At 38.2% G+C, this 288,358-nt stretch overlaps 11 protein-coding genes across 17 annotated transcripts; 2 read left to right on the forward strand and 9 right to left on the reverse strand.

Moving 5' to 3' along the window:
- Positions 1 to 2,159: 2,159 nt before the first annotated feature.
- Positions 2,160 to 5,570, forward strand: Arl1 (ADP ribosylation factor-like 1). Its single transcript, XM_067791082.1, has 4 exons — positions 2,160 to 2,367; positions 2,498 to 2,714; positions 4,519 to 4,630; positions 4,712 to 5,570. Exons 1-4 carry the CDS (start codon positions 2,364 to 2,366, stop codon positions 4,919 to 4,921), a joined length of 543 nt encoding a protein of 180 aa, XP_067647183.1. The 5' UTR covers positions 2,160 to 2,363; the 3' UTR covers positions 4,922 to 5,570.
- PolD1 (DNA polymerase delta) lies at positions 5,034 to 12,334 on the reverse strand. The gene is made up of 5 exons (XM_067791081.1): positions 12,168 to 12,334; positions 10,192 to 12,115; positions 7,856 to 8,309; positions 6,360 to 6,821; positions 5,034 to 6,299 (listed from the first exon to the last, which is right to left on the reverse strand). Exons 1-5 carry the CDS (start codon positions 12,257 to 12,259, stop codon positions 5,929 to 5,931), a joined length of 3,303 nt encoding a protein of 1,100 aa, XP_067647182.1. The 5' UTR covers positions 12,260 to 12,334; the 3' UTR covers positions 5,034 to 5,928.
- Positions 12,335 to 32,764: 20,430 nt separating this feature from the next.
- Positions 32,765 to 138,375, forward strand: brm (ATP-dependent helicase brm). The gene is made up of 5 exons (XM_067786325.1): positions 32,765 to 33,734; positions 33,806 to 33,888; positions 127,997 to 130,099; positions 132,384 to 133,980; positions 136,937 to 138,375. The coding sequence occupies exons 1-5, from the start codon at positions 33,083 to 33,085 to the stop codon at positions 137,788 to 137,790; spliced, it is 5,289 nt and encodes a 1,762-aa protein (XP_067642426.1). The 5' UTR covers positions 32,765 to 33,082; the 3' UTR covers positions 137,791 to 138,375.
- On the reverse strand, positions 36,778 to 45,052 carry LOC137251631 (uncharacterized). The gene is made up of 3 exons (XM_067786326.1): positions 44,287 to 45,052; positions 37,234 to 37,337; positions 36,778 to 37,168 (listed from the first exon to the last, which is right to left on the reverse strand). The coding sequence occupies exons 1-3, from the start codon at positions 44,770 to 44,772 to the stop codon at positions 36,898 to 36,900; spliced, it is 861 nt and encodes a 286-aa protein (XP_067642427.1). The 5' UTR covers positions 44,773 to 45,052; the 3' UTR covers positions 36,778 to 36,897.
- On the reverse strand, positions 89,111 to 96,797 carry LOC137251633 (uncharacterized). The gene is made up of 3 exons (XM_067786331.1): positions 96,192 to 96,797; positions 89,673 to 89,776; positions 89,111 to 89,602 (listed from the first exon to the last, which is right to left on the reverse strand). Exons 1-3 carry the CDS (start codon positions 96,669 to 96,671, stop codon positions 89,335 to 89,337), a joined length of 852 nt encoding a protein of 283 aa, XP_067642432.1. The 5' UTR covers positions 96,672 to 96,797; the 3' UTR covers positions 89,111 to 89,334.
- LOC137251634 (uncharacterized) lies at positions 103,490 to 113,144 on the reverse strand. The gene is made up of 3 exons (XM_067786333.1): positions 112,550 to 113,144; positions 105,804 to 105,907; positions 103,490 to 105,733 (listed from the first exon to the last, which is right to left on the reverse strand). The coding sequence occupies exons 1-3, from the start codon at positions 113,027 to 113,029 to the stop codon at positions 105,466 to 105,468; spliced, it is 852 nt and encodes a 283-aa protein (XP_067642434.1). The 5' UTR covers positions 113,030 to 113,144; the 3' UTR covers positions 103,490 to 105,465.
- LOC137251632 (inositol monophosphatase 1) lies at positions 115,581 to 127,254 on the reverse strand. Of its 4 annotated transcripts, none has more exons than XM_067786329.1 (4): positions 127,119 to 127,254; positions 126,405 to 126,988; positions 123,462 to 123,565; positions 115,581 to 115,966 (listed from the first exon to the last, which is right to left on the reverse strand). In XM_067786329.1, the coding sequence occupies exons 2-4, from the start codon at positions 126,876 to 126,878 to the stop codon at positions 115,684 to 115,686; spliced, it is 861 nt and encodes a 286-aa protein (XP_067642430.1). In that variant the 5' UTR covers positions 126,879 to 126,988; positions 127,119 to 127,254; the 3' UTR covers positions 115,581 to 115,683. The 4 variants fall into 4 exon arrangements, with proteins under 4 accessions (XP_067642430.1, XP_067642428.1, XP_067642431.1 ...); XM_067786327.1 differs by having other exon boundaries at positions 126,405 to 127,007; XM_067786330.1 differs by having other exon boundaries at positions 127,169 to 127,241.
- Positions 138,376 to 152,497: 14,122 nt separating the features above from the next.
- On the reverse strand, positions 152,498 to 193,018 carry LOC137233488 (SPRY domain-containing SOCS box protein 3). Its single transcript, XM_067756524.1, has 4 exons — positions 192,887 to 193,018; positions 192,012 to 192,704; positions 157,011 to 157,566; positions 152,498 to 153,614 (listed from the first exon to the last, which is right to left on the reverse strand). Exons 2-4 carry the CDS (start codon positions 192,450 to 192,452, stop codon positions 153,487 to 153,489), a joined length of 1,125 nt encoding a protein of 374 aa, XP_067612625.1. The 5' UTR covers positions 192,453 to 192,704; positions 192,887 to 193,018; the 3' UTR covers positions 152,498 to 153,486.
- Positions 193,019 to 195,852: 2,834 nt separating this feature from the next.
- Positions 195,853 to 201,960, reverse strand: LOC137252486 (titin homolog). Of its 4 annotated transcripts, none has more exons than XM_067788257.1 (4): positions 201,702 to 201,960; positions 201,008 to 201,150; positions 197,262 to 197,306; positions 195,853 to 197,198 (listed from the first exon to the last, which is right to left on the reverse strand). In XM_067788257.1, the coding sequence occupies exons 3-4, from the start codon at positions 197,268 to 197,270 to the stop codon at positions 195,879 to 195,881; spliced, it is 1,329 nt and encodes a 442-aa protein (XP_067644358.1). In that variant the 5' UTR covers positions 197,271 to 197,306; positions 201,008 to 201,150; positions 201,702 to 201,960; the 3' UTR covers positions 195,853 to 195,878. The 4 variants fall into 4 exon arrangements, with proteins under 4 accessions (XP_067644358.1, XP_067644360.1, XP_067644357.1 ...); XM_067788259.1 differs by lacking the exon at positions 201,702 to 201,960 and adding an exon at positions 201,230 to 201,611 and having other exon boundaries at positions 197,269 to 197,306; XM_067788256.1 differs by lacking the exon at positions 201,702 to 201,960 and adding an exon at positions 201,230 to 201,611.
- A 13,912-nt stretch (positions 201,961 to 215,872) lies between these two features.
- Ocho (ocho) lies at positions 215,873 to 216,469 on the reverse strand. The gene has a single exon (XM_067791893.1). It carries the CDS (start codon positions 216,467 to 216,469, stop codon positions 215,873 to 215,875), a length of 597 nt encoding a protein of 198 aa, XP_067647994.1.
- A 49,447-nt stretch (positions 216,470 to 265,916) lies between these two features.
- Positions 265,917 to 267,101, reverse strand: Tom (Twin of m4). Its single transcript, XM_067787477.1, has one exon. It carries the CDS (start codon positions 267,008 to 267,010, stop codon positions 266,528 to 266,530), a length of 483 nt encoding a protein of 160 aa, XP_067643578.1. The 5' UTR covers positions 267,011 to 267,101; the 3' UTR covers positions 265,917 to 266,527.
- Between the last annotated feature and the right edge of the window lie 21,257 nt (positions 267,102 to 288,358).

The raw sequence follows: 288,358 nt of genomic DNA on the forward strand, positions 1-288,358 counted from the left end.
GATCCAGAATAATGAGTAGTAAGATGGAAAGCAGGTACGACAGGGAAAATAATTCGGAAGGTTTCCGGAATGGAGATTTGGTTCTGTTAAACAACCCTCACCGGCGGAAAGGTGTCCCAGCCCAATTTCGGTGCAGTTGGGAAGGCCCGTACAAAGTTGTGAAGAAGATCAGTGATACCATCTACCGCATACAAACCACTGGGAAACCACGGATTAGAAGGGTGCTACATTTGGAGATGCTAGCGGCGTTTAGATTGGGAGATTTGTCTGATCGGGACGATCAGACTTAGGTGGAGGGCAGTGTTACGAATATTAGCAAAACTAAGGAGTGCTGCCATCTCCAGGCCGATGCTAAGCAGTGACGTGAATTCACATCAATAATTCAATCATTATGTATCTACATAAACGAATCAATAATTGCGTCTACACATATGTACACATTCCGACGAGCAACATTTACATACAAGGCAGCGAGAGATGAGATGTCACACACAGATGAATTTACTTATACGCTTATGTGTGTGAGGGAGACTGTAAACTACAAACACATGCATATACCTTATCTGAGTTGTCACAAGAGAGAGCAATAATTTGTGCACGTAGTTGTGGCTGGCGATTTTGTAGCCGAAACAACTAGTAACTTCTGGAAATCGAAGAGCCTAGAACTATGCAGCGTAAACTATAAAAGCGGCGCCAGCGAGTAAGAAGTAATTCAGTTTGATTTGAATTGTCAAGCAGTTACGAGTAAGACGATATCTAGCGAGCAATAGCACTATTATTTTGAAAGTCAGTTTCCTTTAAGATATCAGTTTGGTTATTAAGCTATTCGTTGCACAGTTTGAGTGTTATTGTGAAGTACTTAATAAAGGCCATTTTTCCATCATTCAATATTGGAGTTATTTATTCAACAGTTTAGTGATTCGAACTTAGCAGAGGATTGCAAATAAGAGGATTTGCAAGTAAATTCGTTACAATATATACTATTTTTATTCATGTAATCGGTTATCTCCGCGATCTTTTCCGTTAAACCGTTGCGATTTCATTACAGAGTTATGAATCGCAATTGTGGCAGTTGTCACTGTGGGGGAGAGAGATGGTTGGGCACGCCGTGGAGGAATATTTTTGTTTAAACATATAGGTACCACACAATGTTAATGCTAGTACATAGTTTGTATTAAAAAAGTTATAGTTTTCCTTTAAATAAGGTTGAACACTTAACAATTCTTCTGCCCTTCTGACGCACTTTTCACCATAAGATGAGGGAGTAAAGATGAACACAAAGTATTGCACACTTATATATATATGTATGGATTTATTTGAACACATACTATCTATACATAATATGTACAATGATTTTGTAAGATTTTAATTAGTTTGCAAAAATTAAGGCAAGCTTTCCTTTGGACCACTTGAATGCATAAAAGCCGCCGGCATTTCACCACTTTCATATATACATACGTACATATATATATTTATACACTTGCCTCGCTACCTACATATTCTCACGTATCACACTTTAACCAATTGTAATACACATTCAAATGTATGTTATCACTTTAAAACTTTTTTTCTACAGTTTTCTATTGACTTTCTTAGATTTTATTTAAATCGAAGACAAACGCCGTCGACATTGTAGCACTTGCATATATATGCAGCTATATACATTTATACACATACCACGGTACCTACCTATTTTCACTTCTGCACATTTATAAAATCTTTATTACACAAATCTACATTTGCACCATCACTTAACAATTTTTTTTGCATTTTAAAATTCAATTTGTAAAGTTTTATTAGTCACAACAGCACAAAATCACGATTAACCGATCAATTAGAAAAACACTTGTTTTCTTTGGATAACCAAAAAAACTATGCAAATGAAAATATAAACAAACAAAAGTGTCAAAAAAGGCCGCGCGCACGAACGAAACAAGAAAGAAATTAAAATGACAGCTCAGGCTGGTGCGGACAGAATAACAAAACGCATGGTGAAAACCTAATCTGGTTTTTCTAGAGGAACACCAACTTGTTTCAACGCCATGTAGAAACTCTACAGTGCGCCCTCTTGTATATCTATTCTCTTTGGTTATAACGCTTCCCTTATAATGCAACACTGCGTCACATTTTGGAGACACGTCATAACCGATTCGAATGACAAGCAACTTTTGACATATGTAAATCGAACCGTTTCCTCATCGCATATGTAAGAAAAGGGAAATAACTTTATTTTTGCATATTAATATTAATTTAACAAATGAACGCGTATTAAATAGTATATGAGATAGGAAATATCCAAACCCCTCATATATTTGTAGAAAACCAAATCCGCGCAGACGTCTAATAGCATTAAAAAAAATAAAATGGGTGAGTTTTATGTGACACCAGCAATTGACAGGCAGGCGAGTGTTCCAAATTGTGCGTGCCTGTCTACCGGTGTTGTGAGTCAACAGACCTACATCAAAGCAAATATTTTCATTTAAAACTTGCATTGCAGGTGGTGTCTTTAGCTATTTCCGTGGACTGTTGGGCTCTCGCGAAATGCGTATACTAATATTGGGGCTGGACGGCGCTGGCAAAACTACTATACTCTATCGACTACAAGTTGGTGAAGTGGTCACCACGATACCCACAATTGGTTTCAATGTCGAACAGGTTACATACAAAAATTTGAAATTTCAAGTATGGGATTTGGGCGGACAGACCAGTATAAGGTATATGAAAACAAGTACACATCCTTTTTTTGGTAACGTTTTACAAGACGGTGCACCACCTAATTTTATCAAATATTCGAAAAGGTGGTACTAAAAGCGCTTTTCAAAATCCGTTTTTAGAATCCAAAAGCAAATATTTCTGTCGTAAAATATTTACAGTCAACAAGAAAATGATCCCTAGATGGTCTATAGTATTTTTGGCCAGAAGACCTTTCTGCGGCCTTTTTATTTTCGCTTTCTGATTCTAAAAACGGTGCCAGAAACGCGTCTTTTGATACCACCTTTGATAATTATTGATAAAAATTAGGTGGTGCACCGTCTTGTAAAACGTTAACATTTTTTATGGTAAATTGATTACTTTTTGCCTAAGATCTATTGCACAGGGGCCTCGTTGACTACACCTTATCAAATCCCAAAAGGATGGAGTGTCAAACAACGCTTCTTGAGATGTTGTTGTTGTAGCGATAAGGACACTCCCCGATCGATGTTGATGGTCCTTCGCCGGATGCAGATCAGGAACGTTCCGACCAAGCCCGACCATTTCAGAATAATTTGTTATGACCACATGAGACCACCCCAGCGGGTTAGGGGATCAGAATATACCCGCGGTAGGTATGCCTGTCGTAAGAGGCGACTAAAATACCAGATTCAAGGGGCTGTGTAGCGCAACCCTGCAGGTTGCCAGCGCAACATATAGCTTCTCCAAACCCAATTGTCAACCTCACCTATCCGCGGCGAATCCTGTTTCACTAACAGACGATGCTTTGCGACCCAAGGCTCCTCATGGAACTTGGGAGTAGGGAGGGAGGGAATGGCCTGAAGGTTTAATGTGGCCACATAAATCGTTCCCGAGATGGTCGGGCTAGCACCTTAATGGTCCTATGGTACCGGAGCGTACCGGATTTGTATCCGGCAAAGGACCATCACATCGATAACACTCCTCAAAGCCTTCGGGGAACTTCATTATCGCTACAAAAACAACAACAACCACATGCGACCTTCTAGGTCATACCGCCCTCCCACCCCCTAGATCCATGAGGAGTTCGGGGTCGTCAGAGCCTCGGTTGTTTATGTAACAGGACTCGCCACGGACAGGTGAGGTTGGCAATTGGGTTTGGAGAAGCTATATATTGCGCTGGCAACCTGAAAGGTTTTAAAATTTTCATGTGGTTCTTGTAGTTGATGAGTTTGTTGTAGAGAGAAAACAAAATTGTGTAGCTTCCATGTGATCATACTCGAGATACCTTGATGGTGTTTGTTAGCGGAAAGTACCGGATCTGCATCCATCAACATCGATAACACTACCAAAAATCTTCGGGGGATGTCCTTATCACTACAACAACAACAACTTAGTTCACCTTGCGATTCTATTACGGCAGTAAAGTAGCTCGATGTTACATCAGCCTAGCTTTTAAGAAAATTTTAAGCTGGTTGGAAACAACCATCAAGTTTTGCACTAAAGCATAGCACATAAACAACAACAACAACAACATAAATAAATAGCTTACATATTTTACTATCGAAAAGGTGGAAGTTGTTTTTTAACCCACAGGAAGAGACATTCCTCATGCTATTTGTTTTTTTTTTTATAGCGATCATCATTTTTATAGGGAAGTAGTTCGCTCCATTATTAGAGTAACAGCCAAAACACTCTTCGAATCTTTTGTGTAGTGCGGTTAAACCGAAAGTCCTTGGTCGTTACTATCTATACTCGAGCAAGCATTAGTACTATCAAAAAGTTCTTGCCTCTCAATATCATGAGATACAATAATATAAACTTACTGATGCTTCTGCTTATTTGCAGACCATATTGGCGATGTTACTATAGCAACACAGATGCTATAATTTATGTAGTCGACTCTGCCGATCGAGATAGGATAGGTATTTCAAAAGATGAACTGCTCTACATGTTGCGGGTGAGTTATGCCATTAAAAATATTAAGCAGAATAGAACAGTATTCAATAAATATTTTATTTTGTTATATTCCTCTTTAAAGGAAGAAGAGCTTGCCGGCGCCATACTTGTTGTACTTGCGAACAAACAGGATATGGAGGGTTGCATGACCGTTGCGGAAGTGCATCATGCGCTTGGTTTGGAAAATTTAAAAAATCGTACATTTCAAATATTTAAAACGTCAGCGACCAAAGGTGAGGGCTTAGATCAAGCGATGGATTGGTTGTCCAATACATTGCAAAGTCGTAAATAGTGCAACTAGACATACAAATAATTTCCTTTTTCCCTACCTACTGAAGATAAAAAAAAAAACCAAGTCATTTTTAAATAATATTTTTTTGTTCTTAATTTTAAGTAATTATATGCATTTTATATACATACAAGTATGCAAGATATAAGAATATGCAACCAGATAATTTGTTGGTAGACATCAAAACTGCTATTGCAAGTGTACATTAATGAAAAAACGTATTACTATAAAATATTGCTATTGAAATGTGACTTCGTCAGGGCGCTACCTATCAAAAATATGTAATTCAGTTTTTAAAAGCCACCATAAAATGATTATTTGGCAACGTTTAAATTTGTAAAGTAAAATTATGTGCAATTAACAAGACAAATGTATTTAATATAGTTATTTCTTCTTTCACATCCGAATTCATTTTGTGTTGATTTGCTCAAAATGGTTTGTTTATCTTGCATTTACTCCCTGATTGTGTTTATGAGTAAATTACGTTTAAAATGAAACAAGGAAAACGAATATGGTAGCGCCATGCTTTCCACTAGCAAAACGAATTGTAGGTATTTTAGTTTTTAATCAATGATTAGCGGGTTCTTTGTAAAAAGAGAAAAAATAAAAAACAATGTAATTGATAGCATTAATAAAGAAAATATAAAAGGAAGTATTTTTAAGTGTTGTTTCTTTGTTCTAGCAACAAATGACTACTACTTGGTCAACACATCCATCAATAGGAAGGTCGGAAACATTAAACGTGTGTCAGGAAACCTGTTCCTCATCTATAAAGATTTTTTTTTATGGAATGAGTGCCTTCGTAACTTTGAAACACGCGAACTACATACTAACATTGACTATAATATAATGCCGACGAGGGAGAATGTTTCAAATATGATTCACTCTAATTTAATGGTAATGAGTTGTAATAAAAATCAATTAGCTCTCAATGTTTTCTTCATACAAAAATATTTGCAAAAAAAAAATAAATAATATATTATTTTTGTCAGTGTAACTTAGCAAATCGATCACCAATCTGGTGCGCCAAAACGCTGCACACGCTTTTCTTGAGTATCCAAATCCATGCGTATTTTCTGACGCATATAAAAAATTGGGCAATCGCGGTTCGAGCACAAAACTTCTTCATGCAATGAACCCTGACAACGTTGACATTCGGTCCACAAACGATCAAAAGTCTCCTCTAAAGAGCGTTTAGCTATAACCTCACGTTGATAAAGATCACTCATGCGTGGCTCACAATGTGGACATAGAGCAGCCTTCTCATAACCAGCAGACATAAGTGCGCGACAGCCAAGGCAGGATGATTTCTTGGTCATAAAACCAGCAAGACCACCCACCTTTGATGTGACTACAGCACGTGTGCGAGTATGCTCACCCTCTGCAATTAGCATTTGATTAACTTAAATACATACGGAAATATAGAAAACTTTTAGCTTACTCAGTAAAATTGATTCAGCGCGATCGCCCAGCAGTGGCTCAAATATTCGCAATAAAGGTTTGGAAAGCTGTTGTTCCAGATAGTAGGTGGCGTCGATGGGTACACAATTTTCCAATACGTACAGAGGATCTTCTGCTTTCATGTAAGCGGGTGTATTCTTTGCAGCTGCACATATAACATAAGGCACACGATCGCCCAACTTTGGTGCTGTGCCAGGATCACGTTTCTTCATTTTATTTGCTAGTTCCACATGCGCTTGCTTGGCGGCATAATCGGTCTTTGCTAACTCTTTTGTAATAACCAGTTGCGAGATATCAACACGATTACATAGTAAATCGGCAATTACACGTTTCGCATATTCGACGGCGCCGTCAGGATTACGTTCGATAAGCAACTTTTGCAGGCAGGTGTTCATTAGATTAGCGACGAGTGGTGAGTTATCACGACGCACCGTTTCAATGCCTATCGGAGATCAAAGAATTATAAAAAGAGGGGTTTTGAAACTTTATTAGTTTCCGGATAATGGTTTCTTTGCACGAGACTTTATTCCCTAATCAATCTCTCACTAGTATTCCAATAATAGTCTCGAACTAGTTCTAATCAATCGTACGTACGGTTTCGGGTACTGCATGAATCGAACTAAGGGTCCAAAGGTAACTCCAGATTATATTTAGAGAAGTTTCAGCTGAGCAAACAGTTCCTGCTGAATACCCAGAAACCTGGACATCCCAACAGACATCTAATTGAAGAACGAATCCAAGTGGATCGTATGTCCAATTACCTATATAACCTTGTAAATAATAATCGGTGGGCGGTTCCTACATGAAGAATACATCCAAAGATTCATCACTGGCAAACCCTTAAAGCAGGTTCCATTAATATTGAATTTACCTAAGCCGATTTGAGTGAAGCCTATTAATTGAGTTTATATGTACAAAAAAATCTATTAGAAACTTGTCACAACATTTTCCTGTAAGACCTTTGAACGCCAGCATACCATTTATAGAATTTGACGACATATTAGCCCGCTTCGAGTCCCTAGCTGTCAAAGGAGACTCCGAAGAACTTAACTTCGGTCAAAAAACCTAAAGTTATTGCTTTCAATGGTTTCTGGTAATAGAAATGCCGTCACTTTCTTGTTGGAATGACTTTCTTTTGCGTTGTTTTAGAAAGTACCGTTACAGCATCGAATTCGATGCATGGTCTTTGTCGAATACAGTTCCCGTACGTTCCGGTAGCAAGCAATATTAAGGTACCAGACAGACCATCTCGGGAGAGATTTAATATGGCCACATTGAGCCTTCTAGATCATCCAAAACCTTGGAGGAGTGCCTCTTTTTGGCCAAAAAAACAACATGCCTAACTAGTTACTAAATCAACCATTTATACCACATTGAGTAGGCAGGCCTTCCAGCTGTGTGAAATTGGTTTTCAAACACGTAGAAACCCTTGAACGAAATTTCACATCATTAGCATTATTGTTGTCTCAAACTCACCCTTGCAATCCATTTTGTCGTAAGCTTCCGGTCGCGTAAAGAATAAGCCTGCATAACGTTTCTTATTTATCAACAAATAAGGATAATAAACTTTTTCGAATTCCAATTTTATGGGGCGAACAAATTTTGCACTCACAATGTCTGCCGCTTCACGTCCCAGCTCCATAGCGCGTTCTATTGCCTTCACACCAAAATTTACCATAACTGAATCTGTATCACCATATATAACTACAGCATCATTTTCATAACCGTTGGCAATTTTGTAATGTTTTTCCACTTCATTTTTAGTCAATTCAATCATCGTACGTCCATATGCAGTAACGCTACCCGATATTTCAAGACAAGGTAACTTTCCCACTTGTGCGCCAGTGAAACCATAAACAGAATTGGCTGATATTTTCAACGCCAACTGACGACCGTCCAGCACCTTACGGCGGAAAGGATCTTTTTCAACCTAGAAAATTGTTAAGTCTTAGATTAAACCCAAAATTACGTTAGGTGGGTTCGATATTTATCTGCAAGCTACGAAACTCTTAGTGGATATGGGGTAAGAAACCAGGGCGGAACGTGCAGCTTTAACTGAGCCTAGCAATCTTAAACTTTACATATCCCGAAAGGTCCTGTTCTTTTTACAAATTAGCACCATAATCCCTTTTCTCTGAACATGTTAAAACGATGTTTCCACAACATGTTTCCTTTATGTACAAAATTCTACAGTTTTTTCTTAAATTATCGAAAATAAAAAAAAGGTGATAAAAAATTTTAAGGACTACCTTTATATAAACGGACCAAAAAATAGAAGGCAATTTTTCCTTTAATAGAGACATAGTCTTGTTGAATTTTGACTAAAAAACTTTAACAATAGCTCTTGTAGAAGAATTTTGGGATTTAAAATTATAAATGTGGTCAAAAATCGATCGCAGGATTCCCCTCGTTTTTCAGGGATTTGTAGTTATCTCAATTAGCACGCCACCTAGCGGAACTTTGTTTTCTATAAATTGTATTGTCACCAGGTCTCGCACTATGTGCTAAGTTACAAGTCTCTGGGTAACAGGAAAGTTAGTTAAAAATGGATTGAAAGATTCCCAAATTAAAATTTATTTTCCTAATATCTCAATCCATGCGCCACCTAGCAGAATTTTTTTGATAAAATATTGCATTGTCACCGGGTTCTGACTTACGGCTCGTGTTTCATATCTCCAGCTCACCGGGAAGTTAGTCAAAAATCGATTGCAAGATTACCCTTGTTTTTCAAGGATTTGTAGTTATCTCACTTAGCGCACCACCTAGCGAAATTTTGTTTTTTTGTAAATTGTATTGTCCCGTGTAGTTAAAAATGAGTTGAAAAATTCCCAAATCAAAATTAATTTTCTTAATATCTCGATCCCTACGCCACCTAGCGAAATTTTTTTTTTATCAAATATTGCATTGTAACCGGGTTCTTACGGCTGAAGTTTCAAGTCTCTAGCTCACCGGGAAGTTACTCAAAAATCGATCGCAAGATTCCCTGCGTTTTTTCAGGGATTTTCGTTTATCTCGATTCGTCTGCCACCTGGCGGCATTTTGTGTTCCACGAATTGTAGTGCCATCGACTCGCAAACTTTGTGCTAAGTTTCAAGTCTCTGGATCACCGAGAAGTTAGTTAAAATTCGATCGCCAAATTTCCATTTTAAAATTAATTTTCTGTATATCTCGATCTGTGCGCCGCCTAGCGGATTTTTTTTTCACTTGCGTTGTAATGTCTCCCAGATCTGAACTATGTTCTAAGTATCAAGTGTCTAGCTCAACGGAAAGTTACCGAAAAAGACTTTTCCGTTGGTCAAAAATTCGTATGGAAATGAGGGGACAAACATGAAAGGGACTTAATATAAAGGTAGTAAAAAGAGTTTAAAAAAATTCCCTATTCGCTATACGAAAGCCGCACTTCTCCGATTTGTGGAGTGCTACTTTAGCTTTACTACGATAAATGCAATATTGCTGCGAAACTCCTCATGGCAGAAGTACACTCGAATGGTTGACCAACAACTGGCAAGAGACAGCCCCATTTTAAAAAACTATATGAAAAATTTTTTAGCCGTCAGTGACTTCAAAGGAATGAATGTAAACAGATTTTACTACTGTGAAAAATATTCGTTTAGATATGGCAACCGTTAAGCCATCTCGGTGGCATGCTCGCCTACCGCACCGAGCGGCCTGGACTCAAGACGCGAATCGATATTTCAGCCATGAAAAGTCTATCAGGCGAAAATTCACACGTCTTGTATAGACCGTTTTTAGCCGATATAAATGGGATTCAAGGGGATGTGTAGTGAAAGTGAAACAAATCATATTATTACCTTCAAATCGTTTTTGGCACGCTTACGCGCCGCCAATAAGGATTCCAAAATTTCCGGCAGTAGTCCACGCCGCACATCGGCACTTAAAAAAGTATTATTAGCTGGTGTACGTTCGACTTGTGCATCCGTGAGACCCAAACGCTCTTTCATACCTGGTTGCACCAAAGTTGTATAACAAAGATTATGGGCTATCATAATACTGGGATATAGCGAAGCAAAATCTAGTGTTGCTATAGGGTCAGCGTAGTAGCCGCGTTTGGGTTCGATAACAGTGGCGCCTTCGTACTGATCTTCGGACGCTTTCGATTGATACGCTGGCATTATAAAACCTTTGGTGCGTGCAGATCGCAACAATTGGCTTAAAACCTTAATTTGTTGACCACGCGTTAGTAGTGATTCTAACGATACACCTGTTACCCTAGCCATTTCCATATAATTCACAATAGACATTAATTTATCGAGCAATCGTAATGGTAAATAGGCATCCTTAAGACAATACATAGCCAGCCTGCGACGTGTCTGCTCATCTCCATTTTGTAGATCTGTAATTATGCTATGATGTACATCCTCCTTTTGTTCTTGTAGGAAGTGATAACTCACAGCATTCAACGTATACGATCGTAGCTTGTAATCACGCAATAATACAAACAGCAAATCGAATGGTACACGTCCTTCAAAATTAACATACTTATTCTCACGCCTTCCCATTTGCTTAGACTGCAGTACTTGTTCTTTGATTACTGAACGTATATTCCGTATACGTCCCAAATATTCAAAATTTTTTACTTTCAAATGCGCAGCACGATTTAATAGGTAGGGTATATCAAAATTGTTTATATTGTAGCCTGTTAAAATATCGGGATCAACCTCACGTACAAAACTTGACCATGCATCTAGTAAATCAGTCTCTTTTGGAAAACAACGTACTTGGGAGCCGACAATAGATGCACAGGTATTCAAGGTGAATACGTTTCTTATGAACGGTTCAGGATCACCTTGACGTATTACCATATTGGCTATTTGAATGACGGGATCCATCTTTGCCTCTGGGAAAATACCTCTACGCCCTGCGCATTCTATATCAAAAGAAAGTATGCGGAACGGTGCTACTTTCGCCCACTCACCCTCTGGTTCGTGCGAAATAAATTTATCATATGCCACATCAACTTCAATTTGGCATCGTGACTCTGGTAGTGGCTTGGTATTTTTGTTGCGTATACGCCATGTGCCAGCAGGCAATTCAATCCAATTACATCCCACTACATGTGTGTCCACCATAAAACGAATATCGAAATCAATATTGCTTTCGAATGCCCGACAATCTTGGAAATCGAAATCTTCCATAATCACTTGATGTGTAAGCAAACGAACCGCTGCAGCTACTAATCTAGGCATTGCTACTGTTATTTTAATATAACGTTGTTTTGTATCACCCTGATAACCATAAATATTTAGACGTTCAACCAGTTGCACTTCTAGTACCGCTTCTTGTACGTTACTCTTGTTGCTCCTCATATCTGCTAATACTTTTTTGTCTAAGGCTTCACGTAAAGAATTACAATTATTGCGTTCGAAGCTGCGTGGTGCTGCTACGTAGAAGTATGGACAAAAACCATGCACATGACAACATACAGAGTTACCTTCCATAGTTATACCGAACATTCGTATTAATGGTACTGGTCCAATCTGTGGCCCTGGCATTCCTTGTAATGGTTCGCCCAAGTAATTTTCTATGTCAATTTGTTGAAATAACAATTCATCGTCTGATGGATCTAGCACTGGCGGATCAACTCGCGACCATTTTACTGATGTTTGCTGATTTTCTGGTCCTTCACCAACTAAGCTGCTTGGATCTATGTCATCACCGAATCCATCGCCTGCCATTTCGTCCATAACATCGAAGTCATCATCCTCATCTTCATTCCTGCCAAGAAAAACATATTTTATTAAAAAAGACTGCACAAAATATTGCTCACCATTGTTTTCTCTGCTTTCCTCCAGGTGCTGGCCCATTTTTAGAAGCATTGCCATTTTCCGGAAATTTTCTTTTTCCTGAAAATCCACTCATTTTTACTTTGTTATACCAATTACTGACAAAACGAAGGCGATAATGTAAAACTGACAACAAACTTCAAATGGGATGGAATGAGATTTCGCGCCTTATATTTGCTGGTGGTGTAATTTTTGTATTGATATTGGTAATCAACTTCGATAACGTAACGAATGTTAGCAAGTACCACACATCACCAGAGAACATAATCAGGCCAATTCTAAACCAAAGAGAATAGATATGTACCTATTCTCTTTGAGATTAGCCAAAAACGCGGGTGTTTTCGTTGCAATTTAGCAAGAAAAAGTAATTGAAAACGTTAAAAAATAATTAAATTGTGGTTATTAAATAAAAATAATATTTTTCTAGCGTCGAAATTGACGAATTTCATGCCACATTTTTCAAATCGCGAATTTCCCACTATCCGTTCTGTTAGCGGTTCTTTATTGTTATCTGTTCTCTGCAGTGGGCCCTCTTGTATACCTTTCCTCTTTGATTCCACCACCGGTTTCGGAGCACTGCTGGGTCATTTTTCGGTTTTTCTTTAATATGAATCTTGTGTGAATAGGGCTAAAGGTACTGGCTTTCGTTGAACGTTGGTCTAAAGAATTCAATTACCCATACGTTACAAAAACTCTCTTTATATCTTTGGGCAGGCCTATTTTGGAATACCCTTCAATAATTTGGAATCTGCGTTATCAGGTTCATTCTGACTAGCTGGAATCGGTCCAGAAACAATTTTTGCTTTTTGCTTTAAAACACTTACCATGGGATCCCTCAAAACATCTTCCCTCCTACTGCAACTGGTTAAAAACTATTACAGTTTAACTGGAGACATTGGTGCTTTATCGGTAACCGTATCGGTAACCTTTTAACAGCTGATTCGACCAACCTTAGGAGAATCAATGCAATCGATTATTGGTGCCGCTAAGGTCGTAACCGTATCGTAGCCAACCAATTGGGTTTTGGCTTACCGTCGTAACGATAAACAGCTGATTACGTTAGGGATACGGATACAGCGATACGACATACGGCACCAATGACTCCGGCTTCAAAGCCAAATTAAACTTCCTTAACCCTAACGCCATAGTCGTAACCATACCCATATCCATAACCATTTCAATGTGATCGATTAATGGTGCCTTAACCTAAAAATCGTGAAAATTTCATAAAAATGATGAAAACGCAAAAAATTACAAACATATTCCACAAAAAATAAGTATCTTAGTCATAACGTATCCAAAACAATGAAGAAAATCTAAAAAAAAGTTATTAAATTCACCAACTCAAATATTTTTAGGTTATGGATATGGCGAGAAACCAAAAACCAATTGATTGGCTTTGGCGTTAGCGTTGTGGTATGGCACCATTAATCGATTACATTCCTTTCCATAAGGTAGGTTCGATCAGCTGATTTATCTGGTTATGGCTTTATGGTTATAAGTCACCATTAATTCGCCCTTTACCCACCTTACAGAGCCGCAGGGAGATGCTTGGCGTCTTATTTATTGTAAAACTAATAAGAGGGTCAATAAATAGTCCATTTTTGCTTGGTGAAATCAAGTTTAATGTTCCAATTAGGCCATCTAGATATTTTATTTCAATTTTTGTAGCTACATACAGATCGAATTATGAAATGCACGAACCATTTCGCTGTTTATGCCACGATTTTAATAAACACTGTAAAAATTTTGACGCCTGTGTCTCGTTTTTTAGTATTAAAAAATTTCTTTTAACCACATTAAATTTGTAATTTGAAATGAAGCAAAGAACGCCAAACCGCGAAAATTCTTCTGCTTACTTCTAACTTTTGAAATTGTCGAGCGTTTAATTAAATACTATTTAAATATTATTTCAAAATATTGCATATGTTATTTTCATCACTTCGGTTTGTAACGTCGTCGCGTCAAGTTATTTTTTCCCCACAACTGAACCGTGTGCAAAAAAAAGGACGCTATTCATGCGGTTGAGAATAAAATGGAGGATAGTGCGGGAATCGAAATAACAAAAATTAAATTAAAAATTATCGGAATCGGAGTAAACCATTAAATCAGAATATATCTAAATATCAGTTCACGTTACTATTTCGTCGCGAAGAAAAATATGCAAATTGTGCAAAAATATTCAAGTGCTATCGGGCATCAAAGGAAGCTTAAACTGGAAAAGCAACGAGTTGGTTTTTCGCAACCAAGACGTACAGGCCCAGTAATAAATGTTTTTGATTTGAAATGTGTCTACTTGAATATTTGTAGTTTGTTAGCAAATAAAGCAGAGCTCGAAAAAATGATAGAAGAATTGGATCCGGACATTGTTTTATGCTCAGAAACACATATAACTTCAGATATTCTTGATTCTGAAATTAATATTGCACCGTATACATTAATTCGCTGCGACTCTCATAGTAGACATACGGGAGGGGTCGTTTTATTACTGAAAAAGGAAATCAAGTACAAAGTCAAGTTTAATCGATCAATTGATAGAAATGTATGGTGTGCTATTGTAAAATTAAAGCAAGTGGACATTATAGGTGTGTTGTACCATTCCCCAAGTTCTAGTGACAGTGAATTTTTAAATCACGTAGAGAGTATTTTATCAGAAGTATTAGAATCAGGTACGAATTCCCTTCTAGTTGGAGATTTCAATATAAACTTAAATATTAAATCTTCGAGTAGCTACAAACTGATTGAAATTTGTGCACGTAGCGCAATGAAACAAAAAATAAATTTCAATACAAGAGTCGCGGAAACTTCTCAAACAAAAATAGATTTATTATATGCAAACGCTGATATACTGTCTTGTGTAAATCTTGAAGACCACAGAATATCCGATCACGAAACTATTTCATTTGCTATAAAAGGAAGTAATTCAAACCCGTTACGAAGAGTAATTTCATCAACATCCTGGGAGAATTATTCGGCCGATAACTTGACGACTCTACTGAGGAATTACGATCTCAGTTTAATAAGAAGCATGAATGTCAACGACATGTTCAACTATATAAATACTTGTTTACTAGATTGTATGGGAGTACTAACGTTTGAAAAAAACAGTACGGTAAAGTTAAGAAATAAATGGTATGACCAAGAATTGACAGAATTGAATAAACTAAAATACCCGTGCACTCACAAGCTAGAGCAACGGGTGACTATACCGAATGTAACATGGGCGCGAAGTACTACAAATAACTAATCAAATTTAAAAAGATTAAATACATGGAGAATAATATTTATATCAATTGTTCAGATAGCAGGCTAATGTGGAAGTATCTTAAGCATGCTGTAAACTTAACGGGGCTAAATGAAAAGATCTTGACGGTGATCGTAAAAGGTGTGACATATGATACACCCCGCGATATTGCTGAAGCATTGAACTCTTTCTTTATAGATAGCATTGTTGATATAAACAGGGAAACTGAAGTTGTTCAGAGTAAGAACGACTTCCAATTTACAACTAGGTCATGTTTAAAATTCGAAGAAATTACGGTTGAGGATGTTATACGTATAGCAAAAAGGTTCAAAAATAAAACTGGGGGGAAAATTTACTTTCAGAAGGCGTAATTAAAGATTCGGTATCATACATGGGTTTCTTCTATGCAACCGCTATAAACAAATCCATGACTACTGGAATAGTGCCAGACATGTGGAAAATTTCGACAATAGTACCAATTAGGAAAGTAAAAGATTCAATAATCGCAGAAAAACTAAGGCCGATAAATACATTGCCGAACATAGAAAAAATTCTGGAAATTGTAATAAAAAATCAACTGCTTAATTACTTAGAAAATAATAAAATCCTTATAAAGGAAAAATCCGGTTTCCGAGAAAGGCACTCTTGCGAGACGGCGTTAAATTACGTCATATCTAGCTGGAAGGAAGAGCTGAGCCTAAAAAAACATATAGAAGCAGTTTTCATTGACCTGAAAAGAGCGTTCGAAACAATTGATAGGAATATAATGCTCGATAAACTACAAAAAATTGGTATTAGGGAAAATGAATTGCAGTGGTTTAGAAGCTTCTTATCAGACCGAAAACAAAGAACAACCATCGAGTCAGTAGTCTCATACGAGGCACAAGTGGACATAGGTTTACCACAAGGGTCGGTATTAGCACCAATCCTGTTCAACATTTACATAAAAGACATATCATCAGCACTGAAATATAGTAAAGTCAGGTTGTTTGCAGATGATGCGCTACTTGAAGTAAATGAAACGGACATTTCAATAGGAAGGAGCAAAATGCAAGAAGATTTGGACTCATTGTATAGATGGCTTTGCACTAATAAACTCAAGCTTAACGTTAACAAAACTAAGTTCATGGTTTTATCTAGGACGACCAATAGAGAATCACTTAATTTTGGTCTAAAAATAATGAATACGAGCATTGAGGATGTCAAAATATTTAAGTACTTAGGGATCCTGGTTGACAATAAACTGAGGTTTACAGATCATATTGCTTAAATTGTTGCCAAAATGGGCAAAAAATTGGATTTTGGAAGAGATCGTGTAAACTTATTAGTAAGAAATATAAGTTGAAAGTTTATAGATCCATCATAGAACCGCACTTCTTATATTGCCCTACAATATTCTTTATTGCCAATGAAACACAAGTAGACAGGTTACAAATTATGCAAAACAAAGCATGGTGAATTACCAGCCTACCTAAGTGAAAAACTTGTTTATGTGAATGAAACCCATTCTTACATAATCAGGGAAAATAATAACTTTAGATTACCTCTTCTCAAAACAGAAATGGACAAGCAAAATATATTTTACAAAGGCCTGAAATAAATAATAATAATAATAAAATTCAAAAGAAAATATATATGTATAAAACCTTCGTTTTATATGCTTTTCAGTGGCAAACACGGAAAATTGCTATCGGGCAAATATCCGATGTAGTAAATTCAATCATTATTATAATGTTAAAAAGTGTTTTAAAACAATGTAAATTTAAACATACATAAAACTAACTTTTTATGTACATTCATACCGATTTGGAAAATATAGAATGTGACCGAGGACAAACGGAACCTATAACTGTATAGAAAAAACCCAACATAAATGTACAGTCATGTACATATAATCAATCCACATAAATAAAACAACTTAAAACTGAAGATCGAAATTACCAAAGTTTGGACTTGTTGCGAGGATACATATGTGCGTTACAACCAAAAGTTACATAGTATCAAATTTGACTATAAATCTTGAAAAATATGAAATACCTATAATATATTATGCCACAGAAGACAAACGGAACAATTAAAGGGCAGTTAGTGCCCTGCTATAGTCATCATATAGATCATCACAATCTGTTAAAAACTAATGAAATTGAATATAACCTGGCGCGGTGCCATCTAATATACCAACCCAAACTGAATATAACGTGGCGTGGTGCCATCTAAAATACCAACACAATCGAATATACCCTGGCGTCGTGCCATTCAAAAACCAAACAAACTGAATATAACCTGGCATGGTGCCATCTAAAATACCAACGCAATATAATATAACCTGGCGTGGTGCCATTCAAAAACCAATCAAATTGAATAGAACCTGGCGTGGCGCCATATTAAAACCAATAATACTTGAAAATACGAACAATTACAAGAATGAACACCAAACAGCAAGCTGCTACACATGGTTCTGGCCGCTATGGTATTACCATTGTGTATTAGTGAAGCCAACATTACACATAAAGCGTTTTACAACAATCAAAAGAAATAACCATCTGAGATCTAACGCCGTAGTCGTAACCATATCCATATCCATAACCATCTCAATGTGATCGATTAATGGTGCCTTAACCTAAAAATCTAAAAAAAGTTATTAAATTCACCAACTCAAATATTTTTAGGTTATGAATATGGCGAGAAACCAATTGATTGGCTATGGCGTTAGCGTTATGGTATGGCACCATTAATCGATTACATTCCTTTCCATAAGGTAGGTTCGATCAGCTGATTTATCTGGTTATGGCTTTATGGTTATAAGTCACCATTAATTCGCCCTTAACCTGGCTTTATGGATTAACGTCCGTGCCATTTAACCTAACAAAAAAAAAAAAATATATATATTGTAACGAGTTTGCTTGCAAATCCTCTTATTTGCCTTTTTGCTAAGTTCGTATCACTAAACTGTTGAATAAATAACTCCAATATTGAATAATGGAAAAATGGCCTTTATTAAAGTACTTCACAATAACACTTATACTTTGCAATTAGCTGGCTTAATAACCAAACTGATAGCTTAAATGAAACTGACTTTCAAAATAATAATGCTATTGCTCGCTAGATATCGTCTTAATCGAAACTGATTATAGCACCTCTACCGCTGATGCTTTTATACTCTTTGATTCCTTCGTGGCATCTACTAGGCGCTTCCAGAATTTACTTAGTTGCCGCCATATAATTATAACTACAGATGCACGTATATAGCTTCTCATATGCGTGAATTTGTGAGCGACACTTCAACAATTACAATTTCATACTTTTGGGAGCATCTCTTCTCTGCTGCGTGTACGTACATATGTGTAGACATAATGTTTTATTCGTTTATGTAGATACAAGTGACTGTCTGCTTTATTGTTGTGGTGACTTCATTTACTAGCATCAGACTAGGGATGTGAGCATCACCTGGTGTCACTCATATTCGTCACACTGCCCTCCACCTAAGCCTGATCGTCCCGATCAGACAAATCTCTCGATCTAAACGCTGCCAGCCTTTCCAAATGAACCACTTTCATTTTGGTTCGTGGTTTGCCAATGGTTTGTATGCGGTACACTACATCGTTGATCCGTTTTACAACCAATTTTTTTTTGTTGTGGGTTGTATAACAGGACCAAATCTCCTTCCTGAAACCCTTCCGAATTAATTGCTTTATCGTACCTCGCTTTCATCTTGTCACTCATAATTTATGATCGTTGCCTTACAAGATCGTGTATCTCTCTCAGCTCTTCATCCAAATCACTAGTGGATTTCTTAACATTTCTCTCCGCATTGGCATCTATCTCAAACTTCAAATCAGCTGGCAGTCTAAGGTCATTGTCAAAAATTACTTTTGCAGGGGTTTGGCCCGTTGTCTCATGCACAGCTGATCGGTAAGCCATCAAGAATAATGGTATGCGGGTATCCCACTCTTTATGGTACTTGTCTACTACTTTCCTTATGTGCTCCTCCAATGTTCTATTGAATCGTTTTACCATACCATCGGATTGAGGATGCAATGCAGTTGTCCGTGTTTTTCGAATGCCCAATGATTTACACATTTCCTGGAATACAGCTGATTTGAAATTCCTGCCTTGATCCGAATGTAACTCCATTGGTACACCATACCTTGCAACCCAATTGTTTATAAACACTTCTTCTACCGTTTCCGCTTCTTGATTTGGGATTGGGTATACCTCTGGCCATTTGCTGAAATAATCCATAAATACCAGTACATATTTATCTCCGCCGTTGCTAGTAGGAAATGGACCGGCGACATCCATAGCGATCCTTTCAAATGGCGCACCTGAGTGATATTGCTTCATCTGGCCATGACTTCGGGTTCTGGGCCCTTTTGCTCTGCTGCAAACCTCGCAGTTCGCAATCCACTCAGTGACCGACTGACGGCAACCAACCCAATAGAATCTCTGTTTAATCTTTTCGAGCGTCTTCGTGATTCCAAGATGATCTCCGCTTGGACCAGTATGCAGCTCGCTGAGCACGTCAGGAATCCTCTTTCTGGGAACAACTATCAGTTTCTTCTTGCATTTACCATCCTCACTCTCCCATACTCGATGAAGGCAACCGGATATCAATTCTAAACTGTTCCACTGTGCCCAATGTGACTTCGCAATGGGACTCTCTGCTGACATCTCTTCTCTGTTTGGTCTTTCGTTTCGTTCGAGCCCTTGCATAACACGTGACAGATCTGTATCTTCTAGCTGACACTTTCTTAGCTGTTCCTTGTCCCATTCATCTGCACATGTTATAGTCATTAGCCGGACATCTATAATGTCTTCTTTAGCCTCGGCTTTTGAACAGTGCTTGCATTCCAAACTACATGGTCTTCGTGACATTGCATCGGCATTTCCATGAGTACTACCTTTTCGATGCTCAATGGAAAAGTCATAGCTTTGCAGTCGCTCGATCCACCGTGCCAATTGTCCTTCCGGATTACGGAACTGCAGAAGCCATTTTAAAGCTGCGTGATCTGTCCTGACACGGAATCGCTGGCCGTAGAGGTATTTGTGAAAATGTTTAATGCACTCTACCAATGCCAACAGCTCTCTCCGCGTAACACAGTAGTTCCTTTCTGGTTTTCCAATCGAACGGCTGTAATATGCAACTACCTTCTCCTGTCCATCGACTAGCTATGATAAAACGCCTCCTATAGCATATCCACTCGCATCTGTATCTAGAATAAATGTTGCTCCTGGAATCGGATATGCTAACATTGGGGCAGTGCACAAACGCTCCTTCAATGTTTGGAAAGCCACTTCTTGCTCCTTATTCCATTCAAAAGCTTTGTTTTTTCTTGTAAGCTCATGGAGGCTATGGGCTACGCTGGAAAAATTTGGTACAAATCGGCGGTAATATGTGCACAGCCCAAGGAAACTTCTCAATTCATGCAGATTCTGTGGTCGTGGCCAATCCTTTACTGCTCTATCTTTTCATTCGCTGTACGGATACCTTCTGTCGTTACCTTGTGACCCAAATAATTTACTTACTTTTTAAACAGCGCACACTTTTTGGGACTTAACTTCATCTAAGTTTTTAAGATGTTCATCAAAGTTCTTGCCCAATACGATGATGTCGTCCAGGTACACCAAGCATGTTTTCCAATGTAGTCCTTTCAATACCTAATCCATGAGCCTCTCGAAAGTAGCTGGTGCATTACATATTCCAAAGGGCATTACTGTAAATTGCCAAAGACTGTCTCCAACGCTGAAGGCTGTTTTCTCTTTGTCTTCCTCCTTCACCTCCACTTGCCAGTAGCCGCTTTTCAAGTCCAGTGTGGAAACCCATTTCGTACCAGAGAGCGAGTCCAGAGTGTCATCAATTCTTGGCAAGGGGTAGCTATTCTTTTTCGTAACGTCATTCAACTTCCGGTAGTCCACGCAAAACCTCATTTTTCCATCCTTCTTCTTTACAAGTACTACCGGTGAGCTCCAGGGACTAGCTGATGGTTCGATGACGCCGCTGTCGCTTATTTCTTGTATAATTTGACTCACCACTTCCCGCTTCGCCAGTGGAATACTACGTGGAGCTTGACGTATCGGCATCGCGTCTCCAGTGTCAATTTGATGTTTAACAACATTGGTGCGGCCTGGTTTGGAACCATCCTGGTCAAATATGTTTGCGTACTTTAGGAGCAGTTGCTTTGCCTTACTCTGATAATCTTCCTCTAGCCCCTCCGTCCATTCCGTGATGTCATTTGAAAGATCAGTGTTACTAGATGAAACGTGTTCCTGGAGCTGTTCACAGTTAATAATTACTTCAGCCTCTTGTCATCTTCCCAAAATAGCTCCTTTGGTCAGTTTGAGTGGCGACTTGAACTCATTGAGTACTCTTACCGGAATACGTCCAGCATGTTTTGTCATAGCCAGGGTTTTTCCTACAAGTATGTTCGATGCTGATTTGTTTGCTGCTTCGACAATCCACAATTTGTTTGTCCCACAATCTCCATCAACCTTTGCCCAGATGACTGCTTCGGATTTTGGTGGTATTTGCTGACTCTCTTCCACCAGTACTCGTTTACTGCTGTAGCCTCTCTCGTAGCCGAAATTAAGTGGTACATCCATGTTCTTATATCGCATCGTCTTGCTTTGCATGTCGATCTTGATGCCTGGGTTGATTAAGAAGTCCACTCCAATTATGATTTCATCAACAATATCTGCCACTATAAAATTGTGTAGTACCGTGACGTTCCCAATTGCTACTTCACATTCTACTTCTCCAATTACCTGGGTGTCCTCTAAGATTGCTCGATCTTCTTCCAATCTGCGAGATAGAGATTATGGGGCATTCAATTGCGGGAGTCAGCTGTCGCCCCTTGCGGCTGACTCGATTTAGTTTAACGATTGAGTGGTTTTGGAGATTTGCTCATCACCTTCTGCTCTGCGTTTACGACCACCCACATTGTTGGAACTGTTAGGGTTGGTGTTGCAATAACGCGCAATATGCCCTGGCTTCCCACACTTAAAACATTTGACTGCATCATTATTCTTCTGCTGCGTACGCTTCAATGCTTCCAATGCAACTCAATTTGGAATATCTGTTTTCTATGCTCGCTTCCATAACGTCGTTCTACAGCAGCCATCAATGCTTCATAACTGTTCCGTTCGTACTCTGGAATCGCCTTAAAGATTTCCGCTGCAGGCCCTTTCAATGCCACGAACAGTGCAGCAACTTTATCTTCCGCATTCCAGTTGTTCACTGCTGCGGTTTTCTCAAACTGTAGCTTTAAGACCTGTTTAAGACCTGGAAAGGAACAGAACCATCAAAGGATGGTGTTTTTACCTTTGGATTACTCGCTGAAACTGCTGGGCGATTTAGTTGCAACTCCTGTATACGATCTTTCAAAGCATCCATTTCGGTCTCTATTTTATCTTGTCGTTCACTAAAAGCCTCCAGCTGCGATGAGACTTTTGTTTCCTGTGCCTCCAGCTTCGTTGAGATACGCTCTTCCTGGGTTTCGAGTTGTAATGTTATGCGTGCCTCTTGCCCTTTTAATTGTTCTGCAATTTGTGACGCCATGTGTGTTTTCTGTTCATCCAATTGTGCTTCAATCTTCGCTGTTATACGGTTCTCCTGCGATTCCAGCTGAGATGATATTTGCGACGACAATTCGGATATACGTGTCTCCTGTGCTTCCAATTGTGATGACATATTTGTAGATATTTGTGATGACATTTCGGACATACGTGTCTCCTGTGCTTCCAATTGTAATGACATATTGGTAGATATTTGTGATGACATTTCGGACATTTCTGCCGATATTGCAGCCAATATCATGTTCAGGTCTGTGTTCGCCATTGTCTGCGATGTTTCATTTTTCTCTTAAATTTTTGTTGTTGTCTCGTCCCCATCAGGATAAAGGCATACTCGTCCACGTCAATTCCTTCTGCTTCCATTGCCTCTCGTAGCCGTCCCTGAAGTTCGAGTTTAACGCCGCTTGTATTCAATCCACGGCTCTCCAACTCCTTCTTTAGTTGCTGGATCTTCAATTCACTGAACTTTGCCATATCCTTGCTGTCCTCTGGAATTTATTCAACAATTCCTCTTCTGACACTAATTGTAACGAATTTACTTGCAAATCCTCTTATTTGCCCTTTTGCTAAGTTCGTATCACTAAATTGTTGAATAAATAACTCCAATATTGAATAATGGAAAAATGGCCTTTATTAAAGTACTTCACAATAACACTTATACTTTGTAATTAGCTGGCTTAATAACCAAACTGTTAGCTTAAATGAAACTGACTTTCAAAATAATACTGCTATTGCTCGCTAGATATCGTCTTAATCGAAACTGATTATAGCACCTCTACCGCTGGTGCTTTTATACTCTTTGATTCCTTCGTGGCATCTTCTAGGCGCTTCCAGAATTTCCTTAGTTGCCGCCATATAATTGTAACTACAGATGCAGCTTCTCATATGCGTGTATTTGTGAGCGACACTTCAACAATTACAATTGCATACTTTTGGGAGCATCTCTTCTCTGCTGCATGTACGTACATATGTGTAGACATAATGTTTTATTCGTTTATGTAGATAGAAGTGACTGTCTGCTTTATTGTTGTTGTGACTTCATTTACTTAGCATCAGACTAGGGATGTGAGTATCACCTGGCGTCACTCATATTCGTCACAATATGTTATTTATATCGTACATTATGGCGCATAGTCAAAATAAAATAGGTTTTAAATTTAGTTTCAGCTTTTTTGACAGATAGTTCATAAAAAATTATGTCAAAAAGCTGCAACTAAATTTAAAATCTATTTTATTTTGACTATGATTATGCGCCTATATCTTTAAACTAAGTGTCTGAATATTTGGTTTGTATGATTGTTTAATTTGTAGACTGATAAATATATAAATTAAATTAAAAAATAAAATCTTTTGATAAACGCAAAATTTGTAGCCTCCCTTCCTGGATTCTCGTTGCTGGATCCAAAACGTGTTTTCTGATACCCCTCTCGATATTTTTCAACATGTACCCTTCAAAAAACGCGAGTACTCCATAAATAGTGAAAGGAATACTCCTTTAGGAGTATAGGAGTGCTCAAAAACTAATCTGTATTCATACAAAAAATGTGCTCCAACTAACATTGCGGTGTCCTAGGAGAGGAGTAGGTGATCCCACTCTCGCTTTGTTTCTGAGTATTCCATAGAGTACATACGTGAGAGTACTTTCCAAAGTACCTATGGAGCACCCACAGACCACCATATGCCAAAGTACTAAAGAAGAATTGTGTCGGAAAGAATTATCGGAGTGAATTTAATTTAAAATAAAAGTAAATGAAGAGGGGCAGTACAACTTTTATATTTTGTACTACGAATATTCTTATGTTATTTAGCATTTGCGTGAATGAAGAAACTAATAGGGGGACTCAAGAAAGCATATAAACTTTTAAGGTGTAAAATTATATCCATTTACACACGCTGTTATATGAACGCACCTATTAATATTCTTGATAAACTTAATTGTTTATCAGCTGTATTATTGGCAAACAAATTTTTATTTATTGTTATACAAATTAAAAAATGCCAAGATTAAGTGAAAAATGAAAACTAAAACGTCTTTACTAAGATATACTTGTAAATGACTTGCTGATGTTGGAGATTTCTGATGAAAATTGTTACGGTCTGCTGTTATGGTCTACGGTTACGGTCCACTTGGGAGCGTTTTCGTGCGAACACACCTAGTGATGGGGCGAAAGTTGCGATAAAAAGTATCGAAAAACAAGGAAAAGACAGATCTGCGATCACTAGCGAAAAGCCATGAGTTTCCGGCAAGATAAAAAAGTGGAAGGGTGGAAAAATTTGATCACAAAACATCCTCGCCGGCTGTGCACATACGCAGGTAATTGTCCAGAAACTAGGAAAGAGTCGATAGCGCAAAGCACCTAAACCGTTCTTTCCGACAAAACTCGTTTCTACGCGTCTATTTTGGGTGGTAATAAACTCTGCACCGGTTGTGTTGTGTGGGCACAAGGTCCAGTTGAAGTAGGTCGGCGTTCGCAGTCACACTTAGTGAGATAAACCTCTTCCTCTACGTTTACGGAAAAAAGTCCGACACCACCTCCGCCTCCAGGGCCAGCAGTACGCTGCCGCGTAATACAATCAACGTCAAAGAGCCAAGTGATCCGGCTCGTACAGGGTAGCGCGAAGCTTTATCGCCACCCGGTTCACTCGGTTACCTCGACCCAAAGCGCCCACCACCACCAACGGCGCCTACTATTATCACGGGCATCACCATCAGTAGTACCTCCCCCAACCCTTCCATTAGCGCCAACCACGAGCGCAACAACCACCAGACGTACCGCCACCACCAGCTGGAACGCACACAGCGGGGCCGCGAACATAGGCCTGCGGCCACTAAAGTTAACACCTACAACAGGCGGTACCACCGACAACAATACTAGCCGCATCTTTATCAGCTACGTCCATACCGGCTACAACAATACTAGCCGCATCTTTATCAGCTACGTCCATACCGGCTATAACAATACTAGCGCAACCCTATCCGCTACGACCATAACGGCTACATCAATACTAGCCGCATCTTTATCAGCTACGACCATACAGGTTACAATATACCAGCTACAATGACAACCACAGGGCAGCGAACATAGGCCTGCGGCCAGTCCAATTGCGACAACGAGTTATCAGCGGTTAAAGCGGTGAGTTCGTTCCAATACTGAACTAAATATACGTATGTGTAGCCTCAACCTTGTTCTTTAGCAAGCTGCATCCACTTGTAGTAAAGTTAACTTATTATACCACGGAAAAAAAAGTAGACGTAACGTAAAGTGAAGTAAGGAGGTTTAATTAACTTAGAAGCATAAAAAAAAAAGAAAAAAAAAAAAACATATCTTAATGGTCATAGGTAGGCAATTTGTACTGCCCGTGAAACAAAAAAAAGTTTCAGGTATTAAAAGTTGCTTTGCGTTACAGTAAAATTTTGCTATTACTTTTTAATTAATACAATTGTTGCGGATATTTTTTTGGAATGAGCAAAAGGTATTGATATTGTTTCTGTAAGGAATAAAGTTTTATTGGTAATTCAAGTTCAATTACATTATCAGTTAAAACGCATTAAATTTATATTAAGGGATGCAATTAACGAGTAATGCAAATTAACTTACATTATCAACAAAAAAAAAAAAATACTATTTCTATAATCTTTATCAGTAAACTGTTAAATTTAGTGATAATGTAAGTTACAGTACATGCAAATTTTTATTGCTTACTGCCCTCTTACTAACTGCAGCATGCCCGTGTAAATTGTGAATAATTAATATGGCATCTATTTTATTGTTTTTTTTTTTCATTATCAACCTCAACTCAAGAAGTGAATGCATTGTCGAGTTTAACTTACAAATCATAAAATTTGCAGTGGAACTTAAATTGCTCATTCTACATGAATATATGTCAAAAATAAATTTATACATATTAAAGTAATACTATTATATACATACATGAAACCTTTCAAATCTGAATTATTTTCTTTGTTCTTTCATTTTAATATTTTAATTTTATTTTTTTTGACTGAGTTGAACTAAACACAAAACACTACCAGCACTGACTGGTACATGCAAAACAGTTTACGTTTCACCTGAACAAGTAAAACGATTTCATTAATTTCACTATAAATTTAAAAGTTCACTTTTGGCCTGAACAGGTAAAACGATGTCGTTAGTTTGACTATAAATTTAAAAGTTCACGTTTTACCTGAACATGTAAAACGATTTCGTTAATTTTACCATAAATTTAAAAGTCCACGTTCTACCTGAACAGGTAAATGATTTCGTTAATTTTTCTATGAATTTAAAAGTTCACGTTTTACTTGAACATGTAAATGATTCCGTTAATTTTTCTATGAATTTAAAAGTTCACGCTTAACTTGAACATGTAAATGATTTCGTTAATTTTTCTGTGAATTTAAAAGTTCACGTTTTACTTGAACATGTGAAACAATTTCTTCGAGGAGTATGATTTACCCCAAATTTAGTCTTAGTTGCGTTTATAACAATTTTCTTAGTACATGGTACATATTAGTGTCATTATACTATGTGTTATACCGAATTGATGTTTTGTTAAACTCAAAATAAGTCTACTACAACAACATATTAATTTTGTAAGGGGGCCCCAATTATCGGAAGTTGTATCCAAACTGTACAGCCCTAAGGTTGGTTTGTGAATGAAAAGAGAAAGGGCATTTAACCAAATTTCTACTTTGTATGTAATCTATCCACTATTCATAAGCACATTTATTTACAATTTTTTTTTGCACCAAGCGCTTATAACCCTTGTCAAAAAAAAAAGGAGGTGACATAAATATAGGTATAGCTTTAAATATTTCTTTCATAGCATACATACTTTAGTAATAATGATATCTGAATAGACTTGTAATTAGAATGGGAATGCTGGCGTCTACATTCTTTTAGAAGGCACTTAGGTAAATCAGGTGCCACCGAAAATTAGATGCGTCGGTGGCCATGGTTTTTGAGGGTGGGACATAGCACCGGGCGTCGCAACACCACCCGCGGTGCCCCCTATATATATTCGGCCCTTTTGTTTATTTTCCTTTCCCTTCTTTTATTTTAATTTTTCAGCTTTTTTGATTTCAGAGTAGTAACCGGTCATGTCTGGTTCGGTATTTTTTTTGTTGCGTTAGATTTCTTTTTGAATTTGAATTTTAAATTTTGAATTTAACGGTGTGTCGTTTTATTTGAATTTTAAGCGTTTTGAGTCGGTCTCTGCGCTTATGTCAGGTTTTTTGAATTTGACAGCTGTTAGTTGTGATAGGCATGATAGGAATTTTTTTCTGTTTATGGCGCAGGAACAGTAAGGTTGGCAAAGACCCGCCCCAGCCGACAATGACTAGCCACTGTGCACCACAACATCATGCCGACCGCCTTCCTTACTGCTTCCACTGTAAATGCGATTCCATAACAAAATACCTGCTGTAATGCCTGCAAGGTTGCATTCCTTTGAGTTTACCGCGTATGCACAATGAAATGTGCGCGTAAATTTATACAAATTGTGTAAATGATTTTTCATACAAAATTTGACAGCTCGTTTACGCACTAGTAAATTTATACGTTTACATACTTTATAAGGCATTTATAAGGTTACAGGAGTCCCCCTAATATTTCTCTATACTAGCCGTGTTTTTTTTTTTCACACGCGTATACCTTTACGTTTGTGCGTGAGAAAAAACGCCTATCCTCGCTTAGATAATGCTTAGGAGACCCATGTAGCGGCAGGTAAGTAAACAACTTGAAGATGATGTAAGGAAAATAAATAGTTTGCTTACGTGCGGAACTATTTAAATGTTAATAATTCTATCAGTATATTAAAATTTTGTGTACGTTTCTTCTTATTTTCTACAAAACAGATGTTTTATATTAGTGCTGCCAGCTCTCATAAAGTTGATCCAGATCGTTCCAATGAGATTTGAGCCAGAGCCAGAGCTCGATAAACCAACGGAACGGCCCTATAGAATTAGTGCAGAGGGTAAAGGCTCCATTACTGATACTTAGCATAGACTTGACTTGGCTTGCGAACTGTCACTTACAGTTCTGTTAAATGAACATTGCATGTTACTGATTACTCAAAACTTAACTTGACTTAGAAGTCTGTTGAATTTTGATTTTCTATGTAAGTTCTAAGTGACGTTTACATTTTGAGATGCCATTTGTTTGTTTCCATTTCATTTTGACATTTTGTCATACAAATTGAAATTTATTAAAAAATAAATTTCAACGCTGATTATGATGCCAGATTTTATGCGCCAAGTGGAGTATAATCGTGGCTAAGTTGCCAAGTTTACGCCAAGTCAAGTCAAGTCTATGCTAAGTAACAGTAATGGGGGCTTAAGAGCCTCCTGCGATTTACAACCCTACAAGAATACTGACTATCATATGACTATCATCTGATTGTCAGCAATGTCAACCTAACGATCAGCGCCTCATACAAACTTTCTATCACAAACTTAAGGGGACTTGCGCAAATGTGATGTAAACAACTGTGTACGTGTGAGTACTGCTCACTCTCATTCATTTTCCTGGATCAGTGCTGATACTCTAGCTATCAAAAAGTGTCATAAATGATAGTTTACTGTAGATATCAGGTTTGACTATTATACTATCATTAATGACCATTGGTTAATTCCGCCAAAAATGAAACAATGCTTTTTGCTTTTTATTTACTTTATTGCATTACGTTTTTAATTTTGTACGTGATAAAAGCATACGTGTTTCTTATTTGTTTAAAATAAATAGTTTTATAAGAATTCGAGTTCAGAATGTTCAATTTAAATTCAGAAAATAACAAAACAACAGAAGAGCGCTTTCCTCATGCGGAAACACATTTAAAAATGAATCACCACTAACCACTATAATTTTTCGCGCATCAATTTTTTGAGTGCGCCCCACACATTCCAACAGCTTTTGGTATTTTTTAATATTATTTTCGATTTTTTTTCTTTTAGCATGGAGCTTTGAAATGCTCTCTTTTTCATTTTTTAAACTTATTTTTTATATGGTTTTCGTCGGTTAAAAATGGCGGAATTTAAAAAATAGCAAAACAGCCGTGATAATCATTTGATTGTCATATGACAGTCAGTAGTGACAACATGATTATATCGGATAAACTGTTCTCGCATACATAAAATTCCGTTGAGAATTATGTATCTGTCTCACATGCATAATGGTATCTGCTGTATGTTCTTTTGTTCTGTACCAGGTGTCCGAAGCTTTCCCAGTTTGAGTCCTTTTTCATAATTATAGGCTGTCGTTGGGAACATGCGGACATGCGTGAGCGATCAAAGGAACATACATAAATTTGAGTATCAATGTTTACGTCATCGCAGGATCAGCATTGTCAATTACAAGTGTGAGTGTATTAGTAAAACTATCAGCGTTTCTTGTAGGGAAACACCCTACAAGAAACGCTGATAGTTTTACTAATACACTCACACTTGTTGACTTGTAATACACTCACACTTGTAATTGTGCTGATCCTGCGATGGCGTAAACATTGATACTCAAATTTATGTATGTTCCTTTGTTCGCTCACGCATGTCCGCATGTTCCCAACGACAGCCTATAATCAAGAAAAAGGACTCAAACTGGGAAAGCTTCGGACACCTGGTACAGAACAAAAGAACATACAGCAGATACCATTATGCATGTGAGACAGATACATAATTCTCAACGGAATTTTATGTATGCGAGAACAGTTTATCCGATTTAATCATGTTGTCACTACTGACTGTCATATGACAATCAAATGATTATCACGGTTGTTTTGTTATTTTTTAAATTCCGCCATTTTCAACCGACGAAAACCATATAAAAAATAAGTTTAAAAAATGAAAAAGAGAGCATTTCAAAGCTCCATGCTAAAAGAAAAAAAATCGAAAATAATATTACAAAATACCAAAAGCTGTCGGAACGTATGGGGCGGTTAGTGGTGATCCATTTTTAAATGTGTTTCCGCGTGAGGAAAGCGCTCTTCTGTTGTTTTGTTATTTTCTGAATTTAAATTGAACATTCTGAACTCGAATTCTTATGAAACTATTTATTTTAAACAAATAAGAAACACGTATGCTTTTATACGTACAAAATTAAAAAGGTAATGAAATAAAGTAAATAAAAAGCAAAAAGCATTGTTTCATTTTTGGCGGAATATAACAATGGTCATTTATGATAGTATAACAGTCAAACCTGATATCTACAGTAAACTATCATTTATGACACTTTTTGATAGATAGAGTGTCAGCACTGATCCAGGAAAAGGAATGAGAGTGAGCAGTACGGCTATATACTTAATCAGTAGGCCATGTTGGTGTATAAGAAGGAGAAAAAAACTCACACGTACACAGTTGTTTACATCACATTTGCGCAAGTCCCCTTAAGTTTGTGATAGAAAGTTTGTATGAGGCGCTGATCGTTAGGTTGACATTGCTGACAATCAGATGATAGTCATATGATAGTCAGTATTCTTGTAGGGCAGATGACTGAATTTTTGTATGTGTGCGTGTCGGGTATTTGACGCTTGCTCCGCGACTATCAAATAAAAAGCCATCAAACAGCATTTGCATTGAGAAACCATAGCGTTCGGACGTGAATATGTCGTCATCGGATGATGATTTTTTTTACTTGCAACTACAGCAGTTTTATTAAATAATAAAAAATTAATAAGAATTTTATTAAATAATAATAAAAGTTTTACGTTCCATAAAGCTGGTAACGTTGATAATTTTCAATAAATTTTAATATAAATTGCTGTTCTTCCGCGCACTTGTTCATTTTGAATGTCGACACAAACTAAATACAACACTGCTGTTTTGTTAATCACACCCCGCGACTATCAAATAAGCAAGCGTCAAATGAAAAAATTAAAAATTTTTGATTTTCATCAACTGTGTCACGAAGCCACCCGACTGCACTAACACACAGTCAATCTGGTTGTAAATCGCAGGAGGCTCTAAAACAAAGACACATATTTCAGTGACATCTGAGTATAATACGTATTGAAATTTAGTAGGACAAATTTTATGCGCAGCAATTTCAGAGGTGTATTTAAAGTTTGTCGCTCAGCAGTCCATATAAAGTTTAAGCTGGAGACATTGGTGCTTTATCGGTAACCGTATCGGTAACCTTTTAACAGCTGATTCGACCAACCTTATGAGAATCAATGCAATCGATTATTGGTGCCGCTAATGTCGTTACCGTATCGTAGCCAACCAATTGAGTTTTGTTTTAACCGTCGTAACGATAAACAGCTGATTACGTTAGGGATACGGATACAGCGATACGACATACGGCACCAATGACTCCGGCTTTAAGCGTAAATGTATATAGAAGTAAAAAAAAACACAGCAGTTGCATTTTATCAGAGTTGCCAAAGTATAATTTTATTATCAGTTATTTGTATGCAATATTTTACTTTTGGCAACTCTGTTCGATCGTCATCGTGTCGTGATCACTGTCGTTAAAAAACGAGCAATAATCGGCTGATGGTGGTCCGCAAACGCATTGCAAAGGAATATTGTTAGAATACTCCAACATGAAGAAAATGAAACACGTATTCCAATAATTTTTGCAGGATACTAACAGTGTCATGCTTTCGTATAGAATTACAAATTGATGATGGTGCAGCCATATGAAATGCGCCGCCTTTTACATATATCGGAACAAAATTCGACGGCCGATAATAGTATTAAAAAAGTGTCATCCGGTAGCGCTGGTATTTTTTGACAGCCGGTCGTCAGTACTACCAACATAACATTGACATTTCCGAAATTCGATGGCAGCCATTGAATTTTGTCGTCGCGTCTTTTGCAAAACATTTTCTTGCACTAAAAACTGTAAAAATGCCAATTTGTATTAATAAAAATGCAGAAAATTAGTGTGGATGAAGAGTTTGAACATTGAATAAGCTGTTTGTGCATCTTATTGCCAGAAATTTGTTTGTTGCGAAATAATAGCCTTTGAAAAGTTTGGTCACACCTCTCAATATATCAGAGTAATTCGTGTGGCTGTGTGTTGTTCTCCAATCGATTATATAGTAATTCGTTGATTTTGTATATATCCATTTAACTTCTATTGAAAAAGGGTGAATATGACTTCACCCTCACCGGCAAACAGCCCAATGCCACCACCCCAGGCACCTCCAGCTCAAAGTCCATCACCTTCACCGCACAGCCCATATCCACATCAACAAATGCCACAAGGACCACCGGGACAACAGGGCCCAGCTGGCGTAGGTCCGAATGGACCACCTCCACAACCTCATATGCAAGCACCACCATCACATGGTCAACATATACCTTTACCAAGTGGGCACCATGGTCCACCACCACCAGGACATCCTGGTGGTCCATATTCACATCCGATGCAACACGCACCGCAACATGGTTCTCCTCATGGGCCGCCACCGCAACACCAACAACACGGTGCAATGCCGCCAGGGCAACATGGTGTGGGACAACATGGTCCCGCTCCTCACGGAGGGCAAATACCACCTGGTCAGCATGGGCCACCTCCGGGTAGTAACGGTCCACCAGGGAGTGGACCCCCAATGTCGCATGCACCTCCGCAACATGGTGTTCCACCACAACATGGCCCGCCTGGTTCGCAACCACAACCAGGCGTGCAGGGTGCACCTCCGTCCCATATGAATGGACCACCAGGACAGGGACCACCTGGTCCCCCAGGGCCTCCCGTTCCTCCACCACAAGGTCATCACATGCCGCCACATCATCAAAATATGGGTAAGTAGTACATCTATTGTGAAAAAAACAATGGTAGGTAAAAAATAATCCGCAATGTTTGGAATTCACAGGTCCACATATGGGTATGCAAATGGCGCCACAAGGTCCCAACATGCCACCAATGGGCTATCAGAGTCATGGAATGCCACCAAACGTAAGTCAAAAATTACTTGGTCTTTAATCTGTGTTTAATGTCTCGTAAAAAATTGTCAGTATTTATAATTTTTGTAATTTAACTTTGTGGATTCGATATGCAGTCACAAAGTTTAGAAGGAATGCAAGTTATAGGGAAGTGCTAAGTAGAAACAGTCTCTTGAGTGTAATGCCATTAAACTAACCATTCTGTGGATTGAACCTGACATTTTTATTTATCTTGAATTATTAAATTATAATCATGTTGAAGTCCGGGTCAACTTGTAGCTGAGTTGAATTTTCTTCTAATTGAAAAAACTTGTTTCTACAAATTTGATGTAGCCTTGCCAGGGGCGTGACCCAAGATCTTCGATGTGGTAGGCGGACCACGCTACCACTACACCACGGCGGCCGCCATATGGTATTTTTATTTATGTCGCATATATTTTCTTTATGTGGCATCAGTACTCTGCCCTGCCTAAATGGCAAGTCCACACCAAACTGTATCATCATTATTTGACACTTAACTGCCTAACCGTTTTTTTGTTTTTTATGCACAAAAAATTATGAAAGAACCATTCAAATTGACACAGCCTACAAAATGTACACATAGGAGATCCGAAATGCTTCTCATGTATATTCAGTGAACAATTTCAACATTAAACACCCGATAAAGTCCATAGTAATTTGTATATACCTACGTGGACTATATCGTAGCACATCCATCGCTGGTCTACCACAGATGTCGATGTCCGCCCCAGTTTCTCCAGTTTTTTCGCCTCGCGAAACCTGGCATTATCACCGACTAAATCCTCCGCGATCTTATTTACAACACTACCCTGCCGACTCTCCCACAACCCAAAATCTTTGGTGTGACGTTTGATCAGGATCTACATTTTGGTGAGCATGTAGCCGCAATTGTACCGAAAATCCAGAGCCGTAACAAAAAACTTGGGGGAAAGACAAAGAAACGCTCATTACCACTTACAAAGCAATTGGCCAGCCGATTGCATGCTACGCGTCCCCTATATGGTCGCCAACCCTAAAAACTACTTACTGGAAGAAGCTACAGGCCTGCCAAAATACTGCTCTCAGAACCGCCCCGGGCTATCTTCCTATGTCCCTTGAACACCATCTACATAATGAGGCGAGAATACTCTCCCCATCAGGGAGAGAAATGAGATGCTAACCAAACAGTTCCTGTTGAATATCCAGAAATCTGGGCATCTGATTGATTAGCCAACACCGCCTAGGGGCTTAAGGAGTCATCTCCGTAAACATTAAGAGGAAATACGGCACCTGACAACTCAGCCGTATGAAGCAAAAAACACAAGCAGGTCCTCAGTGAACTCCACAAACAGGCGTCGGACCTTTATGCCGGGAATTGCCCGCTGAATCCAGTACTCTAAGAACAGTAGCCAAAACTTTCAGAGGAGGAACGCACACTCCCCAGGGAAATGCGAGTCCCTCTAGCACAACTTCGATCTGGATACTGTAACAGTTTAAACTCTTACCTATCCAGAATCAAGCCCGACATACAAAATGTATGCCCTGCTTGCAATGTGCCCCCACATGACACCAACCATCTCTTTAATTGTAATGTGGAACCAACGCCTCTAACACCCCTCACATTATGGTCCACCCCTGTTGAAACAGCAAGCTTCCTTGGACTGCCGTTAGAGGATATTGATGACAATTTGTGATCGGTCGCTCCTATTGGGTGGGGCGAAACACTGCTACAACAACAACAACAACATGTCCACACCAAAGCGAAACAGTTACATTACAAGTTATTTCGAGAAAATTTGCTTTGTTAACTTTAGCATTAATCCCAAACGAATAGATGTATATATAGAGTAAGGTTACCTCCGAAGCTTAATACGTGGTGGTTTTTGATACCTATCGGATGAAAACGATACAAAAATTATAAAAAACACCAGATTTGCAACAATGGTAGACAGGTGATTTGTTGTTGTTGTTATTGTTGTAGCGATAAGGTTGCTCCCCGAAGAGTTTGGGGAGTGTTATCGATGTGATGGTCCTTTGCCGGATACAAATCCGGTACGCTCCGGTACCATAGCACCATTAAGGTGCTAGCCCGACCATCTCGGGAACGATTTATGTGGCCACATTAAACCTTCAGGCCATTCCCTCCCTCCCTACCCCCAAGATCCATGAGGAGCTTGGGGTCGCCAGAGCCTCGTCTGTTAGTGAAACAGGATTCGCCGCGGATGGGTGAGGTTGACAATTGGGTTTGGATAAGCTATATATTGCGCTGGCAACCTGAAAGGTTGCGCTACACAGCCCCTTGAATCTGGTATTTTAGTCGCCTCTTACGACAGGCATACCTACCGCGGGTATATTCTGATCCCCTAACCCGCAGGTGATTTGTATTTTGTATTTGTATTACCGTACTAGTGAAAGGAAATTAAAGGGTATTTTTCTCCTTCAAACTTAGCAAATGTTGTTGTTGTTGTTGTATTATTTATTTATTTATTTATTATTTATTTATGATAAACACACTTCCGACGGATTTGGGGAGTGTTATCGATGTTGATGGTCCTTTCCCGGATATAGATCCGGCGCGTTCCGAAGCACTACTACTAGTCCGACCATCTCGGGAACGATTAATATGACCAGATTATACCTTCTGGGCCATCTAACTCGTTCCACCCTCTAGTTCCATGAGGAAATTGGGGTCGCCAGAGCCTCGCCTGCTAAATATATGTATGATACACTCAAACTTGTAACAGGAATCTCCTCGCGTAGGTGAGGTTAAAAATTGAGTTGCGGAAGCTTTGAAGCTATTAAGCTTTGTACTGCGCTTATCAACTCCTTGAATCCCAAACTTAGCAGATGTTTTGGTGAGGAACTCCAAAGATTATATTATTTCATTTATAGTAACTGCAAGGACTTTTCTACTACACTAAATAGTGTAATGTAATAATAAATTTTATTCATCTAATATTGTTAAATCATCCAAATTGAAATATAACAATAGAAATTTTCAGTATCTATAGATATCCTACAATTATTTAAATGTAAAATCAGTTATTGCATCAGCCTCCTCAATCAAACCGATCATAATTTTTGCTAATTCTGGTGTAGCTGCTGCTACTAAGTTAGGTTTCATAATTTGAAATTCATCGCCTTTGGTGTGACAGAGAACTCCTCCAGCTTCACGTAATATAACAGCAGCGCCCGCTATATCCCATGCCTGTAAATCCTCTACATGATAGCAATCGAAATTACCGCGTGCAACATAGCAAAGAGTCAAGGCGGCACTACCTATGCAACGGATGCTGAAAAATTTGAATATTTATTTAGTTCAATGTGTGAAAATTTTTTATTTTACTTTAATGTATACCCTGCACTATGAGCACCAAGTTTCGAAAGACGTTTCACATTTTTATCACGTACTCTAATGCTATGAATGAGGGAGATTTCGTAAGCTAAAACGGCATCGTTCATCTGAAATAAAAAGTCAAGATTTAATGTTTTTCATAATGTGCTACAAACATACATACATAGGTATGTATATTTATATACTCTAATTAGCGGATTTGAATGCCGTTTTTGTGTTTAGTATTCTGTCTCTAATAGTAAGCAAATCGTTGTAAGCCTTTTGCTTGTTTACATAACTGGCGCACATCTTAAATGACTGGGCCAAAGTTATATTTATCTGTACTGCTGTTATCTATGTATTTTAAGCACAATCTATATTTATAGCTTAAAGAATAGTTGGTGCGTGGCTTACAAAAAAGGGAATAAACTAATAACAAAAAAAATGCGATTCTATGCTTTTATAACTAAAACTATTTCGGCATTCTAGAAGCTTTAGACCTCTCTCTGCAAGCGAGCCCTTCCATTGTTTATGTAAAACTTATAACTTTTAAACCAGAACATTTGATATTACGGACTTGCGTTTTAGCATAAAACAATATATTCTATCTTTTCTTAATAAGTACTAATGCAATAACCCTACTCAGATGTCAACCTGTTCTATATTTTAACAATATCGTGAGCCTTTTACTTATCTAGATTTTATCTGTATCTGAGTAGTTTTAGACCTCAACGGTCGACCAATCCCTACCTTTCAAAGGTCCGGCATAAAAAACCTCGGCCCTCGTGCCGGTTAGGCGGGGCATTGCTGGGTATTGTTATCATTATTATACCCCCTTACAGTGCCCAGATAGAAGTTAGGTCAGAGTAACTCGTATCTCTCTAGGTAGTTTGCCTTCGTCCTCTGCAGGAGTTGATAATGTATATTGATAACAGGGTTCACCGGGCGCGAATCGACAAAGGTAATTACCGACTCAGTGTGGATTAGGCGTGGGGCCTTTTTTCGCTTTTCTGAATCAAACGGATGAGGGTTTATTTTGATGGAACTAAACAAAGTGGTTTATAAATGTGTCCCGTTTCATGGAATTTTTATGTGTTTTGCAAAAAGAATACATTTGACTTTATGCCAACATTTCACGGATAATGAAGTACTTCAAAGCTTTATCTTCAAACTTTCCCCCAATCTAGAATATTTTATCAAAAATAGCCCCGTTGATAACCATGCGTAAACTTAAATTTTTATTATATGTGTATAAAAGCCTTAAAATATGACCTTCATAGTGTTCACAACAGGCTTTTCAGTAGAAGATAACGACAGAACAGCTTTTGATACAGTAATAACCGGCAGGTCACTGCAAGATTAGGAGGGGTCCACATTTCTCCGGACGATATCGTCATAATTGTAAGAGCCAGGTTTAAGAGCATCCTCTTTGATATATTGCAATTGACGTTGACAAAGGAATGGTGTACAGAGGCTAAGCATCAACCCTAACAAGACTGCCAATATACACCTTACCAGGGGCAGAACACTGGGAGGGATGAGTCATCTGGATGGAGTACTGTGGTGAAGTACTAAGGTGAAGTACTACAAGAGCAATAATGGTGTGCAGACACATTGCATAAAAATCCTGGGGATGCAGCCCCAAGATCCCAAGATGGATGTACACTATGATAGTGAGACCCATCCTAGCGTATGGAACAGTTGCGTAGGTGTGTTGTTGTTGTTGTTGTTGTAGCGATAAGGTTGCTCCCCGAAGGCTTTGGGGAGTGTTATCGATGTGACGGTCCTTTGCCGGATACAGATCCGGGACGCTCCGGTACCATAGCACCATTAAGGTGCTAGCCCGACCATCTCGGGAACGATTTATGTGGTCACATTATACCTTCATGCCATTCCCTCCCTCCCCACCCCGAAGTTCCATGAGGAGGTTGCGTAGGCGTCAAGAGCAGCTTTGGTGACCGTACAGAAACACTCACCAAGCTCCAACGCTTAGGTTGACTTTGCATTACGGGAGCATTGCGAACATGCCAGACGGCACCAACGGCAATGCTGCGGCACTTTGGTAAACATTGCTGGAGAGGGATTGCAAGACCCTCAGCGGGTTAGGGGGTCAGAATATACCCGCGGTAGGTATGCCTGTCAAAAGAGGCGACTAAAATACCAAGGCTTCCCCAAGTCGGTTCTATGTACCGGAGCGACTCGGGATTTTTCCCGACCAAGGACTGTCATTTCAGTGTAACCCCATTTGTCATCCTCCCAGCAGCTCATTGCAGCAGGACTGCTCCATATTCTCTTGCTCCGGGAAGGTATCGAATCCAATCCGGGTCCGTCTCCTGACCCCGGTCATGAGAAATGGTTTTGCTGCATCTGCCGGAAAAGAATCTTTTTAGGACGGTCATACTCTGTGCAGTGTGTCTCGTGCAAGGGATGGTTGCATCGGACAGGTTGTTCTGGGCTTGATCCCAAAACCCGACGTCCACGTAACTTTTATAAATCTTTTGTGGCTCCTTGCTGTTTACGCCCAAGGGCGTCCCGTAGTCTACGTCTAAGCGTCCCCCACTACCTTCCAGCAGCCCCGCTGCTCAGCAAGCAACAACAAATACCCGCTGCTGCTCGCGCCCCACGGCGCCAACAACTCAAACAGCTGCTACCACTCATAACTACAATCTTCGTAGTAGAGTCGGAAGCAATGCTGAGCAACAGCCCCTGCCCCCGTCTTCTCCCCCCTCTTTTCCGGCAGCAATCGTGTAGGTCAGGGAAACAGACTCTTAGTCCCTACCTCCGTTTGCACCGTTTGCCAGCACAGAATATATATGTTTGCGACATCCGCCCAATGCAGCTCCTGCCTTGGGTGGTGCCACTTTCCTAGATGTTCTGGTCTCCGCGACGGCAACCCCCCGACGGGTTTTATCGCGCCATGTTGCCAGGTCGAAACCCCAAATCATCCGGGTACCCCAATGCTTGCCCAAGGACGCCCAGTCCCAGGGCCACAACAGCAATTGCGTCCTGGCCTTCCTCAACCCAGGCGTAGTCACCCGTCACTTACCCCCAGAATGGCGACGTCTCCCCCCATGCACTTCAGAATTCTGCAGTTAAACTGTAATGGACTAACTGGGAAGATTACGGAGATAGTCAATTTCATGAAGCGGTACAACATCCGCATTGCTGCGATTCAAGAGACTAAACTCACAGCACGATCTGCATTGCAGACCTGCTCTGGGTATAATGTCCACAGAAAAGATCGCGAGAGCGGAAATGGAGGCGGCCTCGCGTTTATAATACACCACTCTGTGCAATATCACATATTTGATCCTGACATCGACCGCAGGGACAATGTCTTAGAACATCAAGGCCTATCTGTCCGGTCAGGCGATGCAAACCTAGAAATCATCAACATCTACATCCCTCTGCCACCTGTTGCCCCAGTGGATACCGCCCTAATATCAGAGCCTTACTCACTGGCAACAAGCGCATTATCTTAGGCGATTTCAATGCCCATTCAAATTTGCGGGCGGACAGTAGGGGTGAGATGTTGGCGGATCAAATAGAAGAAACGACGTTCTGCACAATAAACGGAGACGCCCCCACACGTATGGTAGGAAGCTGTCACAGTTCGCCAGATATCTCAATCGTGAGCGCAGAACTCGTAAACTGCGTCAACTGGCAGCCGATGGTATCATTGGCATCAGACCACCTGCCTATACTTGTTTCGCTCGAGCGTACCGCCGACTTCATCGTCACCGAAAAACGCACTTTCATAAACTTTAAAAAAGGAAAGTGGGAAGAATATAAATCTTTTACAGACAACCTCTTTGCTGTCCTCCCTATCCCGACTGATGTCCGCCAAGGGGAGCGTGCCTTCCGCAAGGTCATTGAATCCGCCTCGGCACGTTTCATCCCCGCCGGGAGAATTCCCGAAATCCGGCCCCACTTCCCGGCGGAGGCCGCAAACTTAGCGAGAGAACGTGACCTTATAAGGCAGCTTGATCCAGGTGACCCCCAAATAAGGGATATAAACCAACGCATCAGATTGCTTGTGGATGAACACATCCGGGCGAAATGGGAGGAGCACCTAAGAGGTTGTAATCTCTCTACCGGTGTGGGTAAACTTTGGTCCACCGTAAAGTCCCTATCGAATTCGACTAAGCACAAAGACAAAGTTTCCATCGCCTTTGGCGACAAAGTGCTGTCGTATGCGAAAAAATGCGCGAGCGCTTTCTGCCGACAATATATAATGCATTCTACGGTCGACAAAGATAGACGGAGGGCCAACAGACACGCACATAAACACAAATTCAGCGCGTCACCAATCACCATCACCGCTAAAGAGGTTGAGGACGCCATTGGTCGCGCTAAACCATCCAAAGCAGTGGGCCCAGACGGCATAGCCATGCCGATGCTTAAAAGCCTAGGGAAAGAGGGTTTCAAATATTTAGCGCAGGTCTTCAATCTGTCTCTTTCCACCTTTGTCATACCCGAGAAATGGAAAATGGCCAAGGTGGTCCCGCTACTAAAGCCTGGTAAACCAGCTAACATAGGAGACTCGTATCGTCCGATATCTGGGTGGTCGGCAGGCATCGGAGCTATTTAGAAACGAAACATCAAAGCCAAGGAGAATTATACAAGGGGTGCCACAGGGTGGTGTCCTATCCCCACTTTTGTTTAATTTCTACATATCTAAGCTACCTTCACCACCGGAAGGAGTCACAATCGTTTTCTACGCCGATGACTGCACAGTAATGGCCACAGGCCCAGGCCCACAGATCGATGAGCTATGCAATAAAATAAACGGCTACCTCCCTGATCTCTCCAGTTTTTTCGCCTCGCGAAACCTGGCATTATCACCGACTAAATCTTCCGCGACCTTATTTACAACATGGACGTCCCAAATGTCGACCATTTTGAACATCCACGTCGATGGCTCTACGCTACGGACTGTCCTACACCCCAAAATCTTGGGTGTGACGTTTGATCAGGATTTATATTTTGGTGAGCACGCAGCCGCAATTGTTCCGAGAATTCAGAGCCGTAATAAAATCCTCAAACCCCTTGCTGGCAGTACCTGGGGAAAAGATAAATAAACGCTCATGACTACATACAAAGCAATTAGCCAGCAGATTACGTGCTACGCGTCACCCATATGGTCGCCAAGCCTAAAAACTACCCACTGGAAGAAGCTACAGGCCTGCCAAAATACTGCTCTCAGAATTGCCACGGGGTGTCTTCTTATGTCCCCAGAACACCATCTGCATAATGAGGCGAGAATACTCCCCATCAGGGAAAGAAACGAGATGCTGACCAAACAGTTCCTGTTGAATACCCAGAAACCTGGGCATCCCAACAGACATCTGATTGACGAGCCAGCACCGCCTAGAGGCTTAAGGACTCATCTCCGTAAGCATTTTGAGGAAATACGGCACCTGAGAACCCAGCCGTATGAAGCGAAAAAACACAAGCAGGTCCTTGGTGAACTCCACAAACAGGCGTCGGACCTTTATGCCGGGAATTGCCCGGTGAATCCAGTACTCAAAGTAAAGTATCCAAAACTTGCGGAAGAGGAACGCATACTCCCCAGGGAAACGCGTGTCACTCTGGCTCAACTTCGTTCTGGATACTGTAACAGGTTAAACTCTTACCTATCCAGAATCAACCCCGACATACGAAATGTATGCCCCGTTTGCAATGTGTCCCCACATGACACCAACCATCTCTTTAATTGTAATGTGGAACCAACGCCTCTAACACCCCTTTCTCTATGGTCCACCCCTGTTGAAACAGCAAGTTTCCTTGGACTCCCGTTAGAGGATATTGATGACAGTTTGTGATCGGTCGCGTCTGTTAGGTGGGGCGAAGCACTGCTACAACAACAACAACAACTAAAATACCAGATTCAAGGGGCTGTGTAGCGCAACCCTTCAGGTTGCCAGCGCAATATATAGCTTCTCCAAACCCAATTGTCAACCTCACCTATCCGCGGCGAATCCTGTTTCACTAACAGACGAGGCTCTGGCGACCCTAAGCTGAAGGTTTAATGTGGCCACATAAATCGTTTCCGAGATGGTCGGGCTAGCACCTTAATGGTGCTGTAGTACCGGAGCGTACCGGATCTGTATCCGGCAAAGGACCATCACATCTATAACACTCCCCAAAGCCTTCGGGGAGCAACCTTATCGCTACAACAACAACAACAACAGGGATTGCAAGAGGCAATTTAAAACAATCGAGGAATATGAAGAGACTGAAAGAGCAGATTCCAGTCATCCAACTTTCCAGGGATGGCATGAGGAAGTTGATCAAATTTAAGAAGCGTTTCAAAATATAGCTGGGGAATAAAAGTACGTGGGTCACTTCCATTGATCATATTCCCATATGTTACACATGATGGCTCGGAGAGGGCAGGAATCTTCAGCCCTAGAACCAAAATATCCGAACATTTTCCTAGCTGAAGTTATCGCCTCAAGCCGGTGTGCAGAGATAAATCTGTAGCGGAGATACACAAATGATAGAATTGTTATACTCAGAGACAATGAAGCCAATATCTTAAATTGAGATTAAATCAGCAACAACCCTTGAGTGCGTGGAGAGGTTAAATCGTTTAGGGGCTAACAACACCATACGTTTGGCTTGGGTACAGGGACTTAGAACGAGCAAGCGACAAGAAAGGCAGCGGCAGAAAAGCCAATAGGGCCTAAGCCCATCATGGCAATAAGGTCATACACTATAAGGGAGGAGCTCAGGAAAAAGTATGGCGAAATAACAACATTGTTGTACAGTGCAGTTATGGAAATATTTGCTTTGATAAAATAATAACAATTATTCAAACTAGATTGAGCAGTGAAACTCGGAGATATCAATTAGGCAAATCACAAGGTGTGCTATTCGCCGTATGTGCTCTGCTTTCATCAAATTTTATTTGGAAACCATGGAAACAACTCAAATTGTAAAACTTGACATGAGCACGACAGTCTTGTGAATTGACCAAATGATTTTGTTTGTTTTAGGAGGACGAGAGGAACTTATTTTAAAAATATTTTATAAAAACAAGCCACTAAATAATATACAAACATACATACTCACCGCAGTACAATTTCTCACATGAATCCGTTGTCCATTCAAATACGCGCCGTGCCCTTTTCTTGCCGAATACATTTCATTTGCAATTGGATTGTAAACAATACCCACAACTAATTCCTTATTAATACTCAAACCAACTGATATACACCAATGTGGTATGCGATGTATAAAATTTGTTGTACCATCAATAGGATCAATAATCCAAGTGGGCGCATCAGTCAATTCTGGTAATTGACCAGTCGCCGCAACAGATTCTTCGCCAATAAATTTTGACTCGGGAAACGCTTTTTGCAAACCCGCAACAAGCATGTCTTCAATTTCTTTATCATATTTAGTGACTAAATCGTAAAATGACGATTTTTGTTCATAATCCGCCTGTTTGCTGCTGTAACCATCACGCACAGATGGACCACATTTCATAACCAATTGTAAAGCAATATCATAATAGTTTTGTATGCTATTCACGAAATCCTCACTATTCTTTGACATTTTTGTTGCTATTAAAGGTTTATCACTTTTTGAGTATTGTTTGTTATTTATTGTAGTATTAAGTGTTTATTAATTCTTGATTAACGCGCCTGTGAAGTGGTTGTGCTGCTCGTGTTGCTGACCGCAAAGTCGATGTAATGTGTTCGTTTGTTTTGTTTTTGCTTAGTATTTTTACTATTATTTAAATTTATTCAGCAACGAAAATACTTCTTAGTAGTTGTTGCTACTGCTGCTGTCTTTGCTGAATAAATTAGTCGCATTCTGTGACATCGAAAACAACTGACTTTGTGGCGGAAGCATATACATATTTTTATATAAGTTGGAATATTTTGTTATTATTAAAACAAGTAAGGACGGGACTGTCTTCGGCTGTACCGAAGACTTCATAACTTTCATGAATGGGGCTGAACAATAATCTTATCCCCTCGTAATCTCCAAATAATGGGATGTATAAGATAAGAAATATATAGTGAACAGATGTATATACCTAAACGATTTTTAAGATAAATATAAAATAAAAAATGGCAAAAAAAGCCCTTATCTGAACGATCGGTTGTATGGGATATATATAATATATAGCTCCGATCTAAATGATTTTTACAGAAAATCTATGATATATTAGAATAAATATCACCAAGGTTAACGTTTTTATATTGGGAATTAAGGGAGAAATTGCCAAAAATCTTTCTATCTGAACGATCGGGTGTATGGGATATATACTATATATAGCTCCGATCAAAGTGATTTTTTCAGAAAATCTTCTATGATATATTAAAATATATATCACCGAGTTTCACGTTTATACTTTCTAAATTAAGGGAGAAATGGCCAAAAATCTTTCTATCTGAACGATCGGTTGTATGGGATATAGCTATATAGCTCCGATCAAAGTGATTTTTTCAGGATATCTATGATATATTAGAATAAATATAACCAATTTTAACGTTTTTATATTGGAAATTAAGGGAGAAATTGCCAAAAATCTGTCTATCTGAACGATCGGTTGTATGGGATATATACTATATATAGCTCCGATCAAAGTGATTTTTTCAGAAAATCTTCTATGATATATTAAAATATATATCACCGAGTTTCACGTTTATACTTTCTAAATTAAGGGAGAAATGGCCAAAAATCTTTCTATCTGAACGATCGGTTGTATGGGATATAACTATATAGCTCCGATCAAAGTGATTTTTTCAGGATATCTTCTATGATATATTAGAATATATATCACTGAGTTTCACGTTTATACTTTCTAAATTGCGGCAGGAATGACCAAAATCGTCTTATCTGAACGATCGTTTTTATGGGTGATATATGTTATAGTGGCCCGATCCTACCGGATCCGACAAATGTCTAATATAATACAAAAATACATCCTTGTGCCAAATTTCATTGAGATGTCTCAAAATTTGAGGGACTAGTTTGCGTTCAAACAGTCAGACGGACACGACTATATCAACTCAGTTCGTCGCCCTGATCAATTCGTTATACTTAATGGTGAGTCTATCTTCTATATTTCTCAACGTTACAAACATCGGACCAAAGTTAATATACCATTTCATGTTCATGAAAGGTATAATGAGATTATTGAAGAGAGCGCGCACCATCGATCGAGAGAGCAAAAGTTTGCATAAGTGCGCAGAGTAAACAAAACACGGAGAAAAACTTTTTCGTTTGAGAAAATGGTGACGCAATATTAGCTTTTGTTGTTTGCTCTTGAATGTGTGAGAACTATTAATTAGCTACATTTTTAGATTCTAAAATTTAGAAGGAACCAACCACGGTTGCCACAGCCTGTTTTCATTTGGGACCAAAATTCGTCGAAAAAAGGAGCAAATTTAAAAAAAAGGACCCAATTTCAAAAAAAGGACCAACATTTGTTTTCATTTAGTGGTATACAAACAACGTAATAGTCAACAACTTAAAAAGTACAAAACAACACGACGTTACAAACAAACAAAATCAATTAAAATTGATGATAATTATTGATGATGATAATTAAATACATTTTATGACATATGGACATAGTTTAAGTCTTATACACATATGTATATATTTAACAAGTAAGGAAGGCTAAGTTCGGGTGTAACCGAACATTACATACTCACCTGAGAGCTTTGGAGACAAAATAAGGGAAAATCACCATGTAGGAAAATGAACCTAGGGTAACCCTGGAATGTGTTTGTATGACATGTGTATCAAATGGAAGGTATTAAAGAGTATTTTAAAAGGGAGTGGGACATAGTTCTATAGGTGGACGCCATTTCGGGATATCGCCATAAAGGTGGACTAGGGATGACTAGAATGTGCTTGTACGATATGGGAATCAAATGAAAGGCGTTTATGAGCATTTTAAAAGGTAGTGGGTCTTAGTTCTATAGGTCGACGCCTTTTCGAGATATCGCCATAAAGGTGGTCCAGGGGTGACTCTAGAATGTGTTTGTACGATATGGGTATCAAATTAAAGGTATTAATGAGGGTTTTAAAAGGGAGTGGCCCTTAGTTGTATATGTGAAGGCGTTTTCGAGATATCGCCCAAAATGTGGACCAGGGTGACCCAGAACATCATCTGCCTGGTACCGCTAATTTATTTATATATGTAATACAACGAACAGTATTCCTGCCAATTTTACCAGGGCTTTTGATTTTGCCCTGCAGAACTTTTTCATTTTATTCTACTTAATATGGAAGGTGTCAAACCCATTTTACAAAGTTTTCTCTAAAGTTATATTTTGCGTCAATAAACCAATCCAATTACAATGTTTCATCCCTTTTTTCGCATTTGGTATAGAATCATGGCATTTTTTTAATTTTTCGTAATTTTCGATATCGAAAAAGTGGGCGTGGTCATAGTCGGATTTCGGCCATTTTTTATACCAAGATAAAGTGAGTTCAGGTAAGTACGTGAACTGATTTTAGTAAAGATATATTGATGTTTGCTCAAGTTATCGTGTTAGGGGCCGAGCGGAAGGAGAGACGTCGACTTTGTATAAAAACTGGGCGTGGCTTCAACCGATTTAGCCCATTTTCACAGAAAACAGTTACTGTCATAGAATCTATGCCCCTACCAAATTTCACAAGGATTGGTTAATTTTTGTTCGACTTATGACATTTAAAGTATTCCAGACAAATTAAATGAAAAAGGGCGGAGCCATGCCCATTTTGAAATTTTCTCTTATTTTTGTATTTTGGTGCACCATATCATAACTGGAGGTGAATTTTGACATAATTTACTTATATACTGTAAAGATATTCAATTTTTTCTTATAATTTGACTTTCGTCATCCGATTTTGCTAATTTTTATTTAGCACACATAAAGGAATAGGAGTAACGGTCTTGCCAAATTTCATCATGATATCTTCAACGACTGCCAAATTACGGCTTGCAAAACTTGCAAATTACATTCTTTCAAAAGTGGGCGTTGCGACGCCCATTGTCCAAAATTTTACTAATTTTCTATTCTACGTCATAAGGCCAACCCACCTACCAAGTTTCATCGCATTATCCGTCTTTGGTAATGAATTATCGCACTTTTTGCGTTTTTCGAAATTTTCGATATCGAAAAAGTGAGCGTGGTTATAGTCCGATTTCGTTCGTTCAACAAGATAGCTCAAAATTTACTCAAGTTATCGTGTTTAAGGACGGACGGACGGAAATTGCTAAATAAATTTCTCTTTTCGGCCAGGTCGTTTTGATATATAGAAGTCTATATCTATCTCGATTAGTTTATGCCGTTATACTGTTTTCACACAGAAACTTAATGATCTGTTGTTGTTGTAGCGATTAGGTTACTCCCCGAAGGCTTTGGGGAGTGTTATCGATGTGATGGTCATTTGTCGGATACAGATCCGATACGATCCGGAAACAGCACCATTAAGGTGCTGGCCCGACCATCTCAGAAACGATTTATATGGCCACATTAAACCTTCAGGCCATCCCTCCCTCCCCACCCCCAAGTTCCCTGAGGAGCTTGGGGTCGCCAGAGCCTCGTCTGTTAGTGAAACGGGATTCGCCGCTCGAAGGTGAGGTTGACAATTGGGTTGGAGAAGCTATATATTGCGCTACACAACCCCTTGAATCCCACAACCCCTTGATCTCATTTCACCTGCTAATGAAATCGTAAATTTTTTGCTTTCACACAGAAGTAACTGCTCGATTAGTGTGAAGGATGAGACAGACAATCAGGGCGGAACGATACAAGGTGGGAGCATGGTGACATACCTACAAACAAAAAAAATTCCATGTACTTGTAAATTCGATGGACAAATGTCAAAATCGTACTGCGCCGGTAGTTGATGTATCAAATCAAATAAAAAAGGTTATAAGCAGCTGTTCGATGCGGCCACCTTGTATCGTTCCGCCATGCAGACAATGACATTTGCTTTGACAAATGACATTTTTAAGCACGAACACACTACAAACTAAGAAGCGGAAACGGAAGCGGAACGCTGCCAACAGAGTTGCATTGTGCTTTTGACTTCATTAGGCATTCGATTAGCTACTAATGAAATAATAATAGATTCGAAATTTGTAGGGAAGATTGAGCTCAATAAGCGTCTTAATGTAGAAAACTGCCTTTATTATTCAATAAGCCTTCTGTGTCAAAACAGTATTATACTGTTTTCACACAGAAACTTAATGATCTCATTTCACCTGCTAATGAAATCGTAAATTTTTTGCTTTCATACAGAAGTAGCTGCTCGATTAGTATGAAGGATGAGACAGACAATCATGGCGGAACGATACAAGGTGGGAGCATGGTGACATACCTACAAACAAAAAAAATTCCATGTACTTGTAAATTCGATGGACAAATGTCAAAATCGTACTGCGCCGGTAGTTGATGTATCAAATCAAATAAAAAAGGTTATAATCAGCTGTTCGATGCGGCCACCTTGTATCGTTCCGCCATGCAGACAATGACATTTGCTTTGACAAATGACATTTTTAAGCACTGAACACACCAAAAACTAAGAAGCGGAAACGGAAGCGGAAAGCTGCCAACAGAGTTGCATTGTGCTTTTGACTTCATTAGGCATTCGATTAGCTACTAATGAAATAATAATAGATTCGAATTTTGTAGGGAAGATTGAGCTCAATAAGCGTCTTAATGTAGAAAATTGCCTTTATTATTCAATAAGCCGTCTGTGTGAAAATAGTATTACGGATTACCGTTATGCGAATTAAGTTAATATAAGCTATCATCCGGTGGTAAAATCCTGAGCCAGATAAATAATTTTGCATGTAAATACAACAACAACGATTTGAGCCAGATAAATCCAGATAGAAGTCTGGTTCAATCTGTGAGCCAGATAATTTGTTAATTACTTCTTTTTAGGTTGGCAACGCGGCCTTTAATATACCTATTCTTTCAAAAATAGATGTCGCTGCTTAGCCTTTCGCCGTATGAGTTAAATGAAAAACAGCGGCGACATCTGCCTATCACATTTCACGTGTGCGAAAATTTCACAACATCTGCTTCTCAAGTCTCAATGATCCAGAGCATTCCCGTGAGAATTGAGCGTGAGCCGGAGCTGTAAAGCTCACTGAAAGACGGCAATACTCTGTGAGTTCTGCTCAGCTGAGTATAAAAGCTTAAAGCATATGGCCCGTAGTCATAGTCGAAATAAAATAGATTTTTATTGGTTTAAACATGGTTCTAAATTAAATATCATTGTAAGTCTGTTATAGTCCACTTAAACACGATTTTATCTCTAAAAAAGTATTTTAAATTTAAAATGACATCAGCCCTATTTTAATTTTTTAAAATAGGTTTTAAGTTGGTGGTCTGCTGTCAAAAGTTGCGAGAAATTAAACAATTTGCTATTTAAACGCGATGAACTTAAATGGAAGTGAAAAAAGGCTTCCCCGACAAGCAAATATACGTCGGGAACTAACTTCTTATACCTAGAATGCGTATTAATAATATGTTTGTGACGAAAATTACACAATTTTAAAATGTGCGATGGTTACTTGCCTCCACATATGCGAAATTTTTAATTAAGATTATTCCGCATTCATAGATATTTGTGAGTTTTGTTATTTTAGTATTTTTTGAGGAAAAGGTAGCATCCTATACTGATTTTGGCATTAAATTTAGAAATAAATATTCAATGGAAGGAATTATTTACCACGGGCGTCGATTTTTAATACATGTCAAAAAATTTCGGGAGAGGTGTGAAATGACGCGTTTTAATTTCGGAAGCAATAATCCGAAAGCGGCAAAGTAATACTTGCACTGTGTCACGATATTTTTCCAAAAAAAAAGCTTAAGACTTTCATGTGGTTGATGTAATTTCGGTAATATTATTGTTCATAGGAAATAATTAACTAAAAGGCGTTTTGCGCTGATACAATTTTCACCAGTTTCGCACCCATTTGAGTGTAATTATTCGGTTTTTTGTGAATATCTATTAATAAAATAATAATTTCTTATTTCCGACTTCTAATTATTGAATTACATTACACAATTCTTGAATTCAATTTTGTTGGCATTTCCGTTTGTGTCTCCTATTCCCCTTTACATTTGCCAATTCCACTTAAAAGAAAGCGTGCAATTAAAACACGGAATACAACAAGAGTTAGCAACATAAATTTTCCTTCCCACTCTTAGTCTATGTTATGATCGACTTGATGATTTTCGAATGTAAAAGGGACTTACACTTTGCAGGTCCATGTACAAAGGCTCAACATTTTAGGTCAATTCTTTCCTATGGAAAACTATTGCCCCTATTACCGTTTACAACTCAACTCTGGTTGGGTTGAATTTTCGCAATTTGGTATTACAGATTACAACTCAACCTGTCAAAAAAAATTTCGGTTGAGTTGTCTAGCCTTACAACTTTTTGTGGCATTGCCGTTTACAACCTTGTGTTGGTGTAGTTGTCAAAGACGTCAAAATCTTACAACTGCTTACTAGCAGTTGTCTCATACAATTTTGCAGTTGTTTTGAAAAAATGTTACGTTTTAGAAGACGGTTCACCACCTAATTTTTAACAAAAATTTTCAAAGTTGGTATCAAAAGACACGTTTCGACCTCCGATTTAAGAATCCGAAAACAAAAATTGTAATTCTTTACGACAGCATGACACTGCTAATACGCGTCCAAAAATATCGAGAGAGGTGCCAAAAGACGCTATTAATCTCGAGAACAATAATTCGAAAGCGGAAAATAAACATTTTATCTCTGTCCGGAGATATTTTCAGTTGAAGTTGGCGATTTTCATGTGGTTGTTGTAATGTTGTTGTCTTTTTTCGGTTTGTGTTTAATATCTTTTGAACGAGTTAAAATTTGTATTTTCCGCCTTCGGATTATTAATGCTGATGTCAAGACGCGTCGTTTAATACCTCTCTCGATATTTTTGGACACGTATTAACAGTGTCATGCTGTCGTAAAGAATTACTACAAACATTAATTCTAATAAAATCTAATTTCATGTGGTTGTTGTATTTTGCCAGATTTTTTGTATACAGCAATGCAGAAAGGTGTTGGACCCAACCAGGATTATTTTTACGAATCGCGGCCAAAGGCTGCCAACGCAGAAAGATGTTCTGTGCAAAAAAACTGTGGACCGGGCCTCATATTTCGGACCCTCTCGGGCCATTTTGAAATAAAATTTTTAATTTTCGCTTTCGAATCCTAAAAACGGAGATGGAAACCCGTCTTTTGATACCACCTTTGATAAGAGTTAGATGGTGCACGGGCTTATAAAACGTTACCAAAAAAAAACAAAAAATGTAAAGCCGGTAGTTAAACCTTTTTTAATCAAACAATAATAAACAATTTTGTACACATTTCTAGAAAAACCAACGTTTAAACGAATTACATTGAATAACTTTTTGACTTTATTGATATTCCATAGTTGGACGAGGCTGGTCGCAGTTTGGATACAGCCAAGATAGGTGAAATTATGCGAGTCCCATTGATACTAATCACTACTCCTGGGAATCCTATTTGAGTAAAATACAGTTTTTTCTGTTAGGGTTTTAATCTACTTCGCACAAATACGCTTCTCAATTATATCTAATACCAGTCCAACACTAAAATCATTTCCACAGCATATTTGATAGCTGCCGTCAGCAAGGAATCGGAGTGTGGCGCATAATTTTAAAATACGAACGCGTATGCGGAAATGGTTCTTAATTTTGTTTAGTACTGAGTAAAATGCTTCCTTTACAATCTGCAAAATAACTTCATATGAAGCTCATTATTTGTCACTTAAACATTTTCTTACTTGGTGCTTGGTAGTTCCAAGGGATTGGAATGATCACGCAAATGTTTCCGTATTCGCGACATGTCAATCACCAACATTTTCGCCAGTTTAAAATAGATTTCATATAACATTAATAAAAAAATCACATTTAAAAATGCTTAAATTTCTGCCACAAATTGATCAGCTGTTCATTTATCTGTCAAATCATCACTTTCTTAGCTTGGCAGCACCAATTCAACTTCAACTGAAATAAGTTGTAATTCGTAATACCAAACAGGAGTTGAGTTGTCTGAAAGTTGAGTTGTTTTAATTACAACCCAACCAAGTTGAGTTGTGTACCGTAATAGGCCCTTATAATAAAACCCCTTTATTTATGCTGACTTTGCGAAGACAAAGCTAAATTTGATTTAACTTGATTATCATTGAATGTCCTGCATACTTATTAGTATCGAGGTTAGATATATCCCTATTCGGTTTCGGGTCTATTAAATTAAACGGCTTTAGAGGTTAGGGCCACCTAACATTTAAGGTTTGCATCATTTTGGCCGTCACATCTGTCTTAATGGAAAAAACTTTTCTTTACAACATTTTTACAAACTATATATAAACTATTCAACATAAATACGAGTGTATGAGTGAATCGCCTTGTTGCTTCCTTTGCTTTAAGGAGCCCAAATCCGCTTTAACTACCTATTCGTTTATGTTGCGAGATTTAAATAATTTTTTAAGAACGAAATTAAGTAAATTTTCTTTAAATAAGTATGTTCACGTTCAATTAATAGATTGTTTACTCAATTTTAAATTGACGGCTGATAAAAAAAAAAAAAAACTGCGAATTTTTACAAAACGTTTGCTAATAACTTTTAAATAGAATTGAATGATAATTATTCGCCACCGGATTATGATCAAAACGCGTTTCAGGTACTCCTTGGCAATTTTTGTGGTATTTTAAGAGTTTTTGTCAAGTAAAAAACAAGTAAGGACGGGACTGTCTTCGGCTGTGCCGAAAACTTCATACCTTTCATGAATGGGGCTGAACAATAATCTTATCCCGTTCGTAATCTCCAAATAATCGGATGTATAAGATAAGAAATATATAGTGAACAGATGTACATACCTAAACGATTTTTAAGATAAATACAAAATAAAAAATGGCAAAAAACCTCCTTATCTGAACGATCGGTTGTATGGGATATATATTATATATAGCTCCGATAGAAATGATTTTTACAGGAAATCTTCTATGATATATTAGAATATATATCACCAAGTTTCACGTTTTTATATTGGAAACTAAGGGAGAAATGGCAAAAAAAATCTTTCTATCTGAACGATCGGTTGTATGGGAAAGGTATATACTATATACATATAGCTCCGATCAAAGTGATTTTTTCAGGAAATCTATGATATATTAAAATAAATATCACCAAATTGAACGTTTTTATATTGGAAATTAAGGGAGAAATGGCTAAAAATCTTTCTATCTGAACGATCGGTTATATGGGATATATATTATATATAGCTCCGATGGAGATGATTGTTTCATGAAATCTTCTATGATATATTAGAATAAATATCACCAAGTTTAACGTTTTTATATTGGAAATTAGGGAGAAATTGCTAAAAATCATTCTATCTGAACGATCGGTTGTATGTGATATATACTATATATAGCTCCGATCGAAGTGATTTTTTCAGTATATCTTCTATGATATATTAGAATATATATCACCGAGTTTCACGTTTACACTTTCTAAATTGCGGCAGGAATGGCCAAAATCGTCTTATTTGAACGATCGGTTGTATGGGAGATATATGCTATAGTGGTCCGATCCTACCGGATCCGACAAATGTCTAATATAATACAAAAATACATCCTTGTGCCAAATTTCATTGAGATATCTCAAAAGGGACTAATATGCGTTCAAACAGACAGACGGACGGACATACGGACATGGCTATATCACCTCAGTTCGTCGCGCTGATCAATTCGGTATACTTAATGGTGAGTCTATCTTCTATATTTCTCAACGTTACAAACATCGGAGCAAAGTTAATATACCATTTCATGTTCATGAAAGGTATAATTATAATTGTTTATACGTGGAGTCAAGTAACCACGGTTGTAAGGAACAGGGTGAACTTTTAAAACTTCTAAAAAATTTCTTCATAGCGCCAATCAATGCCTTTTTTCATGCGGATACCCTGTCCATGCTTATTTTAGCTCATAACTGTGTTTAGTATGTCTATGACAGACCAAAATTTTTAATCCCATTTTTAATTTAGGCAAGATTTTAACTAAAGAGTATTTTAGTCAGCGACTATGATTACGGGCCTATATGTTTATAATATATTCTGGGCTACATCGAAAAAAACGTATAATAAAAACAGTTTTATATCGTTCATTGTATAACTTTTCTAGGATCAGCCTATGTCTTTCACCGACCAAACGTAATGAGGACCTGGGTTTTGCTTACAAAGATCTTGGGCTAACATTATGTGGTTGATTGAAAACACTTTTCGTTCATACTATTTCTATAAAAGCTTACTTTTTCCCAAAAAGCTAAAACGTTTACATCAGGCTTAAAATCACAATTTAATAGTCTTAAAAGCTTCCATTGTGTAACAATGGTATATTGATCGCACTTTATCAAGTACAAAAAGTTATTTATTAATGGTACTATAGAAGTTTCGGTTTCTGCTAATACATTGTCGGGCGTAATTGTACATACAACTTGTATCTCACATCTAGAAAAATCAAAGCGTTTTTGCATTTGCTTTAAGAGTTCAACCGCAAGTCGTTGTACTTCCAACAAAAATATTTTTTAATTCAAGGTAGTAACTTTTATCACTTAAATCAAAAATGTTTAAGCATGCAATAGGGGAGTGTAGTAGTTTTACACAAAACGCCAAAAAATTATACGGCTATGCATTTGCTACGTCAGGGCAAATCCGCAACATAAAAATCCGTATCTTATTTTTTCAAATTTTGTATAGCAAATTAACAATTATCAAAACAAATTAAAATAAGCAAAAAAAAAATTAAAATGAAAAAAAGTTGTTCAGGATCCGTAGCTTTCATTTGCTGTAGCAACGTTTCCAACACCAAATACACAAAATTATGCATGAAGTTGTTCAAGATAAGCTTGAAGTGTGCTTCAATTTGATGGTATAGGAATGGCAGACGAATCTTTTCTGGTTGGAACTCTTTATTTAAGGTATTTATAATTTTAAGAATATAGGCGAGAAACAGCATATACGCTTTTATGTCGGGATCTGACATTAAACTTGCTAATTGCATTGCACTAACGCCACTTACTTCGAAACACGAACAATGTTTCACGACAAAGCGTTCTATGTAAAAACGGTCAATAGCTATCGGCTCTGCTGTTGTTGTTGTTGTTGTATTACCGATAAAGACACTCCCCGAAGGCTTTGAGGAGTGTTATCGATGTTGATGGTCCATTGCCGGATATGGATCCGACACGCTCCGGTAACAAAGCACCATTAAGGTACTAGCCCGACCATCTCAGGAACGATTTATATGACCACATTAAACCTTTAGGCCATCCCTCCCTCCCCGCCCCCTATTTCCATGAGGAGCTTGGGGTCGCCATAGCCTCGTTTGTTAATGAAACAGGAATCGCCGCGGGTAGGTGAGGTTGACAATTGGGTTGGAGAAGCTATATATATTTCGCTGGAAACCCCTTGAGAGGGTTGCGCTACATAACCCCTTAAATCCCTATCGCCTATGCTGGTGAGAGTTACTGAAAATCGATTGCCATTCACAGGGTGTTCAAACAACCAACTTTTTTATCAGTGTTTCGTATTGTTATTAAAGTAAAAAAATTCAAAAATTCAAATCAAAGTACCAAAATAGTGACGGCTCGCCCAAAAAAGGGCCAAAGTTGAAAAAAAAGGACCAGCGGACCACACGGGGTTGGAGCGGACCAAATTTGGTCTAAATGGATCCAAAGTGGCAACCGTGGAAGTGAAAAAACTCAAGGAATTTTTATTCAGAATACGAGAACAGCGAGTGTAGGTTTTACGTGAGTACCTGTCTTCGAAGACCTAACCTCACGTATGTACCAAGTACACAGGTCAAAGCAGGTCTGACCAGCTCCCAAGGCTCGCTTACCTTGGTACCAATCGATAATGTGAGTGGACACATAATCACCTTGGTGAGGTTGGAGGCCTATCTAACACCTCTTCCATTCTATGGGTCATGGCACCCGGTTACAATGCAACTCCACATTCGAGCTGACCAACTCTTACCGCATTCGGATATCAACCACAGCCACCACGATGCTCCCAAAGGGGCCAACCGCAAAGGAACAGAAACGGAGCAAGCTCCGCGGGCTATCTGTTCCCCGTGGTACCACTTTAAAGTCTTGGTATGACTTTCGCAGCCGAAGCCACTTCCGGTTGAGTATCCACCTACTCCGGACCGGCCGCCTAGGGGTGAGGTAGGGTTAGAACCCCCCACATCCACGAACACACTCACAAATTAACCACCACGATCACCACCACGTCTCCTCCGTCTAAACACCTCAGAATACGAGGAATGGGAGAAGGGAAAAAGTCGCACGGAATTTTTGTTTAGAATCGGGCTGATTTTCACTTAACCAAACTGGCATCGGTTATTGGTGCCTTAACCTAAAATATGTGATAACTTCATGCAATAGAAAATGTAAAAAATTTCGAAACGAAAAATATAATCTCCAAAATGTGAATAAATTCGCTAGCGCAAACATTTATAGATTATGGGTATGGGTGAAAACCAAAAACTAATTGGTCGGCTATGGTATCGTTATGACTAAGGCGTTATTCCATGACTTCAATAACCGATTACGTTGACTTCCATAGAGTTGGTTGGATCAGCCATTTTACAAGGAGTTTGTCAGGGCTTCAAAGTGGTTGTTCCGCAATTTTCTTTTTATCTCGTGATCTATTCATACACGAGGCAACTTTAGTGATCAAACTTTGATCTCACAATTTAAGGCATTTACATACGTACAACTTTCATTGTATAAAATCTAAAATATTTATTTATTCGCAATCATAACAATTTATTTATACATGATATATAAAACAAATATCGCCTGTTCTGTTGAGTGGAATTTCACCATATTTCAATTCGAAAACGACCTATCACAAAATGTTTCCAAATTCGGTGTTCTGTCGAGTAAGGGTGATATTCCACTCAACAGTGATTTTACATATTGTCAGTTAAAAATCTTCTAACTCTTTGATTTGTTAAATCTGTAAATAAATACGGAACAAGGTGGTGATTAGAAGTACGATGTGCCACCGCACAAAGTAGGCCATTCACAAGTGCCCCTGCTCCATCATCTCCATAACCCAGCATACCTCTACTTTCACCACATCCACCACAAATGGTTGTGTCTGGTACAGGGTGCGGAGAACGCTCAAAATACGATCTCTCAAACAACTTATCGCTCAATTAACATTGAGTGCTTGGCATTTCTCGCGAGTGAGAAATCGAATTTGCCTACGAATGAATAAACAATCTCTCACAAGCTACAACAATTTTCACAAACTAATACGAGCGACAAAACTTCTTATCAAGCGTGGTGATTCGATTTTTCGGTATCGATCGTTATTTGCGACCGTCCACTGCAAAACTCGAATATTTTCTCGTTTTAAGAAGATTGATCTCGCGATCGATCGCGATCGTTCGTTTGAAATTCAATATGATGTTGTAAAATACACAATCTTTTAAATAATGGTGATGCAATATCTTTGAGTCTTCCCTTGATAAGTTAAATGAAAAGAATATTTTTTTATAAGTAATCTGTGAAAAATTGAATTAATTAATTTTTAGATAAATTGTAAATAAATTAAAATTTTTTTTTTAAAATGTTCTCATACATTAAGCAATAAAGGGTTATCCCATCTTAACACAAAGAAAAGTTACTATTTTTGTAATAAGAATTTAACAAAACTGAAAAATTTACTTGAATTTATTTCTAATTTATATGTATTGCGATCGCCTAGAGGAGTAGGTCCCAAGTACATACAAAATTATCATTAATAAGAAATTATACAAATGCATATACATATATACATTGGGTTGGGTGTTGTTATAATGAAAAAGATTTTCAAGGCATCTAAAAATATAGCTGTATAAAATTTCAAATTTTTATTTGTTGTTTTATGTTTAGAAGAGTCTCATACCGACCTTAATTTTTCTATGGGTTAGTCCCGGGCAAAGCAATATCAAAAAGAGTTTTATCAATTATACCTACATAGTTAGGGTAGTTTCGCAAACAATCTGAGGGTATTTCTGCAATGAAAAACTTATACCCTGGGCCAATCACATGAAAAAGTAAAATTTTGACAAGCCGAAGGAAAATTTTGATACTTATCGTGGTGAATACGAACGTCAGAATTTTCCCTAGCCAATGAGGCTAGGTAAAATATTGATAATCGCTACGTAAAAATTGGCAATTACTTTTGTGTGCTCGTGCATATATTTTGTTTCAGAAATGCAAAAAATAATAGCTTCTCAAGCACCAACAAACCAAAAACATACGAAAAGAAGAAATGCATGTGAAAAGCGTGCGTAAAAAACTAAATGTAAGACAAAATAAATTCTTTGCACGTGGATTAGCACATCTAAATCGAAAATTTTTCACCAAAATCTTTACACTTCATTTTTCCATTGAGTAAAATGTTATCGATTGGCACACAGCCTTATCAGCGAAAATTCATCTGCTTTCCCCGTTCGGAGTCCCGCCAATTTGTAGGTAAAATTGAAAAGAAGGACGACCCAAATTGGAAGAGAAGCTCAATATAAATCTCCTCGGAGGTAAATCGAGCCAGGTATTTTTTTTTTTTTAGCTATTCGGATGTCCTGAACTTAATTTTCACTATATCAAAAGTAAAAAAAAATTTGTTTGGCACACCCTAATATACATACATATATATAGATATGCTACCAATGTGAATATGCAAGCATACTTATATGTATGATTCTAATATGTCTTTTTGAAATAAATTTATTTACCTAAAACTTTTCACGCAAATACTAACCCTGTAAAAATCGCGAGTACTCCATGCATGCATGTCTGGAGTACTCGCTATGGACCAAGCGAGTGCTCCAAAATTAACCACAATTCATACAAAAAAGATGGTCCAATTAACGTTGCGATGTCCTAGGACTGGACCATATACTCCAGCTCCGCATTACATCAGAGTAATCCATGGAGTACCCACAGTCCAATAAACATCGTGTAGTGATTACAATCGTTAACAAGTAAGAACGGGACTGTCTTCGGCTGTGCCGAAGACTTCATACCTTTCATGAATGAGGCTGAACAATAATCTTATCCCGTTCGTAATCTCCGAATAATCGGATGTATAAGATAAGAAATATATAGTGAACAGATCTACATGCCTTAACGATTTTTAAGATAAATATAAAATAAAAAACAGATAGGTAATTTGTGTGAGGATGCAAAGTTTCAGTTTTTTTGTGGTCTGCGTGTAAAAACTATGACTACGAATCACGTATTTCAACAATATATGACGTAAACGTAACTATTTGATGAAATTTGATGAATTTTGAAGCTTCTAGCCGTAAAAAGGGGGCAAAAATTAGAGTTTATATGGGGTATATAATATATACACCACCGATCTCTATGATTTTTTCAGACAACAATATATGCTATATACGTAAGCATATGGTGAAATTTGAAGCGTCTAGCTATTAAAAAGGGACAGAAATTGCGCAAAGTTTCTTAACTGAACAATCGGTTGTATGAGATATATATTATATATACCACCGACCTCAACAATTTTTTCAGACAACAATATATGCTATACACGTAAGCATTTGGTGAAATTTGAAGCTTCTAGCTGTTAAAATGGGGAAGAAATTGCGCAAAGTTTCTTATCTGAACAATCGGTTGTATGGGATATATACTATATATACCACCGGTATCTATGATTTTCTCAGACAACAATATATGCTATACACATAAGCATTTGGTGAAATTTGAACATATCTAAACGATTTTTAAGATAAATATAAAATAAAAAATAGGTAGGTAATCTGTGTGAGGATGCAAAGTTTCACGTTTTTTATGGTCTGCATGTAAAAACTATGACTACGAATAACGTATTTCAAAAATATATGACGTAAACGTAACTATTTGATGAAATTTGATGAATTTTGAAGCTTCTAGCCGTAAAAAAGGGGTCAAAATGACAGTTTATATGAAGTATATAATATATATACCACCGATCTCTATGATTTTTTCAGACAACAATATATGCTATATACGTAAGCATTTTGTGAAATTTGAAGCTTCTAGCTGTTAAAACGGGGCAGAAATTGCGCAAAGTTTCTTATCTGAACAATCGGTTGTATGAGATATATACTATGTATACCACCGATGTCTATGATTTTTTCAGAAAACAATATATGCTATATACGTAAGCAATCAGTGAAATTTGAAGCTTATAGCTGTTAAAATGGGGTAGAAATTGCGAAAAGTTTCTTATCTGAACAATTGGTTGTATGATATATATACTATAATATGCAACCGATGTCTATGATTTTTTCAGACAACAATATATGCTATATACGTAAGCAATCAGTGAAATTTGAAGCTTATAGCTGTTAAAATGGGGCAGAAATTGCGAAAAGTTTCTTATCTGAACAATCGGTTGTATGAGATATATACTATATATACAACCGATCTCTATGATTTTTTCAGACAACAATATATGCTATATACGTAAGTATTCGGTGAAATGTGAAGCTTCTAGCTGTTAAAATGGGGCTAAAATTTGCGAAAATATATATGTATATACTATATATATATACTATATATACCACCATATATATACTATATATACCACCGATCTTTATGATTTTTTCAGACAACAATATATGCTATATATGTATGTAAGCATTCGTTGAAATTTGAAGCCTCTAGCTCAAAATAGGGCAGTAATTACGAAAAGTTCCTTATCTGAACAATCGGTTGTGGGGGATATATACTATATATACGACCGATCTCATAAATTTTTTCAGGCAACAATATGTGCAATATACGAAAGTATATGGTGAAGTTTGAAGCTTCAATATGTTAAATTGGGTAAGATATTACAAAAATCCTTTTTTTCTGAAAAATCGGTTGTATGGAGGATATATGCTATAGTGGTCCGGTCCGGTCGGTTCCGACAAATGTCTAATCGGACACCCAAATACACCCGCTCACCAAATTTTATCAAGATATCTCAAAAATTGAGGGACTAGTTTGCATACAAACAGACAGACGGACAGACGGACATGGCTAAATCAACTCAGCTCTTCAACCTGATTATTTCGGTATACTTAATGGTGGGTCTATCTATTTTCCTTTAAGGACTTACAATTTTCGGTTTCGTGACGAAATTAATATACCATTTCATTTTCATGAAAGGTATAAAAACGAGCAATGATCGGCTTACAATATGTTCGTGCAGAAACATGAGTTTGTCCATTGCTGCATTACAGTGGAGTATAATGGTAAGTACTCCAGTGGACCACATGATCCAACGATTTTTGCAGGGAAGTATGGATACAGGGTATTTCAATTATGATGACATCAAATGTAAAAATAGTAGGTAGACACATTCACATGAACAACAAAGTTTTCTTTTATTCTTTTTGAAATGAACAAAGTACAAGAAAGGGAACTACATCTTTATAAATATTTCCATTTATTAAAATATCAATTCACTTCATATACATACGTACATATATACATACATATGCAATTCAACACCAAATTCATTAAATAAAAAATTTCAAGTAGGTACAAGAAAATGAAAATAAACTTAAAAATATGAATTAAAGAAAATATAAAATATTTAAAAGAGATTCATGCGACAATTTAGTAAAACTTGAATAGAACTTTTAGAAATTTACTTTTTCCAGTAAAATATTATTGAGCTTAATCATAAGTAAATCATTTATTGTGTTACTGCTTAATCTGGAGCGCTGCTTAGTGAGAATTGTAGATAACGCATTAAATCCTCTCTCAACGGAAACTTGACTTGACCGAACAGCTAAAATGACTTCAGCCAGCTTATACAAATCCTTTTCTTTTGTGGACAGATTTTTCCAATAATCAAGTATATCAGCAGCAAAAGGCTTCCTTTGGCCGTACGCTAAATTATCGAGCTTTTGGCGGATACTAGCATTGCTTTCAGTTGTCAGTGTACACCTGGTCATTATGTTGAACTCCTCTTCTAAAATACTGTAGGGATCATTAAGCAAACCTAGCGCAGTATCTTCTGATTCATTTCTTTCGTTAGGCGAATTGCATTCTCCATTCAAGGAATTAAGGCTTGCGTTTGTTCGTAATATATGCACCTGAGGAAATGACAATTTTTCAAACAAAAGCACATAGTTAGATTTTTTACACATACCACAGCACTTTTCTTCTGCTCATCAGTCACATACTGTGAATCTAAGAAGTTAAATCTTGGATCGAGGTATATACCAGCAAGGAATGAGACGTTGTTCATCAATATTTTTTTCTCTTTTCCATAGATTCTAACAGTTTGGCAGCAAAAGCATTTCCAGTCATTCTTTTTAATTTGACTTCACATATTAGCCAATCTCTGTAGAAATCACTAATGATGTATTGCTCAGTTTGAAGTTGCTTTGTACATTGCGCCATTGGTTTGAGTGCATCGACAAAGCTTTCTACAAAGCTCCAATCAATTTCAGTGTTAACAGGAAACTCGATCTCGTTCCTATTTATGTGATCTTTTAAACTCAACAGGGACTCCATTATTTCAAAAGTTGAGTTCCAGCGGGTGATCCAGAGGTGGCATACGTATGTCCACAGTGTTACGACCACGCCTAATGCTCGCGCTTAGGAGTTTCACAATATTTCTGCAATCTTCTAATTTTCCTTGCATATGCTTGAAGGAATTATGAGCTGCAAGTTGAATTGTATGCGCAGCACATCTAACTATGGCCAGCACTGAATTTAAGCGATCGGGTACTGATTCGCAGTCGTCATCCTCGTTTTCTGAAGGAACTTCCAACTCATCATTTTCCAAGTCTGACATTTCCTGCTGGAGTAGTTGGGAGGCTTTTATCATGTTTCTCCCGTTGTCTGATGTAGTTGAATAAATTTGTGTCAGTTCAATTTGATATTCCCGTAGGCATTTTAATATTTCCTCTTTTAAGAAATGTGCCGTATGCCTCTTTTTCAGTTGTATCATACCAATAGTGTTTATCACAATTTTAAAATCTTTGATGTATTGAATATTTATAGCCAATATACTTTTTCTCATTCTTGTAGCAATATCAATATTTAAACATAACATTTTCTTGGAAAGTTTTGTTTCAAAATATATTTTATGTTATCTGCGATAAGGTTCACGTGTTCAACGATATTTTAGAATTCAAATTCGAGTTAAACTTTTTTTCGTAGGGTGCAGTCATTTCCTTAAAATATAGTTCGCCGTCGAAAATTCGAAATGGTATGTTTTTTACAGTTACCAGTCCAACACAACATTTTATAAACTCGGTTTTATTTAATTTTACACGATATGAGTTCTTACTTGCACTTGTGGATGGTTCCACTTCACCAAAGCTATGTTTATGTATGGTCTCGTAGTGTCTTTTAATGTTTCCTAATATATGCCCTTTAAGCTTTTTTTCGCATAAAAGGCATATTGACAAATTGGTATCTTTATTAAAGGCCACAAGTTTTGCCTTGTCAATATTCGACGTTTTCCCCATTTTTTATTAATATAATAATAATAAGATTAAAAACAATCTACCACGTATATATAACTTTTTTTCGACTGATTAAACTCAACTTTTTGCAATCGCACCGTAGGAAGAACAATCGCTATTGCTCAAAAATTCGATCTCTCACGATAAATGCTAAGTTCAACGAACGTTCGTTAAAATATTTTTCGTAGTTGAGAGACCGCAGGCAATAATTTTGTGTATACACATCGAAAACGAACGAGCGTACAAAGCGATCGATCGCGGCGGAAAGGCTGCTGTGAAAAGTTGTTTATCTAGTCTCTCAAAAACGAAAAAGGTACACATATGTTGTTTTGCAATCGTTCGTCCTTATAAGTATTTATAGCGAGAAATCGCGAACGTAAAATGAGATAATACGAGAAAATCATGTTTTTGATCCATCGCGATCGAATTTTTGCGCACCCTGGTCTGGTACAGTGAGCGATAAAACCCGTTTATGATGGTTCTTGCATTGGTCTTTTTGTATTATAAACATTGTAGTAGCTGTGAGATGAGGAGGACAGTTTCCTCCTACATTTTCCCTATCAAATCCACCAAATCCACTAACTTTCAATTCTCCGCCCGGTGCTAATTCGGTATTGTTATTGCAAAGACTTACAATATTCTGCGATCGAAAATCTCCCGTCACTTTAACCACAGCTATATATAGTGCTCCGTATCTATACGCACGATCAAAAGTTACATCGCTCACTTCGTGTGTTTTACCAATTGGTGTGTTTAGATTACTTATATCCTCTGTACCAGCTAGAATGTTGAGATTGCCCTTATCGTCCTGGAATTGGTATACGCAGTCCGCATCTGTAACCACCGACTTCTGCGAGATTATGGAGCCAACGCAAATATACTCGGCATACCCAAATATTGATACCATATGTCGGCTGTCCTTTATCTCTATATAATCTCCATTTATAACACGAAATTCTGCATTAAAAAGCAGCGTAGAATGACAAAAAAGATCGCGAAAATATGGCCTGAATTCATTTTATATTAAGAACTTTCGCACAAATTTTTAAGTATGAAGTACATCGAACTAAATTTTGTGGGCGCTATTTATACCATATTGAGAAATTTGAATAAAAAATACGCAAACACCTGTCAGTAAAAATTCAAGCAATTTTAAATAACAATACATTTTAATTAAACTCAAGACTACACAACAAAAAATCTTGTTTGTTTGCACTCGGTTCATTATAAATAAAATAAAAAAATAAATGCAAGGCACGATAACCTCCGAAGAGATTTTAGGCCGAGCTTATCTTCCAATTTGCGTCGTGCTTGTTTTAATTTTTCCTACAAATTGGCGAGATAGGACCAACATATTTTATTATTTATGCCGACTCTGAACGGCATCTTACTGAGCTTTTCATGGCAGAAATACATTCGAGGGTATGCTAAACACTTCCGGGAGGCGACGCCGATCAGAAAAACTTGTTTCTAATTAAAAAACTTTATTCTTCATTTTTGATGTTACTCTGCCCGTGAGTTGAACACAGGACCCTCGGGGTGGTAGGCAGAGCATGCTATCATAACACCACGGCGGCCGCCTCGATCAATTATAGCTTGTGTAAATTTTTGGGTTCCTAAGTATAATATAATAAGCCAATTTATTTAATAACTATAATGGAAATTTTTACTTAGTTAAACAAACGGAATTAATTTACGCATATACCAGCGAACTGAAATGAACGTGGTTTTGACAAAACATTTTGCCATACTTTTTCAAAAGAAAATTTCCTAGTAATTGTTTGTTTATATATATGTATGTATATTTGTACAGTTGAATTGTGTTATCAAATTGATATCTGTACAATGGCTGTATTTTCAGTTAATCAGTTTTATCTGTTTCCAAACTGCTAATAGTTTCTATAGTATACTGCCAAAAAACAGAGTTGGGAGAAGTGCACTAAATTCTAAGCAACAACACTGCTCGAACTTAAATGGGCTGACATAATCAATATGATTCGTTAAGTGTTAATAAGGCGTCAATTTGTTGTGGATTTCTTTCACATATTCGTAAAACTAGCCTAAAACCACGTGCCAGTCCGCACGATATGCCAAGATATGATCCTAAAAAAATAACGGGATCGTCCAGAAATTAATCTTTAAATAGTCCCCACAAATCGCGAAATACTCTCAGTCGCGGAGATAAGCACACGGTGATAACCAGAAGGAAGAATATAGTGGAGTTTTTAAAAAAGGAAGATCCAATACTCCCCCGAAATACTTTGTTTTTTTTTTTTTTAATGATCTTGAATAAGTTCCAAAAATAACGAACATATCCGTTAAAAAATATTCGTGGCAGTTCTTCCGATATGATTCCATAAACAATCGTGAAATACTTTCGTCAAAAATCTTGAAAATATATAGAGTTAGTTCCAAAAAGGTGTCGACGATATTATTACGAAAACAATCCAGAAACGGATCCGAAACAACCCCAAGAAGATCTCGAAAAAAGTCTCTAAATGGTCCCGAAATAATCTTAGAAAAATTTGATATCGTCCAGAAAATGTTCTTCAAATAATGCCGAATCGGACTTTAATAGTCTCAAAGCATCTAATCTATAAAAATTCTGAAACGATTACGAGCACAATCCCGAAACAATCCTGAGGTATTCCAAAAATAGTCAATTTTAAGGCCCGGTTTTTCAGTAGTTGGTTAAGCTAAGCCTAAACTAAGTTTGCTTAAACTCTTAAATATAAACTCCAATTAAACTAATGGAGTACTCAAATTGATATCCAACTTCATTCTCCAATCACTATCCAACCTTTGAGAAATTGTGTAAAATTTATAGTTTTCGAGTTGATCTCCATTCCATCAGTCATTAGCATTCTCAAATTATTATCCAACCTTTGTGAGATTTTGAAAAATGATGTCTCTGTTAAGATCTTGGTTTGCAAAACATAAACTCGTCATCAGCAGTAAAACTAAGTTAATGTTTTATAGCTTGAATTCAAGGCAACCTCCAGATGTCAACATAACTTTTCATTCTTCAGATTGCGAACGCTTCACCCTTCAACAGCATTTATGTCCTGAGCTAAAGTCTTGTACTTTCAATTCTGTTACACCCTGTAGCGCCAATTGCTTTGTACTTGGCATAGTAGAGGAATTTCAATACCTAGGTCTAATCGTTGATTGTAATGCGAATTCGTTTAGTCACATTTCCCGCTTGAAAAAACATTTGCAATATTCACTACGCTGCTTCTATCAACTCAGGAATAACTGCTCTAGTAAAACTATGAAAATAGTTTACTACGCATTATTTCACTCAAAATTGCTATATGGCAACACCTGTTGGGGAGGCACCAGCTTGAACAAAATTCAACCACTTATAACATTGCAAAAGTGTGTAATACCGAGAATATGATAGGTGAACCGAATGCACTCCTCAAGCGAGCTTTTTAGAAGGTTATTGATTCTTCCAGTGAGAGACCTTTATTATTTTAAAGTTTTAAACTTCTTTTTCATTAGATGTGGTTATCTGGAAAGCATAGCATCTGAAGTATATAATCTGAGGAGAAACGCAAACAATACCGTCGCTGTGCCTTCTTGGAGAGCCACACACTCTACACAGTATTGTCTCGTAAACTATTCAATGCACTACCAGCAGAAGTTCTGGCCTTAAGGAATCTTCCACCGTTTTTAAAATATGTGAAATCCTTCCTTCTAAGCAGATCGTATTTCGAAATCGAAGTTTTGCTTCGGACAGATAATTAATTATTTGCTTCGGCCAGATAATTAAAAATTTTATTTCTTAAGAGTTGTAATTTAATTAATTTCTTTTGTTTTATTTTTGAATACTATTCACTTTTACTTAACCCACCTTATGTACACAGTTTTGTTTTATTGCTTTAATTTAAAATGTTCATTTTCAAAGTGACTCGATATTATTAATGTGCAGAAAAGCTACATAGTAATTTTTTGCAAATTGTTTCAAGCGCGCAACAAGTTTTACAGCCTCATCATTCATCTTCTGAATCACTTATGCCCATAGTATCGTATTGTTGGTCAAATTGAATTTCTATATTGTTGTCCTCAGTAAAAACATTTTGATCCACTTGGAGAAAACCTTCCAAATCATTTGCCGAATCTAGTCCTTCCTAAAGCCTAGCATAGATTGCCAGTGGAATGTCATCTTCGGGATCAAAATCTGGAAGATCCTCATAAGTTTCCAAAAATCCTGCTTTACGGAAGCAATTTGGGACGGTTGCGGCTTCCACTTTATCCCAAGATGCTTTGATGAAATAGACTTCAGTACATTCTAGTACATTAATCGATTTTGAGAGGTCTGAGGCGGAACTTGTATTGTCAATTTTAAATAGCAATTGTTTTAAAACTAAGCTTCCTGTAGGAACGAAAACTGCGACCTTGTAACTGATGTTCAGAGAGTGCTTAGATTATGGAGGGAACACTTCTGTGCTCTCCTAAATGGAGGCAGCAATTCACCGCGCAGATATAAAGAACCCGATCCCGCAATCGATGATAATGGAATATATGTGCCCCCGCCCGATTATGACGAAGTTAGAATAGCAATAACCAGATTGAAAAACAACAAGGCCGTGGGCGCTGATGGATTGCCTGCGGAGCTATTCAAGTACGGCGGCGAGGAGTTGGTAAGGCGCATGCAGCAGCTTCTTAGCAAAATATGGGCAGACGAGTGCATGCCCTACGGTTGGAATCTAAGTGTTCTTTGCCCAGTCCACAAGGAGGGGGATACTGCAAAATGCACCAACTATCGTGGAATCAGCCTTCTTAATATCGCATATAAGGTCCTTTGCAGTGTATTGTGCGAAAGATTGAAGCCCAACATGAACCAGCTAATTGGACCTTATCAGTGCGGCTTCAAACCTGGTAAATCCACCATCGATCAGATTTTCACAATGCGCCAAATCTTGGAAAAAACCCGTGAAAAGAGAATCGACACACATCACCTCTTCGTCGAGTTTAAAGCCGCCTTCGACAGCACGAAAAGGAGCTGCCTATATGCCGATATGTCTGAATTTGGTTTCCCCGCAAAACTTATACGGCTGTGCAAAATGACGTCGAGCAACACCATCAGCTCAGTCAGAACTGGGAAGGACCTCTCCGAGCCGTTTGAAACTAAACGAGGTTTCATTTGATGCTGGAGAAAATTATACCAGCTGCAGTACTTAACCGCACTGGAACAATATACTATAAAAGCGTGCAATTACTGGCATATGCTGATGACATTGATATCATCGGCTTAAACACCCGCGCTGTTAGTTCTGCTTACTCCAAACTGGAAAAAGAAGCGGTAAAGATGGGTTTGATGGTGAATAAGGACAAAACGAAGTACCTGATGTGATCGAGCAAAGAGTCAGCACATACGCGCCTTGGCAACCACGCTACTGTTGGCAGCCATAAATTCGAAATATTACTGCTGAACCCTTTCTCCAAACTAAAGTTAAGTGGTTCTTATAGCGCATAATCTTTCTCCGCATATCGATCCTGATGTCATGGTCAACTAAAAAGTCCACTCCCAATATGACTTCATCAACAATCTCCGCCACAATGAATTTGTGTAGAACCATGACCTTTCCAATTAATACCTCACATACCACTTCTCCTTGAACTTGGTTATACTCGCCAGTGACCGTACGCAACCTTGCTCCAGGTAACCTTTTAACTCTCCTGTTGACCAAGTCAGATCGAATTAAGGAATGAGATGCGCCCGTATCTGCAGTGAGTACACGCTCCTTGCCATCCAGCTTTCCATCGACGGGAAGACTGCTCGATTTTCTACCAATTTGCGACACAGATATCACAGGACATTCAACAGCCGGGACAAGTTTTCGTTCTTTACATCCGACACACTCTTGCTCATTTTCGCCAGCTTTGCGTTTACGGCCACCCACATTGTTGGAACTATCAGGACCAAGATCGCAATGACGTGCAATGTGACCGGACTTCCAGCATTTTAAGCATTTGATAACTTTTTCACTCCGCTTTTGCGATCCTTTCAGCGCCTCCAATATTGTGTCTACCCACTCTGGCCTTTCTACTTCCACACGGCGTGCTTTGAAAACTGGCTTACACAGAAGCGACGCTGTTTCCTGAGTCAGTGCGTGGGATACCGTTTCAGCAAATGTTAGTTTTGGATTCGCATATGTAGCCCGCTTCGTTTCCACATCTCGTATGCCATTTATGAAGCTCTGGATGTTTACCCTTTCAGTTTATTCCACGGGTGCGTCCGCATTTGCAAGATGAGCCAATCTTTCAATATCTGAAGCAAACTCCTGCAATGTTTCATTTGCTGTTTGGTAGCGGTTTTGCAACTCAATTTGGAATATCTGTTTTCTATGCTCGTTTCCATAACGTCGTTCTACAGTAGCCATCAAAGCTTCATAACTGTTCCGTTCGTACTCTGGAATCGGATGTAAGATTTCGGCAGCTGGTCCTTTCAATGCTACGAAGAGTGCGGCAACTTCATCTTCCACATTCCAGTTGTTCACTGCTGCGGTCTTCTCAAACTGTAGCTTAAAGACCTGGAAAGGAACAGAACCGTCAAAGGATGGTGTCTTTACCTTCGGATTGCGATTTATTTGCAACTCCTGTATACGACCTCTCAAAGCTTCTATCTCGGCATCCATTTTGTCCTCGAGCTGTACAATTTTTGTATTCTGTGCTTCTAACTGCGAAGACATTTGTGCCACCTGCAATGATAAGCGCTCCTCTTGTGCTTCCATCTTAGATGTAATCTGTGTCGACATTTCTGAAATACGCGTTTCTTGTGCTTCAATCTTCGATGTTATTTCTGAACACATTTCTGCAATACGTGTCTTCCGTTCTTCCATCTTGGATGTTATACGTGTCTCCTGTGCTTCCATCTTGGATGTTAAACGTGTCTCTTGCGATTCCAGTTGAGAAGCCACTGGCGATGTTTGAGCAGATATTGCACCCAAAATCATGTTCAAGTCTGTGCTCGTAATTGTCTGCGTAACTGTCTCTTCCATTTTTGTTGTTTCCTCGCCATCAAGATGAAAGACATACTCTTCCACGTCAATTCCTTCTAATTCCATTGCCTGTCGTAGTCTTGCCTGAAGTTCGAGTTTATTGCCGGTTGTATTTAATCCACGGGCTTCCAACTCCTTTTTCAGTTGCTGGATCCTTAATTCACTTAACTTCGCCATGTCCTTGTTGTGCTTTGCAATTTATTCAACAATTGCTCTTCTGACACCAATTGTAACGAATTTACTTGCAAATCCTCTTATTTGCCCTTCTGCTAAGTTCGAATCACTAAACTGTTGAATAAATAACTCCAATATTTAATAATGGAAAAATGGTCTTTATTAAAGTACTTCACAATAACACTTATACTTTGCAACTAGCTGGCTTAATAACCAAACTGATTGATAGCTCAAATGAAACTCTACTATTGCCCGCCAGATTGCGTGCTTAATCAATAACTGCTTGATAGCTCAACTCAAACTGAATTCCAGCGCCTCTACATTTGCTGCCTTTTATACTCTCTAATTTCAACGTTGCATCTTCTAGGCGCTTCCATTTCCAGAATCTTCTAGCCCATCAGCTCTCAAACTTCTCAGCTGTAACTACAATTGCACGATTTTATAGCTTCTCTCATTGCATACTTTCAGGAGTACCCCAGATATATGCATGTGTTTGTGCATTGACTCTCCGCTGCTCGTATACGTATATGGTACATATGTGTAGACGCAATTATTGTTTCGTTTATGTAGATACATAATGATTGAATTATTTATGTGAATTCACGTCACTGCTTTGCATCGGCTTAGAGATAGCAGCTCCCCTTAGTTTTACTAATATTCGTAACAATATTTTTTCTTCAAATAAACGGAAATTAATCTTAGAATTTTAAAAGCACTCCTTGTGCAATACATAAATCACAAATTGATTAAATTATCAGCCTTTAAATAAAAATTAATGATTATCACATTCCATAAAACAAAACAGCTGCAAAAACAAAACTTAAATTTTGATTCCTTTAGAAAAAAACAATTTTGAATTCATTTTCGCAAAGCAAAAAGGATACAGAGGTTACCACTAATGAACTTAAACGGGTAAGAATGCAGTTTAACAGTTTTAGCTATGGAGAAAATGTTTATGCCAAATGTCGTTCGGAATGGGAGATATTCGTGCCACTTATGGCATTAAAAATATTCTGGAAAGATTAACAAAAAGAGGGGTGGGTCACGCCCATTTTCAAGATTTGTTAAGTTTTCTTCTTAGCTCAACGATACCACTACTGTGGTAGAATATCAGTCAAATGTATTTAAATACCGCGTGGTCTTTAACCAATTTTGATTATCTTCACTCAGTTTATATAATTTGGCGAGGATTGTGCCTCTGCTTGTTAAACTGCAAAGTTTTCATCTTCTAAATGTGAGTGATGCCAAGCCCATATTCCAAAATTTTTTAGAATCTATATTTTGCGTCATAAAACCAACCCACTTACCAAAATTTCACTAGCTTAGAGGTATTCGTTTTTGAATTATTTCATTTGTTGCATTTTTCTATATTTTCGATATCGGTTATCGTTCGATTTTGCTCATTTTCAGTGCCAATCTGTTGTGGGTTCCGATACGCCCTTATATCGAATTTGGTGAATACGGACATGGCTTCATCAAACTTTTTTTCCATACTGATAATTTTGATATATAGAAGTCTATATCTATCTCGATTCCTGTATAACTGTACAACCAACTGTTATCCAATCAAAGTTATAATACGCTGTGTAAAAGTACAGCTGGGTATAAAACACAAATCGAAACACTTAAATAAATAAATTACAGTAGATACTAGCGACAATAAAAGAGTATGTTGTGCGTTGCACTATAGTGCGTATACGTGTTAAATAACATACTAAAAAATTCACTACGAAAATTAATTTAATAATAAGTCCCTAATTTTAAAGCTATCCGCGAGAAACTCGAAGTTAAATCCATTTAAACTGGCAACCACCTTTGCCATATCTAAAATTCTTTCCCCAAAGTAAAGGGAACGAATTTTGTTATATATCGGACATGTGCCAATAAAGTGAAAAAAGTCTTCTGGCTCCTGCAAGTTACATACTGTGCAAAGTGGATACGATATGTTTTAATAGATTCTTGCCCGGAGAATCAGACTGGCTGCATATACGCTGTAATCATCAGTGAAATACGAAGTCTCCAACGGCATTAGAGCCTGGTAAAGGTCGTGGGTAGTAGACTTTCGAGCCATTTCGAGGAACTTATTTATATTATACTCAGCTAAGCGTTCTAAGAGCGAGGAGGTGAAGGTCTGTATATTAGCTGGTGGTGGCAATTGCATAATGAAAGGTAGATTGACGGTGTTAGCAAGTTCTTTCCAAGTGTTTATCCAGAAAATCCCCAGGTTGGCAGAGTCCTCTTCTGTCATGTGATAGACTAAAGCAACGAGCGATAGGAGCATGTGCAGGCGAAGCGTATGAAATATAGGGGCTACAAGCCTGTTTTCAGATGCAGCATGTAGTTTAGCGTTTTAGAGGGAAGGAAGATCGGTTTCTTTATGAAACACCTAAGAAGTTTCTCAACTTGGTCGAATTCGTTAACCCACCATACCTGCGCGCCGTAAAACATAATGGACCAAATGATGTTTTCTAAAATCCAACTGATAATTCTAAAATTCAAACTGCGCTTTCAAAATTCCTACAGACAGTTCTAAATTCAAACTGACGCTTTCGAGTATCCAATTGAGAATTACTAAGTCAAACTGACGCTTTTGAAACTGACTATTTTAAAATCTAATTAACCCTTTCTAAAGCCCGTCTGGAAATGGTGTAGTTTTAAACTGACAAATTTCAAAATAGTGCATACTTGCGAATATCATCATTAATTGTCTCTTAAGGCCCAAACACATTCGACTTTTGCGTCGTTTTGGTTCTGGCGTTACTTTTAAATTACGCACGTTGAAAGTTTCCCTGCCAGAATGAACACAAAAGAAATAATTCATTTTGATTTTTTTTCGTGATGAATGAAAATAACAAATTTCATTCATTAAAAAAAAATGTTTAATGGAAATAGTTTTTCCAAATCTGAAACCTCCATAAAAACCTACTGGCAACGCAAGTAAAAATGTAAGTTTTTGAATTGTGTTGCTTTGGCGTTAACGTTGCGTTGTCTGTGAATTTAGAACATACGTGTGTGGTCCCGAAGGTTTTGGGGAGTGTTATCGATGTTGATGGCCCTTTGCCGGATGATATAGATACGGTACGTTCCAGTAGTAAGCACCATTAGGGTACAAGCCTGACTCTCCCGGTAACGATTTAATATGACCACATTGAACCTTCTAGGCCATCCCGCCCACTCCTAGATCCATGAGGAATTTGGGGTCGTCAGAACCTCGGCTGCTAAAGAAACAGAATTGGCAACGGGAAGTTTCAAATTGCGCTGGCAACCCTTTGAAAGGATTGCGCCACACCACCAATTTATTATTTAGAGATTTTCGTCGTATCTTATGACAGGAATACCTGCCGCGGGTATATTTTAAGTCCTCTAACCCGCTGGGGTAGTATGCGGTCTTCGGTTGCGCTTTCAAAAAATAACAGCCGATGCAACACTGGCTACGCGATCCACATAATACTTCTCTGCATGGGAATAATAATAATAATAATAATTTGCCAATAATATAGTATTCTGCACTTACTCTTCATTAGGTAGCTGTAATTTTGGAAATATTAAATTTAATTGAAAGATTTTGAATTTCTGGATTTTGCTTCTGGATTCCGGTTTTGGGAATTCTTTTTAAGTTGAAGATTTTTGGTTGAAGATCGTATTTTTGGGGATTCTGAGCCTCTTCCACCGTAAGTACCAGAGAAAGCGTGCAAATCTCCACGCATGGTGATGACCCGGAGCGCAAAATTGACCGAATTAGTGTTCCCCCAACCAACTATGCCGAAATATAAAAATATACCGGTTGGAAACGAATTCTCAGGCTCTTTGGATTCTGTGTATAATATAGTTGTCTGCAGACTAGCAGCTAAAGTTTTAATACGTGATCCAAACTTGCCAAGCGATTGTCTATCCTCAGTTCAGAAATAATACTGGATTATCCGTTGTTCACGCGCTAAAGGTATGTTACTTATGTTTTCTTACGTTTGTATCGCATCATCAGTTGTCTCCCAACAACACTGAAGATAGATATAGATTAGACAACAATACCCCTTCTTTAATCTCTCATTTGGAGCACGACCTAGAAACACTGGAGAAACGTGGCATTCTCAAAAGTAATGGGCTTTAGTTATAAATATAAAAAATTATAACTCTCTAATCGATTTCTAATGTGCTTCTCTGATAGAATTCTAATGATAAATAATTGGGCATTAGTTCTCTAATGATTCTGAACTCGATTACTTGTGTAGTTTTCTAGCATTTTTCTGGGGGTAGAGATTACGTGCCTAACAAATTTCTCTAACGTTATGGACTGTGTTTTCTAGGTTATCCCATGTTTTTGATAAACCGTTGCGAAGTTATGTATGTATTTATGCATATTTAAAACAATTTAGACTTAGACGCTAATTTTTGTTCATTATACTCAGTTGAGCAGAGCTCACAGAGTATATTAACTTTGATTGGATAACGGTTGGTTGTACAGGTATGAAGGAATCGAGATAGATATAGACTTTCATATATCAAAATCATCAGTATCGAAAAAAAATTCGATTGAGCCATGTCCGTCCGTCTGTCCGTTAACACGATAACTTGAGTAAATTTTGAGGTATCTTGATGAAATTTGGTATGTAGATTCTCTAGAGGATTCTGTAGAGACTCTTCTCAGATCGCTATTTAAAATGAACGATATCGGACTATAACCACGCCCACTTTTTCGATATCGAAAATTTCGAAAAACCGAAAAAATGCGATAGTTCATTGCCAAAGGCGGTTAAAGCGATGAAACTTGGTAGATGGGTTGACGTTATGACGCAGAATAGAAAATTAGTAAGATTTTGGACAGTGGGCGTGGCACCGCCCACTTTTACAAGAAGGTAATTTAAAAGTTTTGCAAGCTGTAATTTGATTTGAAGATATCATGATGAAATTTGGCAAGCACGTTACTACTATTACTATATATGTGCTAAATAAAAATTAGCAAAATTGGATGAAGAACACGCCCACTTTTTAAAAAAAATATTTTTAAAATTCAAATTTTAACAAAAAATTTAATATCTTTACTGTATATAAGTAAATTAAGTCAAAATTCAACTCCAGTAATGATATGATGCAACAAAATACAAAAATAAAAGAAAATTTCAAAATAGGCGTGGCTCCGCCCATTTTCATTTAGTTTGTCTAGAATACTTTTAATGCCATAAGTCGAACAAAAAATTACCAATCCTTCTCAAATTTGGTAGGGGCATAGATTCTATGACGGTAACTGTTCTCTGTGAAAATTGGCGAAATCGGTGGAAGCCACGCCCAGTTTTTATATACAGTCCACCGTTTGTCCTTCCGCTCGGCCGTTAACACAATAACTTGAGCAAAAACCGATATATCTTTACTAAACTTAGCCCACGTACTTATCTGAACTCACTTTATCTTGGTAAAAAAAATGGCCGAAATCCGACCATAACCACGCCCACTTTATCGATATCGAAAATTACGAAAAATGAAAAAAATGCCATAATTCTATACCAAATACGAAAAAAGGGATGAAACATGGTAACTGGATTGGTTTATTGACGCAAAATATAACTTTGGAAAAAACTTTGTAAAATGGGTGTGACACCTACCATATTAAGTAGAAGAAAATGAAAAAGTTCTACAAGCCGAAATAAACAGCCCTTGGAATCTTGGCAGGAATACTGTTAGTGGTATTGCATATATAAATAAATTAGCAGTACCCGACAGATGATTTTCTGGATCACCTGGTCCACATTTTGGTCGATATCGCGAGAACGCCTTCACATATACATCTAAGGGCCACTCGCTTTTAAAACCCTCATTAATACCTTTAATTTGATATCCGTATCGTACAAACACATTCTAGAGTCACCCCTGGCCCACCCTAATGGCGATATCTCGAAAAGGCGTCCACCTATAGACCTAATTCCCACTCCCTCTTAAAATGCTCGAAAAGGCGTCCACCTATAGACCTAATGTTCACTCCCTCTTAAAATGCTCAGTAACACCTTTCGTTTGATATCCATATCGTACAAACATTCTAGAGTCACCCCTGGCCCACCCTAATGACGATATCTCGAAAAGGCGTCCACCTATAGACCTAATGCCCACTCCCTCTTAAAATGCTCAGTAACACCTTTCGTTTGATACCCATATCGTACAAACATTCTAGAGTCACCCCTGGCCCACCCTAATGGCGATATCTCGAAAAGGCGTCCACCTATAGACCTAATGCCCACTCCCTCTTAAAATGCTCAGTAACACCTTTCGTTTGATACCCATATCGTACAAACATTCTAGAGTCACCCTTGGTCCACCTTTATGGCGATATCTCGAAAAGGCGTCCACCTATAGAACTAAGGATTACTCCCTTTTAAAATACTCATTACCACCTTTCATTTGATACCCAAATCGTACAAACACATTCTAGAGTCACCCTGGCCCACCCTAATGGCGATATCTCGAAAAGGCGTCCACCTATAGACCTAATGCCCACTCCCTCTTAAAATCCTCAGTAACACCTTTCGTTTGATACCCATATCGTACAAACACATTCTAGAGCCACCCCCGGCCCACCCTAATGACGATATCTCGAAAAGGTGTCCACCTATAGACCTCATGCCCACTCACTCTTAAAATGCTCAGTACCACCTTTCGTTTGATACCCATATCGTACAAACATTCTAGAGTCACCCTTGGTCCACCTTTATGGCGATATCTCGAAAAGGCGTCCACCTATAGAACTAAGGATTACTCCCTTTTAAAATACTCATTACCACCTTTCATTTGATACCCAAATCGTACAAACACATTCTAGAGTCACCCCTGGCCCACCCTAATGGCGATATCTCGAAAAGGCGTCCACCTATAGACCTAATGCCCACTCCCTCTTAAAATGCTCAGTAACACCTTTCGTTTGATACCCATATCGTACAAACATTCTAGAGTCACCCTTGGTCCACCTTTATGGCGATATCTCGAAAAGGCGTCCACCTATAGAACTAAGGATTACTCCCTTTTAAAATACTCATTACCACCTTTCATTTGATACCCAAATCGTACAAACACATTCTAGAGTCACCCTGGCCCACCCTAATGGCGATATCTCGAAAAGGCGTCCACCTATAGACCTAATGCCCACTCCCTCTTAAAATCCTCAGTAACACCTTTCGTTTCATACCCATATCGTACAAACACATTCTAGAGCCACCCCTGGCCCACCCTAATGACGATATCTCGAAAAGGTGTCCACCTATAGACCTCATGCCCACTCCCTCTTAAAATGCTCAGTACCACCTTTCGTTTGATACCCATATCGTACAAACATTCTAGAGTCACCCTTGGTCCACCTTTATGGCGATATCTCGAAAAGGCGTCCACCTATAGAACTAAGGATTACTCCCTTTTAAAATACTCATTACCACCTTTCGTTTGATACCCATATCGTACGAACATTCTAGAGTCACCCCTGGCCCACCCTAATGGCGATATCTCGAAAAGGGGTCCACCTATAGACTTAATGCCCACTCCCTCTTAAAATCCTCAGTAACACCTTTCGTTTGATACCCATATCGTACAAACACATTCTAGAGTCACCCCTGGCCCACCCTAATGACGATATCTCGAAAAGGCGTCCACCTATAGACCTCATGCCCACTCCCTCTTAAAATGCTCAGTAACACCTTTCGTTTGATACCCATATCGTACAAACATTCTAGAGTCACCCCTGGCCCACCCTAATGGCGATATCTCGAAACGGCGTCCACCTATAGACCTAATGCCCACTCCCTCTTTAAATGCTCAGTAACACCTTTCGTTTGATACCCATATCGTACAAACACATTCTAGAGTCACCCCTGGCCCACCCTAATGACGATATCTCGAAAAGGCGTCCACCTATAGACCTCATGCCCACTCCCTCTTAAAATGCTCAGTAACACCTTTCGTTTGATACCCATATCGTACAAACATTCTAGAGTCACCCTTGGTCCACCTTTATGGCGATATCTCGAAAAGGCGTCCACCTATAGAACTAAGAATTACTCCCTTTTAAAATACTCATTACCATCTTTCATTTGATACCCATATCATACAAACACATTCTAGAGTCACCCCTGGCCCACCCTAATGGCGACATTTCGAAAAGGCGTCCACCTATAGACCTAATGCCCACTCCCTCTTAAAATGCTCAGTAACACTTTTCGTTTGATACCCATATCGTACAAACATTCTAGAGTCACCCCTGGCCCACCCTAATGGCGATATCTCGAAAAGGCGTCCACCTATAGACCTAATGCCCACTCCCTCTTAAAATGCTCAGTAACACCTTTCATTTGATTCCCATATCGTACAAACACATTCTAGAGTCACCCCTGGTCCACCCTAATGGCGATATCTCGAAAAGGCGTCCACCTATAGACCTAATGCCCACTCCCTCTTAAAATGCTCAGTAACACCTTTCGTTTGATACCCATGTCGTACAAACCTTCTAGGGTCACCCCTGGTCCACCTTTATGGCGATATATCGAAAGGGCATCCACCTATGGAACTAAGGATCACTCCTTTTCAAAATACTCATTAACAGCTTTCATTTGATACCCATATCGTACAAACATATTCTAGAGTCAACCCTGGTCCACCTTTATGGCGATTTATCGAAAAGGCGTTCACCTATAGAACTAAAGCCCATTCCCTTTTAAAATACTCATTACCACCTTTCATTTGATACCCATATCGTACAAACACATTCTAGAGTCACCTCTGGTCCACCTTAATGGCGATATCTCGAAAAGGCGTCCACCGATAGACCAAAGGCCCACTCCCTCTTAAAATGCTCAGTAACACCTTTCATTTGATACCCATATCGTACAAATAAATTCTAGAGTCAGCCTGGTCCACCTTTATGGCGATATCCCTAAATGGCGTCCATCCATAGAACTATGGCCTACTCTCTCTTAAAATACTCTTTTAATACCTTCCATTTGATACACATGTCATACAACCACATTCCAGGGTTACCCTAGGTTCATTTTCCTACATGGTGATCTTCTTTATTTTGTCTCCATAGCTCTCAACTGAGTATGTAATGTTCGGTTACACCCGAATTTAGCCTTCCTTACTTGTTTTATATATTTTTGTTCATTTTATATTTTTTTGTTTATACATATGTATGTATGTTTAGGTTTAAAAGTTGTTGAAAAGTCAAATGCAAATTTTTTATTTATCACCAACTTAGCGAGCACTCGGTTATCCGCCGATCTTATTTAATTTCTCTTATCTTATCTCATTAACGTTAAAATAAGAGCTTTGATAATAATTAGATGTGAATATTTGTATGTCGCAAAATTACACTGTGCAACAAATTTAAATCTTTTGTTTGATACAGATTAACCATTTTCGTTTTTAAGCACTACACATAATTTTTCTTGAATATTGTTATACCTGATGGAGTACTCGGCACGGTTGCCACTTTGGTCCATTTGGGCCAAACATGGTCCTTTCCAACCCCATTTGGTCCGCTGGTCCCTTTTTTCCAATTTTGGGACTTTTTAGGCTAACCTAACTTAGGCTGTAATCAAGATTGTTTGTTTTCAATGAGGAAAAAATGTTCAACACTGCCCACAAAATTTTCCACACCTTCATTAACCCTTATATAATTTACAATTAATCCCAATGGATTTCTTACAAAAAAATGCTTTCATTAAAATGTAGCCGAACGATGGCACTTCACCTAGCAAAAAGTTTAGAAAAGTCTTGATCTTGAAGCAAACCAAACCCCCAAAACCCTCCCCCAGCGGCCGGGCCTGATGCAAGCAAATCGATAGGTAATGAGAGTTTGTGAAGCAATATATCGACATGCCAAACAAATAGTGCCCCTAACAAATTTTCACAAAGAAATCCTATGTAAAAATTTTGAGAGTGTTACCTTTCGTTTGGGATATCGATTTTTAAATTTTTCTCACACAGCACAAAACAAATTGTTGAGTTTTAGAAATTCGAAGGCTATTATGTTCTTCCCACTGCGATGCGTCTATATTTTCTATTTTTGTGTCTGGAAGTTAATATCATTTATACTATACAACTGTCAAATTCAATATCAGTTAGAAAATTAAAAGTTTCTCTATATGTCCGACCGAAAGAGTTCAATCAAAAAAATTTAGTGTGCTGATATAATTCCATCAATATGAAGCACCATTTGAGTAATTTTGCGTACAATTAAAATTGGGCATAATTAGAATACTAAGTATCTTAACACAAGAAATATTTTTATTGCAAGTAAGGCAGGAATATTTTTGGAAAGCGCTAATTTAACAAATGCTCAACGTAGATCTGATATAAACATTTTGTGCCAAATTATTCCCGTTGGAGAGCAGAACCCCAGAAACTTTAATAATAACATTGTTAATAATAACTAATTTCTGGTACCTCGTCAAATGGAATTTCGACCATTACTACACAGTTCAAACTTTTAAGAATTTTTAAAAGTAAATCTGAGGACTGAGATTCAATTAATCTTAGTTTTGAAATGTAAATTTTTCTCTAACACAAATTATATGGAAAAAATGTACATTTCAATACTCGTAATTACTGAACCTAGGCCATAGATAGGAAAATTGAAGCGTGATGCTGCACTGGTAAACGGAAGAGTGAAGAATTAAACTAAAAAAAAAAAAAGAACACCCAGCTATTTGAAACAATTTTTTTAACTTTTAGACTGATTTTATAATAAAATTTAAATTTAGTTTAAATAAGATTTTAAAGTATATAAAATAGAACTAGTTTGGCTTGCGGCACGGGTTTTCCCCTAAGGGTTTTCGTTAAAACAATTAGTTATATAAAGCTTTTTGTTAGAATGAAAGTGTGTGTGACTTTGTACTTTACCACAACCTGAAATTAAAGATTTACAAAGAATACGCCACATTCGTTAATTGCCGAATCGTTTGTAAGCCAATTAAAACTACAAAAATTTGGTCCATTTCTTTGAAATTTGGCCCTTTTTTTAGATGAATTTTGGCCCCAAATAAAAACATGGTGTGGCAACCGTGGTCCTTGGCCCATATTTATAAACTCTTGATGAGTTACAGCACCTTTCATATGTTAACCGGCTACGCGTTCCACAGTGGATCAGAAAAATCGTCCTGCTATTGTAACATTTAGCGATCATTATAATATAATATTATGTAGCATCATAACGCAATGAATCCAGACAGGTGAAGACATTAGTACAAAAACAAAAATTTTACTGCCTCATAATTCGATCATGAATTTGAAAGTAGTAGGGTAGTGGTACTATTTTGCTACTTTCTTAACGCTAACGATGTATGTGAAACAGTGTACAGAGAAATGGTAAACTCGATATATTTCCACCTTGGAAGCGGGGACATGAAAGAGAAGAGAAAACAGAGAAAATAGGAAGGAAAAGTAGAGAAAGTTGGAGGGAAGTGGGAAGAGTAAACAAACCAAGAGAAACAGGGAGAGTGAGAGTCAAAGTAAGAATAGGGTAATGGTTTGAGACAGAGTAGTAAAAAGAGGTTAGCAGGAAGAGTAAGAATAACATCAGGATAAGATTAAGAGTAATAGCAATAGTAAAATTTGGATAAGAGCACGAGCAGGGAGAGTAAGAGGAAAAACGCAAAGCTCACGGAAGAATGAAAGGGATAGGGAAGTTCAATGTGCCGATTAAAGTAAACTAAGAAATGTGGAGAGGAAATATGCGATGATGAAAAGAGTTAGCCAGAGGAGAGGCAGGTGGATTGATAGAGAAATTCGGAACCATTTCCGCCGCTGTTTCTAGGAAGATTGTGCGAATAAACAGAATATTAACCCCTCTATAGCGTTTCCTAACTCTGTATATGTGAGTATTCCTTCTAGCTTTGTGGTGAACTCAAATGGGCACCTTTTGTTCTAGCGATTTATCGGGTTCTGCCTTGGTAACAGGCAATAGTAGTAGTAGTGATTTATTTATTTTCTTTCAACTAGTAATTATAAAAGTAAAGAAAAATTAATTAAAACTATAAATATATAAAAATAAATAAAGATTCCAGACAATAATAATAAATGTTGTGTGTCTTAATAACACTTATAACTAAGCAAATCATTTAGGAAAATTCGTTGACAATAAGTTCTCTATACTTAAGGCAATTTCTTATATAGACAAAGAGTGAGTTATAGTTATAACCCTTAAGGATATTTACCACCTTCTGCAGATCTAAAACTTTCTCACCAAAACAATTAAACCGTATGTCTTTATATATAGGACATATCTCAATGAAGTGATGGGTGTCTTCAGCTACACATAAATTGCACATAGGACAGTTTTTGGGAAACAATTTTTAAAACATCGAGCATTAAGATTTAGCAAGCCACCCCTTGCTCGGAAAATCAGACTTATGGCGTACGCAGAATACTCATCCTTAAAATATGTAGAGTACATAGGGAGCAAGTCGGAGTAAAGATCATGTGACGAACTACCGGCATAGTCTGCAAACTCTTTTTGAATTAATTTCTCTAGTAAAATTGGTATGCTCATATTAAGCGATGCGGAAGAAAAGTCAGACAGAGGCACCACACACTTTCGACACTTTCATAAAAGTTTCTCCACTTTTTGACCCAGTACGACCCTTGACTCACTGTCTCCTCTGTTACAATTCTGGGCAGTCTATTTGCTGCCAAAAACTTAAACAGCGCCCAATATAAAGCATGTGAATGCGTAAGGTGTGACTGAATAACGACGATGAACCTGATTCAAGGTGTAACATATAGTTTGGTGTATTAGCTGGTAAAAATTAACTTTTTTAAAAAGAAGCGAAGAAGTTACTCTACGCTTTCAAACTTATCAACACCCCAGACTTGCGCACCATTAAACATAATGGACCTACATGCTGCCTCGAAAATTTTCATCTTATTTGAAATACAAATGCGAGGGTTATTTATGTATTTTGATCAGGTATCCTTTATCGCTGTTTTGACCTCAGCTAGTTTTGCACCGAGATGCTTTGTAAAAGATAGTTTGTAATTCAAGAGAACTCCCAGATACTTTGTATTCATTTATAATCTCAATAAACTTGCTACTATGGAAGCAGAGGTAGAGGGCGGCCCCCACTCCGTTGGAAGGACCAGGTGGAAAACGATTTAAACTCCCTTGGTGTGACCAATTGGCGCCGGTTGGCGGAGCGGAGGAGCGACTGGCGCGCCTTGTTGGACGGCCATAACCGTTTAGACGGTTAAGCGCCAATTAAGTAAGTAAGTAAGCTCTAAAACTGCAGTGTTCAGAAAACTCGAAAATTTTACTGCTCCTGCCATATGGGCCTTGGAATCGCTTGTTTTTACCAAGCCTCTTCTGGGTTAGTAATTTATATTACTTTACAGAGTAAACAGATCGATACGTAATGAATTGGCGCACCACAGGCATATCTTCAAAATTTCACTTAGCTTGCTCTGTATAAGAGCGTTTCAAGTTGAAAATGTGCCCCCCTAGTTCGAATACTTACGAAATTCGCAAAAACTGAAACAATTTATTTTTCAGCACCATGTAAAAACTTACACATCTCTTTGATCATGGATTTGAATGGGCCATATATTATTGTAAATGTTTTCTCTCAGGGCAAAATTCGCCCGAAGAAGTCCTCAGAATGTGTAATTTGCTTTGCTGATATTCAACATGTTTACAAAAACAAACGGGAATATTCAAGTTAAAGTATTTGGTCGTTTTGTTGGTTGCCACTACTTTGTTATGAAAGGTATGAAAAGGAAATTAATGGAAAGGAAAGCGAAGCAAACGAAGGAAAAGGAAATGAAAGGAAAGTAGAGGAAAGGAAAAGATAGAAGAGGAGAGTAGCGGAGAGGAAATAGGAGAGGAGAAAAGAGGAGAGGAAAGGAAGGGAAACGATAAGAAAGCAAAGGTATGTTGCCGTCTGCAGTGGCTAAATTTCAACCAAGGGGCGAACTCTAGTCGGAGTAAGTAATATCAATTATTAATTTAATACTTACCACAGTTCGAAAGTGACAATTGGGAATTATACATAGAAATACATAGAATTATACATGCCGAAAATTGATTTCTTATATTTTTTACCTCCTCATAAGGTAAGTGTTCAAAACTGTTTTTTGTTTTTGTGGGTTGAAAAAGTCCGAGTCAAAAAATTGTCCAACGTAATCCAATGAGATTCCGTCCATACCCATAGATTTTTTATGACGAATCATGCATCCTTTTTCATTTTTCAAAAAAATTTATCCAAATTTTAATTTAATAAGTCCAAAAATAAAAGTTATATCCGGACCTTAATTGTTTAAGGACAGAATAAATATGTGGCTCCATAACTAAGGAACGGCTCATTCAAATGAAACTAATTTTTTATCAATCGATTTCAAGATTTTTATTACTATAACCATGGGCAACTCTCGGAGTACTGTACTTAAACTTTTCCATAGTAAACTTGCGCCTGTTTCTTCGCCATAAAGTTTGATACAATATAGATGTTGCCTTAAAATTTTATAAGCCGCTTCATACTGAACCAAAGATGCTATATGAAAAAATTCGTTTCATTTGAATTTACCGTTTCATAGTTATGGAGCCGGACCTTTATTTTGTCCTTAAAAAATAAAAGTCCAGATTTAAGTTTTATTTTCGGACTTAAAAAATAAAAGTCCGAAATTGATAATTTCTTCCGGAATAAAAATTAACAGTCCCGAAATAATTTTTTTGAAGGATTTTTATCATAAAACAGTTTGGATCTCTTCTGTTTTTATACTCAGTTGAGCAGAGCTCACAGAGTATATTAAGTTTGATTGCATAACGGTTGGTTGTACAGGTATAAAGGAATCGAGATAGATATAGACTTCCATATATCAAAATAATCAGGATCGAAAAAAAATTTGATTGAGCCATGTCCGTCCGTCCGTCCGTCCGTTAACACGATAACTTGAGTAAATTTTGAGGTATCTTGATGCAATTTGGTATGTAGGTTCCTGAGCACTCATCTCAGATCGCTATTTAAAATGAACGATATCGGACTATAACCACGCCCACTTTTTCGATATCGAAAATTTCGAAAAACCGAAAAATAGCAATAATTCATTACCAAAGACAGATAAAGCGATGAAACTTGGTAGGTGAGTTGAACTTATGACGCAGAATAGAAAATTAGTAAAATTTTGGACAATGGGCGTGGCACCGCCCACTTTTAAAAGAAGGTAATTTAAAACTTTTGCAAGCTGTAATTTGGCAGTCGTTGAAGATATCGTGATGAAATTTGGCAGGAACGTTACTCCTATTACTATATGTACGCTTAATAAAAATTAGCAAAATCGGAGAAGGACCACGCCCACTTTTAAAAAAAAATTTTTTTTAAAGTAAAATTTTAACAAAAATTTAATATCTTTGCAGTATATAAGTAAATTATGTCAACATTCAACTCCAGTAATGATATGGTGCAACAAAATACAAAAATAAAAGAAAATTTCAAAATGGGCGTGGCTCCGCCCTTTTTCATTTAATTTGTCTAGGATATTTTTAACGCCATAAGTCAAACAAAAATTAGCCAATCCTTTTGAAATTTGGTAGGGGCATAGATTTTATGACGTTGACTGTTTTATGTGAAAATTGGCGAAATCGGTTGATGCCACGCACAGTTTTTATACACAGTCGTCCGTCTGTCCTTCCGCATGGCCGTTAACACGATAACTTGAGCAAAAATCGACATATTCTTACTGAACTTAGTTCACGTACTTATCTGAACTCACTTTATCTTGGTATGAAAACTGAACGAAATCCGACTATGACCACGCCCACTTTTTCGATATCGAAAATTACGAAAAATGAAAAAAATGCCATAATTCTATACCAAATACGAAAAAAGGGATGAAACATGGTAAGGTAATTGGATTGGTTTATTGACGCGAAATATAACTTTAGAAAAAACTTTGTAAAATGGTTGTGACACCTACCATACTAAGTAGAAGAAAATGAAAAATGTCTGCAGGGCGAAATAAAAAACCCTTGAAATCTTGGCAGGTATTACATATATAAATAAATTAGCGGTATCCAACAGATGATGTTCTGGGTCACCCTGGTCCACATTTTGGTAGATATCTGGAAAACGCCTTTTAAAACTCTCATTAATACCTTTAATTTGAGACCCATATCGTACAAACACATTCTAGAGTCACCCCTGGTCCACCTTTATGGCGATATCTCGAAAACGCGTCCACCTATAGAACTAAGCCCCACGCCCTTTTAAAATACTCATTAACACCTTTCATTTGATACCCATATCGTACAAACATATTCTAAAGTCACCCCTGGTCCACCTTTATGGCGATATCTCGAAAAGGCAAACACCTATAGAACTAAGCCCCACGCCCTTTTAAAATACTCATTAAAACATTTCATTTGATACCCATATCGTACAAACAAAGTCTAGAGTCACCCCTGGTCCACCTTTATTACGATACCTCGAAAAGGCGTCCACCTATAGAACTAAGGCCCACTCCCTTTTAAAATACTCATTAACACCTTTCGTTTGATATCCATATTGCACAAACGCATTCTAGAGTCACCCCTGGTCCACCTTTATGGCGATATCTCGAAACGGCGACCACCTATACAACTACCACCACTCCCTTTTAAAACCCTCATTAATACCTTTAATTTGATACCCATATCGTACAAACAAATTCTAGGGTCACACCTGGTCCACCTTTATAGCGATATCTCGAAACGGCGTCCACCTATGGAACTAAGGATCACTCCCTTTTAAAATACTCATTAACACCTTTCTTTTGATGCCCATATTGTACAAACAAATTCTAGGGTCACCCCTGGTCCACCTTTATGGCGATATCTCGAAACGGCGTCCACCTAGGGAACTAAGGATGACTTCCTTTTAAAACCCTCATAATACCTTTAATTTGATACCCATATCCTATAAAAAATTCTAGAGTCAACCCTGATCCACCTTTATGGCTATATCCCTAAATGGCGTCCACCTATAGAACTATGGCCCACTTCCTCATAAAATACTCTTTAATGCCTTTCATTTGATACACATGTCATACAAACACATTCCAGGGTTTCTCTCGGTTCATTTTCCTACATGGTTATTTTCCCTTATGTTGTCACCATAGCTCTCAACTGAGTATGTAATGTTCGGTTACACCCGAACTTAACCTTCCTTACTTGTTAATTACAGTTTTGGCCACCTTTTTTTTATTAACTTGATGAGTGCAATACAATCAACATATACTCATAATATTGTAATAAACCAATACATTCTCATATTGACACCTGTCTCTCTGAAGATGATAAATATAAATATGCTAACACAAAATACGCGGTCAGATTTGAAACATTATTCTTGCACCTGTTCTTATTTACTCTCATTTGCTCTCACTTTCGCTTCTCTAAAAAGTAAAATCTGTCAACTCATCAGCTTCATTGATCAAATCTATCATATCTTTGGCTAGCTCAGGTGTAGCTGCAGCAATACAATCAGGTTTTAATATTGAAAATTCACCACCTTTACTGTGTTGCACCAATCCACCAGCCTCACGTATTATTAAGGCACCACCGGCAATATCCCATGGATGTAGGTCGTCGACTGCAAAACAGTCCAAGCTGCCACGAGCCACATAGCAAAGGCTTACAGCAGCGCTGCCCATGCTACGACAACTAAAATATGAAATAGAGACACAAATTTAGCGTTGGGAAACGAAAAGTGTTATCACATTATAGAACACACCCGCTACAATTTGATGTCAATTTACAAATTCGTTTAATTTGTTTATCGTGTATGGGTGGGTATTGAATCAGTGACAGTTCTGCACCAAAAACAGCGTTTTTGATCTGTAAGAATCGAAAGTTGATTATAACAAAATTAAAAAGTAGAAATTTTTTAAATATTTTTCATGTTGTTGTTGTTGATAAGGTTACTCCCCGAAGGCTTAGGGAGTGTTATCGATGTGATGGTCCTTTGCCGGATACAAATCCGGTACGCCCCGGTAACACAGCTCCATTAAGGTGCTAGTCCGACCATCTCGGGAACGATTTATATGGCCACATTAAACCTTCAGGCCATCCCTTCCTCCCCACCCTCAAGTTCCATGAGGAGCTTGGGGTGGCCAGAGCCTCGTCTGTTAGTGAAACGTGATTCCCTGCTCGAAGGTGAGGTTGACAATTGGCTTTGGAGAAGCTATATATTGCGCTGGCAACCTGAAAAGGTTGCGCTACACAACCCCTTGAATCTGGTATTTTAGTCGCCTCTTACGACAGGCCTACCTACCGCGGGTATATTCTAACCCCCTAACCCTCTGGGGGTGTGCATTTTTTGCAATGGTTAATGTACTTCGGAAACCATCAGTACCTATCATAAGGCTATTTCGTAATAATATTTCCTACGTTTCCTCCAGTACTCAAACCTAGAAGAATGTTTCTAATCGCAACATTGACGGACTTGCGTATAGGATAGTTCTAACTTACTCAGGTGATATCGTAGACTACAGTGTCCCGTATAGTACCCGATGAGAGTTCGTAGGTCCTCTCTGTTTAGATAAATGAGTTTGGCTAATACTCTCGTCGATGGGAGTATAAACATTTTGATCAGCCTTTGCTCTGGCCATTCAGTCCAGTGTTGTCTGAGCTGCTTTGTTTCCCAGTTACTTATGGGTTTCCTAGTGTGTGCCTTTCTGAGTCCACATAATGGCTCTGGACCATAGAACGCTGCTAAAACAGTCTGTTCGGTTAGGTAGTCTACCTGTTCATTGCCCTCATGTCCCTGATGCCCGGAAACCTATCCTAACAAAAACGCATTCATCTAATAGCTAAGAATTAATTGTGTAAGACTGCACGGTACGTAAGGCTGCCTAGCTCGAGGACAAGCTTCTTCGTAGACGTTATTTACGTAAACTTCTATTGCAAGGATTTATGCCTAAAAGAATATATATATATGTATATAATATATTATTTATTATTATTATTATTTATTATTATTTATTTATCTCAAAGTACATTAAGACTTGGATTCTTTTCATTGCACATATTCACGAGGTTAATTACAATTTGTCTTCTTAAATTTAAGCTTAAGCTAACATTTATATGAACTAATGAAGCTAACATTAGTTTTAGATGTCTTGAAGTTCGGTCAATGGATGCCAGCTTCCGTTTTTCCGTCATTAAATTTGACCCACCCGTGAACCAGATATTTGAGTCAGTATAAGGATTCCCTCTTTCCCAAAGAGTTATTTCCAAAATGGATACGCCAAAACTTCGTTAAATTCTGAGCGTAGTTGCAGTACGGGATTCCCAATGAATTTTCTTATAACTTTCATTAGCTGCGCTAACGAAAACAGTTATGTGTGTTGTTTTTTTTAAATAGAGCCCACATTTCTGAATATGCCGTTTTTTTTATATCTCTTTTGGTTTAGAAGTGATCGAAAACAGCTATGTGCTCGCAGTACTAGAAGTACTCTGAAAACCGGTTACGTACTTACTTGCTTATAATTTTTTTTAATCGCTAGCGAAAGTGCTTTGATTTCAATGTAAAAATAATTACAAACCGTCTCGCTTCCCAAGGCAACCGGTTCTATAAACCGGAGCGACTCGGGATTTTTCCTGACCAAGGGCTGTCATTTCAGTCTAACCCCATTTAATTTGTTGTGTCCCTCCCACAAATTTTCATCCTCCCAGCACATCCTTGCAGCGGGACTGCGCCATATTCTCCTGCTCCGAGAGGGTATCGAATTCAATCCGGGACCTGTACCTGACCCCGGTCCAGAGAAATGGTTTTGCTGCGTTTGCCGGAAAATAATCTTTTTAGGACGGTCACACTCTTGTCAGTGTGTCACGTGCAAGGGATGGTTGAATCGGACAGGATGTTCTGGGCTAGACCCCAAAACCCGATGTCCTCGTATCTTTTATAAATCTTTTGTGGCTCCTTGCTGTTCACGCCCAAGGTCGTCCCGTAGTCTGCGCCTTAGCGCCCCACTACTTTCTAGCAGCCCCACTGCTCAGCAAGCCACAACAAGTGCCCGCTGCTGCTCGCGCACTACGGAGCCACCAGATCAAACGGTCGCTCCTACTCATAAGTACAAACTCCGTAGTAGAGTCGGTAGCAATACCGAGCATCAGCCCCGCCCCGTTTACTTCTCACCCTCTGCTAGACACTAGCATTCGAGTAGGTCAGGAAAACAGACTCTTAGTCCCTACTACTATTTGCCAGCACAGAACATATATGTTTGCGACATCTGGCCAATGCGGCTCCAGCCTTGGACGGTGCCACTTTCCTATATGTTCTGGTCTCAGCGACAGCAACCCCCGAAGGGTTTCATCGCGCCATGGTGTCAGGCCGCAAACCCAACTACATCAGGTACCCAAATGCTTAGCCGGGGACGTCCAGTGCCAGGGCCACAACAGAAATTGCGTCTTGGCCTCCCTCAACTCAGGCGTAGTCATATATCACTTACCCGTTACACTTCAGAATTCTGCAGTTAAACTGTAATGGGTTAACTGGGAAGATCACGGAGATAGTTGATTTAATGAAACGGCATAACATCCGCATTACAGCGATCCAAGAGACCAAACACACAGCAAGATCTGCTCTGCAGACCTGCTCTGGACATATAGTCCACAGAAAAGATCGCGAGAGCGGAAATGGGGGCGGTATCGCATACCCACCACTCAGTGCAATATAACCTATTTGATCCCGACATCGGCATCACGCTACCTACTGCCTTACACCCTAAAATCTTGGGTGTGACGTTCGATGAGGGTCTACATTTTGGAGAGCATGCAACCGCAATTGTATCGAAAATCCAGAGCCGTAATAAAATCCTCAAATCTCTTGCCGGTAGCACTTGGGGTAAAGAGAAACAAACGCTCATTACTACTTACAAAGCAATTGGCCGGCCGATTGCATGATACGCGTCCCCGATATGGTCGCCAAAGGTTATACTCACTGGAAGAAAATACAGGCCTGCCAAAATTCTGCCCTTAGAACCGCTACGTGCTGTCATCTTATGTCCCGAGAACACTACGTACACAAAGAGGCGAGAGTACTTCCTATTAGGGAGAGAAATGAAATGCTAAACTAACAGTTTCTGTGAATACCCAGAAACCTGGGCACCCCAAGAGACATCTGATTTATGAAGCTACACCTCCCAGTGGCTTAAGGGGTCATCTCCGTAAGCATTATGAGGTAATACGGCAAACATTTCATACATTTCCCCATAGTGTACCTATACAAGTGTGTCAACTAAGCGATAAACGTCAAAACTACAAACAGCCTTCAAGCTGAGTTGCATTTGATATTTTAATAAAACTTTGTAGTATTTACAGATGAAATAGTTGCGTATATTTCCGCGGAAATAAGAATACTAGAAGATTTGTAGCCTGCAACAATGCGGAAACATACGGAAAGCAAAATTGATTTAAATTAGAGTCAAAATATAAAGCGCCACATGTGTAACATGGAAAATTTTCACTTCTAAGGCTGTTTACACAAATGCATAAGTGCAAAATTATATAAAGCTTCGGTCGCTTCAAAGCAAAGATAACGTACGGCGTTTCATTGTTTTTCGTATGGCGTTGTCAAAGCGTAGGCACGCAACCAAAGCACTTATGTAAATTTTTCGATACTTCGCCCGATAGATGAATTAATGAATGCAACACAACCAAAGTGTCTGTGTAAATCCGCCTTAATTTTTGTAGTTGTGAAAGTCTCCTGCAAATAAAATGGTGCTGTAAGTGCAACGAAATCAAACTCCTATGTGACACTACTTTATTTTCTATGTATTTTTCTTGCATTTTCTCTTATATTTTTTGTCGAGGGAGCCAATAAGGTTTGAGTACTGGTGTGTGTGAAATATATTAAAAAAAAAAAAACTAACGAAATACAAGAAAAATACAACGTAGTACATTAAAAACAAACAAGCCAGTTTGTATTTCGATAGGGTTTTTTGATATTAGGCCGTTTGTTCTTAATTTTTTCTGACAAATGAAAATTTTGTTTTTAGTTTCAAAATTTTATGCACAAAATTCAAAGTGTAAATTGTGTGTGCAAATGAGTTTTCAATAAGTGTACATTTTTCAGTTTTTCATAGTTAAGGAATTGACCTCCAGATTCTTGTGTTACACAAATATAGTGAACTTGGGTACAGAAATTCAAATTAAAAATTTTTCACAATAATTTGAAAAAACTCTACGATTTCTCTGCTTTTTACACTTAAAGGAGTAACCCTCCGTAATAAATTAAACTTTTAATGAAAATCAATAACTCTGAACTGAACAATTTTCGCTATGATATAAAATTAAAATGTTGTGGAACAGGAGCAACACTTTTGTGACTACGTAAACCCTGTTTCAATCTTTTACGTCTCTGCACAGAGCCCTAATTGACCGTTTTCAACCGAAACAACAATGACAACCCAGATTTTCCCGTCAACACACTTGTCCTTGTACACTATGCATTTCCCTACCGCCAGAAGCAAATTTGAATCGTGTTTGAAAGCAGATATGTGCTATAAAACGGCGCAAATATTTATCACGTCGTAATGTGTTAAAAAACATGATTTTTTCCTTCACACATCAATAACATACTTTCCATAAAATATTTCAAAAATACAACATTTGCAAAATTTTGCAAATGGACACCAGAAATAAGTTTTTTTGATCTCAAAAGTTACTGAAAAACACATAACTGTTTTTGTGAGCGCAGCGACGATATGCTTTATTACTTTCCTGATTCCGCTCTTTAGCTCAGAGATTTTTGTAAGTTTTAGTGCGGCAAGTGTTGCCTCTTTCGCTATTAGAATAGGAAAGTTTTTCCCAATAAAGCACTAAGGGCATTAGCATGGGACGTTCTCACCGATCTCACTGCTCTCGCCAGTAGTGAAGGCTTTGAAACCCGTCCTGCTCCCCCATTGCATTACGAATCTTCGCCAAGCCACCCCGTGACTTCCGCAAAATGCATAGCACTACCACCGCGCTAAACGCCATAGACACCCAGATAAATTAAGGACTGAACAATGAAACCCCCTTTCATAAGACAGTGCTGGTGGCACTTGGCCTGTCAAAATTGTATCCAAAGTACAAGGCCGCAACAAAATCTTCAAGTCGCTTGCCAGCAGCACTTGAGGAAAAGAAGAAAAAAACATTGCTAACCACTTACAAAGCAATTGGCTGGCCGCGTCTACGCGTCACCAGTTTGGTCGTAAGGCAAAAGTGCTCAACATTAAAGAGCACAACGAAAACCAGAACAGACAGTTTTTGCTAAATTTTCACAAACCAGGATATGATAAGATCCGGCACCTGCCTACGTAGCGGTTTTATCCAGACAACACACCTTTGCTAGGACGTGCCCGGCGAACCCCGCTATCAATATTCCCTATCCTACGTGCGATGTATCCCCACATAACACCAACCATCGTTTTATTTGTAATGTGAAACTACGCCTCCAAGAGCTACTTCCCTATAAACAAAAATAGAGAAGGCAAGGATTCGCGCATTAAAAAGCCTTTCCACCTCAAAATGTTAAATGGGCGTCCTCCTCAACTTCAGCTATTCAAAGTAATGGCGTTTTGCTTTCTGCAAATAATGGACGCTTTCATCGAACACAAGTGTTGATCAATTTTCTGAACGTACCGTTGAGTATCTTTGATACACTCAACGGTTGGGATTTTACGTCAATAACTGATCATACATTTTTTTCGCTCAACGTGTTTATTCGGCTATCTGACAGTTCTTTGACATTTGAAATTGTTGGTTAGGAAAAAAATTTTCCTCTGGTATTATAGTGAGGTATGAAAAATAATTTAATAAGTTATTTTCTTTAAATTTAAAGATAATTATTTTATTTGGCAACTCGCCGTTCAGAGAACAAATTTTCTATTGCTCAACTGACGAAAACATTTTTGCAACGTATCAACAAAAATAGTGTTCACTGAAAGCGCCCAATGTCGCTCTGTTTCTTCTTCCAATGTCTCCCGTTTGTTTCTGTGTTCCTTTGACAAAATATTTCACTTTGATTAAAGAAATCGGGACCATCACCTAAAAATTAGGCCATTTTTCAAAGCGCTAGTAACCTAGTTCTACAGCAACATGAGGGTAACATTTTTTTTCAGAAAAGAAAACGCCCTTTGTCTACGACTTTATCCGCTGTATAAAAATAAAATTCTATACGATTTTTTTTTAAATTAAATTTCTTTACTTTCTTACCATTAAGCAAAGAATTATGTGTAAAACAACCATTAAAATTTTATTCACTCACTTTTGTACATTTGCTCACGCTTATGCGTTGCCCATTTAGATAAGCGCCCTGTCCCTTCCATGCTGAATACATTTCATTCACCACCGGTATATACACAATACCAACAACTAATTCTTTACGAATCGCTAAACCAACTGATATACACCAATTTGGAAAACGACGTATAAAATTTGTTGTACCATCTATGGGATCTATGATCCATGTTGGTGCATCAGTCAATTCTGGTTCACTTTTGTTTGTCGCTGTATCTTCTTCACCAATAAATTGTGTTTCAGGAAAAGCTTTCTTCAATCCAGCAATGAGCAGATCTTCAACTTTTTTATCATAAACCGTTACAAAATCATAGAAAGCGTCTTTTGTTTGATAATCTGTTTTGGCTTGCTCGTAGCCTTCGGATGCTACTGGACCACATTTCATTACTAATTCCAATGCAACATCATAGTATTTTTGTATTGTTTGCTCTTCGCTGCTGTCACTCATTTTTATTAATTTGTAAATGTTCTTTGTTTTTGTATGCAGTCGACAAAATATTGAAATTAAGTATTTTTTAAGCTCTTCGCGCTATGGGAGCACCTTTATATACCAATTTGTTATATACAACTGATAGTTCTGGTCACAAAACGTTGCGCTATGATGACGTAGTCTTCAATGAGAAATTTCAGCTCGAGAGAGGGAATCGTTTAAATATTACAGAGTATAGGAGAAGTGAACTCTTTGCTTGATCAAGACAATATTGGAAAGCTCCACAATAATATCGTGTGCTTTGAGCACTGGCACCTTGTATTTGCTGACTTGATATTAGCTCGTAAGCTCCTTAGTCGGTGGTTTTTAAAGTAAGTTTTAGTTTTATAAATTCGAATTCGATAATTTTGTAAAACCCGCTTTTTGATTATTATTCTTGAAATTTCAAACTTGATTCAGAGGCCGATGACAGTACTAAACGCATAACAAAAATTTTCGCTAGGGGGCGCACGGATCGAGATTTAGAAAAATCGTACGGAACGGAGGTAATCTTGCGGTCGATTTTTAAGTAACTTCTCATTGACCTACAAACGTGAAACTTTACATATAGTTTAAGACACCGTGACAAAGGAACAAAAGAACAAAATTCCGTTAGGTGGCGCACGGATCGAAATAATTAAATGAGAATTTGGAAATTTTAAACCGGCTTTTAAGTAATTTCTCGATGAGCTAGAGACTTGAAATTTCAAATTTAATTCTGAGGCCGATGACAGTATAAAATATAAAACAAACAGTTTCAAGAGGGGCGCATGAATTGGAATATTAAGAAAAATCGTACGGAAAGGGGGAATCTCCCAATCAATTTTCAAGAAGGCAACGGGGGAGCGGGGCGATATAGTCTCAGACGACAGAATCGATAGTGGTGTAGTGAAGTTTCCTTGCGCTCGGCCAAAATATTTCAAAATTTATCATTTCAAATTTTTCTTTTTTCATACATAAAAATGTTAGGTTAATATTGAATTTAGTCATTCTGAAATTGAGGGATGTTGTATATCTGGATTTCGGTTTTTGGATATCTTTTAAGTTAAGGATTTTTTGGTTGAAGATCGCATTTTTAGAGTTTTTGTTGAGCCTCTTCTGCCACAAGTACCAGAGAAAGCGTGGAAATCTCCACGGAAGGTGAGGATCCAGATCGCAAAATCGAGAATGATCGAATTAGTGTTTCCCCACCCAGTTATGCCGAAATATAGAAATATGCCGAAAAGAAGCGAATTTCCAGGCTCTTTCAATTTTATGTCTAATATGTAAACTGAAAGAAAAATATTACCAGTATCGAAATACGAGGTAAATTCAACCGAAATTTCTGTCAATTTTTATCCATCGCAACAAGATGTTGAATCAACTGCACACAAATTGTTGATTCGTAATTGACCGTTTTAGTACCTAGTCAAATAAACAAAAAAAAATTTGTTTCATTATACTTTACTCATAGTTTTGTTAAATTAACAATTATTACTGTCGCTCTAAGAATACCAATCAAAACAGTTAATATGAAAGGGATTTCTGTTCATTCTAAATAACCAGCGTAAACTGTTAAATTAACACTGTTTATTGTCGAAATGACACTGACAGTGAAATATATTGAAATAACAGATATTTCTGTTTTTTCTAGATTAATAGCGTAAACTTTTACATCAACAGAGTTTTCTGTTCATACCTGTGATATTAATACCCGTGGAAAAAATAAAAGCCCGATAAATATATTTTTAAACTTAGTAGTTTTTTTTTATTTGTATAAATTAGACATAATAAGTACATTTCATTTCTAATGATTTTATTGTTATATTTAGTAATATTAATTAAAATAATAATAACTTAAATCTGAATTCAAATAAACAAAACTTGTTCCGAATTACCATCGAAAGCTTTGTACGAAAGTATGTTACCATATATATACGTACGTAAATATGTGAATACATAAATAAGCATGCTTTCTACATATATATATGTTTATATGCTACACACGCGTTAGTACATGCTCTTATTTTGTTAAACCACATTGGCGTCGGGTTCAAGAACTTTATTCCAACTTTACAATTAAATATTATACACTTTATTACTTTGTTTTATTAAACGCACTTCCACAAAATTTTATTTTTATAAAGTTTATATAGTTTTGAACTTATATAGTTTTGAACTTCGCCGCGCATCACTTTACTGCTTATTCTCAATTTCTTCTCTCACATGTAGAGTTGCCACACATGATTTTTTCGAACAAAACTTGTAGTATAAATGTTTGACAAAACATTTTAAATAGAGAACTTGTACACTGAAAGAAATGGTGCTAGGAAAATCATGAAATCGGTTCTGTTGTTCTTGACTTAACGGAGATTCGGTGAAATTGATCGAATTATGGTTAATTCGACCAAGTTCTTTGTCAAGCGAACAAATTAGTTTAGTCATTTCAACAGAAGAGAAATTGTCGCTCTTAAGTTAACAAAATTTTGTAAAATTGACAGATTCCTAATCAATCTAACTGATTTTTCTCTTAACACAACTGATCTTACAGGTCATTTCAACAGTGAACAACATTCAATGCATGATCAAATTTCAAAGAGAGTTTTACGCTCACCGCGTCCTCTACTTTGTACTTATGACGATGGTGCCACTGGTTGAAAAAAACACCGAAATAAGAAAACCATCAAATAGAAAAAACACACAAAATGGGAAAACAACAAAAAAACTAGTTTTTCAGTTTTCAATACAAAACGAAAAAACCCTTTTTTGAATTTACTGTGCAAAAAATTATGAGATACCGGGACACCTACTTATCGGGTACAATTTTGCAACTTCTCGTCCAAGCGAAATGCAAAATTGCGCCCTCTTGTTGCAAAAGTTTTGCTTAAACGAACAGGATTTTTCCAAAGTTAGTAACATTTTGTTCAAGTTTTTATGAATTTTCACTCACGCGAACGAATCTAATAAGATAATAAAAAACATCCATTTTTAATGTTGTTGTTTCCGTTGTTTGAGTTGTTTGTTTTCCGTCGTTTGAGTTGTTTTGGAATCGTTTCAACTTAAAGTGTTACGAAAATTAAATTTGCCGAATTAATGTAAAGTTACTCCAGGGGTGAATTACCTTCCTCCGATTTGATTCTTTACTTTTCTATAACTTGAAAGTTCTCTTTTTAAAATGTTACGTCAAACATTTATACTACAAGTTTTGTTCGAAACAATCAAGTGTGGCAACTACATGCGAGAGAAGAAATTGAGAATGAGCTGAGCTGCAACTGAAAGAATTGAGAATCAGTTTTGTGACTACTATTTTCATTTCTATATTCATATGTATTTTAATGTAGCAAGAATGCGTATTTATGTATTCACATATTTACGTATTTATATGGCGGCCGCCGTCAATGATGACATGATATGAAACTTCTCGCTCTCTGAGAGCGCGTGAAAATGTGCATTTTTTATAACATTGACCATAGATGCCATCATCCTCAAAATCAAATTTGGGCATTTCGAAATAACTTTGGGGTATTTTACATGGTAAAGGTTTAATTTATGATTTTCACCGGAAACTTACTCAAGATTGTCAAATGGGATATCAAAAAACTCGAATTTTTTCAGGATCACAAATACAAAAAAAAGCTTATTTTACCCGTTAAAAATTTTTCCGTGACAACACGTGAAATTTAATTTTTTGATAGCTAAGATAAAATGTACTTATCTCTTTTCGTGCGTTAATACAACAGCTCATTTAATTTTGTTATTTCTTGTACCTTTTTTGACAAATTTTTGATCCGCTTATGTAGTTGAATACACTTGAAATGAAAAATAATGAAAACGCACCGATTTTCTTGGAATTTTTTTTGGGCGGTTTACGCAACTCTGATCTTCAAGACCCATTCTTGGAAACGAATGAAGTTTGTTTAGAATCGAATGAACCAATGTTTACAATTGAATGAACTTTAAGACACATTCCTGGAAACGAATTGAGAGAGAATGAATGTTTCGTATCATGTCATCATTGGCCGCCGTGGTGTGATGGTAGCGTGCTCCGCCTGCCACACTGAAGACCCTGGGTTCACACCCCACGAAAAGCAACATAAACATTTTAGAAACAAGCCTTTTCAATTAGAAGAAACATTTTCTAAGCGGGGTCGCCTCTCGGCAGTGTTCGGCAAGCACTCCGAGTGTATTTCTGCCATGTAATGCTCTCAGTGAAAACTCATATGCTTTGCAGATGCCGTTCGGAGTCGGCATAAAACAAGTAGGTCGCGTCCCGCCAATTTGTAAGAAAAATTAAAAAGGAGCACGACGCAAATTGGAAGAGAATTTCGGCCTAAAATCTCTTTGGAGGTTATCGCGTCTTACATTTAGGTACTTTCATACAAAGCTGTCGCAACAACTGTTTTTGTTCATTTGACTACTAAAACGGTCAATTACGAATCAACGATTTGTGCGCAGTTGATTCAACATCTTGTTGCGATGGATAAAAATTGACAGACATTTTGGTTGAATTGGCATGTATTTCGGTTGATTTTACCAGTCTTTTTCTTTCAGTGTAAGCTATAGAAAAATAAAGAATGAAATCGCTGGAAGGTAATTCACCATTGGAGTAACTATACATGTAATACGGCAAGTTTAATTCTCGTAACATTTTATTTTGAAACGATTCCAAAACAACTCAAACTTTTATGCTGTCGGAAACGTCAACATAAAAAAAGGATGTATTTTTATTATCTAATAAGATTCGTTCGCGAGAGTAAAAATTCGTAAAAGCTTGAACAAATTGTTACTAATTTTGGAAAAATCTTGTTCGTTCAAACAAAAGTTGTGCAACAAGAGGGCGCAATTTTGCATTTCGCTTGGAGGAGAAGTTGCAAAATTGTACCCGATAAATAGGTGTCCAAGTATCGCAAAATTTTTTGCAGTGTTATGCACATTAAATCCAAAAAAGGGTTTTTTTGTATTGATAACTGAAAAACTAGCTTTTTGTTGTTTTCCCACTTTGTTTTTTTCGATTTGGTGGTTTTCTTATTTTGGTGTTTTTTTTTTAAACAAGTGGCACCATCGTCATAAGAACAAAGTAGAGAGCGCAGTGAGCGTAAAATTCTCTTTGAAATTTGATCATGCATTGAATGTGGTTCGCTGTTGAAATGACCTGTAAGATCAGTTGTGTTAACAGAAAAATCAGTTAGATTGATTAGGAATCTGTCAATTTTACAGAATTTTGTTAACTTAAGAGCGAAAATTTTGGTTCTGTTGAAATTACTAAACTAATTTGTTCGCTTGACAAAGAACTCGGTCGAATTAACCATAATTCGATCAATTTCACCGAATCTCCGTTAAGTCAAGAACAACAAAACAGATTTGTTGATTTTACTAGCACCATTTCTTTCAATGTATGGTCGGCCATGTCTGTAGAAAGGAAACTAAATATTCTATTCCCTTCTCTTCATCACACGAAGACCTCTGAATTTACACCCATGCTAAAGCAGCGTTCCACAAAAATACCGATTGCAAGTATATCTTATAAAGAAACATAACGCGTCGAAGAAAAGAAAACAACCCCTATTGAAAAAAACCTAACACCAATTTAGAAAATATACTGAATAATCCGTTGTTCACTCGCTAAAGGTATGTTACTTATGTTTTCATACATTTTTATCGCATCATCAGTTGTCTCAGAACAAGCACAGAAGCTAGATATAGATTAGAGAAATATTTTAACACAATACTCGTTCTTTAATCTCTTATTTGGAGCATGACCTGAAACACTGGAGAAACGTAGCGTTCTGAAAGTTAATGAGCCCTAGTAATATAGAAAAATTATAACTTTCTAATCGATTTCCAATGTATCTCCCCAGCGTTCTAATGTAAATGAATTTTGCACTAGTTCCTTCTTGATGATCGACTATATTACTAGTTTTCTAGCGATTTTCGAGTCGAGTAGACACCAAGATGGTAAACAAATTGTTCCAACGTTAGAGACTGTGTTTGCTGGGCTAACGTTTAAAGCTCTTTAATAAACCGTTGAGAAGTTATGTATGTCTAAAGAAATGTAGACTTAAACGGTAATTTTTGAAAACGGTTATTTTTGTTCTTACATACGTTAAGGTTTAAAAGTTGTAAAGTCAAATGCAAATTAGCAATATAAAATTTAATTAGAACTCGAGAACTCGGTTATCCGACGCTCTTATTTAATTTCTCTTATCTTATCTTATTAACGTTAAAATTAGAGCTTTGATAATAATGAGATTTGAATACTGGTATGTTGCAAAATTACACTGTACAACAAGTTTAAATATTTTGATTGATACATAATAACCATTTCCGTTTTCAAAGCAGTACACATAATATTAGTTGAACATTCTGTTTATAGTCCATAACCCTTATGGGGTCCTTGGACCATATTTACACAATTTTGATGAGTTACAGCACATTTCATACGTTAACCGGCTACGCGTTGCACAGTGGATCAGGAAAATATCATGGTTATTGTTATTGTAACATTTAGCGATCATTATATGTAGCGTTGTGTTTTCTTCATTGAAATACCATAGTTTTTAAAAAGCCTACATAACTAGTAAACAACTCTTTGTCAGACTTTGAATGCAAGGTTGTTGTTTTTTTTAAATTCCAAATTGACTTATAGAGTTTTCGATTTCGATGCTTGAAAAACCGCTGCCCATCGAAAACAAAAAAATTTTTTTAAATTAAAATGATAACATATTTCACAATTTCAAAAAAAAAAAAAAAAAAAAAAAATTGAGTTAGCCTGGTTTCATTGGGCCACGGCGTCACAACGTCCATTAAAAAAATAGGTACACATTATTCTCTTTCTGCAGTTTATTATTTTCACTATATTTATTAAAATTTTATATAGAAAACCAATGAAACATACTAAAATTGGTACATTTTACAACGATACGATACTCTAGTAAATTGCCGAATTGTTTGTATACCAATAAAATAAAACAAGTAAGGAAGGCTATGTTCGGGTGTAACCGAACATTACATACTCAGCTGAGAGCTTTGGAGCCAAAATAAGGGAAAATCACCATTTAGCAAAATTAACCTAGGGTAACCCTGGAATGTGTTTGTATGACATGTGTATCAAATGAAAGGTGTTAATGATTATTTAAAACGTAGTGGGCCTTAGTTCTATAGCTGGACGCCTTTTCGAGATATCGCAATAAGGGTGGACCAGGGGTGACTCTAGAATGTGTTTGTACGATATGGGTATCAAATTAAAAGTATTAATGAGGGTTTTAAAAGGGAGTAACCCTTAGTTGTATATGTGAAGGCGTTTTCGAGATATCGACCAAAATGTGGACCAGGGTGACCCAGAACATCTTCTGTCGGGTACCGCTAATTTATTTATATATGTCATACCACGAACAGTATTCCTGCCAAGATTCCAAGGGCTTTTGATTTCGCTCTGCAGAACTTTTTCATTTTCTTCTACTTAATATGGTAGGTGTCACACCCATTTTACGAAGTTTTTTCTAAAGTTATATTTTGCGTCAATTAACCAATCCAATTACCATGTTTCATCTCTTTGTTCATATTTGGTTCAGAATTATGGCATTTTTTTAATTTTTCGTAATTTTCGATATCGGAAAAGTGTGCGTGGGCGTAGTCGGATTTCGGCCATATTTTATACCAAGATAAAGTGACTTCAGATAAAAATCGTTTATCTATCGTTTATATATCGTTTTTTGCTCAAGTTATCGTGTTAACGGCCGAGCGGAAGGACAGACCGTCGACTGTGTATGAAAACTGGGCGTGGCTTCAACCGATTTCGCCCATTTTCACAGAAACAGTTATCGTCATAGAATCTATGCACCTACCAAATTTCACATGGATTGGTAAATTTTTGTTCGACTTATGGCCTTAAAAGTATTCTAGACGATTTAATGAAAAAGGGCGGAGCCACACCCATTTTGAAATTTTGTTTTATTTTTGTTTTTTGTCGCACCATATCATTACTGGAGTTGAATGTTGACATAATTTACTTATATACTGTAAAGATTTTAAATTTTTTGTTAAAATTTGGCCTTAAAAAAAATTTTTTTTAAAAGTGGGCGTGTTCGTGATCCGATTTTGCTAATTTTTATTTAGTATACATATAGTAATAGGATTAACGTGCCTGCCAAACTTCATCATGATATCTTCAACGACTGCGAAATTACAGCTTGCAAACCTTTTATTTACCTTCTTTTAAAAGTGGGCGGTACCACGCCCATTGTCCAAAAGTTTACTAATTTTCTATTTGGCGTCATAAGGTCAACGCACCTACCAAGTTTTATCGCTTTATCCGTCTTTGGTAATGAATTATCGCACTTTTTCTGTTTTTCGAAATTTTCGATATCGAAAAAGTGAGCGTGGTTGTAGTCCGATTTCGTTCATTTTGAATAGCGATCTGAGACGAGCTCCCAGGAACCTACATACCAAATTTTATCAAGATACCTCAAAATTTACTCAAGTTATCGTGTTTAAAGACGGACGGACAAACGGACGGACGGACGGACATGACTAATTGAATTTCTTTTTTCACCCAGATCATTTTGATATATAGAAGTCTATATCTATTTCGATTAGTTTATGCCGTTACGGATTACCGTTATGCGAACAAAGTTAATATACTCTGTGAGCTCTGCTCAGCTGAGTATAACAAATTTTTTTTTTATATTTGGCCCTTTTTTTTGACAAATTTTGGTCCTAAATGAAAACATGGTGTGGCAACCGTGCCTGCACCTGTTCTTATTTACTCTCATTTGCTCTCCCTTCCGCTTATTCTCTAAAAAGAAAAATCTGTCAACTCATCAGCTTCATTGATCAAATCTATCACATCTTTGGCTAGCTCAGGTGTAGCTGCAGCGATACAATCAGGTTTTAATATTGAAAATTCACCACCTTTACTGTGTTGCACCAATCCACTAGCCTCACGTATTATTAAGGCACCACCGGCAATATCCCATGGATATAGGTCGTCGACTGCAAAACAGTCCAAGCTGCCACGAGCCACATAGCAAAGGCTTACAGCAGCGCTGCCAATGCTACGACAACTAAAATATGAAATAGAGACACAAATTTAGCATTGGGAAACGAAAAGTCTTATCACATTATAGAACACACCCGCTACAATTTGATGTCAATTTACAAATTCGTTTAATTTGTTTATCGTGTATGGGTGGGCGTTGAATCAGTGACAGTTCTGTACCAAAAACAGCGTCTTGGATCTGTAAAAATCGAAGTTGATTGTAACAAAATTAAAAAGTAGACATTTTTTAAATTTTTTTCATGGTGTGCCTTTTCTGCACTGGTTAATGTAGTTTGGAAACCATCACTACCTATCATAAGGCTATTTCGTAATAAGTATGTGCATATTTCCGACGTTTTCTCCAGTACTCAAACCTAGAAGAATGTTTCTAATCGGAGTAGCGATAGGTGAGATAGTTCTTCTAACTTACTCAGGTGATATCGTAGACTACAGTGTCCCGTATAGTACCCGGTGAGAGTTCGTATGGATTTCCTAGGGTGCGCCTTTTTGAGTCCACATAACAGCTCTGGACCATAGAACGCTGCTAAAACATTCTGTTCGGTTAGGTAGTCTGCCTGTTCATTACCCTCATTTTCCTGATGCCCGGAAACTCTTCCTAACAAAAACGCATTGATCTGCTAGCTAAGAATTAATTGTGTAATACTGCAAGGCACGTAAGGCTGCCTAGCCCGTGGAGAAGCCTCGTCGTAGACATTATTTACGTAAACTTCTATTGCAAGGATTTCTGCCTAAAAAAATATATATACATATGTATATACCAGCTTCGGTTTTTCTGTCATCAAATTTAACCCACCCGTGAACCAGATATCTAAGTCAGTATACGGATTCCCTGTTTCCCAAAGAGTTCTGTCCACAATGGATACCACAAAACTCCGTTAGATTCTGAGCGTATGAGCCATTGCATCACGTAGTTGCAGTACGGAATTCCCTATGAATTTTCGTATTACTTTCATATGCCTTATTACTTTCCTGTTCCCCCTTTTTAGCTTAGAAAATTTTTGAAGTTTTAGTGCAGCAAGTGTTGCCTCTTTCCCTATTAGAATAGGAAAGTGAGGTATTCCCACTAAGGCACTAAGGGCATTAGCATTGGACGTTCTCAGCGATATCATTTCTCTCGCCAGTAGTGCAGACATTGAAAACCGTCGTGCTCCGCCATTTGATTGCGAATCTTCACCAAGCCACCCCTCATCGTGGCTTGAACTAAACGCTAAAGACACCCATACAAATTAAGGACTGAACAATGAAAAACCCTATCATAGGACGTTTCTGGTGGCACTTGACCTGTCAAAAGCTATTGGAATATTCAACCACGGAACGCTGCTCCAGGGCATAGAAGGTTGTTTAAAATATGGGCCGAAAATTATCTGAATGGTCGCCAAGCATCGGTTCAATTTAGGAAAGAAACTTCAAAACATAGGAGAATTAAACAGGGCGTGCCACAAGTAACCTATCACCGCTTCTGTTTAATTTCTACATATAATTTCTTACGCCTGGCCCCCCAAAATACGAGTTAGTTTCAAAAATAAACAGCTATGCCCCCAGTATTTCTGTTTTTTTTCTTACACCTCGCGTGGCTTGATGTTATCACCGACCACATCCACAGCCACTGTTTACGACGTTGAAGGAACAGATGACGCAAATAGTGGACTATCACGTCAGTCACCCAAATATCTTAGGGTTAATGTTCGATAACACTCTCATCTTCAAGGCGCATGCCTTTCAAAATTGTATCCAAAGTACAAAGCCGCAACAAAATCTTCAAGTCGCTTGCCAGGAGCACTTGACGAAAATATAAAAAAACAAGTAAGGAAGGCTAAGTTCGGGTGTAACCGAACATTACATACTCAGTTGAGAGCTGTGGAGACAGAGTTAGGGAAAATCACCATGTTGTAAAAAGAACCTAGGGTAACCCTGGAATGTGGTTGTATGACATGTGTATCAAATGGAAGGTATTAAAGAGTATTTTAAGAGGAAGTGGACCATAGTTCTAAAGATGGACGCCATTTAGGGATATCGCCATAAAGGTGGATCAGGGTTGACTCTAGAATTTGTTTGCACGATATGGGTATCAAATGAAAGGGGTTAATGAACCTTTTAAAAGGGAGTGGGCCTTAGTTCTATAGGTGGACGCCTTTTCGAGATATCGCCATAAAGGTGGACCAGGGGTGACTCTAGAATTTATTTTGTACGATATGGGTATCAAATGAAAGGTATTAATGAGTATTTTAAAAGGTCGTGGGCCTAAGTTCTATAGATGGACGCCGTTTCGAGATATCGCCATAAAGATGGATCAGGGGTGACTCTAGAATTTGTTTGTACGATATGAGTATCAAATGAAAGGTGTTAATGAGTATTTTAAGAGGGCGTGGGCCTTAGTTCTATATGTGGACGCCTTTTCGAGATATCGCCATAAAGGTGGACCAGGGGTGACTCTAGAATTTGTTTGTACGATATGGGTATCAAATGAAAGGTGTTAATGAGTATTTTAAAAGGGCGTGGTCCTTAGTTCTATAGGTGGACGCCTCTTCGAAATATCGCCATAAAGGTGGACCAGGGGTGACTCTAGAATTTGTTTGTACTATATGGGTATCAAATGAAAGGTGTTAATGAGTATTTTGAAAGGGAGTGGGCCTTAGTTCTATAGGTGGACGCCTTTTCGGAATATCGTTATAAAAGTGGACCAGGGTTGACTCTAGAATGCGTTTGTACAATATGGGTATTAAACGAAAGGTGTTAATAAGTGTTTTAAAAGGGAGTGGGCCTTAGTTCTATAGGTGGACGCCTTTTCGGAATATCGTTAAAAAAGTGGACCAGGAGTGACTAGAATGCGTTTGTATAATATGGGTATCAAATGAAAGGTGTTAATGAGTATTTTAAAAGGGCGTGGGCCTTAGTTCTATAGGTGGTCGCCTTTTCGAGATATCGCCATAAAGGTGGACCAGGGGTGACTCTAGAATTTGTTTGTACGATATGGGTATCAAATGAAAGGTGTTAATGAGTATTTTAAAAGGGCGTGCGCCTTAGTTCTATAGGTGGACGCCTTTTCGAAATATCGCCATAAAGGTGGACCAGGGGTGACTAGAATTTGTTTGTACGATATGGGTATCAAATGAAAGGTGTTAATGAGTATTTTAAAAAGGAGTGGGCCTTAGTTCTATATGTGGACGCCTTTTCGATATATCGCCATAAACGTGGACCAGGGGTGACTCTAGAATTTGTTTGTACGATATGGGTATCAAATGAAAGGTGTTAATGAGTATTTTAAAAGGGCGTGGGCCTTAGTTCTTAAGGTGGACGCCTTTTCGAAATATCGCCATAAAGGTGGACCAGGGGCGACTCTAGAATTTGTTTGTACGATATGGGTATCAAATGAAAGGTGTTAATGAGTATTTTAAAAAGGAGTGGGCCTTAGTTCTATATGATATATCGATTTTTGCTCAAGTTATCGTGTTAACGGCCGAGCGGAAGGACAGACGGTCGACTGTGTATAAAAACTGGCGTGGCTTCAACCGATTTCGCCCTTTTTCACAGAAAACAGTTATCGTCCTAGAATCTAAGCCTCTACCAAATTTCACAAGGATTGTTAAATTTTTGTTCGACTTATGGCATTAAAAGTATCCTAGACAAATTAAATGAAAAAGGGCGAAGCCACGCCCATTTTGAAATTTTCTTTTATTTTTGTATTTTGTTGCACCATATCATTACTGGAGTTGAATGTTGACATAATTGACTTATATACTGTAAAGATATTAACTTTTATTTTAAAATTTGAATTTAAAAAAAAATTTTTTTAAAAGTGGGCGTGGTCGTTCTCCGATTTTGCAAATTTTTATTAAACAGGCATATAGTAATAAGTGTAACGTTCCTGCCAAACTTCATCATGATATCTTCAACGAATGCCAAATTACAGCTTGCAAAACTTCTAAATTACCTTCTTTTAAAAGTGGGCGGTGCCACCCCCATTGTCCAAAATTTTACTAGTTTTCAATTCTGCGTCATGAGTTCAACTCACCTACCAAGTTTCATTGCTTTATCCGTATTTGGTAAGGAATTATCGCACTTTTTCGATTTTTCGAAATTTTCGATATCGAAAAAGTGGGCGTGGTTATTGTCCGATATCGTTCATTTTAAATAGCGATCTGAGATGAGTGCCCAGGAACCTACATACCAAATTTCATCAAGATACCTCAAAATTTACTCAAGTTGTGTTAACGGACAGACGGACGGACGGACAGACATGGCTCAATCGAATTTTTTTTCGATACTGATGATTTTGATATATGGAAGTCTATATCTATCTCGATTGCTTTATACCTGTACAACCAACCGTTATCCAATCAAAGTTAATATACTCTGTGAGCTCTGCTCAACTGAGTATAAAAACATTGCTAACCACTTACAAAGCATTTGGGTGGCCTCTTGGGGATGTCCCTTGAACATCGACTATATATTAAGGCAAAAGAGCTTAACATTAAAGAGCACAACAGTGAGTTTTTGCTACGGAACATCCTAGCGAACAACTGCTTTATGTAGCCCCGCCTCCAAAAGGGATAAGAAAGCATTTCCTTAAGCACTATGATAAGATCCGGCACCTGCCTTCGCAGCCGTTTGATCCAGACAACACACCTTTGCTAGGACGTGCCCGGCGAACTCCGTTATAAATATTCACTATCCTACATGCGATGTGTCCCCACATAACACAAGCCATCGTTTTAATTGTAATGTGAAACCTACGCCTCTAAGAGCTACTTTCATATAAAAAAGTTAGGAAGGCAAAGATGGGAGGAAGTACCTACATATATACATATGTATGTGTGTATGTTCATTGTCGAAAAGGACATCGTCTGCCGAATCTGCTGGTTCTATATGTACATATATTGGGCTGGGTCGATTTGTATGGACGAAAGTTAACCGATATCGCGCCATCGAGTTTTCGATGGGATTTGGCCTCAGAAAGAATAAGTTTCACTACGCATACCCAAAAAAAAAAAAATAATTTTCGAGCCTGCGAAATTTCATTTTTTTTAAAATTTTTTTTTTTTCGACTTTTAAAGTTTTTTCATGACCTACTAAAAAATTCTTTTTTTTTTTTTCAAAAAACTTATCGACAACTTTTCTAGCGGCCATTGGGTCGGGTATACATGAAAATATTACAATCAAATGAAAATTGATTGAATTGGAATCGATGGCGCGATATCAGTTAATAAATCGACCCAGTCTAATGTATATGCTTAAAAGTTTCCTCCAAATGATAACAAGGTCAATAAAAAATACGATGTGGTGGACGATTTACGCATAAAAAGGCCTTTCCACCTCAAAATGTTAAATGGGCGTGTCACTTCCTCATCAATTTCACCCACTCAAACGAACACAAGTATTGACCAATCGTGGAGTGATAACTTTCTGAACGTACCGTTGAGTATCTTTGATACACTCAACGGTTGGGATTTTACGTCAATAACTGAGCAAACATTTTTTTCGCTCAACGTGTTTATTCGGCTATCTGACAGTTCTTTGACATTTGAAATTGTTTGTTATGAATACAATTGTTCCTCTGCTATTATAGTGAGGTATGAAAAATAATTTAATAAGTTTTTTCCCTTTAAACTTAAAGATAATTATTTTATTTGGCAACTCGCCGTTCAGAGAACAAATTTTCTATTGCTCAACTGACGAAAACATTTTTACAACGTATCAACAAAAATAGTGTTCGCTGAAAGCGCCCAATGTCGCTCTGTTTGTTCTTCCAATGTCTCCCGTTTGTTCGTGTGTTCCTTTGACATATTTCACTTTGATTTAGGAAATCGGGACCATCATCCAAAAACTAAGCTATTTTGCAAAGCGCTAGGTAACCTAGTCATAGAGCAATATGAGGGTAAAATTTTGGGGTCAAAGAACAATACCCAAAACTTGCAGAAGAGGAACGCACACTCCCTAGGGAAACGCGAGTCACTCTAGCTCAACTTCGATCTGGATACTGTAACAGGTTAAACTCTTACCTATCCAGAATCAACCCCGACATACAAAACATATGCCCTGCTTGTAACGTGTCCCCACATGACACCAACCTTCTCTTCAACTGTATTGTGGAACCAACGGCTCTAACATCCCTCTCATTATGGTCCACCCCTGTTAAAACAGCAAGTCTCCTTGGACTCCCGTTAGAGGATATTGATGACAATTTGTGATCGGTCGCACCTATTGGATGGGGCGAAACACTGCTGCAACAAGAACAACAGGGTAACGTTTTTTTGCAGAAAAGACAACGACCTTAGTCTATAACTTTATCCGCTGTATAAAAATTTTATTTTATATGATTTTATTTAAATTAAATTCCTTTACCTTCTTAATGGTACATATTTAGTAAAAACCTAATTGTAGAGGGCCAACTAAACTTCCTTAACCCTAACGCCATAGTCATAACCATATTTTTACTTATCCATATCAAATTGGCACCAGTTATTGGTGCCTTAACCTAAAAATCGTGAAAATTTCATAAAAATAAAAAAAAAATGCAAACAATTAAAAACAGATACCACAAAAAAAAAGTCTCTAAGTCAAAACGCATCCAAAACAATAAATAAAATCTACAAAAAGTTAATAAATTCTCCAACTCAAATATTTTTTGGTTATGGATATTGCGAAAAACCAAAAACCAATTGGTTGGCTATGGTGAGGTTATGGCTTTAGCGTTGGTATGGCACCATTAATCGATTAAATTGATTTCCATAAGGTTGGTTCGATCAGCTGTTTTATCTGGTTATGGATAATTCACCATTAATTGGTCCTTAAAGCCACCATTAAAATTGTATTTACTCACTTTTGTACATTTGCTCACGCTAATGCGTTGCCCATTTAGATAAGCGCCATGTCCCTTCCATGCTGAATACATTTCATTCAACACCGGTATATACACAATACCAACAACTAATTCTTTACGAATCGCTAAACCAACTGATATACACCAATTTGGAAAACGACGTATAAAATTTGTTGTACCATCTATGGGATCTATGATCCATGTTGGTGCATCAGTCAATTCTGGTTCACTTTTGTTTGTCGCTATATCTTCCTCACCAATAAATTGTGTTTCAGGAAAAGCTTTCTTCAATCCAGCAATGAGCAGATCTTCAACTTTTTTATCATAAACCGTTACAAAATCATAGAAAGCGTCTTTTGTTTGATAATCTGTTTTGGCTTGCTCGTAGCCTTCGGATGCTACTGGACCACATTTCATTACTAATTCCAATGCAACATCATAGTAATTTTGTATTGTTTGCTCTTCGCTGCTGTCACTCATTTTTTTAAATTTGTAAATGTTCTTTGTTTTTGTATGCAGTCGACAAAATATTGAAATTAAGTATTTTTTTAGCTCTTCGCGCTATGGGAGCACTTTTATATACCAATTTGTTATATACAACTGTTAGTTCTGGCCTCAAAACTTTACGCTATGATGACGTGGTATACAATGAGGAATTTCAGCTAGAGAGAGAAAGAGAGGGAATCGTTTGAATATTACAGAGTATAGAAGAAATTACTCTATGCTTTATCAAGACAATATTGAAAAGCTCCACAAACATTTCAAAGCCAAAACACAAACATGTTGAGCACTGCCACTTTTATTTGCTGATTTGATAGTTCTTTACAGTGTTTGACCGAATGTTCGGTTCGGTATTTTTTTACGTAGTATTCAGGTAAGATATTAGCTCGTAAGCTCCTTAGTAGGTGGTTTTTTAAGCGTGTTTTGGTTTCATAAATTCGAATTCGATAATTTTGTAAAACCTGTTTTTAAACGGTTTTATTTAACTTGACTTATCAGGCCGGCCGCACGGCCGGTGTGAACGAATTTTGTAATTGAAATTTAACTTCCCAATAAGCTACAAGCTTGAAACTTGGAATATAGTTCCGAACCCGATGAAAATGAAATATTAAGAAAAAAACTCCGATAGGTGGCGCATGGAATGAAATATTCAAAAAATCGTATTTGTGGTCCGGTTAGGCTCATATTTGGAACACATAATACATACATGAATAGAAAGCGACCTATGATGTCCGATTTGGCTCATATTTGGAACAAATATTACATACAGTCCGGTAGAAGTGACATCAAAATCTTTTGTATTTCGAGGAGGGACAAGCATATGTGGCGCAGAGTCGACTCGAGTAAAGTCTTTGGAAGGATTATATATTGAGGACTTAGATTGTAACAAATTGTCAGGAAAGAGTCATTGTAATAATGAGTAACTAAATGAACTAAATAGAATGAGAAATAATAACTAGGCAATCAAATAAAGACTAAAAACTTGAAAATAAAATAATTTAAAAAAAATGTTTAAGTTAAACGGTTTTATTGAGAACAATACTTACATGAAATAATAATAATACGAATAGCTAGAAAATAATTAGGTAGGTCCTAGGTACTAGTCATCACACTCCTTATTAATCTAGGGCGTTGATCAGACAATTAAATAGAAGCGTTGGACGCGTAAAACTTCTATTGATAGTCATATATAAGACCAAGTGAACCTTAATAAGGTTATGCTACGCCTCACATTTTTAAAAATTTCACGCGTCGAACGCTTTTATTTAATAGTCTGATCAACGCCCTAGATTTATGAGAGGTGTGATGACTAGTACCTAGGACCTACCTAATTATTTAGTAGCTTTTAGTATTATTATTACTTCATGTAAGTATTGTTTTCAATAAGAATTTTTATACTCAGCTGAGCAGAGCTCACAGAGTATATTAACTTTGTTCGCATAACGGTAATCCGTAACGGCATAAACTAATCGAGATAGATATAGACTTCTATATATCAAAATGATCTGGGCGAAAAAAGAAATTCATTTAGCCATGTCCGTCCGTCCGTCCGTAAACACGATACCTTGAGTAAATTTTTGAGGTATCTTGATGAAATTTGGTATGTAGGTCCCTGGGCGCTCATCTCAGATCGCTATTTAAAATTAACGAAATCGGACTACAACCACGCCCACTTTTTCGATATCGAAAATTTCGAAAACCGAAAAAGTGCGATAATTCATTACCAAAGGCGGATAAAGCGATGAAACTTGGTAGGTGCGTTGACCTTATGACGAAAAATATAAAATTAGTAAAATTTTGGACAATGCGCGTGGCACCGCCCACTTTTAAAAGAAGGTAATTTGAAAGTTTTGCAAGCTGTAATTTCGCAGTCGTTGAAGATATCAAGATGAAATTTGGCAGGCACGTTACTCCTATTACTATATGTGTGCCAAATAAAAATTAGCAAAATCGTATGACGAACACGCCCATTTTTTTAATTTTTTTGATTATTATGTTTTAGTGGATAGTGGATATACTGTTGTAAAAACGTTGGCGATAACAGTTTAAAAAAAATATTTGTTTGGCTTTGGGAGTGTTTTGGTCGAAAAATTGACCCTTTCGCCATTTTTTTTCGCAGGCTTGAAAATTATTTTTTGGGTATTCGTAGTGGAACTTTTTTTCCTGAACCCAAATTCTATCGAAAAATCGATGGCGCGATATCGGTTAATAAATCGACCCAGTCTAATGTGCATATTTAAATGCAGGTATTTATTACAAGATAGCGAAGTTGCAATGGCTGCTTGGGTAATTGAACGAAATTTCCCTTCGCCCACGACTGGCTGCAGGGTGGAAAACGTATCTTCGATCGAATATCAATCGTTGTGCCGTTTTATTGTAGTCTTTTTTTAACGCAACTTTGCAGAAGTTACTGTCGAGATTATTGTAAAACTACGTTGCAACTTATATTATATATTTTGTTATTAAAAGATATTTGGGCCTTAAAACATGACTTATTTAAAATAATGATAAATGGAGTTAATTGTTAAAGCATGCTTATTAGGCATGTAAATTTTATCAGCAATTGTGAATGTTTATTTTGAAAACGAATAAGTACATGAAACATTGAAATTAATTTCGGCAGTTTAATTGAACTAATTTTGTTCTTCTTCCATACCGACGAACTTTTCTTGATCTGCTTTCTTTATAAGCTCCTCCATTTCTTTGCGTAATTTCTCTGTGCCTGCACATATTAATTCTGGCTTCATTATCTCAAATGGTCCTCCATAAGGATGTGTAACAACACCACCTGCTTCGCGTATGAGCAAATAACCAGCGGCACAATCCCAAGGGTACATATCTTCAATGTGAAATGCATCCAAATTACCGGCAGCCACCATGCACAATGAATCCACCACACATGCGTAGGCTAGCAATCTAGACTCAGAGAGAGAAAGCAAGAAAATTATGTGTTGAGAAAAACAAAAGAGTATAACAGTTTTAAGAAAAACAAGTAAAAAATTAAAAAATACCTATTTTCGATTTATCTCTTTTCTACTTTTTTCTACGGCGTAATACATACATATATGAGACAAATGGGATCATAGACGCGAAGTTTTCAAATATTTCGACTGGGGATTGGGAATGCTATGTTGTTCTGGAGTTTTTTGTTGTTACTATTGTCCCGGTTCTGAATAAGAATAGAGCATAGAACAGAGCCGTAGTATAAAAAGTGGTAGCATTGCTCAGGCTCTGCTATGAGTTACGTCGTGTTTTAGAGTGGATTCATTTGCTATCGCTCTACTACGAATTGGTTTTGTGTTCGTAATTTTTACACTGCTATTTGCTTCGCTCTAAAACGCGATAAAGCTCATAGCAGAGCTTAAGAAATGCTATCACTTTTGTATGCTGCGGCTCTGCTCTACGCTCTGTTCAATTTGTGAGACGGAGGTTGGCGGAGCTTATTTTTCGTATTCTGGGGTATCAAATTCAAACACCAATTTCAAACCAAACTCCATCTGCCGGAATTTTATATTGCAAGAATGCTCAACAAACGAAACGGTACAATTTCTCTTCGTTAAAATTAGCTTAACGAAATGATTTCGTATCATTTCGCTGCGGAACGAAATCACTTCGTTGACGAAAATTCATTTCCCCAAGTTTGAAAGGGGTTTCTGAATGTCTTGGTTGCCATATTCGCATAGCGAACTTCTTTTCTATTTATTATTAATTCATTATTTTATCATCGGATCCTGCTTTATGATCTAAGGTGCAAGTAATTTCGCTCAATTTCGGTATAAGTATCTTTATACATGGCGGCCACCGTGGTGTGATGGTAGCGTGCTCCGCCTACCCCACCGTATGCCCTGGGTTCACACCCCGGGCAAAGCAACATCAAAATTTTAGAAATAAGGTTTTTCAATTAGAAGAAGCGGGGTCGCCCCTCGGCAGCGTTTGGAAAGCTCTCCGGGTGTATTTCTGCCATGAAAAGCTCTCAGTGAAAACTCATCTGCCTTGCAGATGCCGTTCGGAGTCGGCATAAAACATGCAGGTCCCGTCCGGCCGATTTTTAGGGAAAATCAATAGGAGCACGACGCAAATTGGAAGAGAAGCTCGGCCTTAGATCTCTTCGGAGGTTATCGCGCCTTACATTTATTTTTTATTTATCTTGATACATGCATTATCTATCAGAATATTTTTCTTATATTTGCCTAGAAACTGATACTTGTGCGCCACCCAACGGCACTACTTTTCCATTGTGAACTGTTTAAACTAAAATGAAAACGCACAGTACGGCTAGCGTCTTGAATATTATTGATTATTATTGAGAAATGCTTTCTCTTTTATACAAAATTCTTACATGACTAATTTGTATTTACACTAATACTTACATACTAAAAAGTATCTACATTCCTAATACATGCATGCTAAGTCAGCATATTATTACTTCGACCTAATTATAGATATTTGTTATTATGTACATATAAATATTTTGGCAGGCACATTGATAAACTGTTAATGACGTTCAGTCATGCTGATTAGCGGGTTGGTCAATGTGACAGTCAAATAGAGAGTTGACGAATGTTAACAGATATGGGTCTTGCTGTCGGCATTTGTATATGATGTTGTTACAGTTCAACATAATTTATGTGGGTCGATGTAATTTGAATGTGTGCGGTCGATATTTATATACGCATAAAAAATGCATTGGCAGAGAGGTGCATTTGGTAATTCTACAATTGTCATCGAGTCCGAAAATATGTTTTAGGTGTCAAGCGCAACGGAAAGATGCTTAAAAATTAACAGCAAGACTTCCCAATGCGACACTGAAAATAGGCGGGCAGAAAAGCAAAACAAAGGTCATATAAAGTGAAATAAGGAACTGTGTTATTAAACTCTCAAGGCTTGGTTTCCTCGGAAACCGGTGAGGCTATATAACATCCGCTTTTAACGGCACCTGCCCTGACGATGTAGCCCAGCAGGTGTATGCTGCCTCATAAAAAAGGAGACAGTTTTTAGATGCTGGCTGATAGGAATAGGCACAGAGAAACACCATCCGTCATGGGACTATGACGAAACGAGAATGGCAATATTCTGGCTAAGAATAACAAAGCGCAGACTAACGACGACCTACAATCCGAGCAATCCAAACACCGAGGCGAAGTGTTGGTAAATATCATGCATCAAATCCTATGTAAAGTGTGATCGGACAAGCACATGCTGCCAGATTGGAATTTAAGTATCTTCCTCTGCCCAATCCTCAAGAAAGGCGATAACGCAAACGGCGATAATTACCTCGAGATCTGCCTTAATATGGCGTATAAGGTTTAATCTAGCATTTTCTGCGAAAGACTGAAGCCCAAATTCAATAAACTGATTAGTCTACCATCTACCAGATCTTCACGATACGCCGGATCCTGGAAATGTCTCTCGCCAAGAGAAGCGACGCGCGCAATTTTTGTGTCGGTTTTAAAGCAGTCCTTTACAGCGTGCAAAGGGGTTGCTTTTATGCTGCTATGTCTGAATTTAAGTGCTCTGTAAAGATAATAATGCTATGCCAAACAACGTTGAGCAACACCACAAGCTCTGTTAGAATTAAGGACCTCTCCCAGCCATTCTAAACCAAACGAGGCTTTAGAAAAGGCGACTTCCATTTCGTGCGGTTTCTTTAGCCTAATGCAGCAGATCTAAACCGCGATAGTACAATCTACTACAAAAGTGTTAAATTTCTGGCATATGCTGCTAATGTTGATATTATTGGCTTTAACAAACGCGCAATAAGTTCTGCCTTCTCTGTATTGGATAAATACTCCAAAAAAAAGCGGGTTTTGTGGTAAATGAGGATAAGACAAGACAAGTACTTGCTATCATCCAAGAAAAAATTTGTACGTTCTCGCTTCGTGAAGGTCTGCGTCTATCTGGGAACCAGAGTAACGAACAGTAACTTTTTTATCTAAATTTACATATGTCGCACTAATTACTTTATGTCATTTTATTATACTACCTGTTGTTGTTGTTGTAGCAGTGCTTCGCCCCACCTAACAGACGCGACCGATCACAAACTGTCATCAATATCCTCTAACGGGAGTCCAAGGAAACTTGCTGTTTCAACAGGGGTGGACCATAGGGAAAGGGGTGTTAGAGGCGTTGGTTCCACATTACAATTAAAGAGATGGTTGGTGTCATGTGGGGACACATTGCAAGCGGGGCATACATTTTGTATGTCGGGGTTGATTCTGGATAGGTAAGAGTTTAACCTATTACAGTATCCAGAACGAAGTTGAGCCAGAGTGACACGCGTTTCCCTGGGGAGTATGCGTTCCTCTTCCGCTAGTTTTGGATACTTTACTTTGAGTACTGGGTTCACCGGGCAATTCCCGGCATAAAGGTCCGACGCCTGTTTGTGGAGTTCACCAAGGACCTGCTTGTGTTTTTTCGCTTCATACGGCTGTGTTCTCAGATGCCGTATTTCCTCAAAATGCTTACGGAGATGACTCCTTAAGCCCCTAGGCGGTGCTGGCTCGTCAATCAGATGTCTGTTGGGATGCCCAGGTTTCTGGGTATTCAACAGGAACTGTTTGGTCAGCATCTCGTTTCTTTCCCTGATGGGGAGTATTCTCGCCTCATTATGTAGATGGTGTTCTGGGGACATAAGAAGACAGCCCGTGGCAATTCTGAGAGCAGTATTTTGGCAGGCCTGTAGCTTCTTCCAGTGGGTAATTTTTAGGCTTGGCGACCATATGGGTGACGCGTAGCACGTAATCGGCTGGCTAATTGCTTTGTATGTAGTCATGAGCGTTCCTTTATCTTTTCCCCAGGTACTGCCAGCAAGGGATTTGAGGATTTTGTTACGGCTCTGAATTCTCGGAACAATTGCGGCTGCGTGCTCACCAAAATGTAGATCCTGATCAAACGTCACACCCAAGATTTTGGGGTGTAGGACAGTCGGTAGCGTAGAGCCATCGACGTGGATGTTCAAAATGGTCGACATTTGGGACGTCCATGTTGTAAATAAGGTCGCGGAAGATTTAGTCGGTGATAATGCCAGGTTTCGCGAGGCGAAAAAACTGGAGAGATCCGGGAGGTAGGCGTTTATTTTGTTGCATAGCTCATCGATCTGTGGGCCTGGGCCAGTGGCCATTACTGTGCAGTCATCGGCGTAGGAAACGATTGTGACTCCTTCCGGTGGTGAAGGTAGCTTAGATATGTAGTAATTAAACAAAAGTGGGGATAGGACACCACCCTGTGGCACCCCTTGTTTAATTCTCCTTGGCTTTGATGTTTCGTTTCTAAATAGCACCGATGCCTGCCGACCACCCAGATAATTTGCGGTCCACCTTTTAAGACATGGGGGAAGGGTAGACCCTTCCAGGTCTTGTAGTAACGAGCCATGGTTGACCGTATCAAAAGTTTTGATAGGTCTAGCGCTACGAGTACTGTTCTATGGTGGGGGTTTTGATTTAAACCGCAATTTATCTGGGTGCCAATGGCATTTAGCGCGGAGGTAGTGCTATGGAGTTTTCTGAAGCCATGCTGATGGGAGGCTAGTTGCAAATTTGCTTGGAAATAAGGGAGCAAAATGGCTTCGAGCGTCTTTGCTACTGGCGATAGGCGAGATATCGGACGATACGACTCTCCTATGTTAGCTGGTTTACCAGGCTTTAGTAGCGGGACCACCTTGGCCATTCTCCATTTCTCGGGTATGACAAAGGTGGAAAGAGACAGGTTGAAGACCTGCGCTAAATATTTGAAACCCTCTTTCCCTAGGCTTTTAAGCATCGGCATGGCTATGCCGTCTGGGCCCACTGCTTTGGATGGTTTAGCGCGACCAATGGCGTCCTCAACCTCTTTAGCGGTGATGGTGATTGGTGACGCGCTGAATTTGTGTTTATGTGCGTGTCTGTTGGCCCTCCGTCTAACTTTGTCGACCGTAGAATGCATAATATATTGTCGGCAGAAAGCGCTCGCGCATTTTTTCGCATCCGACAGCACTTTGTCGCCAAAGGCGATGGAATCTTTGTCTTTGTGCTTAGTCGGATTCGATAGGGACTTTACGGTGGACCAAAGTTTACCCACACCGGTAGAGAGGTTACAACCTCTTAGGTGCTCCTCCCATTTCGCCCGCTTGTGTTCATCCACAAGCAATCTGATGCGTTGGTTTATATCCCTTATTTGGGGGTCGCCTGGATCAAGCTGCCTTATAAGGTCACGTTCTCTCGCTAAGTTTGCGGCCTCCGCCGGGAAGTGGGGCCGGATTTCGGGAATTCTCCCGGCGGGAATGAAACGTGCCGAGGCGGATTCAATGACCTTGCGGAAGGCACGCTCCCCTTGGCGGGCATCAGTCGGGATAGGGAGGGCAGCAAAGAGGTTGTCTGTAAAGGATTTATATTCTTCCCACTTTCCTTTTTTAAAGTTTATGAAAGTGCGTTTTTCGGTGACGATGAAGTCGGCGGTACGCTCTACCTCGTATATTTATATTTAATCTCTTCACTTATAATTAAATGCTCTTAGCAAGCTGACCTAAATCAGAAAGTAAATGCTGTCTCGAGGTATTATCTTTATTGCATGATCAGACAGCAGTACCCAACATTGTAATTTGCATACCATAAGTGAGTGATTATTGGTGCGTTTCGTTGTATATAGAGCCGAGGATTGAGGATTAAAAATAGTTCAAGAAAGAAAAAATTGAAAAAGCAGACAGCAAGAATAAGTTATAATAACAATTTAAAATAAAAATATTAGAACTCTTGAGAAGGAAAACTTTGAATATTCTTAACATCCGAGTTACATAAGATTAGTAACTTCACACACTGGTTTTTGAGTGCAAGCTGAGTAGCTCCACGAAGCTTCTGAGTGCACCACTGGTTTACTCGTTTCAGAATTTGTAAGTTATGATTTTATGCGGTTATGAACTTATAATCTAAGAACTTACTTAGTATTTATTACCTGAGGTATGTAAAAACAGTTCCGCAATTTGAACGTATTGATTAATGTTTGTACATTTTCGAGCTCGAGGCCATACAATATTAATTAATATTGTAAGGCCTGGAGCTCGAGAATTTACAAACATTTTTAACAAACTAAAGGCCAAAAAGCAACAAGAAACAAGTAAGGAAGGCTAAGTTCGGGTGTAACCGAACATTACATTCTCAGCTGCCAAATTACAGCTTGCAAAAATTTTAAATTACCATCTTTAAATTTTCATTCAGTGCCAGATCTATCTATTTGAAACAAGAGAGTTGTGAATAAGAACGGTCTGAAATAGCAGTCCCTAATGGACTGATTCTGATCGACTTCGCCGGTGCTGGAAATATGGTTATAGCCAGCACCAGGTTTAAGCATAAAGATATATATCAAACTACATGGCTGTTCCACGATCGAATAACATATAACCAGATCAACCACATTGTGATAGAAAGGTAGCATGCTTCCATTGTTTTAGATGTACGCACGATTCGAGGACCTAACATCGAATTGGATCACTATCCGTCAAAATACTCGCCTCTGAGCGGATAAAAGCAAGAAATAAAAACACAAAAAGTTAGACGTCGAAAGGCTGCAATCGCAAAAGTCTGCCAATGATTTCGTAACTGGACTCTCACACCTGCTCTTTAAAAGAATCCCACGTAATCCTTGAGCAGTGGGAGCATTTCTCTAAAACACTTCGTATCGCCGCCTGGGAAGAAATTGGCTACCTATCATCACTAAGCTGTTAGTAAATAATCACGCATCAACAAAAACATGAAGCAACCACTCTTATGTATGTACATGTACCCATTAAAACTAGCAACACTTATGTACAAGGCAACGAAGAGATACCTAACATACGCAGATGTAGTCATCAGCCGAAGTAGTTACTCACACATACACACGGATGTGGCTATGGGAGAGGCGTGGAGTACAGATATACATGTATATAGCTGGTAACTAACCAAGCATAAGCTACAACTGTTCTGGAAATTACTAGAGCTTATGATAAATGGATTAACGAGGAAACAGAGAGTACAAAAGCAGCGCCAGCTGAGTAATAACGGATCAGTTTGATTCAAACACGCTATCAGTTGCGAAGTGAAGTATAGTTGTACTATTCCCAAAGTAGTCTAATAAAGACCATTTTGTAATACGGAATATTGGAGTGATTTATTCAACAGTTTGGCGATTCGAACGTTAGACGAAGGTTTCAAATAAGCGGAATTCCCCAAAATTCGTTACAGTATTATTTGGCACGTGTTTCTTATCAATTCCTACGAATTTTTCTATATTGCTAATTTAAAAATCTCAGACTCGCACAATTAGAATAATTTTACGTTCCATTTAAAGCAATCGACACCGTAATTGACATGGGAAGTTCAGATTTTGTTAAATATGAGTTAACGGCCCACAACATACTCAATATTAAGTCATATACTACCATTTCCATTATTACTCTTACCTTCTTGCCTTTGCTCCGATATGATAGATTCGCTTTATATGTTTATTACGTATTTTATGTGCATGCAACAGTGATACTTCATACGCCACATTCGCCTCATTCATCTGTGGGTTTCATTAAAATTTATAACGCTTTATGTTAATTAGAGATTGCTCGCACTATATGTCTTCGAATAGCTTGTTGAGTGCTTGTACGGGGGAATTAACAAAAGTTCTATTAGTTGATTAGAAAAAAATATATATACTTTCAAAGCCCATGATTAATAATACATTTTTTCCTTTTAAGTTTGTCAAGTTCAGGGGTGGCTTTCCGTAATTCAATAGTCGCCACTCGTTGATTCGATACTTCAAGTCGATATCGAACGCTCGATGATGCCATTTTAGTTCCCGTATCTTGGTATGATCTCTTTCGTTTGCAGATTTCAAAGGGTGTTTAGACAGCTTTTTTGAGCTACCAAAATATTTTCTTTTATAAATAGCGTTTGTTTCTTAATCTCTGAAGAAAAAATCATTCCCTAAATAATCACCAAAGCATAAAATTTTAGCTTTCAAAAAGGCAATTCGACACCTGATTTGATATCGAATAGTTTGTATCGAACGTTCGATACGACGCGTCGACAATTTGTGTTACGGAAACCGAAAACGATTATTTTATACTCGTTCTTGATCTATATCGAATTACGGAAAGCCACCCCAGCATTAACAAAATCAACTATCACAGCGCTGATTATTCTTGTATACCTGTGGTTTATCCCTGTTAGGCTTTATGCTACATTCAATTCTAGATGCATTTGGGTAATAGTTCTACATTGGCCAACAATACCGAATCTATCTCTCAGTATTGCTGGCTCGAGGTTAAAATTTTGTTAATTTCGCAAAATACGGATTTTTATCAAATTTGGTTTAATGTCCATTTTCAAAATTACTTGAGTAAAACTGACCCTCTTTTGGACCTCAATTAAATTTTAGATTTTCGTCAAATTTGAACTTTATCCGAGCCATAGTACCATCCATCGCGGAACCATAGAAAGTGGCAGCATGGTGACATATCTACAAACATAAATTATATTTCCATGTAATTTGTTTTTTTTTAAATCGATGGACTAATGTCAAAATCGTACTGCGCTGGAAGTTGATGTATCAAATTATATTAAAAAAGTACTAATCAGCTGTCCCCGAGCTGCCACCTTGTATAGATCTTTCATCAATGAAAGAACGTTTATGTTTTAGGTCCTCGTCCTCTAAAGGACAATGTCTTGGCTGGAATTGATACGTTTGCCAGTCGATTTTATATTCAATAGTTTTATATTCATATTTTTAAGGATAGGGCATATTCTTTCAAGTTTATGACTAAGGCTGATACCTATTTTTATGTGCATACCCTAAGGCTTTTATAAAGTATGATGGGGAATTAAGATGTCTCTACAATCCAGGAAAGTGGTGCGCCAAGAGCTTCACAGAGACGCGGAATACTATTCGGCAGTCACATTCACTGCGCGACTATTCTCCTTGTACACACATACTGCTGCCAAAAATGTTGCGCTTGTATTTGAAGCTCCGCTGACATTGTGCATCACTGATCGAGATCAAGGTCTTTCTTAAACTTCTACGCTAACGCTAGGTACTTCTGCCATGCGTCAGCAGTATTCAGTAGGTTTCACGACCTGGTACTGTCACCGAACCAATCCGCGGGCAATCTGCTTACAACGTGGAAAGGACAGATGACGGAAATATTCACGTCGATGACATTGCGCTACCGACTGTCAGTCACCCAAAGATCATATGCCTTCGTATATGTATCTAACGAACAAAGCCAGTTTCGAGCATAAAAAACACACACACTGGAAAAGGTTGCAGATCTGCCAATATACTGCGTTCAGAACTGCCACGGGATATTTTCTTATGACCCCTGAACGTCATCTGAATAGTGAGGCAAAAGATCTCAACATAAAAGAGCATAATAAAATGCTGAACAGACAGTTTTTGCTGAATTTTCACAAATCAGGACATTCCAGCAAATAACGGCTAGATCTAGCCCCGCCTCCAAGAGGGATAAGAGAACATCTCCATAAAAACTATGATGGGATCGGCCACCTGCCTATGCAGCCGTTTGATTCAGGGAAGCATAACGAGGCCCTAAGCCTAATCCACACAGAAACTGTAAACACCCTTACTACATCGCTCTCTGGCCCAACTTCTTTCTTGATATTGTAACAGGATGAACTCTGTCTTGTCAAGAGTCAACCCCAACAAACATAAGGTACATACATATTCCCTGAATGACACCAACCATCTATTCAACTGTAAACTGTAATTTGGAACCTACGCCTCATACAGCAACATTCCTGCGTCCCAACCCTGTTGAAATTGCTAGCTTCCTTGGAATCCGTTTTAAGACTTCAGGCTCTCACGATGGTCATACTAAACATGTTTTTTTCAATTAGAAGACAGTTTTTCTAAGCGGGGTCGTCTCTCGGCAGTGATTTGGCAAGCACTCCCGAGTGTATTTCTGCCATGAAAAGCTTCTCAGTGAAACTCACCTGCCTTGCAGATGCCGTTCGCAGTCGGCATAAAACATGTAGGTCCCGTCCCTCCAAGTTGTTGGAAACATTAAAAGGAACACGACTCAAATTGGAAGAGAAGCTCGGCCTAAAACCTTATCGAAGGTTATCGCGCCATACATTTAATTACTTGAAATAAGTACCAATCGAGACTTCATACAATACCATTTATACGTAATGGCTTTAGTTAACGTCAAAATGTGAGGAGATCGTTATAACGAATTTCTGCAGGTAATTGTATTTCGTCCTACCCATCTTCAACTATATTGCGTTAATTTTTTGTGTCTAAATTTCAATTGACAGTTCGGCAATCCCGTAGTGTTTAAAAAAGTATTCAGCGCTTAGGCGAACTTTTGTTGGTGCGCCCGTCTTAAAATACTCACATTATCCACACTGCTCACTTGTATACGCTGTGCATTGCAAAAGGCGCCACCACCCAATTTGGTTGTATACAATTTCTTTTGCACCGGATTGTTGATTATACCCAAAACGATTTGTTTATTTATTGACAAACCAATTGAAATGCAAACATGTGGTATTCGTTTAATAAAATTCGATGTGCCATCAATAGGATCAATGATCCATGTTGGTGCATCGGTTAATTCTTTTGTCACATGATTATTTTTTGCTGTATCCTCTTCGCCAATAAATTTATGCTCAGGATAACGTTGCAATACTTCTTCAATAAGAAATTCTTCAATTTTATTGTCGTAATCAGTGACAACGTCGTAGAATGCCGTTTTAATATTCACTTGCTTGCCAACTTTTTCATAACCCTCGATTAATATTTCCCCCGCCCGCACAGCAAGCGGATACATGAAATCATATAATTCATCGATCAATTGTGGATTGGCCATTTTACGGTACGGAATTGTGGTATAATTGATAAATTACGTTGAATTTAGTTTCTTTTTTTAGTTTAGTGTAGTTTTTTATCAATTGTTTTTGTGCAGCTATGGCAGGTTGTCTGAAAAATTTTCTACTTACTATTCCAAAAACAAAATACAATTTTTCAAATTTAGAAAAATAAAAAAAAAAAATAACAATAATTATCATTAGAAAAAAATTATTGTTCTGGCCTTGAGCTCGATTCGAACCTTGGAGTAGTTTTTTATTTAACTTTATAATCAATCATTTGCCAAAAAACCTTTTTTATGTTCACGTTATCTTTTAAAAAAGCACAACGTTTACAAGCTTCACCGTTCACAAATCAACTAAATATTGTTTATCTCTTCAAATACGGTCTTGCAAGCTGTTGAACAAATACTTTTGTTGTTGCATTTTTCCTACGTTGCTTCATACATATGAATATTCTCATCTCAGTTAGCAGTACAATTTTTTATAAATTCGTTGATCAAACTGCTATTTTGTATCTAGATACGAGTTTGTAGAGTTTCATTCTCTTCTCAGCTTTTTCATCATACTTTTAATTAATATTTAATGGCTAGTGATGCATCGATAGCAGTCAGGGTTGGGCATAGCGCTGATTGCATTCAGCACGTCTACGGATCACAACCACAATAAAGCAAAACTTGACGAAAATCGTGGCCAAGCATTGGCTACTTGATTACTTTGAACTTCGTAGCCATATGGTGGATACATACATGTAGAGTAAGGGGATACATGCAGGCGTAGTGTGTTATATTGGTATGTGTACTTTATGGAGTACTAGAGAATGTATTAGTTTAGGTGTAGTGTGTTATATTGGTATGTGTACTTTATGGGGAATGTTTTTTTTGCATTTGTCAAGAGGACGAAGCTATTTTACAACATACGAGTATGTCCTGGTTTTTGATAGGGTTTCAGTTTGGTTGTCAAACAAAGTTCTGGTAATACTATGTACTCATTCAGTCTATGTGAGGTCCTCACGAACCGGCCAGTACAACCTAACCTAACTATCTCAAAGTAAATTTCATTGTACTTCTTTCATTTGAATATTTTTTTAATGTCTTCTCTTCTTTTTCCGCCAATCTAGGGTCCACCGGCTCCCGGTCAGGGCCCACCACCTGGCGATCGTCCCGTACAGGAAAGTCTTACAGCATTGCAACGCGCCATTGACACAATGGAGGAGAAGGGGTTACAAGAGGATCCACGCTACTCGCAGTTGCTCGCTATACGCGCCACCTCGAAACATCAACATCTAACTGGCAACCAAGTGAATATGCTACGTGCACAAATTACCGCATACCGATTGTTGGCGCGCAACAAACCTATCTCGATGCAAATGCAACAGCAGTTGGCACCACCACAACAACAACAGCAACAAGCTGGCGTACCACTAGGACCACCCGGCCCACCGGGACAACATCCAGGTGTACCCGTTCAGCAACAGCAGCCCGGACCAGCGGGAGCACCACCACCAGGTGGCACTGGCAATGCAGGAACACCACCACAGTGCTCAACACCTCCAGCTAGTCCCTATGCACAACAGCAACAGGGGACAGGCGGACAAAAGCTGCAAGCGCCACCACCGCCACATGTGCAGCCGCCGATGGCACCTGCTGGTGGACCGTCATTACCACCACAACAAGATGTACAACATCAGATGCCAAATGGAGCTGGTGGCAAGCCTAATGCTGGACCACCCATAATGGCGGGCGGTCAACCACCCATTTCATCGCCCATGCCGGCCACAGTGGCACAAGGTGTACGCCCAGGCATGCCGGGCGGTCCACAAGGTTTACCACCACAGGCTCCACCCGGTATGCAAGTGCCCAAACCAGGCGCACCGCCACCACAGCAGCCAATGCCGAAACCGAATCGAATTACCACCGTGGCTAAACCTGTGGGCTTAGATCCTATAACACTACTGCAAGAGCGCGAGAATCGTATTGCTTCGCGCATTTCGCTACGCATGCAAGAATTACAGCGGCTACCAGCCACAATGCCAGAAGATTTACGATTACAAGCGGCTATTGAATTGCGCGCCCTTCGAGTACTCAACTTCCAACGCCAGTTGCGCGCCGAAATTGTGCAATGTACACGTCGTGACACTACGCTAGAGACAGCGGTGAACATTAAAGCTTACAAGCGCACAAAACGTCAAGGTTTACGTGAGGCACGCGCCACTGAGAAGTTGGAGAAGCAGCAAAAATTGGAAGCGGAACGCAAACGTCGCCAGAAACATCAAGAATTCTTGGCAGCTGTGCTACAACATGGCAAAGATTTCAAGGAATATCATCGCAATAATAAAGCACAACTGGCGCGCGTCAACAAAGCTATTATGAATCATCATGCCAATGCGGAACGTGAGCAGAAGAAAGAACAAGAACGCATTGAAAAGGAGCGTATGCGTCGTTTGATGGCCGAAGATGAGGAAGGCTATCGTAAACTCATCGATCAGAAGAAAGATAAACGTTTAGCATTCTTGTTGTCGCAGACCGATGAATATATTTGCAATCTTACTCAGATGGTGAAACAGCATAAGGATGATCAGATGAAGAAGAAGGAGGAAGCGTGCAAACGTTTGGTGCAGTACAAGAAAGAGTTGCTCATGAGTGGTGAATATATGACGATTGATGAGAGTTGCATAGCAGCAGATATGCGCGTGACTGTGGTGGAGCAATCAACAGGGGCAAGACTCTCCGGCGAGGAGGCACCAACTTTGAAACAACTATACAACTGGTTGGAACGGCATCCTGGCTGGGATTGGGTGGAATCTGATACAGATGATGATGGTGGTGAGGGTATTGCAGGTATGCGTGAGGCTGAAACTAAAGAACATGATAAGTCAAAGGAAGTGGAAGACGAAAAGAAGGTGGAGGAAACGGATAGCAAAGAGTTGGCTAATGTCGAGAATGCTAAGGAATTTATAATAAAGAAAGCAAAAGTTGAAGACGATGAATATCGTACCGAAGAGCAGACATATTATAGCATTGCTCATACCATACATGAAAAGGTCACTGAACAGGCAAGCATTATGGTTAATGGCCAGCTGAAGGAGTATCAATTGAAAGGCTTGGAATGGTTGGTTTCTTTGTATAACAACAACTTGAATGGTATTTTGGCTGATGAGATGGGTTTGGGCAAAACCATACAAACAATTTCGCTTGTCACCTATTTGATGGATCGAAAGAAGGTAAGTTCTTGAATAAATTATGAAAAAAGAAAATGCTTTTTATATCTACTAGTGCAAGCGCACTTCACTGAAAACCTACGAATTTACATAAATGGTGGCTCCAAACGAAGAACGCGGTAAGGAATTTTATTGATATCTTATGGCGATGTCTAAGCGTCGAAAGGGAAATTATAATACCGAAGTATTTATGCAAATCGTCAGTTAGCGTTCTAAGTGCTCCGAAGAGATCTAAGGCCGAGCTACTCTTCCAATTTGCGTCGTTCTCCTCAAATTGGCCGTACGGGACCTACATGTTTTATGCCGACTCCGAACGGCATCTGAGTTTTCACTGAGATCTTTTCATGGCAGAAATACACCCGGAGCGTTTGCCAAACACTGCCGGGGGCGACCCCGCTTAGAAAAATTGTCTTCTAATTGAAAAACCTTATTTCTAAAATTTTGGTGTTGCTTTGCCCGGGGTGTGAACCCAGGGCATAAGGTGTGGTAGGCGGAGCACACTACCATCACACCACGGTGGCCGCTCCGTTAGCGCTCGTACCCACGTATATAAAACTGGAAATAGGGACTGGAAGTGTCATGGATGACCTCTTACTAAATAAAGATGCATAATTCTACACGAAAATATTGAGAACATCTTGTTCCCTTTGCTTTCTTCAAAAAGCTCGTAGTTGAGTAGTCTTTGCATACTTGTTCTGTTGGATGGCTTGCGAACTTCAAACGCCTCCCCGTCGCTGACCGCCTCTCATGTAAGCTTAACATTCTTTAAAATACCGCAAGCCTTAAGAAAAATATACGGTAGGAATTCCATGCCACTGAGACTGTGTCTGTATATGTATATTAATTTGGGATTGCTTTCGTGACCTCTTTGAAACTACCTCGGGAGCATTCTGGTACTCTCCGGATAATGTCGCATCATTTGATGGCTGATTCCGGAAGTATTTATGGATGGTACTGGGATTGGAGGTACAATTTGGGAACTATTCCATTATAACTTCGATGTGGCTTTTGGGCATCATTTGACCCACTTCTAGACGGTTTAGCGGTTGTTTTTGGGGTCGTTTTGATGCTATTTCGGTACAATTTGCTGACTATCTTTTGCTCGTTTCGATATTATCGGGAATAGTTTCGCGACTGTTTGGGATTATTTTGGAGACTGTTAAGGAAATGTGTTCTGGATGTTTTCCGTACGGTTTCGGCACCATTTCTGTGTTATTTTCATTATATCGGAACTAATTCGTGATTGCTTTCTCGATAATGCCGGGACCGTTTCAAGATTTTACTCAAGATTATTCTGGGACGAAATGGCTTTTGGGGAGCGCTTCGTGACGGCTGAAGGATCTTTTTGATGCTATTTCGAGATACTTTTGCTAAAATTTCTTTACTATCTTCAGATAATTTCGATATTGTTTTTGATATTATATCGGGAATAGTATCGCGATCGATTCGGATTATTTTCGGGACTGAGTAGTGACCGTTAGGCAAATGTATTCGGGATGTTTTCCGAACATTTCCGACACCATTTCAGTGTTGTTTTAACATTATCGTATTTGGAATTATTTTCTGGATTGTTCTGGGACCGTTTCAAAATTTTACTCATTCTGGGAATATTTCGGTATTGTTTTCGGGATACGCTTAACATGATTTTGTGATTATTCCGCAAATGTTTCCGGGTCAATACAAGATTCTTTTCCGGATAACTTCGGGAATATGTTCGGGCCATTTAGGTGCTATTTAAGTATCCTTTCTCAGTAAATCGCATATTTTATTTTCTTCCAGCAGTCGTAGACGTGGCTAATGGCCTATAAGTAGAAGAGCACCATGTTTATCACAATCTTATTCAAAAAATGTTCTACCTTTAGGGATAATTTTTCTGGGCGGTGTTCTTCATATTCCAGGGCAGCTTTTTTAAACCACTTGTGTTGCCACATGAACGTTTATTAGAAAGCCGTTTTAGGAAACACTATCCGGAATGCTCATATCCATATCATTCGCTAAAACCTGCAGGAAGTCTTTTAGCGGCTACACAATGAAAACTGCCGGCAGTGCAGTATTCAATACCTCAAGAAAAAGAATTAGCATCTCACGAAGAACTTTTAGAAATTCTTTGCCGCTAATCATCCAGCTGAGTTTTACTGGAAGCTCGAAAGTCGAAAAGTGCCGTCGTATATCAAGAAACTTTTCCTTTCCCCTATGTGTTTTCAATGTGCAGAAGTTTTGATATCGCTGTTCTATCAACAGCAACGGATGACATTGAAATTAATGCTTCCTATCTCTCTTTTACCAGGTCATGGGTCCCTATTTGATTATCGTGCCACTCTCAACTCTTCCAAATTGGGTGTTGGAATTCGAAAAATGGGCGCCATCCGTTGGTGTCGTCAGCTATAAGGGTAGTCCACAGGGCCGTCGTTTATTGCAGAATCAAATGCGCGCCACCAAATTTAATGTACTACTTACCACCTACGAATACGTCATCAAGGATAAGTCAGTATTGGCTAAAATACAATGGAAGTACATGATTATTGACGAAGGTCATCGTATGAAGAATCATCATTGCAAACTAACACAAGTTCTGAACACACATTATATTGCACCTTATCGCTTGCTGCTCACTGGCACACCATTACAAAATAAATTGCCTGAACTATGGGCGCTACTTAATTTCTTGTTGCCATCGATCTTCAAATCCTGTTCTACTTTCGAACAATGGTTCAATGCACCCTTTGCAACAACTGGCGAAAAAGTTGAGTTGAATGAGGAGGAAACAATTTTGATTATACGACGCTTACATAAAGTCTTACGTCCATTCTTGTTGCGTCGTCTCAAGAAGGAGGTGGAACATCAATTACCCGATAAAGTTGAATACATCATCAAATGTGACATGTCTGGTTTACAACGTGTGCTTTACAAGCATATGCAAAGTAAGGGTGTACTACTCACAGATGGTTCCGAGAAGGGTAAACAGGGCAAAGGTGGCGCAAAGGCTTTAATGAATACAATTGTACAATTGCGCAAACTCTGCAATCATCCATTCATGTTTCAACATATCGAAGAAAAGTATTGTGATCATACTGGCGCACATAGCGTTGCTTCTGGTCCCGATCTATATCGCGTTTCTGGCAAATTTGAACTACTCGATCGTATATTGCCGAAGTTGAAGGCGAGTAATCATCGTGTTTTGCTTTTCTGTCAAATGACACAGTGCATGACTATTATTGAGGATTATCTAAGCTGGCGTCAATTTGGTTATTTACGTTTGGATGGTACAACCAAGGCGGAGGATCGTGGTGAATTATTGCGTAAATTCAATGCTAAAGATTCGGACTATTTCGTATTTCTACTCTCAACACGTGCTGGTGGTTTGGGCTTGAATTTACAAACAGCTGATACAGTTATAATATTCGATTCAGATTGGAATCCACATCAGGATTTACAAGCACAAGATCGTGCTCATCGTATTGGCCAACGTAATGAGGTGCGCGTTTTACGTTTGATGACTGTCAACTCTGTAGAGGAGCGTATTTTGGCAGCTGCACGTTATAAGTTAAATATGGATGAGAAAGTTATACAAGCTGGTATGTTCGATCAGAAATCTACGGGTAGTGAACGTCAACAGTTTCTACAAACGATTTTGCATCAGGATATAAATGAGGAAGAAGAGGAGAATGAGGTGCCCGATGATGAGGTGATAAATATGATGATAGCACGTAGTGAGGAAGAGATAGAATTATTTAAGAAAATGGATATTGACCGCAAGAAAGAGGATGAGGAATTGCATCCAGGTAGAGAACGTTTAATTGATGAATCTGAGCTACCAGATTGGTTGACGAAAGATGACGATGAAGTGGAGCGTTGGCATCAGTATGACGAGGATACGATTTTGGGTGAGTTGATTTTTGTGTTTATATGACTTTGATTGAACAAATACTATCGGGCCTGTTCTGGATTTCGATTCCGACCAATTTATTCGGAATCCAAATGGATTGGTGTTCTGAATATCGATTCCGACCAGACTTGGTCGATTTGAAAAGTTTTGCCTCTGAGAAGTCGGAATCGAAAGTAATTAGCCTCTTAAGCACAGATAATTACATTATTTTTATTAAATTACTCATTTTATTTGGAAGATTTATAACAACTTTTTGCTGGACTATTTGTTTATTTAGTATAACAAGACTTAATTTGAAAATTTCAAAAATTTTCCAAGCTAAACAAAGCGATTCTGGTCGAAAGGAAACCTGCGTGTTCTCAATTTCGATCGATCGATTTTTGAGATTTTTTTGCACAATTGCACGTCTTCTTGCCTCTGAATTTCCGCAAACCACTGGTGCTGGCATTTTGTTCAAATTTTTGCACAATTTTAATTTAAATAAAACCAAAATAAATAAAAACAGCTGTTTCGCTTGATTATCGACTCGAAATGAAAACGATTCGAAATCGACTTCGAATCGATTTGTTTCAACCGGAATTGAGAACACCAAAAAGAAATCGACTCGGAATCAGCCTCGTCGGAATGAGTCGGAATTCAGAACAGGCCTGTATAATTAAGAACGGGTTTCTGGGGTGTAGGCAATTTATTACAAAGGTAAGATGTTGAAATATTGAAGCAAAGTTGGAAAGATATATGTGGATGGCTGCTAAAGTCGGGCCAACCTTGCGGTGGTCAGAAGTCCAGTGAATCAACTTAGTTGTTGTGAGGGCTGAATACACCGATACACAAATCACTTGGGTAAGGTTCGCGGCCTTAACGTTACAAACGGAAGATATCTAGAAAAGCTACAGCAAAGGACCTCACCTTAAATATATCGTGAAGCATAGCCGAGGGTGCGGAGGCGAGTAAAAGTGATTACTGCTACAAGAATAAGAAGGAATGATTTTCCTATCCGCTACAGGAAAAGAAGGTACTCCTTAACGAAGTCACTCATACCAATTAATCTACCATCATTTGCTTTGAAAAAAGCCAAGTCCGCAGATATTGCCTTGGACCAGATGATCTCTAAAATATAGAATGCATTCGAATGCGAAGAAGTAGTGGTATGCGCACGGCCCAATGTAGGCTTAGTCGTGCGCTTGAAAGTTAAGCGACCTTTTAGAATATGGTTAGACTGACAACAGAGTGTTTGTTAGCCCTCCTGCGAAGACTAGTCAGCAATCTCTGGCAACTTCTATAAGGCAATGGAGTGATCTGTCAGAGGAAGATTTATAGTACCCCGTGGTAAAATTCAAAGAGCATTATGTTTGATCTTGCAGGGCAACACACCCTGAAAGACGGCCACTATTGAATGAGAGCAACCGCCATGCTTGCAGTAGTTATTGCAACATGAATCGTTTTTACTGCCAGCCACATTCCTGTGAACTTAGTTAAGAAAGAATTAGAAATACAATATAGAGAGGAATTAGAAATATATATACATATATCAGTTCCCACGTATACAGCTTCTCAGGAAAAGCACTAACAAGACGATTCGATTCGAAATGATATTTAACATAGAGTTGAGAATGAATCCACACGGGACACTTCCAGAGTTACGAGTCTTACGGCACTACAGACTTGTATGGTACTCACTTATCAGACGGATCGAAAATAATAGAAGGAGTCGGGTCGGGAATCCTTGGCCCCAAACCAAATATGTCGGGATAATATTTGAAAACAGCCATTCCGCACTTCGTTTCCGATTAAATCGCTGCTCGTCCCCTATTATGTGGCGAGATAGATACGCATGGCACCATACCATTGGCTTCCATGCCAAATGGAGTGCACCTACCACAGCGGGTTAGGGGATTATAATACACCCGCGGTAGGTATGCCTGTCGTAAGAGGCGACTAAAATATCAGATTCAAGGGGTTGTGTAGCGCAACCTTTTCAGCGCAATATATAGCTTCTCCAAACCCAATTGTCAACCTCACCTTCGAGCGGCGAATTCCGTTTCACTAACAAACGACGCTCTGGCGACTCTGGGGAGGGAGGGATGGCCTGAAGGTTTAACGTGGCCATATAAATCGTTCCCGAGATGGTCGGGCTAGCATCTTAATGGAGTTGTGTTACCGGAGCGTACCGGATCTGTATCCGGCAAAGGACCATCACATCGATAACACTCCCCAAATCCTTCGGGAAGTAACCTTATCGCTACAACAACAAAAACCAAGCAGATAGATTGGCCATAAACAGTGTCTCCAACAAAAAAAGACGCGTCGGACAGGAGAAGGTATTTATTACAGAACAGCATAGGGCTTCAAAGTACTATATAAAGAAGTTATAAAGCCATGATCTCTCCAAAAGCAGTCTGAAGATCTTAGCACGGATACCTACTGCGGACTCAGGAGCACATGCACGAATAGGGTTTATTGACGCAGGACTGTCCCAGACCTGAAGATCCGTGGGGTAAAAAACACATCGTTCCCGTGGCAGTAGGTCTAGTACCGGAAGGTGCTATTAACAATGCTTTCCGGACTCAATCTAGAAAGGGACTGCCATATTCGTCACACTCCTTAAACCTCCGGGTAGTGATTTTCTATTTAAAATAACGGATACTTTTAAGCAAGGAGAGTCGTCCCAGAGATTGGAAGGGTTAAACATATCGCTTCTGCGGCCTTAAATTTTGGAACTTTTTTTTTGCCCTTAGAAAAAAAAAACAGTCGCTACTAAAAAATGGTATAGGTACTAACGTTTTTTTTATTATGCTCCTCGCGGAAGGGGTGTTCTAGGTGTACCAGGATTTCAGTGCTTTTGTTAGCGCTTACTTAGCTTAAGTTGCTGGCCCCTCGTAGCATTTGTTGTCTAATGATTCCCCAAAACATATATGCATATACATTTACTCATGTTTCCATTCTCTAATTTCCAGGTCGTGGATCTCGTCAACGCAAAGAAGTCGACTACACAGACAGTCTTACCGAAAAGGAATGGCTTAAGGCCATCGACGATGGTGCCGAATTTGAGGAGGAGGAAGACGACGAGGAAGCTAAACGTAAACGTCGCAAACGTAAAAATCGCAAAGATGACTCCGATGAAGAAGAGGTGATTATGAAACGACGTCGCCGCCAAAATATTGACAAACGTCTGAAAAAGCAAATGAATAAAATTATGTCAGCCGTAATTAAATATACAAATGAAGATGGCCGTTTATTGTCCGAACCATTTATGAAGCTACCATCACGGCAACGTCTACCCGATTACTATGAAATTATAAAACGTCCTGTGGATATTAAAAAGATTTTGCAACGCATCGAAGATTGCAAATATGGCGACATAAATGAATTGGAAAAGGATTTTGTACAATTGTGCCAGAATGCGCAAATCTACAATGAGGAAGCATCGCTTATATATATGGACTCAATTGAAATGCAAAAAGTGTTTGCAAGTGCACGTACACGTGTAACTGCCGCTGCTGCATCCGCTGCTGGTAATGATTCGACAGGTGGTGGTGGTACTGCTGCCGGCTCAGACGCTTCGGATAATGACGACGCTTCTGACCGGGAAGATGCCTCAGATGATGAAGATATTGCAACCACCTCGACGGTAGCAGTTAAAATGAAATTGAAATTGAACAAATCATTGGCTAGCGCACCAGTAACACCAACACCGGCACCACCGGTAAGTAATACCGTCTCAGCTACAACTTCAAAAAAGCAAACGCGTCGCAAGCGCTCACAAAAGAAATATACAATTTTCGATGATGATGATGATGACATAGATTAGCTGCCATTAGGCGTGGTATTTGCGCGCGGTACGCAGCAGGGTTGCGTAGGTGGTGGTAGTGGTGGCGGTATTGGTGGTATTGCAGCAATAACAGCAACAACAATGGCAAATACTGTGAGAACTGGTAAAGCGCAGAGAGATGGGGACCATGATGATTATGACAGTGATGATAATGATGAGTAAACCGCATTAATGATGAAGCACACTGCACGCTGCAACCGACATTCAACAGAAATTGCTTTTTCAGACATTCAGTAGAACTACAATTAATTGCAAATACTTAACAATATATTTAACATCTTTAAAACTATATAAACACCATAATTATAATTTAAACTTTAGTTTCAAACTCTATTAGCTACTTAACGACAAATTCATTTTAATTTTAAATTTTAATAATTTCTTTTGCTATAAATAAAAGTTTGCAAACTAAAATTTTGTAACCTTTTCGCAGCACAATTTATGACGTTTTATATTTAAACATATTTTATTCTACTCAACTTAATATGTAAACTTGTAAGGGCAACTCATAATTTTACTAGGTTTGCCTGCGCAATAATAAAAAAATAAAATAAATAAAAACTGCTCCGTCTTCAATTTTCTCACAATTTTATCTTATAACTTTAAAGGGGCAATTCTTGTCCCCAGCGGGTTAGAGGATCAGAATATACCCGCGGTAGGTATGCCTGTCATAAGAGGCGGCTAAAATACCAGATTCAAGGGGCTGTGTACCGCAACCCTTCAGGTTGCCAGCGCAATATATAGCTTCTCCAAGCCCATTTGTCAACCTCACCTATCCGCGGCGAACCCTGTTTCACTAACAGACGAAGCTCTGGCGACCCCAAGCTCCTCATGGAACTTGGTGGTGGGGAGGGAGGGAATGGCCTGAAGGTTTAATGTGGCCACATAAATCGTTCCCGAGATGGTCGGGCTAGCACCTCAATGGTGCTGTGGTACCGGAGCGTACCGGATCTGTAACCGGCAAAGGACCATCACATCGATAAGACTCCTCAAAGCCTTCGGGGAGCAACCTTATCGCTACAACAACAACAGCAAATCTTGTATATTTGTATGTTTGTATAGCTGAACGATGACCGATTTAAATGAAATTGGGCACAGAGATAATGTATCACCTTCTAAGACTTTCTACCTAGGTGTTGCCACTCAGAATGTTTCACAAGGTTGCCACCTATTCGAAATTAAAAAAAATTGCATGAGATATGCCGATATGGGTATCAAACGAGAGGCATTTCACTCCGCATTACAATAGGGACATTCCTGATAGGGTTTCCATTTAGGGTTGCCACCTATTCGAAATTAAAAAAATTGCATGAGATATGCCGATATGGGTATCATACGAAAAGTATTTCACTCCGCATTACAATAGGGACATTTTTGAGTAGGGGTGCCACCTATTCGAAATTAAAAAAAAATTGCATGAGATATGCCGATATGGGTATCAAACGAAAGGTAGTTCACTCCGCATTACAATAGGAACATTCCTGAGTAGGGTTGCCATTTAGGGTTGCCACCTATTTGAAAAAAAAAAATTGCATGAGATATGCCGATATGGGTATCAAACGAGAGGTATTTCACCCCGCATTACAATAGGACCATTTTTGAGTATGGTTGCCATTTAGGGGTGCCACCTATTCGAAATTAAAAAAAATTGCATGAGATATGCCGATATGGTATCAAACGAAAGGTATTTCACTCCGCATTACATTAGGGACATTTATGAGTAGGGTTACCATTTAGGGTTGGGGTAGTTAGACGAAATAGTACTCTACTTACTCATATTCTATTAACACTTTAAAGGAGAACATTAAAGTTAATTTTTTTAATTTCACACGTTAATAAAATTGAAATGCAATATCAAGGCACCGTGGCAAATTCTAGCAAAATATATTTAAATGCATATTTTTGGCAAATATGAAATGAATAATTGCAATTTCTCACAGATTACTGTTAGAAAGATTTCTCACCATAGCAAAAATATATCTCACCATGGTAATTTGCTACCGTTGAACACTAGAGGCATATGTTCAATTTGAAAACGACATCTAACCATTTAACTACTTACCAACAGATGGCGCTTAGGGAAGTAAGTTGACATTTAATTAAGCTAACTGATAGTTGTCATTCGTGAAATTTACAAGTTTTTGGAATGTAATAAAGTTGTGAGGCTTTCATAGTGTATAACTAAAAAAATGTTTGAAATTAATAATTCGACCTAAATAACTTAGTTCTCGATTTCGCTAATTGTCATAACAATCCCTTATACTATAGGCTGGAATTACACATTTCAAATTTTTCATTCCAGTTCATTTTGCGGTTAGTGTTTGATATGTTTTTGAAATCTATTTTTAAGGAAATCAAATATTTGTAAATAAAAATGTATAATATATGTACATATAAAAAAGTAGAGTTTGATTAATGATGATGACATATCGTCGGTGCAATACCAATATGTGCGTATTTGATGTTTTGAGAAAAACGCGTAAGACATTGTTACAAAAACAGATTTAATTAATAGAGATTTACTTTTGTATTTTTCAACCACTATTGGAAGGTTTACTTTTGTAAACCACTAAGTAATGTTAATTGAAAAATGATTTTTAAATTTTTTTTTTCAAAAAAATGCACATTTGTTGTTTTGGCTTGCAAAATTTGACATATTTAATATTTCGTTTAAACAAAAATGCCACATTTGTATCTTTGGCATTGTACCGACGATATAGAACAAAGTATGTTATGGGGCATACTCGAAGATTGCCAAGCAAAGCTCGGTCGCCCAGGTACTAATGTATTAAGCTTAGTAATGGAAGTGCTACTGTAGCCAGCATTAAACCTCACTTAACCAAAATCAAAATCGTTACGTAGCGCAACCCTTTCAAGGGTTTGCCAGCGCAATGTATAGCTTCTCAAACCTAATTGTCAACCTCACCTACCCATGGCGAATGCTGTTTCTTTAGCAGGCGTGGTTCCGGCGACCCCAAGTTCCTCGTGGAACTAGTGGCTGGAGGTTCAATGTGGTCATATGGAATCGTTCCCGAGATGGTCGAACTTGTACCTTAATTGTGCTTGTTACCGGAAAATACTGGATCTACATATATCCGACAAAGAACCATCAACATCAATACACCACAACCTTCGGGGAGTATCTTCATCGCCACAACAATAACAACGTATGTGGAAGCTACATATGATACTCTTAAAAGTTTTAGTATATCAAGCGATACGACCCTCCTGCGCTTCCCAAGGCAGTCTATGTACCGGAGCGACTCGGGATTTTTCCCGACCAAGGACTGTCATTTCAGTGTGACCCCATCTAATATGTTTCGTCCCTCCCACAAATTGTCATCCTCCCAGCAGCTCCTTGCAGCAGGACTGCTCCATATTCTCTTACTCCGGGAAGGCATCGAATCTAATCCGGGTCCGTCTCCTGACCCCAGTCCTGAGAAATGGTTTTGCTGCGTCTGCCGGAAAAGAATCTTTTTAGGACGGTCATACTCTGTTCAGTGTGTCTCGTGCAAGGGATGGTTGCATCGGACAGGTTGTTCTGGGCTTGATCCCAAAACCCGACGTCCACGTAACTTTTATAAATCTTTTGTGGCTCCTTGCTGTTCACGCCCAAGGGCGTCCCGTAGTCTACGTCTAAGCGCCCCCCCCCCCCCCCACTACCTTCCAGCAGCCCCGCTGCTCAGCAAGCCACAACAAGTACCCGCTGCTGCTCGCGCCCCACGGCGCCAACAACTCAAACAGCTGCTACCACTCATAACTACAATCCTCGTTGTAGAGTCGGAAGCAATGCTGAGCAGCAGCCCCTGCCCCCGTCTTCTCCCCCCCCCCCCCCCCCCTCTTTTCCGGCAGCAATCGTGTAGGTCAGGGAAACAGACTCTTAGTCCCTACCTCCGTTTGCACCGTTTGCCAGCACAGAATATATATGTTTGCGACATCCGCCCAATGCAGCTCCTGCCTTGGGTGGTGCCACTTCCCTAGATGTTCTGGTCTCCGCGACGGCAACCCCCCGACGCGTTTCATCGCGCCATGTTGCCAGGCCGCAAACCCAAATCATCCGGGTACCCCAATGCTTGCCCAAGGACGCCCAGTCCTAGGTCCACAACAGCAATTGCGTCCTGGCCTTCCCCTAGAAATCATCAACATCTACATCCCTCCTGCCACCTGTTGCCCCAGTGGATACCGCCCTAATATCAGGGCCTTACTCACTGGCAACAATCGCATTATCTTAGGCGATTTCAATGCCCATCATGATCTATGGCATTCAAACTTGCGGGCGGACAGTAGGGGTGAGATGTTGGCGGATTAAATAGAAGAAACGACGTTCTGCACAATAAACGGAGACGCCCCCACACGTATGGTAGGAAGCTGTCACAGCTCGTCAGATATCTCAATCGTGAGTGCAGAACTCGTAAACTGCGTCAACTGGCAGCCGATGGTAACATTGGCATCCGACCACGTGCCCATACTTATTTCGCTTGAGCGTAACGCCGACTTCATCGTCACTGAAAAACGCACTTTCATAAACTTCAAAAAAGGAAAGTGGGAAGAATATAAATCCTTTACAGACAGCCGCCTAGCTGCCCTCCCTATCCCGACTGATGCCCGCCAAGGGGAGCGTGCCTTCCGTAAGGTCATTAAATCCGCCTTGGCACATTTCATTCCCGCCGGGAGAATTCCCGAAATCCGGCCCCACTTCCCGGCGGAGACCGCAAACTTAGTGAGAGAACGTGACCTTATAAGACAGCTTGACCCAGGCGACCCCCAAATAAGGGATATAAACCAACGCATCAGATTGCTTGTAGATGAACACAAGCGGGCGAAATGGGAGGAGCACCTAAGAGGTTGTAACCTCTCTACCGGTGTGGGTAAACTGTGGTCCACCGTAAAGTCCCTATCGAATCCGACTAAGCACAAAGACAAAGTTTCCATCGCCTTTGGCAACAAAGTGCTGTCGGACGCGAAAAAATGCGCGAGCGCTTTCTGCCGACAATATATAATGCATCCTACGGTCGACAAAGATAGACGGAGAGCCAATAGACGCGCACATAAACACAAATTCAGCGCGTCACCAATCACCATCACCGCTAAAGAGGTTGAGGACGCCATTGGTCGTGCTAAACCATCCAAAGCAGTGGGCCCAGACGGCATAGCCATGCCGATGCTTAAAAACCTAGGGAAAGAGGGGTTCAAATATTTAGCACATGTCTTCAATCTGTTTCTTCCCACCTTTGTCATACCTGAGAAATGGAAAATGGCCAAGGTGGTCCCGCTACTAAAGCCTGGGAAACCAGCTAACATAGGTGAGTCGTATCGTCCGATATCTCTCCTATCGCCAGTGGCAAAGACGCTTGAAGCCATTCTGCTCCCTTATTTCCAAGCAAATTTGCAGCTAGTCCCTCATCAGCATGGCTTCAGAAAACTCGATAGCACTACCACCGCGCTGAATGCCATTAGCACCCAGATAAATTGCGGTTTAAATCAATACCCCCACCATAGAACAGTACTCGTAGCGCTAGACCTATCAAAAGCTTTTGATACGGTCAACCATGGCTCGTTACTGCAGGACCTGGAAGGGTCTACCCTTCCCCCATGTCTTAAAAGGTGGACCGCAAATTATCTGGGTGGTCGGCAGGCATCGGTGCAATTTAGAAACAAAACATCAAAACCAAGGAGAATTAAACAGGGGGTGCCGCAGGGTGGTGTCCTATCCCCACTTTTGTTTAATTTCTACATATCTAAGCTACCTTCACCACCGGAAGGAGTCACAATCGTTTCCTACGCCGATGACTGCACAATAATGGCCACAGGCCCAGGCCCAAAGATCGATGCGCTATGCAATAAAATAAACGGCTACCTCCCTGATCTCTCCAGTTTTTTCGCCTCGCGAAACCTGGCATTATCACCGACTAAATCTTCCGCGACCTTATTTACAACATGGACGCCCCAAATGTCGACCATTTTGAACATCCACGTCGATGGCACTACGCTACCGACTGTCCGACACCCCAAAATCTTGGGTGTGACGTTTGATCAGGATCTACATTTTGGTGAGCACGCAGCCGCAATTGTTCCGAGAATTCAGAGCCGTAACAAAATCCTCAAATCCCTCGCTGGCAGTACTTGGGGAAAAGATAAAGAAACGCTCATGACTACATACAAAGCAAGCCAAGCCTAAAAATCACCCACTGGAAGAAACTACAGGCCTGCCAAAATACTGCTCTCAGAATCGCCACGGGCTGTCTTCTTACGTCCCCAGAACACCATCTGCATAATGAGGCGAGAATACTCCCCATCAGGGAGAGAAATGAGATGCTGACCAAACAGTTCCTGTTGAATACCCAGAAACCTGGGCATCCCAACAGACATCTGATTGATGAACCAGCACCGCCTAGGGGCTTAAGGAGTCATCTCCGTAAGCATTTTGAGGAAATACGGCACCTGAGAACCCAGCCGTATGAAGTGAAAAAACACAAGCAAATCCTTGGTGAACTCCATAAACAGGCGTCGGACCTTTATGCCGGGAATTGCCCGGTGAATGCAGTACTTAACGAAAATTATTCAAAACTTGCGGAGGAGGAACTCATACTCCCCAGGGAAACGCGTGTCACTCTTGCTCAACTTCGTTCTGGATACTGTAACAGGTTAAACTCTTACCTATCCAGAATCAACCCTGACATACAAAATGTATGCCCCGCTTGCAATGTGTCCCCACATGACACCAACCATCTCTTCAATTGTAATGTGGAACCAACGCCTCTAACACCCCTTTCCTTATGGTCCACCCCTGTTGAAACGGCAAGTTTCCTTGGACTCCCGTTAGAGGATATTGATGACAATTTGTGATCGGTCGCGGCTATTAGGTGGGGCGAGCATTGCTACAACAACAACAACAACCCTCCTTGGTTGAATGATTTCCCAGGCTTTAGCATAGGTGCACCGCTTACAATTTTATGATTGAAAGCATGCACCAGTTAACTGAGTCCCTTATCTCCAAAGTGTTGTAGAAATGGCAAGGTTATTCCGTAGGGGGTTTAGGCTTGCTTTTGATGGTTTGCTCTTGATGGCTCTGTAGCTCATCGTTTTCATGTTTGTGCAAACGTTTGCCAAGTCCCGCCAATTTCTAGGAAAAATTAAAGCGACACAGTTCCTAAAAGCAGCTCAACTCAATTCTCCTCGGAGTTACATCGTGCCTTTTATTATTGTTTTTATTACACGTATGGGCTCGCCTGCCAACCAAAGGAAGCAGTCGATACCGACAGCATTTTATTGCCAACTGCGATGGATACGTTTTTTTTGCGTTTCGTTGGGTAGGACGATGACCACAGTTTCCAAATATCTACAGAGGCTGCAGTACGCTCCTCCCATTAGTCAAGTTTTTGTACATTTACCAGTCTCATGAGGCCCATGCTAAGGTTCCTGATTTGGGCATGCCATGGTCGAGCGGTATCGCTACAGCTTCGGACGGGAAATGAAGCCTGATTTCAGGTATCCTATAAGTCTGGAAAAGGCTCACGTACACATATCTTCAAAAGGGGAGTGCAGCGAAGGAACGCTGTGTACACGCCTCATAATAAATTCACTTACCTTATTTAAATTTGATGAAAGTTAGGCCTTTAGAGGTGATGAAATAGGCTGTTCGCTGTAGCGACTGGAATACGGCAAGGTCATCGATCGCTGGTGAATCGTTGGTTGGTGATGGAAATATATGGCGAGCTGTGACCATTTCCTGCTATTGGCAGGGGCATCGAAACTATTTGTTCGGGTAGTTCCTCGCCACCCTTGTCTGCTAGCAGGCTGAAATGCCAGAGGTCCGATGAGCCTTAAAATCGTCAAGTGATTTGCGCTTCTGAGTAGTGTACTGATGTCAAGGTGTAAGCCCCTTTGTCAGCAGGTGCCAGGAGGAATGTAGACGTTAATCCAAGGGCAGGTACTCAGCATTGTTTGTAATCACTACACGGATATTGTTGTTGTTGTGGTAGCAGGTAGGAAGCGGGAATCTAATGTGGCCGGCGGAGCAGCATTGTTGCTAGAAAGTGGCGGAAGTACGCTTAAGGGTGAACTGCGGGACATCCTTTAATGCAATTGCAGCATGTTATGTATGAAACGAGATGGCAGCGCCACGACAATAAATTATTTATATAGACATCTGGCAACTGTGTTGCCAGAACATTCTTTATCTTCTTTATTACTTGTTTATCTTTCAATTGATATACTTTTACGCATTAACTTTAAAATGTAACAATTAACTTATTTCATTAATTAAATAAACACCCATATACAAAAGTGGTGTCAGAAGTGTATTTAAAAATGAGCCTTACACCGGAGGATTTAAAAACAGTGTTGGATACGCTAGCAGGAGCAATCCGAGGAGCTGTGGAGGAGGCTGCACAGAATACTGCGGCAAATACAAATGTAAATCGTTCGTTGTCACCCAAACCACCACCGTTTAGTATTACGGAATACAAATCGGAAGATAAATCCTCAGTACAGGATTGTTTCACACGTGTAGATTGGGCATTACAGTTGAGCAAGGTTCCAGAAGCGGAACAGCACAAGTTCGTACGTGTACACATGGGGACAGAGCTTAATACAGCGCTAAAAATTCTTGTTAGCCCAAAAACACCAGACTCGCTCAACTACAGCGAAATAAAAAATATATTGATTCGCCATTTTGATGGCTGTAGGAATAAGTATGCAGAAAGTTTCAAGTTCCGGCAAAACAAACAAGAAAAGGGAGAACCGATTTGCAAGTTCGCACTTCTGTTAATAGAAGCGGCTGTACACTGAGTATGGAGAATTCTTAGATAGAATGCTACTAGAGCAATTGTTGTATGGCGTAGATTCACAAGTAATTTGTAATGAAGTTATTGCAAAGAAACCAAAAAATTTTGCTGAAGCATACGAAATTGCGCATACAATCGAATTAACACAAAACGCCACAACAGACCTAAAGTGCACAGAAGTGATACAAACAAGCGAGCCAACGTATAAACTGGGATGCGCACCAGTTAAAACTAAAAGAAACACAAATTCGAAAAACCCGATTGGCGAAGAACCGATGCAGAGGGCAAAAGAGAAAGGGTCCAATTGTTACGGATGTGGAGGGCAGCACCTTAGAAAAGACTGCAAATTTAACAATTCCAAATGCTTTGCATGTGGAAGAGTGGGCCACATCGCCAAAGTGTGTAAGACCAAATTAGATAAGATTTCAGAGGATGAATGTGAATCAGTTCAAAAACTAAACAGTGTTAATGCATGCAATGCAGTATATAGAAAAATGGTTCCTATATATATAGATGGGAAACAAATTCAGATGGAATTAGATACGGGTGCACCATGTGCAGCAATGAATTGCAAAACGTTGCGTTCGATTAAACCAAATTTTAGGTTGTTAAAGACAGATCGACGATTTACAAGCTATACGGGCCACAAGGTGAACTGCATTGGACGGGTCGTAGTAACTGCGACAATGGGGAAAACTTCACGACGACTTAATTTGTATGTCGTTCAAGGAGATTGTGATACACTTTGCGGCTGAGAAGGGATATCGCAATTCGCACGAGAAATAAACTTCACTGAACTTTTTCATCGTCTAACCGAATCAATACTATAAATTCAACAGCACCAAAACTATCAATAAACCAACAAACGCGACTGCAACATCTCATTACACGTTTTGAGGACATCTTCAGTACGACAGCTGGGAAGTTGAGTAGGCCACCTGCAAAAGTAAAGCTCAAAGCTGGAGCAACACCAGTTTTCGCGCGATCGCGCGATGTACCGATGGCGCTGAGAGAGGAGTATGCCCAGGAAATAGATCGTAAAGTCAGTCATGTTTTTACAAGAGAGTGGAGCATTCAGAACGGGCCTCAACAACACACGAAGTAGCAAAAAATAATGGGGGTATTCGCATTACCGGTAATTATAAGCCCACTGTCAATCCAAAAATGATCATCGACGAACACCCGATTCCAAAAGCAGATTTGTTTAATAAAATGAAAAACGCTACAATATTTTGTCACTTAGATATAACAGATGCATATACGCATTTAACAATTGACGAGGAGTTTGCGCATGTATTGACATTAAATACAGTGACGCATGGGTTAATACGACCTACTCGTGCGGTATATGGAGCAGCAAATATTCCTGCTATTTGGCAAAGAAAAATGGACACTGTGTTACAGGGAGTCCCAAATGTTTTACATTTTTTTGATGATATCTTGGTGTTTGCTGAAAACTTCGAGCAGCTACTGATAGTTTTGGAAACGACACTAAATCGCATTAAATCACATGGTTTGCATTTGAACAAGTCAAAGTGTGTCTTTGCGACATCATCGGTGGAGTTCCTTGGCAACCGCATCGACGAACAGGGCATACATAAATCCGAAAAACACATTGAAGCGGTACTAAACGCTCCCAAGCCAACGACTTTCGAAGAGTTACAGCTGTTTTTAGGAAAAACCACGTATTATAGCGCATTTATTCCAGATTTGGCCACAAGTGCACGGCCATTGCGGGATATGCTGAAAAGAGAAATTTTACTGGACTAAGGAGGCAAACGCAATGTTTGCCCTATTGAAAGAGACGTTGGTTTCACCTCAAGTGTTGATGCCATACGACCCAACACTACCTGTACTACTGGCAACAGACGCGAGTCCAATAGGACTAGGAGCCGTGCTTTCACACCGTTTAGAGAACGGGACCGAACGACCAATTGCATGCGCAAGTCGAACATTGAATGCTACAGAACAACGCTATCCACAGATTGACAAAGAGGCATTGGCAATTGTGTGGGCGGTTCAGAAATTTTTCAAATACTATTTATACGCACGTCATTGGACACTAATCACCGATCATAAGCCATTGTCACAAATATTACAACCTGATAAATCACTTCCAGTATTATGCATAAGTAGAATGGCGAACTACGCAGACTTTTTAAGCAGATTTGATGTCGAGGTAGTGTACAAGAGCTCAAAGGCGAACGCGAATGCCGACTATCTTTCACGCGCCCACTTTCAGCCACCGAAATCATTACAAATTAAACAGTTGCAACAGACAGCCATGACAAATCTAGACGAATATGATGAGTTCGACCACTTCATGATTCGCCAAATCAACCAATTACCACTAAGTTCAGAACACATAGCAAGAGAGTTCAGAAAAGATGAACGAATGGGTAAAATAATGAAACTACTGGAAAGTGGCCAGTGCTTGAAAAGGGCAGGGTACAAATCCCCAGAAGTCAATTATAAGTTGTCCTCCGGATGTTTGACATTCGAACATCGTGTTGTTATTCTACCAAAATATCGAAACAAACTGCTTGACAATTTACACACGGGGCATTTAGGAATTGTTAAGATGAAAGGGATTGCTCGCTCATTCATATACTGGCCGAGCATAGACAATGATATCGAGAATATTGCGAACCAATGTGATGCATGTGCAAGACAAGCAAATAAACCGGCAAAAAGTGAGGATCGTCATTGGGAATACCCCAAGGGACCATGGGAACGTATTCATATCGACTATGCGGGACCTTTCGAGGGAGCGATGTTGCTGGTAATCTCGGACGCCCCGGTTTGACCTGATAAAACAGCTCGGGAAGTTGATTATTACAAGGCGAGGCTATCAACCGAAGACAACACTAATGAAACCGAGGCATCAGCTGAAGTAGATAGCACTGAAGCAATAACGCAACCGGTGGTTAATGAAACGGCGCAAAACGAATCGTGGGGATCGGAAGATTTTGAAAGCTTTGATTCGGCCAATAGTACAATAGAGCAAAATCCTACATCGACACCGCATACAACACCCGAAACAAGTAGGATACCTCAAATTCCACGGAGATCAACCAGACAGAGAAGGGCACGTGTCGGATACTCACCTTAGCCCTTGCAGAGGAGGGAAAAACGTTATGTATGAAATGAGATGAGCCAAATCGACATCATAGGTCGCTTTCTATTCATGTATGTATAGAATGTTATGTTTATTATTCTATATTTATTAATTCAAATAAAACTCAAACTTATACTAAAACTAAGAAGACCAATGTCGTATCTTAAAAGGGAAAGTCCCAAATTATATATGCGTTGAAATTCAAAGTATAATTAGACGTTGGCTGTAGTTGCTAAAACTCAGCTGTTCTATGATGTTGCCACATATTGCTGCAGCGTTCGATTTGGGTAGTCACTACACCACTCCCTTTCCAGAAAATTCGCCGATGTGCTGGCATCAATACTTGTGGCTTGTGTTATTGCTGCTAATTCATCTCTTGGGGAAATAAGCCGGTTTAAGTCTATCGATGGATACGGTTACCGGCCTCGAGCCAATCATTATTATGTATGTCTTGGGGTATCTGTTATGTTGTCGTCGTTCTCGTAAAAATTATGTTGGTTGCTTGGAAATAATTCCTTGTTTGTGTTTGCGATTGCGTTTGCGTATGCGTATGCGTTATCGATTCTTTGCTTTCAAAGTATAAGTTTACTTTGTTTTTTTTAAATCCACCAACACGTCGTAGTGTCTTAGGAAATTCGCACCTATTATAGGATGCGCAACGTCGGCGATTATGAAAAACCACTTAAATGGCCGAGATCGAACGTTATTTGTCGTTTTCCGAATGTATTAATTGTAGTATTGTTCGCAGCGAGCAGTTTCATTGCGTTTGGTTGCATACTCTCACCGTGACGTTTGGGTACCACCAAAAGTTCGGCGCCCGTGTTGATATGAAATTTCATTGAAGACGTTCTGTCTCAAATGTAAAGGCGGTTGGAGTTCATATCATCCTCCAACATAGCCGCTTTGTACGGAGGGCTGACTATTTTTCCGAAAGCTTTGGTGTGAAAGCGCATGGTGGCCGACACCGTGTTGCGTTCTTGCCGAAAATATAATGATACTAACTGATATCGCGGTTTGTATCCCGTGTGTCCTCACTGCGTGAGCTGGTCTGTCGTGCTTGTTGCAGAGGCGCTCCGATCCGTTGCTGTTTATACGTTGCCTCCCGCTTCTCTAAGCGATCTAGCCTATCCACCAACTCTGACATGGCTGCTGTTACATCGTCACTTGGTTTGCAATAGGTGGCGAGGAAATAATGTCGCTGGCATGTGCCAGTACAGCTGAATCGATTTCGGCAACGACCGTAAAATATTTGGTTGTACTATTCTGTTGTCGTCGGGGTCACCACTTATAGAATGTTATGTTTATTATTCTATATTTATTAATTCAAATAAAACTCAAACTTATACTAAAACTAAACTAAAACTAAGAAGAAAAATGTCGTATCTTAAAAGGAAAAGTCCCAAATTATGTATGCGTTGAAATTCAAAGTATAACTAGACGTTGGCGGTGTTGCTAAAACTCATCTGTTCTATGACGTTGCCACATATTGCTGCAGGGTTCGATTTGGGTAGTCACTACATATGTATTATGTGTTCCAAATATGAGCCAAATCGGTCCACAAATAAGATTTTTTTAAATATTTCGATCCATGCGCCACCTATCGAAGTTTTTTTCTTATTATTGCATTGCCATCGGGTTGTGAACTATATTCCAAGATTCAAGCTTGTAGCTTATCGGGAAGTTACTTAAATTTCAATTCCAAAATTCGTGCCGGCCAGCCAGCCAGCCTGTCAAGTCAAGCTAAATAAAAACGTTCAATAAACTAGAGATGCCACGAATAGTGAATTGGCCGAATACCGAATATTCGGCAACGCTGTCGGCCGAAGCGCCGAATATTCGGCACGAAATACATGCCTGTCGGGGCGCGTTAGCTGGATTAAGACAAGTGGACACCTGTTTTCCTGCTTGTACATAACAGATCATGAAACTTTAATAAATCTGACAATGGGAACTATTGGAACAATGTATCAAACTCCTCAAACCATTCGAAGAGATTACAAAAATAACGAGCTCAGGTATCTGTTGCATCTCTGAAGTGATTCCACATGCAGTAAATTTATTAAAATATCTGGGAAAATCAGAGACAGCTGAGAAAGTACCAAATTTAGTAACAATGAGATCTTCACTGCAAAGTGAGTTTGAAAGGCGATTCAGCTTCGGTGTTTCCTAAGATTGGTTCAAGCAGAAAGAGCAAGACAAAAAATTCTTCTAGAAGCTCTGAAAATAGTACCGATGACGATTCTTCTCCAATTCGTGAGAAAAGAAGCCTGAATGAAAATGATAGGACTACTGAAATACACGACAGTTTCTGGAACTGCTTTGAGGAAGTCGCTACAGATAATATGCGAAATGCTAACGATGAGGAGGACGTGGAGAAGAATGCTGTGGCAAAGTTTAAGAGTTTGCTAAAGTTTATCTTTCTTCTCCTAGAAGTAGCGTGCATAGTGAGACCTTATTTTCTGATGCTGGTAACATTTACGATGAAAAGCATAATCGTTTACTACCCAAAAATGATAAAAAGCTTATTTTTGTCTAACATAACTTACCACTGATCAATTTTAAATATTAAAGTGTTGTAATTTGGAAATAAGTACATAATTTTGAGTGTCTTTTTTACGTGATATTGTATTCGGTATTCGGCCGAATACCGAATAGCAAAAAAAGTGGCCGAGTAGGCCGAATACCGAATAGTTGCCGAATATTAGTGACAACTCTACAATAAACTGGCGCTATTGCAGTAACCCGGCCTAGTTAATTTTAATCTCTCTATCAATGTCAAACCATAGTTTTATCATTTTATTAGAAAACAATTTATTATTCAGATTTTTTAGTATCAAAAATTAGTCAAGATAGTTATATAAAACTAAAAAATTCTTAACATCTAAATTAACGGAAACCCGATTTTTAATTGTGAGTTAACTGAAATTTGAAAAGGGCAATTCAAAATGAACACAGTATTTCACACAGGTGTATTTCAAAAACATATACACTAATAACTTATGCTAAATCATACACACATATGTATGTATAAAACACATACATATATCCCACACCTATGTAGATCTTAACAAAAAGTTTTTGAGTAAGCTTCTAAAGATTTAGGTGTGGGTGGCATATATATGACAGTTGAAATGTATAAAGACTAGCTATTATACATAATAACCACTAAACATATGTTAGGTATATACATAGGTACTTAAAGACAATATGTAAGTGTGTTACGCATATGTTTCTGCTTAGTCAAGTTTATTGTTTAAACAAATACGAACTGACAAATAGTTGATAAAATAGTAGTCAAAACAAAACAGTGTCAATAAAGGAGTATACATCAGTCAAAGTAAAACATAGATCCATACTTTCATAAAGGACATTATTTACATGTTATATATGTAACTGCGTATTGTAAATATAGTGATTCCTAAATTATCTACTAAAGTAAATAAGTAAATGCATTGCTATTTTGATGGTTTAATTTCGTAAATTTAATACAAGTTATGGCAATGGACTTTTTGTGTTGCTAAGTACAAGTTAACTAATTTAATTTTTCTTTTAGTCTTGTGCAAAGGAGTTAGTGATCGAATTTTGAATTTAATACATACATACAAAGAAAAGTAGGGTTATTAACATAGCTGGTGTTTTTTTTTATATCTACATATTAAGAAATCGCTATTTATATGCAAATCTATGAACTCATAAATAATTGGGTTTTCCACACTGTATGCAATTTAATTTTTTTTTTTTCAAAATAAGTCTTATAAAACTGGGCTCATTTTAGAAAAGATAATGAAAATATTCATCAAAACATTCACTCGCATGTAATTCATCATCATCTTCGGATGTGGAACGCATCGGTATTTTGTGTGCGTTTGAGTAGAGATCATTAATGTCTATGTCATCATCTGTAACAGAGGAAAATAAATATCTTATAACTTTAAACGAGCAATTATTGTATATTTGTATAGCCGAACGATCTCGAGAACGGCTCAACCGATTTAAATGAAATTGGGCACAGAGATAAGTAAGATTTTCTACCTAGGTGTTGCCACTCAGAATGCCGATATGGGTATCAAACGAAAGGTATTTCATTCCGCATTACAATAGGGACATTGTTGAGTAGGGTTGCCATTTAGGGTTAGGATAGTTAGACGAAATAGCGCTCTACTTACTCATATTCTATTAAAGCTTTAAAGGAGAACATTAAAGTTAAAAATCTTCTAAAAAAAATCTTACACATGATTTGACTTAATTTTCTTAATTTCACATATGCTAATAAAATTGAAATGCAATATCAAGGCACCGTGGCAAATTCTAGCAAAATATATTTAAATGCATATTTTTGGCAAATATGAAATGAATAATGGCAATTTCTCACATATTACTATTAGAAAGATTTCTCACCATAGCAAAAAGATATCTCACCATGGTAGTTTGCTACTGTTGAACACTAGAGGCATATGTTCAATTTGAAAACGACATCTAACCATTTAACTACTTACCAACAGATGGCGTTTAGGGAAATAAGTTGACATTTAATTAAACTAACTGATAGTTGTCATTCGTGAAATTTACAAGTTTTTGCACTGAAGGAAATGGTGCTAGTAAAATCAACAATTCGGTTCTGTTGTTCTTGACTTAACGGAGATTCGGTGAAATTGATCGAATTATGGTTAATTCGACCGAGTTCTTTGTCAAGCGAACAAATTAGTTTAGTCATTTCAACAGAAGAGAAATTTTCGCTCTTAAGTTAACAAAATTTTGTAAATTTACAGATTCCTAATCAATCTAACTGATGTTTCTGTTAACACAACTGATCTTACAGGTCATTTCAACGGCGATCAACTGTCAATACATGAGCAAATTTCAAAGAGAATTTTACGCGCACTGCGCTCTCTTTGTACTTATGACGATGGTGCCACTTGTTAAAAAAAAAAACACCAAAATAAGAAAACCATCAAATCGAAAAAACACAAAATGGGAAAACAATAAAAACTAGTTTTTCAGTTATCAATACAAAACGAAAAAACCCTTTTTGAATTTACTGTGCAAAAAATTATGAGATACCGGGACACCTATTTATCGGGTACAATTTTGAAACTTCTCGTCCAAGCGAAATGCAAAATTGCGCCCTCTTGTTGCAAAAGTTTTGCTTGAATGAACAGGATTTGTCCAAAGTTAGTAACATTTTGTTCAAGTTTTTATGAATTTTCACTCACGCGATCGAATCTAATAACATAATAAAAAACATCAATTTTTAATGTTGATGTTTCCGACAAAATAAAAGTTTAAGTTGTTTTGGAATCGTTTCAACTTAAAGTGTTACGAAAATTAAACTTGCCGAATTACATGTAAAGTTACTCCAGTGGTGAATTACCTTCCTGCGATTTGATTCTTTTCTATAACTTCCAAGTTCTTTTTTTAAAATGTTACGTCAAACATTTATACTAGACGTTTTGTTCGAAACAATCAAGTGTGGCAGCTACATGCGAGAGAAGAAATTGAGAATGAGCTGAGCTGCAACTGAAAGAATTGAGAATAAGTTTGTGACTACTATTTTCATTTCTATATTTATATGTAGGTATGTATTGTAGCAAGCATACTACGTATTTATGTATTCACATATTTACGTATTTATATGGCGGCCGCCGTGGTGTGATGGTAGCGTGCTCCGCCTACCACACCGAAGACCCTGGGGTCACACTCCGGGAAAAGCAACATCAAAATTTTAGAAACAAGATTTTTCAATTAGAAGAAAAATTTTCTAAGCGGAGTCGCCTCTCGGCAGTGTTCAGCAAGCACTTCGAGTGTATTTCTGCCATGAAATGCTCTCATGTAAAAAATCATATGCCTTGCAGATGCCGTTCGGAGTCGGCATAAGAGGTAGGTCGCAACCCGCCAATTTGTAAGAAAAATTAAAAAGGAGCACGACGCAAATTGGAAGAGAAGTTCGGCCTAAAATCTCTTCGGAGGTTATCGCGTCTTACATTTAGGTACTTTCATACAAAGCAACTACTTTTTTTGTTCATTTGACTACTAAAACGGTCAATTACGGATCAACGATTTGTGCGCAGTTGATTGAACATCTTGTTGCGATGGATAAAAATTGGCAGAAATTTCGGTTGAATTGACCCGTATTTCGGTTGATTTTACCAGTATTTTTCTTTCAGTGTGGAATGTAATAAAATTGTGAGATTTTTATAGTGTTAACTAAAAAAATATTTGAAATTAATTATTTGGCGCATGAAGATACTCGACTTAAATAACTTAGTTCTCGATTTCACTAATTGTCATAACCATCCCTTGTACTATAGGCTGGAATTACCCATTTCAAATTTTTCATTCCAGTTCATTTTTCGGTTAGTATTTGATATGTTCTTGAAATCTATTTCCAAGGAAATCAAATATTGGTAAATAAAAATATATGATACATATGTACATATAAAAAAGTTGAGTTTGATTAATGATGACATGTAGAACAAAGTATGTTCTGCGGCATACTCGAAGATTGCCGAGCAAAGCTCGGGCGCCCAGGTACTAAACATTTAATAACTTAAAAAATAATGTATTCAAAAAAATTAAGTAAAATTTAAATAGTGTTGGTAAAAAATCAGGAATGATTGGGACGCCCTACTCAGAATAAAGAAACTTGAGACCGCACACTGTTGGCTGAAAGAATAATTACCAAAAATATAATAGCAGTCTCCCATCCAACGTGCAAAGCGTGCTGAAGTATAAAGGGAACACTTTTGCAAAATAAGGGGGGAAATTAAGATATCGATATCCAAATCCCTGCTGACGGACTATACGGGAATGGAAGTAGTTCCCACATGTGAGAACTGAAACAGCCCGGATAAAGAAAAAACAACTTTGGGTAACGTCGGAGAATTCTCGCTGAACTGTTGAAATACGCGTAGACTTAGTAAATAGCATGCATCAACTCTTATGTAAAATATGGTCGGACGAGGCAAGCGTTCAAATTGGAATTTAAGTGAGCTCCACAAACCCAAATAAAGGAGATCCCACAAACCTAGGTTCATACCACGCAGTCTATCTAATATTACATGCAAGGTTCTACTTAGCGTATTGTGCGAAATACTGAGGTCCAAAGTCAATGAATTGATTGGATGTACCGGATTATGTTAGGCAAAGAGACACCTGGAGCCAATTGGGAATTACAAGGCATTCAGATCGTTTTCACCTGGTCCTTCCATCGGGGCCTCCCTTTTCCTCTGGCAGCTCTTGCTGCATCGTCACAAACGTTAAGATTTTTGCCACGTAAGAAATTATTTTAAACTAACCTTTATATTTCTGCTTCCTTCCTAATCGTGCTTTCGACAACACTGCCTCATCGGCGATATCCAATTCAGAGTTGGCACTGCGACGTGAATAGCGTACTGGCGGTGTAAGGAACCAATAATCACTTAATATACCACGAAAACCGGGCATCTGGCGGAGTAACTGTAAATCTTTTGGTTGCTTCGATAGAGCTTTAAATGCGCGTAATTGCAGGCAGTCTATTTGTGATGTAGAATTTATGAGCCGTACCACAGATTTGGCAGCCGTCGAACAGACCATTGCATAAATGTTCACTTCTGGGCCACGTGGAATATTCGTATAGGCTATGCCCAGAGAACGACGATTAAGAAAGAATTCTAATGTGCCACGCGTACGATCCAAACAAATGCCAACAATACATCCCTGCGAGAATTTTTGTCCATAAGGCAATTGTATGCCATTATGTTGGATTTTTCCATTGTATGAGAATCCCCACGATTGTGAATTTGTACCAAGTGCCGACACAAAATGGAATTGAAATTGATTAAGGTCAACTTTATCGGTGCCAATACCGAACATCTGGAAATAGAAATAAGATGGAAATAACAAAATCAATTAACGAGACGCATAAATGTTGTTGTGTGACAAAAGGGAGATAAGAAAGTATTTTAATTACTTATGTACAGTTATGTTCATATTAATAGTAGTGCTTTCTTATAACCCCAATAAAGTGGATTTATCTAAAGTAAATGAAACCAAATTTAAAAACGTTTGCGTTATTACATAACGCAATAAGGCTAATTATATTAAGAGCAAAAAATAGTTTTTCTACATGACGCCAAGTTGTTATAAATTTGAAAAAGATTACACAAGTGTCACAAAAGAATGTTCATAAAAATAGCAGTTTGAAAAGATTTTTATTAAAAAGTCACTATAACTAAAGAAATATAGTGAATTAACTCAAAAAACACAAATAGTTGACTATTATTTCGTTGTATAACCCCCATTTCGGATGACGGCAGCACATCTACGAGGCATGGAGTCCACTAAGCGCTTACATCGGTCCACTGGTATATTAGCCCAAGCTGATTGCACTGCTTCCCACAATAACTTTGTATTGGACGGTTTTTTTTCATTAACGGCGTGCTTTATATCCTCCCATAAGTTTTCAATGGGGTTCAAGTCCGGAGATTTAGCTGGCCACTCCATTACTGCAATTTTGTTCTCCCGAAAGAAATCCTTTACTCGCTTGCTTGTATGTTTTGGGTCGTTATCCTGTTGGAAAACCCATTTTAGGATCATTTCGTCTTTTACATACGGCAGCATAACATCTTGAAGGATTTCCACATATTTGTGCTGATCCATGATACCATCAATTTTATATATTGGCCCACATCATGGTATGAAAAACAGCCCCAAACCATTATTTTTGCTCCTCCATGTTTTACTGTTTTTATTGTAAACTGAGGCCTATTACCTGTATTTTGTGGTCTTCTTAGATACTGCCGCCGACATTTGGAACTAGAAGTACCACCTAAAATATTTCGCCATTTTGAAACCGGCCAGCTTACATATTGTCACGGATATTAGCATCACTAAGCTATACCATCACTAAGGCGATGCTAAGCGATATTTACGTCAATAATCAAATCATGTATACACATATATAAGGCAGCCGAGAGATGTCAGACACAGATGCATTTACTTATACGCCTATGTGTGCGCGAGAGACTGTAAACTACAAACATTCACATCAATAATTCAATCTTTATGTATCTACATAAACGAATAAATAATTGCGTCTACACATATGTACCATGTACGAATACGAGCAGCGGAGAGTCAATGCGCAAACACATGCATATATCTGAGAAGTTTGAGAGCTACTGGACTAGTAGATTCTGGAAGCGCCTAAAAGATGTATAAAATTGTGCAACTTTAGTTATAGCTGAGAAGTTTGAGAGCTCATGGACAATGCTAGATGATTCTAGAAAAAGGCGAACGAGGAAACCAAAGAGTATAAAAGGTGACAGATGTAGAGGCGCTGAAATTCAGTTTGAGTTGAGCTATCAATCAGTTTGGTTATTAAGCCAGCGAGTAGCAAAGTATAAGTGTTATTGTGAAGTACTTTAATAAAGGCCATTTTTCCATTATTCAATATTGGAGTTATTTATTCAACAGTTCAGTGATTCGAACTTAGCAGAGGATTGCAAATAAGAGGATTTGCAGCAAATTCGTTACAATTGGTGTCAGAAGAGGAATTGTTGAATAAATTCCAGAGGACAACAAGGACATGGCAAAGTTCAGTGAATTAAAGATCCAGCAACTAAAGAAGGAGTTGGAGAGCCGTGGATTGAATACAAGCGGCGTTAAACTTGAACTTCAGGCACGGCTACGAGAGGCATGGGAAGCAGAAGGAATTGATGTGGAAGAGTATGACTTTCATCTTGATGGCGAGGAAATAACAAAAATGGAAGAAACACCGCAGACAATGGCGAACACAGACTTGAACATGATTTTGGCTGCAATATCTGCTCAAACATCGACAGTGGCTTCTCAACTGGAATCGCAAAAGACAGATATAACATCTCAACTGGCATCTCAACTAGAAGAACAGAAAACGTATATGTCATCTCAACTAGAAGAACAGAAGACGTATATGGTATCCCAACTGGAATCGCAGGAAACCCGTATAACATCACAATTGGAAGAACAGAAGACATATTTGGCATCTCAACTGGAAGCGCAAGAGGCACGTATATCTGAAATGTCGGCACAAATTTCGAACAGGTATCATCGCAACTCTTTGTGAAACTGGAAGAGCAGGATGCAAAAATTTTACAACTCGAGGACAAAATTCATGCCGAAATAGAAGCGTTAAAAGGTCGTATGGAGCAGTTACAACTAAACCGCCCAGCTGTTTCAGCAAGCAATCCAAAGGTAAAAACACCATCATTTGACGGTTTTGTTCCTTTCCAGGTCTTCAAGCTACAGTTTGAGAAGACCGCAGCAGTGAACAACTGGAATGCGGAAGATAAAGTTGCTGCACTGTTCGTGGCATTGAAGGGGCCAGCAGCGGAAATCCTACAGACGATTCCCGAAGGAGAGCAGAACAATTATGAAGCATTGATGGCTGCTGTAGAACGACGTTATGGAAGCGAGCATAGAAAACAGATATTCCAAATTGAGTTGCAAAACCGCTACCAAAAAGCAAATGAGACATTGCAGGAGTTTGCTTCAGATATTGAAAGATTGGCTCATCTTGCAAATGCGGACGCACCCGTGGAATACACTGAAAGGGTAAAAATCCAGAGTTTCATAAATGGCATACGGGACGTGGAAACGAAGCGAGCTACATACGCAAACCCAAAGCTGACATTTGCTGAAACGGTATCACATGCATTGACTCAGGAAACGGCCTCACTATTGAGTAAACCAGCATACAAAGCTCATCGTGAAGGGATCACAACAGAATAATGCCGGAGTTATTAAATGTTTCAAGTGCGGCAACCCAGGTCATATTGCACGACATTGCAGCAGCGGTCCCAATAGCTCCAACAATGTGGGTGGTCGTAAACGCAGAGCAGAAGGTGATGAGCAAATCTCCAAGACCACTCAATCGTTAAACTAAATCGAGTCAGCCGCAAGGGGCGACAGCTGGCTCCCGCAATTGAATGCCCCATAATCTCTATCTCGCAAATTGGAAGAAGATCGAGCAATCTTACTGTTGGAGGACATGTGGACGAAAAGGAACGTTTACTGACTCTAGATACGGGTGCATCTCATTCCATCATTCGAGCGGATTTAGTCAACAAAAAGATAAGACCATTGCTTGGAGCAAGATTACGTACAGCCACGGGAGAGGACACCCAGGTAATTGGAGAAGTAGAATGTGAAGTCGCAATTGGGAACGTCACGGTAGTACACAATTTTATAGTGGCAGAAATTGTTGATGAAATCATAATTGGAGTGGACTTCTTAATCAACCAAGGCATCAAGATCGACATGCAAAGCAAGACGATGCGATATAAGAACATGGATGTACCACTTAATTTCGGCTACGAGAGAGGCTATAGCAGTAAACGAGTACTGGTGGAAGAGAGTCAGCAAATACCACCAAAATCCGAAGCAGTCATCTGGGCAAAGGTTGATGGAGGTTGTGGGACAAACAAATTGTGGGTTGTCGAAGCAGCAAACAAATCAGCACCGAACGTACTTATAGGAAAACCCCTGGCTATGACAAAACAAGATGGACGTATTCCGGTAAGAGTACTCAATGAGTTCAAGTCACCACTCAAACTGACCAAAGGAGCTATTTTGGGAAGATGCCAAGAGGCTGAAGTAATTATTAACTGTGAACAGCTCCAGGAACACGTTTCATATAGTAACACTGATCTTTCAAATGACATCACGGAATGGACGGAGGGGCTAGAGGAAGATTATCAGAGTAAGGCAAAGCAACTGATCCTAAAGTACGCAAACATATTTGACCAGGATGGTTCCAAACCAGGCCGCACCAATGTTGTGAAACATCAAATTGACACTGGAGACGCGAGGCCGATACGTCAAGCTCCACGTAGTGTTCCACTGGCGAAGCGGGAAGTGGTGAGTCAAATCATACAAGCAATGAGCAACAGCGGCGTCATCGAACCATCAGCTAGTCCATGGAGCTCACCGGTAGTACTTGTAAAGAAGAAGGATGGAAAAATGAGGGTTTGCGTGGACTACCGGAAGTTGAATGACGTTACGAAAAAGGATAGCTACCAATTGCCAAGAATTGACGACACTCTGGACTCGCTATCTGGTACGAAATGGTTTTCCACACTGGACTTGAAAAGCGACTATTGGCAAGTTGAGGTGAAGGAGGAAGATAAAGAGAAAACAGCCTTCAGTGTCGGTGATGGTCTGTGGCAATTTACAGTGATGCCTTTTGGACTTTGTAATGCACCAGCTACTTTTGAGAGACTCATGGACCAGGTACTGAAAGGACTACATTGGAAAACATGCTTGGTGTACCTGGACGACATCATCGTATTGGGCAAGAACTTTGATGAACATCTTAAAAACTTGGAGGAAGTTTTCCAGAGAATAGCTGGCGCCGGTCTGAAGTTAAGTCCCAAAAAGTGTGCGCTGTTTAAAAAGGAAGTCAATTATTTGGGTCACAAGGTAACGACAGAGGGCATCTGCACTGCGAACGAAAAAATAGAGGCTGTAAAGGATTGGCCAAGACCACAGAACCTACATGAATTGAGAAGTTTCCTTGGGCTGTGCACATATTACCGCCGATTTGTACCAAATTTTTCCAGCGTAGCCCATAGCCTCCATGAGCTTACAAGAAAAAACAAAGCTTTTGAATGGAAGAAGGAGCAAGAAGTGGCTTTCCAAACATTGAAGGAGCGTTTGTGCACTGACCCAATGTTAGCATATCCGATTCCAGGAGCAACATTTATTCTAGATACAGATGCGAGTGGATATGCTATAGGAGGCGTTTATCACAACTGGTCGATGGACAGGAGAAGGTAGTTGCATATTACAGCCGTTCGATTGGAAAACCAGAGAGGAACTACTGTGTTACGCGGAGAGAGCTGTTGGCATTGGTAGAGTGCATTAAACATTTTCACAAATTCCTCTACGGCCAGCGATTCCGTGTCAGGACAGATCACGCAGCGTTGAAATGGCTTCTGCAGTTCCGTAATCCAGAAGGACAATTGGCACGGTGGATCGAGCGACTACAAAGCTATGACTTTTCCATTGAACATCGAAAAGGTAGTACCCATGGAAATGCCGATGCAATGTCACGAAGGCCATGTAGTTTGGAATGCAAGCACTGTTCAAAGGCCGAGGGTAAAGAAGACATTATAGATGCTCGGCTAATGACTATAACGTGTACGGATGAATGGGACAAGGAACAACTAAGAAAGTGTCAGCTAGAAGATACAGATCTGTCACATGTTATGCAAGGGCTCGAACGAAACGAAAGACCAAGCAGAGAGGAGATGTCAGCAGAGAGCCCCATTGCGAAGTCATATTGGGCACAGTGGAACAGTTTGGAATTGATATCCGGTTGCTTGCATCGAGTATGGGAGAGTGAGGATGGTCAATGCAAGAAGAAACTGATAGTTGTTCCCAGAAAGAGGATTCCTGACGTGCTCAGCGAGCTGCACAATGGTCCAAGTGGAGGCCATCTTGGAATCACGAAGACACTCGAGAAAATTAAGCAGAGATTCTATTGGGTTGGTTGCCGTCAGTCGGTCACCGAGTGGATTGCCAATTGCGAGGTATGCAACAGAGCGAAAGGGCCCAAAACCCGAAGTCATGGCCAGATGAAGCAGTATATTTCAGGTGCACCATTTGAAAGGATCGCCATGGATGTCGCAGGTCCATTTCCTACTAGCAACCGCGGAAACAAATACGTACTGGTGGTTATGGATTATTTCAGTAAATGGCCAGAGGTATACCCAATCCCAAACCAAGAAGCAGAAACAGTAGCAGAAGTGGTTAAAAACGAATGGGTTGCAAGGTATGGTGTACCAATGGAGTTACATTCTGACCAAGGCAGGAATTTTGAATCAGCTGTGTTCCAAGAAATGTGCAAGAAGTTGGGCATTCGAAAAACACGGACAACTGCATTGCATCCTCAGTCCGATGGTATGGTGGAACGTTTCAATAGAACATTGGAGGAGCATTTAAGGAAAGTAGTAGAAAAGTACCATAAGGACTGGGATACACACATATCATTATTCTTGATGGCCTACCAATCGGCAGTACATGACACAACGGGCCAAACTCCCGCAAAGGTAATTTTTGGCAATGACCTTCGACTGCCAGCTGATTTGAAGTATGGGATAGATGCCGATGCGGAGAGGAATGTCAAGAAATACACTGGTGTCTTGGAAGAAGAGCTGAGAGAGATACACGATCTGGTAAGGCAACGAGCAAAGATTATGACTGACAAGATGAAAGCGAGGTACTATAAAGCAATTAATTCTGTGGGGTTTCAGGAAGGAGATTTGGTGCTGCTATACAACCCACAACGAAAAAAAGGTGTAACTGGGAAGGCCCATACAAAGTTGTAAAACGAATCAACGATGTAGTGTACCGCATACAAACCACTACCAAACCACGAACCAAAATGAAAGTGGTTCATTTGGAGAGATTAGCAGCGTTTAGATTGAGAGATTTGTCTGATCGGGACGATCAGACTTAGGTGGAGGGCAGTGTCACGGATATTAGCATCACTAAGCTATACCATCACTAAGGCGATGCTAAGCGATATTTACGTCAATAATCAAATCATGTATACACATATATAAGGCAGCCGAGAGATGTCACACACAGATGCATTTACTTATACGCCTATGTGTGCGCGAGAGACTGTAAACTACAAACATTCACATCAATAATTCAATCTTTATGTATCTACATAAACGAATAAATAATTGCGTCTACACATATGTACCATGTACGAATACGAGCAGAGGAGAGTCAATGCGCAAACACATGCATATATTTCTGAGAAGTTTGAGAGCTACTGGACTAGTAGATTCTGGAAGCGCCTAAAAGATGTATAAAATTGTGCAACTTTAGTTATAGCTGAGAAGTTTGAGAGCTCATGGACAATGCTAGTAGATTCTAGAAAAAGGCGAACGAGGAAACCAAAGAGTATAAAAGGCGACAGATGTAGAGGCGCTGAAATTCAGTTTGAGTGGAGCTGTCAATCAGTTTGATTAAGCACGCGATCTGGCGGCCAATAGTAGAGTTTCATTTGAGTTATCAATCAGTTATTAAGCCAGCGAGTAGCAAAGTATAAGTGTTATTGTGAAGTACTTTAATAAAGGCCATTTTTCCATTATTCAATATTGGAGTTATTTATTCAACAGTTTAGTGATTCGAACTTAGCAGAGGATTGCAAATAAGAGGATTTGCAGCAAATTCGTTACAATATGGTTTCTAGCAAATTGTAGTCTGTTTTTCAAGTGGCTTTTGGTCAAAAGTGGTACCTTCCGAGGGCTGTGGGTCCATAATTTCGCTTCCAATAGCCGTCTGCGTCTGCCGTATGTCGAAGAGGAAATCATAAAATAGGGTTTCCAACAGGATAACGACCCAAAACATACGAGCAAGCGAGCAAAGGATTTCTTTCGGGAGAACAAAATTGCAGTAATGGAGTGGCCAGCTCAATCCCCGGACTTGAACCGCATTGAAAACTTATGGAGGGATATACAGAACACCGTTGATGGAAAAAACCGTCCAATGCAAAGTTATTGTGCGAAGTAGTGCAATCAGCTTGGGCTAATTGATTGAATGAACAAATTTATATGCATGTACCTAGAGCTTAGCTCTAGCATCTTTGATGTGTCGACTATACGAAGACGTTTTATTATACTCAACTGAGCAGATCTCACAGAGTATATTAATTTTGTTCGCATAACGGTAATCCGTAACGGCATAAACTAATCGAGATAGATATAGACTTCTATATCAAAATTATCTGGGCGAAAAAAGAAATTCATTTAGCCGTGTCCGTCCGTCCGTCCGTCTGTCCGTTAACACGATAACTTGAGCAAATTTTGAGGTATCTTGATGAAATTTGGTATGTAGGTTCCTGGGCACTCATCTCAGATCGCTATTTAAAATTAACGAAATCGTACTATAACCACGCCCACTTTTTCGATATCGAAAATTTCGAAAAAACCGAAAAAGTGTGATAATTCATTACCAAAGACGGATAAAGCGATGAAACTTGGTAGGTGAGTCGAACTTGTGACGCAAAATAGAAAATTTTGGATAATGGGCGTGGCACCGCCCACTTTTAAAAGAAGGTAATTTAAAAGTTTTGCAAGCTGTAATTTGGCAGTCGTTGAAGATATCATGATGAAATTGGCAGGAACGTTACTCCTATTACTATATGTGTGCTAAATAAAAATTAGCAAACGAACACGCCCACTTTTAAAAATTTTTTTTTTTTAAAGTCAAATTTTAACAAAAATTTAATATCTTTACAGTATATAAGTAAATTATGTCAAAATTCAACTCCAGTAATGATATGGTGCACAAAATGCAAAAATAAAAGAAAATTTCAAAATGGGCGTGGCTCCGCTCTTTTTCATTTAATTTGTCTAGAATACTTTTAATGCCATAAGTCGAACAAAAATTTACCAATCCTTGTGAAATTTGGTAGGGGCTTAGATTCTGGGACGATAACTTATTTCTGTGAAAAAGGGCGAAATCGGTTGAAGCCACGCCCAGTTTTTATACACAATCGACCGTCTGTCCCTCCGCTCGGCCGTTAACACGATAACTTGAGCAAAAATCGATATATCTTTACTAAACTCAATTCACGTACTTATCTGAACTCACTTTGTATTGGTATAATGGCCCAAATCGGACTATGACCACGCACACTTTTTCGATATAGAAAATTACGAAAAATTAAAAAAATCCCATAATTCTATACCAAATATTAAAAAAGGGATGAAACATGGTAATTAGATTGGTTTATTGACGCAAAAACTTTGTAAAATGGGTGTTCTGCAGGGCGAAATCAAAAGCCTTTGGAATCTTGGCAGGAATACTGTTCGTGATATTACATATATAAATAAATTACCGGTACCCAACAGATGACGTTCTGGGTCACCCTGGTCCACGTTTGGTCGATATCGCGAAAACGCCTTCACATATACAACTACGGGCCACTCCCTTTTCTAATCCTCATTAACACCTTTCATTTGATATCCATATCGTACAAACACATTCTAGAGTCACCCCTGGTCCTCCTTTATAGCGATATTCCGAAATGCCGTCCACCTATAGAACTATGGCCTACTCCCTTTAAAATACTCTTTAATATCTTCCATTTGATACCCATGTCATACAAACACATTCCAGGCTTATTGTGATTTTCCCTTATTTTGTCTCCAAAGCTCTTAGCTGAGTATGTAATGTTCCGTTACACCCGAACTTAGCCTTCCTACTTGTTTTCTTTAGGCAGTCAATACACGCCCACGCGGCACGCCGTGATCGATTCCTTTTAGGGAATCCAATAAACTTAATTTCCTCTCCTAAACCCCAGATGTAGGTTACCCTGGACAGCCGGAAAATACATGCGACTCTTACGCAAAACTGTGACTGTGGTGGGGCTGGGTGCCTTGCTTCAAGTGTCCAAGGCCGGGCGGGGTCTGTTATAGTTCGTTACATCAGGAACTTAATCATATAGCTTCAGTCCTATCCCACTTATATTAAGCGCATTTACTATTGCGATACTCTCTACACAAATGGACAGAGGTTAAGGTCTTACTCATACCAAAATCGGCTCAGTTTTTTTCTCTAAGGGATATAAAGAGATTTATGAGCACATTAGGGAACACAATCTAAAACACTTCTTCTAAGTAGGAACCAATTTGTCTACAAGTCAGTTAAATCAAAGAAGATAATATTGCTTTCGATACCATCAAGATATTGGATTTGACACACAAGGGTATGTGGATGACGTGGTAAAATACTTTACAGGGATGCAGGAGGAAAAAGTTTCCGATCGCTACCGTTAACATAGCAACAAGGGCATTTTTCTGTATTGTACAAACTGCATCGACTGGTTTGTGTTGGTACCTCACGTCCGATGAGAACGAGCCCTGGCAATGAGTTAAAAGATTTAGTGGGATTACGACTCCTTCCTATTCTGACTCCTTTGATGCACTTAGACTTCCAAATATCTCTGGGCTTAAGGTCGAAATCATAATAGAACAGATGAAATTAATAAGAATATTCATAGAAAATCAATACAATATATGGCAACAACGTGAAGGCGTGAGCCGTACACTCAGAATATCATGAAACTTTGAGGTGTTTATTGTGAACGGAATGCTTTTTTAAGCTGGGGATCCCATTAACGACACTGACTAACGATCTCATTTGCGGATTGATCAATATGATGGCAGAACTTAAGGTTATTTCTATGGGCCAAACTTCAAGATATCGATATCAATAAGTAAGAAATAGCGGCAGATAAAAGGCCTACACTCGGGCGTATAAACATTATCTTCGACAGCCAGACAGCTTTGCAATCTTACATAACAACTTCTAGGATAGTAGATGAAGGCAATAGATTCCTAAATGATTTGGGGATCTGAAAACAATGTTATGGCAGAATGGGTTCCTGGGAATGAGGGGTATGGTAGTAATGAATAAGCAGATCACCTTGCCGAAAAGGATGTTGGGGAAGCATCTTAAAATCCAAAACCTTCCTTTAGGCCCACCAAATCACAAAAAAGAAAGCCTTGATGCATTGCGAAGTAAAACAGCAAAATTGGATAGACCATTTAGAGCAAATACAGTCCAAATTGTTTATAATCTCTCGAAAAGAGTTTGAGCAAAATCCATTAATTTAAGAATGGAGTACTAATGAACTTTCACCGGTTACTAAATATATTTACATAGCCATAGCATACTGCAAGTCAGGATAAAGGAGGCTCTACTGATGGAAGCTAGGTGGAAGCATCATGATGGATGTCACACGGCAAAACTCACATGGCCGGAAGGGAATGAAAAGATATCGTGTGAGCTTCGCACCCTCCGTAGGAGGGATCTCTCCTTAGTTGTGGGTCTTCTCACTGGCCACGTCTGTATTAGACCGCATGCGGAAACGATTGACGCTCCATTAAATGATTATTGTACAAGCTGCGGCAACGAAGAAGAGCCTGAAACTGTTAGGCCTCTACTTTGCGAATGTCCAGCGCTCGATAGAAGAAGGCAACGTTTCATGGGCAAGATGTTCCTCGTACATCTGACTGATATAGCTGATACACGACGCTTAGTTAGCTTCACAAACTCAACGCAGTGGTTTAATTAGGAGAGTAGGAACAAATCCGTGTGGTTTCACAATGGGCCTATAAAGGCCTAGATATGCCGCTCCACTTGAACCTAACCTAACCTAACTAACCTATATCACACTGAAGTCAACGATATCACCTTAGTTAGATAAATCTATACGAAAGACAAACCTGCCGCTTCTGTGAACTTGGCGGTGAAACGCCCGTTCGTGATATGGAGTAAAGACATACAGTGAGCTACTAGCTGAAAGGTTTGCGGAAAATAAATCTAACCTGAGATAGCAGTGTATTAAGACCTGATATTAATAATAATGTCAGAGAGGCTACCCAAATTATGGTCTTGTCGGTACAAACATGCCTTCCAAATCTCCTGGATACGAAGATTTCTCTGGACTATGATAACCATGATAGATGAGGCGGCATTGGGAGTGTTCGAGAGAAACCGGCGAGTACCGAAGAATATTTAATGATGAGCTTTACGCAGATATCAACATAAGCCAGCGAATTAAAACATATCGGCTAGGCTATGTAACAGGAATGAGAGATGATGCTCCGGCTAAGAAAGTATTTCTAACCCGCCTATGGAATCAGAACAAAAGGGCGACCCGCACTCCTCTGGAAGGAACACGTAGAAAAAGGATTAAAATTTCCTTGGTGTGACCAATTGGCTCTAGTTGACCCAACGAAAAAGCGACTTGCACGCCTTGTTGGACGCCCATAATCGTTTAAACGGTTAAGCACCAATAAAGTAAGTAAGTAGTCTCCAGTTCATCTTGGGTGTTGGAAGAGCGGCTAAGTATCTCTTGGGAGAAGTTTAGTTAAAACTTGTAAGTTTCGTTGAAGTGATGATAAGTACAAGCTCTCAATGAACTTTGAGACAATTTTACTTATATGGATTTTTATAGAACGCACTTGCATGACCAATATTCAGAAGGTACTTTCTTATCAGTCTTTGCGCTTTGAGGTCATATAAAGAATTTAAGATGGTTTACAAGGGATGTAAAAATATAAATCTAAATAAGCTATGTGAGCTAAATATATAGAAAAAATAACTAAACAAATGATAACAATAGCTTTGAAGAAGTTTAGAAATGGTACGTGCCATTATTCGCGCTGCAAGTTATCACGCGCGCTTATTCATCCCTTTATTTGTCACCCATAAACATATTTTTTTTAAATTAGTTGTAATTTTTTGATAAGATAATGTGAAGTAAATATGTAAATAATAATAAAAATATATTATATAGTAAATGTAAATAAGATAATTTGAGTTACACACAAAGTCAGTTGACATTTAATCCGAGTGCGGTGCATGCAGCAAGACGTAACTTAATTAGATTTGAAGTGAGAAATGCCAGAAATTAGCAGTGTTTTTTTAAATTAAAGCCCTGCTTCTAAATAATGCCGTATTTATGATGATTGCTGATTTGCTTATTAAATATATAGTAAACAAGTAATCAAGGCCAAGTTCGGGTGTAACTGAACATTACATACTCAGCTGCCAAATTGCAGCTTGCAAAAATTTTAAATTACCTTCTTTCAAAAGTAGGCGGTGTCCATTGTCCAAAATTTTACTAATTTTCTATTCTGCGTCATAAGGTGAACCCACCTACCAAGTTTCATCGCTTTATCCGTCTTTGGTAATGAACTGTCGCACTTTTTCGGTTTTTCGAAATTTTCGATATCGAAAGAGTGGGCGTCTTTATAGTCCGATTTCGTTCATTTTAAATAGTGATCTGAGATTAGTGCCTAGGAACTTACATACCAAAATTTCATTAAGATAACTCAAAATTGACTCAAGTTATCGTGTTCACGGACAGACGGACGGACGAACGGACAGGCATGGCCAAATGAATTTTTTTTTTCGCCCAGATCTTTTTTATATATAGAAGTCTATATCTATCTCGATTACTTTATACCGTTACGGCAGGCATGCTTAAAGCCGGAGTCATTGGTGCCGTATGTCGTATCGCTGTATCCGTATCCCTAACGTAATCAGCTGTTTATCGTTACGACGGTTAACCAAAACCCAATTGGTTGGCTACGATACGGTTACGACCCTAGCTGCACCAATAATCGATTGCATTGATTCTCATAGGGTTGGTCGAATCAGCTGTTATAAGGTTACCGATACGGTTACCGATACGGTTACCGATAAAGCACCATTGTCTCCAGCTTAACCAACGAACCGATATCATTTCGTTACGATAATTAACGTTAATAAACGAAACAAAGTCATTTCGTTTCGTTTATTAACGTTAAGAACGTCAAATTAACGAAATGATTTTGTTTCGTTTTCTGCCATATCAAAACGAAATTAAATCGTTGATGTTGATTATTAATTTCAAACTATGCTGGCAAAGCTGATTGATGGCGGAGTCATTAAAGGTGAAAGCATTAGCCAAGCTGATTGCAACTTTTCTCATGAATTTTGACAGCACGAACATTTCTCAGAGTATTTTTGACATTACCACCAACGAATTACACAAACAAATTAAATGGAGTTTGTGTGTGTATGTCCGCTCCCTGTTACCACCTTACGGCTTCACCATGGCTATAGCATTGCCAGCACAATTCAAACATAAAGTATCACGTTTTTGCTAACGTTTTTAACATTAACGAAAGCTTTTCGATTCGGTTAAAAACGAGATACAATATATCTTGATAATTTCTTTATCGATAATATTTCGAAGTGTTTCAACGGAAACTGTGGAAATTTTTTGATAAACGATTAGTTTAACGTTAAGGTGCATCCCTGCGTTACGGGGTGCCGTTATGCGAACAAAATTAATATACTCTGTGAGCTCTGCTTAGCTGAGTATAAAAATACTAATATCAATTTCGAATAATCATGCGGTCAGTTGGCGACGAACTTGACCATCTATTATAAGTATTTTTTGTAAACTTTTTAAATTGCCTACTTAGTTATCGGATAAAGTAGTGCTGATTTTCGTGTCATCATTGTATTTGACTAGAATAATTTTCGAGGTTTCAGCGAGAAACGCAACACTTACTTACTTAATCGGCGCTTAACCGGTAAAACGATTATAACCGTCAAACAAGACGCGCCAGTCGCTTCTTCGCTGGGTGGCCGCACCAAGTTCATTTAAGTCGTTTTCCACTTGGTCCTTCTAGCGGAGTCTGGGCCGCCCTCTTCCTCAGCTTCCATAGGCGGGTCTGAGTATCATCGTTCATTTGCATAACATAGCCTAGTCGCTGTGTTTTAATTGGCTGGTCTATGTTGATGTTTCCGCAAAGCTGGTACAGCAGCAAATAGCAGACGGGTACGATAAGTGATTTGTAGAGCATGATATTCGTTTGCCGAGAGAACACTTCACTTTTCATTTGCTTACCTAGTCCATAGTACCATTTATTGGCTGGAGTGACTCTGCAGCTTATATTTTTATCTCAATCATTAAATTTAGGAAATCGAACGATATGGGGTCAGTCACTCTGTCTGAAGCCTCGTTTAATTTCGAACGGCTCGGAGACGTCCTCCCCAATTCTTACTGAGCTGATGGTGTTGCTTAATCTCATTTTACATAGCCGTATAAGTTTTGCGAGGAAATCATTGATTCCTTCATGGTTGTTTTTTAATCTTGTTATTGCTATTCTTACATCGTAATGAGTGTGGGATATTAATTCTAATTCAAAGTACTCTCTGGACATCTGCTGTAAGTAGTTAAAGCTAATAAGCGCAAGTTTAGAAGAAAAGTGACAGAAAGGGTATGACAAAATTACGTCTCGTTATGGATAAGGTCGATCTAAGATGCAGCAAACTATTCGATAGCAAGGTAGAACCAAACATTCGTTGTTAAAAAAGCATGTCGTTAGACGATAAAAAAAAATAAAATAAAAAGAACTGTCACCCAATTGCTTTCTTTATCAATCAAAATCAAATTACATCCCAACTGCGCCAATTTCACCAATTAATTTACAGAAACATTTGGTTCTGTGGTATTCCTAAAATTTCTTCTGATGATTTTAATCATACGTCACTGTCTAAATTGAAAGCAATTGCCCCCAGCTAGTCATATACCGTCACACATACATACAAAATATATAGCCCGTTACATTACATACCCAGCTGTACACTTGAAATGCTGTTGTTGTTTGTTTTGTGTGCTTAATAGTGTTACAAGGCTGCGCAATAATACATATACATATGGTTCTATTCTGAACTAATTTTTCTTCGAGTTATGCCTCCCGAAACAGAAAATTGCTCAGTCATAAAAGGGGCGGTGCCACACCCATTTTTTAAAATTTGAAGTTTTCCCTATTTATTGTTATAAATCCACTTGGGAAATGAAATACCTTTGATATAAAGCTCTTTTTGCAAAGATATAGCTTATCTTATTCGTCCACGACCCTTTTAAAAATCTTTTATATAAAAGTGGGCGTGGTCCTTAACCAATTTCGTTAATTTTTCTTCAAAGCATTTCTTATAGTAAAGGCAACCTCCCTGGCGAATTTTGTTACGATAAGTTTAACGATTTTTGATTTATGATTAATAATATTTGTAAAATTGATTTTATCACATGTGGGCGGTGCCACTCCCACTTTAAAAAAATTTTTTCAAATTTTTACCAAGTGTCAATATCAGTCCACACGTCAAATTTCAACATTCTAGGTGTATTATTTACTATATAATCAGGTTTTTTGTGTTTTCCAACATGTTAAGAGTGGGCGTGGTTATCATCCGATTTCGCTAATTTTCAATACCAATCTATTCTGGGTCCAGGTAAGTTCGTGTACCAAATTTGGTGAAGATATCTCAATATTTACTCAAGTTATCGTGTTAACGGACAGACGGACGGATAGGGCTAAATAAAATTTTTTTTCGATACTGATTATTTTCATATATGGGAGTCTATATCTATCTCGATTACTTTATACCTGTACAATCAACCGTTATCCAATCAAAGTTATAATACCCTGTGTACAAGTACAGCTGGGTATAAAAATATCAATGAGAACAAGGGAGCCTAAGTGCGGGTGTAACCGACCGTTATCTATGTATATACTAAACTGTGAGCTTCCCTCATAAAGTTGATTTGGCTTCAGGTTTTTGACACTAAGTATTGCCCTGGATTTACCCCCCGGGAAAAGTAACATAAAAATATTAGAAACAAGTTTTTTCAATTAGAAGAAAGTTCTTCTAAGCACGGTCGCCCCGGCAGTGTTTGGCAAGCACCCCGAGTGTATTTCTGCCATAAAAAGCTTCTCAATGAAAACTCATCTGCCTTGCAGATGCCGTTCGGAGTCGGGATTAAACAAGTAGGACCCGTCCCGCCAATTTGTAGGATAAAACAAAAAAGGAGCACGACGCAAATTGGAAGAGAAGCTAGGCCTAAAATCTCTTCGGAGGTTATCGCGCCTTACACTTTTGTGAAAATTAATAAAATCGGTTAGCAACCACGCCTATTTGAAAAAATATATCAAAAATTAGAAAAACCGAAAAATCAGAGAGTTCATTACCAAAAATCGATAAAGTGATGAGACTTTATAAGTATGTGAGTTGACTAATGAAATTTCGTAAGAGAATACCTATGTCTTGTAAAAATGGGCCATATCCGTCCGTTGACACTATAACTTTAGCGAAAATTGAGTTATAATCACCAAATTCAGTATCAAGGTTATCTAAACTCAAAATATACTGGTATTGAAAATCGTCGAAATCAAATTATATCTACGAACACTTTTTCGATATAGAAATTTTCAAAAAACTGACACAATGCATAAACATCAAGTGAGGAAGGCTAAGTTCGGGTGTAACCGAACATTTCATACTCAGCTGAGAGCTATGGAGAAAATAAGGGAAAATCACCATGTAGGAAAATGAACCTACGGTAACCCTGGAATGTGTTTATATGACATGTGTATCAAATGGAAGGTATTAAAGAGTATTTTAAGAGGGAGTGGGCCATAGTTCTATAGGTGGACGCCATTTAGGGATATCGCCATAAAGGTGGACCAGGGCTGACTCTAGAATTTGTTTGTACGATATGGGTATCAAATGAAAGGGGTTAATGAGTATTTTAAAAGGGAGTTGGCCTCAGTTCTATAGGTGGACGCTTTTTCGAGATATCGCCGTAAAGGTGGACCAGGGGTGACTCTAGAATGTGTTTGTACGATATGGATATCAAATTAAAGGTATTAATGAGGGTTTTAAAAGGGAGTGGTGGTAGTTGTATATGTGAAGGCGTTTTCGAGATATCGACCAAAATGTGGACCAGGTTGATCAGAACATCATCTGTCGGGTACCGCTAATTTATTTATATATGTAATACCACGAACAGTATTCCTGCCATGATTCCAAGGGCTTTTGATTTCGCCCTGCAGAACTTTTTCATTTTCTTCTACTTAATATGGTAGGTGTCACACCCATTTTACAAAGTTTTCGTCTAAAGTTATATTTTGCGTCAATAAACCAATTCAATTACAATGTTTCATCCCTTTTTTCGTATTTGGTATAGAATTATGGCATTTTTTTTAATTTTTCGTAATTTTCGAAATCGAAAAAGTGGGCGTGGTCATAGTCGGATTTGGTGCCACGCCCATTGTCCAAAATTTTACTAATTTTCTATTCTGCGTCACAAGTTCGACTCACCTACCAAGTTTCATCGCTTTATCCGTCTTTGGTAATGAATTATCGCACTTTTTGTGTTTTTCGAAATTTTCGATATCGAAAAAGTGGGCGTGTTATAGTCCGATTTCGTTCATTTTAAATAGCGATCTGAGATGAGTGCCCTGGAACCCACATAGCAGATTTCATTAAGGTACCTCAAAATTTACTCAAGTTATCGTGTTAACTGACGGACGGACGGATATGTCTCAATCAATTTTTTTTTCGATACTGATGATTTTGATATATGGAAGTCTATATCTATCTCGATTCCTTTATACCTGTACAACCAACCGTTATCCAATCAAAGTTATTATACTCTGTGAGCTCTGCTCAGCTGAGTATAAAAAGAGAAAAAGTGGTGAAACTGGGCGAGTGGATTAGTCTTATGACGAAAATTAGAAATTTAGTAAAATATTGGAAAATGAGCGTGGCCAACATTAAGTAAAAGAAAAAATAAAAGTTTTGAATGCCGTATCATTTTGCAATTCAGCAGAACTATGGTTCTTGGAATATAAATCACAGACCGGTAGACGAACACGCCTACTTTTCGAAAAAAAAAAATCGTTTTAAAGTTTAATCCTAACAAAATTTGCAATATCCCTATGTTGTGTAACTGCATTACTACACGGTTGAAAATTTTGGTTTACATCCTAAACTTTTTGGTCTATATACTATATGACCAAACTTTTTTTTTAAATGCAAATCTTGCAAAGTTTAAAAAGAAACGAGCTCAAAAGACTATTTCTTTTTAGATGTATGCTTAGTATGTATATGTGCGAGCACAAAGCTGAGTGTATCATGTTCGGTTTCGCCCATACTTAGACTTTCTTATTTGTTGTCATGCAAACCCTCTATGAAAAGGGTCTTTTGTTGGCTGAATTTTGTGATCGTAACTTAAAAGGTTTTTGGTTTATGACCAATAATTATTATAAAAATGATTTTACGAGAAAGGGCGGTGCCTCGCTTCTTTGAAAAATTGTCCTACTAACTTAGTTAATTTTCGTTATTGTAGGTGCTTTATTTAATTTTGTCATAAATCCTCAGCTGTTTGGGTGTTTGTGCTCTATATTTCAATCTGTATAGCACTTTATGAAAGTGGGCGGTACCACGCCCCCAAACAAGCTATTATTTTGTTAAAATACTTACAAAATTGAAACATTTGTGTTCTCTGAGTTTAAGTTTTACTCCTTACTGCCTTTTTGATAAGAGTGGCAGTAAAGTTCTTAACACTTTTTATTCAATAAATTGGTTCTTTTGAAATAACTTCTTTTTTTTCGAACAACGGAGGATGTATCAATATTTGTATCATAAACGGCGACAGCAGCCATGGTGTGGGGGTAGCGTGCTCTGCCTACCACTCCGACGATCCAAATTAGAAATAAGTGTTCTCAATTAGAAACAATTTTTCTTAGAGGGGTCGCTCCTGGGCAGTAATTTGGCAAACATTTTGATTGTATTTCTGCCATGAAAAGCTTCTCAGTGAAAACTCATTTCCCTGCAGATGCCGTTCGTAGTCGGCGTAAAACATGTACATATCTACATATACATATATATTATATTCAGCTATGTAAGTATATTTGTAAGGTATATTGTTTTCAACGTTAAGTGTAAATATACCGCTAGTAAACATTATTTAAGTACAGGATTATAACGGTTTTTCATCCAGTACACTTACATAAGTATGTGCCAATGCACTTATTTAATTTTTATTAACTTTTAAGTATCTTGGTGGCATAATTACCTTATTTTAAATATTTTTCACGAGGGTTTATTGTGACAAGTATTTTAATTGCACAAAAGGTTTGCCGACACTGATCCTATGGCGGTAGATATCAGAAAAGAATATTAAAATATTGTAATCTAAAACTCGAGGCTCATTTTGTTGATGTTGTATTAACGATAAAGACACTTCCCGAAGGTTTTGCGGAGTGTTATCGATGTTGATGGTCTTTTGCCGAATATAGATCCGGTACGTTTCGGTACCAAAGTACCATTAAGGTGCTAGCACTACCATCTCGGGAACGATTGATATAACCACATTAAATCTTCTAGGTCACCCCGCCCCCACCCATTGAATCTCTCGAAGATCAGGTCACTTTCTTAATTAGCGCTTGAGAGAGTTCAATAGCAAATTGTTGCGATTTCAGGCTTTCGACATCTAGCTTTACTCGTGTTTTGTTAATGTTGTTGTTGGTACTCTTGATGTTGGCCTATGAACTGCTCTAGTTTTTTTTTTTCACGAAGCAATAGCTCAAATATTTTGATATTTTGGTTTTTCCTGAATGCATGAATCTTAGAAGTATCCGTTATAAAATTTCGGTGGATAAAATTCTGTGAGGCAGTGTAATGATTTATATGTATAAATATAATAATTACAAAAAAATTTTCAAGTTAAACGGTTTTATTGACGCAAGGATCGTAAGAAGTAATAATAATACTAAAAGCTAGAAAATAATAAGGTAGGTCCTAGGTACTAGTCATCGCACTCCTCATCATTCTAGGGCGTTGATTGGACAATTAAATAAAAGCGTTGGGCGCGTGAAATTTCTAAAAATGTGAGGCGTCACATAACCTTATTAAGGTTCAGTTGGTCTTATATATGACTATCAAAAGAAATTTGACGTAAGTATTGTTTTCAATAAAACCGTTTAACTTAAAAATTTGTATTTAATTATTTTATTTTCAAGTTTTTAGTCTTTATTTAATTGTCCCTTATTTCTCATTCTATTTAGTTCATTTAGTGACTCAATATTACAAGGACTCTTTCCTGACAATTTGTTACAATCGAAGTCCTCAATACATAATCCTTCCAAAGACTTTACTTCGAACTCCAAAATATTTTGATGTCACTTTTCCGGACTATATTTAATATTTGTTCTAAATAGGAGCCAAATCGGACATCATATTATGTGTTCCAAATATGGACCAAATCGCAAATAAGAAAATTTTGAATATCTCGATCTTTGCGGCACCTAGCGGTGCTTTTTTCCACACGCCGTTTTATATTCATGTATGTATTATGTGTTCCAAATATGAGCCAAATCGGGCCACAAATACTATTTTAGTGAATATCTCGATCCTTGCGCCACCTAGCGGCAATTTTTTTCATAGGTCGCTTTCTATTCTTGTATGTATTATGTGTTCCAAATATGAGCCAAATCGGACCACAAATGCGACTTTTTTAATATCTCGATCCTTGCGCCACCTAGCGCCAATTTTTTTCATAGATCGATTTCAATTCATGTATGTATTATGTGTTCCAAATATGAGCCAAATCGGACCACAAATGCGACTTTTTTAATATCTCGATCCTTGCGCCACCTATCGCCGGTTTTTTTCATAGATCGATTTCAATTCATGTATGTATTATGTGTTCCAAATATGAGCCAAATCGGACCACAAATGCGACTTTTTTAATATCTCGATTTTTCTCGCGCCGATTTTTTTTAATAGATCACTTTCTATTTTTGTATGTAGTGTGTTCCAAATATGAGCCAAATCGGACCACAAATACGATTTTTGTGAAAATTTCGATCCTTGCGCCACCTAGCGGCGATTTTTTTCTTATTATTGCATTGTCATCGGGTTCTGAACTATATTCCAAGTTTGAAGCTTGTAGCTTATCGCGAAGTTATTTAAATTTCAATTACAAAAATCGTTCACATCGGCCGTGCAGCCTGTCAAGTCAAGCTAAATAAAACCGTTTAAAAATGCGATTACGAAAAACTATTAGGATGATAACATCTTCTTGTTGTTGTTACACTTAAGTATTTTAATTGCGGCATTACCTCGGCGGATGATAACATAATAGTGATCCGTCCTGACCCTTCTAAGCATGTGTGACACAATTTGAGCTTTGTTGTTGTAGTTTTCTTATCTGCTAGTTTTAAATATACATGCACACTTATGATTAGAGTACATTATCAGAAGCAGGGCTCAATAATTACCAAAACGTGAATTTATTTCCTTCTTAGAAAAAGTTGAAGAGGTCATATCAAAAGAAAGATGGGTGCAAAACCAAACAAAAACAAGAAACACCGGATTATTAGGTGTTTGGGCTTCATGAACATTCAGAATAACCAAAACTATGTTCACCAAGAGCTGACTAGCATAACAAATTTGAATCTTTCTCTCGAATGACGTTCCTTAATAGCCGGTAGCATACTGAGGAAACTCGTTAAAAAATAAAGTAAATCAAAAAAGCAATAAATAGTTTTAGAGTAGTCCCATAATTTAGTAAGGTAATAATTATTAATGTTAAAATGAACGTTTATTAATATGTAAGTATAGGCGTGCGCTTGCATTTACATACTATGCAACTTTTTACACTGACAAAGCAGACAAAAAATAAAAAGTATGACAAAGGCTTTTTTGCTCATGCAAAATAAACAACTTAAAAGTAATAGCACAATAAATGTCGCCCCCCAGCGGGCTAGGTAGTTAGAATATACCCGCGGTAGGTATGCCTGTCGACTAAAATACTGGATTCAAGGGGTTTGTGTAGCGCAGCCCCTTCAGGTTGACAGCTGTTATGTCTCACTTTAATTATTATTCAAACAGTCTGGCAACAACACTAGAGTACTAGCGAGTTTTGCATATTGCTTCACATCCGGTACTTTACCCTCCTTAGAGTTAAATATGTAGAATAATAAAGAATATTGAAGAATAACGCGTGCATACTTATTTCAAGTGATATTACATCACAAGTGGCGACGAGTGAAAATAAGTAATACAGCAAATAAAATTCGAAAATACAAGTTGCAATACAATCCTTAATCATGGACAAGGACCAATTTGAGCAATTATTACAAGTATTTACCAAAACTCAGCGTGAGTTACTTCAACAAGTAAAGGCAAATTCTAACCTTCAACAGCAACAAACGTCACCGCAGCCGACGTCGCACATTATGCTGCCGCCATTCGAGACTTTCAATGAAAAGAAAGAAAACTTCAAACTTTATTTACAAAGATTCGAAAATTACCTCCAAATGAAAGGAGTATTTACAAATAAAAAAGTTACGCTCCTGAAGATGCTAAGAAAATCTTAGCGAAACGTTGAGCTGTAAGGTGGAAAAAGCTTTGTCTTATTCGCACCCCACATAAATAGATCAGACCAGCTTATTATATATAAAATTAGATAAATTAACTGATCGGATAAATACGAAAATAAACCTTGTGTCATCAAATGCTGGTCAATTCCATCGGCTCTACACACTTTAGATTATTAGTATCGTTGATCGCGCCTAAAAGCATAACAGATCTAAAGTATGAGGAGGTGGTGGCGAAGCTAGAAACATGTTAGTAATACAGCACCGTTTCCTTTCAACATATCAAAACGAAGAACAATCCGTGGCAGATTTTGTAGCATTACTCCGGCGGGACATAAATGATTGTGCCTTTATATCGGCATGTCAATGCAATGCAGACATTTCTAACATTTTTCTTCTTGCGCAATTCATTAGAGGAATAAAAGATAACACAATTCGTGAGCAGCTTCTTCAATCAGAAGAGTCAGATTTCGAGAACCTTGTACAAAGGGCACTTGCTTTAGAAGCGTCGAAAATAGATAGCCGCGAGATAAATTCAAAACCACAAACTGTCGTGAAGGAAGTAAACAAGGTGCACGGTAGTCTCGCAGGTGCAAGTCGCAGTAGGCAGACGTCAAGAAATCGTTCATCATCAACACAGTCGAAGTGCGCAAATTCTAAATTAAATTACAATCAATTAGGCATCGACAACTTGTGTATTCTCTGCGGTAAGGAGAATCACAAAACGAAAGTGTCGAACAAATCGACATAACCTCAAATGCAGCTCATGTGGCAAAAGAGGCCACGTTCAACAAGTATGTATAAAAACGTTAATGAGTAATTCAACGACAAGTCGAGTCATAAAGCAGTTGATAGCGATGAGGCAATTCACCAGGTATACGGAATAAATCAAATAGTTGATCTTTACAAAAGTCATCATGGCGAATTGAAGGAAGACGTGGGTAAATATTACATTACTGTTAAAATTAATAGTCAACCACAAAAATTTGAAGTAGATTCGGGGGTAGGCTTTACATTAATTTCTCGAAATGAGTTCGAACAGCTCAATATCAAAACAAAATTTCAATCATCCTCAATAGCATTTCGTTCATACACAAAAACCGTAATAGTCCCAGATGGCAAAGTAAAAATAGAGGTAGAATACAATAACCACCTATCAGTAGAAGAAATGTACGTAGTACCAAATAGGTATGATGCTCTTTTGGGTCGAATTTGGATTAGACATCTAAAAATCAACTTACAGCAAGTGGACAATCTATGTGCAAATAAGCTATCAAACTACCAAATGCGTAATATTTGTTCAATAGAAGACATCATTCGCAAATTTCAACAAGTTTTTATACAAAAAGTAGGGTGTGTGCCAAACCTTGAAGTCACACTTCAACTCCGAAAAGACGCTAAACCGAGTATTATCAAGGAGCGAGAAATTCCATATGCAATACGCGACCGTGTTGAGACGGAGCTAAATGATTTAGAAAAATCGGGGATCATATTAAAAGTTGAAAGAAGTGACTGGGGGTCACCCTTGGTAATTATCCCTAAAGCAGACGGCAGAGTGCGACTCTGCGTCGACTACAAAGTCGGAGTTAATACACAGCTCGTGTCTGCAAACTACCCCATACGTCGCATTGACGAAATTTTGAATAATCTCAAGGTTCCAACTATTTTGTAGGCTTGATTTATACAAGGCGTATTTACATCTTCGAGTAAGTGAAGAATCTAGCATTATCCAAACAATATCTACGCATAGAGGCACGTATAAGGTAAATAGGCTTTCATTTGGTATCAAAACAGCACCAGCTGAATTTAATCGCATTTTTGAGCAAATATTATCTGGATTAAAAAACACAATGTCGTATTTCGACGATATCATCGTACATGGAGCTACAAAAGAAGACTGCGCAACTAATCTAATCGAATGCCTTCAGCGCCTTAAGGGACATGATTTACATTTAAATAAAAATAAATGCCCATTTTTTCAAACTAAGATCGAATATTTGGGTCATGTTCAATATAATAGAATCTCAAAATCACCATCAAAAATTCAAGCGATAATAAATATGCCACGACCCACTAAGCAAGACGATGTTAGACGATTTTTAGGAATGGTTACGTACTACTCCAGATTTATTCGAAACTTATCTACAATTACGTTTCCACTACGACAACTACTACAAACCCACACAAAGTTTTTTTGGTCTTCCGGTTGCGAGGCAGCGTTTTTAAAACTTAAAGAAATTATCGCCAGTGATACAGTACTAATGCCTTTCAATCCCGAACTGCCGGTAATAGTAGCATGCGACGCAAGTCCTACGGGAATTGCAGGTGTGCTTTCGCACATGAAGGATGGCCTAGAGCATCCCGTCGCTTTTGCATCCAGATCATTGACTGCCGCTGAAAGGAATTACAGCCAGTTAGATCGAGAAGCTTTAGCCATTGTATTTACCATCAATCACTTTATTATGTATCTATACGGTAGGAAGTTTAAACACATTACCGATAATCGACCACTTACGCGAATTTTCCATCAGCACAGTAAAATGCCCGCAATAACAGCATCACGATTACTACGTTATGCTGAATTTCTATCAAGTTTCAACTATGAAATAGTTTACAAAAAGGGTTCAGAACACACTAATGTCGATTGTTTATCCCGCGCAGCTCCAACTCTAACAAAGCCATCTACAGACAAAATTATCAATGAAGAAGTAAATGAATTATGTTCAGTATCAATTTTTGAAATTTCAAGTGAGTTCATAAATGCGGAAATTCTAGCGTCAGAAACTGATAGACATCCAGACCTATCTAAACTTAAGTCAAGTTTACTTAACAATTATGAAAATGAAGATGTATACACACTTAATAATGGAATTATCTTTAAAGGTCAAAGAGTGTTGCTCCCGAAAAAGCTACAACCGCAAATACTACAAGAACTTCACCATACCCATCCGGAAATAACTAGGATGGAACAGCTTGCTAGAAGATATTGCTTTTGGAAAGGCATCGATCGTGACATTGAAACAACAGGCCCATTTCAAGATAAATTTTTCCTAATTGTCATGGATGCGAAATCCAGATGGGCAGAAGTACGAGTGTTACGCGATGCTCCAACGATCACAACAACAATAAATCTACTTTCAAATATATTTGCGTCTCACGGCTTTCCTTCGATAATGGTATCCGACAATGCAACAATCTTCACAAGCGATCAATTCAAAACATATTGCAGTACCAACGGAATTTTTCAAAAACTTATAGCACCAGGATATCCTAGCACAAATGGATTAGCGGAACGCAATGTGCAACCCCTCAAACGAAAATTGAAGGCGATGTCAGCAGAGCCAGGCTCTATACACCACAAAATTAACGAAATTATGCAAAGATACCGCGCAACACCACTTAATTGCGGAAAAAGTCCAGCAGAATTATATCTCAATCGACGAATTCGAATCCGGTTGGATGCGTTAAAACCAAACACGGAAAACAAATCAACAAACCCTATTCCAGCCGTGCGTCAACTAAGCGTGGGAGAAAGGGTTCAGGCATTATTCACAAGAACTAACAAAACGGCATGGAAAACAGGTACCGTTCTCAAAAGGTTTGGTAATCTCCATTACTTAGTCAAGCTAGATGACGGCTACGAAATAATACGACACATTGATCAATTGAAATCCACAAGGTTAAACAACGAAGAGTTAATTTTTCTCCAGATATTGAAGAAGGCACTTCAACACAACCGTCCAACGATTATAGTCAATACAATTTTGAGCCAATTATTCCACAAGTTCAACTCGAGTCAAACAACCAACCAACTGAATTGTCAAACAATCAAGGGACGCCTGATGAAGCGCAAAGAGGTCAAGAACCAGTCGTCCGTAGATCTGCACGTTCGAAGAAGAAACCTCGACACTTAATAGACTACGTTTAGAAACAAAATTTCAATATTTACTCGTATTCATGTACATATACATTTAATATTCAGATATGTAAATCAATTATATATTAATTCATTTATCACATAATGAGTCCAATTAAGCGTGGGAGATTGTTATGTCTCACTTTAATTATTATTCAAATAGTCTGGCAACAACACCAGAGCACTAGCGAGTTTTGCATATTGCTTCACATCCGGTACCTTACCCTCCTTAGAGTTAAATATGTAGAATAATAAAGACGATTGAAGAATAACGCGTGCATACTTATTTCAAGTGAAATTACATCACAAAAACAGCGCAATACATAGCTTCTCCAAACCCAATTGTCAACCTCACTTAACCGTGGCGAATCCTGTTTCATTAACAGCCGAGGTTCTGGCGATCCCGATCTCTTCATGGATATAGGTTATGGCCTAGAAGGTTGCATGTGGTCATAACAAATCGTTCCCGAAATGGTCGGGCTAGGTACCGAAACGTACCGGATATCATCCGGCAAAGGACCATCAACTCGATAACACTCCCCAAGACCTTCGCTACAGCAACAACAACAATAAATTTCGCAGGCTCTAGACGCACATACATACAACGCAATGGACCTGAACATATATGGAACTACTATATTTGTTAAACTATCTACTTATTTCAATTCAACACTCTTATTTTGTAACCGAGTTGCAAAGAAAAACTTGCAAGAAACACAAATTGGAAGCCGAGCGTAGAAATGATTCTTTATATTTTGAAGCTGCGAAGGGACAGGGGCGAAGACAAAGACACGCCGATAGCTACCTAGAAAGAAGTTTACCAGCCGCTACAGTGCTACTCGTAAAAATCGCCCTGACAAAACACCCCGCTTAAAACTGCCACTGGATGTCTTCTTATAACACCAGAACTCCATCTACGCAATGAGGCGAGAATACTCCCCACGAAGGAGAGAAACGAAATGCTGAATAAACAGTTTCTGTTAGATTTCCAGAGACATTGCATTGCAACAGATAAATGAATGATGCGGCCCAGCCTCCCAAAGATGTAAGGAGACGTTCCCACATGCACCATGTAAAGATCCGGCAAACAAGAAATTAGCCGTGCGAACGAGAAGAGAATAAAAGGCTCTAGGTCTCACTCAGAAATAGACGGAAAAGGTGTATTCCGATAAATGCCAGCAAAGTGCATTCTCTGAGTCCAATACACGAACAACTGTGATATGTATACTGTATATGTTAAACTCTTATCCAGAACATCTGCAATGTGGAACCCACGCCTCTAACTTACTAAATCAATTGGTGCTTAATCGTTATAACTGTTATGGCCTTCCATTCCTCTAACACCTATGTATGTAGACATATCTCCTTCGTGAAACGCTATTGAAGCTGTATGTGTCCTTGAATCTCTGATGGATGATATCAATGACAATTTATTGTTTCTTCGCTTTAAATAAAATAAATATACGGCGCGATAACCTCCGAAGAGATTGTTGGGATTCAAGGGGTTGTGTAGCGCAATATATAGCTTCCCCAACCCAATTGTCAACTTCACCTTCGAGCGGCGAATACCGTTTTACTAACAGAAGACGCTCTGCCAACCCCAAGCTCCTCAGGGAACCTGAGGGGGGGGGATGGAGGGATGGCCTGAGGGTTTAATGTAGCCATATAAATCGTTCCCGAGATGGTCGCGATAGCACCTTAATGGTGCTGTGTTACCGGAGCGTACCGGATCCGTATCCGACAAAGGACTATCACATCGATCACTCCTAAAAGCCTTCGGGGAGTAACCTTATCGCTACAACAACAGCAACAACAAGAGATTTTTGGGCGAGCTTCTCTTCCAATTTGCGTCGTGCTCCTTTTTTAATTTTTCCTACAAATTGGTGGGACAATATGCCGGCGCAGAACGGCATCTGCAAGGCAGACGAGTTTTCACTGAGAGCTTTCCATGGCAGAAATACACTCGGAGTGCTTGCCAAACACTGCCGAGGGGCGACCCCGCTTAGAAAAGCTTTCTTCCAATTGAAAAAACCTGTTGTTGCTTTGCGCGGGGCGTGAACCCAGGATATTCGGTGTGGTAGGTGGAGTCCCTACCATCACACCACGGCGGCCACCGCTTTTACCCCAAGCAATAGGAACTTTTTGATGTTCAATATTGTTGAGTTCGATGTATGGGTTAGGTGCGGTCTTGCTACACAGAGTTTTTGCAACAGACGGTGACACAAAAACATGGTGCGCTTAGCTGCCAAAGTCGAGCCTATTGGCAAAGCAATATATGGGAATCTGGACTATTATGCCGGATTTACAACGCTTCGCCCCGAACTTCGACCTTTGAAATTAGGCATCTCAATATTGAAAGCAAATTGCTGTCAAGGTATTCAAGGGATTGATAAGCGCTATTCATAGCTGTACGGTTTATAATTCTACTTTACTTATTTCAACTTTGTTAAATTAGAAAAATATAGCTTTAAGTTATTTTTGAATTGTTATATCAAAGAGAGAAAATTTTTGATTACTTTGATAACTAGTATTACATTAGATATAATTAAAATAAAAAAATATAAAAAAAGATATTTAAAATAAAAATTTCATTTGATCATAACATTAGAGTCCAAAACCCGATTGTCAAGCTCACCTACGCGAGGTGAATCCTGTTATAAATATGCATATATCATACGCTCTGGCGGTGTACTGCTACAACAATCCACAGTTCCTCATGGAACTAGAGGGTGGGGGGTTATGGCATAGAAGATTCAATAAGGTCATATCGAATCATTCCCGAGATGGTCGGGCTAGTACCGTGCCGTAATGGTGCTTGTTACCGGAACGTCCCGGATCTATGTCCGGCAAAGGACCATCAGCATCTATAACACTCCCCAAAATCTTGGGGGAGTGTTTTTATCGTTAAGACTACAGCAACAACATGCGTTTCCCATAACCAGCATGCCCACAGAGGTTAAAGAAGCTGTCATAAAGACTAAACCCTAAAAAGCAAACAAGGAACAATAATGCTTATGCTACAGCATCTAACCGGTGGTTTCGATTTGTCATGGTCCTTGTTGTTGTTGTAGCAATGCTTCGCCCCACCTAATAGCTGCGACCGATCACAAATTGTCATCAATATCCTCTAACGGGAGTCCAAGGAAACTTGCTGCTTCAACAGGGGTGGACCATAATGAAAGGCGTTGGTTCCATATTACAATTAAAGAGATGGTTGGTGTCATGTGGGGACACATTGCAAGCGGGCATACATTTTGTATGTCGGGGTTGATTCTGGATATGTAAGAGTTTAACCTGTTACAATATCTAGAACGAAGTTGAGCCAGAGTGACTCGCGTTCCCCTGGGGAGTATGCGTTCCTCTTCCGCAAGTTTTGGGTACTGTTCTTTTATTTATTTATTTTATTTATTACGACTCTTAGAGCCTAGATCAACACTTAAAAATATTATTGCATTAATTAACAATATGTACTATGTATGAGATTGAACTTGAATTTGTGTTTGAATTTGAAACATTTTGAATTTGAGTACTGGATTCACCGGGCAATTCCCGGCATAAAGGTCCGACGCCTGTTTGTTTGTGGAATTCACCAAGGAGCTGCTTGTGTTTTTTGCTTAATACGGCTGAGTTCTCCGGTGCCGCATTTCCTTAAAATGCTTACGGAGATGACTCCTTAAGTCCATAGGCGGTGTTGCTCATCAATCAGATGTCTGTTGGGATGACCAGGTTTCTGGGTATTGTTGTTGTTGATGTAGCAATGCTCGCCCCACCTAATAGCCGCGACCGATCACAAATTGTCATCAATATCCTCTAACGGGAGTTCAAGGAAATTTTCCGTTTCAACAGGGGTGGACCATAAGGAAAGGGGTGTTAGAGGCGTTGGTTCCACATTACAATTAAAGAGATGGTTGGTGTCATGTGGGCACACATTGCAAGCGGGGCATACATTTTGTATGTCGGGGTTGATTCTGGATAGGTAAGAGTTTAACCTGTTACAGTATCCAGAACGAAGTTGAGCAAGAGTGACACGCGTTTCCCTGGGAAGTATGCGTTCCTCTTCGGCGAGTTCTGGATATTTTTCTTCAAGTACTGGATTCACCGGGCAATTCCCGACATAAAGGTCCGACGCCTGTCTATGGAGTTCACCAAGGACCTGCTTGTGTTTTTTCGCTTCATACGGCTGGGTTCTCAGGTGCCGTATTTCCTCAAAATGCTTACGGAGATGACTCCTTGGGCTCCTAGGCGGTGCTGGTTCGTCAATCAGATGTCTGTTGGGATGCCCAGGTTTCTGGGTATTCAGCAGAAACTGTTTGGTCAGCATCTCATTTCTCTCCCTGATGGGGAGTATTCTCGCCTCATTATGCAGATGGTGTTCTGGGGACATAAGAAGACAGCCCGTGGCGATTCTGAGAGCATTATTTTGGCAGGCCTGTAGTTTCTTCCAGTGGGTGGTTTTTAGGCTTGGCGACCATATGGGTGACGCGTAGCACGTAATCGGCTGGCTAATTGCTTTGTATGTGGTCATGAGCGTTTCTTTATCTTTTCCCCAGGTACTGCCAGCAAGGGATTTGAGGATTTTATTACGGCTCTGAATTCTCGGAACAATTGCGGTTGCGTGCGCACCAAAATGTAGATCCTGATCAAACGTCACACCCAAGATTTTGGGGTGTAGGACAGTCGGTAGCGTAGTGCCATCGACGTGGATGTTCAATATGGTCGACATTTGGGGCGTCCATGTTGTAAATAAGGTCGCGGAAGATTTAGTCGGTGACAATGCCAGGTTTCGCGAGGCGAAAAAACTGGAGATCAGGGAGATAGCCGTTTATTTTATTGCATAGCTCATCGATCTCTGGGCCTGGGCCTGTGGCCATTATTGTGCAGTCATCGGCGTAGGAAACGATTGTGACTCCTTCCGGTGGTGAAGGTAGCTTAGATATGTAGAAATTAAACAAAAGTGGGGATAGGACACCACCCTGTGGCACCCCCTGTTTAATTCTCCTTGGTTTTGATGTTTCGTTTCTGAATTGCACCGATGCCTGCCGACCACCCAGATAATTTGCGGTCCACCTTTTAAGACATGGGGGAAGGGTAGACCCTTCCAGGTCTTGCAGTAACGAGCCATGGTTGACCGTATCAAAGGCTTTTGATAGGTCTAGCGCTACGAGTACTGTTCTATGGTGGGGGTATTGATTCAAACCGCAATTTATCTGGGTGCCAATGACATTTAGCGCGGAGGTAGTGCTATGGAGTTTTCTGAAGCCATGCTGATGAGGGGCTAGCTGCAAATGTGCTTGGAAATAAGGGAGCAAAATGGCTTCAAGCGTCTTTGCCACTGGCGATAGGAGAGATATCGGACGATATGACTCACCTATGTTAGCTGGTTTCGCAGGCTTTAGTAGCGGGACCACCTTGGCCATTTACCATTTCTCGGGTATGACAAAGGTGGAAAGATACAGGTTGAAGACATGCGCTAAATATTTGAAACCCTCTTTCCCTAGGTTTTTAAGCATCGGCATGGCTTTGCCGTCTGGGCCCACTGCTTTGGATGGTTTAGCGCGACCAATGGCGTCCTCAACCTCTCTAGCGGTGATGGTGACTGGTGACGCGCTGAATTTGTGTTTATGTGCGTGTCTATTGGCTCTCCGTCTGTCTTTGTCAACCGTAGGATGCATTATATATTGTCGGCAGAAAGCGCTGACGCATTTTTTCGCATCCGACAGCACCTTATCGACAAAGGCGATGGAAACTTTGTCTTTGTGCTTAGTCGGATTCGATAGGGACTTTACGGTGGACCAAAGTTTACCTACACCGGTAGAGAGGTTACAACCTCTTAGGTGCTCTTCCCATTTCGCCCGCTTGTGTTCGTCCACAAGCAATCTGATGCGTTGGTTTATATCCCTTATTTGGGGGTCGCCTGGATCAAGCTGTCTTATAAGGTCGCGTTCCCTCGCTAAGCTCGCGGCCTCCGCCGGGAAGTGGGGCCGGATTTCGGGAATTCTGCCGGCGGGAATGAAATGTGCCGAGGCGGATTCAATGACCTTACGGAAGGCACGCTCCCCTTGGCGGGCATCAGTCGGGATAGGGAGGGCAGCAAAGCTGCTGTCTGTTGCAGATTTATATTCTTCCCACTTTCCTTTTTTGAAGTTTATGAAAGTGCGTTTTTCGGTGACGATGAAGTCGGCGGTACGCTCGAATGAAATAAGTATGGGCAGGTGGTCGGATGCCAATGCTACCATCGGCTGCCAGTTGACGCAGTTTACGAGTTCTGCGCTCACGATTGAGATATCTGGCGAGCTATGACCGCTTCCTACCATACGTGTGGGGGCGTCTCCGTTTATTGTGCAGAACGTCGTTTCTTCTATTTGATCCGCCAACATCTCACCCCTACTGTCCGCCCGCAAGTTTGAATGCCATAGGTCGGGATGGGCATTGAAATCGCTTAAGATAATGCGATTGTTGCCAGTGAGTAAGGCCTCGATATTAGGGCGGTATCCACTGGGGCAACAGGTGACAGGAGGGATGTAGATGTTGATGATTTCTAGATTTGCATCGCCTGACCGAACAGATAGGCCTTGACGTTCTAAGACATTGTCCCTGCGGTCGATGCCAGGATCAAATATATAATATTGCACAGAGTGGTGTATAATAAAAGCGAGGCCGCCTCCATTTCCGCTCTCGCGGTCTTTCTTGTGGACATTATACCCAGAGCAGGTCTGCGTTTCTGGGTATTCAACAGGAACTGTTTGGTTAGCATATCATTTCTCTCCCTGATGGGGAGTATTCTCGCCTCATTATGTAGATGGTGTTCTGGGGACATAAGAAGACAGCCCGTGGCGATTCTGAGAGCAGTAAATTGGCAGACCTGTAGCTTATTCTAGTGGCTTGGCGACCATATAGGGGACGCGTAGCACGCAATCGGCTGGCCAATTGCTTTGTATGTGGTAATGAGCGCTTGTCTTTTCCCCAAGTACTGCCAGCAAGGGATTTGAGGATTTTATTACGGCTCTGGATTTTTGGTAAAATTGCGGCTGCGTGCTCACCAAAATGTAGATCCTGATCAAACGTCACACCCAATATTTTGGGGTGTAGGTTAGTCGGTAGCGTAGTGCCATCGACGTGGATGTTCAAAATGGTCGACATTTGGGACGTCCATGTTGTAAATAAGGTCGCGGGGGATTTAGTCGGTGATAATGCCAGGTTTCGCGAGGCGAGGTCATGGTCGCTCTTTGACATTGGTGCAAAATGTTCCGCTTAATGTTGTTTCGCTTAAAAGCTAATGTGAGCTGACAGTTTGAGGGCTCAGAATATACACGTATCTATGCATAACTGTCGTAACAAGGGACACACAAAGGATTGCTCACATCCCTAAACCTTCAACCAGTTGCGGTTACGACAACAACCTATGATGACGTTCAAATAATGGTTTTAATACGACAATCAACCAGAAAGAAATGTTATAATACGGGCACCGGATTTCTTTTTTCAAAGTTCAAAGAACTAAATCTATTTCTCCCGGCTCTCACAACAACACTATTGTACATATGTCTATTAATATAATATACAAAGAAAAAAAGTGAGTTATAATCATGATGACTATATAGACTTACCACATCAGTACCAGCCAGTGGCGTTATAATACGTATTTCCCAAAAATGCACCATTCCAGCCTTCAATGGGCGTTCACTTCGCACAATGGCAGTGCCTTGACTGTAAGTAGGATGGAAGGTTATATCAGCGCCATCTATAGCAGCGTCAGTAGATACATTTTGTGCCCAGCTCCACTGTAAACCATTTGGTTGACACCACTCCTCATTTTCCAACTCCTTCACAGTATCGTCACTATTACACTTCGTTGTTGTTGTTGAATCTTTTTGTTTTGACTTATTTTTATTATCCATTGTAGTACGCTCACCACATCGACATGTTATCAAATCGGGTATATATCCTTTATATGTAGCAAGTAGTACACTTTGTGGAAATGGACAATCACAAAATGGTTTGATTGGTCGCTGTGCAGTGTTTATTGCATATAGGCGACGATAAGACATATTTAAGAAATTTCTGGAATGTTCACAATGCTTATGCTTTCAAGTTCTTTGAATATATGACGAGTTTTAAGCCAAATGGTGGAGATAGACACACACCCGCACCTAAGTAGTTATCACCCACGCTATGAATGATTATACACAAGTTGTTATGCCAGCATGGAAAATTCCATACCCACTTCGCCGGAGTTGGACGTATTTATGTATGTAGATAATAACAATAACGCGTAGCACCCACTCAAAAAACAGCAAAACCTATAAACAATTTTTAATATGTAGAGAGAGCTCTTGTTTTCAACTTTGTTTTGTATATTCATTTAGCAAGTGTGCTATTCTCAAGTTCCGTTCAGCGACTGTTCGGTTGCCGGCGCATTGACTTCGGGTGACACCTTTTTCTGCCTGTAAGTATTTTTAACTACATACACTTATATACATACCTATATTATCTATGTTGCAGGCTTTTGTAAAATGTAAACAGTTTATGCACTTATATTTAAACAAAAAGCCTCTGATGATTTTGTTTCCGAAAGTGGGTAGAGACGGGGAATAGCAAATACAGTATATATATGTACGCATCGCTATAGAACCGGATTGTTTATTTACAGACAGCTGTTTAGTGGCAAAAGCAACTCTGTGTGCTTCAAAGCAGAGATGTTATGTGTTTCTCGATAGCATGTGCTATCGACATATTGCTAACGATATTTTAGCAAGGTGGCAATGTACGTTAATTGTAACGTTTTTCATGAAAATCAATCGTTTTTGTTATTTCGAACGTTTAGGTAATAAACGAGAAAATATCATTTCTCAAACGGAGTCCAATCATTAATTTCGAACACACGAGCAGCTTTTTAGATATGGTAGCTACCCCGTGAGACACTTTCGCTCAAACAACGCATGATTAACTGGTAATATTTTACAACATGTGTCGACAGCTAATGCTCGTCCAAAAATGTCGGGAGAGAAGGCAAAAGACGCGCCTTTACCTCGGTTATAACAAATCGACGCCGGAAAATAGAAATTCTTAGTCAGTCAAAAGATATTTCCAAACAAAGTTGAAAATTTTTATGCCGTTGTTGTAATTTTGATGATTTTATTGTATACAGAAAAAATTATGTAGTAAGTTGTTTTCCGCAGATATAATTTTAATTTGCAAACAGGCGTTGGACCCATTTATTGTACGATCGGTGCGGAGAAATTTTTCGGCTCCCGATATTTTTCGCCGCGTATAAGCAACTAACTGCCGTTGTTGTTGTAGCGATAAAGACACTCCCGAAATATTTTGGGTAGTGTAATGGTCCTTTGACCATTTCGGTCTCTCTTGATGTCGGCAAATTCTTTTATTGATTCTCATCAGTGCCGTGTCACTCTGGGTATATTTCAATTTGACGTTACTGTTACACCTCCTACCAAGAAGGTTTAATGTGGTCATATTAATGGCTCCCGAGATGGTCGGGCTAGTACCTCTATGGTGCTTTGTTACCGAAACGTACCGGAACTGTATCCGGCAAAAGACCATCAACATCGATAACACTCCTCAAAACCTTCGGGGAGTAAATAAAGTATCCTTATCGTTAATACAAAAACAACAACGGCTCTCATCTTTTCTTGTAACAGTGCAACGCCACACCGATAAGTGCGAATGCTCACCTATTTTCATTTCCTCTAATGGAAGTCCAAGAAAACTCATAATTTGTCGTGTCACTCTGAACATATTTCAATTGGATGTTACTGTTACACCTCCTACCTAAAATGTTTAATGTGGTTGTTGTTGTAGCAGTGCTTCGCCCCATCCAATAGGTGCGACCGATCACTGCTGTTTCAAAAGGGGTGGACCATAATGAGAGGGGTATTAGAGGCGGTGGTTTCACAATACCGTTAAAGAAATGGTTGGTGTCATGTGGGTACACATTAAAAGCAGGACATATGTTTTGTATGTCGGGGTTGATTCTGGATAGGTAAGAGTTTAACCTGTTACATTATCCAGATCGAAGTTGAGCTAAAGTGACTCGCGTTTCCCTAGGGAAGGTGCGTTCCTCTTCTGCTAGTTTTGGATATTGTTCTTTGAGTACAGGGTTCACCGGGCAATTCCTGGCATAGAGGTTCCACGCCTGTTTGTGGAGTTCACTGAGGACCTGCTTGTGTTTTTTGGCTTCATACGGATGTGTTCTCAGGTGCCGCATTTCCTCATAATGCTTACGGAGATGACTCTTTAAGCCCCTAGGCGGTGTAGGCTCATCAATAAGATGTCTGTTGGGTTACCCAGGTTTCTGGGTATTCAACAGAAACTGTTTGGTTAGCATTTCATTTCTCTCCCTGATGGGGAGTATTCTCGCCTCTTTATGTAGATGTTGGTCTGGGGACATAAGAAGACAACTCGTGACGGTTCTGAGGGCGGTATTTTGGCAGGCCTGTAGCTTCTTCCAGTGAGTAGTCTTTAGGCTTGGCGACCATATCGGGCACTCGTAGTATGCAATCAGCTGGCCAATTGCTTTGTAAGTGGTAATGAGCGTTTTTTTTATCTTTACCCCAAGTACTGTCAGCAAGAGATTTGAAGATTTTATTGCGCCTCTAGATTTTCGGTACAATTGCGGTTGCATGCTCACATGTGGATCCTGATCGAACGTCACATCCAAGATTTGGGGGTGTAAGACAGTCGGTAGCATAGCGCCATTGACGTAGATGTGCAAAATGGTCGACATTTGGGACGTACATGTTGTAAATAAGGTCGCCGATGATTTAGTCGGTGATAATGTCAGGTTTCGCGAGGCGAAAAAACTGGGGAGATCAGGGAGGTAGCCGTTTATTTTGTTGCAAAGCTCATCGATCTGTGGGCCTGGGCCTGTGGCCATTATTGTGCAGTCATCTCTCGCAAATTATCATTTCCTCTGATGGAAGACCAAGAAAACTCACAATTTGAATAGGGTTGGACCTAGAAGACATGGGTGCTAAAGGCGTTCGTTCCACATTGCAATTGAAAAGATTGCAAGGTTCATGTGGAGACACATCACACGTTGTATGTTTTACACGTTGTGTATGTCGGGGTTAATTTTAGAATAAAACGAGTTTAAACTATTACAGTATCCAGATCGAAGTTGTGCAAGAGGGACGCGCGTCTCATTGGGGAGCCTGGTTTCCTCAACTGCCAGTTTCATTTCTCTCCTGTATGGGGAGTACACCCGGTTCACTGTGTAGATGATATTCTGTCGACATAAGAACACATCCTGTAGCAGTTCTGAACGCAGTGTTGTGAAAAGGCTGCATCTTCCACCAGTGTTTTTCTTTTAAACTCGGCGACCATATTGGAGACGCGTAGCACATATGCGGCCAGCCAAATGCTTTATAGGTAGCTATTAGCGTTGCTCTGTCTCTTCCCCAAGTGCTGCCAGCTAAGGACTATTAAAAATACTATTAATTAATATTTTATTCTCTCTACTTTATGAGCATTTTTACAACCGACTCAATATTTGAACTTTTTTTACAAACAATTTTGTCATTTAAGTCCCCATTTTCCATACTTTTACTGCAATAAAAGCCATCGACGTCAAAGCTTTCACTACCCGTTATTTCGTTGTCAGAATCTGTACTCCACAAAATTTGAGATTGTGAGAATTCTGTGGTTAAAGCTTCACTGTCCCAGTTACCATTGCCATCCCAGCGTTTTCCAAGCACATTCTTATAATTGACTTCTTTTTCCTTCATACTTTCTCGACTAAGAATTTCATTGTCCAGGATCTCTTTACTACTTGAAGTGTAAACATTTATTTGCTCCATCCGCTTCAAGCCTTCCAAATTGTTGGGTTCTTCGAAGTTTTGATTTGCGTGCGAAGTGACCGTCTCATGATCTATTAAGATAGGGTTAGCCTCGTCTGCGTGCAACGCGTTTTTAATTAAATTTTTTGTAGTTTTTTTCTTCGAACTAACAATCTTTCTGGTTTTTGGGTATTTTCCTGCATTAAATAATCTATCTATTTCTGTTGATCTATAATAGACCGGTATTTTAGTACCGTCATCTGCGATTTTGAAGCGCTTTATCCTTTGTTTACTGCTCGAAATATCCTCTGATTTTTTCTTAGATGTAACAAACTTGGTTTTTTTGGAATACTTTTGTGTCTTGTGTAATTTATCTTGTTGTGTGGATCTGTAGTATATTGGAGGTGAGGTGGTATTTTTTGAACTTGGATAATGTTTTGATTTTTTGCTTTGAGTTTCTGCACTGCTTTCATCCAACCCAACAATATATTCTGCTTCAGGCAGTTCGTTAACTGTTCCCTCAGTCTTTTGTGTCTTTAAATATGAAGGTTCACTAGCGGTACTTTTAAAGTTCTTAAGTCGTAATAAGTCTTCTTTGGTTAACTTTGATTTTTTTTTGAGTTTTTTAGATTTGGATTTGGATGTTATCAAGTCGTTTAGTTTTTGCATGATACATTTTTTCTTTGACGATAATGCATCAGCACGGTTGTTCATGGGCTTCTCAGTATTGTCTCTTAACGATGATTTATTTCTCACGATCAATAAACAATCAACTACTTGCAGTGCTGTTCGACTAGTTTGATCCGCATTGTCTTTAACTATTCTAGGAAGTTGTTCCCATTGACTTTTCATTTCTACATTTTTCTCGCTGGGTTGTATCACGAGATATCCCGGTATTAAATTTGGTATAGTTTTATTGTAGTCGAAAATGCATTTAAAGGGCATCGGTTGCAGGGTATTTGTGTTAACGGCCAGTAAAATACTAAAAAATAGAGTCAACTGAAAAAATAACGCGACTTTATTAATTTATATAGTTAACATAAAAAAATATTTGAAATATACTTCCAACATTTCTCCATATAGCTCAATATATCTTTCCCGCTGTATCTATTAATTTAAAATGGAATAGATATCGGCATGCAATAAATAGAGAAGTTCAATTATTTAAATACCTACATATGTGTGAAATTTTAAATTTTACGATCAATTTCAGAAAATGCAAGTTGCAAATAACAGTCGGCGATAAAATGAAGTCGACTGCAAATTAGCAAAAAAGTTCATGCTAAAGGGTGGTTCCTTGAGAAAGTGAACTTTGGTGCGGAGATAACTTTTATTACAAAACTGGAGACCGTGTGAACACAAAAAGACAAGTGTGGTAACTTCTGCATAGAAGTCAAAGTTACAAATGGAATCGATCACCTTATTTTTAATTGACTATCGTGGTCTCATTCTGTATCTCTTTCTATCACCCAGTGAATATAGCCGGCCCTATACGGCGCCATATTGAACATCCTGTAAAGACCTTCATTCAACCCTAAAATAATAAATTTATTCTTTAAATGCATTTGCAACACCTTTTCTTCCTCTTAAAAGGCCAATTAATGGTGACTTATAACGATATAACCATAACCAGATAAAAGAGCAACAGCAACAGTTCAACTTTGATATCTTTGAAGTTGTTAAGGAATTATTCAACAATAAAGTTTGTCCCTCGCGTCACAAGTATGCATGGAACTGTTGTTAGAAATGAGTAGGCATTATAATCTTAAAAAAGATATCAACTATTTACGTCCAGTAGAAATTTTAATCAAAATACAAAATCTATGAAACAGAGGTTTTCATGGCCCTTGAATCTGAGTTAAAGCCTTAGAGAACGAAAATTCTTGAAATTCTCCACAATTAAATTTGTTAAGCCCATGATATGATCTTATGAAGCGAATCATATTTTAATGCTTTGGAACACTTTATTTACTATTAACGAGTTCTTTCAGCGTTTTTCATTCGAACATGTCCCACCCGTGACAAATGTTGTCCCACACGTGACACTTATTTTTACATTATAGCAATAAAATTATTTAAGAAAAATTAATTATTTTTATCTAATATATAAAATTCTTCTGTCACGGTTTTAGAAGCTGAACTCCTCCGAAACGGCTGAACCGATTCTCATGAAATTTTGTGAGCATATTGGGTAGGTTTGAGAATCGGCCATCGTCTACCTTTTTTTTCGCTACGTGTCTAGGGTCTTGAGATCAAAACGTGGACCCGGGTACCCCTAGAATGTGTTTATACAATATGGATATCAAATGAAAGCTGTTGATGAGTGCTATGGTATAGGATAATTTTCATACAACTGGGAGGCTAGGGTCTCGAGATATAGCCCAGAACGTGGACCCGGGTAACCCTAGAATGTGTTTATACAATATGGATATCAAATGAAAGCTGTTGATGAGTGCTATAGTAGAGGATAATTTTAAGGAGTCATCTCCGTAAACATTTTGAGGAAATACGGCACCTGAGAACCCAGCCGTATGAAGCGAAAAAAAACAAGCAGGTCCTTGGTGAACTCCATAAACAGGCGTCGGACCTTTATGCCGGGAATTGTCGGTGAATCCAGTACTTAAAGAAAAGTATCCAAAACTCGTGGAAAGGGAACGCATACTCCCCAGGGATACGCGTGTCACTCTTGCTCAACTTCGTTCTGGATACTTTAATAGGTTAAACTCTTACCTATCCAGAATCAACCCCGACATACAAAATGTATGCCCCGCTTGCAATGTGTCCCCACATGACACCAACCATCTCTTTAATTGTAATGTGGAACCAACGCCTCTAACACCGCTTTCCTTATGGTTCACCCTTGTTGAAACGGCAAGTTTCCTTGGACTCCCGTTAGAGGATATTGATGACAATTTGTGATCGGTCGCGGCTGTTAGGTGGGGCGAAGCATTGCTACAACAACAACAACAACAGGATAATTTTCATACAACTGGGGGGCTAGGGTCTCGAGATTTGGCCAAAAACGTGGACCCGGGTACCCCTAGGATGTGTTTATACAATATGGATATCAAATGAAAGCTGTTGATGAGTGCTATAGTTCAGGATAATTTTCATACAACTGGGAGGCTAGGGTCTAGAGATATAGCCCAAAACGTGCACCCGGGTACCCCTAGAATGTGTTTATACAATATGGATTTCAAATTAAAACTGTTGATGAGTGCTATAGTACACGATAATTTTCATACAACTGGGTGGCTAGGGTCTCGAGATATAGCCCAAAACGTGGACCCGGGTACCCCTAGAATGTGTTTATACAATATGGATATCAAATGAAAGCTGTTAATGAGTGCTATAGTGCAGGGTAATTTTCATACAACTGGGAGGCTAGGGTCTCGAGATATAGCCCGAAACGTGGAAAAGGGTATCCCTAGAATGTGTTTATATAATATGAATATCAAATGAAAACTGTTGATGAGTTCTATAGTACAGGATAATTTTCATACAACTGGGAGGCTAGGGTCTCGAGATATAGCCCAAAACGTGGACCCGGGTAGCCCTAGAATGTGTTTATACAATATGGATTTCAAATTAAAACTGTTGATGAGTGCTATAGTACACGATAATTTTCATACAACTGGGTGGCTAGGGTCTCGAGATATAGCCCAAAACGTGGGCCCGGGTACCCCTAGAATGTGTTTATACAATATGGATATCAAATGAAAGCTGTTGATGAGTGCTATAGTGCAGGGTAATTTTCATACAACTGGGAGGCTAGGGTCTCGAGATATAGCCCGAAACGTGGAAAAGGGTACCCCTAGAATGTGTTTATACAATATGGCTACCAAATGAAACTGTTGATGAGTGCTATAGTACAGGATAAGTTTCATACAACTGGGAGGCTAGGGCCCAAAACGTGGACCCGGATACACCTAGAATGTGTTTTTAAATTATGAGTATCAAATTGAAGCTGTTGATGTATGCTTTAGTACAAAGTAAGTGAGTGACTAGGGTTTCGAGATATATGGCAAAACATGGACCCGGATACCCCTAGAATGTGTGTGTATTATGGATATCAAATGAAAGCTGTTGCTGAGAGCTCTAAAGTTCATTGTGATATTCGATTTAGTCGTATCAACCTGGTAAAACTGATAAATATGCATGCGAAGTCGAAATAAAGACAAGAATTAATAATACCCATATACCTATTCACATACGTCCTATTCGATTTGCCTGAAATTTCCTATATCAATTTGCCTATATTAATATTTACGATGCTTTTTTCCGGGAAGTATACCAGAGGAGAACTGGGACTGGGATTAAGACTAGGACTGGGAGTGAGACTGAGACTCGGAGTGGGACTGGGACTGAGACTCCGAATGGGACTGGAACAAAATACATACCACCCTCTGGGACTGGCAATAAGAGATGTAGAAGAAGGAGAAAGACTTGAGAGAAGAGAAAAGAGAGGAGGAGACTGAGAAAGAGATAGAATGAGACGAAGATGGAGATGAAGCGAAAAAGACGGAGGGAGGAGTATATAAAAAGATTAGGAAAAAGTGCACAGGGGTAGGGCGGAGTTTGACGGAAAAAGCTTATTAAAATGTATGCAGATAGGCCAAATTTAGAGCAGAACAACGTATGCCGGGTCTGCTAGTTTTATACTATAACTCAAATTTTCATTTATCTAAAAGTATTTATACATTACAAGCTACATCCATATATTTGCAGTTTTTATAATTTATAACTTCTTTTTTTTTTTTTGTCGCTCACATGATAATTATAAAACTTATTATAACTTGCATATTTACCAAGATATTGCGAGCTTTTTTAACATAACAGTACTGATTCGGTTTTTTGATTGGGGTTTTCAGTTTGGACGTTGATCAAGCTTCTGATAACACTATGGATTCATTCAGTCTACATGAAATCCTCACGTACCGGCCGGTTCAACCTAAAATATGGACACATTCAGTATATGTGAGGTCTTTATTGATGATCAATTAAAATCAATGTATTCTGATATTGATTACTAGCTTTTTGAAGATCTCGTCCTGGAACCTTCGGGAGTGTTTTTGCTGCTAAAAATAAACTGACATCTTGAGAAAAAGTACCATCAGCACCATCATAATAAGAAATAACTTTTCCGAGCTATTCGAGCCGTTCGAGAAAAATTGAGTCATATAGCTCACAAAAGCACTAAAAATACTAAATGCCAATAAGCCCGATTTGGAGGTATTGTCTTACTAATTCTCATTAAAAAATCTGAAAATATCTGTTCAGTTTGCTTAGCTGAATTCCAGCTAAACAACGTGTATATCAGAATAGAGTTCATGCTCCTCTAGTAGTTGTTATATGTATGGTTATGTCTTCACGCATGTAAGTCCGCGATGCACTTGCATACCCCCTATGCAGTTGATTTTTCTCCTTTTTATGTGCATTTATTCTTCGACCCATTCTATGTAATACTTTAGAAACGACTTATTTATGAATGTATGTACGTACACAACTTTATGGGCTGTATGCAGCTTTATATGGTTATATTCAAGTCACAACGACCAGAAGCGGACTGCCAATGAAGCATATTTGAAAGGGTCCACAGTTTGTTGGAAGCCAAGTTTTATATGAGTTTATTTGTACATATGTGTGTGTGGATATTTTTGTTTGAACTTCCATACAGCATCGTCATCACTTTTTGACATGGAGCTGTTTGTGTTGTTTGTTCTTTTATGTTGCTGATAAATATTTTTGGTATGTAGGTATGTATAAATATGTACGTAAGGGTATAACAACGAACAGATAGAGCTCGTCCGAGCTCCAGCAAGACAATAAGTTAAACGACAAGGCAGGCAGACAGTCAATCCTATTGCTTTCTTCGAAACTCTTTTATTATTTGTTTGTGATGTGAGACCCACGTTCGTTATCGTCTTATATATATTTTTTTCAATTTGCTGTTATTGCTGTTCTTGTTGTTTTTGTGTTTTTTTTAATGATTATTCCTCCGTTGAAGTTGTCGGTGGAGTTGGTGTTGTTTAGTGAGGGCTTTGATTGCTTTTTTATGTGCCTGCTATGGGCAGATACACACACATACACATTTACATACAAACATTCATGAATATATGCATTTCTATGTGGACATTTATCATTTATATATTCATTTCCATATATACAAAGTCAAACATATGTACCCTCACATAGAAAGATCTGTCCGGGTACTTTATCGCCTTTTCGAAAGCATTTAAATTTCGTTGCTACGCACACGCCACGATCAGTACGAAATGAACAACTCAAGTTGACGCGACCTCCACAAGCGTGCCACGAACGCTAGGCTAACCAGCTCATTGGAATGGGCGCGCGCCCAAAGTGTGCGTTATATGAAGATTGAATAGGTAGATGCACGGGGGAGTTGGGCGAAACGAGCATACGTGAAATGAAAGTCGACTTCGTTGCTTTTGCTTTTGTCGTCTACGCCGGTAGCTATGCGGGTACAGTTCCTGACCGGAAATACCCATATCTGGGTTACTTCTCAATAGAACAGCTTGAACTTTCATCTTCAACACTTGGAATTATCTAATTTGTTTCGTACTCACTGGTGCATAAGCTTTAAAGCTCTTAGAGCGCTTGCGTACAAGCTTTAACTACTCTACGAGTGTTTAGGTATAGTGTGACAAAGAAGGAATGAACGGCTATGAAAAAAAGTTTAAGAAACACCACCGGTTCCATCGCGCTTAACTCGTTTGCAGATGCAAAGGAGTCTGGTGCTCTTGCAGAAGCTCACCGCCCACGAAAATGTATCCAAATAAGGCCGGCATATACTGTACTTATCGCTTTAAAGAAACTTCGTTTATTTCAGCATTCGAAGTTTGGAAAGCTCATACAGGCGCTGAAAGTTCTTCAAGCCAGCTATTAGGGTTGAGTGGAGTTGAAACTGCTGTTGGTGAAGCACCAAACGACGCAAATGGAATAGAGCTTTTTTCGATTCCGTGGATCAGTGCAATAATGATTTTTTTATGTGGTAGGAAAACACTTTATGTTTTCATGATTTTTTATAATAAAACAAGTTTTTATAATTACAAAAAAAAAAAAAAATGATATACATAGGTATAACTAAAAAAATTGAAATCTTCAAAAGTTTTGAATGCACATGCATATTTAAAAACATCTAAAAGCTTTGAAACATTTTTTAAATAACTTTTAACCTATTATTAGAATTAAAAATTTTTTTTTCAACAATTAATATATGTTCTTTCTTTAAATTTTTTAATACATGTTTGGTTTTTCAATATCTTGTATATTTTTCGTTTTTAAAAAAGTTAGTTTTAATAAGTTTTCCATACTTTAAACATTTTATTTTAAATATGTATTATTTTATTAATAAATACTTTTTTTAATTTAATTTTTTAATGCTTAACTAGCTTACTTTTATTTTGGACTTACTTAAAGTCTTTGAGGAACTTATTTTAAAATATTTATGCATTACAAAAAAAAAAAAAAAAAAAAAAAAATAAAATAATAAAAAAAATGTTTCGAGTATATGAAAAAAAAAAATTGTTTAAACAATAAAAAAATTTTATCTTTAATTTGGTGTAACATTTTTTACGATAAAGTGCACTATTTTTTAAGTTTTTTGTTTTATTTTTTTAGAACTTTCAAAATAATAATAATACAAGCAAAAAATATTTCCAAAATTAAAAAAAAAATCATTTTAAAAATATGTACATAGTTGTGAAAAAAAAAAATAAAATTTTTTTTGGACAGTTTACGAAAAATACGAGTATTTTTTTTAATTTATTTTCAGCAAATTTTTTTTTATTTTAATAATAGATAGTTAACGAAAAAAAAAACAATATTTTTTTTTCCAAAACTATTTTTATCTTTATGTTTTTGTTTTTCTAATTCTTGCACTAGGATAGCCAACGAAAAATACGAGTATTTTTTTCTAAACTAGTTTTTACAACTTTTGTTTTTTAATTTTTACAATATTCTTTGTTAATTGCACTAATTTTTAAACTTGTTTTTCGTTTGAAAAGCTTCAATTGAATTTTAACGAATTTTTAAGAAATTTAGAATTTGTCGATAGTTCCTTTTTTAAAGCATAGTTATAAGAATAAATGAGTTATTATATTTGAATATTTTTTTTAAATTGTGTATGTGTGTGAATTAACGTTTTAAAGCTTTAATTAATTTAAGAATTATTCAATACATTCCATACCTTAAAATTGTCTTAAATTTCCTAAGTTTAAAAAATGCATATAATTTTTTAATTTTTTATATAAATTTAAATTTTATATATATGCGTGTATAATGACAAAATCTTCAAAAGTCTTCCATTCGTTATACATAAATATATGAAAAATAAATATTTCTGTTCAAAAATAATATAATATTTTTTAGGAAAACTAATTTAAGCTTACAAATTGTATAGGATAGTTAATATATAATACATGAGACTTTGTAATAAAAAAAAAAAAAATTAATAAACTTTAAAAAACCTCAAATCTCGGGTTTTCACTAGTTGCTTAAGCTAAGATTAAGCTTAATTTGCTTAAATTAAAATCTACGCATTCCGGGGAAGAGCCCCAAAAAACTAATGATATACACGTTTCGACTCATCAACCGGACCGGTTCGGCTTCAACGCTTCAATATTTCTATATAGTATTTATTATATGAATTTGCACATTAGAGCGTATAATGATATACGGTAAAAATAGGTGAAACAGGTTTGAAGACTTAGGTTATGAAGAATTAGGTTAGGTTGAACTGACTGGTCAATAAACCTCACATAGTCTGAATATGTTCAGAATTTGTTTGACAACCAAATGGAACAACCCCAATTAGGCATCAGGCGCTGTATTCAGTAAGTGTGAGTTTTGAAGGGTACAATTGACCTGTAGATTCCGTTCTCTTGGCAAATACTAGAAGTTTTCTAGAACCTAGCTTAATGGCTGCCTTGAAATCTGGCAACTCTGCTGCCGCTAGTAGCTGGAGCCATGATGTCGCTTACGCAGGACACGAACGCAGAACGTGCTCAACCGTCACAAGGCAGTGTGCCGTTAGTAGGCTTATCGTATCTTGTTTCTTTAGAGACATGAGCAAATTGGTGAGTCTAACGTCGTAGAATATGTACATGCCCAAGAATATGTACATGTACCAAAGTGATCGGGAACACTACTGTGCTGCACCTTCTTTTGCCAACTCACCGTGCTTTAAAGATATATGGTCCGGCCTGCGCTGATGTGACTCCAATGCATCTTTGCATTCCAAGACACTTTTTGATTAAGTACTGTTTGAGATTATTACCTACATCGCTGCCTTTTTATGTATCGACGCGACTGCAGCTTAAGCAAGCTTCCTGTAGAATTTTTACTGCTTTGACGGCTACAATTTCCCCCTGAAAGACGCCGCAGTAATATAGCAGCCTGTTGAATCTACTTATTTGTGGCTCGAGGTATAGTATGTTCCTGCGCTAACCCTCTTGCTCTATAAAGGCCCCAAGAGCTTTTTAGAATCTCATGTAGCCCGTTGACTCATATTTAGTGGTGGAAAGTTAGTTATTCATCGCCTCAGATAATAACAAACGAATGGTATCTGAATATTTTTTTACATGCGGCTCGAATAAAGGGTGTCGATTATAGAAAACAAAACATGGCCGAATAGATTAATAGCTTCTACGGACAAATGTGCTCTGAGTAAGTATCCGAGCACGGGGGGCACATTTTAAATTTTTTTTAGCTATACGATCTAATGTACATAGCTCTAAAGTATAAAAAATAGACATACATATATCGCACCTGACACATTCCCTGTTAACCGGAGCACTTCGGCAACAATTCCATGCCAGACATTCCAGACATAAATTCCGTACAATTCGTATTTATATTGACTATCAAAAATTAAATGTTACGAAATAAATACGACGCCTAAATTTAATCAAAAACTATGTTGGTTCTGGCAAAAACAAAAAAAAAAAAACTATTGACTGATTCATAATTTTATGGGGCCGCTGATAACGAATGTAGGGTCCAGTTGTATTTATTAAAATTCTTATCATCAATGGCGATAGTGATTTTAAATATTTTTCCTTCAAATTGGATTGTAAATAATTCGTTTATCTAAAGGGTCTTTCAGACGTTGTTCCGTCCTAACTTTGGTCTATCTGCATGTATGTAAGTATGCGAAATATTAATGCATGGGAATTACGAAAATTCGCTCTATTGATCCCTAGTATTTTATAATCTAGGCAAGAAGATATCAACTTATGCAGTCGCATTTTACATATGATTTTTCCGTCTCGAAAAAAGACGTAACAGGAACATTGTCTAGGTGTCTATGCTCATATATACTGCACTGGCTTCTTTCTTCTAACCAGGCATCTCTCTTCGATGTTCGCGGCATGATAATTCTCGATAACCCACGCATTGTTGTTCACCTAAGCTTTGTGGCTCTGTAGCCTGGGATTTTTTACGAGGTGGCTCTAAAATCAGTTGCTTTTCGCGGCCCGCTGTTGTTCTCTTATGTCCAAAGTGGCCGTCCGCAGTGAGTGAGAAATATGCTCCTACTACTCGGTTACATCTCCGCGAGCAGCTAAGGAATCATAACATACGATCACGGATACAAAACTATTTTCACTCAAGCGATAAAAAATAGGCTATACAACTATAATAATGCATTACGGATCTAATGAGTACACGTTGTCCCTAGTTCACATATTTCATTAATCCGATACACCATTCCAGAGCTGTTGTGATTTAAAACAAGGCATTCAATCACGGATCGTATGTTACGACTCGGTCCCATTTGTGAGTCGAAGGGATTTGTCATCTGTTGTCTGTTTCATGAGCAGCTCCTCGACCCGAAACGTTTCTTCTGTCTCTGTCTTCTTCGACGAAAAGTTATGGTCCCAGTCGATATTTGGACCTCGTAGACTGCGCACTTCCAATAAACTGGTCCTTCCCTCAAATAATACGAGATCATTTTGGTGGTGTTTTTTATCGGGATGCAGCCAAGTAGATTGGTGTATTTTTTTTTTGTGTTATATCCTGATACAACAGATGACTACATTATTAGGCGCGGCAAACTCGATCAACCTCAACGGAATATTACATTGAGAAGCTAAATTTTTCAACTATAGGACCTACCTTGGCGTTGGAATGAACAACCATGATTTTGTTGTTAAGTCGACGGTAGCGGTTATCGATATCCCGAAATTGTCTAATGTATGCTTCGGGATTGCATGTTCTAATTATAATAAATGACCACGTAAGCTGGAGTGCATTTATTGCATGCTTTACAATTTGTGTATATAAGTTGAAATGTAATAGTTTATATCATTGCGGCTGCAAAGGCTGCCAATACAAATTAAGTCATAAATATTTCATATTCAAATCCATTTGAGACGAACATAAATTTTTTTATTGCTGAACTGAGACAAAGAAATAAACATACATGGATCCGAAAATATTTGCACCATTTGTACATGAGACCTCTCAGTTGAAGGTAAATGTTGATAGTGGCACTAAATAGGGATTTTAGAAAAGAGATTTAAATCATCCGGTTGTAGTCCTTTGTATTAAAAGAAGGGAGCGTAGTCGAATATTGGTTTCTCAAAGGAGACAAAGCCCGAGCTACTTCATCAATTTGATGTGTGCTACCTTAGGTTAGGTTAGGTTGAACTGGCCGGTCCATGAGGACCTCACATAGACTGATTGAGTCCGTAGTGTTACCAGAAGTTGGTTTTAACGACCAAACTGAAAAACCCTATCAACCACCAGGACCTATTTTATAAAATAACTCCGTCCTCTTGGCAAATACCAGAAGCTTCCTAGGATTTAAGCCACTTGCTGCTTCTAGATCTGACAGCTGTATTACTCCTAATAGCTGGAGTCATAGCCTGGCAAATGCATGGCGCGAGCACAGAACGTGCTCGATCGTTTCCTCCTCCAACCCGCACTTCCTACATCTGCTATCACTGACCAAGCCTAATTTAAAGGCATGTGACGCCAGAAGGCAGTGTCCAGTCAGAGTACCTGTCATGAGTCTACAGTACTCTCTTTTTAATGATAGAAGCAACTTTGTTAGTCTAAGGTTGTAAGACCTACACATAATCTTCGACACTTTACAGTCCCGCGCTTGAACCCACGCCTTTCCCACTTGGTCGAACATGTGCACCTCTCGCCTTCGCTTAATCTCGCCCAGTCTAATTGGGACGTCTACGGAGCAAGCTTCAAGGGATGCGCCCTTTTTTAGCTAGTTCGCCGGCTTTTTAATTCCCTTCTATTCCCATATGCCCTGGGAACCAATATAGATGTATGCTTCTCCCTGTCCCGATTCTCTCCAGATACTGCTTACACTCTAACATGCATTTAGATGCTGTGATATGCGAAATTATTGCCTTAATTGCTGGTCGACTGTTATATAAAAGTTAACACGGTTGCAGCTTAAGCTATTCTCTTCCAGGGCTTCTACTGCTTTGGTTACGGCTAATATTTCCGCTTGGAAAACGCTACAGTAATCCGGCAGCCTGTAGGATCTGCTTATTTCCGGATCAGCACAGTATACCGCAGACCCTACTCCTTCCACTACTTTGGAACCATCTGTGTACACATGTATCGCCTCGTCCGTCATTTGCGTACCCTTGCGCCAACCGTCCACCTCTATTGTGGCCTTAAGTTCTCCCTCGAAGCGCAGATAGGGAATCAGGTAGTATGTTTGTCTTGTGATTAATGACGCTATACTACTATGGCCATATGGTCGGCACTCAAGCTGCCTCGAGGCACCGAGCCTGGTTGCTACCAGGTCTACAGGTGGAATGTGCAGAATGGCATACATTGCAGCCGTCGGGGTTGTTTTCAGGGCTCCCGTAATGCTAAGCAGCGATAGTCTGCATACTCCCTCTAATTTTTTGAGGTATGTTGTTTTTTGTGTGGCTTTCCACCAAACAAGAACTCCATAGTATAGAATAGGGCTTACAATCGCTGTAAAAACCCAATGAGAAAGAGAGGACCCACGTACACCCCATCATCCATTTACATGCATAGAGTGCCGCTGAGGCCTTCTTGACCCTCTCCTCCACGTTGAGCTTCCATGACAGCTTACTGTCTAGGATGATTCCTAGATATTTTGTGCAAGGTTTCTCCTGTAAGGTCCCCCTCCTAACTTACGCCTGGTCCAATTTGGGACTTTGTACCTTTTTGTAAACAAGACCATATCCGTCTTCTCCGAATTGACTTTCAACCCAACATTAGATGCCCAGGTATGAATATCCCGAAGCGTCCGATCCATGAAAAAGCTAATCGTTGGATGGCACTTTCCACTTATGACAATTGCAACGTCATCCGCGTAAGCCGTAAGTTTTACGGGTTCCTCATCGAATCGCCTGAGCAGTTGGTTGATGACCAGCGTCCACAGCAGAGGTGATAGCACCCCTCCCTGCGGCGTGTCCCTGCCCACTGATTTCGTGGCCTCGTACAATCCCCTTGTGATGTAATCTTCCTGCAATTTAACATGCAGCCGATCCACCTGATTAAAGCCGGATGTACTTTAATGTAATTAAGACCATCCATAATCGCCCATTTAGAAACATTATTGAAAGCCCCGACAATATCCAAGAAGACTCCTAGAGCATACTCCTTATATTCCAGGGATTTCTCTATGCTAATTACCACCCTATGCAATGCGGTGTCTAAAGATTCGCCTCTATCGTTCGCATCTGCTCCTTCCCATGCATTGTGGTGCGCATTTGCATCTGCGCCTATGACTAACCGCCCTTTGCGTCCTTCCTCCTGTACTAGCCTTTTGCACTCCATCGGTGGAATCTCCGCAGCATGGGCCATGTAGCAGGACGCCAGTATAAATGCCTGCTTATTCTTTTGCTCAACGGCCACCGCTACGAGGTCCACAGTGGTGAATGCAGCTGGCGGCCACCGTGGTGTGATGGTAGCGTGCTCCGCATACCACACCATATGCCCTGGGTTCGCACCCCGGGCAAAGCAACATCAAAATTTTAGAAATAAGGTTTTTCAATTAGAAGAAATTTTTTCTAAGCGGAGTCGCCCCTCGGCAGTGTTTGGCAAGCGCTCCGGGTGTATTTCTGTCATGAAAAGCTCTCAGTGAAAACTCATCTGCATTGCAGATGTCGTTCGGAGTCGGCATAAAACATGTAGGTACCGTCCGGCCAATTTGTAGGGAAAATCAAGAGGAGCACGACGCAAGTTGGAAGAGAAGCTCGGCCTTAGATCTCTTCGGAGGTTATCGCGCCTTACATTTATTTGTTTTTTTTTTTTTATATGAATGCAGCTGTTTCCTTACCATCACTACAGCTCGCACCCGTCCTTCCGTTTGCGCGTAGTAAACGCCAAACCTGCGCGCGCTAAGTCCAGAAACATTTCTTCCCGATGAGAGCCACGGCTCCTAGATCAGCGCCACGTCAAACGAACCCTCCTCAAGGGTTAGGAGGAGTTCGCTCGACGCCACTTTACTGTGTTGGAGGTTTATCTGTACGACTGGCAGCACCATTGGGCTGTTTTTCCCCCTCCAGCACCTCCGTCTTGACGTCGTCGTCCCCCCCTTGCCCTTTTGGTTTAGAGTATTCGAGGCCCCCTTCAGCCTCTCGTGTGCTACCTTAGTGAAACAACTTGTATATCTCTGCGACAAGTACTTAGGGTTACTCCAGATATATTAGAACCGTTCCATTGAGTCTTCGAGCTCTGGATCACGATCAAATCTTATTGGAACGATCAGGATCAGTACTGTGAGAGCTGGCAGCACTCAACGAATGTGTATACATAATAGGGTGCCTGTTATTTTCAACTTTTTTCCCGAATCACTTCATAAAATTTGATTAAAAAGTTAAAAACAATTATCAAACTAATAGCTAGTTTTATTAGTTTTTTAAACCATGCCACAAATGCTATATATTTTCCATATTTTGCACTTCGAAAAAAGCTAGAGTAATAATTATTAACAAAGGAGTCGGCAGATAAATTACGTCCAAAAATGTAAGAGGAGGTACCAAATGAAATGTTTTGAACTTAATAACTTTCGTCCCAAGGCTGCTGTCAGGAGCTTTGCGCAAAAAGCATTTCCACATTATGTTGTGGTTCTTGTATTTTTCATATAAAAATAGTTTTTCTATCATAATTTAAAATGAATGTGATGTAATTCTTTCATGGCCTTAATAATTAGTATTCAGACTATAGTTAAATTTATGGGCTTTCGAGTGGAAAAAATGTGTTAAATATCGGATGCCCTAGTGCATATGACTGTAAGTGCTACCAGGGTATGCTGTCGAAAATTTTCCACAAAAAACCAAATCAACAGAGCCACCCTGTTGATCCGAAACTGATCCAGATAGATGTAAGGATCACAGCGTTGTTATTGCATTTGCATGTTAAATTTCTATTCGTATCTGGATCACCCTTCATTGGAACACAACTATTGACTTGCTAGAATGGTTAAAGAAATTCAGGTTGACACTCTTCCTCAGTCTGGGAGTTTGTGATTGTACATAAAATCATGGTCACTTGAGGAGTGTGACTCTGAATAATGACGATTATTGGCCTATCGATACGAATGTTTTTGGCACTTTCCCTCAGGCTGTCTACGTAAATATTGCCGTGATCGAAGATCATAAATATTTTATTTTCCTTTGAAATATTCCTAACATTCTTCACATATTACGTAATGCATATAATCTAGCTGTGTTCTAGCTAGGTCATGTTATGAAAATAGAAAAATATGCTCCGGTTCATTCTTGCGGCACCTGAACTTGGAAGCAGAAGGAAGCTGGGAGGGATAGGTGGAGGATGACTTGAATCCTCTTGGGGCTCTCAGTTGTATTAAATTGAGGCCCATCTTCTCTTATAATTTGTATGTATGCTGCTTTTAAATCTTTTCTAAAGTTTCCCGACCTGCATTTTTTTGCGGGTTTTGTCGAGAAACTTTTCAATACAGAAATTTGATAATTGTAATAAAGGTGATCCCACAATCCACGCCAAATACAATGGAATCAGCTTGCTTAGACAGACAGATTGTTTTAAGTTTATGCACTGCAAAATAAAGGTCTTCTGTGCTATCATTTTCTGCACAGCACCTCCACCGAGCCGAGTTCCATGAGATAATTCAAAATAGTGTTCGGCTTTTGAGTATACATCCTGCCTACTTTCTAACTTCAGCAGTCCAACGCAGTCTTATACTCGCTGTCGCACAACCGACGGAGGCTATAAGATCTTATGTGTATTTTGTGCTTGTAGCTTTTAAGTTGGCAGTGATCTCTAAGTTTGCCTGCTAAAATTCTGAGGCTGTTTTTTGGGGCGTTAGTCGTGGCTTCATAAGACTTTATGCTGTATCCTCTTATCAGTGTGTTGACTGCTGGACCCTCGTACTAGTGCTGTTTTGTGAGGCATGATTCCCCCCGCCTGACTTCTTTTCTTATTATGATTAGCATTTTGTGAAATACTTATACCTCAGCAAAGGCACTGGTTGGACCTTATTGGTACGACTGGTAAGTCAACGGTTGACCAGATTTTAACTATACGCCACAACCAGGTGAAGGTTGGGTTGGATTGAACTGTCGAGTCCGTGAGGACCTCAGATAAACTGAATGAATCCATAGTGTTACCAGAAGATTTCTAAACTGGAAAACCCCCATCAAAAACCAAGACCTATTTTATAAAATAACTTCGTCCACCTGTCTTAGCCTGGTAAGTGCAGGACACGAAAGCAGTACTTTTTCGATCGTTTCCTCCTGCAATTCGCACTTCTGCTTACTAGAGATATACGCCGCCGATAAACGCCGCCGCCGCCGCCGATTTTGGTCGTTTTTTGCACGCCGCCGCCGAATGTCAAAAATATCGGCGCGGCGGCGCGGCGTCGGCGCGTTACTATATTTTTTACTCGTTTAAGACTATTTAGGCCATTTATTGTTCATGTCGAAAATTGGTCGGATATGGTCGAAAGTGGTATCAACGGATGCGTATCACTGCCAGTTATAAGAAACTAATTGCCAAATTTAACCCTTTATAACTATTCAAAAGTTATTTAAAATAACAGGTGCTTTCGATGTCAGATTAACACGGACTTTGCATCACCCAATTCAACAAGTTATTAAAACAGAACAGTAAAAGATAAGTTATATAATAAATTTATATGCTCACTTTGCATTTCTGAAAAAATTAATAATGAACAATTAATTCAAATAAAATGACCCAAGGCGAACATGTTTTTAAATTGTCCTCAAGAATAAGCGAAATCAGTGATGCAAAATCCTTTGGTAGGTTCTAGGAGCATAAACACTCCTTTGAAATTATTCTTACCTAATACTTAAGTTGAAGATAGAAGGGTTTGAAAAATCACTAAGTCTTGCATTGAAACATCTGTTGTTTATTTGCGAAACTATACAATAGCGTCTGAAATGTTAATTTTGATTTTCACACTTCATCATTAACACCCAAGTCTCCCGGTTTGACATTTCCTAAAGCTGGCGGCCCTATCCAGAACTATTCCCTTGGAGTGAATCACTTTGATTATAGCTTATCAACCAAGTTTAAATATCACCTACACGTTACGGCTGCTTTTACAAATGTGAATACGTAGGCACATATATCTACCAGGTGAGGCTTTGTCCTTCGCAAGAACACTCAAAGTGGTGAAGCAAAAGCTTTCCGAAGACAGTCGAAATAATGACCGTGTGTGCTACTACCCTAACGTAGTGGACAGTCGAACTTGTCTGAAAACTGAAGCTACGCGGTCATCCATAATGAGCCCCTATATCGTAAGGCCGAAAAACAGTAGTTAACAACTTTCAACTTAAAATCCGTCGACTTTCATTCTAAATTTAATTTAACGAAGACTATTGAAATCAATGTTGTGAACACAAACGTCTGCAATCTTTGGTCTACATTTTAAAAATTTTATCTAGGGTCCTTGTAAAATTTTAATTATCTAGATGCGCCGAGGATTATACGATTTTCACCCATGTCGCAATGACATCCACTTAGACTGCTTATGATTTCGAGGGCGGCATCCTTGGCCGAAAAGTCACTCCCTAACGTTTCAAGGTGTTTCTCTGGTGTAGCTCGGCAGCATAGCGTGACAAAAGCATCCGTTGGATAGTCTTCGGAGCTACACCTAGAGCTTCTAGGAAAGTGACGTCGACGAAGGTATGAGTTCGAAGTCGCAGTCCTATAGCTTCTGTACTGGCATATGGTGTGAGGCTCAGGAGGCGTGGTAGCGACTGGTGGTAGGGATTCCTACTGTTCACATATCGGGAATTTTAGCTCTTAAAAACAGCCGAAAAAACTGGAGGCGCCCTGTGCCACGATAGTCATGAGTATTAATAGACCATTAATAGCAACCCTAAGTCGCCTTTATGCGTGACCGCCAAGGAGCGACAAATGAGTAAAACTACGCTTTGCACGAGATATACAGGCAAAAGTGTGACTATTTTATGTATCCCTATTTCTTTTCAGCATACGCAGCAGTATCAATTCCAAAGATCGGGGTTAGGTTGGAAGCCTCTCTAGAGCAAGCGAACGAGGGACAATCCCTTCGCAAGGAGCTACTCCTAAAAATGTTTGAATGGTCTGCGAGATTTTGATGCAAAACCTCCGGATATTTCCGAAATGGCCAACACGTTGATTTCCTTAAATACATATAAACAAAACCTTTCCTAAATATTATTTTTTTAAATAGAAAAATCAAGCTTTTAAAGTAAGAACACCGGCGTACGCCGGCGCGCCGCCTACGCCGCCGCCGCCGATAAAGTGATCGGCGTAAACCTCTACTGCTTACACAAACTAAAGCTTAATTTAAGAGCATGTGACGACAGAACCCTGAGTCCAGTTAGAATACTCATCATAAGCCTACATTCATTTCTATTTTTTTTTTTTTTGTTGACAACAATATCTAACTTTGCTAGCCTAAAATCGTAAAAGGGGAAGATCCAAGCCCAAAAAACAAAAAGCCGCCACGCGCTGTATTTTTGCCAGTTTCAAAAAAGTTTTGACAGTGCGATCAACAATTTCATCTTCGAAATCTAGGGAAGCAGGCTGTCATTGGTTCCATTTGGTATCAGGGGGAGCTTTGGTACCGTTGAGAGCTGTTGTTAATAATCTTTTGATTATTTTTTGGGTAAACTGTTTGGATGTAGCACTTTTTAATAAAACAAGATATTTCAAGTAAAATAACTTAATTTTTATAATTTTTTTTAATAATTACTATACAAATAATTTTTATCTTTTTCTAGTACAATAATTTTGACTTATTAATAATTAAAGATGCAATTTTTTGTATACCAAAAGGCATTTCATATTTTTGTACCATCAGGAGCTCTTACATTTAAAATAATTTTTTTCGATTTAAAAAAATTACAAAATTGTTTCCTTTCAATCCTAGACAAATACAAATTTATAAAATGGTCAACTTTTTCTCACGGAAAATAGTTGCATTTCAAATCCGAATTCGATGCCCTTTTCATAATATTTTCACTAGCCATGGGAATGTTTCCTTCCCGGAAGGCTACACTTGCACAAGGTCGCAGTGACCAAACCTTGCACGTTGATTGCACACTTCATCTTTATGCATTTCCGGAATGGAATGAAAATACCTTACAACAAGAAAATCCCTACAATTTCAGTGCCACAGCACGATTCCCACACATTGACGAACGCATCTCAAACTACGCCTGCGCCCAACGATCCATAAAGTTCCACTGTATTTTGTATGGCTCGATTGTCTCACGCTGTAGGGAAGTCCAAAAGAAGGTACCAGCATTGGTGCGAGCAAAATGTACTGGTACATAGAATTCATCATATTTCTCCACAGCTTGTAAACGTTGAGTGCCATCTTCATTATAGACCACAATCGCGGCACCATCTTCACACATACGCATCTCTTCGATAAGACGTTGTTCGAGGTCTTCATTGGCACGATTATCCATTTCATTAGTTAGCCACTCAAAGTCTGCATCGCGCTCGCCATTTGGAGAGGCGGCAATGTAGGAGTTACGATTTTGTTGACGTTTAGTGTGCGATTTAAAGACGCGACCCAGCAAAGGCTTCAACAGATTCTTCAGACGGCGTGATGGCGAAACTTTAGATTTTCCTTGTTGAACATGTGACCAGTGTGGCACAAGCGAGGTGGGCTGCTTGCTTGCGCTTTTCTGTAGCAGTGACTTATTGCTCGCAGAAGACATGTAGCTGGCATTACCTCTACATGGGCTGCTGTTGTTGTTGCAATCGTATTGCAATGATTTTTTAGCGATAATTGCAGACATTGTTATAAACTTTTGTCGTTAAACAAATAACGTTAGTATTATTAATTTGAATTTGACTTATTGGGATTACGTTTCGTTTGCTACAAATTGATCCTTCGCTACTCAGTTGTTGTCACTGGCTGTGCTCAAACTAGAATGTTGCTTCTCCATGCTCATATGCTGCTTCTTATAGTTTCTAACGACATCCATTGAGGTGTAAGAAATGAGAGCAATGCTGCGCGTTTGTGTGTCTGCGCAATCAGCATCTCAACCAATCAGCGCTCTCAGACGAACGGCAGGTGCGCGCCAAGAAAAATTCCCAAGCATCAAAGTACACTGCGCTGGTTGCTATGGGATAGTTTACGATCGGTGCGCTCACCTTCTCTGTTGGTCGTTGCGCGTTGCTGCACGTTTGTGTTGATTTACTCTCGCAAGGATCAGAGCAAATAAGAAAAATGAAGAAGAATTGTTGATGTTTTGTAAGATACCTGCCGGCAGGTCCTTTTGTGTTATATACCGTACGTGAGTTGGGAACGAAGCGTGAGAAACTCCTTGCATGCTTTGTTAACACCCGAGCAAAAAAAAGTATGTTTACAATTAAAAGTAAAAGGTTTTCTTATTTCGCTAGTTTTTCAATACCCAGTAGTGCTAAGTTACAGGCTGAACTAACTTTGTGTGCTTATCGACATTAAGTCACTCCGTCGTTCCTACAGCAGCTAGTTATTATTATTATTATTAGGCCTGCAAGCACTGCGACCTTTGTGTAGATCTACTGTGCATGACCTTTCAGCCTAATTTTGCATGTGGAGGCTTTTAATGTATTTAAGTACCTCTTCAGGCTTGTTACTCCATATCAAATAGGGATTAAGAGTTACACCCCCTATATGGGAGAGTCTCTGCATTGCCAGAGCGATGCATTCGCAGAGAATGTGAACCGGCGTTTCTTCCTCCAGCTTACAGAAACATAAATTTGAGTGTCGGACAGATTTAACTTACTTAGGTGATATCGTAGATTACAGTGTCCCGCATAGTATCCAGTGCGAGTTAGATTAATGGGTTCGGCTGATACTTTCGTTACCGGTAAAATAAACAGTTTGGACTGTCTTTGCCCTGGGAAAGGCGTCTGAATTGTTTTGTTTCTCAGTTACTTATGATGAGTATGAGACTAGTATATGCTTTTGTAAGTCCACAGAAGGGCTCTGGAGCATAGAATGTTGCTGTATCACCCTGCTTGGATATCTAATCTGCATGTTCACTACCTTCATGTCCCTGATGTCTGGGAACGCATCCTAACAAACACTTTGTTATTGGCTTAAATGTATTTGTGTAGGATTGCAAGGCACGTAGGACCTCCTGGCTGTCCGAAATTCTCTACGACAATTTTCTATTGCATGGTTTTCTGCCTGAAATATGGTGGGGTAGCATCCCATTGGTATCGATTTCGTGAAGTTCTGCCCATAGATGTTAGCTCCCGATGACGGAAGACATCGAATTTCGATCCACCGGTAAACCAGACCTCTGAGTCAGGGTCCTTATAAGGCTTCCCTGTTTCCCCAGAGGGTTCTGTTGACAATGGACAGTACAAAGCTTCGTGAGATTTAAGCTTAGGGGACATTACGTCACGTAGTTCTAATATGGGAGTTCCTATGAATTTTCTTATTACCTTCATATGCCCTATTATGTTTCCTAGCTTTAACTTCGAAAAAGTTTGAAGTCTTAGTGCACCTAGTGTAGCCTGTTTCTCTATCAGAATAGGGGAGGGAGGTTTTCCCACTAAAGCAGAAAGTCCACAGTTTTGAAATTCCCGTTTGCCTTTCCACCTATTTCTTCTTTAAAAGAATCAATTTCCTTGAAAGAGATACGACCACACATATCGATATGGTAAAACTTCAGTAATACCCATACACTCGGGCTAAAAAGATAAAAGGGGTCAAGATTTGTATTCATTGCCTCCGTGGGCTGAATGAGTCAGAGTCGAATATAATTAAATCCTAAATAAAGATGTTGAGGAATTTGTAGTAAAGGTTTTTGAAAATTTTCAGTTCAGAATCACTGTTTGCTTCTTTTTATTCGGCCCTCTGCCCCGCACTCTACGCTTCGCTTTCTGTTTCTATCTCCTTATCATTCCCACTCCTTTCAGCGTTGTAAGGAAGTTGCCACCTTTTTCTTCTGCGAAATGCTACATAAATGACATCAACAGGCTTATTGAACTAACTATTCGAGTATTCACAAGCTCATTGTACAATAGGTTAATATACAACTAACCAAATCCAGGGGAACATGCATAAAAATGAGTCCTGAAGCACTACTTGGGCCAGGTCTCACCGGCCGGGAAGCACAGCAACCAACCAACCGCACAACCTTAGCATTTCTCTTCCACTTTATTCCTTTCTTCTTATTATTATTTTTTTCTTGCCCTCCGTCTTCCCATCCCCTATCTCTCGTCATTATTTCTCCTTTCTTCTGGCATGAAATTCCACAGACTGTCCGGATGATCCACCTACTCTATGGACATGGAGAAACAAGTTTTATTGTTCTAGTTATTAGTTTCTAAATATAACTACTACTGGTTATATAATATGCATACGATTTCACCTGAACGCATTCATCTTAATATTTTGCAGATTTCTCCATACCATCCCGGCCGTTAGAAACGTGCTCAACGTATTTTACGTGTCTTCTTGCTATTATTATCCTGCTGATGGGAAGATGATGCTGATGAGTCACACACACACACACATTCACGCATTGATCAATTTGAAGACAAGTCATGGTGCTTCCTTCAACTCGTAGCGTGGGAACATCATTTCGTTGCCATTAAATCAAATTACTCTTGTCTTTTGTTGATTGAGATCCTTCCTATTTGATCCTTTGCCTCCTTATTGAGTTTCGAAATGCTGCTGCTGCTGCAACTCTGGCTGTTGTTGCTGTCACTCTTCTTGTCTTGCTGTGGTACAGCTATGCGTGATTCTATGTTCGGCTTCTCAGCTCATTTATTTTTATTGATCTCTGATGTTGGGGACTCTGATTTTGTTGTTTCCATTGTTGTTATCGTTGTTTACGTTATTTTTATTTCATTATAGTTGGTGCTGTGTAAATTAATATCGCTGCCATATGTTGCTCTTTAGTTGGCTTCACTCACAAGTGTTTCTTTATTATTTTGATCCTTGTTGTTTTTAGTTTTTATTTTCCCTCTTTTAATTTTGGGGCAATTTGGTTTTTGCATGAATTTTTTAAATGGTGCACTGACTGATGGGTATACACTGTGGAATATTGTCGTACGATTTCTGAGTATTATGAAATATATTCTGGCAACATTATGGACACCTTAGGTATATGTAAGGTCTCTGATGACCGGTCAGCTGGCCATAACCTACCCTGAGTATTATGACTTCTTCGTCTAGTCGCACGAAGCTGTAATCTTCGATTATGTTTGTTTTGAAATCTTTCGTGGCCATCGCGTCTGCAGATTTGTTGCCTTCAATATTGCTTTGCCCCGGGCCCAGCAAAGGAAGATATTTAAGTGACTTGTGGGTGCCAGTGGTGTGATGGTAGGCGTGCTCCGCCACCACACTGAAGATTCTGGGTTCACGCCCCGGGCAAAGCAACATCAAAACTTTAGAAACAAGTTTTCTCAATTAGAAGACAATTTTTCGAAGCGGGGTCGCCCCTCGGCAGTGTTTGGCAAGCAATCTTGGAGGTTGTTGCGCCTTTCATTTCAGCGAGGCTCGACACATCCGCTCGATATCCGACTTTATAATACCTTTCAGGGTGTCTGGCTGTCGACCAACATACAAATTTTTTTTTGCTCTCGCTCCACTAAAAATAGCATTTCGTTTGCAGCAGAGCATAAGAAATGCTATCACTTTTTATGCTACGGCTCTGCTCTATGTTCAAGGCCGGAGCAGCAGCAGATTATATTTCCCGCCCGCCTGGAAGATAATGCAAGAGTCTGGAAGTCGGTATGATTGTTCGTGATATGATCGGTGTCGGACGGTAGGGCGTTTGTGATTCCGTTTAATTGACCCCTTGTCATGTTTCGCGGCCAATCCCTGCACGAACTCTTATAGAGACATCAAGTGAAAAAAGTCCTTCTAAAACTACATAACTTACTACATAATTTCTCTAAGTGCATCTTAAGCTCAGCATCGTATCAAGTTCCTAACAAATCAGGCTTCTCAATTAAGCATCATTGCCGTTTTTTTACTCATACATGCGCAATAATGCTAAAGAAATTTCACTTTTTTTTCATTTTGGGTCGTTCGAGAATGTCAAACTTGTTTTTTTTTTTTTTCAAATTTAACAAAATTTATTAATTTGCCAAGTAAGAAGACAAAGGATTCGTTGCAAAGAAGCCTTGAAGCGGCATTATAGGAGAGAAATCTATGGCAGGCACGTAAATGGCATACAAATGAAAAAAAAAACTAGAGTGAAAACAAAGTCGCAAAAAACAAGAAATATTTGAAGTAAAAATGCGAAACAGTCTTAAAACAAGAAATCAAAATAACAGGTTACGTATTTATTGAGCACGTCTTAAAGTGCAATACATAAAAGGGGCGAAAAAGTGTGGGAAAGGGAGCGACACCAAGAGGGGTTAAGCGTGATCTATAAGGGACGCTGTGTACTTCATGATACATATTTTATTTTATTTCTTTATGCGCTCCGATAATGTGCATACATGAGCACATACTTGTTAAAATAACCAACAACAAATATTGTAAGTAATGAGGCATACGGTGTCAGAGCTGCTTGATTTTGGGGGAGATGAGACTTAGAGTAGGTGAATAAATTAGAACATTTGAATCGATGCATATCAAATATGCCCAAGTCAATGACAAGCAAACTTTCTGAAGTTCACGTTATTTGTTTTCATTCCAAAGTGAAAATAATACGGAAGTTCAGGATTTTGTGCAAATGGTCTAGCATTATTGCATCGCAAACTTGTGTAGCATATTTTGTACAATACACTAACAAAATACACGGCTATGCATTTGCTACGTCATAGCAAATACGCGTCATCGAAAACCGTAGTTTATTTTTGCAGTTTTGAAAAGCAATTCAACAATTGTCAAAACAACAACAACAACTGTTAAAACAGCAACATTTCCAACATCAAATGCACAAAATTCGGAACTCCCTTAATGAAAACTTGATCCCTATTTCAAACAAAACAGGTTTTGGTTCAAGACTTTTCACTTAACTTTGCACCGATTTACTTTTTATTGATTTGGTCGTCAAAAATCTGAAAAATCATCTGTGAACTTGTCTTGTGTCTACACATAAGCCTTGTAATATTTGCATTGCCCTTTTTAACACGCTTGTATTACCTTCACTTGTATGTATGGTTGTTTGTAACTTTCTAGGCTAGGCGCGAAAAGGAGAGTGAGACCCAACAATTATTGAAAACTCGCTGCAGTGGTTAAATAGCTCGCTACAAAATGAGTTGTGTTTAATAGCGGAGACACGATCCTCTGTGCTACGGCGCTATCAACATCAAATATCTAAGTGGATTGCAGATACTAAAACCAAAGAGGATAAATACAATAAGAGCCGTCACTCGTTATTTTGTGGCGAGTATCTCGCTGGAAATTGAAAAAGTTGATGCCGAATGTTTTCTGAGAGGGACATTTTTAATTGTCTAGCATTTATCCATGCCGTGTAGGCCGCTGTGCAACTGTGATTTTTGGAAAGAGAATTAAATAAATGAATTAAATACAGTCGAAATATAAACACAAAAACCCCACGAAAATGTATAGAAGACATTTATAAACATCTCGCCCAAAAAAAAAGTAGCTACTACCTCTCAGTATACATCGAGTAAATGCCAAAAAAATAACGAGTGACGGCTCTTATTGTATTTATCCTCTTTGCTAAAATGGCACCATATTTGCGTGTTTATTAGTCTCCTTACACCAAATTTTTTGGGTTGCCAGAAGCACACACGAAAACTGATGTATGCATGTTGAAACGTTTTTCTGCCATCTCTTGTTAAATTTGATATGGAGACAAACCAGTTTCGGCTTTGTGAGATTTTCAGCGCAATTTTTCGTTCCTTTCGTTTCGGCCTTTCCTTTATAATTCTGGAATGGGGAACTCCAAATTGGTCATTCTTATAAAAGCATTCATGCAAAACCTGGAAGGTAAAATCATATTAGAATTGAAAGCCAAGTAGGTAGACATCTCAACAAGCTCTAGTGGCAGGAATCAACTACCAAGACCTTACGAAAAATATTGATTAAAGCGCCTATAAGTTTAGCTTGGACGCGTATATGATATAATTCCGACTTACAAAACCCCGAAATACAAATCCCGAAACGCATAATCCTGACAAGACCTGACAATTCATTATCCCTACACGAAGAAATCCCGACCTTAATTAAGTCCGACATGAACAAATCCCGAAAAAAGTCTCGACACATGTAAATTTGGAATTCACACAGATGTCATAAAATTTACACGTATTCGGTATGGTTCGATTATTAAAGGCATCTCTGCACAACAACACTTATCCAACAGCGACTACGTGATCCTAAGTATATATACGCAGAACCCCTTTCTATTGGCTGCGTTTAGCCGTTCCAACACCGGCTACGCGATCCACAGTATATCTGCGCATAACAGCTTTCAACGTAGGCAGTTTTGGGCAGCTCTTCAAAAAAAAAAAGCATTAAGGCGATCCAATACCGGCTACGGGATCTACAATCTCCCTGTGCAAACCAGCTTTCTGCGTAGAAGCCTTGGGCCGCGCTTTAAAATATAACCCTTAGCCAATCCAACACCGGCTACTTGATATATCTGCGCAGGATACCTATCTGCGGAGGTGTAATATGTAGTAACGAAATTTTTTAAATTTTCTTGATTTATAAGTTGGCGGGATTTGGAGTTGTTGGGACTTTGCCTGGATGGGATATTATGTTGTCGGGTTATTATTTAGTTGGATCACGTGCTGTCGGGATTTCCGAAAATTGTCGAGATTATGTATTGTGGAGACTCTGAAAGTCGGGATTATGAGGTGCCCCAACATCGAAATATAAAGAAAATAAAAAAATTGGCACAGCGTTCAAAACAAGGAACAATTTAGACCCGCAAACTAAGAACAACACAAATTTTTCTTCCTATGATTTGCATGCAACAAAAGTCTGTAGTTCGTTACTTTTTCATGTCAGATAAAAAAAAAAAAAAAAAAAAAATGTCATGTCAGATGCTGGTGGTGATGCGCTTATTGTCGCTTCCCATGCAATCTACTCATTTGTCAGCGCACGATAAACGATGTTTTAGAAGACGCCCCTTCATGATTTGATTTTACTTCATATTTCACAATACTTGCAAAGGATCTTGCAAAAGCTTTACTTTATAGGCACACAAGCCAGTACAGAAAAATAGTGTGACGAATAAGGAATGTTGCATACACCTAATACTCCTTACTGATTTCAGACCTCGTGCTATAAAAAGCATATATACCAAATGATATAAGACTTACCTAAGGTGCAAATTTTTCCACGAGCGCTAACTTTTTTCTGAAGCCTTAAGAAAAAACACCAATTTAATGTTAGTGATGCTTTATTTTGGAATTTATTTATGCCTCTTCTCTGCTTTTTCGGTTGTTCGTAGCAAATTTGGGATTACTACAACATTTTAATTGGAAGCGTAAATAACATACAATATTCATATCTTTATTGTAGATGTGTACATATTTCCATGTGTTCCCAAATTTATATGTAATTTTTTTTCTATAGCGTTAAGAGGGTTCGCTATAATGTTATGGGGATTTTTAACACATTTTGGTGTTGTCATCCCTAATGACTTTAGATTGAGTATAAACAAAAAAAAATCTACTTTTAAGCGTTTAATAATATCCCTCGAGCATGATTTTTGTTGTTTATTTTGGCGAATTTTGCTGACTTTTATTGTTTTTATTTTTATAACTTTATTGCCCAATTAATGCTTTAAGTCTTTGTTGTTTTGTTTAGTTCTTCGAAAACTATCGCTTCTGGTGTTTTTTACTACAACTGCAGTAACTTGTTCGTTTTGCCTTATTCATTCTTTATTGTCTAAATGTTTTTTGTCACATCGAATGGCTCCCGTTCGGATCACCAACCAAAGTGAAGTCATCCCCCACTAGAACTTTTCATCATAGCTCAGAGTAGTCTTTAAGGACTATAATGCAATTGCCATAAACCAAATAGTAACTCACTCGACGAGTGCTTTTCGCATTTACACATGATCCAACAATCTGATATGCTACCTAAGGGACAACTTCACAAATGAAATAGAACAAAAAAGAGGTCTGAAGAGGAAAGAACGCATAGCCCCTTACCTCTATAGCAGGGCGGCCTCCGTATTTTCTTGCATATGAACGGTTTTTTTGTCCTGGCACAAGTTTTATAATATCAGCGCTGTCTGAATATTTAAACATTTTTCATAAACCCACCAAAAAACTTAAAGTTTTTTGTTTACCCTCTTTTAGTTTACTGTGATATCACGTCATGTGACTTTTATCAAAGTTCGTAATTAATGTGTCAATTAATGGCATCAGTAATATGGATAAATATAACAAGTATCATAATGAAAATATGTGAAAGATGTACATTTTAAAAAAGTTTAAACAATCCTGACCTGTTGACGATATTGAAATTTTTACGTACGACAAACGTTTAGGCATATGATGTTACATAAATCGGTTGACGTGATATCAGCGATGCAGAACATTTCGGCTTCTCTATCTTCGCTCTAGTTTAAAAATTGCTTTATTGATGATTTTTGTTGTTGTTAAGCAATTAGCTATAAACGCTTATAACGTGATGGTGTTAATACTGTACATACTCTACTGGAAGTCAATCCAAGCGATATCATGTATTTTAGGTATCTTAGGTGCAAATGATATGATCACGTGAAAATGCATCTTTCCGAATATTTCGAACATAATGATATTGCTCTTATCACGGTACTTACACTTCTTAGTACAATATACCTGACTGAATACAGCGGGTATATTTCTATTGTTTATCCGCTTACCCGATATAATTTTATTTTGTATTGGACTTTAACTATATTCTGGTGCTATGATCACGTGATGTTATTATATAATTAAATGTACCGAAACTTTGAAAAAATAAACTCTCTAATATTATAGGAACTGTGTTTACTATAAACTTAACCAGAGGAAACTCAAAAAATGTTAGGGTCAGTAGGCTACTGTAACCAGGGGCGGATTGAAGATTTGCGAGGCTCGGAACTAAAATGAATATGGGGCGCACTTAAGGGGAGCAAAATATGATCATTTGTTTTTTTTTTTAATAAATAAAAACTGTTATAATTATTTTTATAATTTATTCTCGCAAATATTTTTTCTTTTGTACTTATAAAAATTGCCATATCTATTTTCACTGATAGTTCAAAATCGCCATATCGTCCATCACTAGTACGAACTCCGTCCTTTTGTCTTTCGTTGTTTTTCCGCGAAAATAAATATTAAACAAGTATCGAGTGGTGCCTGCTTGCCGAACGGCGGCGCCTTTTGAAGCGCCGCAACTAGGAAGTTTTTCGCGAACTAAAACATGCATCGACGTTCGACCGGCTTCTGCTGTAAACCTCCAAGTGCCATCGATGGTGTTTTTGTGATAATCTAAGCAAGTGGGTTCAGATTACAATGAGTAAATGTCTAGATATACTTACTAAGTCTGAACTCTGAACGTGCTTGCTTATATTATCTTATTCTTAACGGGTGCGTGTATTCTTTTCCATATTACTATAAATTTTGAGGGGCAAAATTAAATTATGTGTACGCAAATACGTAATATGATATTATTTATTCGAGCTTGCGGGGCCCTTCCGATGCTGGGGCCCGGGGCTATAGCCCCTGCTGGCCCCTCATTTAATCCGCCCCTGACTGTAACGGCTAACCCAGAAGTACACCTTCACCACATGACGTACGTTCTTGGTCGCCTATAAGGTTTAAACAACATTTTTTTCGCTCATTATGTTGATACGACCTTTTTCTCATCAGGCAATTTTTACGCTATGTTACGATGGTATTAATAATTTTTGGCAAAATTTTATAAAATGTGAGAATATGTATTTAGAGTGACGTGATATCATCGATACTCTTAATGCGTTAATGCCGTTGCCGTGGATGCCATATCATAATTTTGCTACCAAACCGTTTGTGCTGATGATATGATTACGTGATGTCAGAAAAATACTAAGCAAATCTGTATAATTTTACATGTCCAAATTCACATCATAAAGTGGCAACATGTCACGGATGAGTGGAAGATCATCCTCTTTCGGTTGCCCATTCCACAGCCCTCCTCACAATTGGGATGATATCAGAAGTTTCTCAGCTTAGCTGAATGATATTCCACAACATTATTTATGTAGTCATATAATAATGCGACATAATACTGTTTTCATACAGAAACTTAATGATCTCATTTCACCTTCTAATGAAATCGTAAATTTTTTGCTTTCACACAGAAGTAGTTGCTCGATTAGTATGAAGGATGAAATGTCAAGCGAATAAAATCCCTACAAAAAATTTGGTCACAAAACCTAATCACGCCCATGCAAATGTGACTATGAATATAACCTATGACCGTAAAATGACTAGTCAAATGACGTGGAATGACGAGAGCGTTTTTGCAGGGATGACAATGCTATATGACAGACAATGACATTTACTTTGACAAATGACATTTTTAAGCACTGAACACACGAAAAACTAAGAAGCGGAACCATCCCAACAGAGTTGCATTGGGCTTTTGATTTCATTAGGCATTCGATTAGTCACTAATGAAATAATTATAGATTCGAATTTTGTAGGGAAGATTGAGCTCAATAAGCGCCTTAATGTAGAAAACTGCCTTTATTATTCAATAAGCCGTGTGTGTGAAAATAGTATAAGCCTGAGCTGGCCAGTCAATAAAGACCTCACACTGACTGAATGTGTACCTAGTGTTACCAGAATTTGTTTAACGATCAAACGGAAGACTCCAATTAGCCTCCAGAACTTAAGTTATGGAATAACTCTGTCCTCTTGGGAAATACTAGACGTTTTCTAAAACTTAGCTTAGATGCTGCCTCGAGATCTGGGAACTTTACCGCTAGTAGTAGCTAAAGCTTTGACCTTGCAAATGCAGGACACGAACACAGAACGTGCTTAACGGTTTCTTCTTGCAGCTCGCACTTCCTACATCTGTTTTTACTGACGAGGCCTAACGTATAAACACCTGACGGCAGAAGGCAGTGTCCAGTAGGTATCTAATTAGTATAAATCTTGTCTCTTTAGAGATGTGAGCTACTTTGTGAGTCTAACGTCATAGGATTTGCATATGATTTGATGCATGATGGATCATATGCAACTCCTATTACCTTTTTAAACGGTTTTATTTAGGTTGACTTGACAGGCAGGCTGCATGCACGGCCGTTGTGAACGAATCTTGTAATTAAAATTTAAGTAACTTCCCGATAAGCTACAAGCTTGAAACTTGGAATGTAGTTCAGAACCCGATGACAATGCAATAATAAGAAAAAAAGATTGCCGCTAGGTGGCGCAAAGATCGAGATATTCGCAAAATTCGCATTTGTGGTCCGATTTGGCTCATCTTTGGAGAACATAATGCATGCAAGAATAGAAACCGACCTGTGAAAAAAAATCGCCGCTAGGTGGCGCAAGGATCGAGATATTCACAAAAATCGTATTTGTGGTCCGATTTGGCTCATGCTTGGAACACATAATACATACAAGAATAGAAAGCGACCTATCAAAAAAAAATTGCCGCTAGGTGGCGCAAGGATCGAGATATTCACAAAAATCGTATTTGTGGTCCGATTTGATTTGGCCCATATTTGGAACACATAATACATACATGAATAGAAAGCGACCTATGATGCCCGATTTGGCTCGTATTTGGAACAAATATTGCATACAGTCCGGTAGAAGTGACACCAAAATATTTTGGAGTTGGATGAGGGACAAGCATACGTGGCACAGAGTCGAGTAAAGTCTTTGGAAGGATTATGTATTGAGGACTTAGATTGTAACAAATTGTCAGGAAAGAGTACTTGTAATAATGAGTCACTAAATGAACTAAATAGAATGAGAAATAATAGGCAATTAAATAAAGACTAAAAACTTGAAAATAAAATAATAAAAAAAAAATTTTTAAGTTAAACGGTTTTATTGAAAACAATACTTACATGAAGTAATAATAATACGAAAAGCTAGAAAATAATTAGGTAGGCCCTAGGTACTAGTCATCACACTCCTTATCAATCTATGGCGTTGATCAGACAATTAAATAGAAGCGTTGGACGCGTCATATTTCTATTGATAGTCATAAGTAAAACCAACTGAACCTTAATCAGGTTATGCTACGCCTAACATTTTTAGAAATTTCACGCGCCCAATGTTTTTATTTAATTGTCTGATCAACGCCATAGATTGATAAGGAGTGTGATGACTAGTACCTAGGACCTACCTAATTATTTTCTAGCTTTTCGTATTATTATTACTTCATGTAAGTATTGTTTTCAATACAACCGTTTAACTTAAAAATTTTTTTAAATTATTTTATTATTTATACCAAACGAAATGGGATGTCTATACCGTCGAATCATCGATTGCTGCATCCATCCTGCGACATTATATGGAATGATATAATGTGGTTTTTAAAGTTTACAGTCCAAATAATTTTGTATCAAAGCGATTTCTCTTTGAAATTAAATTAAAGAGATAATAGTGAACCTTGGTTTATTGTTAATAAAGTTATAGCTAAATTACACTTAGTTTATTTCCTTTTGGGCTGTTATGATGAAAATGTATCACATGATATTACCTAGATGTAAAATCAAGAGGAAAAAGCAGGTTAAATAACACTATGATGTGACTTGCTTTACATGACCTTTATCCTTTGTTAGAAAGAATAGTAATTTACAACAATAATTTTAAGAGTAGGCAAATTAAATTGCTAACATTCATTGGCTATTGTCTTTGTGCGTCCTTGAAATATCCAAACTACTTAGGGGTTGAATTTTTCACGAACGCAAACGTATAAAAAGCAAGCAAGATGAACGAAGGAACATCATTTGAAGAATTGATATTCGTCATATAACTACCAAATAGTAAGTTATATTTTAAATTAAAGAAAATGTATTATACGACGCTTCAGATTGCTTATAAGTTCGAGAAAGCACATTAGTAATAAATGGCATAACACGTCGAGTATAATGATAAGGAAGGTATCCCAAGCGATGCGTCAAGTTTTAAGAACATCACCCAAGGTGGGTAAACACATAGAATCTACAACGGTGAATCAACAGAGAGCGCAAGGGACACAACTTCGCTTCTTTGAAACCGTAGAATACCAAATGAACGAGCACATCACGTACTAAATACTTGATTCTCAAGCGTTTGAGTTTGAACCTGAACAAGTTAGCAGAGTTGGAGTCTAAGTCCGATGTCTTTCGAGATCGTTGTTTTTATTTTGCCGGGAACGGAATTTTTTTCATTAAACTGACAAGTGCCTTTAAAGACCTGGCGCGTCTATAAATACCGTAATTGAAACGCTTTAATTTTTCGAGGCTTCAAAAGCCTTTAAGCTGCCTAGTATAAATAATATCGTAGCTTGCGTGATGCAGTTGAACTGCTTACTGATCGTCGATTAGAGCCCTTAATTGGTCTGCGTGAGCGGACTGGCCACCACATTATGTCGGCGATTCTATGAGAGCTTTAATTTTACGAGTAATAGTAATAGTCGCCTGTCTTCCATTTAGTATTAAGATAATTATAAGTGAAACAATTTATATTTTTGTTAGAAGTTGATAATAAATTTCATATTCATGCAAAAAAGAAAATTTTGTTTATTTTTTCTTATAAGTATAAATTACATAATTTGTTTTCAGTTGTTGGTACATATCCCAAAAACACACACAAGTTAGATATTCTTGATATAGTTTAGAGGAAGATTATATAACTACCCCAGCTCTCTAGTCTCCAATATGTGAGAACGACTTGAGAAATGCTGGATAAAGGTAAACCGGGTTTGATTTAAGACTTAGGCTGTTATGACTTGTGACACACAGATTCTTGGTATTTTACCGTTAGAATGCGATGTGTAATACTCTTGATAGATATGTGAACAAATCGGAGTAGTGCTATCACAGTTGTACATGCCACGACTAATCATATCGGCGAACAGTGAGAGTATAAACCCCCTCCATAACTAACTCGCCAAGTTAGTTTAGAAAACTCTTCAGATTTTTCACATGGTCGGTAGTGTTGCCAACTCTGTAGTGGTATTCACTAACTTTTTTAACCATATTTGCCATCGCTTTATTTGCGAATCGATAACTATGACGATTTCGTTATTCAGTAATTATTTTGTATAGATATTTGTTTATCGACGATCAGCCGTGTTGTTAAAAAATCGGCAAGTAAATTGGCTGCGTTACAAATCACGAAATTAATATTTCTGGCAATTTTAGTTAAAAAAGAAAATCGGAGCTTTAATTAAATACTTTCAAACACGAAAAGCTGCTTTATTTATAAATCAAAAGGCATTTGAGTACTTGGCGTACGTTTTATCACAAGATGCAGAATTCCTAAGTCCATCGCCAGTGGACAGACACCTTCTTAGAGAAGTAGATAACCCATTCCACTTGAATGCAACGGAGTTTCGAAAGCTGTACCGACTAACCCCAGACTTGGCTCATGATATTATTTCTCAACTTTATGGTCAATTAAGGGGTAAAATGGGTACTTTTGTTAAAATATGTAAAAACTTTTAAAGTTAGTATACGGAATTTATTTATTTTTGGCATTCCTTTTGTGCTTTTCGCATTTTTAGGTTTCGTTAAGCTGTGCTGCCACCTTTCCACTATTAAAATGAAATTTAAATGTCATTTATTTCGAGTCTTTAAAACTAAGTTAGTGAATAGTACAATCGATAAGGCAAGCTACAAAATCGTTAATTAAAATCTCCACAAATCGCATCGTTATAAGTTAGTGAATTCCACTACTGGTCTGGTTATACCGGCTTAATTTATCTTCGAAGCATTGTAAGGAGTGCGGCTCTCTGTTGGAGTTTATTTGAAGCATAACACAAACGGAACTTAGGCTTAGCCGTCAAATTACTGTTTGTTGAACTGCCCTGTTGTTATTAGCCTTACGTCTGTCTTTTCAAAGATGTTCGAAGCTACTCAATATGCGACAATCATCCTTAATATATTGTTAAATAACATTATTGCGCAGTTGCGGTGCTCCTTTTTTAAATAAACAGGAGAGTCTTTGTAATCATGTAGCGCTCTGTAGTAGGTCTTATTTTATATATACGATATTGTGATGTAAGTATATGTCACATCTTGAGGTGAGGCGATCTATAAATTGAAGCTAGCTTGCTGCACTGAGACGTGTGCGTATCTTGGCTGCAACAAAGTAATGATCGAATTAGTATATAGATTTCGAAAAGGACTTTGGGTGCTTGCCTTTCTTTGATCAATAATTTTGGCTTCGGGTTCTATGAATAAAAGGGAGCGAAATAGCTTGCTATACATTTATTAACTCAAACCCAAAAAATCGTAAATCAGATATTATTAAATTTGCAATGTTGCATCTACATTTAACATTGAGGATGATCCAAGCTCCACTAAACAGATATTCCATTATTGCTCAGACTTTACATTAAGTGTTTTGCCTTGAGCAGGGTACATGCGGAGGAATTGCTCAGCAGATTTATTTTGTTTCGTTGGTTTTCCGATAGAGTGAATAATCGATGTATTTATGTTGGAAGATTTTCCGTCATCCCTTGCCAAATTTGACGAGAACGAAAACCTACTTTGAGAATGGAACAACGCCGTTCCAATATAAATAAAAAGCTCAACACTTTCTAGCTCCTCCTCTGCAGCTAACTTAGGAAACATAACCCTTATGTCATCTGGCTTTGGCTTTCTTGGTAAAGGAAGACATGCGGAAGGGTTTGCACGCGACGAGAAGAGGAGCGGTATGCCCTGTGCCCTGCGACTGTATTATCTCGGTCTGTTCATTGGATTTATTTGTTAGTTCATCAGCAACACACTTCCCAGGACACCACTGTGGACCGGGATCCACATCACTATTGTGGTTCACTGAAAAGCCACATACACCACTGTAAACCGGGATCTACATCACCATTGTGATTCAATGAAAAGCCAGTTCATTTGGTGACAGTCTGCATTCTATTGCAACCTTTGAGGAAGGGCTTCTGCCTTGAAGAGCTTTGATCGATGCTTGGCTGTCAGAGTAAATTGAACGGCCGTGAGATTCGTTGATGATAGCTTTCGGGCAGCCTCCCTTATGGCTGTTAGTTTCTCATCAAAATAATACAGAGTAAGTTTTTCTGCAGATAAGTAAAAACCAGTCTAAGTCACCTAAATGAAAAACTCACCTGAGAGAAAACTTAATTCCTAATAGAAAACTTTGCTGTACTCGATATTAATTTTACGACATTTCAGTGTTCTGCAAATTCTCTTTAAAATGAGAAACCTTTCGTTTAAAACTTTTTTTTAAATGTATAGTTTATTAAAAATCATTTCATCTATATACGTTACATAAGTAATACATACAATATATAACTTAAAAACTAAATGGAAGACAAATGATTTCGTTTTTCAAAAACATTAAAGCTTCGTACATCGCCGACACTTTACTGTGGCCAGTCTACAAACTGTTACCCCACTCGATAGTGATGAAACATTTACGCAGACCAATTAAGGGCTCTAGGCGTATCGACGACCAGTTGGCAGTTGAACTGCATCACACGCACGTACATAAGCTTAGCTTTAAACTATAAAAGCTGGGATAATTTAAAGCGTTTCTCATTACGGTGCGGTTTACGGACGTACCAAGTCCTTTGCGAATGCCAAGAAAGTCGAATTATTTATTCAGCCGCGTGTTATAGCCTCCGCCTCCGATTCAGCTTGCTCATTGAGCTCATTTTCGCACTCTTCAACGCTTAGAGTTGAAAATGTAGTGACTATGCTGTCGTTGAGTCGGGAATCTTCATCTTTCTGACGCGATTTGCGTACTTTTCGAGTTTCCATTGTTTTGACTCCTTTTTCTGTGTTGATAATAAATTTGCCTTTTGTAGATGGTTTGAAGAGGCGACGTAGCACTTTGTAGACTTTCTTCAATGCACTACTGGGTGTATAGTGCGGTTTATTGATAGTTTGTTCAGTCATTGGTTTGACATTATAATTGCTTGGTAGCATAACGTAAGACATTTTCGTTTTTTAATTAAAAATGCTGTTGACTTGTGTGGAAAATGAAGTTATTTGCTTGAAGCCAGCACTGGGAATGATTTTTTATTATTCATGTCATTCGTATTTATACAATTTCGTATGTGAAAAACTACCCTTGGCTGTAGCAAATTCAAGGGCTCATAAGAATGTTGGCCAATGAGCGTTTCGATATTTATCTACAATGCATTCCTTTGTTACTGTAATGTGAGAGTTTATTGGAGTCGTTAAGGAATTTCTTTTTATTTTGTTTGTTGTTCTTATATTTCGTTGTATATCACTTGGTGCACTTGAAAACTACACCAGATATGTTTGTTCTTATTTACTCAAATTTTACTTGTATGGAAACACTACTTACGCATGCCAACATATGTACATATGTGCATACATTTGTAGACAATAAGAAACAATAGTTCTCACTGAGCACTAAACAAGAAAGCGATTGTTTCTCCCTAATTCATATGTATGTCCCTCGAGTACTATAAATACCGATTTGTATGATGTGAACTTCTTCAAGGCTTAGTTTTCCTTCTTCAAGGGATATCTATCCGTGATGTCTGAATAGTCCCATTTGAGTTCTGAGGTACCTACGGTACCTTGAAGAGATCAGCCTTATCGTAGTGTGATCGGATTCAGGAGGTCCAGACTATTGATTCAGTAAATATTGTTCATACTGATTCGATAGATATATTCTATGTTAATCAACTCTAACCATTATTCCTATACGCCCCTTTTTTATCAATCAGATTAAAATAATAATAAGGGTTGTACCCTTACCACGTTTTAGTTTCCATTTCCACTCCCATGTGATATTGCATCATATGATGCGATATCACATAGACATCAAACCGGGCGACTTTGGTGCTGTTGTATTGTAAATGATCATACCACGGCTTTAAGTTTCACAAAAGTAACTATATCGATTAACATTTTTTTACTTTAACAGAAATGCTTTCTTTCGTTAAAAACTACTTTATGGTGACTTGGTGACAGCGATATTATATCACATGATGCAACATTACGTAGATATCAAATTAACTGTATTTTTTTGCAAACCAGCGTAGCACTACTTAAAGATTTTTACAAGCAACCACAAATAAAAAAAACGCTTGCATCTTAACAGTAATGCTTTCTTTTGCTGCAAAATCGTGTGTGATTACTGGGCGACGTTCATATTATATCACATGATGCAACATCACATAGATATCAAATCAGTTTATTTTTGTGCTGTTGTATGCAAATGATACAGCCATTGTTATCTGTTTTACATAAACAGCTACATATATAAATAAAAAACTGATTTGCCCTAAGGTCACCTGTTTCAGCAAACACCAGTCCAAAAATTATACACCTACCCCTATGGCCGATCTAAAGGCTTAAATTTTAATCGCTTTTGGATATGTATACTAGAAGACTGAGTGATTTAGGCTCTTGTAGCACTTAAGACATGCTCACTGGCTTAACATTTGAGAAATAGAAAAGGAAAATGCGAATAGTGAGAAGTGATCTACTTCATTCTTTATGATTGCTGAGATTGCTTTAAGCTATTCGCGCTGCAAAAAACCTTTCACAACATCATCATAATCAATTACTATTGCGGGAGGGAGGAATGGAGTTTACCCATTGAAAAATGATTGAGAAGCAACTAAAATAAGCTTTAATTTTGAAGTTGTTGTTTTTGTTCTGCTAAATACCCCAAATCACAAACAGTCATTCGCCGAGTAAATCCCGAGTTAATACAGCACGTGCTCCGCCTGCCAAACAAAAGATCCCGGGTTAAATTCCTAATTTAGAAGATTGCAGATGCTGTTCAGAAGCGGTGTAAAACATGTAGGAAAAATTAAAAGAAGCATGACGCAAATTGGAAGAGAAGCTTGGACTCAAAAACACTGCGGAATATTCATTTTTAATGCGAATGTGAAGTGCTGTGTTAGATTTTGGTATTTTCCTCTTGTAAGTGTTAAAAATCGTTAAAAATGCGAGGTAGAGACTCAATAAGCGAATTTGTGTTCTAGTAATCAAAAATAAAGTGAACAAAACTCCATAATTAACTATTTTATATTGAAAATAAATTTTTTCACATTTATACAAACTATAAACATAGATCATATACACGGATAAATAAACGGCAATAATGGGTGTGTGTGCAAAATGCAATTCCACAATAAGAGGGGAAAGTGGAATAGCATGTGAAGGAGTGTGTGGGAAAGTGTACCATGAAAGCCTACAATGCTCAGGAGTAGATAAATATAGCGCAAAAATTATTGGCGAAAAAAACAACATGATACGATTTATGTGTGACGAATGTATAACATACATACAAAACGTCGACCTGGTGCTACAAGATATGCAGATGAGTGTAAAAAAAAATAACTCTATATTAAATGAATACAAGAGCGAATTCGAAGAAACTATGAAAAAAAGTCAAAATGAGATAAAGTCATTATTGGAAGCAGTTGAAACGCGGTATACACAGCGTGTTGCAATGATGGAAAAATCTCAGAAATTATTTGAAAAAAAAATTGGAGAAGTAAAAAACTTATATGAAATGGTTGAAGAAGTAAAAAACAAAACTGAAACAATCGGCAAAGACAACGAAAAGGTGCATAGTGAAATTAAAAAGCTGAACAACAACACTAATGAAATACAAATGTCATATGCAGAAACTATTAAAAACAATATAAAGAAAAAGGCATTGCCAGAGTTAAAAAACGATGTTGCAATAATTGTGAAACCCAAAGTGAAGCAAGCGGTTGAAAAAACCAAAATAGACCTAAACAGCAAAGTTGATCCCAAAGATTTGAATATTTCGAAAATTGTAACAAAAAATAATGGTGTAATGGTGATTCATAGTCAAAATAATGATGAACGCAAAAAAATCAAAGATGCCATTGAAAAAAACATTGGCAAGGAATATGAAATAAAAGTGCCAAATTCAATTCGCCCAAGCTTTTTAATTACAGGAATGAATTTTAAATACGAAAACAGCGATTTAATAGAATCAATAAAGAAGCAAAATATTAACCTGATCCAAGGCTCATTAAAAGTATTGAAGCAGTTTGAAAGATATCGAGGCAACATAAAGGTGTATAATGCAATCATCGAAATAGATAAAGAGGATTTTACAAAGGTCCTTTCCGCAGAGCGAATAAATATCGGGTGGGATAGATGTAAAGTCTTCGATGCTATTAGTGTACTAATGTGCTACAAATGCAAAGGATTTAATTATAAATCAGCCGACTGTAAAAACGAAGAAGCTTGCCACAAATGCCACGGAAAACACAACGATAAAACATGTGAAGAAAATCCAATTAACAAGTGTCTAAATTGCATAAAAGCGAACACAAACTTAAACCTAGCTTTAGACATAAATCATGATACATTTGACAGGAACTGTCACTGCTACAATAATAAACTAGAGATAAAAAAACAAAAATTAGGATATTAGCAACTAAATGAAGATGCAGAAAGCTCACAAAAAATATATAATGACAAATTCAAGAAACCCAAAAATAAACTAAAATGTATATATCTTAACACAAATAGTATCACAGCTAACAAAAATGAAGTTGAAATAATGATCGAGGAAGAAAATCCAGATATTGTACTTTGTGCAGAAACACATACTACGGAGGATGTATATGACTCGGAACTGGAGATTGCTGGGTTCAATCATATTAGATGCGACTCGCATAGTCGTCACACCGGTGGTGTCTTAACCTATATTCATAAGAAAATTGATTTTGAAACAATACGATGTATAACTAAGTGGAGGGTTTGTGCGTTATATCACTCACCAAACACCAGTGATGCCGAATTCATAAGACATATTAATGAGATGATGGAAGATTGCTTTTCTGAAAGCGGCAACAATATCGTTATTGGCGACTTTAATATAAATGTCAATACACACACAACATACTCGAGACAGCTAATTAGGACATTCGAATCACTAGCAATGTATCAATTAATTAATTTTAATACAAGAATAACAGAAACAACGCAAACGAGAATAGATCTACTCTTTAGTAACAAAGCTGAAGTTGAAGTATCGAATTTGGATTCGCATAAAATATCGGATCATGAAACTATTTCATTCAAACTACCAATTCAAAAGAAGTACCAAATGAGAATCTTTGAAAACCGCGTGTGTTGGAATAACTATGCAAAAGACCACTTAGTAAATCTCCTTAGAACTTACAACTTAGCTGAACTAAACAACTGCGAAGTGAGCCTAAAGGTCCAAAGAATAAACAACATCCTTAATGACGTAATGGCCACTTTAACATATAAAAAGCGAGTTCAAGTTAAATTGATTAATAAATGGTACGACCATGAACTAACAGAGTTGAATAAGCTGAAGTATGAACAATTTAAAATAGCAGAGAGAACCAATATTTGGGATAACTATATTACAATAAAACGATATTACAAAAAAGCAGTTAAAATAAAAAAGAAAACATTTATGGAAAACAAAATCTCAAGAAATACTAATAACCAAAAGTTAATGTGGAAATGTCTAAAAGACGCCATAAATTTGAGTAGTGAGGTAGCACAAATTCAAAAAATTTCTATAAATGGTGCTCTTATTGAAGATGACTATGAAATAGCAACTGAATTAAACCGTTACTTTAATGAGAGCATAATCGGAATCAGAGATAGCATTGAAATCTTCGAAGCAGGTGGAAATCAAATGGAGATAAGCAGAAGCGTGTTTAAATTGAAGAAAATAGATGTTGAAGAAATTATGAGAGTTACAACGAAATTAAAAAACAAGTACGGAGGAAAAAATTAGTAACGGAAGGTGTATTAAAAGACAGCATGGAGTACTTAGGATATACCTACACATGTGTAATTAATGAAAGTTTCCAATTTGGTGTATTTCCAGACTGCTGGAAGACCTCAGTAATTGTACCTGTGGAAAAAGTAAAGGGAACAATTAAACCAGAGGAGATACGACCCATAAATACCTTACCTAGCGATGAGAAAATAATAGAAACTGTAGTTAGGAACCAATTGCTGGATTACTTAAATAAAAACGAAATTATTATAAAAGAGCAGTCGGGGTTTAGATCAAAACACTCGTGTGAAACTGCACTTAACCTGGTAATTGCAGAATGGAAAGAAAGTAGAACGAAGAAACAATTTACAATTTCAGTTTTCCTCGACCTAAAAAGAGCTTTCGAAACAGTAGACAGAGATATTCTTATAAGAAAACTGTATAAAATTGGCATAAGAAACATAGCGCTTAACTGGTTCAAAAGTTACCTTAGTGGAAGAAAACAGAAAACTGTAATAAGAAATAAGATTTCCCCCGAAGTGGACATTGAAATAGGATTGCCACAGGGATCGGTGCTTGCAGCAATTCTTTTTATAATTTACATAAATGATATCAAAAACTGTATCAAATACTGCAAAATAAGATTATTCGCTGATGATGCACTTTTGACTATAAGCGGTAACACAATTGATGAGGCAGCCTCAAAAATACAATCGGACCTACAGGCAATATATAAGTGGTTGTGCCAAAATATGCTTAAAATAAACATAGAAAAGACAAAATGGATGATAATGGGGTCTAGAGTGACTCAAGATGATGTATCGCTAAAAATAGCAAATACCCCTATAGAAAGAGTAACCCGAATAAAATACCTGGGAATAATTATAGATGACAAATTAAAATTTGATGAACATCTTAAATACATCGAAGGGAAAATTTCCAAAAAAATAGGGTTCATGTTTCGTTCATGCAGGCATATTAGTATGCAATACAAAATAATGGTCTATAGATCCATTATCGAGCCGCATTTTATTTACTGTCCTACAATCCTATTCGCATTAGCTGATTCGCAAAAATCCAGGCTACAAATTAAACAAAACAAAGTTATGCGTTTCATATTAAGAAAACGGTATGATACCCCAATTAAGGATTTACTAGACAGCTTAAACTGGCTTAGTGTAAAACAGAACATCACTTACTACACATTGAAGTTTATACACAACATAAAGTTGGGAAACTTGCCGAATTACCTAAGTGAACGTGTCAGATTAAACAGAGAGGTCCATAGCTATCAAACAAGACACAATAACAACTTTTACTTGCCGGTAGTGAGATCTGAATTCGATAAAAAAAGTATATACTACGAAGGAATTAGAGAATATAATGATCTGCCAATTGATATTAAAAACTGTAATAATACCAAAAAATTCAGAAAGTTATTATACAGCTACTGTAAAGCGCTACCTGTAAAGTAGTTAAATTTATTTAGTAAATATTTTATAGATTATTATATAGTTGAAGTCAAAGAAATTCAATGAATTGAAACAAATATGTAAACATTAAAAATACTTTGTACCTTATTAAATTATATAGATCTTCAAGATCGTAAATAAATAAATAAATTAAAAATCATATCTCTTTGGAGGTTATTGCGCCTTTTATTTATTTTCCTTATTTTTTATTACAGCACGTGACATATTCTTAATTGTAAAACAATTTCGCTGTAAGATACCACATTTTTTGCAGCCAATGAAAGACACTGAAAGTAGAAGCTCAAAACAGAATATGAAGCCAATGGAGCATATGCGCCTATATCATCATCATCATTCATTGGCGCGGAACCACCCAAATGAGTGTGGCCGTTTTGTAACCGACACGCCAGCTATCTCTTTTTCATGATATCTGACGCTAATTGGGCGCAACAAGGGTGGTAACGTCTTCCTACACCAGCTCCACCCAACTAATTCGAAGTCTCTTCCTTCCCCTGGTTTCTAATGGCGGTATCGATTGAAATATTTTTTGGTCGATTTGTCTGAACTATGTACGCCCGAAAAATTATGCTAGACGAAGAGTGCGGGATGTGACCATCATGATATTATTGGCCTTTGTATACGCTCCGTGAGTTCAGCAAATTTTGGATTATACTACAAACAAGTGGGTCTTGTGTCTGCATAGCAGAAGAAAGGGGAAAAATCAAGAGTTGGGAGGGTAAGGTGGAGGCAGACTTGATCTTGGTTAAGCGCCAATTAATGTCGATGATTATGATGATGGTAGTTAGATACAAAGAAAAACGATCTTTAGCCGTTCTTGAGATGAATGACGGATGAAACTGCGGATCGCCCACATAGTGACTGTACACTCTAAGTCTGTTATGGCGGGGATGGTAAGTTTCTCAAATACATTAACTCAATGGGATAGACATAGTGGAACTTGATTCTCAACGGGCCACTGAACAACATTTTAGATTGGTTAAGTCAATAGCTATGGTATGAAAATTACACTTTAGCGCTGATTGCAGCCAAACGGAACTTGCCATACCAGCCAACCAAACATGAAAAGACACGAAAAGTTTACTTACCAATTCAGTTTTCGATGGTTTTCTGACCTAAGGCTAAATTGAAAAAAAGTTATTTTTTTTCATACAAAAACTTTATTTATTTGTATTTTTCTTAAAAACTAAAATGGAAGACAATGAGCAAACAAACTTCTCTACTAAGTACTTAAAACCTAAATTGGAAGACAAATGATTTTTATAAACTAAAAAAATAAAATTAAAGCTATCATACATCGTCAACACTTCCGCGGTAGGCCAGTCTACGATTGATTTCGTCTCGCACGCAGAGTTTAATAAGGGCACAAGTGGCATTGACGATCGGTTGGCAGTTCGACTGCATCACACACACACCCCTACATATGGCTATAAACTATTAAAGCTTTATTAAGTGAAAAAGCATTTCACCATTACAGTCTAAGCGGTGCGGTTTAAGGACGTACCAAGTCCTTGAAGGCACGAGCGGCTTGCCAGTAGTCGAATGTATAAAACATTTCGTAAAATGAATCAATAAATCTATGCAACGTCCAGAATAGTAACTCTTACACAGCAGTGAGCGTAGCTAGGGCAGCCAATTCAGCTAATTCGTTTAGCTCATTCTCACTCTCTTCCAGACTAAGTGTTGAACTATGGTTTATGATGCTTTCATCAAATGTGCATTCTTGTGAGTTATGGCAGTTGGCGTCGTTTAGATCAATTACTACTTGAGGCTCGGCTGTGATGATTTTCTTTGCTGTCGATGTTGATGACTTGAAAAGTCGGCTCAATAACTTCATTGCCTTTTTTACCGCTTTGCTCGGCGTGTATTGTGGTTTATTGCTTGCGGTTTGCTTAGCCAAAGTGCTGGCCGTGCAAGTATTTTGTAGTGCAATATACGACATTTTACTTTTTTTTTAGTTTTTAAATATTAACAATTTCAGATACAATTTTGTAGTGAATCGTTGCATTACAGTACTTGGAATGATGTCCTGTTGCTCCCTGTGCTGGCTTTTTATACGTTTTAGGATGCTCGCCAAACAACCCCTATACACATTTTGAGCGCTGATGAGCAAATACGTTGACCAATCACAGCGCGCGTAGACGGGCAGGTGCAGTTATCGCGTCGACTTTGCTGGTGCTCTTTGCTCTACCTGCTTGTGACCTGCCATGATTTCTCCCCTAACCTAAATGTAGGCACGTCATTATATATTGTATTTTTATTAAGGTGTCGCGACGCTGAGACTGTTTCTGATTGTGTGCATTTATCTCAGCTAAACAGTGCGGCACAGTGGGCTTTTGCCAGTACGAGGTTTTTGTAAAATGTTGGCTGCAGATTTGTTAGATGCATTTGGTTTATGTATATGATTTTTATGTTCGATTTTCTAAGTATAGTTGGACGAGAATAATGGTTGAATGTTGTTGGGGTAGAGATAAAGACAAGGTTATGTGGAGTGTAATAGATGTTGATAGTTTTGTGATTGATATCCGGTGCGTTCCGAAACTATCACCTTGTCCACCTATTTCGGGAACGATTTGATATGACCGTCAACATAACTTTGGAGGTAAAGTGAATGGTATTGTAGGGTATAAAAGTGTTCGCACAGAGTCAGCGTCTACAAAAAATAAGTTTTTACTTCTTGGAGGTAGCATACTTATTTATAATTGATTACCTCCTAAGCTATAATTGGCCCACGCAGGGAATTCGCACCATGTGTATATGCTATGCGGGGTTGTCTAAAAGGATATACATATTTAAGGCTGCAGTTTACATTCGGAAGCATCGAATTGATAGTCATTCTCTCTTGATGAAACAAAATCACTTTCCTAACGGCGCTCATCATACCTGGCCAGCTGTATGGCTCAGAATCATGGACGGAGTCAAGAACGGACGAGACCGCCATTGGAGTGTTCGAGAGAAAAGCTCTCCGGAGTTTTATGGTCGTGTCCCTGATGTCGATGGCGAGTATCGAAGAAGGAATAATGTGGAGCTGTACAAGATTTACGCCGAAAGGAAGATAGGCTTCACTTCCTATGTAATGCTATCTGAATGGGGGAAAACGCGCCTGGCAAGAAAGCATTTCAATAACACCGTCGTTTGGATGCAGAGGAACGGGAGACCGCCACTTAGTTGGGGGAAGCAAGTGTAGGAAGACTTGACCTGCCTTTGGGCTCTCAATTGGCGTCGCTTAGGCGGTTAAGGGCCTTTTAATGATGATGCTGGTAGTCTAGCCAACTAAGTTGAGCGTAGCCATAAACACAGTTTTTGTAGCGCGCTTGTGTAACAGTATTGAAGGTAAGCGGGTTCTGAGAAGTGGAAAAATGAACAAACGGAGTGATATAAAGTTTTATAATCAAGAGCACTGCACTAAGAGTCTCGTTACGGGAGCATCTGTGCATGCGATGCTTTCTAAAATACTATAAATATTCCATTCTACTAATTTCTACAAATATCATTTGACTGCAATCTGCAGTTGCGAGACCCACAGTGCACTGCGCAAATATTCAAAGCCTTAGCTGTGTTGTTTTTTTGCTTTTCGTTCATTTCGTAGATGAGCAATCCCTTGCACGTGTGCAAATGGATTTTTTTCAGCTCTTGTTTTCCCCCCTCCGTCTCAGCTACCTGCACGCAAAAGAATAAATAATGCAGATTAAATAGAAAGGCTCGGAAATACAATAAAATATCCTTTTTTTGTTGCTATGCTTATTTAAAATATTTGAGCTATGCTGATCGTGGGAAAGTAAAATAAATTTTTCGAGCATTCCGAATTTTCATAAATCTTTTGTTTTTTTTTGTTATTCTTATTTCATTTTGGGGGGTAATTTGAGTGAACGTTTCTGTCATATTCATACAAAGCAGGCAGCTCATATGAAAACTGAAATGCTGATCATTGCCGCTGATGATCAGTGAGTATTAATTTATTTAGCGTCCCCTTTTTCCGTGCCCTCCGTTTTTCGACCGTTACATTTTTTTTATGCATTGTTGGTATCTTCTTTGAAGCAAATCCTAAGTATTTATGTGCTAAATTGCTTCTATGTCCTATCATCGTATTGCATAGCTGTGAAAAGTGTATGAGTGCGTACATTGTGAGTGATCTTTGAATTGATCGTGGTTATGGGGGTAAGGGTTGCTTACTGTACTCGACTCATATTACTGCACGTATCAAATTTGTAGGCAGGACAAGTGTTATACCCTCGTTAAACATATGTTGCACTTTCTTATTTTGATGATGATTTTTTTGGTCTTCTTTACTTGTAGATTAATTGTTTATTTCGAAACTGCAATGAGCTGTGTGGATTTAATGACTGAGGTTGGGCACGTTGTGAGATGCGTGGCAGTGGTTTGGTTCGATTTAATAATACAAACATACGAACACATAAAAAGTAAAGGGGGAATTGATTATCAAAATAAAGATTGAAATTTTCCAGCATATACTTGCGTGTGCATATCAACTAATATGGAGCTTCAAGCCACCTTTGTGCGTAAAGATGGACCGACTACGAAAAATTTTTGTAGTAGATGGATTTGGGAATATTTCGGGACTGTGTCATAAATAATTCGGTATAACTTTAGGAGCCCTGCAGGAATATTTTAGGGTAATTTCATAACAATTATGTTGGCAATTTCAGGATTTCTTTTGGATTATTTTTGGGGGTCATTTCGAGGTCCTTTTTGAAAAAGTTTCGGGATCATTTCTGGGCTATTTTGAGTTTTACTTTGGGACTACATCAAGATAATGTTTCGACTACTTTGAGATAATTTCAGGATCACTTCGGGATTATTTTCGGAATTGGTTTGCGACTATTTCGGAACTAACCTGTAAGGATTTCAGAAAAACTTCGGGATTTTTTTAAATTGTCATTTTGCGAAGATTTCCGAACTTTTTCGAGATCATGTCGAAACCATATGTAGACCGTCAGGAACTATTTTCGGATCATTGTGCGACTTTTTAGGACCTATTTCAAACAATTTCAGGACCACTGTGGGATTATTTTAGGTATCACTTTGAGAAAACATCAGAATAATCTCGAAATTATTTGAAAATCATTGCGGAAAGTTACATAATTATTTGAGAATCATTTCGGGATTTTTTCGGAATTTATGAGACTTTTTCGGTAACAATTCTATCATTACTTGTGGATAATTGAACGTATCATTTCGGGACAACTTATAAACTATTTTGAGACTATTTCGAAACCATCTAAGGGCCATTAGGAATTATTTCGGAATAATTTCGAAAATTTTCGGGACAGATTTGGAACAATTTATAGTAATTTCGGAATTATTTTAAGAAGCAATTAAAGACAATTTCAGGATCATTTCGAAACAATTTTGAAACCGTTTTAGGACGGTTACAGGATCCATTGAGACTATATCGGAAACAATTTGCAACTATTTCACGACCACTTCGGAACAAGCTATATAATTAAGTACCTTTTGTAGACTCTTTCTGGATCTTGTTGAGATTATTTGAAAACCATTTGGGACAGTAACAAGATCAGTTTGAGATTATTTTCGGCAAAAGTCCGAAGTCTGTATTTATACGCAGTGAGACAAGGAGCACTCAGCTGGCTTAAATTGGGTCAGTCAGTGGTTCCCACCGTTAGTTCATCGCCAGCGCAGTTCCCAGGTACATCACTATGATCTTATGACTATACCCCATATAAACGCTGTAACGTGCAGATAGGGCAGTTCGTTTAGCTACAATTTGCAGTCAACTACTAATTCATCGAAGTTGCTCCCTCCATGGAAGGACTATAAAAGTAAATTGCCACCGATGTAGGATTCATAGATAACAGCCAACGTACGGCCTCTTTTTCAGCCTGAAACACGCCAAAAAGTTACGTTCTTAGAGAGAGTCAGATATCTTTAAAGTAAATACCACTGATCGTCTAAAGAAGAGATATCGTCCCATACTTGCTTCATTGAGATTCTAATGCTCAAGTTGTACTCTAGAGAGACAGGTTAAATTTAAATTTTAACGAATCTCCAAAAATGAGTGACGAGGAATGCGTTACCTTTCTTAAACAAGATTTTTTATAGTGCATGTTATTAGAAATTAGACCAAGTTAAGTTTATAAAAAATTAAGAGAGTCTAATCTCTAAAACATCAAAAAAAAAAAAAAAAAACACAAAAATAAAAAAATAATAATAAAAAGGGGAAAGGAAGCACTGCACCTCTCACATAAATGTAATTTTTCATACTGTATATCTGTTAAAGTAATCGTTGATCAACGAAGCAACGAAGAGTTCTATTAGCTTTAGGAATTCGAGCTTGGTGAAAGTGAGAGTGGTGTTGGGACTGAGAGTAAAAGTGGGAGTGTAAGTGAGAGTTTGAATCACAGATGGTGGGCTTAAGGAGAATGAGTCTTAAAATGGGAGAGAAGAGTAGAGAAGAAGAAGAATAAGAGTAGGAGAGAGCGTCGTGGGACAGGGTGGTTGCAAGTAAGAAAATGGAAAGGGGAAGAATATGTTCACAATTTGTTAAAAAGAAATCGTCGGTCCCAATGCGGACTGACACGATTGGTTAATCGCGTGGAAAACTAGCACAGTTCCTTGTGTGCGTAAAACGCTAGCCGGCCTCAATCCTGCACTAGTTTAATAAGCAATTAACGAACTGTGATAGTTGTCCAACTGAATGACGAAACGAGCTGCACTTCCATGGGACTTTTTGTTAAGAGCGACAAAACTGTTAGTTTTTCTTCACCAGCCAATTCGCTTTTATAAACATATTCAAAGAACGCTGTAAAGCGCCCAATACACCCATACAGAGGCTCAATTCAGTTTAAAATAAATTTGTAAAGTTGAGCACCAACAGCGCCTATGTTTGTCCCAGCTTAGGCATAATTTGCGCTTTTTTATTATAATTTATATCAAGCCTCTACATATCTTAATTATCTCAATTTACAACACTTCGAAGAGGCCGATATAAGCTATAAGGCAATATATAAAATGAAATAGAACATTTAACTCGAAAACTCAGAATATTTTTTACTCTCCTATATAGTAGAAGAATGTTCCGTTTTTGAAAAATTAGTCTGTTATACAGCCTCACCTTAAATGGAAGCTCAGCCTTAAGTTTTCTTAAGTCAAGTTAGGGCCAAAAGATGATGTCATATGGTGACATATCCGATCATATGACTAGGCAGCTGTAGCCGTAGAAAAGCTTTCGAAGTAACATGTTTGCAGACTTTTCAAGGTGGGGTCACTTGAGCTCGTTCCTACAATAAAATTCACAGCAATATTCTATAAAAATCACTAACTTACACATACATATATAAATCAAGTAAGAGAAAATTGGATATAAAAGCCAAGTTAATTGTAATCATATACTCAATGAAAATAATCACCTTAAAAAAGTGTTTTTATGCGTAATAATAACCATTGAATTTGGAAGGTGTTTGATAGGAAGGGGTAGGTTTAAAGATGAAGCATAAATCAGATTAATAAACTTCTAATTTTCTCAGATTTACACCCTAACCAGCAACCCTTCCAAAGGATTAACCTTTAGAGAAAGGTGTTTTATATACAGAACATGCATACATATGTATATACATATATCCATTTATCCAAATATTTAGGGATGAACATCTTAGAACAACAGCTAGGCTTCAATGAATGTCTTCCAACCACACTTTGATCACAAGCCAGCCGCACTTTTCGGTTGATAGATGTTGTGAAGCCTGGGAAAACAGTTTCATTTTCTTTCCCACCTGACACAAAGAAATCTAAAATAAATGAATCATGAAACAAATGAATAAGTAAAAGAACAATTTGGTGGCGAAATTGATTTTATTACCAAATATTACGGGACATAAAATTTTCCCACACATTATTTTGTAGTTATTAGAAGGTGCCTTGAGTTTTTATAAAACAAATCTGTATCATTTTATTTTGTCAACAATTAAGTAAATGTGGCATATTTTAGACAATGGTGTGGTTGTTTGTGTTAATGCTGGTGCATAAACACCAACACCATTCAGCTAAACAATTGAAAAGTAAGGTCTTCTCTCGGCAAACGAAAGTCATGCTCAACAAGTGACTTATCGTACCCGTAGTGCTATACGTTCGTGAGTGTTCGAGAGGAAAGTTCTTCGAAAGATTTACGGGCCTCTACCCGTTGGGGATGGCGTGTACAAAAGAGGATTTAATGCTGAGCTGTATGAGCTTTACGCAGGCATCAGTATAGTACAGCGAATTAAAACGCAGCGGCTACGCTGGCGAGGCCATGTTATGCGAATGAAAGATAATGCTTCGGCTAGGAAAGTATTTGTATAGGAACCCGCCCATGGAAGCAGAGGAAGACGGCCGCCCCACTTCGCTGGCTGGACCAGGTGAAAAACTATTTAAACTCCCTTGATGTGACCAATTGGCGCCATTTGGCAGAGCAAAGAAATGACTGGCGTGACTTGTTGCACAACCATAACGGTTAAAATTGTTAAGCGCCAATTAAGTAAGTAAGTTAATAATACCAAAAATCGATGATTGTTGAATAAATCACTATAAATTTTTGTCTTGATTAAAGATTGTCAATTTAAAATGTAGATGTGATGTATTAGACTATAATATTTCCCTGTGCGACATCTTAAGTCTCTAAGGGACAGGGCTGAGAGGGTGCCCTCACCATGGTGTGATAGATTAGCTACATAGCACCCAAATATGCGGCTGCGCGGTTTAAGAGGCTTGCATCTACGCCGTTCTATCTCATAGAAAGGCGGGTACATTTGGCTGTAGTAACGGCAGCAGAAAGTCAGCGAGTTCCGTGATGGAGCGACAGGTTAATCCGAACGGCGAAGAAGAGCGGAGGGTTGAAAGTTTTGCAGCCGGTATGAGGAGAAAGTATTCTTGAGCGGCGAAATGAAGAAACCTCATCGAAAGGTGCAAGTCAGAAAGAGGCCCGAGACATGCAAATAGCGTATATGGAAGGTGATGATAGCCTAATCGGAGGTAAAACGACAAAGAAATGATGTGGCTAAGCAGTGACTGTGTGCTAATTTATCGTAGTAGTTCATTTGGGCAGATGACTACCGAAAAGTGGAGATCTGTAAAAAAATAAGCTTTTTAGCTTCATTCTCAAGACGATGCAAATAAGCCGCGTCCAACCTTTGATTCAGCGGGGCGGTATAAAGTATAAGTTGATAGTCGATAGAGTACTAAAGATAGCTAGAAAAGGTGGTTCCCAAACTTCCAAGTTCAAAGCATGAGTGCGCACATTGAGGTGGTGGACATAATGCAGATTCCCACTATGACCGTGATTAAATCATGGAAGGGAACAGCATTGGAAGGAGTAGAGAGTACTTAATGTATGTTGAGCTGCCGAGAAATGTCAGCATTAATTCTTTCAAATAAACAAGCAAGGGGAGGATATGTTGCCTATGCATCTCGGACAAAATGCACAGGCAAAGTTTATCTGCGTCTCAGGAAAAGAAGTCTACACTGGAAGAAGGCGAGATTAAAAAGAACTTCGAAAGCCTAAGAAAGAGGTTGCAGATATCAAAACGAAGGCATAAGAGAGCGATAAATAAACCATCATCTGCCCCTGAATAAGAGAAGTCCCGACGATAATAATCCTACACGCTGTAAGCGGTCGAGATTAAAAAGAACCTTGCAAGATTTAAAACAAGAAGTCAGAAGAAGGACGCAGACGTCAGGACACGGGTGTTAGATGGGACCCCCGAAAATAGCAAAGTGGCGTCGGATAAACGGCTCTTAATCCTTGAATGGGGTTCGCTTGATGTGGGCTGAACCACGAGCTTGGCTCTTGTCGAAAGAAAAGATTTAAATAAAAAAAAACGGATAGATGTTGATAAGTTTACGTTAAAAATTTAAGGAAGCTGTAGGGTCTGATATATTTTGTACCGATCCGGATATGACGGCCATTGTGGCAAGAATCTTACCTAGCCTATCCTCCGGCAGTGTGCTGGAGTACAAAGAAGTATTAGAAGGTTTCCGTAAGGAAGAAGCTCATAATTTTAATAGGTAAAAAGGCGGATGTGTTGGAAAGAGAGGATGCTGCGCACTGTAAACGTCACACTCCGGTTAAAATATATAAAAGGAGTATCCTTTGATCTATCAAGTAGGAAAGGCGTGAGTCCAACATAATATACATGTCTTTCTATAAAGTCGCCCCTGTATCCAAAGTAAAGAGAAATTATGCTCACATTGGACGTACTTACCGGGTACTGCATGTTCGAGATATATGCTACTCAGGTTGACGAAAATACGAAGCCTCTGTGTATATTCGCTTTAAAATACTTTTATCTACATATACAATTTTTGCTGCACATTATCTTTATTGTTTTTATTACTAGGCCCCCACTGGAGTTTGAACATATTCATTCGTATTATATACTAAACATCCAATTAAGTTGGGCTATTTTAAAATGAGGATACATAGTTTGTTTGCGCCCATATGCAATATACATACATATGTCCTTTACTCAGTACATACAAGGCTGATTGATTATTACTCATAAACAAATAAATAGTCCATACATACCTAACAGAAATTTATGTAAACAGTCATAAGAAGTAAGAATAGACGAGTTGCGTGCAAAAAGCGATCTTATTTGGTGCTGACATAGCATTTTTGTTGTTGTAGTATTTGAAACATTTTCTTAATCTAGAGTATATTTCATATTGTGGCAACACTAGCTGTTAGTAAATAATCACAATAACAAAAACAGCAAGCAGCCATACTTATGTACATGTACACATTAAAGCAAGCAGCCACACTTATATACAAGGCAACGAAGAATATTCAAAACATATAACCATCAGATTAAAGTACAGAAATTATTTCACATACAAATATATAGTCGGCAGTTAAGAGCAGATGTTGTTACTCAGACATACATTCGCATATGGCTAGAAGAAATGCATAAACTACAGATATACATGTATATAGCTAAATAACCAAGCATAAGATACAACTGTTTTAGAACGCATGTTCGTGAAACGACTAGACCTTAGGAGATATGGGCGAACGAGGTAACCGAGATTATCATAGCAGCAGTCTAAATAAGGACCATTTTGCAATACTGAATATTCGACAGTTTGGCGATTCGAAAGTTAGCAGAAAGTGCGTAATTATCAAGAACCCCCCAAAATTCCTTACAATGTATATGTTGAAAAAATCCACTTTTCACATTTTCCGCCAAAAATTGTGATCTAAATTGGTGATAGATGTTACCTTTTTGCATATAACATAGAAGCAACAGTGGTATGTCAATGAATTTTCCCATGCTAAAAGGGGCAAGTATAAAATTTCAGTAAAATCGAAAGACATTAACATAGCTTAAGAGACCCACTGTATGGGAGTGTGAGTATTTTTTTAAGAGCAAAATATTGGCGCAGAGCTCTATAATTTGCATTGTCACGAAGTTGGTGCCAGAGATATAAAAAAATATTTGGTTTGAATATAAAATGAGCTGTTTTACGCAAGTATGGATCTTCGACTCTTGATCCCTTTTTGTACGCAACTCCTCAATTAAGAAATAACACCGCCCTGCCGTTCGGTGCCTTGAGTGACCTAATGTAAGCCGTACTTTAAATGTTTTCTGACTTCAGAGAGAGACAGACTAAAAGTGAAGGGGGGAGAGTGTGCCTTACATTAAATCCTTATTGAGTCCTTTAATTTATCAGAACGTGTTTCATGCTGACAAACGAAATTAGCCTTTTATAAGGTGTACATTTTTTGGGGTGTCTTGAAAATGTGAAGAAACGAAGAAATAATATGTATGTGAGGAATTTGAGGAACTAAAAAAAGTCATGCTGACAACACGCCGTGTTCGTATGTGAATTCCTATTTTTAGCCACCCACTATTGTTAGAAAAACTCATGCATCCCCATGTACTCATAAAACAAACACATGCTCCTAAGAAATAATTCAAATGCGCGCCTATTTTCGCAAATACATATGTTACGCATGCGCAAAGCAAATGTGGTAAACATATTGGCGCATGTTTCACTTACATATGGTTATAACCATATTGTTCGTTACTACAAAATTATACTAAAGTTTATAATTCCGAAATTAACTAAGATCATTTACATAAGTATTTTGCTTTTATATATGTCTAACGGAAATATAAAATGAATCAGTCAAGCAAAATTAAGTCAAAAATTGTGCTCTCGAGCTTATCTTGAGAGTGATGGGTTTCTACTCTTGTTCTGTTTAAAATTGGCCTTATCTCAACATTTATGGGTTCAAGGCCCAGGAAGAAAAGTTTTTTAGTTAGAAAAAAAGTATTTAAGCGGGGTCAAAACTCGGTGGTTTGGCAAAGACTCTGAGTTTATTCCTGTCAAAGACTCTGAGTGTATTTGTTAGTGCCATTCGGAATTTGCATAAATATATAGGTCCAATTCTGTTAATTTGTAGGAATTATTTTTTAAATATATTAACTTATAACGTTTAAGCCCTAACCATTACCAAACTCATGTATGTACTCACCCCTGCTGATGATAGTGAAGGCGGTCCTTACGGCCGTGACGATATCCTCAAGCGACTGATATCTTATTTTTATTTTTGTATTGCCACATATGGGTTTCAAAATCATCTTTGGCCCTCTTCCTCTAGCAAAATTGGTCTCTTCTCTTTGGCGAGTCCTTTGTCTGCTCAGCCAATGATAAAGCATAAGTTGAAAATAGTTTAAAATCTTCATAAATGCCCAATAATATGTTCACAAATTCGGCTAAGGTAAAGCTCCAAATATCCCAGCAAAAATAACTAAATTTAGATATGGTTTCTGCAAGCCATTTTTATAACTTATAAGACTCAGTGACGTAGTGCATTTGTTCCCTTGGGCTTTGCTACACTGATTTAGTTCAAAGAATCTCTTTGCTTTCATGTTCAACGACGGTAAGCTGGGTTGCTTCATTGATTTCACAAACATATGCAACTCTAAGTATAACCAGAATTATCTCGCTAGCTGTTAGGGACTAGGTATATAGTAAGGGGCCATCTGCGGGACTCACGATTCAAAGCCTATCACTCTCCCTATTTTAGAAATCTTATCCATCTGCTGGGAATAAAACTAACACAACAACCTTGTACCTGCCAAGAAACTTTACTTCAAGTAATATTTTAAGGTAGTACCAAAAGGGAGTATGTAATTGGATTGAACTAGCCCAATATTCCCAATAGAATACATTTAGCACGCGAATACTGAAGCTTGCCAAGATATATTTGTGATCGTTGCGGGACTTCGACGTAGTTACTGGATCATTCTTTTGAGATAACTCTTTCATTAATACCAAAGTGCTCTAAATTAATCCGAGAGATAGTTCTAACATAAGTTAGAAATTGGAAATGGATCAATAATAGTCCACAAACGAAATAATTATAAAACTAAAACAAATATATATGTATAGTAGAAGTGCCTTAAATTTAAGCAAAAAAAAAAAAGCAGATAATGAAGTGGCACAAAAAATGATTGCAAGGTTCAAGTAGATAATATCACCAAAACATTACCATAAGCTAAAGTCCTTTTTAATAAAGTCCCTTGCAAATAAAAAATAGTTTTAAATTGCATCCAAATAATTAATTACAATAAAATAATGCAAAGACTGGAAAAATATAATCAACAAAGTCAATAAAGTTCAGTTAAAATTTGAAAAACTAAATAAATAAATATTTATTTTCTTATATTAAGTGTAGCATAAATTGGAGAATTGATCGAATGCTATTATTTTAAAATTATCAGCGGCTTATTATGAAAAGGGCTACCTTTGTATATACATAACTTCAATAAAATCGAACCGTGAATAGATTTTGATGGAATAAATCGGTCCCAAGTTCACTTCCCAGAAAGAAAGGAAATGTCCCTATACAAAATTTCAAGCAAATCGCAATATAAACTATTTTATGTAGAATAGGTCGGCCCCTGGTTCACTTCCCGGAAAGAGAAGTTTTTCAAATGGTATCTTTGTCAAAGAAGCATCCCTGTACCGAATTTCAAACGAATCGCACTATAAATAAGATTATTTGGAGTAGATCGGCTTTGGTTCACTTCCCGGACCAAATTGATAATCTAAAGCATCCTCAAACTCCCTTGAACACAAAAAAAATTTTACCAAAATCGGTCCATTCGTTTAGAAAGAGTTCAGTGACAAGCACACGTACAGAAGGAATATGTAAGAACACATCATCTCTATTTCTTTTTCTTGGTAGTTTTTTATCGAATACACAAATACGTCTGCATATGTGCACACATCCCACTCAAAGCAAGTTCGTTCGCAAAAATCACAGCGAACATACACACGAACTGCATTTTCAACCTGTGACATTTGTGTCACATTTTTTAAAATGTCAGTATTATAAATTTCCCAAAATGCGCCTAAAGAAGTAAAACTTCAAAAATTTCTCGTAGTACATTCCAACTATACCAGAAAAATATATTTTATCTTATTTGGTTTCCTATACATTTGTTGAAATATAGTTCTTAATTGTGAAAAATATTAAAAAAATACCAACGGGTGGGAAAAGTAATTGCATTTGCAAAGTCTGAAAGCACTCATATCCAAAACAAATATTAAATTCTTGTTCTTATACTTTGCTTGCAGCAAAAGTTGAAAGTTGGCTACTTTTGTATGTCAGATCCGCTCGTTGTCGCTCCCTATGCAAATACATGCAAACTAATCATCTTTCACAATGTGACGGGGCTTTAAACCCAGCGGAAGGAATGCCACAAAAGAAAATCTTAATAAAAAGCTACTTCATCAGTAGAGGTCTGTACTATGCTCGCAAGTATACCGCCGAAGCAGTAACATCGTTTTGCTAAAAATGTCGTCATAATAATTACACATTCGGTTAAGTGTAAAAGTGTTTTGTAAAAAAGAAATGTTCTATGTAAAGTGAAAATTATAGATTTTGTTCAATTAAAATTAACGTTTTGTCTAATTAAAAAGCTTTCGTGTTTAAAAAAAAATTAATAATATGTAACATTAAAAGTGAATTTGTATAAGATAATGGAGCTACAAAACAAGACTTTAAACTTTGTATAATGGAAGAAATATGCTGCATGAAATAACGGAGCTATGAAACTGTAAAAAGGAATGTAATGGTGTGATTAGTTCTACTCAATATTAAAATCGAAGGTAAAATAAATACATAAAATACTACTAAAAAAAAAAATAGTGATCTAGATAAATAAAACAGTTATGGACAACATTTAATACAAAATCTTCGCATGAAGCTACATGGATAATCAAAAGAGATATATCTAATACACTGGAACTTTGTAAATTGTATATGAATACAAACAACTTGGCATGAGACATTAACTATAAATTGAAAAAATATAAGCTAAATTGGACAAAAAATGAATATAAATTCATTAAAATATGACACCTGATACGACGAAAATTCATTACACATATATATCTGTTATAAAATCTAAGTGCAAGTAACGGAACATGTAAAGGGGTAGAGATTACATCATATATAATTTACAAAAATACATATAATACTACTGAGGACAAATAAAGGGATGGAAACCATCTTCATATTTTAATGTACAGTCATGTACACATGACGAATGAATATAAATTCTTTAAAATATTACACTAAACACGAAGTATTGAAATTATGTGAAAAATTATACCTTACATATAAATTGTGTTAACATATATATAACTCCACAAAGGACAAAAATGAATATAAATTTATTAAACGATGAAAATTCATTAAAAAAAAATAAAATTATGTAAATATTAGCAAATAAGCATAGCATAACAACTATAACAAGAGTATTACAATACCTTGTCTAACCTGGTTCCAACTTTACAATTAAACAAATTTATAAAATTGGAATTACAACTTTACAATTAAAAAATTAATAAGTTACATAAAGAAAACAAGTCACCACTGGGAATTACCCAAAAAGCTGAATTATTTAACAAATCAACACTACACATGATGACTATATTAATATTTCTATTACAATGGGAGGATGTCTGAGGCCACTGGCTTGGGCATGATGGGGGCACCACTTGCTGGATGGGAGTGAAATTATAATACCGACATAAATATATAATTTACGAAGAATTACAAATCTTGAAAAAGCACATGGCAACAAGCCATATATTTAACAATTACAAGGAAAAAATTTGTGCTACGTCTTTTTACTTTGCGACATACATATGTTAGCTGCTTATGCACGTCTAAATGTTGCAAGTATATTACCCATATACGTTTGTTAACCTGGCGATTTAAGAGGCAATTTAAGGGTCCTCGTGCCATTTATTGGAATTGAAAGATTCAATTCCCAAAACAGGTAAAAAAAATACTTCATTATCTCGAAACGACAGCTTCACTCACTTGCTTTGCCATTTTTTCTCTTATTGCTTTGTTTTGACAATCGATTGAGTTTGCTTAGTTGGCCCTTAGCTTTGGGGTTAAGTGGAATATTTGTTCCGGCTTTACTTTATTTTATGGTTTGAATGTTTATGAAAAAAGGTGACAAAATCATGATTTTTAATGCACTAGTGGAAATGTAAAACCTGTTCGATGCCTTTAGGGTCATAAAAATATGTAAGAGAAAAAAATATACTTATGTATATGTATGTACATACATTTATTGAGTTGGAATTTAATGATGTTTTAATAGCCAAAAAATGAGAAAGAAGAAGAACATGAACTGGCATCAATAACAATAAAATGATTTTTGTCTTTTTTGTGTCGACAAGATTTTCTCTATGATTGCATGCATAAGTTCTTCCATAAGTATGACTATTGGTTAGAACGATGTTCACAAAAGTGGATAAGCTCTTCTCGTTTGGAAATATTGGGAAATTTTTTAGGTATATAGGGTCTGTACCAATCGATAGAAAAGTATCTTGGCGTGCGTAGGAATTTCTCACACTTGCAGATTATTATTTCTTAGTCCCGGACCTCAACGAAACACATGCTTTCTCTGATGAACTTAACCTAATCTAGCCAGACTGTCGACAAACCGATTCTGAGTCATCTTGTTTGTTGTCCTGCACATCAGCAGAGAAAGTGATGAATTGACTCCCCTTCTTCCTTATCCTGACAGCTATTGCAGAGTGAGCTTTTTGATATGCGCCACCATCGGAATATTATTGCAATAGTTCAATGACTTGTGGTGACACCCGTAAGTACACGCACTGCAGATTTTCGCAGCTTGAGAAGGAAGCTAGTTCCTTCCTATACACAAGTGGCTATAAGGATATTGAGACCTCGAAATCGTCCCGGTTGGTCTACAGCAAGTCCGTTGCCCCAATCTCATATTCCTAAATTTGCCTTAGGAGATAACACAGCGGTCGTCGTACGCAGCTTTTCGCCTCATTTATGTACATTTCGTTACCTGTCGTGGTCATCTCATCTGCAGTGCTCCTACTGATGTATAAGTCTTCCTCTAATTCCTCCCTTGGAGGATATATATGTTCTGCACTAAGAAGTCGATAAACACTGTCATATGGTCGGTGTCGGACGTAGAGTGAATTGTGATTCCATTTAATCGTCGCTTTGTCATGCCATCTAATATCGTTGCATGCCCATGTTTGGATGTTTTCACATGTTCGATTATTTAAGTTGTAGAGCCTTTTTTGCGGCCAATGAATACTTGCAGAGTGAAAAATTACGCTTATCTTTCCTAAGGTGCGTTTCTCACTGCGCCTGACATACCCAGGCATGCTAGCCTTTGCGCTTTCCTACAGACAAAAGCTCCATACGTTAATACATGCCATGGATTATAAGCGGTGGTAGTCCCCGGTTCCTCCCAAAAACCCTTTTGCAGGTGTAATATACTGTCAGTGCTTGATCTCAACTCAGGGTTCCTTTTATAGCTTAATTTGGGGTTTATAATTATGTCAAGATACTTGGCTTCAGAGGAGAAGTTTATCGTTGTGCCGTTTAATCTCGGAAATTTAAAGAAGGATATTTTTTTCTTGTGAACAGGACAAGCTCTGGTTTTATTGGGCTTACCTCCAGCCCGTTTTGCCCTGTTTATCGCGTAATGCTCTATCAATGAGCTCACTAATCGTAGGCAGGAATTTATATATGATCAGCATAGTGCACACCGAGCAAAATTACTGCAGAGGGGCAAGCCCGCTTAGAATAACATTTTTTATAATTGAAAAAAACCTTGTGCCTAAATTTTTGATGTTGCCTTGCCTGCGACTTGAATCAAAGATCTTCGGTTTAGTAGGTGGATCACGCTACCACCACATCACGGCTGCCGCCTATAGGGGGGCTATAATCCAAAAATGTTCTAAGTAACCTTAAAAGTTATCCCAAAATGGTCGTGATGAAATTTCGAAATTTTCCCCAAGTGCCCTTTAGGGCTATTCCTTAATAGCTCTGCATAGGACTTAGGCAGTTATTCCTTATGATCACATGGTACTAAATATTGTATGATTTTCTTTACACTTGATACTGTTTTGGAGTTTTTCGGCGATAGAATTTTAGCGTTTTCGATGGTTGGCATTCGGGGGCAGTTGTAGATTTTATATTCAATATTCAACCTCTCTAATATACTCAAAAATCTTTGGTTAGAGCAATGACCTCGAAATTTAACTTAACTCGTATCGAATTCCGTTTTCTGTATTTTAAATTGCATACTTAATAGACTTCGTTAAGAAAACTCAAATCTGTCACCAAAGAAAAAAATTCAAATTAACATACCAAATATACACAAAATGCATAAAATTTACATACAAACAATTCTTGCATGCATTATGCATGAGTGCATAATGAAATGTTAATGAAAAAAATATATAAATGGTCACTGTTTACTACTGATATGTATAAATGTATGTACTTAAGTATATTTTTAAAATACATAAATTATGAGAGTGGACTTATACGTACCTAGAGATTGTACGTCAGTAATGATAATCATGGTACATTTATACTTTTTTTGGTACATTTCGCTTCCCTAAAGTACGCTGGTACTACATTGACGTATTTGGTACATTTTTGTAAAAAGGACATCTGAATGTACAAACAAATTTTCAATTTTTTCAAGAAAATATATAGTTATGTTGTTTTGTTGCCGAGCACAATTTGCCATTTGCATTTATGGATCATTTAAATATGCTTATGAAAAAAAGCATAACTGATTCTAAAATTGTGAACAAACTTTTGCATCAATAAAATTAAAGCACAGAAAATAATAACTAACAAGGGCCAGAAAATAATATATCCATAATTGCATTTTGTCAGAAGAATTATTACTCTCTAATAATAGATAAAACGACTGATATATGTAATTCAAAAAATTTGGCAGTTTCGATTAAAATTTTTGATAAAAAGTGCATTGATAAATTTTTAGATTTGATACCTTTGACCGATAGTAGCACGGAGGGTATTTTTAAAGCCATTATTAAATGTTTGAAAGATCGTTCAATACCTCTTGAAAAAATGATTGGTTTCACTGCCGACAAATACTCGGTTATGATGGGAGCAAAAAGCGGAGTACAAGCAAGGCTGAGGCAAGTTGTTCAAAATCCACATTAAGTTTAGCTTCAATGGCCGCTTGTGATGTATTTCCCAACAAAATTGATACATTTTTAAAAGACGTAGAATATCAATTTTGTAACAGCCTCCGTAGGAGGGCAGACTTTCAGAGTTTTCAAGAACATTTCGGTACAGAAATGCATATTATACTAAAGTACGCTCCCACAAGGTGGCTTTCTAGACAAGCAGTCATAGATAGAATTCTTGAGCAATGGGATACCCTGAAGTATTATTTTAATTTTTACGTATTTGAAATTAAAAGCAGTAATCAAAATTTTAATCCTATATATGAAATTTTTCAAAGTGCTATTTATGAAGTATATTTTGCATTTCTTTCTTATATTTTAAATGAAATGAATAATGTGAATATAGAAATGCAGTCTGAAGCTTACATTTACTTACATATTACCAAATCAAAAATTTTATAAACTGTGTTTATTTTATAAAAAAATCTTATTTAGACACCAGTCCTATTTGGATGTCAAATATTGATTCAGACGAAAATCACTTAACCCCAGATGAAGTTTACTGCGGTGTTAATGTGGATATTATTCCATCAAACAACATTTTCGAAAAGCATGACGTACACATATTTAAGAGCTGTGTTAAACAATTTTATATACAATTTTGTATTGCTTTATTAGAGAAAGTAAATATAAATGATAAAACTTTGTTGTGGGCTGCAAGGCTTTCACCAGAAAATATTTTAAGCGGTGAAACAAATAGTATTGTGCCTTTAGTTATGGACTTGTTCCCGAAATCTGCATTTGATCAAATAGAGAAAACTAATTCTGAATTTAGAGCTTTAGCAGAAAATGAGAGTCTTAAAAAATTCAAGAATTTAAATACATATATGCAGATTTTGGGAAGAATTAAGATCAGTTAAAAATAAATTAAATGCGCAAATGTTTTCTAATATTTATAGAATAGTTCAATGCATATTGTCGTTTCCACATTTATCCACAAATGTAGAAAAGATATTTTCGATACAAAATTTAATTAAAACTAGGTGTAGAAATAGACTTCAAATAAACACAGTTTCGAATTTAATAAAAACTAAAGACTTGATGAAATCAACTAACAATAGTTGTCATAATATAGATATGAAAAAAAGCTTTTTGTCAACTGAGGTATTTAAAGAACTCAAAGATGAAGAACTGTTAAAATAGTGATTGAAAATGAGTTATTAGTATAGATGTAGGCGAGAATTTGTCAACATTTATACCTGAATTTAATCATTTATACTTAGAATATTTTTATGAAATGTTTTTGCATTGAATGCAGCTGTTATTTTATTTTTAAATATTAATTTTATGTTCCTTACTGGTACTCAATAAAGAAATGTTTTTACGTATGTACATAATTGTATGCTTCAATCGATAAGCTTCTTTTATTATTTTTACTGGAAAATTATTTCTTCATAAATCATATTTCCCTGTTATACTACGTTTAATTTGTGTTAGAAAGAAAACAGTTTTTGGATAAAGAAACAGAATATAACTATAGTTTGGTTCAAATTCGTATCCGAAGACCTTTGGTACATTTTTGGATGATTGGGTATATTTTTTTTTACTCGTTTGGTACAAAATGAAAAAATTCATTTATCATCCCTATTGTACGTTCATTATGGGCACGCAAACTTAAATATACCCTATAGGAAAAATTAAGCTAACACTTAATAGCTTGTTTTTGTTTTTTTTCCCTACTGTTCATTTACATAAACCAGAATTCGCCAAAAACAGTGATCAATATTCTAGTTTTCTGCCAAAAAAGAGTGAAGCGCGTTTCCCTAGGAGTATGCGTTCCTCTTCTTCGAGTTCTGGGTATTTTTCTTTAAGAACTAGATTCGCCGGGCAATTCCTGACACAGAGCTCCCACGCCTCTTTGTGGATAGCACTGAGGACATTGTGCTTTTTTGCTTCATACGGCTATGTTATCAGGTGCCGTATTAATGCTTACGAGATGACCGCTTAAGCCCCTGGGACGTATAGCCTCATCAATCAGATGTCTGTTGGAATGCTCCTGTTTCTGGGTCTTCCACAGAAACTGCTTGTTTAGCATTTAATGTATCCAAGAAACTGTAGCCGACAGCACAGAGTTAAAGTAAAATAGTAAAGAACAATATTCCAGCAGGGTGTTTTAACAGCTTTACATTTATGTTTATGCGTCTGCTGCATCAAGTTAAACATAAACGTCAGGCCCATATCGGTGGAGTGTTGTATGATAGGTTAACATTTGATTGATAAGGGGGGTCGGTTATTTATCATTACTTTTATTTTTGAAGGTCCCAAACCAAAACTTTTTCAAAAGTGCGTTTATTTATTTGACTGGAATATAAAAATGCACCTTCAGTGAAAATATGAAAATTTTAGCACCAGAAACGACGGCGTTATATCACCTTAAAAAGCCCTTTTTGAATGTATTGCATTTGAAAATGTATTTTTTCTTGCTAGTGCTGTGAGATGGTAAACTTGCCCTGCAAAAAATCGTGGGATTAATCCCTAAAGAGATTGGTCTCCGATTGATCTCTTTTGTCTACATTAGGTCATAATTGATTCCTTTTAGTCCCTTTCGCGTAAAGTTGGGATTAATCAGTTTGAAATCAGCGTAGCCCATTTTAAGAAATATTAAAAAACGGCAACGAAATGAGTAAAATAAAAAGGATTACAGTTGATTGAATCAAATTATTTAAAATAATGTGGAGCCCTATGCTGAACCTAATTACTAGGACTTAACGACTACGCCGGAGTTAGGGTTAAATTTTCGGAGAATATATTTTATTCCTTTTTGAAAAGCGTGAAAACAACTTACACCAAATAGATTTGGTGGCTTGACTAACCCGTCGATTGTGTTTCTGCCATAAAAAATGCGACTGGTTACTTATTGAACCGAAAAGGCCCTAATCTTCATATGTCCCTATATGGGTACAAAGGGGATTGGGCCTATCGATCCCTTTCGGGTATAAATGGGTACAATTACTCTATTCATAGGACATGCTCAAACAAAAGTGAACAGTTCAACTCATACAAAGGAATCAAAATTGGCATTGGTCGCATACTCCTTTGCGACTCATCTCGGATTAATCCAAGACTAATCGCATTTTTTGCAGGGTGTTGTTTAGGGTCATTGTGAATTAAGGTTACTATGTGTAAGTTTTTATGTATTACTGTTTATATATATTATATCTTTATAGAAAATGCGCATAGATTATAAATGTGATTGCAAATTTACTTAAAATTCAAATAATTATGAACACATTTCTTTTGATTGGAAATTTGAAAAGTCTATCTAGGAATATGTTATTCAATTGCTTGTATTATAACAACGTTTACCGTTTTTGTATTTATTAGCATAATAACAAGTTCATTTGCCTATTAACAAGCTATTTTTGAATAGAAAAAAACGTGATATGCAATCAAATGGAAGGGATAAAGGGGTTTTTAATTTGTGTGCATTAAATTAAAGAGATTTTTCTCACGGACTTTAAATAACTTATTGCTTAAAATCAATAAATATTTGGAAAATGGAATTAATTTATAAGTTGTACCTGTTAATCGTATTATATATATATATTTTTAAGGCCTGGGAAAATATTTTGATTGCATCCAGTTTGCTTAAACGGAATAACTAAATTCGACTGAAAGTAAGAAATAAAAGAACAAACACTAAATGATATTATACTTAACCCACCCTACCCCTCCGAAATATGTGTAGAATATGTTTGTTTATTTGGGAAATACAAGCAATGAAGATATCAGATCCTCAAGTCCCTTGCTGGCAATACTTGGCGAAAAGACAAAGAAACGCTCATTACCACATACAAAGCAATTGGCCAGCCGATTTCATGCTACGCGTCCCCTTTATGGTCGCCAAGCCTAAAACTACCCACTGGAAGAAGCTATAGGCCTGCCAAAATACCGCCCTCAGAATCGCCACCGGCTGTCTTCTTATGTCCCCAGAACACCATCTACAAAATGAGGCGAGAATACTCCCCATCAGGGAGAGAAATGAGATGCTAACCAAACAGTTCCTGTTGAATACCCAGAAACCTGGGCATCCCAACAGACATCTGATTGATGAGCCAACACCGCCTAGGGGCTTGAGGGGTCATCTCCGTAAGCACTTTGAGGAAATACCGCACCTAAAAACTCAGCTGTATGAAGCAAAAAACACACAAGCAGGTCCTTGGTGAACTCCACAAACAGGCGTCGGATCTTTTTTGCCAGGAATTGTCCGGTGAATTCAGTACTCAAAGAACAGAACCCAAAACTTGCGGAAGAGGAACGCATACTCCCCAGGGAAACGCGAGTCACTCTAGCTCAACTTCGTGCTGGATACTATAACAGGTTGAACTCTTACCTATCCAGAATCAACCCCAACATACAAAATGTATGCCCCGCTTGCAATGCGTCCCCACATGACACCAACCATCTCTTTAATTGTAATGTGGAATCAACGCCGCTAACACCCCTTTCATTATGGTCCACCCCTGTTGAAACAGCAAGTTTCCTTGGACTCCCGTTAGAGGATATTGATGACCATTTGTGATCGGTCGCAACTATTAGGTGGAGCGAAGCACTGCTACAACAACAACAACACATTTCTTGAAGTGCGTGTGCATTGAACGGAGTCGAAAAATTTACGCCCCATCGTCGAAACAATAATTTTTAACGGCAGGTAAAAAAACTACAAGGTTTACAAACGGCGATGGTTACCAGGACATATCACTTCTTCATCAGCTAGCTTCTCGGGAGCTGAGTATTGAACTCGAAATCTCCAACATTCATATATTATACTAGGGTAAAGGCAGATGCCTTCATCCACTCAGCCATATGAATGCGCTGCTGCTCGCTTAGCAATTGGTCTCTAAGTGTTGCCTTTTTGTTGCTATTCCTTTATTCACCATTTAGGTACATACTAATTATATATGCTTTTTAATCCCAATTGTGTGAAATAATTATAGGCGCGCTCTAAAAGCTTAGTAACATTGGGTTTATAAGCAGTGCTTCCGCTGTTCACTATTATATCAATATTATTATCTGTACTTCATTAGATAGATATGCTCAGATTGCTTTATAGTGTTGGTTTTGTTATTGATATTACAGAAAAATTACAAAGTTTACAAACGGCGATGATTACTAAGACATTTTTCTGAATCTAAGTTCTTCATCAGCTAGCTTCTCGGGAGCTGAGTTTTGGGTCCATAAAGCAGATCATTTTTTTTCTTCAGACCTTCTGTAAAATGCAAAGCTATTCTCAAGGATGATGTCGAAAAAGAAAGAAGGGAAGGAGAGACATGATGCTGTATTCTGACACAAGAAAATATGTGCTGCTATTTATTTGGGTTAAGAAAAACTGCATGACTATTGAAAGGCTGTAAGTTCCAGAAATGCTGCAGGATTCATTGTTATTTACGAACTTTTTCTTTGGCTCAACGATGTTGATCGCCCTGCAGTTGTCTCGGCATATGAAGAATTGGCTCTTCCGATAGACAGAGAGACGGACATGGCTTAATCAACTCTGCTCTTCATCCCGATCATTTTGGTATACTTATTGGTGGGTGTATATATTTTCCTATAAGGACTTACAATTTTTAGATTACTGACGAAGTAAGTATATATATCATTTCATTTTCATGAAATGTATAAAAATAATAAAGTTGTAAAAGCCCACCACTAAACTATAAGCTTATGATGAGAGAATCTCGAAAATATAAAATTATTTTCTAATATTGTAAAAAGTACAGCTGAGTTATCTTTTATTGTAACTTATTTAACATACGATTTAAAAATTGATCTTTTATTATTTCGACCTTGAGAAGCTCTTGATTCCATCTTATCTCCTTTTGAGGTCCGCAGTCCCCTTGACGTAGTCGTTTTCCAAATTTTGGGGAAACGAAGATCATAGTTTAAAGGGCTAAAGTCTTACTTATTTACTTATTTGGCGCTTAGCCGTTTAAATGACTATGGCCGTCCAACAAGGCGCGCCAGTCGTTTCTCTGCTCTGCCAACTGGTGCCAATTGATCACACCAAGGGACTTTAAATCATTTCCTACCGAGCCTATTAGCGGAGTGGAGGTTTAGCAGGGTTAACTATATGAAAATAACTTTACAGCTCAAAAGGACATTTAAAAATTATTAAAAAAATTTTTTTTTTTAAATCGGATATCAAATATTCGAAGCGACTGTATTTGCAAGGACCAATACAATTGAAATAAAGGGGCGGACTTTTACTAAGTTTCTCTGCGAAAAAAAAACTCGAAAAGTAATTAAAAATAGTTAAACTAAATTTGGCCAGACAATTTAAAAATAAGCCGACTGAATAGAAGACCTTACAACACTTACTGCATTGCAGTATAGATAAACTCGAGAAATCATTCGAGCGGAACTAGAAATAAAAAATATAATATTTTCTTTTTAATTTTCTCATATTTTATTTTTATAATTTTGTTTTTACAATTCTTTCTTAATAACTAAATTTTTCACTACAAAAATTTTACATGGAAGACAATGACTTTAATCGCTAATTTAACAGCTATGTGTTTAGACTAATGCAAACCACTTAAAATAACTAAATTGGGAAGACATGTGATTTTTTTTAAAGCTATAAACCTAGAATTTGTGAAAAATTTAATTTCAAAATTACAAATACAATTCTAAAACTCACTATAGATCACAATTCTACAAAATTACAAAATTTGTCACTGCAATTTAAATTTTTTTTTCACAATTGAATATCAATTATTCATAAAAGAAGAACACTAAATTTATTTGTAGCCATGCGACTAAAAGCTAATATCACCACAAATATTATAGTTACAAAAAATAAAAAACTTAACTCTCAAAACAAAATTAAAAGGCACAAAAAATAGGAAGCAAGTAAACGCGCATGCGTGCGTGCGATCAACGCGCAACTTTAACACTTGGCTTTGATTGCAAAGTGTAGGTTACGCTTAAAGCTGCTACCGTGGCAAATGTTTGTGTGAACTTGTATTGATGATGCTGCTGCTTGTGGCTGCCTCACGCTTGACCCCAACGATCGAGTTGCTGACGCAATTGTAACTCTTGTTGGCGCGGCATATCCATTGATGTCCAAAAGAATGTACCGTTAGCGGTGCGCGCAAAATGTACCGGAATGTAGTGTTGTTGCTGTTGTTGTACGGGCAAAATTTGTTGACTATCACCTTGACGTACAATTATCGCTGCTGTGGGTGCACAATGTTGCAATTCTTTATGTAGCCTTTGCTCTAAAGCTTCATTCGCCAAATTGTCATCGTGTGCATTGAGTGCGGCTGGATCTTTACGCATATCTTCCAGTGAAGAATTGTAATCATTCTGTTGTTTGACTTCAGCGAGTGTTTTTTGCAACAATTGCTTCTTCTTGATGATACGCATTAGTGGGCGTAAAAGTTTCTTAACGCTGCGCATTGCCATTTTATGTTGATCTTTAACGGCGGCCAATTCGTTGGCGTGAAAATTATATTCACGCGTTAGAAAAGTCATTTTTATTGTGTGATGATTTTTCGATTTTCTAATTGGAAATAACTTGAGATTTTAATTCAAAATTGAGCTATGTTCGACACGTTTGCTTGATCTTAAATGCAATTCACTTCTACATTCACTGCTATTTATACCCAACGCGCTCTGCGGTAGCAATCAGTAAATGCTTATATTTTTCTCTACGACTCTCAACGCGCTCTGCTGCTGTAGCCAATCAGTATTGCCGTAGCCGGCAGGTGGCTATTAACTTTACTCTCCTTAGCAACAAGCACTACAAACATTGTAGGCACGTAGATTAACTGCAAACAACCACCAACATTGAATTCTCTGCGCTGACTCCATCCACAAACTCAACTGCACTCAAACTCTGCTCATAACAAAAACACTAACCTGCCACATACCAATACAGCACTGTGCAATTTTGTTTTTATTTATATTTACTTATATTGAGGCTGTACAGGATTTGTTAGTGATTTCGGTTTCTCGTTACCTGCGGCATTCTATTTAATGACTTTTGAGATAAATTTTGTTGTACAGTGCAGCGAAATGTTGCCTTTGTGTCAGAATTGATGCGCAAGTAGTAAAAAGGGATGTTTTTTCTTGCTTGTTTTTTGTGATGCATCGATTGTTTTGGAATTTGAAATGTTTATTTTTAGAGTGTCAAAGAACATGCGCAAATTTGATTGAAACTAACTTCCAATGGTATCTTTCCTGATGAGTTGATACTGGGTGAAATCAGGCTATGGGGCCTGTAGGAGCTCCCTCTTGAATTTGCGAAAATTCAGCTTTATGTGCCTCTAAGAAAAGTACAAGAACTTAGCGCTCCTCAGTAATGCGCAATATTCTAGAAGGCCTTGGACTCATGAACAGTGAGTTTACAAATGTATATTTTTCTTTTATAGGTATTTGTATATATTAAAATCACATTTACTGAGCTCCAAGCTAGGTTGAGAGATTAAGTATTTACAAAACGTAAGACCGTGAAGATCATAGATATCCCTTTTGGTCACTTTTACCAATAAAATCAGTTAAATATGTGCGAGTGTTGAAGATCTCTACATTAAACTGTCGTAGCTTAAGACTTAAAGACAACCTCATTCTTGCTATTTTGATTGATAGAATTATGTAGCCAAAAAATATTGAGTTTCAATCAAGAAAATAGTATGCCGTCCCTTTAAGGTATTGGGCAGTGCACCCATGATAATCTACCTTAATTTCAAACGTCTTTGGCGAAGGTGTTATCGACGAGTTATAGACGAGTTATCGATTTGTTATCGAAGTGTTATAAACTTGCTTACGATGAAAAAGGTTTGATTTTTTATTGAAGAGTTGTCTTGTTATCGAAAAGTTGGCGGTTATTTATCTATCTCTGTTATCAATATGTTATCGAGAAATTATTAGAGTTTTAAAAATTTGTAATCAGCATGTTATCGGTTCGTTATCAAAAACATACTAGTCTATCGAAAAGCTATCAATGAATTATCGAAAAAGTAATGATGTGTTAATAAAACATTATCGATTTGCTATGAAATAGTTATGATTTTTGCTATCGGCATGTTCTTGATTTGTTATCGAAAAATATAATTTTGTTTAATAACAGTTGTCGCCTTTTTATCGAAATGTTTCCGATAGTTTATCGAAAGGTTATCTGTTATTTATCAAAGAGTAATTTCTCCTCAAAAATAACCGTTTTCATATCGTAAACTTAGCAATTGGTTATCGACGTATTATAGAGCACCCATCGCTTTGTTATTAAACAGATGTCGATAAAAAATCTTAATACAAAGTCGATCATACATCTTGTTGTTGTTGTTATAGGGATACAGACACTCCCCGAAGGTTATGGGGAGTGTTATCGATGTTGATGGTCATTTGCCGGATAAAGATTCTGTACATTCCGGTAACAGGCACCTTTGAGTTACTAACTCAACCATCTCGGGAACGATCGTTTAATATGACCACATTCAATATTGTAGTTATAGGCCATACCGCGATACCCCGCGATACTATCAAGTAGTTACATGAGGAAAATGAGGTCGCCAGAGCCTTGCCTGCGGAATATGTGCATGATACATTCATATTTCTAACGGAATTCGCCAACAAGAAGCTGATGATGACAAATTGGAAACTCGACGCTAGCGTCGCGTTCGGTATCGCTTGTTACCGATAGGAAACCGTCAAAGCCCTTCTAAAAAGGCTTAACACGAAGTTATTTGTTTGCGGAAATGTTTCCTCCTGTTGCATTGTAACTTCCCTGCAGCGAATCGCACTAGTTTTGAATTCTTTATAAATTTATTGCTATGACTTAAATAACTTGCTTTTTGCTCCTGCTTCTCTTGTTTGGTATTCTTAGTCCTCTTATTATTCTCCCCATTTATTTCATTCTTTTTACCATTCTAAAGATTCTGCAGTTACTTATAATGTTTTTTCTTTATACACCCTTTTTTCTTCTTTCTGTCCTGAAGTACAGCTAACTATAAGATCTAAAAAGTACCAACTAGATTTGTCCTTGAATTTTCTAGTGTTTTCCAAGAGAACAAAACAATTAAGAAACGTAAGTCCTGGTACTGTTTGGCATACAAAATTCTGGTAACAGTATGAGCAAATTTGGTCTATGTGTGACCTTTATTAACCGGCCAGTTCAACCTATTCTACCCTGTTGATTTCACATATCCTTTACGCAGTTTATTCATAACTTTCCCAAAGCGTACACAAATTTTACCCATAATTTATTCAAGTAACAACACTGTTTTTGAGATCCAAATTTATCGCTACTTCATTAAATCACCAAAGGCCTTAGCGCAAAATAAACATATAAAAAATTGCATACAAAAATTCATAAAAACGTATCTTATTGTGGCCAAACTTGGTATTCCGAGAACAGGATTTACAACAATGCGCAATAAACTACATAAATACAAACATGACAACACAGGCATATAACGATGTGCGTTTTTCTGCTGGACTCTCTCGCAATTCTTTTTTTTTGTGCCGAAATTCCTTTTACCTGACGCCGAAGTATTAAACTAAAATTCCAACAAAAAAGGATAAAGAGCATTTTAAAACAAAGAAAAAAGAAAAATTCCAAAATTCAACTGAACAAGTTCGAACATGCCCGTGAAAAATTGCAATTCGTTACACATTCAGGCTCAAATGTTGCACGTGCAAAGGATACTCCACTTGCATTGAGTTTTAGAGTTTTGTGTCAGTGAGAAAAGGGTCCCGCAGAGAAGAATAGAAATTATCAGAATTGGAAATATACAAAATTGTGTGTGTATTTATTTCGAATTGCAATTATGAAATGCTAAAATTTGGAATTTGAATTTGGCAAGTTTTTAAGGAAATATGCGTAACACCAATTCAGGTTGTTGATGATTTTGTGATTTCTCATTATTCCTCCCGTATTGCATATAGGCCTTAGTCAGCTCTGCTGCAGGCAATAGCTGTGAGTTTACTTGGAAACTGTACGCTACGGATTTAAATATGTACATATGCACATACACAAAAGAAACTTTTATGTGTATGTATTTGGGTTTCGGATTTCCTTTTTGTCACACTCACACTAGGATTTACCCAATTAGTTTGAAATTTGGGAATTTGCACAAGTGTTTGCCTAAATTTATTTTGAAGCAAGACAGGTAGTTTAATGGGCGTTTGGCGTGTGTTTCTGACTAGTCATAATCTTTTAAAATATTTCTAAGAATTTGAGACTTAGATTTAGTGACTTGCGAAATGTGTTAGTTTCTGTGCTAGGTTTTACCCAGAAAATTTTTTGTCTTTAGTGATTGTTATGTGCTAGGGATTTTCCATATCTTAACTTTTCATGCTCTGGGAATTTTCCAAAGACAGTGTTCAAGTTTCCCAAATGTATCACTACAATATGGCTGTGAAACGCATGTGAACTCTGTGAAAAATGTATGCACTTAGCTGGTATGTTATGTATTTGTTTTATGTATTTAGTGAGCACTAGCGAAATTTGCTGCGATGCTACATATGGACAAAAGACTTAAGACACGAACTTGCCGGATTTGCGGTTCTGACGATGTATGCGTGTAGGTGCTAAGAATGCTAGCGAGCTTCAATTTAATCTTTTGATTTTAATTGCAGTTCGGACTGTATTACATCGAAGCATCGACAGCCGAGCAGTAGATTGGATTGGTAATTTTTTGAGCAGCTGTCATGTGCAATAATGTTAGTTACGTGCACATAAATTAGTAAGATACAATTTTTTTGCAATAAGAAATAAAATAAGATCATAGCAGAATGGAAAAGACGATAGCCGTGTCGGCTATATCTTATAAATCTTTTCAAGGACTTTTTCCTGGTGGTGTAGTCCGAACCCGGTAGCGAGCGCCGTGTTGTGGTGGTAGCTTGCTCCGCTCCACAGAGTAGGACCTGTTTTCAAGTACAGTGAAAATCAGTATAAAATAATTAGAAAAAAGTTTATTCAATCAAAAGGAAGTTTCCCTAAACGGGACCACACTTCAGCAGTGCTTTGGCATACACTCAGAATTTATTACTATGTATTATGAAAAGATTCTCAGTTAAAATTCATCTACATTCAGATGTCGTTCGGAGTCGACATAAAACATGTAGGTTCTGTCCCGCCAATTTGTAAGAGAAAAAGGGGCACGGAGCAAATTAGAAGAGAAGTTAGGGACATCTTCGCAGAAAAATTGCGTCAAGTATTTTTTTTTTGTTTTAAGCCGCACTCATGAAATGTCGGCCCTGTTGAGCTGGCCCACCAACACATTCGACCATAAAAGCCTTATGGAATAATAGTTTAATAAGTTAGTGTACCGGGATATTTTGAACGAACGTCTTATGGATCAGAGTTGGGTGTTCTAACCATTGCGTTAAAGATGCAAAGCAAATGTTGTGAATAGTGTTCAACTTTTTGGTTACCGGAAGTTGGTTCAAAGCTAAAACTAAAGAACTCAACCTAAGACCATAACATTTGGTATAAAATAACTCTGCTTTCTTCCACCAGGGTAAACAGATCTTCATCTTTCTGTAGACAACTGGTCATAAAGAGTGCCGCTAATATGAGAGACTTTCATTAGTTCACTCATCCTCTTGAAGAAGAATGGAGTCACAGCAGTATAACCCTTTGACTTTTGTGAGTTGACCGGGTCCTCAGCGTTTCCTTTCTATTGGAGCTAACGTACTTTTTCTTTTCTTTCTTAGAGTATTATAGATCACAGATATTGGAAGTACTCCAACCCCCTCTGTGCTGTAGCTAAAGGGGTACATGGTTCGTCTTTGCCTCACGGTTTTACGACTGGGCCACTTGTGCTCTTCTCTCTTCTGCTTCTGTGTTGACTTAAGCCGAATGCTGGCGCTTCTCAACGGTAGATACCTCTTCCTCCTCAACGCGTTTGGGGTTGGAGGCTTACTTGCGAATTAGTTTTTTATGAGTGAGCTGCCGTGCACCAACTACCACCGTTCCTCTCCAGGTAGAATCGTCAACGCCTTTCAAGTGCTGGATAATCCTTAATGGCATTCGGTACTGTAACAAAGCTTTCTCTGTTTTTCTCTTTCGTGTAGTTCACATCTTTACTTGGGCCCGCTGACATTCTCCTTCTTCATTTTCCAATTCATCTTTTCTATTATATTCTGTCACTTACCTATCCAATCGCTCCCCCTTTCCTTCGCTGGTCCTGCAACCACTAGCAATTCAAGGCTTACTTATCGTCTAGATTTCAGGTGGCTCCAATACACGTGAACATAATCCCTGTCTGCACATCATCCAGAGGATAACTCTATGGATCAAGGGGATGGCACGTCTTGCTCGTAGAACTTTCGCTGGTAAATTGGAACAGTCTAAGTTTAGTAAAGCATAAAACGATATCAAAAAAAAAGTGTACTCACCAAGTACTCGTGGAGTTCGATGCGCAAACATACAATTATATTGGCTTGACATCGCCAAGTCATCGTCTACTCAGTGATTTTTATCGCTTGCTATCGACGGATTGTATGTAGATTTGTCTTAGATTTTATACTGAAATTTTGCCGGTATCTGTTTCGTAAAAAACCCCTTGAATTATTGACGCCGATCTATGAATCTATAACACGCCGATAATAAATGGGTAACACTCTGATGAGAAATCGATAACTTTTTTATGTATACTCGATAACATTTTGAAAAAATCGATACCTTATTAATAACAGCCCTCTAACTTTTTGATAGTATTTCGATATTTTGTTCGATAAATAATATCAGCGCGATAACTTGGTGAAAAAATCGATAACTCAGTCAAATGTATAACACTTCGTCGATTACAAGCCTACAACAAACCGATAACTCGTCGATAAGAAATGGATGGCACAGCCATAAGTCTTCGATCACAAACACAGTACTCAACATTAACACACCATTTAAACTTAGATACAAAATTTATAACACGCCGTTTCGGTCCTCTCGTTTTCTTTTTCCATTTCTATATTTCACTTCACTTTTCTCTGCTTTTCTTTCCTTTCCTTTATTTTCATTTAGTACCATTTCCTGTCTAATCCATTCCCTTAATTTTCTTCCCTTTCCTTTCCCTACCTATGTTTTCGTTTCATTTGCTTTGCTTCTTTTCCTTGCTTCTACACTTACGCCAACATTCTGTATCTCCCCATACAGCGTACCAATCCCAGCGGGTTAGGGAGCTTAGAATATACCCGCGGCAGATATGCCTGTCGTAGAGGCGACTAAAATATCAAATTGATTCAAGGGGCTGCCAGCGCAAAATATAGCTTTTCTAACCCAATTGTCAACCTCACCTACCAGTGGCGAATCCTGCTACTTTAACAGCCGAGGCTCTGGCGACCCCAAGTTCCCCATGGATTTAGGGGGTGAGAGGGCGGTATGGTCTTGAAGGTTTTATTTGGTCATTCTAAATCCTTCCCAAGATGGTCGGGATGTTGCCATAATGGTGCTTGTTATCTGAACGTACCGTATCTGCATCGGGAAAGGGACCATCAACATCGATAATACTTCCCAAGGCCTTCGGGGGGAGTCCAACAACAACCATGCTTACGCTTTAATTCTAGACTCCAGCATACCGTGAGCAGAGATGTTTACACATTACAAAAAAATATAATGGGGAGGCATGTCACCCTGCCCACAGGTTTGCGTGTTGAAAAAAAATTGGTTGTTTCTGGAAAATTAGAGTACAGCTATTAAGGGCCAGATTATATATGACGCCGTGATACTTTACATCAGTAATTGGCATTCAAATTCACCACTATATAATATCAAAAATTTTATAAAGGCAGTCAAGATTACTGTCACTCACTGGAGTGAATGAATGCTTTTATATCATACGAACTCTGGTTCATACGAGAAAATATAATTCGCTGCGTTTTACATAATATGCCCCTAACATTTGAAGCCTTCGGCTGTATGAATTTACGTTCTCAATAAATTAAAAAAGTGAGCGCACGAACTTTTACGGGACCAAAAACAATAAAAAACCACAACGCATTAGCAACTTAGGTAAAAGTGAAATAACTTTTGAAAAAACTTTCAAAAAGCTTGCAATTGAGGCTGGCAAAATACTTGAGCAGTCGCCAAACAGATCTAGCTAAAATAATCGCTTCAATAGATACGACGCATTTTCTATTTGCAATAATGACATTTCGCCTTGAACTTGTAACATTGACTATTGTTTTTGTTATTGCTAGAAGCATTAATACAGCGAATGTATGCTGACAGCCTGACATGTTGTTTATGTTGGCAAGCAACTTTAATACGCTTAAGGTGTGTGGTAAATGGTGGAGGTGCAGCCAAAGCAGAAGCTAAAGTCCAGCAGCTGCAACAGCGGGAGCCATCAAGCAATGGGATTGTCATGCAGCAATGCAGTGATTGTAGCGAATCGAATGGTTGCCTACCTGCTAGTGGTAGATGTAAATATATATACTATTGTTGTTGGCATATGTGTTGAAAGAACATGTCTAACACATACACATATGTAGGAATATAAAAACACTTTAACCATTTTTGGTTTGCCATTGCGAATGCTTGACTTCAACTCTTCAACTCGACCTGCTATCCAACAACCCGTGCTGTTGGCAGCTAAACAATTTAAAACTTGCTATGCTAAAGTACAACGTTAGTAATTGTTGTTATTGTAGTTAGTAATTGTTGTTATTGTTGTTGCTATAAAACTTGTTGTGACTCTATGATATGTTATTGATGTTATTGCTGAAGATGCGCTGTGTTTCTAGACTAACTGGCTGTCTGACTTATTGATTATTATCTTTTTGTTTTATTTTTATTGTATGTTGTGTTTGTTGCTGTTGACGTCTATGTTGTTATTGTTGTTGAGGAATGTGATTTTAGTTTCTTTTGCTTGCAACAGGTGCACAAGCTAAATTGCCTTTTGTAGCAAGTTCTGTTGGTATTGTGATTTTTGCTGTTGAACTTTTGTTATTGTTGTAATAGTGAATGGAGCGTTGTAGTAGGAACTTTAAGGTCATTTGTAGCAATGGTATATATATTGCGGATTTTAAGGTGTACTCAAGAGCATTTTAGTCATATGCGAAAAGCAATTTATGTTCAGACTGAAGCTGATTGAGGGCTAAAATAGAGATAAAGTCTTCCATTTATATATATTTAGGAGATTTTTTTCCACATACAACAGCGACTAGTCTGTCTTCTCTCAGCACAGTCAAAAGAGCAATTTCGGCAAGAATATTTCTTCGGATTTCTATTCTGATTTCGTATTTGCTGTAAATTCTGATTCCCCGATAGACAAAACTCTTCATAGCCTCGAGTAGATAAAAGCCCAGAACAGAGGTCCATTTTCAAAAATGTCGAAAAAGGCGTCAAAAGACACGCTTGGACCTCCGTATCTGCAATGCGAAAAGTTTTATACTCCTCGCAGGAGATATTTGCAAACAAAGCTGAATATTTGTGTGTAAATAAAAAATAAATGTAAGGCCCGTTAGCCTCCGAGGTGATTTAACGCCGAGCTTTTCTTCCAATTTGTCGCCGTACTCATTTAATTTTTCCTAAATTGGTGGGACGTGACCTAAATGTTTTAAGCCGATTCCGAACGGCATCTGCAGATGCGTTTCTACTGAGAAGCTTTTCATGGCAGAAATACACAGGAAGTGCTTTCCAAATCACTGCCGAAGGGCCACCCGCTTAGAAAATCTTTCTTCCAATTGAAAAAACTTGTTTCTAAAATTACGATGTTGGTGAACGCAGGATCTTCGGTACTGAAAACGGAGCACGCCTCCACCACACCACGAGGGCATATTTGTATCTGGTTGTTGGTATTTCGGTGTTTTGGGTGACACAAATACACGCACACTCATATACACACTTATGCAAAAGATTTCCATGTGCGAAAAAAACTTTTATACACAAACCTGTGCAGGACTCACGCTAGGTTATTCTGCCCAAAAATACAATAGATCCCACCTCCAGTTTTGGATCGGTCGGGGGTCATTTCATGGTTTATCTTTTCTTCGGATAATTGATACTGAGGTGAAAATGCGTATTTTTTTTGAGTTTTAGCTGCAGACTGCTACTCTAAACTATTAATATTATTATCGATAAATTTTGATATTTTTTCGATAGCACCCCATTAACTTATCGATGAAAAATCAATGACCCATGAATACAAAATCAACAACTCATTGATAACAAATCGATAACTCTTCTATGCCTCGCCGTTTAAACGCCGATTATAAATGGTTAGCAAACAGACAGCTTGTTGAAAATAAACGGCTAATACGTCCCCTACCACGTCGATAACAATCTGATAACCGGTCGATATTAATTGTTTCTTTTGCAAACTATTACCATATCGATAACAAAGGTATAATACGACGTTCGGCTTCTCATCTCATTTCCTTTCTCCTATTTTTATTTTTCACTGTAAAAATGTATTCTCTCCTATTTTCTGTCTTATTTGATAGCAAAAACAAAGGTAACCGAGAAGTTGTCGAAAAGTCAGCTATTTGTTATAAATGTTTTATCTAAAAGTTATCGATTTTTATCGGAGTGTTACCCATTTGCTGTCAGCGTGCTGTCGACTATTTATAGACATGTTACTAAACAGTTATCGAAAAGTTATCAAAAAGTTAGAAAAAGGTTGTCAAATTACTATAGAAAACATATCGATTTATGATCAAAATGTAATAATCGGTATATTTATCGAAAAGTAATCAAGAAGTTATTATAATTGTCAATTTTTTATCGAGAAATTATTAGAGTGTTAGCAATTTTCTGCCGTCGTGCTATCGAGTTGTTGTAAAAAATTATTGATTTTTTTGTGGTTAGGCCTCGAATTGCTTGAACCTTTATTTAGATCTATTGTTAATTTAAGTTATCAATATACTATCAACAAGTTATCGACTATTTGTTTAAATGTTATTAATATATTATAGAAAAGTTATCTATTTATTATAAAAAAGCTATCTATTTGTATTCAGGGTATTACCAATTTCTTGTCAGCGTGTTATTGATTTACGATCGACTACTTATCAATAGGTTTTCAAGAAGTTGTCGAAAAGTGAGCTTTTTGTTATAAAAAAGTCATGTAAGTGTTATTTAAAAGTTATCGATTTTTATCGGAGTGTTACCCATTTGCTGTCGGCGTGGTATCGACTATTTATAGAAATGTTATGAAAAAATTATCGGAAAGTAATCTATTTATTATCGGAGTTTTTCCCATTTGCTGTCGTCGTGCTATCGGTTTGTTATGGAGTACTCCCCCAATTGTTATGAAACATTGGTGCTAAGCGTTATCGATGAACTATAATTTTTTTCAATGAGTTAGTATACCAATAACTCAGCGAAAAGTTATGGATCTATTATCGAAAATGTATCAATTTTTATCGAAAAATATAAATTTTGTTATCGGGGTGTTACCGATCTGTTATTCACGACTTTTCGATTATTAATCGCCATGTTATCGATATGTTATCGACAATTTATCTGTTTATTATCGATAATCATATTATCGATGGCTTATTGGTTAGCAATTAAATAGATACCCATACTTCAAAAGCGATACCTAACAGATCCCTTCGGTTTCGTACCATAGATTGTTTAAGTATATGCACACTTTGATTATTTGTCTATGTTTCTGATAAAGTTACCTCTGTCGTAGAATAACTTGAAACCCTGAGCGAGATTTAGTTAAATTAGAAATATTAGTTTTCTAAACGTACACCTTTTTGTCTACACATTGAACTTCACGAGTAGTTACTATGGACTTTCTAAAAAGGGGACATTTAATTTGACAGAAAACGCCTCAGATGAACTTAAATGTATTAATAAGTAATAAAAATTCCACAATTCAAACAGCTTCTCTACTTAAATTAACCACTAAATTGCCCTTATACCATTCCATGATAAATATGACACACTTGTTGCACGCTTCCATACAAACATACGCATATCATGCTTCCATCAACAAATTTTGGCGCCATTAGTTAACAGGTAATTTGTCCGACTTCCCTATCAACTTCCGAATGTGAAACAAGACAAAAGCAATTCACCCTGCATTGGTAGCCACTTCCGAATTATGTACGTCACATATGAACACACACACACACTCTGGTGTATAATAAACTTCCCCTCAAGTGCATGATTCGTTAGCTGTTGACCTGCGCACTTAAGGAATAAAGCGCCATTTAACATTGAAAAAGTATGATCCCCTCAAAATCGGAAGTGTGTTAAACACACTTTATAGGGGTTGCTGCTTTCTTATCACTTCCTACCCTGGGGTTTGATCTGTACTCGATTTCTTCAACAATTTACTTCCTCCCTTATTTGTTTACACTTCCGAGGTGTGGATATTAAATTTTGTAGTTTTTTGAATTGTTCTCGTTTTGAAAAGTGTGCAAGTGTAAAGAGAATTAAGGGGGATCATTTGACACCTTAATTGTGCTGTCGTTGTATTTATTTAGCATAATTTTCATTTCATGGTAAATTTGGATATTTCAGTAGAGGGTAGATAATTGATATGCTGTTGGTAATAACTTTTAAAATTAAGTCAATAAATTAGTTGATATTATGGCACTGACGATAGATGTTTTAATGCAGCGAGATGAAAAGGTTTTCAATTAAGATCGGAGCTAGGAGGACACAGGAGTTTCATAAGACCCATCAAGCAGGAAAGACCTGGAGATAAGTGAGGGACTGCATGTGCAAATCCTACCATATTAGAATCAAAAAGTCGTTCATATCTCTGATGAAAGAAGGCTTAAGGCTCACGAAGGGCACACTAATTGGACGTCACATGCTTATAATTAGGCCTCGTCAGTAACAGCAGATGTACAAAGTGTGAGCTGCAGGAAGAAGCTGTTGTTCACATTCAGTGCACATGTTAAGGTCAAGGTCAAGACTCCAGCTATTAGGGGCAGCACAATTGCCAGATGTCGAGGCAGCAATTAAGCTGGGTCCTAGAAATCTGCTAGTATTTGCCAAGAGAGCGGAGTTATTCTATAACATATGTCCTGGCACCTGATTTGGATTCTTCCGTTTGGTCGTCAAACAAATTCTGGTAAGGCTATGTACACACTCAGTCTATGTGAGGTCTTTATTGACCGGCCAGTTCAACCTAGCGTAACCTAAAATCGCATAAGCATTCGAAAAGTAATTATCGCCGGTGATCGAAAAGGCCATGATAAACATTTTCTATCGAGCAACTCTTTTGAGTCGTACAAGATTCCTGGGTTGAATAGAATAATTCCTGCGCAATTCCAGAGATCTTTGGAAGGCAATTGCAACTGGCTGGTTTTCATAAACGCCATCTGTTTTTAGTTAAGCTATGTTCACAAGTCACAGAATATGGTCAAAGTCAACTTAATTTCAAAAGTAAGGAAAAGTTCCAACGTCTCTCGCAAAGACTTAAGACCAATCAGCCTACCCTCGTTTCTCTTTAAAAACGCTGGAGCTGAAAATGAACTATATTCTTCAATGATGACCTAGAAACTCTTGTGAAGGGTATATTTTTAAATATACACACCTGCTAAAAATAATAGTTATCTGGATGTCATGACCATATAATATGAATAATGGAGAGAAGCAGTCAAGCCTAGCAATTCGGAGCTCATTTTCTTACGTGGAGGTAAAATACTCTTAAGTTCAGACCACCTTCTATTAGGAGAGTAATGCTGGTGCTGTCCTACAGAATTAGGTACCCTGGGATTATTCTTCACAACAAACTGTCATGGAAGCTTTATATAGCGGCAGAGCTAGGTAAGTCAAAAGGTAAGAAGCTGTGCAGTTGTTGGCGATGGTTGGCATAGGCTGGACCATTCTCACAAACACCTTCACTAGCACTAAACGCAATGCTGAACCTGCCTACATTTGATATCGTTGGAAAAATAGCTGGACTCCGCGCGGATATATGGCTTCGTGACACATTCTGGCAGGCCTAGATTTTATACTTTGCACGACAGAATACTGTGCGCCCTTTTCCGCCCATGTTGCCACAAACGCCGCTCATATCCATGGAACGCGGATTGAATATGGGACGGGAGCCTGGTGTACCGGTTCATGGATGAATACAGGCTGGACGGAAGGGTTGAGAGTGTAGTATTCCGCCATGAGCTCGTTGTTAACTGGCTTCCTGATCACTGCACGTTTTTCAGAAGAAGGTTGCCACTTTAAAATATGCGGTAGATGGGATGCTATCCGCCGCTGTAACTGTAAGGGTATTTCACGTCTACTCAATTAGTTAGGGAGCTATCAATTAGTTAGGGAGCTATCAAAGCACTAAGTTCTACTACCGTGAAGTGGGATCTAGATTATCTATCTATTTGTATATATATAATGATATATTGTAAAGTGACTCCAGGCGTCCGTGGGGCATATTTTTGAGGTGGAACTCTTCGCTGGGTAGGCACGAATGAATTGAACGTGTTTGGCAGTTGTGGCTCCGCTGGTCATTTGTACTCTGCGGTTATTGGAGTGTTGACTGGGTACAGCAAAATGGGTGCCCACGCAGTACTCCCTTATATAATAACATAGCCTGGACGGTGTTATCAGCATGGAGTATGACAAGAAAGATCTTCGTATGCTACGCGTCTCCGATATGGTCGCCCGGCTTAAAAAAAAACACCCACGAGGGCATAAACGCTATGAAGATTTACGGGACATAAGAACTCAGACGTTTGAACTTGGTGAGCATAAATAGACAACAAATAAGACGCCAAAGTGCTATACCGATAAATTACCGACAAACGCTGTTCTCAGAACCCAAAAACCGAAACTCTTGGTTTAAAAAAAGCAGTCCACCCTGGTACAACTTCGATCTCGATACTGTAATGAGTTAAACTATTGCTTATGTCCCACAAGTAATGCCTCTCCACATGCCACCAACTTTGTTTTCAATGCGATGTGGAACCACCGCCTCTACTACTTATGCCTCTTTCGTCTTACCTCATTGACACTGCAACTTTTCTTGGACTCCCCTTAGCGAATATTGATGGCAATTTGTGAGTGATCGCACCTGTTCGATGAGACGTAGCACTGTTGCAAGAAATAAAAGAACGGAGCACAAGTGCAAATTTCGGAAAATGCAAAGGATACAAACTTAACATCCTACATGGAACATACCACGTCAGTAATTAAAATGGTGCCACATTCACATTTCTTTCCAATATATAACTTTAAAAGATATTCAAACAGTTAGACTTAAATGCTTTGTAATGCGAAATTGTCGATCAATTATATCTTTGTGAGAAGCTGGCTAGCCGATTTAGCAGCTCAAAACTTCTTTCCGTTGGGTCGCTGTAAAATTCAATACTGATGAGATAAGAGTGGCCGACAATTATGTAGGACTGCCTCTGAGGATTTCCTTAAATGGTTAGGTTTGGTTAAACTGGCCGGTTAATAAAGACCCCAGATAAACTGAATGTGTCCATAGTGTTACCAAAATTAGTTTGACGACCAAACAGAGGAATCCCAATCAGGTACCATGACTTATGATATAGAAAAACTCCTTCCTATTGGCTAATACTAGAAGTTTCCTAGGACCTAGCTAATTGCTGCCCCGAGATGTGGCAGCTCTGTCGCCCCAATAGCTGGATTTTTGACCTGGCGAGCGTAGGATATGAATACCTACAGCTTACACTCCCTTGCCTGACCTTCTCGGTACCTTTTATCCCTTTATGACTGGGAACCAAGTACAGATGTATGGTCCGGCCTGAGCGAAGTTCTTCCAATGCTTTTATGCATTTCAGAACTCTTCTTGATGAAGTACTGTGAAAGAATATCTGGTTGGACGAGAATTAGTTGCCAAGAGGCCATAAACCATGGATTTCACTGAGTGGAAGTGCGATAATGCCCATTCATGTCCCCTTGGTATAATCTAACCAGCACTATTTCCTTTTTTCTCTTTACCTTTGCTCAATAGTCTTACAAAAATATTTTCCCCTTTAATCTATCATCTAAGTTTAGGTATAAAAACTCTAAGAACTGGCAATGTATAGCCAAAAGGCATGTACGGACCATTAAAGTAGACTTATCAAAAATTCACGCAATAAAAAAACAAAAAAAAAAAAAAAATATCACCAAAAAAAGTTACAAAAGCGAAGATGGCGGTGTAAGCGTAAAAAATGGTACTTATATATCGCGCGGAAAGAAATAAATTTGATGTAAAAGCAGTAAAAAAGTACCCAAACATCAACTTTGGCTTACATGAAAAAAAATGTTTACAAACTTACAGAATCTTGACATTGCTTTGTACATAGATTTCCCTCAATACATGCTTTCTGAAGTGAAGTTCTTTTGAAAGCGCACACACGCATATACAAATGCTCAACTACACAGACAAATGCAGCAGCACAATTAATCAACCATGTCTACAATGCCCATATCAACTTCCAACTTGGTTTAAATAAAAAATAAAAAAAGATAATGAAAACTGGTTGCCGGCTTTAAAAGGTTTGAAAAAGGCTTTGCCGCAGCGTTGAGTGCTGAACGTACAAAAGATGTTGAGCCACCACAAATGCACCGCCAACAACCAGCAGCGAAGTGGGGAAAATGGAGTAACAACGTAAATTTTCTTAAAAGGCTTTCAGCATAGTCATGTTATGTGCGCGTTTAATTACAGATTCTGCAACAACAACAAATTATTTTGAAATAAGTAAAAAGATTGATAAAAAGCAGCAACAACAACCAAATAACTTTCATGCAACAAGATATACTCGTACATTTAGTTGCTCTGGTCTTAGAACCACTGTCCAATTTCGCCGTTTGCAGTAGAATATACGTAGCTAAATCGAGACAAGACGCCAGCACGTCCAGCAGTGCTTCGAAGTTTTTTAATTGTATTCGACTATGCCACTTTTTCCGTGTATAGGAATAAAGGCAACTGCAACAAGTTCAGCAAAAGAAGGAAGAAATGCTGTTGTTATAAATGGAAAGGTTTTCAACTTTAAGTGCTGGTTCGCACATATGAAGGATTTAAGCAAACTAATGGGATATCGAGATCTTTATTAATTTGGTAATTCTGCGGTAGACAAGTCAGTTGAGGAGACAATGCATTGTTAGGGCCCCGATCTGTTAAGTATTAAATAGGACAATCTCCTTTGATAGAACATCACAAAAATTATTTTTTTATTGCCTTCGCAGACGTTATGCACGAGCTTGTGAGCTGGTACAGTTTTATTAAATTATAGACAGTGTATAAAGATGGATGATTTGACATGGCCTTTAGTTGGACAAAAGACAAAATCAAAGTCCCAACTCCGCGAAGAGTCAAAATCCCTTTTTCAATAATACGACGCTAAGTAGAAAAACACAATACTATGAAAATCCTTATGTTGGGCTAGATAGTAAGATCAGCTTCTCGGAGATTTTTCGAGAAGCCTGTTGAAGAGATTTAGGATACCACTGTTAGCTTGTTACAAAGCGGATGCAACCAAGCGGATGCATGGTTCATCTTATGGCACGGTTCCTACAGAAGCTCTGCTTTTCGTCGAGGGAAACCATACTGGTGGAAGAACCTGAAAATTTGATATCGCTGCAGAAGATAGGAAAGATGTTGTTGCTGTATAGGAACAAAAATAATCAGTTCTGTGCGAACAAACACCTGCTTCGTATGTGGTAACTTCACCAACAATGAATTAAAGTAGAAGAAATACTTAGCCACGTATATCTGAACAACGTCATATATAAAATGACTACGAAACTGGCAGATGAGATAAGGTCTGCATTAAAGTGAGCTACAGGAAACTGCACAGGTCAAGAAATATTAAGCTTTAATGGGTAGCCCTTCAAAAGGAGAAATAGATCTAGCCCCCACCGGGTTAGGGGGTTTAGAATATACTCGTGACAGGTAAGCCTGTCGTAAGGGGTGACTAAAGTAACAAATTGATTCAAGGGGTTGTATAGCGCAATATATAGCTTCTCCAATCCAATTGCCAACCTCACCTACCCGTGGCAAATCCTGTTTCTTTAGCAGCCGACGCTCTCGCGACACCAGTTTCCCCATGGATCAAGGGGGTGGGAGGGAGGTATGGCCTAGAAGGTTTCATGTGGTCATAATAAATTGATTCGTGGTCGGTCTAGTACCTTAATGACGCTTGTTACCGGAACGTACCGGATCTGCATCCTGAAAAGGACCAACGCCCCTAACACCCCTCTCACTATGGTCGACCCCTGTAGAAACAGAAAATTTCCTTGGACTTCCGTTAGAGGAAACTGATGACAATAACAACAATGCTCTTAAAAATCTTCGGGGAATGTCCTCATCGCAACAACAACAATAATAACAGAAATAGGCTTATATTCGGAAAGTATCTTTATCCCTACAATAACAACAACAATAACTCGGAGAGTATAGCTGGTAGAACATCTAATAGCCATGCCTATAGTTTCGGTTCATAAAGTCAACATCTTAAATTTTCCAGCCGTAGTTATTGTCATACGATTCCAATATTGTTATCATAAATATCTATAGACCCCCTGCAACTTGTTGTCCGAGAACCTACCGGGTATACAATCACCTCATTACCTATAGTGCTATATTTTCCCTGGCAGTTGCAGTAACAGGGTAGACTTTCACCTCGTATTATGCCCTAGAAGAGAACGAGAAGATCGATTCGGCCTTTCGGAACTTATATCCTTGGAAATACTCTAAGAAGCCTCAACATGGAAATAAAAACACCTAGTCTGATCCCCCGTGGTGTGATGGTAGCGTGCTCCGCCTACCACACTGAATATTCCGGGTTCGTGGTCCGGGCAAAACAACATTAAAATTTTAGAAACAAGTTTTTTCAACTAGAAGATAATTTTTCTAAGCCTGGTCGCCCCTCGGCAGTGTTTAGCAAGCACTCCGAGTGTATTTCTGCATGAAAAGCTCTCAGTGAAAACGAATCTGCATTGCAGATATCGTTCGGAGCCGGCATAAAACAAGTAGGTCCCGTCCCACCAGTTTGTGGGAAAAATTAAAGCACGATGGAAAATTGGAAGAGAAGCTCGGTCTAAAATCTTTTCGGAGGTTATCGCGGATTAAATTTTTATTATTTACATGATATGCTGGTGGCAAGCACACTTCCAGTTTATTACGCAGACTCATTCCTTGGTGTTCTTGCCTTATTTGGATAGAGTAAAGAAGAAAAAGTTGTACGAAGCAAATAAAAGGAATAAATAAATTAATATGCTCAAACCGAGACTGCAAAAAAGTATAAAAGCCCCGTATGTGTGAGTTGCCACAGTAAAGCCATGAAAAAACAAAAGCAACAAAATCAAATCAAAAATAGCAATCGACAAAAAGGAGAGGTACAAAAAAGACAACACCATTTGGGGGAGACAATGAAACCAAATAAAATCCAAGACAGCCACAATGCCGACCACGAGCACGGCGCGTCGCAAAGCCTGCCAACGCGCCTTTTAAGGCACACAAACAAACACACATGCATAAAATAAAACAATTTAAGCTTACATATACATATGTACATATATGTACGTACAAAATCATGCATAAAAGCATTGACATAAATCTTTATTTGAACTTTTTTTCCAGCGTTGCTTAGAAGGCTCCAACTTTGTGTGGCTCAAATTGCCTGTCACTGCCTATGCTGCTGGCGTACGGGCGGCGCTCGTCGGTTTCAATTGCTGCATTGTGGCACGAGATAACTATCCCAGCATGACTACACAGGTAAAAGTTTGAGCATAAATCTGAAAATTTTTTGTATTACACACTTAAATAACCCAAACTTATTGCAAAATTTATAATATGCCAGCAATCGAAAAAATGAGTGACCAGAGCTGGGTATAAATTTTGAACCAGACAAGCTTTTTGCAAGCATTCAATAAACCAAAAGTGACCACAATATTATTTAAGCCTATTCGGTCCAATGTCGTCTGAACTGCCGCAATTCCCAGTTATTTATGGCGTCCCTAGTAAACCTTTATGATACCACAGAAGGGCTATGGTCCATAAAATGCTACTAAAGCACCCTAGTGGTTGGAAGTCGTCCACTATCTTTATATCCCCGATCCCCCATTCTAGGAAAATCTTGGTTTTGGCTTCCAGATCATTTAGCGCCCCAATACATTCATCCAATAGCTTAGACAAGATTCTGTAATACTGCAAGGCACGTAAGGCTGCCTGTCTTATAAAACCTCTTCCTAGACCTTCCCTACTTTCGCCGTTTTTCCGTAATCAAATTTTGATGCGTAAACAAGACTGCTGAGTCAGGGTCAGTGTATGGATTCTCTGTTTCTCAAAGATTTCTATTCACAATGGATACCTCAAAATTCCGTGAGATTCCGAGCGTAGGGGCCATTGCCTCACGTAATTGTAAGAGGGTACTTCCTATGAATTTTCTTATTTTCTTATTGCTTTCATGTGCCCTGTCATGTTTCCGCTCTTCAGCTCAGAGATATTTCAAGGCCTAAGTGTAGTAAGTGTTGTTTTTTCTCTATTAAAGATTTCTCTAAAAAGGAGATATTATCACTAAGGCATTAAATGCATCATCAGGACACGTTCCCATTGCACTCGTTATGCCAATGCAAACTAACTGATGTAGTTTGCTTACCTCTGTTATTGCTATTCTTTGCGTGGTCTTCGGCCATACAACTAAGGAAGCGTAGATGACTATAGGATCCACAACAGTATTAAATGTCCTGCATACCATTTTGGAAGATAATTTCCAAATTTCGACATATAGTCGAAAGCAGGCGAAGAAATATTTTGTTGGTTTGTTTAAGGTAGCATCAAGATGGGCATTCTACCTGAGTGGTTTCTTCAGTGTAACACATAGGTATGGCTCAAGCATGGAAAGATTTCTCAAAAAGGTACTAGAACAGTTTTGTTAGAATTGATAGGTAATCCTTTGGTATAACACCACCTTTCTAGGATATGGAGGGCTTCTTGTATGCGATTGGATGCTTTTTCCTAGTGAATCCTTGTGATGTAGATTATTAAGTTGTCTGCGTACCTTTGTATGTAAAGGCCATTGGATTTCAATAACTGAGAGAGGTCATCTATGCACAAGAGGTACACCTTTTTGAGAGCATATTCTAGTGTCCACAAATGACTCATGGGTATCTCCAAGCTTAAGGCAAGTTTTTCTTCTCTAGATGGATGGTACACAGCGAATGATCTTTGGGTTTTTATCTTTGCCAATCAAAACTTGTTCAATAGCTCAACGTGTCGTGCTATCGAAAGCCCCTGAAATATTAATGTGTACAATAGTAACGGCTGGAATTTAAACTCCAAAGCCTTTTCAGTTTTTTCTTTCTCTATGATTTTCCTGCCTAATATGCAAACTGAGAGATACACAGTGTGGTTCTTCAGGTTGACCTCCTTAATATGCTGATCCAAAAATTTTCTCTCCATACCCTTTAAGAGAAACGAACTGAAACACATTGGTCGATACGACGAGGGTAGTTGCTCGGGTTTCCCTCGTTTTGGTAAGATTACAAAGTTAACCTCGATTCACCCGTTAAAAAAAAAATAAATTTAAGGCGCGATAACCTCCGAAGAGATCTAAGGACGAGCTTCTCTGCCAATTGGCGTCGTGCTCCTCTTGATTTTCCCTACAAATTGGCCGGACGGGACCTACATGTTTTATGCCGACTCCGAACGACATCTGCAAGGCAGATGAGTTTTCACTGAGAGCTTTTCATGGCAGAAATACACCCGGAGCGTTTGCCAAACACTGCCGAGGGCCGACCCCACTTAGAAAAATTTTCTTCTAATTTAAAATCATTATTTCTAAAATTTTTGATGTTGCATTGTCCGAGGTGCGAACCCAGGGCATACGGTGTGGTAGGCGGAGCACGCTACCATCACACCACGGTAGCGATTCACCCATTAGGGGTAGGTTAAATAAGGCTATAGCTATGAGATTTATTCAAAGCTCTAACAGACAGAGATATATCTT

The sequence above is a fragment of the Eurosta solidaginis genome, chromosome 5 (assembly GCF_040869045.1).
Source record: "Eurosta solidaginis isolate ZX-2024a chromosome 5, ASM4086904v1, whole genome shotgun sequence".
Classification (NCBI taxonomy): domain Eukaryota; kingdom Metazoa; phylum Arthropoda; class Insecta; order Diptera; family Tephritidae; genus Eurosta; species Eurosta solidaginis.

What these genes read in the sequence shown, in the direction of transcription:
- Arl1 (XM_067791082.1), top strand. An exon ending in GGCGGACAGACCAGTATAAG is followed by an intron (nt 2,715 to 4,518) that starts GTATATGAAAAC and finishes GCTTATTTGCAG; the next exon opens with ACCATATTGGCGATGTTACT. An exon ending in AACTGCTCTACATGTTGCGG is followed by an intron (nt 4,631 to 4,711) that starts GTGAGTTATGCC and finishes TCCTCTTTAAAG; the next exon opens with GAAGAAGAGCTTGCCGGCGC.
- PolD1 (XM_067791081.1), bottom strand. Translation starts at nt 12,259, where the DNA reads ATGAGTGGATTTTCAGGAAAAAGAAAATTTCCGGAAAATGGCAATGCT. An exon ending in GGAAAGCAGAGAAAACAATG is followed by an intron (nt 12,116 to 12,167) that starts GTGAGCAATATT and finishes TTTTCTTGGCAG; the next exon opens with GAATGAAGATGAGGATGATG. An exon ending in CGACAAAATGGATTGCAAGG is followed by an intron (nt 6,822 to 7,855) that starts GTGAGTTTGAGA and finishes GATCTCCGATAG; the next exon opens with GCATTGAAACGGTGCGTCGT.
- brm (XM_067786325.1), top strand. Translation starts at nt 33,083, where the DNA reads ATGACTTCACCCTCACCGGCAAACAGCCCAATGCCACCACCCCAGGCA. An exon ending in ATTTGATGGATCGAAAGAAG is followed by an intron (nt 130,100 to 132,383) that starts GTAAGTTCTTGA and finishes CTCTTTTACCAG; the next exon opens with GTCATGGGTCCCTATTTGAT. An exon ending in TGACGAGGATACGATTTTGG is followed by an intron (nt 133,981 to 136,936) that starts GTGAGTTGATTT and finishes TCTAATTTCCAG; the next exon opens with GTCGTGGATCTCGTCAACGC.
- LOC137251631 (XM_067786326.1), bottom strand. Translation starts at nt 44,772, where the DNA reads ATGTCAAAGAATAGTGAGGATTTCGTGAATAGCATACAAAACTATTAT. An exon ending in ATGTGAGAAATTGTACTGCG is followed by an intron (nt 37,338 to 44,286) that starts GTGAGTATGTAT and finishes TTTTTATTTCAG; the next exon opens with ATGAACGATGCCGTTTTAGC. An exon ending in CTTGGTGCTCATAGTGCAGG is followed by an intron (nt 37,169 to 37,233) that starts GTATACATTAAA and finishes CAAATTTTTCAG; the next exon opens with CATCCGTTGCATAGGTAGTG.
- LOC137251633 (XM_067786331.1), bottom strand. Translation starts at nt 96,671, where the DNA reads ATGAGTGACAGCAGCGAAGAGCAAACAATACAAAAATACTATGATGTT. An exon ending in GCGTGAGCAAATGTACAAAA is followed by an intron (nt 89,777 to 96,191) that starts GTGAGTGAATAA and finishes CGATTCTTACAG; the next exon opens with ATCAAAAACGCTGTTTTTGG. An exon ending in TTGACATCAAATTGTAGCGG is followed by an intron (nt 89,603 to 89,672) that starts GTGTGTTCTATA and finishes TTCATATTTTAG; the next exon opens with TTGTCGTAGCATGGGCAGCG.
- LOC137251634 (XM_067786333.1), bottom strand. Translation starts at nt 113,029, where the DNA reads ATGAGTGACAGCAGCGAAGAGCAAACAATACAAAATTACTATGATGTT. An exon ending in GCGTGAGCAAATGTACAAAA is followed by an intron (nt 105,908 to 112,549) that starts GTGAGTAAATAC and finishes CGATTTTTACAG; the next exon opens with ATCCAAGACGCTGTTTTTGG. An exon ending in TTGACATCAAATTGTAGCGG is followed by an intron (nt 105,734 to 105,803) that starts GTGTGTTCTATA and finishes TTCATATTTTAG; the next exon opens with TTGTCGTAGCATTGGCAGCG.
- LOC137251632 (XM_067786329.1), bottom strand. Translation starts at nt 126,878, where the DNA reads ATGGCCAATCCACAATTGATCGATGAATTATATGATTTCATGTATCCG. An exon ending in AAGTGAGCAGTGTGGATAAT is followed by an intron (nt 123,566 to 126,404) that starts GTGAGTATTTTA and finishes TGAAACCCACAG; the next exon opens with ATGAATGAGGCGAATGTGGC. An exon ending in ATCGGAGCAAAGGCAAGAAG is followed by an intron (nt 115,967 to 123,461) that starts GTAAGAGTAATA and finishes CTCTGAGTCTAG; the next exon opens with ATTGCTAGCCTACGCATGTG.
- LOC137233488 (XM_067756524.1), bottom strand. Translation starts at nt 192,452, where the DNA reads ATGTCTTATCGTCGCCTATATGCAATAAACACTGCACAGCGACCAATC. An exon ending in CACTGGCTGGTACTGATGTG is followed by an intron (nt 157,567 to 192,011) that starts GTAAGTCTATAT and finishes TTCTATTTCCAG; the next exon opens with ATGTTCGGTATTGGCACCGA. An exon ending in AAGGAAGCAGAAATATAAAG is followed by an intron (nt 153,615 to 157,010) that starts GTTAGTTTAAAA and finishes CCTCTGTTACAG; the next exon opens with ATGATGACATAGACATTAAT.
- Ocho (XM_067791893.1), bottom strand. Translation starts at nt 216,469, where the DNA reads ATGTCTGCAATTATCGCTAAAAAATCATTGCAATACGATTGCAACAAC.
- Tom (XM_067787477.1), bottom strand. Translation starts at nt 267,010, where the DNA reads ATGACTTTTCTAACGCGTGAATATAATTTTCACGCCAACGAATTGGCC.